Below are 282,947 nucleotides of genomic sequence, written 5' to 3' on the forward strand. Positions count from 1 at the left end.
AGTGAGTCGCAGAGGTCTTGCGAGGGCGTGACGTTGTTGTTACAGGCGCTGGGGTTGGAGAGCTCCTTGACGATGTTGAAGAGCTCCTTGCTGTTGTGGGTGTTGTTGTCCAGTCTTTCTTTGAATGCTGTTTTCTTGGTGTTTCGGATCAGCTGGTGGTGTTTGCGGGTGGCATTCTTGAGGGCGGTCATGTGTTCTGCTGTCTGGTCATGGCGCCAGGCTTTCTCGAGGGTGCAGCAGGTTTTCTTGGAGTTTTTGAGTTCGATGGTAAACTACGAGGCTTTCCTGCTGCCGGGTCTGCTGGGAGGTTTCTTCAGTGGTGCGAGTTCATCAGCGCAGTCGGTGAGCGACTGTGTGAGGTTGCGGGCTGCTTCGTTGGGGTCCATCGTGTTGGTGTGCGGGTTCTGGCTGAGGGCGGTGTTGAGCTGGTCAGCGGTGATCTTGCTCCAGTTTCTGCGGGGAACCTGTTGCGTGTGGGTGTGGGTCGTGGATCTCCGAAAGTTGAAGTGGACGCAGCTGTGGTCTGTCCAGTGTAGTCCAGTGGAGTGGCTGAAGGAGATGTACTTGCTGGAGGAGAAGACGGGGTCAAGCATGTGTCCAGCATAGTGGGTGAGGGTGTTCACCAGTTGCTTGAGTCCGAGCTTGGCGAGGTTGTCCATAGATAGATAGATAGATAGAGTGAGGGCGATAGATAGATAGATAGATAGATAGATAGATAGATAGATAGATAGATAGATAGATAGATAGATAGATACATAGATAGATAGATAGATAGATAGATAGATAGATAGATAGATAGATAGATAGATAGATAGAGTGAGGTCGATAGATAGATAGAGTAAGGACGATAGATAGACAGATAGAGTGAGGGAGATAGATAGAGTGAGGGCGATAGAAAGACAGAGTAAGGGCGATAGATAGATAGATAGATAGATAGATAGATAGATAGATAGATAGATAGATAGATAGATAGATAGATAGATAGAGTGAAGGCGATAGATAGATAGAGTGAGGGCGATAGATAGATAGAGTGAGGCCGATAGATAGATTGATAGATAGATAGAGAGTGAGGGCGATAGACAGAGTGAGGGCGATAGATAGATAGATTGATAGATAGATAGAGAGTGAGGGCGATAGATAGAGTGAGGGTGATACAGTGAGGGCGATAGATAGACAAATAGAGTGAGGGCGATAGATAGACAGATAGACAGATAGACAGGATGAGGGTGATAGATAGAGTGAGGGCGATAGAGTGAGGGCGATAGATAGATAGAGTGAGGGCAATAGATAGATAGATAGATAGATAGATAGATAGATAGATAGATAGATAGATAGATAGATAGATAGATAGATAGATAGATAGATAGTGAGGGCGATAGATAGATAGATAGAGTGAGGGCATTAGATAGATAGATACAGTGAGGGCGATAGATAGAGTGAGGGCGATAGATAGATAGATAGATAGATAGATAGATAGATAGATAGATAGATAGATAGATAGATAGATAGATAGATAGATAGATAGATAGATAGATAGATAGATAGATAGATAGATAGATAGATAGATAGATAGATAGATAGATAGATAGAGGGCAATAGATAGATAGAGTGAGGGTGATAGATAGATAGAGAAAGGGCGATAGATAGATAGATAGATAGATAGATAGATAGATAGATAGATAGATAGATGTGTGTGGTTGTGTGTGTGTGGTTGTGTGTGGTTGTGTGTGTGTGTGTGGTTGTGTGTGTGTGGTTGTGTGTGTGGTTGTGTGTGGTTGTGTGTGAGTGTGGTTGTGTGTGGCTGTGTGTGTGTAGTTGTGTGTGTGTAGTTGTGTGGGTGGTTGTGTGTGGGGTTGGGTGTGTGGTTGGGTGTGTGGTTGTGTGTGTAGTTGGGTGTGTGGTTGTGTGTGTATGGTTGTGTGTGTGGTTGTGTGTTTGTGGTTGTGTGCGTGGTTGAGTGTGTGGGTGTGTGTGTGGTTGTGTGTGGTTGTGTGTGGTTGTGTGTGTGGCTGTGTGTGTGTTGTGTTTGTGGTTGTGTGTGTGTTGTGTTTGTGGTTGTGTGTGGTTGTGTGTGTGTGGTTGTGTGTGTGTGTGGTTGTGTGTGGGTGGTTGTGTGTGTGGTTGTGTGTGTGGGTGGGTGTGTGGTTGTGTGTTGGTGTGGTTGTGTGTGTGTGGTTGTGGGTGTGTGTGTGTGGTTGTGTGTGTGTGTGTGGTTTTGTTTGTGTGGTTGTGTGTGTGGAAGAGAGCAGCAGATCAGCACAGGAGAAGAGAAGAGAACAGGGAGTTAGAGAAGGAGGCGGGTGGAAGAGAGCAATAGATCAGCACAGGAGAAGAAAACAGGGAGTTGGGGAAGGGGGCGGGGTGGAAGGGAGCAGCAGATCAGCACAGGAGAAGAGAAGAGAAGAGATGAGGGAGATAGAGAAGGAGGCGGTGGAAGAGAACAGCAGATCAGCACAGGAGAAGAGAACGGAGTTAAACAAAGAGGCAGGTGGAAGAAAACAGTACATTAGCACAGGAGAAGAGAACAGGGAGTTATAGAAGGAGGTGGCGTGGAAGAGAGCAGCAGATCAGCACAGTAGAAGAGAAGAGAAGAGAACAGGGAGTTACAGAAGGAGGCAGGGTAGAATAGAGCAGCAGATCAGCAGAAGTTAACATGGAGTTAAAGAAGAGGGCGGGTAGAAGAGAGGAACAGATCAGCACAGGAGAAGAGAAGAGAAGAGGGAGTTAGAGAAGGAGGCGGTGGAAGAGAGCAGCAGATCAGCACAGGAGAAGAGAAGAGAACAGGGAGTTAGAGAAGGAGGTGTGTTGAAGAGAACAGCAGATCAGCACAGCAGAAGAGAACAGGGAGTTAAAGAAGGAGGTGGGGTAGAAGAGAGCAGCAGAACAGCACAGGAGAAGAGGACAGACAGGTAGAGAAGGAGGTGGGGTGGAAGGGAGCAGCAGATCAGCACAACCGAAGAGAACAGGGAGTTGCAGAAGGAGGCGGGTAGAAGAGAACAACAGATCGGCACAGAAGAAGAGAACAGGGAGTTAGAGAAGGAGGCGGGGTGAAAGAGGACAGCAGATCAGCACAGGAGAAGAGAACCGGGAGTTAGAGAAGGGGGCTGGTGAAAGAGAGCAGCAGATCAGCACAGGAGAAAAGAACAGAGTTAAAGAAGAAGGCGGGTGAAAGAGAGCAGCAGATCAGCACAGTAGAAGAGAACAGGGAGTTAAAGAAGGAGGCGATGGAAGAGAACAGCAGATCAGCAGAGGAGAAAAGAACAGAGTTAAAGAAGAAGGCGGGTGGAAGAGAGCAGCAGATCAGCACAGGTGTAGGGAACATGGAGTTGAAGAAGGAGGTGGGGTGGAAGAGAGCAGCAGATCAGCACAGGAGAAGAGAACAGGGAGTTAAGGAAGGAAGCGGGCAGAAGAGAACAGCATATTAGCACAGGAGAAGAGAACAGGGAGTTAGAGAAGGAGGCGGGGTGAAAGAACAGCAGATCAGCACAGGAGAAGAGAAAAGAAAGTTAGAGAAGGTGGCGGGTGAAAGAGAACAGCAGATCAGCACAGGAGAAGAGAACGGAGTTAAACAAAGAGGTAGGTGGAAGAGAACAGTAGATTAGCACTGGAGAAGAGAACAGTGAGTTAAAGAAGGAGGTGGCCTGGAAGAGAGCAGCAGATCAGCACAGTAGAAGAGAAGAGAAGAGAACAGGGAGTTAGAGAAGGAGGCAGGGTAGAATAGAGCAGCAGATCAGCAGAAGTTAACATGGAGTTAAAGAAGGGGGCGGATAGAAGAGAGGAACAGATCAGCACAGCAGAAGAGAACAGGGAGTTAAAGAAGGAGGTGGTGTAGAAGAGAGCAGCAGAACAGCACAGGAGAAGAGAACAGGGAGGTAGAGAAGGAGGTGGGGTGGAAGAGAGCAGCAGATCAGCACAACCGAAGAGAACAGGGAGGTAAAGAAGGAGGCGGGTAGAAGAGAACAACAGATCGGCACAGTAGAAGAGAACCGGGAGTTACAAAAGGAGGCGGTGAAAAAGAACAGCAGATCAGTACAGGAGAAGAGAACAGGGAGTTAGAGAAGGAGGCGGGGTGAAAGAGAAGAGCAGATCAGCACAGGAGAAGAGAACCGGGAGTTAGAGAAGGGGGCGGGGTGAAAGAACAGCAGATCAGCAGAGGAGAAGAGAAAAGGGAGTTAGAGAAGGAGGCGGGTGAAAGAGAACAGCAGATCAGCACAGGAGAAGAGAACAAGGAGTTAGAGAAGGAGGCGGATGGAAGATAGCAGAAAGATCATCACTGGAGATGAAAACAGGGAGTTACAGAATAAGGCAGGAGGAAGAGAACAGCAGATCAGCATGGGAGAAGAGAACAGGGAGTTAGAGAAGGAGGCTGGGTGGAAGAGAGCAGCAGATCAGCATAGGAGAAGAGAACAGGGAGTTAGAGAAGGAGGTGGTGGAAGGGAACAGCAGATCAGCACAGTAGAAAAGAACAGAGTTAAAGAAGGAGGCAGGGTGGAAGAGAGCAGCAGATCAGCACAGGTGAAGAGAACATGGAGTTAAAGAAGGAAGTGGGGTGGAATAGAGCAGCAGATTAGCACAGAAAAGAGAACAGGGAGTTAAGGAAGGAAGCGGGTGGAAGAGAACAGCATATTAGCACTGGAGAAGAGAACAGGCAGTTAGAGAAGGAGCCAAGGTGAAAGAGAACAGCAGATCAGCACAGGAGGAGAGAAGCGAACAGGGAGTTAAAGAAGGAGTTGGGGTGGATGAGAGCAGCAGCACTAGAGAAGATAACAGGGAGTTAAAGAAGGAGGCGGTGGAAGAGAACAGCAGTTCAGCACAGGAGAAGAGACCAGGAAGTTAAAGAAGGAGGCGGGGTGGATGAGAGCAGCAGATCAGCACAGGAGAAGAGAACAGGGAGTTAAAGAAGGAGGCAGCGTGGAAGAGAGCAGCAGATCAGCACAGCAAAAGAGAACAGGGAGTTAAGGAAAGAGGCGAGTGAAAGAGAGCAGCAGATCAGCACAGGAGAAGAGAAGAGAAAAGAGAACTAAAGAAGGAGGTGGGTGGATGAGAGCAGCAGATCAGCTCGGGAAAAGAGAAGAGAACAGGGAGTTGGAGAAGGAGGGGGTGGAATAGAGCAGCAGATCAGCACAGGAGAAGAGAACAGCGAGTTAAAGAAGGAGCTGGGGTGGAAGAGAGCAGAAGATCAGCACAGGAGAAGAGAACTGGGAGTTAAGTAGGAGGCGGGTGGAAGAGAACAGCAGATCGGCGCAGGAGAAGAGAACAGGAAGTTAGAGAAAGAGGCGAGTGGAATAGAGCAGCAGATCAGCACAGGAGAAGAGAAGAGAACAGGGAGTTAAAGAAGGAGGCGGGTAAAAGAGAACAGCAGATCAGCACAGGAGAAGAGAACAGGGAGTTAGAGAAGGAGGTGGGTGAAAGAGAACAGCAGATCAGCACAGGTGAAGAGAACATGGAGTTAAAGAAGGAAGTGGGGTGGAATAGAGCAGCAGATTAGCACAGAAAAGAGAACAGGGAGTTAAGGAAGGAAGCGGGTGGAAGAGAACAGCATATTAGCACTGGAGAAGAGAACAGGCAGTTAGAGAAGGAGCCAAGGTGAAAGAGAACAGCAGATCAGCACAGGAGGAGAGAAGCGAACAGGGAGTTAAAGAAGGAGTTGGGGTGGATGAGAGCAGCAGCACTAGAGAAGATAACAGGGAGTTAAGAAGGAGGCGGTGGAAGAGAACAGCAGTTCAGCACAGGAGAAGAGACCAGGAAGTTAAAGAAGGAGGCGGGGTGGATGAGAGCAGCAGATCAGCACAGGAGAAGAGAACAGGGAGTTAAAGAAGGAGGCAGCGTGGAAGAGAGCAGCAGATCAGCACAGCAAAAGAGAACAGGGAGTTAAGGAAAGAGGCGAGTGAAAGAGAGCAGCAGATCAGCACAGGAGAAGAGAAGAGAAAAGAGAACTAAAGAAGCAGGTGGGTGGATGAGAGCAGCAGATCAGCTCGGGAAAAGAGAAGAGAACAGGGAGTTGGAGAAGGAGGGGGTGGAATAGAGCAGCAGATCAGCACAGGAGAAGAGAACAGCGAGTTAAAGAAGGAGCTGGGGTGGAAGAGAGCAGAAGATCAGCACAGGAGAAGAGAACTGGGAGTTAAGTAGGAGGCGGGTGGAAGAGAACAGCAGATCAGCTCGGGAAAAGAGAAGAGAAGAGAACAGGAAGTTAGAGAAAGAGGCGAGTGGAATAGAGCAGCAGATCAGCACAGGAGAAGAGAAGAGAACAGGGAGTTAAAGAAGGAGGCGGGTAAAAGAGAACAGCAGATCAGCACAGGAGAAGAGAACAGGGAGTTAGAGAAGGAGGTGGGTGAAAGAGAACAGCAGATCAGCACAGGAGAAGAGAACTGGGAGTTACAGAAGGAGGCGTGGAAAAGAACAGCAGATCAGTTCAGGAGAAGAGAACAGGGAGTTAGAGAAGGAGGCGGGGTGAAAGAGAACAGCAGATCAGCACAGGAGAAGAGAACAGGGAGTTAAGGAAGGAGGCAGATGGAAGATAGCAAAAAGATCATCACAGGAGAAGAGAACAGGGAGTTAGAAAAGGAGGCTGGGTGGAAGAGAGCAGCAGATCAGCATAGGAGAAGAGAACAGGGAGTTAGAGAAGGAGGTGGTGGAAGGGAACAGCAGATCAGCACAGTAGAAAAGAACAGAGTTAAAGAAGGAGGCAGGGTGGAAGAGAGCAGCAGATCAGCACAGGAGAAGAGAAGAGAACAGGGAGTTAAAGAAGGAGGCGGGTAAAAGAGAACAGCAGATCAGCACAGGAGAAGAGAACAGGGAGTTAGAGAAGGAGGTGGGTGAAAGAGAACAGCAGATCAGCACAGGTGAAGAGAACATGGAGTTAAAGAAGGAAGTGGGGTGGAATAGAGCAGCAGATTAGCACAGAAAAGAGAACAGGGAGTTAAGGAAGGAAGCGGGTGGAAGAGAACAGCATATTAGCACTGGAGAAGAGAACAGGCAGTTAGAGAAGGAGCCAAGGTGAAAGAGAACAGCAGATCAGCACAGGAGGAGAGAAGCGAACAGGGAGTTAAAGAAGGAGTTGGGGTGGATGAGAGCAGCAGCACTAGAGAAGATAACAGGGAGTTAAAGAAGGAGGCGGTGGAAGAGAACAGCAGTTCAGCACAGGAGAAGAGACCAGGAAGTTAAAGAAGGAGGCGGGGTGGATGAGAGCAGCAGATCAGCACAGGAGAAGAGAACAGGGAGTTAAAGAAGGAGGCAGCGTGGAAGAGAGCAGCAGATCAGCACAGCAAAAGAGAACAGGGAGTTAAGGAAAGAGGCGAGTGAAAGAGAGAAGCAGATCAGCACAGGAAAAGAGAAGAGAAAAGAGAACTAAAGAAGGAGGTGGGTGGATGAGAGCAGCAGATCAGCTCGGGAAAAGAGAAGAGAACAGGGAGTTGGAGAAGGAGGGGGTGGAATAGAGCAGCAGATCAGCACAGGAGAAGAGAACAGCGAGTTAAAGAAGGAGCTGGGGTGGAAGAGAGCAGAAGATCAGCACAGGAGAAGAGAACTGGGAGTTAAGTAGGAGGCGGGTGGAAGAGAACAGCAGATCGGCGCAGGAGAAGAGAACAGGAAGTTAGAGAAAGAGGCGAGTGGAATAGAGCAGCAGATCAGCACAGGAGAAGAGAAGAGAACAGGGAGTTAAAGAAGGAGGCGGGTAAAAGAGAACAGCAGATCAGCACAGGAGAAGAGAACAGGGAGTTAGAGAAGGAGGTGGGTGAAAGAGAACAGCAGATCAGCACAGGAGAAGAGAACTGGGAGTTACAGAAGGAGGCGTGGAAAAGAACAGCAGATCAGTTCAGGAGAAGAGAACAGGGAGTTAGAGAAGGAGGCGGGTGAAAGAGAACAGCAGATCAGCACAGGAGAAGAGAACAGGGAGTTAAGGAAGGAGGCAGATGGAAGATAGCAAAAAGATCATCACAGGAGAAGAGAACAGGGAGTTAGAAAAGGAGGCTGGGTGGAGGAGAACAGCAGATCCGCATGGGAGAAGAGAACAGAGAGTTAAAGAAGGAGGTGGGTGGAAGAGAGTAGCAGATCAGCGCAGGAGAAGAGAACAGGGAGTTAAAGAAGGAGGAGGTGGAAGAGAACAGCAGATCGACACAGGAGAAGAGAAGAGAACAGGGAGCTAGAGAATGAGGCGTGTGGAAAGAACAGCAGATTAGCACAGGAGAAGAAAACGGAGTTAAAGAAGGAGGCGGGGTTGAAGAGAGCAGCAGATCAGCACAGGAGAAGAGAAGAGAACAGGGAGTTAGAGAAGGAGGCAGAGTGGAAGAGAGCAGCAGATTAGCGCAGGAGAAGAGAAGAGAACAGGGAGTTAGAGAAGGAGGTGGGTGGAAGAGAGGAGCAGATAAGTACAGCAGAAGAGAACAGGGAGTTAAAGAAGGAGGTGGTGTGGAAGAGAGCAGCAGATTAGCACAGGAGAAGAGAACAGGAAGTTAGAGAAGGAGGCGATGTGGAAGAGAGCAGTAGATCAGCAGAAGTGAACAGGGAGTTAAAGAAGGAGGCGGGTGGAACAGAGCAGCAGATCATGAGAGGGAGAAAAGAGGAGAACAGGGAGTTAGAGTAGGAGGTGGGTGGAAGAGAGCAGCAGATCAGCACAGCAGGAAACAACAGGGGGTTAAAGAAGGAGGTGGGGTGGAAGGGAGCAGCAGATTAGCACAGCAGAAGAGAACAGGGAGGTAGAGAAGGAGGCGGGTGGAAGAGAGCAGCAGATTAGCACAGGAGAAGAGAAGAGAACAGGGAGGTAAAGAAGGAGGTGGGGTGGAGAAGAGCAGCAGATCAGCACAGGTGAAGAGAACAGGGAGTTAAGGAAGGAAGCGGGTGGAAGAGAACAGTATATTAGCACAGGAGAAGAGAACAGGGAGTTAATGAAGGAGGCGGGTGATATAGAACAGCAGATCAGCACAGGATAAGAGAACGGAGTTAAACAAAGAGGCAGGTGGAAAAGAACAGTAGATTAGCACAGGAGAAGAGAACAGTGAGTTAAAGAAGGAGGTGGCGTGGAAGAGAGCAGCAGATCAGCACAGTAGAAGAAATGAGAAGAGAACAGGGAGTTAGAGAAGGAGGCAGGGTAGAATAGAGCAGGAGATCAGCAGAAGTTAACATGGAGTTAAAGAAGGGGGCGGGTAGAAGAGTGGAACAGATCAGCACAGGAGAAGAGAAGAAAAGAGGGAGTTAGACAAGGAGGCGGTGGAAGAGAGCAGCAGATCAGCACAGGAGAAGAGAAGAGAACAGGGAGTTAGAGAACGAGGTGTGTTGAAGAGAACAGCACATTAGCCCAGGAGAAGAGAACAGGGAGTTAGAGAAGGAGGTGTGTTGAAGAGAACAGCAGATCAGCACAGCAGAAGAGAACAGGGAGTTAAAGAAGGAGGTGGGGTAGAAGAGAGCAGCAGAACAGCACAGGAGAAGAGAACAGGGAGGTAGAGAAGGAGGTGGGGTGGAAGAGAGCAGCAGATCAGCACAACCGAAGAGAACAGGGAGGTAAAGAAGGAGGCGGGTAGAAGAGAACAACAGATCGGGACAGTAGAAGAGAACCGGGAGTTACAAAAGGAGGCGGTGGAAAAGAACAGCAGATCTGTACAGGAGAAGAGAACAGGGAGTTAGAGAAGGAGGCGGGGTGAAAGAGAAGAGCAGATCAGCACAGGAGAAGAGAACCGGGAGTTAGAGAAGGGGGCGGGTGAAAGAGAGCAGCAGATCAGCACAGTAGAAGAGAACAGGGAGTTAAAGAAGGAGGCGATGGAAGAGAACAGCAGATCAGCACAGGAGAAAAGAACAGAGTTAAAGAAGAAGGCGGGTGGAAGAGAGCAGCAGATCAGCACAGGTGTAGGGAACATGGAGTTGAAGAAGGAGGTGGGGTGGAAGAGAGCAGCAGATCAGCACAGGAGAAGAGAACAGGGAGTTAAGGAAGGAAGCGGGTGGAAGAGAACAGAACATTAGCACAGGAGAAGAGAACAGGGAGTTAGAGAAGGAGGCGGGGTGAAAGAACAGCAGATCAGCAGAGGAGAAGAGAAAAGGGAGTTGGAGAAGGAGGCGGGTGAAAGAGAACAGCAGATCAGCACAGGAGAAGAGAACAAGGAGTTTGAGAAGGAGGCGGATGGAAGATAGCAGAAAGATCATCACTGGAGAAGAAAACAGGGAGTTACAAAATGAGGCGGGAGAAAGAGAACAGCAGATCAGCATGGGAGAAGAGAACAGGGAGTTAGAGAAGGAGGCTGGGTGGAAGAGAGCAGCAGATCAGCATGGGAGAAGAGAACAGGGAGTTAGAGAAGGAGGTGGTGGAAGGGAACAGCAGATCAGCACAGTAGAAAAGAACAGAGTTAAAGAAGGAGGCAGGGTGGAAGAGAGCAGCAGATCAGCACAGGTGAAGAGAACATGGAGTTAAAGAAGGAAGTGGGGTGGAATAGAGCAGCAGATTAGCACAGAAAAGAGAACAGGGAGTTAAGGAAGGAAGCGGGTGGAAGAGAACAGCATATTAGCACTGGAGAAGAGAACAGGCAGTTAGAGAAGGAGCCGAGGTGAAAGAGAACAGCAGATCAGCACAGGAGGAGAGAAGCGAACAGGGAGTTAAAGAAGGAGTTGGGATGGATGAGAGCAGCAGCACTGGAGAAGATAACAGGGAAGCGGGTGGAAGAGAACAGCAGTTCAGCACAGGAGAAGAGACCAGGAAGTTAAAGAAGGAGGTGGGGTGGATGAGAGCAGCAGATCAGCACAGGAGAAGAGAACAGGGAGTTAAAGAAGGAGGCGGCGTGGAAGAGAGCAGCAGATCAGCACAGCAAAAGAGAACAGGGAGTTAAGGAAAAGGCGAGTGGAAGAGAGCAGCAGATCAGCACAGGAGAAGAGAAGAGAAAAGAGAGCTAAAGAAGGAGGTGGGTGGATGAGAGCAGCAGATCAGCTCGGGAAAAGAGAAGAGAACAGGGAGTTGGAGAAGGAGGTGGGTGGAAGAGAGCAGCATAACAGCACAGCAGAAGAGAACAGGGAGTTAAAGAAGGAGGGGGTGGAACAGAGCAGCAGATCAGCACAGGAGAAGAGAACAGCGAGTTAAAGAAGGAGCTGGGGTGGAAGAGAGCAGAAGATCAGCACAGGAGAAGAGAACTGGGAGTTAAAAAGGAGGCGGGTGAAAGAGAACAGCAGATCGCACAGGAGAAGAGAACAGGAAGTTAGAGAAAGAGGCGAGTGGAATAGAGCAGCATATCAGCACAGGAGAAGAGAAGAGAACAGGGAGTTAAAGAAGGAGGCGGGTGAAAGAGAACAGCAGATCAGCACAGGAGAAGAGAACAGGGAGTTAGAGAAGGAGGTGGGTGAAAGAGAACAGCAGATCAGCACAGGAGAGGAGGACTGGGAGTTAAAGAAGGAGGCGGTGGAAAAGAACAGCAGATCAGTTCAGGAGAAGAGAACAAGGAGTTAGAGAATGAGGCGGGTAGAAGAGAAGAGCAGATCAGCACAGGAGAAGAGAAAAGGGAGTTAGAGAAGGAGGCGGGGTGAAAGAGAACAGCCGATCAGCACAGGAGAAGAGAACAGGGAGTTAAGGAAGGAGGCAGATGGAAGATAGCAAAAAGATCATCACAGGAGAAGAGAACAGGGAGTTAGAGAAGGAGGCGGGGTGAAAGAACAGCAGATCAGCACAGGAGAAGAGAAAAGGGAGTTAGAGAAGGAGGCGGGTGATAGAGAACAGCAGATCAGCACAGGATAAGAGAACGGAGTTAAACAAAGAGGCAGGTGGAAAAGAACAGTAGATTAGCACAGGAGAAGAGAACAGTGAGTTAAAGAAGGAGGTGGCGTGGAAGAGAGCAGCAGATCAGCACAGTAGAAGAAATGAGAAGAGAACAGGGAGTTAGAGAAGGAGGCAGGGTAGAATAGAGCAGGAGATCAGCAGAAGTTAACATGGAGTTAAAGAAGGGGGCGGGTAGAAGAGTGGAACAGATCAGCACAGGAGAAGAGAAGAAAAGAGGGAGTTAGAGAAGGAGGCGGTGGAAGAGAGCAGCAGATCAGCACAGGAGAAGAGAAGAGAACAGGGAGTTAGAGAACGAGGTGTGTTGAAGAGAACAGCACATTAGCCCAGGAGAAGAGAACAGGGAGTTAGAGAAGGAGGTGTGTTGAAGAGAACAGCAGATCAGCACAGCAGAAGAGAACAGGGAGTTAAAGAAGGAGGTGGGGTAGAAGAGAGCAGCAGAGCAGCACAGGAGAAGAGAACAGGGAGGTAGAGAAGGAGGTGGGGTGGAAGAGAGCAGCAGATCAGCACAACCGAAGAGAACAGGGAGGTAAAGAAGGAGGCGGGTAGAAGAGAACAACAGATCGGCACAGTAGAAGAGAACCGGGAGTTACAAAAGGAGGCGGTGGAAAAGAACAGCAGATCAGTACAGGAGAAGAGAACAGGGAGTTAGAGAAGGAGGCGGGGTGAAAGAGAAGAGCAGATCAGCACAGGAGAAGAGAACCGGGAGTTAGAGAAGGGGGCGGGTGAAAGAGAGCAGCAGATCAGCACAGTAGAAGAGAACAGGGAGTTAAAGAAGGAGGCGATGGAAGAGAACAGCAGATCAGCACAGGAGAAAAGAACAGAGTTAAAGAAGAAGGCGGGTGGAAGAGAGCAGCAGATCAGCACAGGTGTAGGGAACATGGAGTTGAAGAAGGAGGTGGGGTGGAAGAGAGCAGCAGATCAGCTCAGGAGAAGAGAACAGGGAGTTAAGGAAGGAAGCGGTGGAAGAGAACAGCACATTAGCACAGGAGAAGAGAACAGGGAGTTAGAGAAGGAGGCGGGGTGAAAGAACAGCAGATCAGCAGAGGAGAAGAGAAAAGGGAGTTGGAGAAGGAGGCGGGTGAAAGAGAACAGCAGATCAGCACAGGGGAAGAGAACAAGGAGTTTGAGAAGGAGGCGGATGGAAGATAGCAGAAAGATCATCACTGGAGAAGAAAACAGGGAGTTACAAAATGAGGCGGGAGGAAGAGAACAGCAGATCAGCATGGGAGAAGAGAACAGGGAGTTAGAGAAGGAGGCTGGGTGGAAGAGAGCAGCAGATCAGCATGGGAGAAGAGAACAGGGAGTTAGAGAAGGAGGTGGTGGAAGGGAACAGCAGATCAGCACAGTAGAAAAGAACAGAGTTAAAGAAGGAGGCAGGGTGGAAGAGAGCAGCAGATCAGCACAGGTGAAGAGAACATGGAGTTAAAGAAGGAAGTGGGGTGGAATAGAGCAGCAGATTAGCACAGAAAAGAGAACAGGGAGTTAAGGAAGGAAGCGGGTGGAAGAGAACAGCATATTAGCACTGGAGAAGAGAACAGGCAGTTAGAGAAGGAGCCGAGGTGAAAGAGAACAGCAGATCAGCACAGGAGGAGAGAAGCGAACAGGGAGTTAAAGAAGGAGTTGGGATGGATGAGAGCAGCAGCACTGGAGAAGATAACAGGGAAGCGGGTGGAAGAGAACAGCAGTTCAGCACAGGAGAAGAGACCAGGAAGTTAAAGAAGGAGGTGGGGTGGATGAGAGCAGCAGATCAGCACAGGAGAAGAGAACAGGGAGTTAAAGAAGGAGGCGGCGTGGAAGAGAGCAGCAGATCAGCACAGCAAAAGAGAACAGGGAGTTAAGGAAAAAGGCGAGTGGAAGAGAGCAGCAGATCAGCACAGGAGAAGAGAAGAGAAAAGAGAGCTAAAGAAGGAGGTGGGTGGATGAGAGCAGCAGATCAGCTCGGGAAAAGAGAAGAGAACAGGGAGTTGGAGTAGGAGGTGGGTGGAAGAGAGCAGCATAACAGCACAGCAGAAGAGAACAGGGAGTTAAAGAAGGAGGGGGTGGAACAGAGCAGCAGATCAGCACAGGAGAAGAGAACAGCGAGTTAAAGAAGGAGCTGGGGTGGAAGAGAGCAGAAGATCAGCACAGGAGAAGAGAACTGGGAGTTAAAAAGGAGGCGGTGGAAGAGAACAGCAGATCGGCACAGGAGAAGAGAACAGGAAGTTAGAGAAAGAGGCGAGTGGAATAGAGCAGCATATCAGCACAGGAGAAGAGAAGAGAACAGGGAGTTAAAGAAGGAGGCGGGTGAAAGAGAACAGCAGATCAGCACAGGAGAAGAGAACAGGGAGTTAGAGAAGGAGGTGGGTGAAAGAGAACAGCAGATCAGCACAGGAGAGGAGGACTGGGAGTTACAGAAGGAGGCGGTGGAAAAGAACAGCAGATCAGTTCAGGAGAAGAGAACAAGGAGTTAGAGAATGAGGCAGGTAGAAGAGAAGAGCAGATCAGCACAGGAGAAGAGAAAAGGGAGTTAGAGAAGGAGGCGGGGTGAAAGAGAACAGCAGATCAGCACAGGAGAAGAGAACAGGGAGTTAAGGAAGGAGGCAGATGGAAGATAGCAAAAAGATCATCACAGGAGAAGAGAACAGGGAGTTAGAAAAGGAGGCTGGGTGGAGGAGAACAGCAGATCCGCATGGGAGAAGAGAACAGGGAGTTAAAGAAGGAGGTGGGTCGAAGAGAGCAGCAGATCAGCGTAGGAGAAGAGAACAGGGAGTTAAAGAAGGAGGAGGTGGAAGAGCACAGCAGATCGACACAGGAGAAGAGAAGAGAACAGTGAGCTAGAGAACGAGGCGTGTGGAAGAGAACAGCAGATTAGCACAGGAGAAGAAAACGGAGTTAAAGAAGGAGGCGGGGTTGAAGAGAGCAGCAGATCAGCACAGGAGAAGAGAAGAGAACAGGGAGTTAGAGAAGTAGGCAGAGTGGAAGAGAGCAGCAGATTAGCGCAGGAGAAGAGAAGAGAACAGGGAGTTAGAGAAGGAGGTGGGTGGAAGAGAGGAGCAGATAAGTACAGCAGAAGAGAACAGGGAGTTAAAGAAGGAGGTGGTGTGGAAGAGAGCAGCAGATTAGCACAGGAGAAGAGAACAGGGAGTTAGAGAAGGAGGCGATGTGGAAGAGAGCAGTAGATCAGCAGAAGTGAACAGGGAGTTAAAGAAGGAGGCGGGTGGAACAGAGCAGCAGATCATGAGAGGGAGAAAAGAGGAGAACAGGGAGTTAGAGGAGGAGGTGGGTGGAAGAGAGCAGCAGATCAGCACAACAGAAGACAACAGGGGGTTAAAGAAGGAGGTGGGGTGGAAGGGAGCAGCAGATTAGCACAGCAGAAGAAAACAGGGAGGTAGAGAAGGAGGCGGGTGGAAGAGAGCAGCAGATTAGCACAGGAGAAGAGAAGAGAACAGGGAGTTAAAGAAGGAGGTGGGGTGGAGGAGAGCAGCAGATCAGCACAGGAGAAGAGAACAGAGAGTTAAAGAAGGAAGCGGGTGGAAGAGAACAGCAGATCAGCATGGGAGAAAAGAACAGGGAGTTAAAGAAGGAGGCTGGTGGAAGGGAGCAGCAGATCAGCAGAGGAGAAGAGAAGAGGGAGTTAAAGAAGGAGGCCGGTGTATAAGTGATTAACAAGGTATGAAAGACTGCAGGTCTGTAGCAGGAAATGTTTGTTTTAATATCAGGGAAATCACCACTAAAAACTGGCTCAACAGACCATAAAACACGTTCACAGAGAAAAATAACAGAAAATATGCTGACCTGTGAAACCAGCCCTTTGGGCACTGCGTTATTGCCCTACAGGCCAGTCCGACCTTGTTGGCAGTCTTGAAAGGTCATTCCAGTCGGGAGTGTATCCCAGTAAAAGTTTTAAACCAACTCTTTTGGATCAGAGTTTTTTGTTGAGGGAATGCTTGTCCTTTGTAGTGTCAGTACTCACAAATTACGCTATCTTCGTTGGCATTGCCTGAAGAGCAAGAGTTCTAGCCATCCATCACCATGCACCCCTATGGAACAGGACAGAAAGGTTTGTCAAAAGAAAGAATCCCGCCTACATGAATACAAAGGAATGTTTCATTTGACTTAAAAATCAAAAGGCCTCATTTTGATTAGTAAAAGCTTAGTGCTAAATTCACATTCTTTAAATATTCTTGTAAGCCTGCAAATCTAAAGGAAGAAAGCCGATGTAATTGACTCTTCTGTCACCCATCCAAGAGCTGACAGTTTTTTAGCTAACACATGAAAGCCGGATTTATTCTGAATTATTTGGTTGTTGTGGAGGAGCTGTGTGGACGCGTGCGCATTCCTGCACAGTTTGGTAGACCAGCATAAGGTGACAGATAACCTTTTCACTGCTGTAGGTGTGACTCAGTGAAGGGAAGGCTATGTCATTATGAAATAAATTGCTAAGTGCGTTCGAGCCCTCCTATGAACGCTTCACTAACGGTGGTCCGAATTTGAAGGCTGTAAAAATTATTATCTTCCTTCAAGAAAAAAATCGAAAAAATCGCATAGTTAAGAGACATTTCACCCTTTACTTGCTTTGCTGGGTTGTGTTGCAATGACTGTGCCTACCTTTCATGCCGGTGGAGTCTAGCAGTGTTGAAATGTTTTTTTCTGCATTCATTAGTAGCGCATACACAGGAGGGGTATAAAGTTGGGGCAAAAGGTTATTATAAAAGTTAAAGAAATTAAGATGGGTGCCCAGTACATGACCGCGGAGCATCACTCTCCAAGGTGCTAAGATTCCGCTTAAAAACGAAAGAGCGAGGGACTGTGTGAGCAAGTGTACCTTCTGTGTGTGCTTTTCGTTCCGCAAGCATAGCTCTGCAGACACTGTCACTCTGCTAGCCACTCACTACGTACCTGTGGGAGGTGTTCTGAAGCATGATACACAAGGGTCCGGCTGAAGACTGTGGCACATGCACAATTTGAAAGGCACTGGGCGAGAGGTAGTACACTACTGGAAAATTGTGCATGGACTTTGGCAGTGAGCGGCCACAGAGTGCCGAACCTGGAAGCTCAAGAGGCATTGGCGGCAGCGCCTCCTCCTCCTGACTCTGGGGTTTTAACAAGCCAGGTGTACCGTTTTTTTTGTCTTCGATTTGTACAAAATTAAAGAAATTATCTTTTTTTTACAACAATCAACTTTTGCAGAGAAAAGGTTTCACCAGCTTCAGTGGCACAGCGAGGTCGCCTGAAGGCACACAGCATTAAAATGTGCAACGGAGAACCAGACATGCTCACAGTGAACACTTCCCAAAGCGCACACGCTTTCCGAAGCGTTTTAAACAAGCAATGGAAGTGTGTGCGAACAAGCAACAGAGCCTGAGGTGCAGCACTTACACAGCTTCATTCACCTCAAGGGACAAACTCTACTGAGTGTTGGCGTTAGATCTGTGCGCCTTACAAAAATAAAATGCAGCTATATGTGGGGTAAAGAAAAAGAAGTAAAACAATGGCGAGCATGTTCGGAAACTGGAGCCTGTGTAAGGGGAGGTATGCATGGATTGGAGAGAGGCAGGCTGTACTGTGCAGAGTTTAGCAGCCATGTTGAGAAAGAGTCTACCAAGAGATGTGTAGCACGAGCAGTGGGAGGACCTGGGTGGCGGGGCACATGTATACATGAAGGAGGATACGGTTTCAGATTTCGTTTTGGGAGGGCTATATCGCAGTCCAGAGAGGGGTCTTGCAGCAAAAGAGCAGATTGTGTCATGTGGTTTCTGGGGTGATGCAAAGGTGCGGGGAGAGTCTGAGGTTATGTTAAAATAAAAATAATAAAACCGGGCGATGTCGTAGGCAGCGCGGCGCCCAGGCACATTCATTAAATAAACAACAAAACAACGCATCGGAAACATAAAACAAGTCTACTACTGCTGTAGGTGTGACTAGGTGAAGGGAAGGCTATGTCATTATGAAATAAATTGCTAAGTGCGTTCGAGCCCTCCTATGAACGCTTCACTAACGGTCATCCGAATTTGAAGGCTGTAAAAATGATTATCTTCCTTCAAGAAAAAAATCGAAAAAGTCGCATGGTTAAGAGTCATTTCACCCTTTACTTGCTTTGCTGGGTTGTGTTGCAATGACTGCGCCTACCTTTCATGCCGGTGGAGTCTAGCAGTGTTGAAATGTTTTTTTCTGCATTCATTAGTAACGCATTCCTTGGGAGGGGTATAAAGTTGGGGCAAAAGGTTATGATAAAAGTTAAAGAAATTAAGATGGGTGCCCAGTACATGACCGCGGAGCATCACTCTCCAAGGTGCTAAGATTCCGCTTAAAAACGAAAGAGCGAGGGACTGTGTGAGCAAGTGTACCTTCTGTGTGTGCTTTTCGTTCCGCAAGCATAGCTCTGCAGACACTGTCACACTGCTAGCCACTCACTACGTACCTGTGGGAGGTGTTCTGAAGCATGATACACAAGGGTCCGGCTGAAGACTGTGGCACATGCACAATTTGAAAGGCACTGGGCAAGACGTAGTACACTACTGGGAAATTGTGCATGGACTTTGGCAGCGAGCGGCCACAGAGTGCCGAACCTGGAAGCTCAAGAGGCATTGGCGGTAGCGCCTCCTCCTCCTGACTCTGGGGTTCTAACAAGCCAGGTGTACAGTTTTTTTTGTCTTCGATGTGTACATAATTTAAAAAATTATCTTTTTTTTACAACAATCAACTTTTGCAGAGGAAATTTTCACCAGCTTCAGTGGCACAGCGAGGTCGCCTGAAGGCACACAGCATTAAAATGTGCAACGGAGAACCAGACATGCTCACAGTGAACACTTGCCAAATCCCACACGCTTTCCGTAGCATTTTAAACAAGCAATGGAAGTGTGTGCGAACAAGCAACAGAGGTGTGTGTGCAGCACTTACACAGCTTCATTCACCTCAAGGCACAAGCATGGATTGGAGAGAGGCAGGCTGTACTGTGCAGAGTTTATCAGCCATGTTGGGAAAGAGTCTGTGAGAAGTTGGCCCGATATGCAACGTTCGCTATTCTAGCGACCGCTATGTATCGTTCCAACGACCCTTATGGTGTTTGGTTGTAAGTCAACCTATAGACCAGCTATCCTAGTAGCGTGGATACGAGCAGTCTAAGGCTAAAGACTCGAGAGGGCGTGTTAAGCCAGCTGTTTACCACACATGTACCCCTTGAACACCAAGTGAAAGGACACCACACAAGTGTTATGAAAATAAACAGGATATTTATTAAGAATCACAACAGCCCTGTACTCTTTATGAGGACAGGGTACTAAGCACAAACCAAATCTCTTTAGCAAATACTTCAAGTGCACAATAACAACAAGTGTCCGAGGACACGGAAAGGTTAAGGTCTCGGGCGGACCCGATAAGGCAAGTCGGAAGTGAGGGACTCGGGACCCTAGAGTAAGGAGGCTATGCAGGCACCGAAATGCCGAGTTACCTAGCCACGAGGGCTGCGGCTGCACAAGTCTTACAGGCGTCGGGGTCTTCGCTGACGAGCCAGGAGCCGGAAGAAAGGAGTTGCTGGCCGGCGACCAGTGCTGAATAGTTCGTAGAGATCCAAGCCTGGATCGGAGATTGATGAAACCTGAAAGCAGAGGGGACCAAGTTCGTACTACTAGCCAGTAGTCAGAGGGTACCAGGAAGGCACCGGTTGGCCGTCACCTCGACCAGGTGAGTGGGCGACGCTAGGCTCTGCAGTCTCACGGACCAGGAGGCGTTGTCGGCGACCACGGTGGAGGTGCGAGCTGTCCCACGAAGGATGATGCTGTCGGCGTCGCTGGGCCCAGGATGGGGCAACAAGCCTTGGCAGATCTCAGGGCCACGTGGTGGGCCTAAGATGGCGTCTTGAGTGGACCAGGAGGGTCCGGGGTGCTTCTCGCAAAGATGGAAGCAAGGGCCAGTCTGGAGCAACCAGACCAGCAGTGATGATTCTCGGATGTCGTCACAGAAGGACACAAGCCAGCGGCAAGTGACCTGACAACGTGCTGAGCAGCGAGCAGAAGGGCCCCACGCAGATCGTGGAGATGCTGGGAGACTGCACTTCGGTGCTAGAGCGGCTCAGGGTCGGGGCTTCTCGGACCCCAGAGCACTCACCAGAGAGTTACCTCGATGGTCGTGCTGGTTTTTAAGAGCGTGCAGGTTCTGATGATGGCCAGTCCCTCGAGGTCTCGTCGCACCCACAGATCACAGCTGAGCTGATGACGTGGGTAGAGGTCAGAGGTGCCAGGGAAGCCGGTTCTCGTCGAGCTGGGCCGTCGGATCCTTGAGGAAGGACTTGCAGCAAACCGCAGAGTTCTTAGATGGTGCCCGCTGATGCAGGGTGACTACTCCTTAGCCACAAGGGAGAAATCTTGAGAAGAGTCTTGAGTGTCCTTTCGTAGAAAGTAGTTCTTGATTCAAAGATGATCTAATTTGGAAGGGTCCCCGCTCCGGTCTTTATCCTAAAGAAAGGGGTGGGTACATGACTAGGTCCTGCCCTAAGGGTGGGACCAGGAAGGGGGGTAGTTACGCCCCTCTCCCCTGCCGGACTTTCCCCAGGCCAGGGCTGTCGCCCCTGGAACTGGTTCCAACCGGCAGATGCGTAGTGAGCACCGGGGTGCCACTCCGCAGTCACCTTCTCGCCAAAGCCCTACCTACCCAGAATACACAAACCCTGTCTGGGACGGTGCGAACAGCGCCCTCGACAGGAAACCCTTTGTCCAAGTGCTCCTCGCTGGAAGGACTCCCAGCAGCAGGAGGTCAGACTCGTGTCTGTGGTGGCAGCATCCATTTTGTGGAGCTGAGGCTTCAGTTAACTTTAACCGGGGTTCACAGTTACGTACATGTCGTGTCCCTCTAGAAGGGTGGGATGCTAACCTCATCGCCAGAGTTGGTGAGAGGGCAGCACCCCGATTCGTATGACACCTTACTCGACATGCCTTGATAACGCGACACCGGAGTTACCGATATGGTACGCGTTATCATGAAACAGCTATTGGGTCTTGATTCCGCAAGCTGCAACCGGGCTCGGCTCGGGCCTGAACCTAGCTCACACGAGCCCACGCACTCTGCCTTCAGGATTGTTAAGGCCTGCCATAGGAGTGACTGATAGGAACTCGGGTGTCCATTGTGTGGTTAGATATAGAGCTACTATACCTAAAGCGAAGGGTGGTTACACGTCTTCGCCCCAGCTGTCGTGCAGCCAGTTGTGTCAAATTTAGGAGGCCAGCCAGGGGTGGCATAATACATGCTTCAGCCCCTGGCGGCCCTGGGTACACCTATGCCCTGCGTTACGGGGTCTGATAAGGTGGCCCAGTACCAATTGGTAAATGCACCTAGGGTACATATCGTAATTTAGAAAGAGAACAGCCAGGCTGTGGGTCTGATTAGCAGGCCCACAGCCAGAGAAAGTCGTAAACCAGTGAAACAAAAGCAAAAAATCTGGGTGATCATAGGATTGCAGACCCTACTCTCCTACATGACCCCCCCCCAAACGTCGGAACAATAAGCTAACCTTGACCAGGTGAGTCTTCTTGTTCTAAGTGGAAATATCTGGAGAGCCCATCGGCATTGCCATGATCAGTACCAGGTCTATGTTCCACTGTAAAGTCCATCCCCTGTAGGGAAATGGACCACCTAAGCAGTTTGGGGTTTTCACCCTTCATCTGATTTAGCCACAAGAGGGGCTTATGGTCGGTCTGAATCTTGAAGTGAGTGCCAAACAAGTATGGCCTCAGCTTCTTCAGGGCCCAAACCACACCAAAGGCCTCCCTCTCAATAGCTGACCAATTCTTCTCTCTAGGGGTCAGCCTTCTGCTTATAAAAGCAATGGGCTGGTCTTGACCATCAAAATTCAGTTGAGAAAGAACAGCTCCCACACCCAACTCAGAAGCATCTGTTTGGACAATGAATGGTTTGGAGTAGTCCGGACTCTTGAGGATAGGCGCCGTGCACATGGCCTGCTTTAGGTCATCGAATGCTTTTTGACAGCTCGCTGTCCACTGAACCTTTTTTGGGATTTTTTTACTTGTCAGTTCGTTTAATGGTGTCACAATGGAACCATAGTTCCTGACAAACTTCCTATAGTAACGAGTCAGGCCCAAGAAAGCTCGAACCTGAGTCTGGGTGGTTGGAGGAGCCCAGTCCCTGATGGACTGTATCTTGCTCTCCAGTGGCTGAACCTGGCCTCCACCTACAAGGTGGCCCAGGTATACAACCTGTGTCTGCCCTATCTGGCACTTGGTGGCCTTGATAGTGAGACCTGCTGCTTGCAGTGCCTCTAATGTCTTCCGCAGGTGGACCAGGTGATCCTCCCAGGTGGAGCTAAAGACAGCGATATCGTCAAGATACGCCGCACAGAAGTCATCCAGCCCAGTAAGGACTTGATTCACCAACCGTTGGAAGGTGGCAGGTGCATTTTTCAGACCGAAGGGCATCACCACGAACTGATAATGCCCACCAGGGGTTGAAAATGCGGTTTTAGGCTTGGCGTCCTCAGCTAACCTGATTTGCCAATACCCAGCTGTCAGGTCAAACGTACTTAGGTAGTGGCCGAAGCCAATCTATCGATAAGCTCGTCTGCCCTTGGTATTGGGTGGGCGTCAGTCTTAGTGACTGCATTGAGATCCCTGTAGTCTACGCAAAACCTCATCTCTCTCTTACCACCCTGGGTGTGAGGTTTCGGCACTAGAACTACGGGACTAGCCCAAGGGCTATCCGAGGGTTCAATGACTCCCAGCTCCAACATTTTCTGCACTTCACTCTTGATGCAGTCTCTAACGTGATCAGGCTGCCTGTAGATTTTACTCTTCACGGGCAGGCTGTCACCAGTGTCAACCTCATGGGTGCACCAATCGGTCTGGCTGGGGGTTAGAGAAAACATATGTCTGAAAGACTGAAGAACCTGTTTACAGTCTCTCTGTTGATGTTCGGAGAGGCTGCCACAAAAGACAACACCATCTACCGAGCCATCGTCAGGATTCTGAGTGAGCAGGTCGGGGAGAGGGTCACTCTCCTTCTCCTGTCCCTCATCTAGGGCCATGAGCAAACCCATGTCCTTCCTGTCGACATATGCTTTTAGCCTGTTGACATGAAGCACCCTGTGGGGGCTCCGGGGAGTTCCCAGGTCGACCAAGTAGGTGACCTCTCCCTTTTTCTCCAGGATGGTGTAGGGCCCGGACCATTTGTCCTTGAGTGCTGCTGGGGCCACTGGCTCCAACACCCACACCTTCTGTCCGGGCTGGTAAACAGTCAAGACAGCCTTTTGGTCATGCCAAGCTTTCTGGAGTTCTTGGCTGGCCTTAAGGTTTTCAGATGCTCTTTCCATGTATTCAGCCATCCGCGAGCGGAGGCCGAGCACATAGTCCACTATGTTGGCTGCAGGCTTTTTGAGAGGTCTCTCCCATCCTTCCTTCACCAAACACAGGGGTCCCCTTACAGGATGCCCGTACAAAAGTTCAAAAGGGCTGTAGCCAACCCCCTTCTGCGGGACTTCTCTGTAGGCGAACAAGAGGCAGGGGATCAGGACGTCCCATCTACGCCGAAGCTTTTCCGGTAGTCCATGAATCATCCCTTTTAGGGTCCTGTTGAATCTCTCAACAAGCCCATTGCATTGTGGGTGATAGGGTGTAGTGAACTTGTAGTTAACACCACATTCCTTCCACATAGCAGTTAAGTAGCTCGACATAAAGTTTGCACCTCTGTCGGAGACGACCTCCTTAGGGAAGCCCACTCTGGAGAACACTCCAACTAGGGCTCTTGCCACAACAGGTGCTGTAGTGGTCCTAAGGGGAATAGCTTCAGGATACCTGGTGGCATGATCCACTACCACCAGTATAAACTTGTGCCCTGATGCTGTAGGTGGTTCCATGGGACCGACGATGTCGATCCCCACCCGTTCAAAGGGCACCCCCACCACAGGCATTGGTATAAGGGGGGCCTTTGTCGTGCCACCTGACTTACCACTGGCTTGGCAAGTGACACAGGAGCGGCAAAACTCCTTGGTATCTTCGTTCATGTGAGGCCAGTGAAAGTGTGAGACAAGCCTGTCCCACGTTTTCGTCTGGCCTAAGTGACCTGCTAAGGGAATCTCGTGGGCCAAGGTAAGTAGGAAACCCCGCTGAGACAAGGGTACGACCAGCCTCCTGGTCATGCCAGGCTTGGGGTCTCTTGACTCAGTGTACAGGAGTCCATCTTCCCAGTATACCTTGTGGGTACCTGTGGCGTTCCCAGCAGCCTCAGCAGCAGCCTGCTGTCTGAGGGGTTCAAGAGAAGGGCAGTCTAACTGGTCCTTCCCCAGGTCTTCCCTTGAGGGTCCCCCTGAACCCAAGAATTCAACTTGATCAAGTTCGAATTCCCTAGGCTCAGTTTCCCGCAATTCCTGTAGGTCAGCCTCCTCTGAGACTTGATCCTCGACCTGGGGCAAGGGGGAAGGCGCAGCCTTAACCCTACTGCTCTTTTTCTTGGGAGGTGTCTGGTCCGTTGTTCCAGGATCCAGCACCTGTTCAGTGGGGCATTTCCTGACCTGTGACCTAGTCACAGCGAACACATGTGCTGGCAAACCTAACATTTCCATGTGAGTCCGGTGCTCCACTTCTGACCATTGTGACGACTCCAAATCATTGCCCAACAAACAATCCACTGGGAGGTCTGGACTAACTACAACCTTCTTTTGGCCAGTTACCCCTCCCCAGGAGAAAGCTACAATTGCCATACTGTGATTGGTAGTGACATTGCTTGCATTGGTCACCAGGAATTCTGTACCTGGCATGATCTGTCCAGGGTCCACAAAGTTAGGCGTCACCATGGTGACGCTGGCACAAGTGTCCCTATAGGCCTGAGCCATCTTTCCATTTATGAAAGGCGTCTGTCGGTATTTGCCCAAAGTATTGGGGCTTACGTCAGGGGATACGTCCGCGTCCCCTGTACTGACAAGGACAGCCTGAGTGAGTGTGCCAACTAAGTTGTCACGCCCCTCAGAACCCAGGGTTAACCCTACTAAACCCTTGGGAGGCGCACTACCACTGCTGACTGTACTAGGGGGCACAGGTGCCTTAGGGGCTGCAGTGGCAGGAGTCTGCCCTCCTCCTTTCTTGGTGCACTCACTAAACCAGTGAGATTTACTTTTACAGTACTGGCACCATCTTTTGGATTGGCCTTCTTTCTTCTTTTGGGGAGCCTGACCCCCACCCTCTTTGGGTTGTTGGGGACCTGTCGAAGACTTCTGGTCACTTTGTTCCCCTTTAGAATCTTTACCCTTCTGGTCTGCTTTCTTCTGACCACCTTGATTCTGGCCCTGGTTCTGTTTAACTCTTGTACGAACCCATCTGTCTGCCTTCTTTCCCAATTCTTGGGGAGAGGTCAGATCCGAGTCGACAAGATGCTGATGCAACAACTGGTTCTGACAATTGTTTAAAATTTGTTCTCTCATCATCAAATTATACAATCCTTGATAATCAGTAACCTTACTGCCCAGCAACCAGCCCTCAAAAGCCTTAGTGGCACAATCGACAAAATCAGACCAATCTTGAGACTGCGTCTTCTGGGTATCCCTGAACAGCACCCTGTACTGCTCAGTGGTTAGGCCGAACCCTTCAACGAGTGTATTTTTCAAGATTTGGTAATTGTTAGCATCCTCCACCCTTGTGGTGAGGAGCTTGTCTCTTCCTTTTCCTTCAAAGGAGAGCCACAAGATAGCTGCCCACTGACTCTGGGGAACTCCCTGCACAGTGCAGGCCCTCTCCAAAGCAGTAATCCATTTGTGGATGTCGTCCCCTTGTTTAAAGGGGGGCACTATCTTACCAAGGTGTTTCGTATCGAAACTCTTTTCCCTATTACTAGGTACATTGCTGCCACCAGTGGGGACTGCCCCACTTAACTGTTGCTCTCTAGCAAAGGCAAGCCTCTCTTTGGCCAGGGCAAGTTCTTCCCTTTCAATCCTTAGATTGGCTGCCCTTTCCTTAGCTTCGTACACTCTCCTCTGAGGGGACGTCATCCCTCTCTGAGACGAGTTGTGAGAGCCATTGGTTTGAAGGGATCTGCCAGAGCCTCTTGACAGAGATCTGGCTCGTCCATTCCCAATGTTAAGCTGACCTGATAGTGGCCCCAGGGGTCCCCCAGTACCGCTATCATGTTTGCTTAAGTTGGACCTGCTTAGTCTGACGACTTCTACCTGTCCCTTATCTGCCTCATCCCCAGAGAGATCCTCATCCTCATCCTCCTCCACATCTTCGTTCTCAGTTGCGAGGTGGATGAGGTCAGGATCGTCCCGGGTTCCCTTGAGGGGAGGCATGTCTCCTTCTGGATTAGAAGAGCTACGAAGTTTCTCAGCTCTTCTGGCATCATAAGTCTCCAAGAGACCAATCAGAAAGGACGTTGTGGGGTTAGACCCCTGCTGAATCTTCCTGGAGTGACACAGTCGTCTTAACTCCTTGAAGCTCAGCACAGTATATCCTGAAGGGATGACCTGTGGAGGGTCAACTGACACAAGGGGAGACCCAGAGTTTCCTCCTTTGTCCGACATACTGTTTCTAGTGCGGTGTAAGTGATGCACCTACCTACACTACGTGTTTACCTACTGTACCCTTGCTAAGAGTTGTAGCCAAGGTGTGCTAAGCCTTGAGGAGCTACAACAGCTGGTTCACTAGAACTCAGAGTATTCTAAGCTTTAGTTATATGTACTAACAGTACTTGTGCGATCTTTCAACAAGATATTCTTAGGATACGTGTGGTAAAACAACAGCAAGCTCAAATCCCAACCGCTGCTCACCAATGTGAGAAGTTGGCCCGATATGCAACGTTCGCTATTCTAGCGACCGCTATGTATCGTTCCAACGACCCTTATGGTGTTTGGTTGTAAGTCAACCTATAGACCAGCTATCCTAGTAGCGTGGATACGAGCAGTCTAAGGCTAAAGACTCGAGAGGGCGTGTTAAGCCAGCTGTTTACCACACATGTACCCCTTGAACACCAAGTGAAAGGACACCACACAAGTGTTATGAAAATAAACAGGATATTTATTAAGAATCACAACAGCCCTGTACTCTTTATGAGGACAGGGTACTAAGCACAAACCAAATCTCTTTAGCAAATACTTCAAGTGCACAATAACAACAAGTGTCCGAGGACACGGAAAGGTTAAGGTCTCGGGCGGACCCGATAAGGCAAGTCGGAAGCGAGGGACTCGGGACCCTAGAGTAAGGAGGCTATGCAGGCACCGAAATGCCGAGTTACCTAGCCACGAGGGCTGCGGCTGCACAAGTCTTACAGGCGTCGGGGTCTTCGCTGACGAGCCAGGAGCCGGAAGAAAGGAGTTGCTGGCCGGCGACCAGTGCTGAATAGTTCGTAGAGATCCAAGCCTGGATCGGAGATTGATGAAACCTGAAAGCAGAGGGGACCAAGTTCGTACTACTAGCCAGTAGTCAGAGGGTACCAGGAAGGCACCGGTTGGCCGTCACCTCGACCAGGTGAGTGGGCGACGCTAGGCTCTGCAGTCTCACGGACCAGGAGGCGTTGTCGGCGACCACGGTGGAGGTGCGAGCTGTCCCACGAAGGATGATGCTGTCGGCGTCGCTGGGCCCAGGATGGGGCAACAAGCCTTGGCAGATCTCAGGGCCACGTGGTGGGCCTAAGATGGCGTCTTGAGTGGACCAGGAGGGTCCGGGGTGCTTCTCGCAAAGATGGAAGCAAGGGCCAGTCTGGAGCAACCAGACCAGCAGTGATGATTCTCGGATGTCGTCACAGAAGGACACAAGCCAGCGGCAAGTGACCTGACAACGTGCTGAGCAGCGAGCAGAAGGGCCCCACGCAGATCGTGGAGATGCTGGGAGACTGCACTTCGGTGCTAGAGCGGCTCAGGGTCGGGGCTTCTCGGACCCCAGAGCACTCACCAGAGAGTTACCTCGATGGTCGTGCTGGTTTTTAAGAGCGTGCAGGTTCTGATGATGGCCGGTCCCTCGAGGTCTCGTCGCACCCACAGATCACAGCTGAGCTGATGACGTGGGTAGAGGTCAGAGGTGCCAGGGAAGCCGGTTCTCGTCGAGCTGGGCCGTCGGATCCTTGAGGAAGGACTTGCAGCAAACCGCAGAGTTCTTAGATGGTGCCCGCTGATGCAGGGTGACTACTCCTTAGCCACAAGGGAGAAATCTTGAGAAGAGTCTTGAGTGTCCTTTCGTAGAAAGTAGTTCTTGATTCAAAGATGATCTAATTTGGAAGGGTCCCCGCTCCGGTCTTTATCCTAAAGAAAGGGGTGGGTACATGACTAGGTCCTGCCCTAAGGGTGGGACCAGGAAGGGGGGTAGTTACGCCCCTCTCCCCTGCCGGACTTTCCCCAGGCCAGGGCTGTCGCCCCTGGAACTGGTTCCAACCGGCAGATGCGTAGTGAGCACCGGGGTGCCACTCCGCAGTCACCTTCTCGCCAAAGCCCTACCTACCCAGAATACACAAACCCTGTCTGGGACGGTGCGAACAGCGCCCTCGACAGGAAACCCTTTGTCCAAGTGCTCCTCGCTGGAAGGACTCCCAGCAGCAGGAGGTCAGACTCGTGTCTGTGGTGGCAGCATCCATTTTGTGGAGCTGAGGCTTCAGTTAACTTTAACCGGGGTTCACAGTTACGTACATGTCGTGTCCCTCTAGAAGGGTGGGATGCTAACCTCATCGCCAGAGTTGGTGAGAGGGCAGCACCCCGATTCGTATGACACCTTACTCGACATGCCTTGATAACGCGACACCGGAGTTACCGATATGGTACGCGTTATCATGGAACAGCTATTGGGTCTTGATTCCGCAAGCTGCAACCGGGCTCGGCTCGGGCCTGAACCTAGCTCACACGAGCCCACGCACTCTGCCTTCAGGATTGTTAAGGCCTGCCATAGGAGTGACTGATAGGAACTCGGGTGTCCATTGTATGGTTAGATATAGAGCTACTATACCTAAAGCGAAGGGTGGTTACACGTCTTCGCCCCAGCTGTCGTGCAGCCAGTTGTGTCAAATTTAGGAGGCCAGCCAGGGGTGGCATAATACATGCTTCAGCCCCTGGCGGCCCTGGGTACACCTATGCCCTGCGTTACGGGGTCTGATAAGGTGGCCCAGTACCAATTGGTAAATGCACCTAGGGTACATATCGTAATTTAGAAAGAGAACAGCCAGGCTGTGGGTCTGATTAGCAGGCCCACAGCCAGAGAAAGTCGTAAACCAGTGAAACAAAAGCAAAAAATCTGGGTGATCATAGGATTGCAGACCCTACTCTCCTACAGAGTCTACCAAGAGATGTGTAGCACGAGCAGTGGGAGGAGCTGGGGCACATGTATACATGAAGGAGGATGCGGTTTCAGATTTATGTTTTGGGAGGGCTATATCGCAGTCCGGACAGGGGTCTTGCAAAAGAGCAGAGGGTGTCATGTGGTTTCCGGGGAGATGAGGTTACGTTAACATAAAAATAATAAAACCGGGCGCAGTGGTAGGCAGCACGGCGCCCAGGCACATTCATTAAATAAACAACAAAATAACGCATCGGAAACATAAAACAAGGCTACTGTAAACAAGCATGGTAGGCTTTCAATTTCGTCCAGAAAAAAAACCGAGAAAGGTGTCGTTCAGAAAAAAAAACGAGAAAGGTGCAGAGAACGCCGAACAAAACACAGCTTCCCTGCGAAATGGATGCAAAAAAAAGACAAGCTCTTGGCATTGCTGTTGGGGGGGGGGGTGGCGGGGGAGCGGGAACGCATTCCTTTGAAGTCTGATGGGGGGGGGGGGGCGGGGGACCGGCTTAGGAGCGGGTTCCTTTGTAGTCTGATGCCGAGGCTCAGACAAATGGTGGTGTGAGAGCTGCTTCCTTTGAAGTCTGATGCCAAGGCATGGTGTCAGATGTGGCTGGCGATGATGTGCACGCGCATAGCTCATATGAACGGTACGGGATCCGTAGCTATGTAGACGTTTCTTTTCTACTTACTATTATCTCGCCTATTTATCCCTGCGGAAGGAATAGGCGAGACCTAAAAATACGGGGAGCTCAGTTTGTCGAGGAGATTATACATGGAAACGATGTTGCCGCCTACTTACCCGCCTCACTCAATCTCAAAGGTAATGTGGAAATAGAAAAGGGGCAAATGCGCTTGCTATGATCAGGATGCAGGAAGTCGACATACCTGCCATCATAAAATGGGTTATTTCGTGTTAGAACTGATACATGTATGTACCCAAAACTACAAAAGATCTCCAAATTGAACTTCCATTTGAAGAAAACAGTATATATTTTTATTATATTAATAGATTTTACGATTTATAAACAAACATCACACATTATTATATGGGTATTATAGACCTTCTAGAAACATAAATGAGGAGCGTTACCTTTAAGCTTTCTTTGTGCATAGTACCTTATCATATAACATCGTTTTATCTCGGCCGTCTACCCTCCGTCGCTTTCCTCGCAAACAACTTGTTCTCGATCTAGCTTTGCACGTAGATCATTCGCAGCGCGTTCAGTGATTGGCCAGTCAGTTAAAGGCCGGCATTCGATTATTGTCCCGGGAAGCTCAGCTGGCAATCTGTAAATGTTTTTGTTTGTTGTAGAGTGACAGGAGTTCGTTCTCCCACTTACAGGTACGTGCTTCTGAGTCTAGGATCAAGGGTCGGATCATAATGTGTCACGATTGTTTCTAGCTGAGGTATTTTGTATTTATGCACTCATAATTCAGAGTGAATGCATTATTATTTCACAGTAAACTACCCCCACTCGAGACTTTAGCTGTAAAACATTTTTATAAGTAAAATTTTTGGCGGTCCTACCAAACTTATCTCGCAGGTGAAATAACCCGCACCTATTTCGGCTTGCTTCAGAGCTATTTTAAGCACAACAATGAATCGGATTGTACTGGGATATGGAAAGATTGCAAGTCATCCTGTGTCTGCTGTGAACAACTGACTCATCTAGTGAATCTTTTTCTTTCTTTATTTCTTAAAAAAAAGCCTTACAAGCACCAAAATGTAATGAAAGAAACGAGCGATGAACTAGTGTCCACTGAATGATTCATATTCATACCTCTCAGGTGCATTTGATTGAATTCAACAATTAAAGTTGGCATAGGTCTCTGCTGGATGTGGGGTTGTCAGAAAATTCCCAATGTTGTACCTTGTATATTCAATAAGTTGGTTCCTGTTTTCTTGTTTACCGTAAACTATATAGCATATATCAGTATGCCCTCTGTGTTCAAACTTATTTTTATTGTGCCAGGAACTAAGATAATGCAGTTTTTACTGTTTTTTCGGTACTCGACTCTGTTCCCCAATTTATTTGGGAGCTCGCCTTTCCAGGATTGGTAACTATAGTGATCGAATTGAAATTCCTGTGTAACCTGACAACTCATGTGAGTAGTTGATTCCATCATGGTTCCTTATTTCAGTAATGCTACATTTAGTTTGCTTTTCGCATTATATACCCAGAGTAAAATTAAAATATCGCAATGCAACAACAAACAGGCTAGAGTAAGACCCTTTTCGCAATGAAAGATAACGTGTGATGGGGTACAATTGTATTTCAAGTTGCTATGGGTGTTAAGAGTGCTTTTTTCATTATGTAAGCTGTACATCATCAAATGTAGACTTGTGTCAACGTGCAAACGTGTCCTAAAATCCAACTCATGGGACTTGAACGGCTAGGAGTGGTGTAGGCCTGATATGGACTTTAGTGGTCCCCCAACGGGAGCCGTCACTTCTGCCTAATCGATTAAGCTCAGTAGCAGGTGATACACATTATTGAAGGATGGCAGGCAAAGGGTTGTAATTTCAAAGCTTTATATAAAGAATTAATAGGCAGTTTACATAGAACACTACATAGGTAAATTCAGCAGTGAAGCACACAAATCATAAGTACAGATAATTCAGTACAGTTCTAAGTGAAACCTGACACAGATTTGCCATCCCAATCACCTGACTCTAACAACTCAGTTAATTCATGCATTATACTCGAAATGTTAGTAATATAGCTGTCAAGCTGCTTACCTACGCACAATATATAGGCACAGAACTCCCGAGCTTGAAGGACCTTGAAAACTCCACCTTTCTTCATGAGGAATAAATCCAGTGCAAGGTGATTTTGCATAATGATTGCTCCCATTGCAAGCAAGTCTTTATTAATCACTGTTAGATACACCTGCAGTGTAAGTGGCAAGCCGATCAACTAGGGTGAACACATTTCTAATCTTTAAATTGTTCAATGCCGCTCACATATATGGTATTAGCGCCTCAAAGATATCACTAAGGATCTGTTTACCCCTCTTTATGTATTGCTCAAAAGGAAAGCATGACTCATTAGTATGATAAAGCCTGCAGAAAACTAATGCTGCATAACAACTACTTGTCCAGTTGTGTAGTAGCTGGAAATAAGCTGACTTGCCACATACATAATAGATCCCTTTTATGCTCGCATTTTGGTTTGAAAAGCTTTTTTCCTTAACTAAATAGTTGTGTTCACATTCGCTCCATCCTAACTTCTCAAATGTCTCATTTACCTCTGGGTGCCGTATGATGCATAAAGGTCCCCTGCTAGTGACATCGGTGTTTCATCTAGGGAGCGGTTCCTTTACTCCTCTTTCTTCGATCCCTACCCTCTCATTTAATTAGTCTATCAATATCCTCTCATCTTGGTTCATTTTCCCTTTTACATCATGCATGCTGAGGTGAGTGATACTTGCGTTAGTCACAGGAGTAAATAATTTCATCATATATTCACGCTGATCCCTCGATCAAAACCTTTTGTAAGAGCTAAAAACATGTTTAGTAGCCCATAAATGAAGAATTGTATCACTGACAATTGGCATATCTTCTAATAGATCATCAAAGTTAAAATAAAACCGTTTGGTAGAATCCCGATGATAGAAAAGATTTAGGAAAACGGAAGAGGAAAAGGAGTAAGACAAAGGTAAGTGAAAATATGCTGCTCCGTAAGCTGCAGAAGCTGGAAGATAGGAGCAAACAAAGCAATCTTCCACTTCCATGACTTTCACATATTCAGCTAACATTTGATAATATACATTGTAACTATGAAAACACTCATAAAGGGGAATACGTTAGGTGGGGAAGGTCAAACTACAGGTTCAAGAGTGGAGTTGATAGGAATATTAGGGATATCTCCACACAACAAATAGACATCCAACAGCCATTTAAACATGGAAACAGAAATGGTGACTGTCAGGCTTGTAAGCAACATTTTGCAGCATTGTTGCACCATATTAACCTGATTCAGATCAAGGAAATCTCAGATACAAAGGTTACTCCTCTAGGTATTATCCTATTGCCTCCATCCTATCTCGAAAGCTACAGGGATTTTTATTTTGTGTCAACTCGAGGCCTAAAGGAGCTATCATCGTCTGACCGTTACCCTAACTCTCTGACCGTCCTTTCAACGATTATCAGTAGTCAATGTGAATAGGCTCCTGTTCTGACATATCTATGTTTCAGGGAAGCTTGTTGATGTTATGCAGTCATCAGATTCAAACTTGATTTTGGCTAGATATGTCCAGTCTGGCCCTGAATACGTCTGATTGATCTTTCTCTTCCTTTTGGGTCGCTTGGTATGATCACGTCCAGGCTTTCATCCACAATGTCAATCAAATCAACTTGTTCTTGGTCTTCTAACTCACTGTCTCCCTAATCATCTCTAGTCTCTTCTTAGAGGTCAACAGTCATTTTCGGTTTGCCGTAGTTTTTGGCCAACCATCTTCAGCTGAACCTGTACCTTTGGAAGTGGTTGAGATCTCTAGCTCTGATGAGGCTGACTCGCTCTCCTCGGTGGAGCTTCCATGTCCCACCTCCACTTCTGTTCCTTGCGTGGTTTGCAGCAGCAGATTAGTTTCAGCCTCCCATGAATTTCCACTGGATGCAAATTTTCAATCCAGTGGTCGGTTAATAAGTGGTTTCTGGATAACCGCACTCTTATCATCCTCTTGCTCAGAGTGACAATCGTCCGATGGAGACTATGGACCCTCAGCGGGGTCTTACTCTTCTTCCACAGCCTCAGACAGCTCAAAAATGGGGTGACTAAAGTAATTACTGGATTTTGGCTCTGCTTGTTCCTCTTCGTGCCTTGCCCTTTTGGTATGGGTATCCAGTTCGGCAGACCAGCACACTTGGCAGCTGTACTGGTTACTTAGATCACCTGGTAAGGCCCTCTCCAGCACTCCTCAAAACAGGACTTGAAGACATGTTTGTTGATGTGTATCCAATCACCAGGGTTCTAGTCATGCCCTGGGGACCCTCGGACAGCTGGCATAGTGGTGTCGACCTGATGAGAGGTAGAACACACCACATCAGAGAATAACTTGCAGTGCTCAAGGACCAGGTCATCTGTGATATTCACTAGAGCAGCTGCAGGAACAGAAGGAATTCAAATAGATCTCCCCATCAGCACCTCATGAGGAGACAATCCAGTTCTCTTACAAGGGGTAGTTCAAATACTCATTAATACAAAGGAAGGGCATTGGGCCATTTCAGCGACGTGGAGGCACAGGCTTTAGCCAGCTTAACTTTGTTTGTCCTGTTCTGTTCAGTCTCTCTACACCTCCTAATGCCTCCGGTCTGTAGCTAAAGTAGAATCTTTGGTCAATCCCTAAAGCTGTACACAGAAATTGCATTATCTCACTCTTGAAGTGAGTTTCTTTATCCGATTCAAGATGAACTGGCATCCCGAATTGCAGTATCCACTCCAGCAGCTGTTGTATGGCGAATGTTAGGCTGTCAAATCTTCTGGTAGGATATGCCTCAACCATTCATGAAAACAGGCTCGCAATCACCAGTATATACCTCAATTGGTTACATCAGGGCATCTCCACAAAGTCGATTTGGAGATGGTTGAAGGGACCATCAGACTTTCCAATGTGACTCATGGTCACTGCAACCCTATTCCCCACATTCTGTTTTTGGCAGGTAACACAGCGTTGACAAACATTTTCTGTTACTGATCTGAAATAAGTGTAATACCAATACAATCAGAAGATAGACGCTATTCTGTCTATGCCCACATGGGTTGGACCATGCATGTGTTGCACCATTGCAGGCAGGAGGGAATCAGGAAGAAGCAATTTTTCCTCGCTCGCTGCACACACAAATGTCACTAGCATCCCTCATATATCCCATCCTTTCCCATCTGGCTTTCTCTAACTCTGGTGCAGCATGTTGCAGTTCTCTCAACTCACTGAAAGTATGTACAGTATTCAGTGACATGTTGGATACAGTCTCTCCTTCTGCATTACAATTAAATAGAAGGTGCTGGACTGGAGGGCAGAATCAGGAAATCTTGTCAGCATAACAGTTGCCTCTGGTGACAAAATAACTACCGCTCACTCTTGCGTGTAGCACACTTTACCACAGCAATTTCTTTTGCAACTCATCTAACAAATATCAAACATACAGCCCATTCCAGATAGGGGTGCCGGCTGATGTAAAAAAATCCTTGATGCAATCACAACTGGTCGAAAGTGTGCACAACGCTAAACCCATGCTGGTGGTCAGTGCAAATAGTGACTTGCGGCCCTTCTGAGGTTCAGCAGACTGGTAAGGGCAATCAGCTTAGCCACTTGTGCAGACGTTACATAGAACAAGTATGATATACAGCATAAGGTTCCTAAAAAAATAGTTTGTGGCCAAGGACAACACCTTTTCATGTTTATTTTGTCCTTGGGACAAGTAGACCCAACACCCTTCAGCACAAATTCTTTGGTTGCCAGTTTACAGTAACACATTTTGGTTTAGGGAAGGGCATTGTTTGCAGTTACGGTAATATTTGGGAACATGTGTTAATGCTGTTTTAACTTGTGTTTATGGTTCATTAATGCAATGCCTTTATTAATAGGGTGTGCACTTATAAGCTCGGACCGCATTACTGACTGTGATTCCATTATAAAAAATGTGTACACATGTGTCCAAAGTTAACCAATGTAAGGCTATGTATAATGCTCCCAGAATGCACTCTGATTAGATGCAAATATTTGCAAAAGCTTGAAAGCAAGATTGATTATTCTTTGCTTTCAAAATAAAATGTTCACAAAAAATGCAACTAGGAAAATGAATTTCACTTAACTAAAGTGAACTTTTAGATACCATTTCTAGTCAAATGTGTTGATCGATGGTAGTATTTCCAAAATGGAAAAATAAGTTTAACCAGTTTTAACAAGATTATGAGAAACATAAAAATAAACAAGCATTGGCACAGCCAGAAGGTCTCACATTGGTTGTCAGCCTTTTGGTTTTGTGGATGTAGGTCTTCTTTTGACATGGTTTTTGTAAAACTTTATTGTTGTGGGAGCTGCTGGGACCTCACTATTATAACAAAGTTTGGCAAAAAGCAAAAGTATTTTTATATCTAAAAAAATCACACAATACCATTTGAGGTGGGATTCTGAGTAGTCCCAGAAAAACTGTGCGATTACGTGGAATTCGGCCAACAGGCAGAAACTATGTAGCTTGTGTTGCAATTTAACCCCAGTAGCATGAGCAGTATTGAAAATCGGCTCCAACGGCACCAAGCATTATGCAAAGTGCTGGCTATTGAAGGTGATTTTGCTGCTGTTCGACCAGAAAATCTACTTGAGCGACAGCAAATCTACTTGAATGACAGTCCTCTGACCGCAACAGCCAGTGTTAGAAAATCACGCTAGGGGATGACAAATCTCGCTCGTCAACTCGCTTTTTCGGGAGCCTTGCAGGAGTAAAGGTCTGCCACACAATGATCGGTGGAATTTGTCTAGAGCTCCGCATTAAAAAGTAACATGGAGTGGCCAAAATTCTGTCAATTCCACAGGCGGAGCAGTATATTACGCCCACCTTGAACAGCCACAGTACTCACTATATCTGAACAAAACTACTTTGTGTGGTGTTATGTCTCTTGTGAAAGAGCAGAATGCGGTCACTCACAGTGAAGCCAGCTGATGGATAGAGAGAGAGAGAGCGAGAGAGAGAGAAAGATAGGGGATATTTAATAAAAACAAAAGATCTTGGCTAACTCCAGACCTATTTAGAAACCCAATTCTTAAAGCAAGTCACAAAAGGGCACCTATGGTATAATGTCCTTGCATTACTGCTGCTTTATGGCTTTCACGCATTCACAAGAATTTAAAGAAGTAGGATAGGCAATCGTACTCCCAGAAAATGTTTGTGAGCTACATTTTAGAATGAGCTAATATGCATGCGTAGGTTTGCTCATGTGAAGATCTGTTGAGCGTTTACAAGTTCACTTTCCCTCCAACCACTTTTTCCCAACCCTGGAAGAAGTTTTACTTCTGCCCTCGTCGAGAGTAAATTTCCAACCTTTCTCAGTATGGAAAAAGATAAGAGAAGATGTGGTGAAAACCCCTAAAACATGCTAGTTAGTAGGTATGCACAAACTCAAAAGGGCATTCCATCCCTGGAACTATTGCTTGCTACTGCTTCCAGCTCCAGTATGTAGACCTGCAAGAAGGTGGCAAAATAAGGGAATTGCTAATATTAAAACCCTACTATAGTATGAAACCTGACATAATCAGAGATGCTTTTATCAGAGCTCTTATATTATGAGGTTGCTGCCGTAATTTGTCGCCAGACTACATGGCATCAAAGAGACAGGTGGATTTTTTATTTACAGGACAAGCAGATTTATAAAGGAACCTGTCCCATGGACAAGTAGATATTTTATTACATTCCATACCCCTGATAAGTAGCTCTTAAAAGGCCTCATTGGTTCCTCAGACAAGACCCATCAACAAAAAGGTTATGGTTAGACTCAGAAAGGGATGCATCTAGTATGTCTGGTCTCAGGTTTGTTCACAACTAATCGTTGTCGAATTCACCCTTGTAGTACCCCTGTGAAGTGGACAACAGAGAGGCAGGATTTAGTGTGTTGCATTTACGAATGGACACATTTCCTGTGCCAAAATGATTCTCTCACTGGAAGTTTGGCAGCTGTTTGTCATATGTTGAGTTCTGGTACAGATCATGAGGATCTCGATTGAGTGGGGGACCGATTACAATTAAGGGGTTACCCATCACTAGCCCCTCAGTTTGCTGAATGGTAAGACCTGCCCTGCAACCTCTTTGAGAAAAACTGATAAATCTGCAGCCACCAGATCAAGAGTCTCCTCATGGGCTTGTGTTAATACAGACAGAGCACACCCATGTCTTTCGTGACAGAGGAGCACACATTCTTTCGTATAACCTGTCATTCCAAGATCTGGATCGCTACAAAGCCGATTTATGAGCTCCTGGAAGGCTTCCAACTTTTCATTATCCCTCAGTACCGGTTCATTGACATCAGTATGTTTCAGCCTTATCAAAGTACCAGTAGACTACCACGCCCAAAAATATTTTCACTTCTCTCGGAGTGGTTGGAAACTTCATCTTAAGAACCATCTCTTTGCACTCATTGGACACTCTCCTCCACTCCTTTGTCTATCTGAAGTACCAAGCACATGACTTAATTCTGACAGTAACGTAATTTCTCGCAGGAGACTTTATGCTCATTCACGTGCAAGTGGTTGAGCAAAGCAATCGTGTCTTGTTTGCAAGCTTCCTTAGTCACTGAGGCGATTGAAAGATCGTTGTTGTATTGTATTAATGTCAAGCTACATGGTAGTTGCAGAGTCTCTAGGTTTATTTAAGGTTTAAGGTCCAGATGTACGATCGTTATTTGCGGTTGCAAAGGGATTTCGGCCTCTTTGCGACAGCAAAATAGGTTAGCTCAATGTACTAACCCTATTTGTGAGTTGCTGACCTATTAGCAACTCGCAAAATAAGGTTAGCGACTCGCTATTTGGAAGGGGCATGGCAAGGGGGTCCCTTCCTAATAGCAAGTCCTTACCTAATGATTGTTTTGCGACTGCAATTGCAGTTGCAAAACACTTGCAGTTTACCACTCTTCTCAGAAGGGTAGTAAAGCACTCGCAATCAAGAAGGGGTCCCTAGGGGACCCCTTCCCCCTTGATAACAACAGAAGAAATAGTAGGAGTCATAAAGAAAATGCGCTCCAGTGGTGCTCCTGGACCCAATGGTATCCCCACGCAGGTGCTCAAAGCCTGTGCACAAAAATGGGCTCTGATACTGACCCCTCTTTTTGAGGATGCAATACTAGGACACACCATCCCAACCTCCTGGCAAGGTTCCCTCCTTGTCCCTTTCCACAAAAAAGGCTCACGTTCCAACCCCGATAGTTATCGGATGATAGCCCTACTTGATGTGGATGGGAAGGCTTACGCAAGTATACTCTTAAAAGAACTTACAAAATGGGTGGAAGCGGAAAACCTAATCCCCTGCACCCAAACTGGTTTCCGAAGAGGCTGCCACATCGAGGACAACTTGATTTCCATAGTCCACCTGATGGAAACAACCCTTGCTGCAAAAGGCAAGTCAATGTACATGGGATTCATCGATTTTCGTAAAGCCTTCGACACCGTCAGCCGGCCAAAATTGTGGGAAAAACTGGCTATATGGGGTATTTCACGGGTGCTACTAAATGCACTGATAGCCCTACATACGGACACCTGGGTTAAAGTCAGAGTAACATTGAAATGGTCTGCCTCCAATAAAATCTATACAAATAGAGGCCTAAAGCAAGGGTGCATTCTTGCACCCCTACTCTATAACCTACACCTCGCAGACCTTCCAGAATGGTTGTGCTGATCCAGAGCTTTTCCCCCAGGAATCGGTCAAAGAATAATCCAAATCCTGCAATACACAGACAATACCATTCTTTTAGATCAAACCTTGGTGGGCCTCCAAAGACTGCTCAATTCCCTGGCTCAGTACTGTAACAACAATATACTTGAGATAAACGTTAGTAAAACCAAAGTGATGGCAATCTCACCTGCGAAAACAAAAAAGATCACGTGGTTCATAGAAGGGAAACCACTGGAGACTGTTGCTGCATATAAGTATCTGGGCGTCTGGATTGATCATAAAGGGAGATGCTCGGTGCATACAATTGAGATGCAGGCAGTGGCTCGTAGACTAGAAGGGGCCTTCATGCGATCGAAGAGTGCTCTGCATTCCCAGGACTTAGTCCCAATGATAAAATTGATCAACGCAAAATTTCTCCTTACAATTCCCTTTGGTGCAATCATTTTCAAAGATAAAATGAATAACTGGCTAGATAGAGCACAATCATCGTGCTATCGTAGAGTTTTTCGATTGCCAAACTCGACTTCCCACGCCCAGATCCGGAAAGAGTTTTCTTTATCCTCCATGCACTGGATCATGGGCGCAAGATACGTCTCATATTTACTAAAAGCGAAACAAGCCGAACCCCATACGCTAAAGAGCTGCATATGGCTCCTGCTCAGTAATCCAACTACATCGTGGAATAAATATCTGACATTCTGCCTCAAATCCCTCGAAGCGGAGGACATTTGGTCCTTTCCTTTGTCCAACGAAACGAAATCAAAGCTTCTAACTAAGCAAGCTAAAATTCTATCAAATGAATCGGATACGCAACGTGTACTTCAGCTCTCTCATGGCACTTGGGCTGCCAAACTGTATGCCCCGAAAACCCTACCATCTTACCTCGCATCAGCAATGAAGCCGTATATTAAGCATCAATTAATGAGATTTCGTTTCGGCTTAATTCCGCTGAAGGCATACAAGTTTGGCCAAGGATATATGAAAGAAGCTTCTTGCTAGTGCCGTTTCTGCAATCAGGGAAAGGAAAGCCTGATCCACGTTTTGTGCATTTGTCATCGTCTTCGAGTACAAAGAATATTCTGGCTGAGACCAATTTGGCTTCTTCTAGGCGTCGGGACATGTCAAGAAGCACTCGAGGCCTGTATGAGGGAGGATTCGCCACAGATGGCAACTCGCTTTGTAAAATTCATCACAGAAATCAACTCCTTGACTCTACCATCTGATCAAGCTTGAATTTCAATCCCCTCTAAGTGACATTCCTGTGGCCTCTCTGCCCTGCCTTCCTTTTTCCCTACCCATTAATCCTATAGTTTCTTTTAATAGTCTGGAACTCTTTCTTTACTTAAACAGTCATTCTTGTATAGAAATTATTTTCTGGACTCAACCATTTTGATTAAGCTTGAATTTTAAGCCCCGCTTAGTGATATTTCTTTGGTTTTTCTGTTTTCCCTTCCCTTTTCCCTTCCCATCAATCCGACAGCCCATTTTAACAGATTTGAATTCTTTTTTACCCAAACAGTCATTTTTTGTATGTGCATATTGCAATGATTTTAAATAATTGTGCAATAAATTCTTTTTTTTTTACTTCCCCTTTGTGAATGGATGCTCAAATATTTTTGAAGAGCAGGCAGTGGTCCCAGGGACCACTGCATACCCTTAAAAAATGAAACTGAAAAGTTTCATTTTTCTTTTTGAAATGCATCCTTTTTCCTTTAAGGAAAACGGGCTGCATTGAAGAAAAAAAAAATTCTGCTTTATTGACAAAGCAGTCCGAGACATGGTTGTCTGCTGACCCCAGCAGGGCACCATCCCTGGGAGTGCCAGCCATTCCCAATGGGGTCGTAAATTGTGACAGCCTCATTAATATTCATGAGGCATGCAATTTGTGACCCCATTGGGAATCGCAAACCGTGTCTTGTGACACTGTTGTTCTTTGAATTTTGAGACTTGCAAATTGCGAATCGCAATTTGTTGCAATTTGCGAGTTGCAAAATTTAATGGTCACACATCTGGCCCCACATCTTTTTATTGTTTTTAATACTGGAGAAGAAGAATGCAAAGACATCTCACCTACATCCACTAGCCGGTGAGTTTAGGTTCTTTTTGAGTATCTGATTGAAATAGTATGTACTTTGTGTATAGTCGTGTGGCACCCCGCACCACACGAGGGTCGTCTCTTGGAATGGGACCGCAAACAAGAACTGGTTGTCTTTATCTAATGGGATGAGGAAGGCTTGACAGAGGTCAATGATGGTGAACCACTCAGCCTCTGGGAGAATTTGGAACAGGATCACAGTAGGATTCGGTACCACAGTATAGCACCAGGAGTGGGTTGGGACTAGGTCAATTTATATTTGGGGAAAACAGTTTGGACCATGAAGGTGCAGTACACTGTTCTACCGCCAATTAGTTTGTTAATTACGAGTAAACTCCAATCGAACTATCAGCTCTGCTACCAGATCTGTCAGCGTGCAGACTTATTCTAAAATTCAACTCGTGGGGTGCACCAACGGCTAGGACCGGGAGTAGTGTAGTCCCAATACAGACTTTGGTGATCCCCAACTGAGCAGTTACTTCTGTCTAATTGATTAAGCTCAGTGGCAGGTGAAAACCATTCTTGTAAGGATTACAAAGGGTTGTCATTTCAAAGCTTTATATAAAGATTTAATAGGCAGTTAACATAGAACATGCCATAGGTAAATTTAGCAGTGAAGCATATGAATCATAAGTACAGTTCTAAGTGAAATCCGGCATAGATTTACTTCTTAGGTGGAGGAAAATTATCTCCTGTACATAGAAATTTACCCGTCATTTCATAGGACTTTATGCAAAGACATTCATACATTCTTTTATGAGTACAAGGTTCTCAGGACTTGCACCAAGAGGGAACAAGTAGAAGGTAAAACCAAAGGGGATGATGGACGGAGTGTTGAACATTGCAAGCACTCACCCCCAGTCAACTGATCTGGGTTTAATCCATCATCATTATTCAGCCCACTCCGCCACCCCAGTTCAGACATAGTTATATGCAAATCAGTCTGACCCTGTACCTCATGGGAACAATTCAGCCCGAACTGCCAAGCCATGTCTTCCCGGGACCGGAAACAAGCATCCTGGGACCGGTTTCAGGCTCACAGCCAGGCTATCTTGAATCCAGTGGCAAAGTGAGCAAGGGACCCAGGTCTGGGCCTACCCTGCCAACTTAGGTTGAACAAAGCAAAACCAAAGGGGATGATGGATATGAGTGTTGAACTTTGCAAGCACTCACCCCCAGTCACCTGATCTGGGTTTAATCCATCATCATTCTTTAGATCAGTTGACTGGGGGTGAGTGCTTGCAATGTTCAACACTCTGTCCATCATCCCCTTTGGTTTAACGAGTAGAAGGTAACATTTTACTATTGAATGCATTTAAAGTTTATCTCATGATGCATTGAGTTTGCAGGCATTCTCACGGTGTACTTGAGCATCCAAGTTGATATATTGTTAAATAACGTAAAGTGAGGGAAAGTCTCTTGGAACATTCTCTGTTTATTAGTGTGAGTCTCACAATTTTTTATTTTAGGACAAGAAGAACAGCAATAGTCAACATGTAATATTTTGTAACGTCGGTGCAAGATGGAGAACATTAAGAAGTGCTGAATTTTTGATATTGTATAGTTGATATGTTTAGTGTGTACAATTTAGTTTTTACTACTCTTTTAAGTTAAATTGACTTCCCATCAAACGGGGATATTGTCTCCAAATTCATCATTGCACATTTAGACACTCTTGGTGGATGAAAAGTCACACTGTGTACAATGCACTTTGAACTTGCAGTCTTCAAGACGGCCTCGCACTTTCCCAGTAAGAACGTTAACCCACTGAGCTTGGAATTTGGAGAGCAGTGTAACATGCTGATTTTATTAGCAGTAATGTTCCTTGCTGCAGTGATTCTTCTTTGCTCGAGTACATACTATTTGAGGTTGTCACAGTTGGTGCCCAGGCACAACGTGACTAACCAAAAATTAAGTTGACCTCCTCCCAACCTTTACTGATTGAAGCAGGTGAGAATTGTCACCGGATATCCTGAGAATAATAAAACTTTAATGTAAAGCGACACATTTACCTAATGAAACATTTATAGCATAACAGGAGAAATTAATTTAAAAAGAACAGTCTTTAAAATCTTAAATCCAAAACCCCTGGATTTCAAGGGTTGACACCTTCCCAAGAGAAAAATACAGAGCATATGTAGTTGTTTCCAGAGTGTGCAAATACCCGAATGTGAACCTGAATAGAACTGTAAACAAAATTGTATGTATTAATTTGTAACATGACTTTAGTTTACTATAATTATTTGTCATGAATCATTAATGCTGCTCTAGTACACGTTTAAAATTGCTTTCTATTTATATTTGCTGTTTGAAATATGTACAGATAAAGGTAAAAATATTGGCTTTAAGTGATTTTGCTGGTTTTGTTACCGGCTGGGACATAGAAAATTCTGGTGATGCAGATAGAAAGCAATCCAGGTGACAAACCTATGAATTTATGATCCATCAAATCGAAACTGACGGGCTGGGTAATCTCCAATGGTAACCTCGTTGTCTGAGATACCTTGGCATGAAGGTATATCATCCCCAATTTGACTTACAAGAAGAAAATATTAGGGCCACTATAAGATCATCGAGGACCAATATAGACTTCTGGAAAACCTTACAATTGTCCGTGGCTGGGAGGGTGACGCTTTTTAAAATGGTGGCACTCCCACGCCTGTTGTATTTCTGCACGACATTGCCTGTGTGGGTACCGAGGAAACAGTTTGTTGAACTAGATTCCCTTATATTATCCTTCCTATTGGGAAATGGCAGCAAACGGGTGGCCCTGGCGACGATGAAGCGCTCAACTGATGACGAAGGGCTTGCAGTCCCCGACTTTGAGGCATAATATTTAGCAGGGCAGCTGATGTGGTTCACACAATGGATAGCGGGGCAACAGACACAGGAACGGGAGATTGGGCCCTTCATACCAGAACTTGATAAGCTTCTACGGCTTCTACTATCGAACATGGGAGGGAGCCCGCCTGAAGTGAGCTTCCCGTATTCACTTGACCTACCCATGGCAGTGTTACAGATCCTGCTGCACGAGGGACAGTGGGAGAGCATTGGCACTGGATACAAGTGGGAGGGACTAGGATAGGGAACCTTTACAGAGAGGGGGGACTCCTCCCTTTTGAGGATTTCAGAGAGAGATTGGGCCTTCCTCCATGCCACTTCTTACTACACAGGGGGGTGACAGCCACCATACAACAGCACTGGTGCATGGGCACCACGGAACCAAAACATCACAATACTTGAACAGGCACAGTGGGAGGTTGAAATAAAGCAGTTACAAGCATCTATAGAGCGATAGGAGGCGATACACCACAACCACTGTACGAATTGAAGGACTGCTGGATGGCGGACTTAGACACCCGATAGATGACAAGGACTGGGATAACATCCTGGCCAGGAACCCCCAGGTATTGAGAAATGCGAGCTTTAGGCTAACACATTTCTACATGCTGCATAGTGCATACCTCACCCCAGGACACAATAAGAAATACTTCCACAGGGAGGATGCGGGGTGCCCGCGGTGTGGTGAACTTGGAGCGGAAATGTTCCACATGATCTGGGCATGTCCAACACTGCACAGGTACTGGGACGAAGTCACAAAAACAGTGGCGGCTATCATTGAGAGGCCTGGCCCCTGTTCACCGGCCGACTGCCTCCTCAGTCTGTTCCCCCACACTTCCAAAACAAGGGTTAGTAGCCGATTCCAAGACCTGACCTTTATCCTAGCTAAACAGGAATTAAGGATACACTGGAAAGCACCAGGAGGGCCTTGAAGAATAATGTGAAAAATGACCTAGAGAGATGGGCTGGATGTGAAGGGAGGGTTTTGCCTAGGAACGCCTGGAGGGGGATCGGCTTGATTGAGAGAGCCAGAGCCTGAGAGGTGCTGGTGGATAGCATGAAAGACCCTGAGTTGGAATCAGGAGACCCTACACCACTAAGGCAGTCTCTAACCTGGGAGCCTGACACTTCCGGGCCCAGGGTTGGGGCTATGAGAGAAGATCCAGGAGAATAGAGGGTAGCCAACAGGATGAACTTGTGTGATGGGAGGGACTAAGATGGAAAAGGAATCTGGGGTGTGAGTAGGAGTAATCTTGTTACATTCCTAAGGCACAGTAGCGACCTGTGGTAGGGGGAAGGAGGCGGGAGTTGAAAAAGAGGTGACTAACACAGGTAATGCTAATGCACGTTGTCTCGTACAATGTAATGTTCCTTTGCTCATCGAATAATCATGAAAGGAAAGATCTGTTAAAAAGGTGTGCAACACATGTTAGCCAGCGACATGTGTTGGGCGAGGGTGCAAACAAATGCCCGGGGTGTATTTTTATGACCCCTCTTGTCTACTACAGGCAACCTTTTATTAGGTCAAGCAGCAGTGCTGTGAACTATAATTTGTGGCACATTAATTTTGCCAGTGACTGTTTTACAAAAGTGACGGTTTTGCAATTATTTTAGTGAATTGAAAAAATCACAAAATCCTGGCGGATTACAGTGGTAAACATATTATTTCCAAAGTGGTAATTGCACCAGGTAATAATTTCTGATTAGAAAAACTCACTTAAAAAACCTCATGGGTTAAATCTGTATCCGAATTTAAAAATAGATTTAAACATAAACTACCATCTGAGAACTGTTGCTGGAATCTGCCCTCCAGCTACTGGACCAACCAGATCCGCTCCACAATCTCATCTCAGAAAGTGTAGAAAGAACTTGTATGCCAGTATACTCATTACAAGCCTCAAATATACTTGTGGATTTTCCAGAGGGAGACATTATTTCCTCTTTGAAAACTAAACTCTTGAAAAATTAGCATGTCCCTTAGAAGCTTCTAGAGAGCATATTTGATGGCACACTAGGAACAATGGAATCTACCATATACATTTGTTTGAAAATGAATGGAAAGTGGGGGCTGTACCTTGTATGATTGCAGCAATTGCTTTTGTCCAGGTCCAGGTCTCACAATCAAAACCCAGGAATTATCTCCAGTAAAGAGGATCATGTTCTCCTTTACGAAAACCCTTGTGCTTGAGAAATACATGCCTGGAGTTAAAAGTTTTGATCACATCACTCCAGCTCTCAACTGCCTCAATTGGCTTCCCATGGAAGGGAGATGTATCTATAAATTGGTCTGCATCACACACAAAACCCTTCACTCTCCTGACCCCAACTATTTAAATAACAAACTGAGTAGAGCAGGTCAATCCAGAACACTAAGAAGCTCCAACTCACTCCTTCTTATTCCTCCGAAATTGAAAAAGAAAACCACCCAATACTGATCGTTTTCTGGCAACGCTCCCAGGATATGGAACACTCTACCTGGAGTCCTCAGATGCAAACCTCCTTCCCCTGTTTCAAAAGGGACCTGAGACTCCATCTCTAAACAAATACTATCATGACCAACATCAACCAACCTAGTCTTCTTTATCCGAGTAGTCTCCTTTCTCTCTGGACACTCAAGAATAGTGGGTAACCGGACCATGTCACTCTCGCCTTTTCTTTTATTGCTCTCTCCCCCTCCACTCCACTGCATATTTACGTCCCATGCTGTATTTTTTTTCCTGTGGTTTGCCTACTATGTAATATATTATCCTTCTGCTGTTAACTATGTGTATGTAAAGCGCTCTTATACTTACGGGTCAAGCTAGCGCTATTTAAACCTTTAAATAAATAAATAAATGCCCTCACTCTCCGCCTACCCAGAAGGACTTTGTTGGTAAAACACCACATGTTAAGCCTGTTGTATTGCTTTAGCTTATCGATGAGGGATCACACATGAAATACAATATATCGTTCAGTCAGGCATCATTGAGCATTCTTGGACAGACTTGAATTCCCCTACTCTAATGGCATTGATGTGCAACTGGCATTTGTGATTCTGATTTGATTCATGCAAAGCCACAAACCTTTCACAGTTCTGAAAATTCTCATGGTCTATGAGGGGATAGAGATCTTTCACCAAGTTGTCTTTTAATTGACCTTCAACCCTACTATACACTGATAGATACACTTTGAGTGGTATCATAATAAAACCCAGCATTCTTGATCAGCCTCTAATTCATTCAAATTAGCAACATTACCATTTGAACTCTGTGATGCTCTGACCACCTCTCAAAGGCTCAGGTACTGCTTATTGGTTTTCCATTTGTAGTATCCCTCCACCTACATCAATGTCATTGTAGTGTATAGTTGTGACTATCTAGCTGGATTGTTCCCTCTCCAATAATATTGAAAATCCTGTGTTGTACTAAACTGACTGCCTTTCAAGGAAATGCATCCTAGGGGAAACCAAAAAGATTTTTCTCAGAAATTTCATAGTAGGTGGACAAATTCAATAACCAATGGACAGTATAGAAAATAATCTCGCTATCAATCTTCCCATAGCTAAAAGGCAGAAAGTTTGTGGTCAGTTGGTACTTACAGTCTATTCCATATTTCGCAAACCCGTTCTGCTTTATTTCAGATTTCTTCCAGAAATCTTCTCTGAGACAACTGCCCTGGATTCCTTCTGCTGAGGTGGCGTGACAGAACCTTTAGATCATTCTGTGTTCAGACCTAGTGTAGGTATATCTGGATATCATTAAGCAGTTCTATCCCTCTAGGTGTTGCATCAGACTCTGCCTTCCCAGGTGGGAGAGTATGAGGAGCATCTACTTTTCTTATTCCAGCCGAAGTAGTTACTGCTTTAACAATATTTTTCTACAAACAAATAATGATGACTGACCCTCAAATGGACTGTTGAGACACTTTGCTATTTCTTGCTCAACTGGAAATTGAAATTACTGACTGTACATCCTTAGTGCCTATATCCAGTATGGATTCCTATGACTCTATCCTTTATTTCATTACAGTTCAAAGAGCTGGTCACAATAACTTATTCTTGGTTTATCGTTGTAGATTGCTTCTGAGGTTGCCCAGTGGCAATGTTCTAGACTGGGCTAGAGGAGGGCCCTGATTGAGTTATGCCTGTCACAGCACAGTAGTCTCTTGCTTGCTCTGAACTGTTATTTGGCGCTTGTCCTGACTCCTCCTTGTATGATACAGCTATTTCGAGTCAACCAGCAGAACACTAGGAGAGCAAACCAGGAGACTTGTTGGGAAGGAGGAAAAAAGAGGTTCAAAATGGGAACTCCTAAATCAAAAGGCTCCATACAGACAAGGCAAAATCATGTCTTGTAATTACCTACACTTAACATGACGGCGATATTCACTGTCCTACGCCTACCCTTCACTTGGCCTAAAAGCCACATGGAATAAATGAATGCTCAATTAGTATGCAGTGACTTATTTGGGTGAAGGAGACATCTGTCGCAGGAAGTCAGAAAAAGAAGTGGTGCAGGAAACAAGGTGACCGTGAGATCAAGGTGCCACACATGTTCTTTAGATGTTTCTTCATTTTTTCCTCCTTGTGACTTGTTAGATGTGCCGATGTTGCTGGTTCACCGCTGTCTTTTTGCCCTCCTCCTCACCACCTGATATGTTCAGCATAGCTTGGCGAAAATGAGTCTGTATGGCCTCTGTGCTGCTCTACAAACGTTTGTAGGTCTATATTGCAAAAGGGCACAAAGTAGTCTCTCCTCATCTCTCTGCTGTATTCTTCTAAATATGTTTGATAGTTCAGTTTTTCTCCCTTACCCATAACATGAAAAAGTAACAAGCCAATGGAGTTGCATTTGCACACTTCAGGTGCATGTGCTTTTTTCATGCTCTATTGGTGAATGTGCACACTTTATTAGTTGTAATGATAGAGTGGCTAATTTCATGTTCATGTAAATCATTGAAAAAGTAACAGAAAATGACAATAAAAACTTCTGGTAATAGGCGGTCAAGGTTTCAATGAAAGCCAGGAAAATAGGCAGGTCACGCACTTTAGCTGTTTAAAGCTGTTTCAACAACCTTCACCCCTCTGTTGATGGTATGTGATCTTTAACAAGCTCAGCATAACACACACATTGTGGACTGTTCATGCTAGACGGCACAAGGGCAGCTGAACCTGACCATGGAAAATGAAGCTCATAATAGAAAAGGAGTATAATTTGAGTGCTGTGAGAGACAGATATGTGTGGAAGAGCATCTCAAAGACTTGGGCGGAGAATTTCCAATCCCACTCTGTGCATTTTGTGGGCTTTGGGATAACCGGTCAAGGCAAGAGACCTATGCCAAGGAGGTAGATCAGAAACTGGAATGTAGAAGTCCACTTGCACTTGATATGGAAAACTGGGAATATTTGTATCAAGATTTCAAGGTGACGGAAACCAGTTTTTAACAATTCCTGATGAGCTAGGAGCTCAGGGCCCGATGATGATTCATAAAGATGGAGATGCATCTACCACAGTAGCTATTACATAGTTCTGATTCATTTAGTGTTCAACTGCCAAGATGCTGGATGTAATCCTGAAAGAGTAGGTCTAAAGTACCATGGGAAGCATTTCACTTGGTAAAACAGCAGTGGCGAAGTAGGTCCATGGGAGACAGCAGCACTTGGAAGCACATGAGAAACGAGGGGGTCCTGGAGGAATAATTTTTTTTTAAAGAAGGTCAGAAATGGTCAAGCTGTGGAAATCCTGGGACTGTCATTGCATGATTTCTGAAGACCATGTATGATAATATTGTTATCCATGGCAGTGAACATAGGTCAGCAGAAAAAAATGACAAAAATGTATTGTACTACTGTATGATAGGAGATAGATCAGTGTTCCTCATGCGTCTGAGCACGGGCAGGTTGGAATTCCTGTTTAAATAGGTAGTGGTTACTAGCGAGCGTGAGCAGAACATTTGGAGTTACTTCTGGTGCAGCAAGGATCGTTTCTTCAGGATTGATATTGGTACTTTGTGCATGGACGAATGAGGGTGCCTAAACTGATCAATGTTCAGTTGGGGCACCTTCAAAGTTTGAGGTGTGAATGCTCACTGTGGTTCTCTGAAGGAACTTGTTACATCTCAGGAGACAATTGCCTGTCAAGCTAAAGGCAATTTAGAATGACCCTTCACCAGTGTCCAGCAACCATTCAATCTACCTTTCCAGTGTGAGTGTGGAAAATAGTTTGTTCCTCTTTCATGCCATACTTATTCTGCTCTTGGCTCCAGACACCCACTGGAATACAAACTTGGAAAATTGGGCCTCACCTATTCGTTGTAATTGTTTATAGTCTTTAAATTATACACAAAAAGCCAGACTTTGGTCCACAATATCGACTTGTGCGAATACATAGGGATCATTAAGCCATCTTCCTCATTACCGTTTACATCCATTCTAATGCCCAGAACAACCAGCTATTCCCCAGTTTATCTAAGGTGCAAAAGTGAGTCACCTAGTGCTCTGGCCACTCCAAAGAACACACCATCTCTTTTCATCTTCTGGACCGATTGGGGGTGGGGGGGTGGGGGGGGGTTCACTTTATCTACCAATCGTTATTTTATCCCACACATAGATTGGTCATTGGTGTTCATAACATTTCCTCTCCAGGACACGGGGCTATGTCTCAAGTTTCCATAGTAACGAGCAGCAATAGCCTTTCTTTCATAAATACATTTGTTAGAAAAAATGTCGGGGATTGGACCAGGGTAATCAGTGACCACAACTACATGTGTAAACTCATGTTTAGAGGAAGAAGCAAAACTCCCCCATGAAGTTCTTGTTTTAGATGTTAAAACAAAAGTGTCTGGCTGCACAGATACTTCCTGTGAAAAGGCCAATTTCGTAAAGAAAGTCATACTTCTGCATCCAGTAGTCTTTAACTGCACTTGGATGGAGATTTGCAAAGGTTTCCAGAAATGTGCCTTAAAGGGTACCTTAAAATGTGCAACAGTTGCTGCTTTATGGGTATACTCCTAAAAGAAAAATCTGAATTCTATTTTCTAGTGGATATACATATTTTGTCTCCTGCTCTTTAATGTAAATTTGAATTTCCAACCTTTTCCAAATCGAGAAGAAGTCAGATAAGAGTTGGGTGAATAAAAAACAAACACGTGTTTGCAGATACGCACAAATCTAATAGGAGAACCATTCCTGAACACTTGTCACCTAGTGACTAGATTTATTCACACGTAAACCTTTGGAAATAAATGCATTTATCCGTACACAGGCAACTGTTGTGAAATTGAAAAGTGCTTATGCACTTGTTTAAAAAATTAAAAATAAGGGATTTTTAAGTATGTAAACAGAACAGACCTACAAATAGCTATGTGCATCAGGCCCTCAGAGTTCTGGCCAAGGACCTGTTTGTCAGGGGAGGAAAACGTCCTTGCCATGCAGTGATTAAACCTTGGGCCGTCACCTATCAGATTAGTCCAGAAAGATTCTTTTTCTTCTATGTTTGGAGGCACTCAAAAGGCATAAAAGCATTTTACCACTGAAAATCTTTGCATTGTTCATGCCCAAGACTAAAACTGTTAGTAATGCAAGTATTCCACTAAATGCTCACTTAACTTTCATTACTCTGTGCTTCCGCCTGGCTATATATTGTGTACTTCAACCCCAAGGGCATAGAAGTAAGTCGGATTTGGAATCGGATACACTGATCCAGCTCGGCTCTCAAACAACCCTCCAAATTCATCCCAGTTTACTCAGGAGCTATCTTACTTCACTCGCTGGTGGTGCCCATAGCACCGTGAGTCTCTCACTCACACAATCACGCTGCTCCCAAGACCAGTGAAGCTAGAAGGCGAGCTGCTGGGCAGCGGAGCACCCTATTAAACTAAATTTAAACGTTATACATTATGTACAATATGCATATATGAACGATTCTCTTGCTCTGGATTCATACGAAATAACATCAAGGCACCCCACTGTTTCGGTGGATGGACCAGCTAGTAGAAGTTAGTTGATGGAAATCAAGACCAGCTTAATTGACACTTTCCCATTCTATTTTTATTTTCTATTCTGTCATGACTTTTATTTAAACGAACATCTAACTCATATAAATCTTTTTAAACATTTATCTAAATTTTAGTTCAAGAAGATTTACTTTAAATTTAATCTGACATTTATTAAACATTTAAGAAATAGAAATGTAAACTTGTATTACCAAGTTCCATTAGAAGACAAATACAGGATTAAGCGACACAGGTTCCCAATGCTGACTGTCTTTCTATCCTCCTCGATGTCTACCTCTCATCAGGACTCCGCATTCAATTCTTTGCCCCATCAAAGTTAAAGTCCAAAATAATTCAAAGTCTTTTTGCACCAAAAATTATTCAGTCCGACAGCATGTCGTGGTGCTTGAAAAATTCAGGAACCATCTTTTTCTCTCTTTTGTACCGGCTCTTTTATACCCTTTTCCCTAACTATCTAACAAAAATTTGAAAATATAGGGTCCACACTCATTTCTCATTGGTCAATTAGAGGGGTGGTGAAGATCACCTCATCTCCTCATTGTCCAAAATTTGCAATGTCATTTTCACATTTCTCACACGGTCAAAATTGTCCATTCCGCAATTTCATCATCTTGTCCTTGTATTTTATACATCATGTAGTTACAGCATGCATCTTTCCCAGGCTCACAAACTTGAGCATCTTTTGGCACAGCTCTGGTGGCTTAGGTCAAGCTGACCTTGACATCTACAGTCCGAGCACAGAATGTTCAAGCATCTCTCGCATACAGTCACGCATGCGTAGAGCCATATTTCTCGAAGTCCCGCATAAGCAGCGATTTTCGCACTAGGCCGCACGAGTCTCAATGGGAACTAATATAAAAACAAACACAACAGACATTAGAATTTAGAAATAAAGCCCTTCTGTTTACCTCCCGCCATTCTAATTTCCCATGTTAGGTGTTACCTAGTGGAAAGCGACGTAAATGCATTGTTTACTTACCAGATACGTTCCTTTTGCCACAAAATACACATTTAAAATATTAATGCAATGCTGTATTTTATCTTTAAAGCATTACCGCACTATATTTGTATGACTTCTTCACGTTATTAATACATTAAGGTTTGCAAATCAGCCAGTTAGTTTTCCCACGTGTACCTTTTCTGTGTATATTTCTTTTGTTGATTATCATGCTTCACATGGTTAACACATGTTATGGCTTGAAGAAATTAATTTTACAAGGGGAACAGACATTTTTGTCACTCCCCTGCTCCATCAACACCAAAAGCATTAATTACTCCGCATAAAAAAAGGAATGTCTGCATTACAACTCGAATAAGAATGGCCACTTCCATATGGGTAACAGGTGGACCAATAACATGTTGGTATATTCAGGCACCATTATATCATAATTTCCATTATTAACTTAACACGTGTTGTGCACCTCTGCAAAGCCTTGGACGCTTCCATTGGGATCTTTTCCCATGAAAATCTGACAGCAAGAAATTTCATGATGTACTTTGCACATGATTGATATAGACCCTTTTCTTAACTCATTCTGAATAGCACTCTTCTCCACAAAACATCTAGAACTATCCTTTCCCTCAGTCTTCCTAGTTCTCACAGCGTTGACAAACATTTTCTGTTACTGATCTGAAATAAGTGTAATACCAATACAATCAGAAGATAGACGCTATTCTGTCTATGCCCACATGGGTTGGACCATGCATGTGTTGCACCATTGCAGGCAGGAGGGAATCAGGAAGAAGCAATTTTTCCTCGCTCGCTGCACACACAAATGTCACTAGCATCCCTCATATATCCCATCCTTTCCCATCTGGCTTTCTCTAACTCTGGTGCAGCATGTTGCAGTTCTCTCAACTCACTGAAAGTATGTACAGTATTCAGTGACATGTTGGATACAGTCTCTCCTTCTGCATTACAATTAAATAGAAGGTGCTGGACTGGAGGGCAGAATCAGGAAATCTTGTCAGCATAACAGTTGCCTCTGGTGACAAAATAACTACCGCTCACTCTTGCGTGTAGCACACTTTACCACAGCAATTTCTTTTGCAACTCATCTAACAAATATCAAACATACAGCCCATTCCAGATAGGGGTGCCGGCTGATGTAAAAAAATCCTTGATGCAATCACAACTGGTCGAAAGTGTGCACAACGCTAAACCCATGCTGGTGGTCAGTGCAAATAGTGACTTGCGGCCCTTCTGAGGTTCAGCAGACTGGTAAGGGCAATCAGCTTAGCCACTTGTGCAGACGTTACATAGAACAAGTATGATATACAGCATAAGGTTCCTAAAAAAATAGTTTGTGGCCAAGGACAACACCTTTTCATGTTTATTTTGTCCTTGGGACAAGTAGACCCAACACCCTTCAGCACAAATTCTTTGGTTGCCAGTTTACAGTAACACATTTTGGTTTAGGGAAGGGCATTGTTTGCAGTTACGTTAATATTTGGGAACATGTGTTAATGCTGTTTTAACTTGTGTTTATGGTTCATTAATGCAATGCCTTTATTAATAGGGTGTGCACTTATAAGCTCGGACCGCATTACTGACTGTGATTCCATTATAAAAAATGTGTACACATGTGTCCAAAGTTAACCAATGTAAGGCTATGTATAATGCTCCCAGAATGCACTCTGATTAGATGCAAATATTTGCAAAAGCTTGAAAGCAAGATTGATTATTCTTTGCTTTCAAAATAAAATGTTCACAAAAAATGCAAGTAGGAAAATGAATTTCACTTAACTAAAGTGAACTTTTAGATACCATTTCTAGTCAAATGTGTTGATCGATGGTAGTATTTCCAAAATGGAAAAATAATTTTAACCAGTTTTAACAAGATTATGAGAAACATAAAAATAAACAAGCATTGGCACAGCCAGAAGGTCTCACATTGGTTGTCAGCCTTTTGGTTTTGTGGATGTAGGTCTTCTTTTGACATGGTTTTTGTAAAACTTTATTGTTGTGGGAGCTGCTGGGACCTCATTATTATAACAAAGTTTGGCAAAAAGCAAAAGTATTTTTATATCTAAAAAAATCACACAATACCATTTGAGGTGGGATTCTGAGTAGTCCCAGAAAAACTGTGCGATTACGTGGAATTCGGCCAACAGGCAGAAACTATGTAGCTTGTGTTGCAATTTAACCCCAGTAGCATGAGCAGTATTGAAAATCGGCTCCAACGGCACCAAGCATTATGCAAAGTGCTGGCTATTGAAGGTGATTTTGCTGCTGTTCGACCAGAAAATCTACTTGAGCGACAGCAAATCTACTTGAATGACAGTCCTCTGACCGCAACAGCCAGTGTTAGAAAATCACGCTAGGGGATGACAAATCTCGCTCGTCAACTCGCTTTTTCGGGAGCCTTGCAGGAGTAAAGGTCTGCCACACAATGATCGGTGGAATTTGTCTAGAGCTCCGCATTAAAAAGTAACATGGAGTGGCCAAAATTCTGTCAATTCCACAGGCGGAGCAGTATATTACGCCCACCTTGAACAGCCACAGTACTCACTGGATCTGAACAAAACTACTTTGTGTGGTGTTATGTCTCTTGTGAAAGAGCAGAATGCGGTCACTCACAGTGAAGCCAGCTGATGGATAGAGAGAGAGAGAGCGAGAGAGAGAGAAAGATAGGGGATATTTAATAAAAACAAAAGATCTTGGCTAACTCCAGACCTATTTAGAAACCCAATTCTTAAAGCAAGTCACAAAAGGGCACCTATGGTATAATGTCCTTGCATTACTGCTGCTTTATGGCTTTCACGCATTCACAAGAATTTAAAGAAGTAGGATAGGCAATCGTACTCCCAGAAAATGTTTGTGAGCTACATTTTAGAATGAGGTAATATGCATGCGTAGGTTTGCTCATGTGAAGATCTGTTGAGCGTTTACAAGTTCACTTTCCCTCCAACCACTTTTTCCCAACCCTGGAAGAAGTTTTACTTCTGCCCTCGTCGAGAGTAAATTTCCAACCTTTCTCAGTATGGAAAAAGATAAGAGAAGATGTGGTGAAAACCCCTAAAACATGCTAGTTAGTAGGTATGCACAAACTCAAAAGGGCATTCCATCCCTGGAACTATTGCTTGCTACTGCTTCCAGCTCCAGTATGTAGACCTGCAAGAAGGTGGCAAAATAAGGGAATTGCTAATATTAAAACCCTACTATAGTATGAAACCTGACATAATCAGAGATGCTTTTATCAGAGCTCTTATATTATGAGGTTGCTGCCGTAATTTGTCGCCAGACTACATGGCATCAAAGAGACAGGTGGATTTTTTATTTACAGGACAAGCAGATTTATAAAGGAACCTGTCCCATGGACAAGTAGATATTTTATTACATTCCATACCCCTGATAAGTAGCTCTTAAAAGGCCTCATTGGTTCCTCAGACAAGACCCATCAACAAAAAGGTTATGGTTAGACTCAGAAAGGGATGCATCTAGTATGTCTGGTCTCAGGTTTGTTCACAACTAATCGTTGTCGAATTCACCCTTGTAGTACCCCCGTGAAGTGGACAACAGAGAGGCAGGATTTAGTGTGTTGCATTTACGAATGGACACATTTCCTGTGCCAAAATGATTCTCTCACTGGAAGTTTGGCAGCTGTTTGTCATATGTTGAGTTCTGGTACAGATCATGAGGATCTCGATTGAGTGGGGGACCGATTACAATTAAGGGGTTACCCATCACTAGCCCCTCAGTTTGCTGAATGGTAAGACCTGCCCTGCAACCTCTTTGAGAAAAACTGATAAATCTGCAGCCACCAGATCAAGAGTCTCCTCATGGGCTTGTGTTAATACAGACAGAGCACACCCATGTCTTTCGTGACAGAGGAGCACACATTCTTTCGTATAACCTGTCATTCCAAGATCTGGATCGCTACAAAGCCGATTTATGAGCTCCTGGAAGGCTTCCAACTTTTCATTATCCCTCAGTACCGGTTCATTGACATCAGTATGTTTCAGCCTTATCAAAGTACCAGTAGACTACCACGCCCAAAAATATTTTCACTTCTCTCGGAGTGGTTGGAAACTTCATCTTAAGAACCATCTCTTTGCACTCATTGGACACTCTCCTCCACTCCTTTGTCTATCTGAAGTACCAAGCACATGACTTAATTCTGACAGTAACGTAATTTCTCGCAGGAGACTTTATGCTCATTCACGTGCAAGTGGTTGAGCAAAGCAATCGTGTCTTGTTTGCAAGCTTCCTTAGTCACTGAGGCGATTGAAAGATCGTTGTTGTATTGTATTAATGTCAAGCTACATGGTAGTTGCAGAGTCTCTAGGTTTATTTAAGGTTTAAGGTCCAGATGTACGATCGTTATTTGCGGTTGCAAAGGGATTTCGGCCTCTTTGCGACAGCAAAATAGGTTAGCTCAATGTACTAACCCTATTTGTGAGTTGCTGACCTATTAGCAACTCGCAAAATAAGGTTAGCGACTCGCTATTTGGAAGGGGCATGGCAAGGGGGTCCCTTCCTAATAGCAAGTCCTTACCTAATGATTGTTTTGCGACTGCAATTGCAGTTGCAAAACACTTGCAGTTTACCACTCTTCTCAGAAGGGTAGTAAAGCACTCGCAATCAAGAAGGGGTCCCTAGGGGACCCCTTCCCCCTTGATAACAACAGAAGAAATAGTAGGAGTCATAAAGAAAATGCGCTCCAGTGGTGCTCCTGGACCCAATGGTATCCCCACGCAGGTGCTCAAAGCCTGTGCACAAAAATGGGCTCTGATACTGACCCCTCTTTTTGAGGATGCAATACTAGGACACACCATTCCAACCTCCTGGCAAGGTTCCCTCCTTGTCCCTTTCCACAAAAAAGGCTCACGTTCCAACCCCGATAGTTATCGGATGATAGCCCTACTTGATGTGGATGGGAAGGCTTACGCAAGTATACTCTTAAAAGAACTTACAAAATGGGTGGAAGCGGAAAACCTAATCCCCTGCACCCAAACTGGTTTCCGAAGAGGCTGCCACATCGAGGACAACTTGATTTCCATAGTCCACCTGATGGAAACAACCCTTGCTGCAAAAGGCAAGTCAATGTACATGGGATTCATCGATTTTCGTAAAGCCTTCGACACCGTCAGCCGGCCAAAATTGTGGGAAAAACTGGCTATATGGGGTATTTCACGGGTGCTACTAAATGCACTGATAGCCCTACATACGGACACCTGGGTTAAAGTCAGAGTAACATTGAAATGGTCTGCCTCCAATAAAATCTATACAAATAGAGGCCTAAAGCAAGGGTGCATTCTTGCACCCCTACTCTATAACCTACACCTCGCAGACCTTCCAGAATGGTTGTGCTGATCCAGAGCTTTTCCCCCAGGAATCGGTCAAAGAATAATCCAAATCCTGCAATACACAGACAATACCATTCTTTTAGATCAAACCTTGGTGGGCCTCCAAAGACTGCTCAATTCCCTGGCTCAGTACTGTAACAACAATATACTTGAGATAAACGTTAGTAAAACCAAAGTGATGGCAATCTCACCTGCGAAAACAAAAAAGATCACGTGGTTCATAGAAGGGAAACCACTGGAGACTGTTGCTGCATATAAGTATCTGGGCGTCTGGATTGATCATAAAGGGAGATGCTCGGTGCATACAATTGAGATGCAGGCAGTGGCTCGTAGACTAGAAGGGGCCTTCATGCGATCGAAGAGTGCTCTGCATTCCCAGGACTTAGTCCCAATGATAAAATTGATCAACGCAAAATTTCTCCTTACAATTCCCTTTGGTGCAATCATTTTCAAAGATAAAATGAATAACTGGCTAGATAGAGCACAATCATCATGCTATCGTAGAGTTTTTCGATTGCCAAACTCGACTTCCCACGCCCAGATCCGGAAAGAGTTTTCTTTATCCTCCATGCACTGGATCATGGGCGCAAGATACGTCTCATATTTACTAAAAGCGAAACAAGCCGAACCCCATACGCTAAAGAGCTGCATATGGCTCCTGCTCAGTAATCCAACTACATCGTGGAATAAATATCTGACATTCTGCCTCAAATCCCTCGAAGCGGAGGACATTTGGTCCTTTCCTTTGTCCAACGAAACGAAATCAAAGCTTCTAACTAAGCAAGCTAAAATTCTATCAAATGAATCGGATACGCAACGTGTACTTCAGCTCTCTCATGGCACTTGGGCTGCCAAACTGTATGCCCCGAAAACGCTACCATCTTACCTCGCATCAGCAATGAAGCCGTATATTAAGTATCAATTAATGAGATTTCGTTTCGGCTTAATTCCGCTGAAGGCATACAAGTTTGGCCAAGGATATATGAAAGAAGCTTCTTGCTAGTGCCGTTTCTGCAATCAGGGAAAGGAAAGCCTGATCCACGTTTTGTGCATTTGTCATCGTCTTCGAGTACAAAGAATATTCTGGCGGGGGGCGTGGCCAAGATGGCGTCGGAGTAGGACGCTTTCTCGAGCCTCTCCGACGCCGATCCTGCATAGCGACTAATTGCGGGGTCCCGAGGCACCCTACCTGCGCTGGTCGATCGGCGGGGGCTGCCGATAGCTGGCGGTGTGTTCCGGTTTCCCCCCTTCGCCGGAGGGTGACCGGTAGGAGGCGAGAACCGAGTGCTGGGCGGCGGCCTGTGTAGCGGCGGCCTTGCGTGGTCTGGTGGCCGGAGGAGGCGGAGCAGTTCCGGGCTCTGTGGCGGCGCCGGCGCAGGGTACGCCGCGCTGAGCGGGAGCAGCGAAAATCCGGACCCGCCGGCGGAAAGAGCGCTCCTCAAAGGTCTCAGGGTGGAACGATCTGCAGCCCGGGCCCGGGCCGGTGACTGGACGGCACTTGGGGCTGGCGGAGGGAGCCGAGGAGAGACCCCCCTGACAGCCGGAGCTGACCCGGGCGCTGCAAGACAGAGGTAGAGCAGGGGGGTTCCTCGCTTCGGGGAGTGGCGGACTGGAGTGCCTACCAGCGGGGAATAGCAGGCGAGGCTGCGAAGTAGCGAGGCCCAGCGTCGGCGCCCAAACGCGCGCATCGTGAGTGACTGCTGGATTTGGGCCTGGTCAGTGCTGGTGGCTGGAGGGCCGATGCGAGGGCTTGCACACGCCTACAATCGGCGAGGCAGGAGGCATTGAGCCGGTAGTGCCTGGGCTCCAGAAGCCATCGGGGGCCCTGGTCACTGCTGCGAGAGACTGTGGAGTGGCTTGCCATCACGTTGGTGGTGAGCTTCTGCGGCGACGCCTGGAGGGAAAGGGGCATTCACGACTTGCCAGCACGGTTTTGGGGGACGGAGCGCTGTGCCTGCCGCCACTCGGATAGTGGGCCCTGGTAGCGGCCGGACACTTGGAATTGCTTTGAAGTGACCTTTTCGCTGGCCGACCGATCTGGACTGTCCCTGGTATTGGCCGTTGGAGGAGACGCGTGCCATATTGGGATACCGTAGGCCTTGAGCTTAGCAGTCTGCCTTGCGGTGCAGGCCTCCCCGGCCGCCCTCTGCCCCTGGGTGGGGTCTTGGACACTGGTACGCCAACAGATCGAGGTGACCTGGAAGGAGCGTGACAGCGCTGCCGTGGGGAGATACCTACTGGCCACTGGAGTGGACGGCCGGCGCTATCAGCGGGTCGCCCTAGCGCAGTAAATCGCCATCCCGGCCCCCACCCTCCGAGGGGCGGTGATCTGGAGCTTGAAGTGGGAGTGTGGAAGAGACTGACCGCCATGTCCAACTCGCAGCGCAGAGGGGGGAAGTTGGGAAAGGAGGTAGCCCCCAAAACATCGCAACAGCCAGCCTCGCCAGGGGCCAGTGGCTCCTCCAGACAGTCAGATGATGAGGCGCCGGCGACTAAAGCCTTCATGAAAGAACTCTTCGCCACTATCAAAGACGATATTTCCGAACTCCGTACGCAGTTGGCTTCGGACCTCAGAGAAGTGCGGAGAGACGTAGATGGGATCGGCGAAAGGGTGGCGACGTTGGAAGACCATGATCTTAGCATGGCGAATGATGTGCATCAACTCCAACAAGACATCATACGCCTAACGGAGCAGAATCTGGATTTGCAAACCCACACGGAAGATTTGGAAAACCGCTCCAGAAGAAATAACATTCGTATCAAAGCGGTGCCGTGGGACGGCGAGGCAGGGGATCTACGTGGGTACGTCCTGGCCCTGTTTCTCCAGATCTTGGAGGATCCAGAGGTACGTGACATCCAGATGGACAGGGTGCACAGAGTTGGGCTGCCCAGGAGGGGCGGAGGGCCGCCTCCTGACATCCTTGTTTGCGTACACGATTTCCAGTTGAAGGAGAAGATATTACGAAAAGCGAGAGTCACTACCTCATTGCTATTTAGGGGCCATCGCCCCCAGCTCTACCAGGACCTGGCAGCGACGACTTTGCAGAAACGGAGGGATTTCCGCCCTGTGACCGCCTTCCTCCGGGAACGCGGAATATCCTACTCCTGGGGCCATCCCTTCAGGATCATCTTTCGTTGGGAGAATCGGTTGCGACAGATCAACGTCCTGCGGGAGGCAAAGGATCTCCTAGGTATTGAAGAAGCGGAACCGACGCAGGAGACCCGTGGCTCCCCGTTTCGGAGGCGACGGCGCTCTTCCTCATGGCACAATGTGGGCCCGACACCAGAACGACGACGGCCGGATTCAGCGACTAGTGAGCAGGAGAGAGGGGCCGCAGTGGCTTCAGTGGCCTCCGCCACCATGACAGACTCCCAGATGAGCTCTGGTGCAGCGTGACCCCGTTCTCATGGAGTGGCGTCGGAGGGGCTCTTGGCCTGAGGTCCCCGGGGTACGATGGTACTTTTGGAGAAGACACCCCGGACTGTGGACCTGGGGGCCCCCAGGTGGACCCCCCCGCCCCGAACCCAGTCCAGTGAGAGACTTCTGAACCACGACTTACTGGAACTGAAGACTGCGAGGTTCAGGTTCAGTGTCTTGAGTTGTATTTTGTTGTTCTTTGTTCTTGGGGGGGGAGGGGGTGGACCTCTTGAAGCTCTGCATTTGGGTGTCATGGCAGGGTGGTTTGGTGTGGGGTTGGGGTTACGAGGGGTGGCGGCGGCGATATGTGATGAGTGTGTGTTGGGGATGTTTTCGATGTCATTCTCCTACAAGTTTGTGTGTTGTTTTGGGATGTGCCCTTTAATGGCCCTTATGTACCTTCGGAACATGCATGCCGGGCGCGGCCTGCGGTATGACCATGTGGGTCTTTTGGAGTGGATGTGACTGGGATCCTTCCCCCGAATCCTTCCGTGGGTTTGGGCCCTGATGCCTGTGCGGGACCGGTGCGGGCTCCGAGGCTGTCTGGTTGTGAACATGGCGTGGATTCTGTGTTGCCTCTTATGCCTGTCTGCATAGGAACGTGGAATGTGAAGGGCCTTAACTCTCCGCAGAAGCGGCAGAAACTCTGGAAGTACATCATGGATCATCATTTAGTTGTGGTGGCCCTCCAGGAAACACATCTGGCTAGGAGAGATGAATTGAGGCTTCGTCATAGGCAGTTCCCCCTTATTTACAGGGCATCTGCGACCACGAAGCATAGAGGGGTGGCCCTACTCTTCCGGGCTTCCCTGCATTTTCAACCTGTGGGGGTCAGTGGGGATAAAGAAGGCCGTTGGCTGCTGGTGAAGGGTTTGTTGCGTGGACGCCTATGTACTTTTGCTGTGTTGTATGCCCCTAATGCGGGACAGAATGGCTTTCTGCAGGAGCTGCTGGACAGGATGGGGGACTTTGTGGAGGGTCACTTACTCTTATTAGGAGATTTCAATATGGTATGGGACAGGGGTCTGGATAGCTCTGGGGGCCGCAGGGCAGACTCTGGGGTCTTTTCAGATGAAACTAAACGTCAGATAGGAGACATGGGACTGATTGATAGTTGGCGCTCTCTCCACTCGCAGACCAGGGATTACACTTTTTTCTCCAATGTACATCACTCATACTCCCGCATTGATTATGTTTTGGTTAGTCAGGCTCTCCGGGGGGACATCCAATTAGCTGATATTCTTCCGCTTTCACTATCGGACCATAGCCTCGTGGTTCTGGGACTGCACTGGGCCACCGGGGGGGATGGCTGGCGCAAGTGGTATTTCCCAGCGGCTCTAGTGCGGGATGAGGAATCATGTAAGGCTCTCCGCAAGGCAATCAGTGACTTCTTCCTCCTCAATCCACCTGCGGACACGTCGGTGTATACCACGTGGGACGCATGCAAGGCCTCTCTGCGGGGCACATGCCTCGCCCTCAATGCAAATTTGAACAAGATGAGGCGCAAGGAACGGGAGGCTCTGGAACTAGAACTGGCTTCCTTAGAGCAGGCCCATAAGGCGAACCCCTCGAGGGTGACTCTACGCCCCCTGACGGCGGTGCGAGGGAAATTGAGGGCCCATTACAATAACAGGGCGGAGTATACTCTCCTGCGTCTTCGGCGCACCTCCTACTCCCAGGGCAACAAGATCGGGCGCCATCTTGCCCGACAACTCCGGGACAAGCGTGAGAAAGATTATATAGGGGGTATTCGCGACCACGTGGGCTCTGTCCAGCATAGAGATGCTGACAAAGCGACTGTATTCGGGCGCTTTTATGAGGCACTCTACTCGAGTGACACCCTTGATCCAGACGCGCAGTCCAAATTCCTGGAGGGTCTGCCCCTCCCGAAAGTCTCAACAGAATGGAATGACTCACTGTCTTCCCCCATCACCCGAGAGGAGGTCCTAGACGCCATTAAAGGCCTGAAGCTGCACAAGGCCCCGGGGCCTGACGGCTACACGGCCCTCTTTTACAAAACGTTTGCCTCTGAAGTGTGTGACTACTTGGTCTCCCTCTTCAACGCAATGGCGGTTGATGGCAGAACCACGGACTCTATGGCCGACGCTCTGATCACTGTCATTCCCAAGCCGGGGAAGGATCCTACTCTCTGTACATCCTACCGGCCGATCGCGCTTCTCAACTTAGACGCCAAGCTATATTCCTCTATTCTGGCGGGTAGACTGCAAGATCTGATGCCTATTCTAATCCATCCTGATCAATCGGGGTTCATTAAAGGCAGGCAGACCCATGATAACCTGCGCCGCGTCATACACCTCATCGAAAAGGCGGAACGATTTCGCGTGCCTGCAGTGTTAGTAGGGCTCGACGCGGAGAAGGCCTTCGACCGCGTCGACTGGGGTTTTTTGCACAAGACGCTGGTGGCCTTTGGTTTTTCGCCCTCCTTCATAAGGATGATTGAGGCCAACTACAGCGGCCCTATGTCCCGAGTGTTGGTCAACGGCCATAGGTCCCCGAGTTTCCGTCATTCCCGAGGGACGCGCCAGGGATGTCCCCTCTCGCCCCTTCTCTTTGCTCTTAGTATTGAGCCATTGGCTATGGCGGTGCGGGACAATGAGAGGATTTTGGGCCTTCCCTTCACGGGAGAGCAGCACAAGATCTCGCTCTTTGCGGATGACGTTCTGTTGTCTATCAGGGAACCTGCGCTGTCGCTCCCGCATGTCCACTCGGTGCTCTCCGTCTACGAGGAGGTGGCGGGCTTCAAGGTCAATTTCGATAAATCCTATATCCTGAATCTGACCCTGTCGGCAGGGGAGGTACGGCTGACCCGGCCGCTCACCCCACTCGCCTGGGCGTCGGAGTCCTTGCTTTACCTGGGCGTGCGATTGACCCCCTCCGTGCATGCCCTGTTCCAAGCCAACTTCCCTTCGATGTTCTCTACTATTAGGGCGGAACTAGAAAGGTGGAAGCCTAAATACATCTCATGGCTGGGCAGGATACACGCTCTTAAAATGGTGCTTCTTCCCAAACTGTTGTACCTCTTTCAGGCTTTGCCTATTCCGATAGGGTTAGATTACTTCCGCGGATTGAAGACCATGATGCTGAAATATGTCTGGCAGGGTGGCCGTGCAAGGCTCCCGTTTTCGGTCCTGCGGCGCCCGCGCCTGGAGGGTGGGGTTGGCTTTCCGGACATGCATTTATACTACAAAGCCGCCCAACTGAGGGTCATAGTAGAGTGGTCCCAGCAGCTATCGGAGAAGCACTGGCTCCACATGGATCGGAGTGTTACGGGTCGCTCCATCTGGGACTTGGCCTGGAAGCCTAAAGCAGACCGGCCAAAAAATGCCTACATTAGCACTCCCACGGGCACGGTATTGAAGGTTTGGGACACGGTGAGCGGTGATGACCGCTGGACCACGTTCCCGTCCCCCTTCACCCCGATTCATTTCAACCCGGCTTTTACCCCGGCCCTGGAGGAGGGCCCCTTTGATGCTTGGAGGGAGGGTGGCTGTCGATCCCTCACCCATTTATTCCATGGCGTCGAACCCCTCGCTTTCCACAACTGCATGAGGGACTACGGCGTCCTCCCGACAGAACGCTACAGACATCTCCAACTCCTGCATTGGGCGACGTCGCCTGCCGTAGTAGACGCGGCTACCAGACCCTTGTCGAAATTTGAATCCTTCATTCTTCACACCTCCACCATGAAGGGGACGATTTCTTTCCTGTACAAACTTCTGTTAGACTCTACCGTGGCACCGCGTCCGCGTTATCAGGACCACTGGGAAGCCACACTGGGGAGGGACATCTCTACTATTGAATGGCAGGCCTTATGGAGAGATGTGACAACACATAATCACTCTACTGACCTCAGAGAAGCACATATGAAACTGGTCTTTGACTGGTATTTGTACCCCTCTAAATTACACCGTATATTCCCTACTGCTTCAGATAGGTGTTGGCGGGGCTGTGGGATGTTAGGAGACTTTAGCCATATATGGTGGGATTGTCCCGCCATCAAGCCATTCTGGGCTGAGATTCTCTCCCACGTAAGGGATATCCTGGGTTACCCGATCCCGGCCACCATGGCCTTTGTTCTACTAGGGCTCAGGGACCCGCTGCTTGAACATCAGACTAGAGCAGATAAGCGAGTTATGTGGTTGTGTCTGGGTGCGGCCAAGTTGACTCTGGCAGCTGCGTGGAAGTCCCCGTCTGCCCCAGCTCTTTCCTTGTGGCATGCCCGTTTGTGGCGTCTGTTGAGCATGGAACGCCTCTCTGACATCTTCCTGGGGAAATTTAAAAATTTCATATACAACTGGGGCTCGCTTGTGAGATTTCTGTCCCGAGGCTTGCCTTCGGCTGTGTGTCCGCCGACACTGCGGTCTCTTCATCTTTTCCAACTCTGAATACGTGAATGTATGCATGGCACTGTGTGTTTGTTGGTCGCCGCCACCGGGGGGAGGGTGATGTTGGGGAGGGTTGAGGGTGGAGGGATAGTTGGGGTAATCATCTTGTGTTCTTCCTTTCTTTCTTCTCTCTCTCGCTACGATCGGCTATGACTAGGGAGGGCTGCTGGACACTGGACGAACTTGGGCTGGACTGGATGTTGCACTGGGTGGATACTCCCCCGTTGCTTATCGGACTGTTGTCAGCTACCTGTGAACTGTGGAGCCCTGTCGCCCTTCCTTTTTTGCATGCACCCTCCCTATTTCTGCGCCCCCTGTGTGGGGCTGAGTGGCGACATGTCGCCGGTCTTTCTCCCTTTTTCTGATTCCCCTCTTACTGTTCCCACCCCCTTTCCGTTTCAACTGATATTCTGCAAAATAAAAATTTTACAAAAAAAGAATATTCTGGCTGAGACCAATTTGGCTTCTTCTAGGCGTCGGGACATGTCAAGAAGCACTCGAGGCCTGTATGAGGGAGGATTCGCCACAGATGGCAACTCGCTTTGTAAAATTCATCACAGAAATCAACTCCTTGACTCTACCATCTGATCAAGCTTGAATTTCAATCCCCTCTAAGTGACATTCCTGTGGCCTCTCTGCCCTGCCTTCCTTTTTCCCTACCCATTAATCCTATAGTTTCTTTTAATAGTCTGGAACTCTTTCTTTACTTAAACAGTCATTCTTGTATAGAAATTATTTTCTGGACTCAACCATTTTGATTAAGCTTGAATTTTAAGCCCCGCTTAGTGATATTTCTTTGGTTTTTCTGTTTTCCCTTCCCTTTTCCCTTCCCATCAATCCGACAGCCCATTTTAACAGATTTGAATTCTTTTTTACCCAAACAGTCATTTTTTGTATGTGCATATTGCAATGATTTTAAATAATTGTGCAATAAATTCTTTTTTTTTTACTTCCCCTTTGTGAATGGATGCTCAAATATTTTTGAAGAGCAGGCAGTGGTCCCAGGGACCACTGCATACCCTTAAAAAATGAAACTGAAAAGTTTCATTTTTCTTTTTGAAATGCATCCTTTTTCCTTTAAGGAAAACGGGCTGCATTGAAGAAAAAAGAAAATTCTGCTTTATTGACAAAGCAGTCCGAGACATGGTTGTCTGCTGACCCCAGCAGGGCACCATCCCTGGGAGTGCCAGCCATTCCCAATGGGGTCGTAAATTGTGACAGCCTCATTAATATTCATGAGGCATGCAATTTGTGACCCCATTGGGAATCGCAAACCGTGTCTTGTGACACTGTTGTTCTTTGAATTTTGAGACTTGCAAATTGCGAATCGCAATTTGTTGCAATTTGCGAGTTGCAAAATTTAATGGTCACACATCTGGCCCCACATCTTTTTATTGTTTTTAATACTGGAGAAGAAGAATGCAAAGACATCTCACCTACATCCACTAGCCGGTGAGTTTAGGTTCTTTTTGAGTATCTGATTGAAATAGTATGTACTTTGTGTATAGTCGTGTGGCACCCCGCACCACACGAGGGTCGTCTCTTGGAATGGGACCGCAAACAAGAACTGGTTGTCTTTATCTAATGGGATGAGGAAGGCTTGACAGAGGTCAATGATGGTGAACCACTCAGCCTCTGGGAGAATTTGGAACAGGATCACAGTAGGATTCGGTACCACAGTATAGCACCAGGAGTGGGTTGGGACTAGGTCAATTTATATTTGGGGAAAACAGTTTGGACCATGAAGGTGCAGTACACTGTTCTACCGCCAATTAGTTTGTTAATTACGAGTAAACTCCAATCGAACTATCAGCTCTGCTACCAGATCTGTCAGCGTGCAGACTTATTCTAAAATTCAACTCGTGGGGTGCACCAACGGCTAGGACCGGGAGTAGTGTAGTCCCAATACAGACTTTGGTGATCCCCAACTGAGCAGTTACTTCTGTCTAATTGATTAAGCTCAGTGGCAGGTGAAAACCATTCTTGTAAGGATTACAAAGGGTTGTCATTTCAAAGCTTTATATAAAGATTTAATAGGCAGTTAACATAGAACATGCCATAGGTAAATTTAGCAGTGAAGCATATGAATCATAAGTACAGTTCTAAGTGAAATCCGGCATAGATTTACTTCTTAGGTGGAGGAAAATTATCTCCTGTACATAGAAATTTACCCGTCATTTCATAGGACTTTATGCAAAGACATTCATACATTCTTTTATGAGTACAAGGTTCTCAGGACTTGCACCAAGAGGGAACAAGTAGAAGGTAAAACCAAAGGGGATGATGGACGGAGTGTTGAACATTGCAAGCACTCACCCCCAGTCAACTGATCTGGGTTTAATCCATCATCATTATTCAGCCCACTCCGCCACCCCAGTTCAGACATAGTTATATGCAAATCAGTCTGACCCTGTACCTCATGGGAACAATTCAGCCCGAACTGCCAAGCCATGTCTTCCCGGGACCGGAAACAAGCATCCTGGGACCGGTTTCAGGCTCACAGCCAGGCTATCTTGAATCCAGTGGCAAAGTGAGCAAGGGACCCAGGTCTGGGCCTACCCTGCCAACTTAGGTTGAACAAAGCAAAACCAAAGGGGATGATGGATATGAGTGTTGAACTTTGCAAGCACTCACCCCCAGTCACCTGATCTGGGTTTAATCCATCATCATTCTTTAGATCAGTTGACTGGGGGTGAGTGCTTGCAATGTTCAACACTCTGTCCATCATCCCCTTTGGTTTAACGAGTAGAAGGTAACATTTTACTATTGAATGCATTTAAAGTTTATCTCATGATGCATTGAGTTTGCAGGCATTCTCACGGTGTACTTGAGCATCCAAGTTGATATATTGTTAAATAACGTAAAGTGAGGGAAAGTCTCTTGGAACATTCTCTGTTTATTAGTGTGAGTCTCACAATTTTTTATTTTAGGACAAGAAGAACAGCAATAGTCAACATGTAATATTTTGTAACGTCGGTGCAAGATGGAGAACATTAAGAAGTGCTGAATTTTTGATATTGTATAGTTGATATGTTTAGTGTGTACAATTTAGTTTTTACTACTCTTTTAAGTTAAATTGACTTCCCATCAAACGGGGATATTGTCTCCAAATTCATCATTGCACATTTAGACACTCTTGGTGGATGAAAAGTCACACTGTGTACAATGCACTTTGAACTTGCAGTCTTCAAGACGGCCTCGCACTTTCCCAGTAAGAACGTTAACCCACTGAGCTTGGAATTTGGAGAGCAGTGTAACATGCTGATTTTATTAGCAGTAATGTTCCTTGCTGCAGTGATTCTTCTTTGCTCGAGTACATACTATTTGAGGTTGTCACAGTTGGTGCCCAGGCACAACGTGACTAACCAAAAATTAAGTTGACCTCCTCCCAACCTTTACTGATTGAAGCAGGTGAGAATTGTCACCGGATATCCTGAGAATAATAAAACTTTAATGTAAAGCGACACATTTACCTAATGAAACATTTATAGCATAACAGGAGAAATTAATTTAGAAAGAACAGTCTTTAAAATCTTAAATCCAAAACCCCTGGATTTCAAGGGTTGACACCTTCCCAAGAGAAAAATACAGAGCATATGTAGTTGTTTCCAGAGTGTGCAAATACCCGAATGTGAACCTGAATAGAACTGTAAACAAAATTGTATGTATTAATTTGTAACATGACTTTAGTTTACTATAATTATTTGTCATGAATCATTAATGCTGCTCTAGTACACGTTTAAAATTGCTTTCTATTTATATTTGCTGTTTGAAATATGTACAGATAAAGGTAAAAATATTGGCTTTAAGTGATTTTGCTGGTTTTGTTACCGGCTGGGACATAGAAAATTCTGGTGATGCAGATAGAAAGCAATCCAGGTGACAAACCTATGAATTTATGATCCATCAAATCGAAACTGACGGGCTGGGTAATCTCCAATGGTAACCTCGTTGTCTGAGATACCTTGGCATGAAGGTATATCATCCCCAATTTGACTTACAAGAAGAAAATATTAGGGCCACTATAAGATCATCGAGGACCAATATAGACTTCTGGAAAACCTTACAATTGTCCGTGGCTGGGAGGGTGACGCTTTTTAAAATGGTGGCACTCCCACGCCTGTTGTATTTCTGCACGACATTGCCTGTGTGGGTACCGAGGAAACAGTTTGTTGAACTAGATTCCCTTATATTATCCTTCCTATTGGGAAATGGCAGCAAACGGGTGGCCCTGGCGACGATGAAGCGCTCAACTGATGACGAAGGGCTTGCAGTCCCCGACTTTGAGGCATAATATTTAGCAGGGCAGCTGATGTGGTTCACACAATGGATAGCGGGGCAACAGACACAGGAACGGGAGATTGGGCCCTTCATACCAGAACTTGATAAGCTTCTACGGCTTCTACTATCGAACATGGGAGGGAGCCCGCCTGAGGTGAGCTTCCCGTATTCACTTGACCTACCCATGGCAGTGTTACAGATCCTGCTGCACGAGGGACAGTGGGAGAGCATTGGCACTGGATACAAGTGGGAGGGACTAGGATAGGGAACCTTTACAGAGAGGGGGGACTCCTCCCTTTTGAGGATTTCAGAGAGAGATTGGGCCTTCCTCCATGCCACTTCTTACTACACAGGGGGGTGACAGCCACCATACAACAGCACTGGTGCATGGGCACCACGGAACCAAAACATCACAATACTTGAACAGGCACAGTGGGAGGTTGAAATAAAGCAGTTACAAGCATCTATAGAGCGATAGGAGGCGATACACCACAACCACTGTACGAATTGAAGGACTGCTGGATGGCGGACTTAGACACCCGATAGATGACAAGGACTGGGATAACATCCTGGCCAGGAACCCCCAGGTATTGAGAAATGCGAGCTTTAGGCTAACACATTTCTACATGCTGCATAGTGCATACCTCACCCCAGGACACAATAAGAAATACTTCCACAGGGAGGATGCGGGGTGCCCGCGGTGTGGTGAACTTGGAGCGGAAATGTTCCACATGATCTGGGCATGTCCAACACTGCACAGGTACTGGGACGAAGTCACAAAAACAGTGGCGGCTATCATTGAGAGGCCTGGCCCCTGTTCACCGGCCGACTGCCTCCTCAGTCTGTTCCCCCACACTTCCAAAACAAGGGTTAGTAGCCGATTCCAAGACCTGACCTTTATCCTAGCTAAACAGGAATTAAGGATACACTGGAAAGCACCAGGAGGGCCTTGAAGAATAATGTGAAAAATGACCTAGAGAGATGGGCTGGATGTGAAGGGAGGGTTTTGCCTAGGAACGCCTGGAGGGGGATCGGCTTGATTGAGAGAGCCAGAGCCTGAGAGGTGCTGGTGGATAGCATGAAAGACCCTGAGTTGGAATCAGGAGACCCTACACCACTAAGGCAGTCTCTAACCTGGGAGCCTGACACTTCCGGGCCCAGGGTTGGGGCTATGAGAGAAGATCCAGGAGAATAGAGGGTAGCCAACAGGATGAACTTGTGTGATGGGAGGGACTAAGATGGAAAAGGAATCTGGGGTGTGAGTAGGAGTAATCTTGTTACATTCCTAAGGCACAGTAGCGACCTGTGGTAGGGGGAAGGAGGCGGGAGTTGAAAAAGAGGTGACTAACACAGGTAATGCTAATGCACGTTGTCTCGTACAATGTAATGTTTCTTTGCTCATCGAATAATCATGAAAGGAAAGATCTGTTAAAAAGGTGTGCAACACATGTTAGCCAGCGACATGTGTTGGGCGAGGGTGCAAACAAATGCCCGGGGTGTATTTTTATGACCCCTCTTGTCTACTACAGGCAACCTTTTATTAGGTCAAGCAGCAGTGCTGTGAACTATAATTTGTGGCACATTAATTTTGCCAGTGACTGTTTTACAAAAGTGACGGTTTTGCAATTATTTTAGTGAATTGAAAAAATCACAAAATCCTGGCGGATTACAGTGGTAAACATATTATTTCCAAAGTGGTAATTGCACCAGGTAATAATTTCTGATTAGAAAAACTCACTTAAAAAACCTCATGGGTTAAATCTGTATCCGAATTTAAAAATAGATTTAAACATAAACTACCATCTGAGAACTGTTGCTGGAATCTGCCCTCCAGCTACTGGACCAACCAGATCCGCTCCACAATCTCATCTCAGAAAGTGTAGAAAGAACTTGTATGCCAGTATACTCATTACAAGCCTCAAATATACTTGTGGATTTTCCAGAGGGAGACATTATTTCCTCTTTGAAAACTAAACTCTTGACAAATTAGCATGTCCCTTAGAAGCTTCTAGAGAGCATATTTGATGGCACACTAGGAACAATGGAATCTACCATATACATTTGTTTAAAAATGAATGGAAAGTGGGGGCTGTACCTTGTATGATTGCAGCAATTGCTTTTGTCCAGGTCCAGGTCTCACAATCAAAACCCAGGAATTATCTCCAGTAAAGAGGATCATGTTCTCCTTTACGAAAACCCTTGTGCTTGAGAAATACATGCCTGGAGTTAAAAGTTTTGATCACATCACTCCAGCTCTCAACTGCCTCAATTGGCTTCCCATGGAAGGGAGATGTATCTATAAATTGGTCTGCATCACACACAAAACCCTTCACTCTCCTGACCCCAACTATTTAAATAACAAACTGAGTAGAGCAGGTCAATCCAGAACACTAAGAAGCTCCAACTCACTCCTTCTTATTCCTCCGAAATTGAAAAAGAAAACCACCCAATACTGATCGTTTTCTGGCAACGCTCCCAGGATATGGAACACTCTACCTGGAGTCCTCAGATGCAAACCTCCTTCCCCTGTTTCAAAAGGGACCTGAGACTCCATCTCTAAACAAATACTATCATGACCAACATCAACCAACCTAGTCTTCTTTATCCGAGTAGTCTCCTTTCTCTCTGGACACTCAAGAATAGTGGGTAACCGGACCATGTCACTCTCGCCTTTTCTTTTATTGCTCTCTCCCCCTCCGCTCCACTGCATATTTACGTCCCATGCTGTATTTTTTTTCCTGTGGTTTGCCTACTATGTAATATATTATCCTTCTGCTGTTAACTATGTGTATGTAAAGCGCTCTTATACTTACGGGTCAAGCTAGCGCTATTTAAACCTTTAAATAAATAAATAAATGCCCTCACTCTCCGCCTACCCAGAAGGACTTTGTTGGTAAAACACCACATGTTAAGCCTGTTGTATTGCTTTAGCTTATCGATGAGGGATCACACATGAAATACAATATATCGTTCAGTCAGGCATCATTGAGCATTCTTGGACAGACTTGAATTCCCCTACTCTAATGGCATTGATGTGCAACTGGCATTTGTGATTCTGATTTGATTCATGCAAAGCCACAAACCTTTCACAGTTCTGAAAATTCTCATGGTCTATGAGGGGATAGAGATCTTTCACCAAGTTGTCTTTTAATTGACCTTCAACCCTACTATACACTGATAGATACACTTTGAGTGGTATCATAATAAAACCCAGCATTCTTGATCAGCCTCTAATTCATTCAAATTAGCAACATTACCATTTGAACTCTGTGATGCTCTGACCACCTCTCAAAGGCTCAGGTACTGCTTATTGGTTTTCCATTTGTAGTATCCCTCCACCTACATCAATGTCATTGTAGTGTATAGTTGTGACTATCTAGCTGGATTGTTCCCTCTCCAATAATATTGAAAATCCTGTGTTGTACTAAACTGACTGCCTTTCAAGGAAATGCATCCTAGGGGAAACCAAAAAGATTTTTCTCAGAAATTTCATAGTAGGTGGACAAATTCAAGAACCAATGGACAGTATAGAAAATAATCTCGCTATCAATCTTCCCGTAGCTAAAAGGCAGAAAGTTTGTGGTCAGTTGGTACTTACAGTCTATTCCATATTTCGCAAACCCGTTCTGCTTTATTTCAGATTTCTTCCAGAAATCTTCTCTGAGACAACTGCCCTGGATTCCTTCTGCTGAGGTGGCGTGACAGAACCTTTAGATCATTCTGTGTTCAGACCTAGTGTAGGTATATCTGGATATCATTAAGCAGTTCTATCCCTCTAGGTGTTGCATCAGACTCTGCCTTCCCAGGTGGGAGAGTATGAGGAGCATCTACTTTTCTTATTCCAGCCGAAGTAGTTACTGCTTTAACAATATTTTTCTACAAACAAATAATGATGACTGACCCTCAAATGGACTGTTGAGACACTTTGCTATTTCTTGCTCAACTGGAAATTGAAATTACTGACTGTACATCCTTAGTGCCTATATCCAGTATGGATTCCTATGACTCTATCCTTTATTTCATTACAGTTCAAAGAGCTGGTCACAATAACTTATTCTTGGTTTATCGTTGTAGATTGCTTCTGAGGTTGCCCAGTGGCAATGTTCTAGACTGGGCTAGAGGAGGGCCCTGATTGAGTTATGCCTGTCACAGCACAGTAGTCTCTTGCTTGCTCTGAACTGTTATTTGGCGCTTGTCCTGACTCCTCCTTGTATGATACAGCTATTTCGAGTCAACCAGCAGAACACTAGGAGAGCAAACCAGGAGACTTGTTGGGAAGGAGGAAAAAAGAGGTTCAAAATGGGAACTCCTAAATCAAAAGGCTCCATACAGACAAGGCAAAATCATGTCTTGTAATTACCTACACTTAACATGACGGCGATATTCACTGTCCTACGCCTACCCTTCACTTGGCCTAAAAGCCACATGGAATAAATGAATGCTCAATTAGTATGCAGTGACTTATTTGGGTGAAGGAGACATCTGTCGCAGGAAGTCAGAAAAAGAAGTGGTGCAGGAAACAAGGTGACCGTGAGATCAAGGTGCCACACATGTTCTTTAGATGTTTCTTCATTTTTTCCTCCTTGTGACTTGTTAGATGTGCCGATGTTGCTGGTTCACCGCTGTCTTTTTGCCCTCCTCCTCACCACCTGATATGTTCAGCATAGCTTGGCGAAAATGAGTCTGTATGGCCTCTGTGCTGCTCTACAAACGTTTGTAGGTCTATATTGCAAAAGGGCACAAAGTAGTCTCTCCTCATCTCTCTGCTGTATTCTTCTAAATATGTTTGATAGTTCAGTTTTTCTCCCTTACCCATAACATGATAAAGTAACAAGCCAATGGAGTTGCATTTGCACACTTCAGGTGCATGTGCTTTTTTCATGCTCTATTGGTGAATGTGCACACTTTATTAGTTGTAATGATAGAGTGGCTAATTTCATGTTCATGTAAATCATTGAAAAAGTAACAGAAAATGACAATAAAAACTTCTGGTAATAGGCGGTCAAGGTTTCAATGAAAGCCAGGAAAATAGGCAGGTCACGCACTTTAGCTGTTTAAAGCTGTTTCAACAACCTTCACCCCTCTGTTGATGGTATGTGATCTTTAACAAGCTCAGCATAACACACACATTGTGGACTGTTCATGCTAGACGGCACAAGGGCAGCTGAACCTGACCATGGAAAATGAAGCTCATAATAGAAAAGGAGTATAATTTGAGTGCTGTGAGAGACAGATATGTGTGGAAGAGCATCTCAAAGACTTGGGCGGAGAATTTCCAATCCCACTCTGTGCATTTTGTGGGCTTTGGGATAACCGGTCAAGGCAAGAGACCTATGCCAAGGAGGTAGATCAGAAACTGGAATGTAGAAGTCCACTTGCACTTGATATGGAAAACTGGGAATATTTGTATCAAGATTTCAAGGTGACGGAAACCAGTTTTTAACAATTCCTGATGAGCTAGGAGCTCAGGGCCCGATGATGATTCATAAAGATGGAGATGCATCTACCACAGTAGCTATTACATAGTTCTGATTCATTTAGTGTTCAACTGCCAAGATGCTGGATGTAATCCTGAAAGAGTAGGTCTAAAGTACCATGGGAAGCATTTCACTTGGTAAAACAGCAGTGGCGAAGTAGGTCCATGGGAGACAGCAGCACTTGGAAGCACATGAGAAACGAGGGGGTCCTGGAGGAATAATTTTTTTTTAAAGAAGGTCAGAAATGGTCAAGCTGTGGAAATCCTGGGACTGTCATTGCATGATTTCTGAAGACCATGTATGATAATATTGTTATCCATGGCAGTGAACATAGGTCAGCAGAAAAAAATGACAAAAATGTATTGTACTACTGTATGATAGGAGATAGATCAGTGTTCCTCATGCGTCTGAGCACGGGCAGGTTGGAATTCCTGTTTAAATAGGTAGTGGTTACTAGCGAGCGTGAGCAGAACATTTGGAGTTACTTCTGGTGCAGCAAGGATCGTTTCTTCAGGATTGATATTGGTACTTTGTGCATGGACGAATGAGGGTGCCTAAACTGATCAATGTTCAGTTGGGGCACCTTCAAAGTTTGAGGTGTGAATGCTCACTGTGGTTCTCTGAAGGAACTTGTTACATCTCAGGAGACAATTGCCTGTCAAGCTAAAGGCAATTTAGAATGACCCTTCACCAGTGTCCAGCAACCATTCAATCTACCTTTCCAGTGTGAGTGTGGAAAATAGTTTGTTCCTCTTTCATGCCATACTTATTCTGCTCTTGGCTCCAGACACCCACTGGAATACAAACTTGGAAAATTGGGCCTCACCTATTCGTTGTAATTGTTTATAGTCTTTAAATTATACACAAAAAGCCAGACTTTGGTCCACAATATCGACTTGTGCGAATACATAGGGATCATTAAGCCATCTTCCTCATTACCGTTTACATCCATTCTAATGCCCAGAACAACCAGCTATTCCCCAGTTTATCTAAGGTGCAAAAGTGAGTCACCTAGTGCTCTGGCCACTCTAAAGAACACACCATCTCTTTTCATCTTCTGGACCGATTGGGGGGGGGGGGGTGGGGGGGGGGGGGTTCACTTTATCTACCAATCGTTATTTTATCCCACACATAGATTGGTCATTGGTGTTCATAACATTTCCTCTCCAGGACACGGGGCTATGTCTCAAGTTTCCATAGTAACGAGCAGCAATAGCCTTTCTTTCATAAATACATTTGTTAGAAAAAATGTCGGGGATTGGACCAGGGTAATCAGTGACCACAACTACATGCGTAAACTCATGTTTAGAGGAAGAAGCAAAACTCCCCCATGAAGTTCTTGTTTTAGATGTTAAAACAAAAGTGTCTGGCTGCACAGATACTTCCTGTGAAAAGGCCAATTTCGTAAAGAAAGTCATACTTCTGCATCCAGTAGTCTTTAACTGCACTTGGATGGAGATTTGCAAAGGTTTCCAGAAATGTGCCTTAAAGGGTACCTTAAAATGTGCAACAGTTGCTGCTTTCTGGGTATACTCCTAAAAGAAAAATCTGAATTCTATTTTCTAGTGGATATACATATTTTGTCTCCTGCTCTTTAATGTAAATTTGAATTTCCAACCTTTTCCAAATCGAGAAGAAGTCAGATAAGAGTTGGGTGAATAAAAAACAAACACGTGTTTGCAGATACGCACAAATCTAATAGGAGAACCATTCCTGAACACTTGTCACCTAGTGACTAGATTTATTCACACGTAAACCTTTGGAAATAAATGCATTTATCAGTACACAGGCAACTGTTGTGAAATTGAAAAGTGCTTATGCACTTGTTTAAAAAATTAAAAATAAGGGATTTTTAAGTATGTAAACAGAACAGACCTACAAATAGCTATGTGCATCAGGCCCTCAGAGTTCTGGCCAAGGACCTGTTTGTCAGGGGAGGAAAACGTCCTTGCCATGCAGTGATTAAACCTTGGGCCGTCACCTATCAGATTAGTCCAGAAAGATTCTTTTTCTTCTATGTTTGGAGGCACTCAAAAGGCATAAAAGCATTTTACCACTGAAAATCTTTGCATTGTTCATGCCCAAGACTAAAACTGTTAGTAATGCAAGTATTCCACTAAATGCTCACTTAACTTTCATTACTCTGTGCTTCCGCCTGGCTATATATTGTGTACTTCAACCCCAAGGGCATAGAAGTAAGTCGGATTTGGAATCGGATACACTGATCCAGCTCGGCTCTCAAACAACCCTCCAAATTCATCCCAGTTTACTCAGGAGCTATCTTACTTCACTCGCTGGTGGTGCCCATAGCACCGTGAGTCTCTCACTCACACAATCACGCTGCTCCCAAGACCAGTGAAGCTAGAAGGCGAGCTGCTGGGCAGCGGAGCACCCTATTAAACTAAATTTAAACGTTATACATTATGTACAATATGCATATATGAACGATTCTCTTGCTCTGGATTCATACGAAATAACATCAAGGCACCCCACTGTTTTGGTGGATGGACCAGCTAGTAGAAGTTAGTTGATGGAAATCAAGACCAGCTTAATTGACACTTTCCCATTCTATTTTTATTTTCTATTCTGTCATGACTTTTATTTAAACGAACATCTAACTCATATAAATCTTTTTAAACATTTATCTAAATTTTTGTTCAAGAAGATTTACTTTAAATTTAATCTGACATTTATTAAACATTTAAGAAATAGAAATGTAAACTTGTATTACCAAGTTCCATTAGAAGACAAATACAGGATTAAGCGACACAGGTTCCCAATGCTGACTGTCTTTCTATCCTCCTCGATGTCTACCTCTCATCAGGACTCCGCATTCAATTCTTTGCCCCATCAAAGTTAAAGTCCAAAATAATTCAAAGTCTTTTTGCACCAAAAATTATTCAGTCCGACAGCATGTCGTGGTGCTTGAAAAATTCAGGAACCATCTTTTTCTCTCTTTTGTACCGGCTCTTTTATACCCTTTTCCCTAACTATCTAACAAAAATTTGAAAATATAGGGTCCACACTCATTTCTCATTGGTCAATTAGAGGGGTGGTGAAGATCACCTCATCTCCTCATTGTCCAAAATTTGCAATGTCATTTTCACATTTCTCACACGGTCAAAATTGTCCATTCCGCAATTTCATCATCTTGTCCTTGTATTTTATACATCATGTAGTTACAGCATGCATCTTTCCCAGGCTCACAAACTCAAGCATCTTTTGGCACAGCTCTGGTGGCTTAGGTCAAGCTGACCTTGACATCTACAGTCCGAGCACAGAATGTTCAAGCATCTCTCGCATACAGTCACGCATGCGTAGAGCCATATTTCTCGAAGTCCCGCATAAGCAGCGATTTTCGCACTAGGCCGCACGAGTCTCAATGGGAACTAATATAAAAACAAACACAACAGACATTAGAATTTAGAAATAAAGCCCTTCTGTTTACCTCCCGCCATTCTAATTTCCCATGTTAGGTGTTACCTAGTGGAAAGCGACGTAAATGCATTGTTTACTTACCAGATACGTTCCTTTTGCCACAAAATACACATTTAAAATATTAATGCAATGCTGTATTTTATCTTTAAAGCATTACCGCACTATATTTGTATGACTTCTTCACGTTATTAATACATTAAGGTTTGCAAATCAGCCAGTTAGTTTTCCCACGTGTACCTTTTCTGTGTATATTTCTTTTGTTGATTATCATGCTTCACATGGTTAACACATGTTATGGCTTGAAGAAATTAATTTTACAAGGGGGACAGACATTTTTGTCACTCCCCTGCTCCATCAACACCAAAAGCATTAATTACTCCGCATAAAAAAAGGAATGTCTGCATTACAACTCGAATAAGAATGGCCACTTCCATATGGGTAACAGGTGGACCAATAACATGTTGGTATATTCAGGCACCATTATATCATAATTTCCATTATTAACTTAACACGTGTTGTGCACCTCTGCAAAGCCTTGGACGCTTCCATTGGGATCTTTTCCCATGAAAATCTGACAGCAAGAAATTTCATGATGTACTTTGCACATGATTGATATAGACCCTTTTCGTAACTCATTCTGAATAGCACTCTTCTCCACAAAACATCTAGAACTATCCTTTCCCTCAGTCTTCCTAGTTCTCACAGGCTCTTGAACTCAGGCTACTTAGTTCACAGTTTCCTTTTACAGAGTTCTGAGTGAGATGATCCTCCAACCAGGACATAAGAATAATGTTGTAATCTCACTTAAAAAAAATTTATATCTATATGTAAGACATCCCCCTTTTCATGTTAACACTTATGAAGTAATTAAACCAACACTACTGTTGGTACATTCCTCCACTATTTCCCCCACACCTATTGTTCTGGTATTACCCACTGAAGATTCTGAGAGTGCATTTAGAATGTTGGCGGTCAGTTGCGACTTGCCAGTTCTTGCCAGTTATGTAGTGGCATAATGGGAACACCTTATGAAGAGTATAAACCTACCTTCTTAAACTAGGTGGCCTGATCTCGTCATTTCACACAACATTTGAAGCATAACTTGTCTACTCCCAGTTTGTAAGTTAATATGTTGGCCTAACATCTGGAAGATGTCAACATGTAAAGCGATAACAGCCTACTTTTTGAGAGGGTTCAAATAGTGATACACCTCTTTGTGCCTGTGTGTGAGGGGTGTGCCCTTTTCTAGCCCTTTGTGTTGGGAGGTCTATAAAAGGAAAAATGGATTAATCTGAAAATGTTCAATAGATTAGCTGGTGCCTCAGCCGTTAGAAAAGGGCAAGTAAATATAAGCTTGAAAGCTGCAGCTTTGAACTTGTTTTAATGCCTTATATCTTTTTTTCTGTTTGGCAGGGGCATCAAATTTTAAGATGAGACTATCCGGAGGGAGAGCTTATGTGTGATGAACACAGAAGAAAATCCTAACCCTAACAAATCTTCAAACAACCTGGCTTTCTCTTCTGTCCCAGTCAGGGTGATATGTGAGTTTGTGTTATGTAGACTTTGTTGTCTCTTGCCTTTTCGTCCCCCTACAAATATTATTTTTAGAATCTCACCTTGATTTGCAGCTATTGTATTGCACATTTTACTTGAATGAACTGCCAAAATCCCTACATTCATGGACGAGGACACCAAGTTCTCAAATTGGCATGTGGATCAACCAACCACCAGTACCATTGATGGTAAAAAATACTTTTCCAAAGAGGACTATACACATTCTGTGGAAAATGGATCTTCGCATTTGCATCAGCCACAAGATACGTGCCCCACAACCTTTGAAGAAAGCGAGCCCTCTACAGGTACAGTCTAAGGTCACGCATTTGTATGTTTTGTGTGGGTGCAACATATGAAACATAAAAAAAGGCAATCTCTCTAAGACAAGAGGACTGGGTTACCTAACCAGAATACCAGAAAAGTATCCTCATGGTAATGCTATTATTTATTTGAAGAGTTTTATATAGCGGGAACATGACCCTTGTGGGTATCCGAACGCTTTACAATTGTTAGAGAGGGTATAGTTATGCAATGATACATGTATAAAAATTAGAATAAATTAGAGCAATTCAAGATACAGAAACACCCCAAGAAGAGCGTGGTGACCTTTCACTGTTATGACCTATAGATTAAACAACACAATACCGTAATAAGCAAGTAGTAAAATTGATGTCATAATCTAGAACAGTACAGTCTGAGGCAACACACCAGCTAAGGGTGATATCATCTCAGTGTTAGGACAATTAAATCAGGCGTGACAAAAACATGAAAACAAGCAGTGATCATAATATCATATTCGAGGATAATACAGGATTCATCAGGCAGCATCCCCAATAAGGGAAGTGTCACTCAATATTGACACAGAAAAATCAAAAGAACAATAGTGGAACAGGCAAGTTAATTAAAGGTGTGGTTGATGTGTGTAGACTGCTTGGAAAGAGAGTTACCAGGGCCTAGGGCAGAAAATTGTTCCTGAGCAATAACTCCTTTCTTGAAGGATGGCGTTGAAGGGTTCATACTTAGTTTCCAGGGGAAGGGAGTTCCAAATTCTCTGTGTGATGCCAGAGAAGATTCTGTTATAGGTTTTCTTTTTATAGAATCTCTGAGGTTTCAGTAGTAAAGTGCTGGAGTTTCAAGAGGATCTCGGTCCTCTCAAATGTTCAAGCTTCTGAGCAAAGTAGCTTGAAGTGCCGAAGTGTAGAGCTTTGTGGGTCCTTCAAGCAATTTTTAATTTAATTCTTGCTTCATTGGGAACCAATTGAGAGATTTCAAATCAGGGATGATGTGATTGTTACTTTTTGATCCTGTGATGAGCCTTGCAGCAGAGTTAAGGGGAGTCCTTTTATTGGGGCTGTTTTGCATTTGGGCAAAGCGCAGAGGGTATCACTTCATAGTCCAACGTGGGAATCAATAGGGTATGGACGACAGACTTGAGGTCATTACGGGGGAGGAAGGGTTTTAATTTTCTTAAGATGTTCATTTAGTGGCAGCACGGTTGTGTTTCTGCATGTTAAGGTTCTTATCAAGAGTTGTGCACACGCTTATGGAATAAGTGGTTCTGAAGCTGGTTGGCTATTTATTATTTGTACTGACCTATAAATCTTCTTCACATTCATAACCTTTGTGTTTGACCTTCATTTCTACCTCAAGAGATTTTGCTACTATCTGTTGAGTCCTGACTTCAGGACCACTTATTCCATAAGCATGTGCACAGGACTTGTTTCTCTTCTGTTTGGTATAAGCCTTCCTACACCAGTACAGGGGTTGTTTGCCGTCTGGGTTTGTTTTCCCCTACCTGTCTTGCACCGCAAGTTTTGACACCTACAGACATACTCAGTGATCACACAGCCTTGAGCGCCACATTTTACTGTCCTCTCAATTCAAACCCAATCTCTTTATTCAATCTTATCAAGAGTTATTCCCCGTGATCTTTTTGAATCAATCATTTGTGGTAGGCATTTGAAGACTGTTAATTGCTTCATTCATTCATTAATGATGGGAGACTGGCTGGGGGGGCACTTAGGAGGACTTTTAGTTTGATTGAGTTGAGTTTGAGGTAGTTGCATGTTAGCAAATTTTGGTTGTTTAGAGTTTAATATCGTCAGCGTACATGTGACAATGGATGTTAGATGAACTTAGCATTTCTGTTAGTGGCTCCATGAACAAGTAAAAGAGAGTAGGTGAGAGGGAGGACCCATGAGAAACACCCAATGTGACTGGAGCATTTTAGACAGGGACTGATTTACCTTGACTATTTGCATTCTGTTATGGAGAAACAAGGTGAACTTATTTTAGGACAGAACCTGAGATTCCCATCCTATGATCCAATATGCCGAGTAGGTAGTCATGCTTAACTGTATTGAATGTGGAAGATAGGTCAAGGAGAATTTAGAGGCACGATTCATTATGATCTAGCATTTTTAGCATTTTTTGCGTATCATCCACTATGTGTGTAAGGACCGATTCAGTGCCGTGCCCCGGGCGGAAGCATGATTGGAATCGTTCAAGAAGACAGAATTGTTCAATGTGGTTACATAGTTGGACATGTGCACATTCTTCAAGGAGCTTCGCCAGAGTTGGGATATGGAGATGGGGCTAACATTGCTTAGGTCTGTTTGATCTGCTGATTTTGCTTTTTTACGATAGGTGTGATCTGCCAAGACTTTAGGCAATTCGGCAGGGTGCCTTGACGTAGTGATGCATTTACCATCTTGGTCCAAAGTGGGAGTTTCTACACTTTGAGCTCCTTAAAGAAGTTGGTGGCAAGAGGGTCATTAAAGTGGTTTGAAATCTGATAGAATTTTAAGACTGGCGAGTTCCTTAATGATATTGAAAGAATTCCATGTAGAGTTACTTTTGAGAACGTGTCCTGGACAACAAGATGGCACCACAGTCATGGAGGCGGGAAGGCTAGGGTGATGTAAGGTAGGATCATGCCCCAGTGCATTCTGCAAGTCCGTTCTAATGTGATCAGTCTTCTCAAGGAAGAAGGAGGCAAAATCTACACAATTAGGAAGTGGATTAGATCCAGAGGGGGAAGAGTCTGGCGGGCCAAACGATTGAAGTTTAACAATCTCAAATGTTTTTAGGTTGATTTTAGCTTGGTCGAGTTGATTTCTGAAGAAATTTGATTTCTCGTTTCTGATGCTTTTGTAATATGTATCCCTCAGTGACCTCAGATGTTTGAGGTGTTTAAGGGAAAGTTAGGATCTCCATCTTCATACGGCTAGTCTCAAGTTGCGTCTTTCAGTATTGAGTCTACCATTATACCATGGTTAAGAGTTTTTGGTGGATAATCTTTTTAGCTATAGGAGTGCTATTGGGTCTAGAATATAAGAAACGTAAATTATGCAAGATAAACACTCACCAGTCCACTTACACTCACTGTATGTAACCTGTGCAAAAGAATTCATTATTTATCATGTCACCAATCTAAAATGTATAATTTTCTATTTAAAAGAAGTGTTTGAAAAAGGAAAATCGTTCTTGTAAAAAAAAAGTATGTCAGTCGGGAAATCATGGGTCCATATCTTTTGCATTGCATAAAAATCGGAATCATTAAATGAGCTAATCCGTGTTTAAGAATCATTCCAATTTGCTAATACTGTCATTGTACAATTATTCAGGCAAATTGTGGACTTAAAATTGTCAATGCATTTCTGTGAAGGAAAGTAGTTCAGGGGAAACAGGAAAGTCAGGCTGGAACAGGTGTGACAGACAAAGATCCATGGAGGGAGGAGGCAGGGAGGGGAAAGAAACACAACGGGGAGACAAGGGAAACAGTGTCCGAGGTCCTGCTGGGTAGGTGACTGCCGAGGGGTGAACCAGAGCCAAATTCCTCTATAGCTGCAAAGGACAGCTCCACCTGTCATCGGCCAAGCTTGCTCGGGCACCGCAGTTCGTAAAAAAGGTTCTGGATTCCATACATAAAACATATAGACCACAAAATGCAACATGTAAAACCGATCTGAAAACAGAAAAGGCACACTTATAATCATCACCAACATAGTTTTTCATCAGTTCGCTATTTCATGTTCTATTTTACGTTCATCCCCACATTGAGAAGTAAAAAACATTCAACCCTTCTATGGTTTTGCACAGAAAAACCCAAGTGCCATACATTATTCACAATCTCTACAATCTCTTTTGTAAACTACTATTACCTTCCATAAAAGGAAATGATTTATTATATTTCATTCCATGCCTTGCATTGATCTTTTGCAGTATTTCACATAGGATGGTGTATGTTGTTTTGTTGGAGTTTGGTTGTGTGTAGTAGAGACATTAGGTGTTTAGTTTCTAAATGGTTTTGGGGCTAGTGTGAAAATGTAAATGCGCTTGATCTGGAATGAATGATTGGCAGCATTTGTAAGGCGCAACGGGCAGCCAGAGGCTTCATAACGCTAGACATGACTGAGAATAAACCAAAAGGCTCTAGATCCTAAGTAGAATAAATGAGTTTTCAAGGCCTTTCTAAAAGATTGAGGATTTTTTCATAAGAGGAGAAAAGAGCGGGCCGGCTTTCCACCGAGTGGGAACGACAACTCTGAAGGATGGTGTGCCCACTCTTGCCTTAGCAAAGCATCAACCCGTCAATGCTTGCTGGATCGAATAAAACGATTCAAAAAGTTACTAGAGAGCAACTTGTGAAAAGCCAAGGACTGTGTGTATAATATGCTTATTATTATTATTATTATTATTATTATATTATTATTATATTTAAATGTGTAAAGCGCTCAGCTACCCGTAAGTTTCCCGGCGCTAACTCAACAATCGGAGAGGGGAGGTCAGAGGGGAGGAAACTTACAAGTTAAATAACCAATGTTTCACTTGTTTGCGAAATCTAAGATAATTAGGTTCTTTTCTTAGCTGAACGGGAAGAGAGTTCCAGAGTGAAGGGGCAAGCCAGGCAAAGGAGCGGCCTCCCATTCTGGCTTTTTGATTCTAGGCACTGAGAAAAGGTGTTGGCTGGAAGAACGCAACGTGTGGGGGGACAGTGAGGATGAACCAAAGATGTGAGATATGGTGGGGCAGAACCGTTGTTTATTTTGTGCATAATGCAGAGTGCTTTGAATTTCGAGCGATTTTCAATGCGTAACCAGTGAAGTGTGCGCAGGGAGTTGGAGGTGGGGGCGGTATTGGGTAGTTTGCAGAGAAGTCGTGCCGCCATATTCTGAATGGTTTGAAGTTTTTGGGTTACCTCTTTGCTGGCGCCCAAGAGAAGGATGTTACTGTAGTCCAGTCTGGAAATAATTAGAGCTTGCACAACAGTCTTCTGGGTATCCACAGGCAGCATCCAGATGATTTTACACAGCCATTTGATGATTGTGATACAGGTGGAGGAAGTTTTGATCACATGGCTTTTCATGGATAGCTGATCGTCAAAGAGCACTCCTAAATTGCAAGCTGATTTAGAGGGAGAGGGTGGAGTGCCCATTTGGGTGGGCCAGTGTTTGGGTCCCCATAGAGTGGTATTATGTCCAAACAGAAGAAGTTCTGTTTTCCCCCCATTCAGTTGGAGTTTGTTGTCCAGCATCCAGGCTGCGATGTTGCTCAGTCCTGAACATAGGGCGGATGAGGGGGCATGAGGGTCTGAGGATAGGGAGTAGATGATCTGGGTGTCATCTGCGTAGGAGTAAATTGTGAGCCCAGCTTGCTCCGCAATGGTAGCCAGAGGTCTGACGTATAAATTGAAGAGCATGGGGCTCAAGATGGAACCTTGTGGTACTCCATACACAGATGTAAAGGTTTGGGAGGTAGAAGAGGAAGAGAAAACTTGGAAGGTGCGGTTGGATAGGAAGCTAATAAGCCAGTTGAGAGCAGAGCCGGTGATGCCCGATGAACGGAGGGCGTAAACGAGGATGGGATGGGAAACCGTGTCAAATGCGGCACTCAAATCCAGCACGATGAGTGCCACGGTTTCCCCCCTGTCAACTCGGAAGCAGATGTTTTCTGAGACTCCCAGCAAGGTGGATTCCGTTGAGAAACCGGCTCTGAAACCTGACTGTGAAGGATGTAAGATTCCATTAAGCTCAACATGGGTGGAAGGTTGAGAGTTGATATGTTTTTCTAAAATCTTAGAAAATACTGGGATAAGTGAGATGGGGCGAAAATTGGCTAGAATGCTGGGATCAGCGTTAGCCTTTTTTAGTAGAGGCATTATCATCGCATGTTTCCATGCGGGGGGTACCGTAGCTTCTTTGAGGGAGGAGTTTAGAAGCTCCATGATGAGTTCAAGGGTGGCGTTGTCCAGTTTTTTTAGAATTTGGGGAGGAATGGGATCCAGTGGGGAACCGGATTTGATTTTGCTGATATCAGAGAGGGTCTCGATGTGGGGTGGATCCCATGTGTCAATCAGCGGAGCGGTAGGAGCACAGGTATCAGATGTGAGCATAGAGTCACAAGAGGGCGTGAGTGAAGAGGAGGGGGTCGGTAAGGAGTGATTGGGGCTGTAGTCATCTAATGTCTCTTGCTCGAGGGATGGGGTTGGGGCCAGTGAATTGGGTGAAGTAGAACAGTGGGATGAGATGCCAAAATTGGAGTAGATGGTGTTGATTTTGGCGATGAAGAATTCGGCTAATGAGTTGCATTGAGATGTATTAAGACAGGGAGCTTTGGGCTGGCAAAGTGCTCCCGAAAGTTTTTGCACTACCTTGAAGAGTGTCTTTGTGCGATTTTGTGCTTCAAGGATAGTGTGGTTGACATATTCAGCTTTGGCATCTTTACATAGGGAGTGGTATTTTTTTAGAGCGGCTTTATAGCTTTGTTTAGAGCATGAGTCATATTTTATGCGCTATTTGCGCTCTAGATTTTTACAAATGTTTTTTTCTTTTTTTAGGGCTTCAGTGAACCAGGGTGCAGGTGGGTTATGCTAATTGTGCGATAGCATGCGTAGAGGTAGGCATGCATCGGCGGCCTGTGTAAGCCAGATGTTTATAGCGGCAGACGTTGCAATGCTGGTGTCTTCCATGAAAGGTCTAGTATTTTCGAGGCAGGTGTTAAATTTATTTAAGTCCAATTTCTGTGGGGTTGTGGGAGTTGTTAAGTTGCTGACCTAATTCGATAGTAAATGTCACCATATAATGGTCAGACCATATTATGGGTGAGGGAGCCTTACAGTCAATGGCCTCCAGGTTAGAAAAGATGGGGTCTAGAAGGTTCCCTGCTTTGTGCGTGGGGCCAGAGTTATGTAAAGAAATGTTTAAAGCAGCCAAATCTTGTAAAAGGTTGCTGCTGACAGTGCATGAGGGGTCATTCAGGTGCAGATTTAGATCGCCAAAAATGGAACAGTTTGTTGAGGTCTGAATTAGTGGTGCTAGATGTTCAGGAAGGGAGGCTGCCCTGGGGGGCGGTAGATCAAAAGCCCAGATAGTGTAAATTTGGGGGAGAGAGAGCGCTTGAACAAACCGGCCTCACAGTTAGGTATTGCAGAGTCTTCCCATTTGCAGGAGTGTAATCTATTGTAGATTATGGCTATACCTCCACCTTCTTTCTTAGGTCTGTTTTTCCCCACATAGGTGTAATTGTCGGGGAGAGCGGCTGCAATATCTGGGCCAGAGTGATCTTTAAGCCATGTCTCTGTGAGAAAAAGAGCTGCGGGTTTTTCCGAGACAAGAAGATCGAAGATTTCTTTTCTATGTTTACCTAGTGATCTACAGTTAAGACTGATCAGCGTCCTGGTTAGAGTCAGATCTGCAACCGTAGGTTTGGAACATACGGAAGGGAAGTTTGAGGTGGCTATGTTAGTTGTGGAAGGGAGGGAGGTAAGATGAAGCAGGCAAGTCTGGCAAGTTCTTGGGGCGCAGTGAGGGTTCAGGATAGTGAATAAACGGTAGCATTAAGATGTACATTGAATATGTTTTTCAACTGGAAACCTTTGTAAAGAATGATGCAGTTAAGAGGCCTGGTCTAATTTGTGTAGGTTAAAAATGAAATAGATTTACAGAAAAATTCTGTTTCACCTGTAGCCTGCGCAAGCTTTTTTTTTTTTTTTTTTTTTTTTTTTCTTCTTTTTTTAACCTCATATTGCGGTAAGAATGTGAATAATAAGGTGTTCGGGGGAATTGACGGTCTGTTCGAGTTATATGCCTTCACTGCCCCAAAACTTTGCTAAGTATCCAAAGGGGAGTTTCCCAACTTTTTCTCAAGACCTGTCAAACTTCTCCATTTCACCCTTATCCAGCACAATAATTCCAAGGATCTGTGATGAGCTAGCCCAGGAGATTATTGTCTCCGCTTTAATCATTGGTAAACAAAAAAAAAAGAAAAAAAAGAGAAAAAGAAAAAAAAAGAAAAAAAAAGAGAAGCACTAATCAAGACACAAGAATAAGGGTCTTGGTATTTACTCGGGTGTAAAAAAAATGTACCCATATATCCCAATACTGCATTCTTTTTGTACTAATCCCTTTCCTATCCAACCTGCATACCCTAATTACAGAATTTAACCAGTCCTCATATGATGGAGGTGTCGGTTTTATCCAGTTTATACAGATCTCTCTGCGTGCCAATAATATCAGTGTGAACAACAGCTTTTCCTGATGTTTACTTAGTGTAATGGTGTTTGAAGCGATCCCGAAAATAATTAAAGAGGTACTTACAGTTATTGGGGTTCTCATTAGAGCCGAGAGTGTCTTACCAATTTCTTGCCAAAATTGCGCGAGACCCGGGCAATTTTGAAACATGTGGGTATCATCTGCCTTTTCTTCGCCACATTTACTGCAGGCCTTTATTGATGCGCCTTTGAGCCTTGATAATCTCTTTGGAGTCCAATACGCTCTATGTATTGAGAACAAATGATTTCTTTTTAGAGCAGCGGGTTTTACACGTTCCCAACATAGTTCAGAGGATTTTTTCCACATCATCTTTAAATCGATTTCTTCGTTGGTAAACTCTCTTCTCCATATTTTTTCCGATATTGATTGATCTTCTTCTCCAGCTTCAATTAACGCCCAATACCATTTTGATATTTCTTTTGTTATTATGGCTTCCTTTGTCATTTCCTTTTCAAAGTTTCCTGGGTCTGTTGTTTCTCTTGGGATAGCATTAGCCCAACTCTTCAGTTGGTAATATTTAAACTTCGACACTTTCCCTCCCGTTATTGTATGTAGATGTTCCCATGATATTAATTCATTTTCACATAAAAGTTGTCCCCATTTTTCAAAACCTAGCTGTCTAATTACACTGGATAATGCATCTTTAAGGCATTCCGGTGTTCCAGGTGAGTCCCAAATTGGGGCCATATTGCTGTAGTATGGGATCCTCAAAATATTTCTAAATTGCGTCCATAGTTTGACCGCATTAGTTAATAGCTTCAATTTTATTTTCTTAAAAAATTTTGGATGGCCAAATTTGAAAAGGAAATAGTCTTCTCCATTCGTGATATGTTGAAGAAAACTTGGGAAATTACCGTGTTTCATTAGTAACGTTCTGAAGTTTTTAAACTGAAAAGCCCTGCAGTACTCAATAATGTCTGGACTTGCAATGCCCCCTTGATTCTTCCTTCTCCTGAGTTTGTTCCAAGCAATTCTTGTGCTTTTTTTCGACCAAATAAAACTGGATAATTCTCCTTGTATTTTCTTTAGGGCAGCTTTATTAAACTCCAACGGAATTGTATTAAAAAGGTATGTAAATTTGGGGATGATGGTCATTTTTACTGCGTTTGATTTACCCAAAAAGTTTAGTGGTAGACCAGACCATGTTTTAAGAAGACTTCTCATTTCTTTTGCTACTATATTTAAATTTAGTTGGGGAATTTTATTCAGATCTTCAGTTAGCATGATCCCTAAGTATCTTATTTTTTCCTTTGAGAAGGCAGGTTTTGTCGTGCAGTTCCAACTCATTGCCTCTGTTTTATTAATATTTATTAAGTAGCCTGAGACCCTGCCAAAATTATTCATTAATTCCTTAATTGGTAATTCTGAGTTATTGTAGTTATCTGTGAACACCATAAGGTCATCTGCATATAAGGCCACTTTTTTTCCCCAATTTTTGTATTTAAAAGGTGTTATTTTGATATGGTTTCTGATTGAGCAAGCTAACGGTTCAATATATAAATTGAAAAGTAGTGGCGACAAAGGACAGCCTTGCCTCGTACCCCTCTGAATAGTGATGTTACTTGTCAAACCCCCGTTTACTAATATATTTGCTCTAGGGTTGGAGTAAATTTCCTTCACCATGTGACTAAAATTACTTCCCAGATTATTTTTTTCTATGACATTGTTTAAAAATTGCCAGTTTACGCAATCAAAGGCTTTTGCCGCATCATAAGTGATGATCGTGAGGGGTAACTGTTCTGATATAGCTACATCTATTGTCGCAATTAATTCATGTGTTATTTCTTGAATTTGTCTGCCCTTTATGAAACCCTTCTGGTCCCGATCAATCAAATTCGGCATTAGCTTTGATAATCTTTTTGCTATTATGTTCATAAATAATTTATAGTCACAATTAAGTAGAGATATTGGTCTGTAAGACTCACAGGTTTTTGGATTTTTCCCCGGTTTTAATATGAGACTTATTGTGGCATCATTCCATGAATCAGGGATTTTTTCATGCTCCATGTATATCTTATTCATGACTTTTGTCAAGTGCTCAGTTAAAGGATCTTTTAAAGCAATGTAGAATTCGTTGGGTAGAGCATCCGGACCTGCCGCTTTACCCTTCTTTAGGCTTCCTATTGCAGATCTAACTTCTTCAGGTGTTATATCAATATTTAAGGAAACTATTTCCTCTTCTGTTAGATTTGGCATTATTATTCCTTCTAGATATTCCTTAATTAACTCAGTTGATGGATTTATATCCTCTTTATATATTGTTGAAAAGAAATCTGCAAATTCTTGTCTAATTTCAGAGTCGTCTTCACATAATGCTGATTGGTCTTTGGTATACACGGATAGTATAGTATTCCTTGTCTGGTCTGTTTTCAACTTCCACGCTAACATTTTCCCGCATCCTTCCCCATATTCGTGTTTAGCCAATTTACTGTTCTCCCATTTCTCTTGTACTATATTCTCCAGGTAATCTGTTAGGGTCTCTTTTAACTTACATAACCTCTCAGTTAGTCTTTCATTAGAAGACGGTGAAAGGCTGGCTCCCAGTTGTGATTCTGTTTCCTTAATTTCTGACTCCAATTTTTTTATGTCGGTTTTTCTTCCCTTGTTTTTGTGTGCACCCAGGCTAAGTAATTGTCCTCTTATCACCGCTTTGTACGTATCCCATTTGATTCTTACAGAGGATTCTTCACCATTATCTGCAAAATAGTTAGTTGTTGATCTTAGCAGTTGATCCACACTTTCATCCGTTGTTAGAATTGATCGATCCAGGGTCCATCTAGTCGGAGTTAGACTTTGTGTAAATAGGATTTTTAATTGGACAGCCGAATGATCCGATAAGTGAGCTGGATGATGTTCGATGCTTTGGACCTTATCTCGAAGTAAGTTGCTTATTAGGAAAAAATCTATCCTGGATTTATGTCCTAATTTTTTATTGTGGAATGTAAACGGGTATGTCTTTTCCCCTTTTTGTTTCCACATGTCGTCCATGTTTAGATCTCTTTTGAAAATCTCCAACCATTCCCTCATCTTTGGTGAATTCCTTTGTTTAGACGGAGGTTGCCTATCTACGGTCGGGTCTAATATTATGTTATAGTCTCCTCCTAAGATTACTGGGACAGTGGATGTTATTAATTCTGAGTATAGTTTCTTAAGAGTCGCCGGGTCGTCAATATTTGGGCCATAATATCCTGCTATCATAAGTGTGGAGCCTAATATTCTTATTTTGGCCATTGCCCATCTTCCCTTTTTATCAACTTCTTCTGATTCCAGTTTAGCATTCAGTGATTTTTTTATGATAATTGCTACTCCTTTTATATTGCAGTCTTGTGAAGTATGAACGCTTGAGCCAATCCAGTGTAGGTTTTTCACTATTTGAGACCACTCTGATTTTATTAAGTGAGTTTCTTGAAGAATAATTATCTCACTTTCTACCTCTTTCAAATACTCCAAAATTCTTCTTCTTCTCTTGGGAGTCCTCAAACCGTTAACATTCCATGAAAGTATTTTTATCGTCTTTTCTTTTGCCATTCCGTTTTTGTAAAGAAAAATTTAGTTAAAAGATTGAAAAGGTTAAAGAGAAAAAAGGACCATCTTGTCCCCATTGAAAACCTTTGTTTACCAGATTTGAGGTTATTTTTTTTGTTTTTTTTCCCTATTTTGCTCCCCACCCACTTATGATTATATCTTACGTGTTCACTGTACAGTGTGATCAAGTCGTCCCACCCTGAGGAAGTCTCCCTTCTTCTTTTTTCAGGTGGTATTTTCCACCCTTTTCGGGCTCCGCTACGCCAGCCTTCTTATTGAATAATAAGTGCTTGTTATGCCTTCACTTTCCCTTTTCATTTAACTGTTTGGCTTTTAAATCTGTTTTGTCTTTTGCTAACCAAAGAGTTATTTCAGTTTCTCCTACAATTTCATTAAACTTGATTCATCTTGTCAATTTCAATTTGGTCTTTTATCAACTGGATGAGGTTTTCTACCTCTTTTGGCTCTCTTAAGTTGTGCATCTTGTTTCTCCACATTATTCTTAAGGCAGCTGGGAATTTCAGTTGAACATTTGCCCCCAGACTTTTTAATTCTTGCATGTATTGCCCCAGCTCCCATTGCCTGTCTTGTGTGGCTTTACATATATCAGACCTGACGCGAAATGACCAGTTATCTTTGTTAAAAGATCCGCTTTTTAGTCCCTCATTGAGTAATCTTTCCTTCAGAGAATAAGTCCTGAAATTTATTAGTATTTTCCTTGGGGCTTTTCGATCCTTACTTTTTCTAAAAGGATCCCTATGTACCCGCTGAATATCTGTTGATAGCTCACAGTCCTTAACCCAGGGAAAGAACTCCTCTAGCAGAGATATAACATATGATTTTATATCTGACCCTTCCAGATTTTCAGGAATGTTCAGTAGTCTGAGGTTATTGCGTCTTCCTTGATTTTCCAAGGACTCAAGTTTTTCTTTGATGGCTCTCTCACTATCTTTTATCTGTCGTATTTCTCTTTGGTTTGCATCTACTTTTTTAGTTAAGGAGCCAATCTCATTTTCCACAGCCGTTACCCGTACTCCTAAATCATTTAATTTCTGATCAAGGTTTTCAACTACTTCTTGAATTTTAGTTTGATTCCCTTCTGATATTGAGAATTTGCTGGCCCGATTGCAGGTGTTTTTAGAATCTAGTCATTAATTGCTCGCTGTGAAGAGATTTCTTTAAAATTTTAAGTTGTAGGAATTTTGAGGAAAATACATAATATATTTGTAGAGCCAACGTAAGCTCTTTTTCAAGCAAAAACCCTTTACTGTATCCACGGCCACTAGTAGAGAACCAAGGTTAATTGGCTAATATATGAGGACTAGGGATTATTTCTGACTAGTAATGAGTCTTCAGTCTGGGATCCATTTACTCTCAGAAACTTCATCCAATGTAGTGTTTCTGAAAGGCACCCTGTTAGATTCACTTGAATACCCCGTTCCAGTTTATCAATTCGTAATGTAAGATGGATATCTTTTGCTTGACAAGGCACTAACCATAGGAGAGGTACACTGCTATGCGTAGGGTAAGCTTGGGATCTTGCGTTTCTACCTCTGATATACTTTCATCAGTCCAGATCAAAAAACTAGACCAGTGCAAACTGCTCTTACGTTTTTGTGCTGGGAATCTGGTAATTCTTACCCAAAAAGTTCTCTGTTTTTTTTTATCTCCTCGTGAAACTATATTAGCCAAAACACCTGACTTGTTTGCTGTATTGTTAAGCTTTCTAGACACCATTAGTAGCCTTTGTCCTACCTGGAATACTCTCACAGCTTTAGCTAAATCTCAGGCAAGAGTCTTTGGGTCTTCCTTAGTTTTTGTGGCACAATTCATCACAACTAAAATTGCACCCAGTTGGTAAAGAATGTAGGCTCTTTCTTTCCCTGTTCTAGCAGCATATTTAATTTCCTCAAACCTCATTCCTGTACCCCCGGGGTACTCAAAGTATGGCCTGGGAGCTGCATGCAGCCCTCCTGACCTTCACTTGCAGCCAACAGCTGAATGAAGGTACTGGGCTGCTGTTTACTTCAAAAAGCACTACAATTCGAAAGTATGTCCCATAAAAAAGAAAGCATTTATTTACAGGCAAACTGCAGTAAATGAAATGAAGCAAATAAGGTGCCCTGCAAAACGTAACTTAAGGAACACATTCATTTTTTCAATAAATTTCGCAACAAACGTCTAAAAATATGACAAAGTCTCTTCAAAATTTGAAAAGTGTATTTCATTGACTTGCAAAAGTGCTACAACTTAATACCTCGGAATAGATAAGTGTATTTAGAAGTATTTAATTTAAAACTGATCGACTTCAAAAATGGCTGTAGAAATATTTATGCCTCCTCAAACCCTGACAACAGTGCCAATAGTAAACTAAGAGGCAAGTTAGTTGCCACATGGTACCCTCCGGGTGGTCAGGGGTGTTACTATATATTGTTATTATAGTTTAATAAATCAGACACAAGAGGTCTGTGCAGCAGATATCCTGAACTCTTGTATTTCAAGGTGCTCCTATTTGCCATAATGAAGAAAAAAGAGGTAAAGTGATATTAGACAGTTGCCTAGGATCAAACAGTTGGGTCATGCGGGGAAGCCGGGATTGAGCCTAGATTTTCTGGTTACTTCCTTTTAATCACCTTCTCGGTCCTGAAGAAAGCCCCATTTAACTACGCAGAGGGCCTGAAACATGTAGACCAGCACGCATAGCCAACTGATAGGTAATTAATCCTTACTAGTTGCATCCCATAGATTTCAATTTATATCCTGAGCCGCCAATAATAAAGTCTAAGTTATATAGTACAATATCACCTGAAGCTCAGCCCACAAGATTACATTATTTTTTCTCACCTCATCTTCCTGTATTTATTTATTTGAAAAGTTTAATATAGCTCTGGCTAGACCCGGAGGTATCAGAGCGCTTTACATGAGGACGAACATATTTAGTACAGAATTGGAAGACACCACCTGCATCAGTTGGGACCGTGCCTACTTCCATATGAAATGCTAAATTGCTAGGCAGCACTCATGACAGCTAATTTCACCTAAAGCTGCAATCAGAAATGTAGCAAAAACGAACCCTGCCAACTCTAGCTGTTGAAAAATAATGTTTTCTGTGAATCCTATCACTTTGCCTCCCAAAATACTAAAAGCAGTTAACATGCTACGGCTTGGATAATCAGTGCCACCTATTGCTCTGATCATATGACAACTCTTTTATGCATTCAGCTAGTTTCCCATAAACTTCAAATGTAACTTCAAAACTGCATTTTTGGTGTATAAAGATGTGAACTCTTCTCAGGTCTGCTTAAAGCAAGGTGCAACTCTCGAATGAGTTTCCAAGTTTTATGTTGAAACTTCTCTTTAATATTCTTCCAAGTGCAGTCCAAATATAGTTCTGTCCCTTGAGCTAATCTCAATCTTCTGTAACACCTATTGACTTTAAACCTTCAATTAGGATCCCACCTTTGTATTTGGATGGTTTCCTTAGTATAACTGTTTCTCTGGTCTTTGATGTAAATGATTGTATATGTCTACATGTGGCTCTACCCCTGTTAGTGCAAACGGTGCCCATTATTAGTAGTCTGCTCATCCAAACCCTTAAAATCTATACTCTTTTGTTCATATTGGTCCTTCATCTGTGTATTCTTTTGTTGTATTAGAACCTCTCATCTTCAGCTACTTTCACACTTAAAAGAAAATATAATCTTCCACTTCCCCAACTCCGTATCTTTAACCTGCTTCTTTTTTCCATGAGCCAATTTGTCCTTTGCCTTCAGTAGCAAAGAACAAAATATGAGGGGGGGCCCCAGGGGAGTCTGTGTTTATAGACCTGCTTGTAGCTTGTCCCCCAACTAAACAATATAACACACGAAAGATATCAAGGGTCTTTTCTAATCTTAACTGTGGTCGGTACCTATTTGTGGTATCCAAAATCACACATACCAAGAGGTTATTTAGGAGGTTACAGAGGAGAGGAAAGAAGAACTAAAGTTCAAAGATAAAGGAAAAATATACCCATCAGCCCACACATTGGCGGAACTTCATCATCTGGGTTGTTGTGGAGAGTTGGTATCCGATAAGCACTTCCACAGGGAGATTCCTGAGGATAGCTAATGTCGGATCCACAGGTTGGACAATCAACCAAAAGATGAGAGTTCAGTAGCCTTTCGTATTTGTAAATTCTTCTCAGACCTACCCTTTTACTAATTTTTGCTTGCTCATCCTGTAGTTGATATTTACCCACTGGCATGCTAGAACAGTCTTACTTTTATGCAGCTGTACACCTATATTCATCAGATTTACACTTGCTTCAAGAACACATTCCTTTGATACAAAGCAAGTAAGCTGACTGAATCGCTTCAGCATTTACAGTAAAGGAATGTATTGGGTCCAGTAACTTGGTTTTCTATGGAATACGGGAATATGTGGAGTTCTGCATAGTGCCCTTGCCTTGATCCAATTAACGGAGCACATCTTTTCAAATTACTCTCGAACACACTTCATTCTGTGTACAAATGCAATTTTAGATGGTTAGTTCATATATGCTCTTTCCTCTATATTCCTGAGCAACTCCGGCATGTGTTTCCAGTGTCAAAGGAGACTGGTTTGCTAGTAGGATGGTTTGCATCCCTCTTTCTTTGGAGTCACATTTCCATAAATAAATAAAAAAAAATTGATCTATTTTTATCAAAATGTAAACGTAGGTTACATATCCAGGAGACAAAATGTTACATTGCACGGATAATTAGGCTTCAGAGACCAAACTCTGATGACCAAAAAGGGCATGAATCGTCATTGCGTTTGGGGGGGGGAGGGGTACTGAAGGAGGGTGAGCCACAGGGCCAGGTCATGGTCCTCAGCCAGCAGGCAAGCTATTGCAGCTGAGCTGATAAAATTTACAATTCAAAAGTAGGGACAGGAGGCCACTGAGTCCGTCTGGAACTGTAATTCAGTATGAGCCACTCTGCGACTTCTGCAATGCCAAATAAGATCCCCCGACGGCTGGCGTAATTCTTTTTTGTTTTAGTTCAGAAATGAGTTTATTAAGGGAAATGCAAATCTCAATACAAAAAACAAATTAACAATATACAGTCAGGTGAATCAAAATTCTTAGATAAAAAAAGAAAATAATTGTCTACAAAATTAAAGTTGATCTTCTAAAAGAAAAGGATTAATGAAAGTATATAAATACATCAACACAAAAGCAGACAGATTTCAATTTACAGAATACATAAAATTATAATGCAGGATGAAAATGATCCTGCAAATAAAAACATAATGGAAAGATGGAGGCTTGAAAACTTCTTGTTGTACAGGAGATAAAGAGGAGCGTTTAGCACTAGCTTCAATTAATGATGTAATAGATAACCACAAATACAGACGTTTCGTTGTCATGGTAATAGGGTACTCAAGAGCTGTATCTAGTCTATGATTATAACAAATAGCATACCACCAGGATTCATAGGATAATTTGGTAAAGTCTTCCCAGTTTTTAGTAATCTGCTGAAAGGCAACTGCCAGTAATAGGTCCACAATTTTTGTGTTAGAAGTGCGTTCTGACCATACCGGAGATAAACTTCCCAAAAATACATTAGAAGCAGTGCCCACACCTTTTCCCAAAATTGGTAGACAAGCGGACATGTAAAAAGTAAATGTTGTAGATCTGCATGTGGAGAAGAGCATGACCTGCAGTCTTTTCTGTAAAGTAACTGGAGGTAAGGTCTGTGTAGTATTAGCAGCTCTCGAGGATTTTCTGATTTTACACCATATCTTGTTCCATGTGTCTATGGACCAGTTCAATGAAACAATGAAGAAACCGCTGCACTCTCTAGTTATCTGAGGTCAAAATGGAGATTAATATATGGTTCCTCTAGGTTTGGGTGCTCGGGGTGATCACCTCCTAGTCCATGAGGTGCAGTAGAAAATATGAAAGAGAAGCCTTACTCAGTGTAAGGTGTGGTCCCGTGCACTCCAGTAGCGGAGAATCCGCGTTGAAATATTTGAAAAAGTAACATGCATAGAACATAAAAAGTAGAAGCAAGTTCTTTTTTAATTCTTGATAGTATCAATAAAGTTCATCATATTTCATCATATGATTAGATATTGATCTTTTGATATAATACAATTTGTTCCTATCAATCCATTACATCCATAGTTCTGATGAGTCACATGAGTGAATTGTATCCCCTATGCATTTCGTGCATAGCACTTCGTCAGGGGGATCTAAGAAAAATAAACCAAGAAATACTTATGTATCGCTGATTGGACATGAGGAGGAATGCTAAACAAACAACTGTGTAAATATCATAGTGAAGGGGTCATGAAACAGCGAATGTGTAAGACACTGGCGCAAGTGAGTGAATGGAAGTAGAATGGAAAAAGAATAGAAAAAGTGCCATGGTGAGTGTTAAAAAATCATGCGTATAAGAAAACATGCGTATAAGAGAAGTAAACCATGCATAAGAAAAACAGAACCCGACATGCAAATCGAAAGTACATGACACTCTGCAGCTAATAAATCTCCGTGCCCGTAAAAAAAACCCGCCATATTCAGAGTGTTCGCTTACCGCTCTAGATAAATTTAGCGCGTGACCACGGTGCGGGAAATTTCATGACTGGGTAAACGATAAACCGAAACCCGGAAGACGCGAGTATATGAGGACGCGCGGGTGAGCGCGCCATAAAAATAAACAACGGACATCGCTCAAAAAGATAAAGCTAAAATGGGATCACAATGGAAATGAACAGCAGACTAAGCTCAAGTGACGCCTGGTGAGATGTACATAAAAACTATATACAAAAGATATTCAGGAAATGTAACAAACAAGACACGCTTAAATTCGTACCAGTTGACACCTAAATCTTGTTCCTAGGAGAGTTCCGTCTTAGTTTATTCTCGTGTAGCACATGGAAAATGTAAGTAATTGTAAATAACAGATGCCTTGGAGTTGGCTTATAACGGGGAGTGCAGTTTATCAATTGAAGAGGTAACCGAATCAGAGGAAGAGTTTGAAGGTATGTATATGGTATAGACAGTCAAAAGAGCTTGTTTTAAGAGTATATATTTAGATTGGAAGGACATTGGTAAGTCATAAAGTCTTTTAACCTGCGCAAAAGACATAATCTGATCTTGTATATATAATTGATGTATCCAGATTAGGCCTTTTTGCCTCCAAGATTTCCAATAGGTTTGTCACATATCAATATAATTTTTTCATGCCATATCATGGAGTTGGAGAAAGAAGTTCAGTTTATAGAATCCACTGAAGAAGTGGGTTTCTGAATTTTGGATGTGTATTTAATTGTGGGGGTGGAAAGGTGTTGTGGTTTGTGTGAGGAAAAAGGGGAAAGAAAAGAAAGTTCAAGTTTGGCCCATAAAGGGTAATCTTTAGAAGGATGAGAGAGCCATTTTGATGCTTGTAGCGACAGGGTAATTTTAGTCTATTTTCAAACTGGTGGTGACTATAATCCACTACCATCTCAGTCCGAGTTGCATTTGCGTTCATTTATAGGGCTTAACTATGCGCTTTGACAGGGTTTAGTGCCTTTTCCCGTTTTCTTGGGCCTACAGGCCCGAAAGCTAGAGAGAAGCCATTTTGTACTTCTGCCTCGACTGTCCGAGGCGCTTGCAGGGTAAAGGTAATGTTTAGAATTCATTCTGTTATTCGCTAGTGAGGAACCGGTCAAGACTGGCCCTATCAAAGGAATGTGTTTGTCTCCCCGGCTCTAGACGCAATACGCAGGTGGCCACTGTGGAAGGCGAAGGGAGCCCGGGACTGGTACAGGAATTTGGTGGGAGTCTGCCTAATACTGGAATTTTCCATAGAGAAAGAGAGCTCTATATTATCAAGCAGTGAGGAGTGAGAAGAGCAGAAAGAAACGTGTGGAGTAGACAGAAGAAGTTGGTCCAAAGGCTGGTGCATAGAGACTGATATCATCAGCTAATTGAAATCCTTAAACAAAGAAGGAAAGTGACTGAGGATCCTGTAGTGACATCATACAGGAGTGGCAGAGACTAAGTCCAGAAGAGGGTTCGATTATTTCGGAACCATGGCAGCGTAGATGAGGCGTAGCGGTGCAGACATGTATTCGTGAGCCATAGAAGGAGAGCAGAGTCCCGAGCATATTGAAGACAAAGCAAGAGAGAGAGAGAGGGATCAGCTCCGCTGCTGAAATGGAAAGACACACGTCTAAGGTGAGGCGTTCTGAGCTTAGTGTAGAATATATCTAATCATTCATTTTTACCCCCTTTTAGGTTATAGGTAGCGATTAACTTAACTCATGTTTCTTTTGCTCATTCTGTCATGCTTAATTGTAGAATAAAGATTTAATGATAAATATCTTTGAATGTTGTTTTTATGAATGAGATTGACCTTTCCTTTTAACCAGGTGCTGACATACAGAAGGATGGGATATGCCCTTCTGAAAAGGTAACTGATAACTTTTAAAGGTGAATCCCCAGTAGTGTCCCCATTAGTGTCTATCGTCGGGAGACGTTAAAGATATCGTCGGGAGACATTAAAGATATCGCCGGGTGACGTTAAAGATATCGCCAGGTGACGTTAAAGATATCGCCGGGTGACGTTAAAGATATCGCCGGGTGACGTTAAAAATATCGCCGGTTGACGTTAAAAATATCGCCGGGTGACGTTAAAGATATCTTCGGGTGACGTTAAAGATATCATCGGGAGACGTTCAAGAATATAAGATGAGGTAATTATAGGATAAGGTATGAAATCCATTAGGTGTTAGCGGTATCTTTGACTATATAGGCTTGAAAATAGCTTCTTTCCACCTTCTCAGGTGAGTATTCTAGAAATCTTGCAAACAGTGGCCTGAGAAGAGTGTCGTTACGTGACAACTGGGTCAGCTACGGTTGGTAGTCAGCTTGGTCAGAGAATCCGGTCGTTACAATGCTTGAAGGAGCAAAAAGGATTTTTGATATTTGGGAAAATTGACACCTTCCTCTGACTTTGGATGAGTCCGTTTTGATACGGACATGTGTGACTTTTTATTGCTCCATAAGAAAGAGGATAACAAAGAATTTATTTTCAATTTTTAGGGAATGGATAATGGGATATTGGAGATCGTATAAAGAACTATGGGAGACAGCATCATTTTTATGGTATCCAGACAGCCCGACCATGATAGGTAAAGAGGGTGCCATTTAGCAGTCAAAGAAGTTTTTCTTTGTATACAATTATCCATACACCTTGAAATTGTGTTTGGAATGAATGGAGTAAAATGTAAACCCAAATACTTAATATATTGAGGACACCAAGAAAAGTTTGAGGAAGCAAAGTCATCGTTAAGGGTAATATTTCACATTTATATTTATTTAATTTGTTTCCAGGGACCGCTGCAAAGGAGTCAACTTCATGTACGAATGCAGCGAGAGAAGAATGGGGTTGTGCAATGAATAACAATATGTCGTCAGCATATGCTGCCAGTTTGATATGAGTGCTGTTGAAGTTAAAGCCATGAATGTCCATTTTTGGCAAATTCATTACCGCAAGGGTTCCAGGGCTAAGTTAACACCTTCCATGCTCATGACGAGCTCAGCTCGTCATGCAGTACACTGCTCGTGTGCTCATGACGAGCTGAGCTCGTCATGAACAATGGGAGTCAAGGGAGTGCAGCATCCAAAATGAATCACTGTAGCATTGAAGGTGTTAAAGAGAAATGGGGACAATGGACAACCTTGACTAACACCCCTACCCATATTAAAATAAGAGGATTTGGTGCCATTAGTGCAACAGCTGCTCTTGGGTTAAAATAAGATTGAAATTAAGGAAACTATTTTAGGTCCAAACCATTGACAAGAGTTTGGAAAAAGTACGCCCACTCCTCTCTGTCAAACGCTTTTTCTGCGTCTAATGCAATGGTTGCCAAGGGATGTGAAACATGAGAGGACTTAGACAAAATAACAAAAAATAAACGGGTGTTATCTGTGATATAACAACCTTTAAGAAATCCTGACTGTTCTACCTCCAACAAATCGGGCAAATAAGAATCCAATCATAATGCCAGGTATTTTGAAAAGAATTTGTGATCAACGTTAACTAGAGATATGGGCCAAAATGTTTTACAATATCTCAAGTCTTTACCATCCTTGGGGATAAGACAAATGAGAAAGAGCCTGAGGATTTACCCGAGGACAAAAAGGAATTTAATAAAATATGTAGTTTAGGAATTAGTAGGGAGGCAAAGTGTGTGAAGAATTAAAAAGTGAAACTGTCCGGGCCTGGGGCTTTATCCTTTATAAGTACCAATAGTGAGTCATGTAATTCTTTTTTGCGAAACGTCGGATTCTAAGATAGAAAGGTCTGGTTGAGTAAGAGGTGGTCGTTGGATATCTGACAAAAACTAAGAGATATGTTGCTTTATGGGAAGGGCTTCTGATGTGTATAGTGTTTTGTAAAAGTGAAAAAATTAATTAAAAATGTCGTTGTATTTTATATTTCAATGACTGCTTCTCATTGTGAGAAAGTACCATCTTTCTTGCATTAGTATGCCCCCACTTTTTTGCTGAACTGCTGATGTGCTTTGACTGAGTGTGACCTGGGCTCATGCCAACCAGGTACCAAGGGCCTGTGTTCCTACCCTAAAACTGTGTTTAAACTAAAACCCAATTGGCATCTCTGGCCACCTGTCAGCCTCTAGTAAATAGTACCCTAGGTATCCAGGGCATGGTGACCAGAGAAGACCCCGAAGGGCTACAGCACTTATTGGCCCCTTAGGGGCCCTGTACTCTGACACCCACACACTGCCTTTGCAGGCTGAGTGTCTAAAGTACAGAACTAAACAAAAGAGTTTAGATGGCACACATGTGCCATGTCCACAAGACCTACTGCCCTGACATATCTCAGTCACTCCTCTAGCTGGGTGCCCTATGCTAGTGGTGTGGGCACAGGTGCATGAGCCCTGTGCTCCTACAGTACCCAGGGCAATTCCTGGGCACTGTAAGTGCAGTGCTGCCATTAAGAGTGTATAGTGCTTGGAGGTCGACATTACGAACTCCACAGCACCATGATGGCCTCACTGAAGACTAAGAAGTTTGGTATCACATTAAACCCTAACTGATGCCAGTGTGAGATTTAATGTAAAATGCACCAGAGGGCCTCTTAGAGATGCCCCCTGAAACCTAACCTACAATCCACGTCTGGACTGAGAGGCTGCCACACGGCAGACATGTTGCTGGACCCCTGGGTGGCGAGCCCCCCGCTCTCCTGGGCCGGCAACAATGCACATCCTGGGCGAGGTGCTAGGTCTCCTCCCCCAGGATGGGCAGGGGGAAGCTTCAAAGGCCTGCCGCCTCTGTGAGCTTCTCCAGACCATTTGCTGTACCCAGCAACTGGCCCCCACCGGTTCTGACCCCCACTCTGACTGGAAACCCTACGTCAGGAAGGGGGTTGTGCCAGCCTGTGCCAACCCCACCCCTCAGGTGGGAGAGGCGAGGTGAAGCATGACCCCGGGCTCCGGCCATCTTGAGGATGGGGAGCCTTGCCCAATCACAGCTAGGGTTTTACTCCCCTCCCACAAGTGAGGGGCAGACTAGGGGGTGTACCTACCCCAGGACAGGGACCTATTGGTCCCTGCCCTTGCCCTACCTGTAACGCCCCTAAATTCAGTATTTAGGGGCTCCTTGAACCTTCCTTCCTCAGATCCCGATAAGAAAAGAAGAAAGAAGATCATGAAGAAGAAGATCCGCCGTGCAGCTGCTTACAACAGAACAACACCAATTGACTTGGCCCCAGCCCTACCGACCTGTCTATCGTGGAACCTGCTCCTGCTTAATCCTGGCGACTCTTGCGGACAGCAACCTTGGGACCCCCGGAGGACCTGCCTGCTTTGACCCTCTTAAAGACTGGGATTCCCATAAGCAGAGGCTCTGCTTCAACAACCATACCCCTGGTGCCAGCCAGGAAGCACAAGACCAACCCACTCTGCACCCGCCGAGCCCGGCCCGTGCCCGAGTGATCCAAGACCATGAGGACGTCCCACTGGCGACTGGGACCCGAAGTCCAGTGCCCAAAGACCCTCCTCGATGAACCAGACAATGCCTACAGCCTCGGAACCAGGGACCCCTCCAACCGCAACCAGCCAAGAGTAAGATTTCCCGACGCCCAAAGACACCCCTACACCCAGCACCCTGCGGCCCCCTGTGCGTTCCATTGGGGTACCTACCTCTTCTCCAAGATCCCAACTTACCTCTCAAAGTGGTGGTCGCACCTGAAGAATCACCGTCCTCGAGTCTGCATCCTTTGTTCCCTTCTTACCTTTCCCTTTGAATAACATTGAGCGCCCGAGGGTTCAAAAGCAGCCTGCATCCAGCCGCCGAGTGCCTCTGGCCATGCACCTTGTGTCCTATCCTACTTCCCCATTTGCCCTGAGCAAGTGACCAGGACCCCAGCTCCCACAGCTGCGTGGCCTGCTAGCCAACAGCCACCAACCGAAGGCCCCCCTGCCTCTAGTTGGATAACATTAGGCCTAACTACCTCTGCACCCGGCTGCCCCTGTGCCGCGGAGGTGTACCAACTGTACCTACCTGTGTCTATTCCCAGAACCTTAACTTCACCGGTCGAGTGCTCACCTGGAAACCGATAACTCACTTTCCTGCCTTAGGATAACATTGAATGGTTTGACTCGAAAAATCTTTTAAGTGTGAAGTTTTGAAACTCTAAAATATTCCTATAAAATCAGCCAAATACCGAATTCCGAAGTATTCCCCTGTGATCATTAGAGAAGCCAGTACTGTACCTTGTAGCCCAGTACTGAACCGCAAAAGTAATCCTAACAGGGTTTACTAGTAACCTGAATTTTCTCCATAGGAATTCATTGTCTGCTTTTCTGTGAAATTTCTTTTAAGTGCCTACTTTTGAAAACTTGAAATATTACTTAAAAATCGTACCAACTACTGAAACGTAATTACTTACCTGTCTTAAGTAGAGATCCCAGTGCTAGATCTAGGAGCCCAGTACTGGATTAAAATAGTAACGAGAACGTACTTTACCTGTAACCTGAATTTTCTCCTATTGGATACCATTGATAGATTTTCACTGACAAGTTCCTAAGTGTGAACTTTTAAAATACCTTTATATTCCTTTAAAAGCATTGCAATAACCAAAACGTTTTTACTAAACTGTTTTCAGCTTACACCCCAGGACTGAATCTAGGATCCAGTCCTGTAATTACAAAAGTAATCTACAAAGTAAATTACTGCATTTTTGTAGAGAAACCCATTGAGCTCAATGTTAAAATATGTTTACAATTGTGTTGCCTACTGCAACCCCTGTACCTATTGTGTTTACAAAGTTATCACTTTGCTTTTAAAATCACTCACCTTCCCTGTCACATCACTGCAGTGTGCAGGCACCCTTTCCTGCTGAAAAACGAGCACTGGTAAGGGCAAAATCGCCGTTTTCCCGCCAACCTCATTCCCCTCTCCCTGACTGGGACACGCCCACTTCGAGGCCACGCCTCTTGCATTGCTCCCTCAATACAAATATGTGCATGTTCCGGAAGCGCAGCGGACGAGCTCAGCGGGCGCGATGAATGCGCGCCGAAGGCGCGCATAAGGCAAGCTCGTCTGTGCTCGTCCGTGCCGAGACCGGGCCAAGGGCCAGAACCTCTGATCAATCTCCGCGACAGGCTCCCCACATCTACCCCAAATCCACATTGAAGGCACTGCGCACGCCTAACACTGACTGCGCTCAATATAAGCCATACTTATGGTCAGATACCACAAAATTTACATGTCCTCACTCAACGTGAGGCTACAGATAACGAATGAAAAAATTAAAACACATGCTGTCACTGCATCTATGTCTTCCGACATCACCGCTGCACTAATCAATGCACGATCCCTTGTCAAGCACCGGCAAGAAATACACGATCTTATTATCAACAACAACCTGTGACATGGACGGATGGAGCATCCGATCCTGACATGGCAGTTGCGACCCCCCCAGCCTATAACGCCTATCGCCTAGATAGAGTGGGGCAGCGCGGAGGAGGACTAGCCATCATCGCCCGCGACCACATAACGGTCAGAATATCTCACATCCACTCCACCTCCTGCGAAGCCCTTCTTTTCGATCATAAACTCACCCCATCGTTTCATTTTAAAGGCATCCTCCTATATCGACCACCAGGCTCTCGCACCAACTTTCTAGCAAATCTGGGTGCAATACTAGAAGCTCCAGCGCTGGAAGACTCATTTACATTATTGGGCGACTTGAACTTCCATCTTGAGAATGCAGCTGACAAAGATACCCATTCCTTGATATCAGACATGCACACTATGAGTCTTCGGCAACTGGTAACCACCCCCACCCATATAGCCGGTCACACGCTAGATGGCATTTTTACTAATATGCAAGGCGTTAATATAATAGATACCCTACCAATGCCATGGACCGACCACTTCGCCATTTTAATAAAAATATCAGTCACATTAAATGGACTCAGACCCCACTCTGTACCGAAACCACAAACCATTAAAGTTTGGAAGGACATCAATCACGCTGAGCTAACGAGCCTACTTGAAAAAACTCGTCCTGACTCAACATTTGATTCAAACTTGGCCACACGACAATTTCAGGAGTGGATAGGTACCGCCACCCACTCCTTAGCCCCAACTAAAAAATTCTCTAGAAATAGAGCAACGCCATCAGCCCCATGGTTTACAGAGGAGCTCCGTATTAAGAGGCAATTCTGTAGAAACAGGGAGAGACATTGGCGCAGATCCTACAGCTCTGAAAGCAAGACCAGCTATAAGGAAGCACTCGGACAATACAAAGCCCTTATAGTCGAGACAAAAAAATCCTATTTCACTGAACAAATCAATTCTGCTAAAAACTCAAGTAAAAAACTTTTTGAGATAACTAAGGTTTTAGCGGGAAACGCACCAGACCTGAATCCTCCACAATCCCAAGTCTTTTGTGGCTGATTTCTTTTTCACAAAGGTGAATGATATATATGAAGCATTCTCCACAAAAACAGTAATCAGCCCCCCCACATCTAACAACGGGACTAACAATATCAAACTTTCTCAGTTCTTACACCTTGGAGAAACACAAATCAAGGAAATAACGGCAACAATCAAATCAGGCTCAGCATTAGATCCTTGCCCTCTAAAGGTCATTCATCCGATCATGGACTATCTCTCCCCTGACATTGTATCAATCTGCAACACAATGTTCAGAACTGGGATATACCCAGACTCCCTTAAAAACACCTTGGTCAAACCCCTACTTAAGAAAGCTAATCTGGACAAGGACCAACCAAAAAACTACCGCCCCATAGCCAGTCTCCCCTTTTTAGCCAAGGTAGTGGAAAAGGTAGTGGAAAAGGCTATGAACTCACAACTCTCAGAGTTCATAGAAAAACATCAACTACTGGACAACACCCAATTTGGGTTCCGCAAGTTCCACAGAACCGAAACTGCCTTAATAAAAGCTACAGAGGACATAAGAGGACATAAGAGTGATCCGGGACCAGGGAGGTACAGCAATACTCGTACTGCTCGATCTGTCGGCGGCCTTCGACACGGTCGACCACAAGATCCTGGTCGACCGTGCCGAAAACCTGGGCATCCGCCACATGGCTAGAAATCTGCTTTCCTCCTTCCTGGCCGGTAGATCACAGGTGGTCACCTTGGGGCCCTTCCAATCGCACAAGCTGTCACTACCGTATGGGGTTCCCCAAGGCTCATCCCTTAGTCCGACACTATTCAATATCTACGTGTCGGACCTGGCCTCTGTCATAAAGGCATATGGGATGAGCCTTACCTCGTACGCGGATGACACCCAGCTTGTGTTGGCCATCAACGGGAATGGAGACAAGGTAGCTGAAAACTTCCAAGAGGGCATGCGGGCGATCGGTGAGTGGATGGCCTCTAACTGCCTAAAGTTAAATGCTGAAAAAACGGAGGTCGTCATATTTGGACATCTCTCCCCCGGATGGTCAAACACCTGGTGGCCCCCTACGCACGGAACACCACCTACACCAGCCATCACCGTCAGAAATCTGGGGGTGATTTTTGACGATAAATTAAATTTCATGGCCCACTCAAATAAAATAGCAGCAACAGCCCATCACAAACTTAGGCTGATCAAGAATATCATGCAGTTTCTACCAACCTCAGCAGGTAAGACGCTGGTAAGCGCCCTCGTGCTGTCATCTCTTGACTATTGTAACGGCTTATTTATCAACGTCCAAGCAAGAGTGACCAACAAAATGCAGACCATCCAGAATGCTGCAGCCCGCCTCTTGTCTGGAATCCCAAAGTTCTCACCAATCTCTGAGACTATAAGAGACCTGCATTGGCTCAAGATTCGAAACAGGATCAAGTTTAAAGCGCTGTGCATACTCTATAATGCACTTCACAACTGTGGTCCACATTTCCTGAAATCTCATCTCAGATACCAGTCCTCCATAAGATCGCTCCGATCTAACAACCTTAAAATCCTTCAAATACCATGAACAAAAACAGTTAACTGGGGCGATAGACGCTTCCTTGTGGCAGCTCCCAGGTTAATTAACTCCCTGCCAGCCTCAATCAAAGACAGCCCATCCCTCATGCATTTCCGCAGAAAGATAAAGACCTGGCTATTTGATCAAGAATAGTTACCGGCCTAACCTCGGGAATACATTCAAAGTTTCTAGCGCAGAGACGCCTACGGGCAATTGTACGCGCTGTATAAATCTAAAAAATAAATACATGAAATAAATAAATAAATAAATTACCTTTCTGCAAAGTAATTACCTGAGATCACTCAGAATTGAGAAAAGTATATTTTGATACCTGTTGGTTCTAAAAATAAAACAACTATATCTTTTGATATAAAAACAATTGGCCTGGAATTCAGTCCTTGAGTATGTGAAACTTTTTGCTGACTGAGTGTGTACAACAAATGCTTTACACTCTCCTCTGGTACTTCCTTACTGCTCGACCAAGCTACCACTTTTGAGAGTAAGGTCAGCCCTGACTTTAACCTCTGTTATACCTCTGGGGTTTGTGGTTTCTATACACACTGTACTTTACTTTGGTCCAGTATATATAGAGCAAATTTCCCACATTCATCCATAATAATTCTATATTGAGTTTGTTATGTTTTACCTTCAAATAGTTAGCTAGTACTTTACCAGCTTTATTCTGCCCACCATAAAACTTCGCACTGGATTTTAATAAATAAGTGGAGGCATTATTCGTCGACTCCTTATTAAACTGAAATTTAACGTTAATACGTTCTGGCAAACACTCTTTTGATCTTGAGGAATAAAAAGAATGCTCCAGTCTTTTTATCTTCGCTAAAAGAGATGCGATAAGTGTTTGCGACTTTCTACGCTTTTTAGATGCATAACCAATAATAAAGTCCCTAGCTGCTGCTTTGAAAGCGTCCCATATCACGTGAAAAGGTAAATCATCGGTCTGACTAAACAAAAAATACTCATTAAAAAAAGAAGTAAATGAGGAAGTGAATATCTGGTCCAAAAGAAGAGTATTGGTAAAGCGCAATTTATGGAGAATGCAAGGTTTCTGTAAAACATCTAACTGCATGATAATAGGAGCATGATCAGAAATTAGGATAGAACCAATCTCTGCTGCCATTAATGATTGTGAAATATTATTTGAGATGAAAAAATTATCCAATCTTGATTGAGGCTGGCGTAAGTCTTGGAACAACGATTTGCAGGAAATCACTGGGAGAGTGGTAAAGTGGAAGAGCAGGCAGGGGAGCATTACCATTTTCGCCTGGGCTATACACCCTTTTACAGAGAGTGGAAGGGTTTTCCAGAAAGCGACCTGGGCCCTAAAAGAGGACACTGTCCTGATGAGACTATCCCCCTTTAGGTCTGGGATAGTATGGAAAACATTGACACTAGGGTACCAGAAAGGTTGGTCCTCCCATTGTGGAGGCGTTCCACCTATGACTACCCGGAGTAGGGTGTCAGGGGTTTCTAAAGATAGACAAATGACTTCATCCAGCTCACTCGGAGCCCCAGAGGTTTCCGAAAGTAAGCAGAAGATCAGCAAGACTGGAGAGGCCTGCAGGGAGATCCTTGACATAGACTAGGACGTCATTTGCATAGAGTGAGATGATGAGGGTGTGCAGCAGCAGCCGCAGCACACATTTCCATATTCTTGGCATTAATAATACACATGGACTGTGTTTGCTTATGGTGCTTGTAAAGCACAGACTATCACCCAGGCAGGAGTATCTTGGTGATGAAAAGCAATAATGCACAGGTAATCTCGACCTACACTACGGAAATAACCAGGTGTTCCTACATTAAAGGAGATTAGGTTCTTTCATCAAGTACACTGATGGAGAATTACCTTTTTTTTTCTCTTTGGCTACTGAAAATGCCTGGCTTCTGAATTGAAGAATACCGAAACCGAGGGGCCAGGAGCAGTGAAGAGTCAGAGGATGTCAGTGTGTATAAAACCATGCCCAAGAAAATGTTGTGTGCAATAGCTTTGTGCACCGGAGAGATTAAAAAGCGATGCAGTCTTTCACAGGGAGACTATGCAGAGAAGTTATGGCACGAGAGATATGGCGACGAGCCTGCGTATGTTTTCACGTAATTTGCATAGCTAATTATGTGTGTAGAATTAGCTAACTATAATCTGAAGTCAGTTTGGATGCAAGGAAGAACCTGTTGGAAAATAGTGCATAAGGAACAAAGTTGACAAATTTGTTGGTAGGAGCAGCTCGTTTACTCTGCATTTTATTGCATGTTAGTAACTGTAAAATAACGTTCAATACCCTGAAAAGCATGCTAGATAACTGCAGGGGTGCTGATGGGACTAGTAGTGTAGCTTGACCACTCATTATTTTCTGTGGAAATGTGAGCAGGAATCTCATGGATGCCCGTTCAAGGGACGATGCAGACCTGTGATTTTGAATCCAAATAGATTGAAAGTTGAGGGCAATTCTTTCATACTGGCATAGCATCATTCTAGAGTTTCTAAATGACAACAAGACACTAAGGTGTTTAATCTAAGGGCCTTATTACGACTACTGCCATAGCCACGGTGACGGTGCAGGCACCACCGGTCTGACCGCCCTATTAGTTAGGCAGTTGGACCGCCATGGGACAGCTCCTGCCACCAGGAATCAGTGTTCCCTGGTGGTCTTGCAGTGGCCTAAATCACGCAATATGATGGTGGTGCCGCTGCAGTACCGGCAAGCATATTGCAAGTTTCCTCACCACCACAGTTTTTATGGTGTTGAGCCCACCATGAAAATTGTGGGGGTGAGGAAACCTGGTGCCTCAGGGCCATGGGGATGCATGCAAGCATGCACAGTTTGTTCCCATTGCGGCGCTTTTCTAAGGCTCACCACCTGGACCTCCAAAACACCACCTGCAGACCAGGAGAAAACTCCTAATCAGTTGGGTGGTGTCAGTATGGCTTTAGTGCGGTGGCAGCCGGGCGCTAGCATGCAGACCGCTGCGACACCGCCAAAGTCCTAAACGGGCCCTAAATCAGAATGCTTGGATTGACTCACCTTCTGAAAAATAAGGAATAGTTGTGATAATAGCATCAAATCAATAGATTAAGTGAACATAAATCGTTGCAAACCAGTTTCTATTGGTGACCACGATTAGCCTTTTAGATGAGCTGGTGTCATTCGATGCTACAGCGGTGAAACTCATGACACTACATCCCTCACTGTTTGGGGTCTGCTAGCTCCTGGCCCTATTGGGGGAGTTGTGGAGGGTGGCTAATCTTTGACCTGAAAGTCTCTGGTTATCAGTAGCGCCCCCCCCCCACACACACACAAATCCCCCAAAACAGAATTCGTTATGCCCCTGAGGTTCTGGTATATTCTTAAGTGCCATTTGTAATTTTATGATGAAAACAATGTTTCGAGTGATTTGTTATGTTATACATTTCTTAAGCACTGGTCCAGTGCCAGAGCTTCAGGGATACTTCAGACACCTTAACTTAAACTACATTGAGAAGAGACTGATGAACTAATGTACTCTTAACCTGGTCTAGAGAGAGTTCCTGACTTTCAAGAAAGTGGTTTCTATAATTGGACAGAGGAAGGTAATTCCAGCACTCGGTAGCTCGTTAGGAGTAACTCCATAATCTGATGGGAAATTCCACACTCAGAAGTTCCCAGCAGCCTTGGAAGCCATAATATAAAGTATAGGAATCTATCAGCAGAATGAGGCATAACCAGGGTAACCAGTGTATTGGGCATCAATTTTAGCAGTTTTCCCCATTTCTGAGTCATATTCCCTAGTAAATGTGTCCTGGGAAAACACTGAATGAATATGTAGCGTTAAGTATACAATGTGCAAATACCAATTTAGTCACACGTTCCTGTCTGCACATGAATTGGAAATTCCCTAGTACTCCGAACGATCAGACAGAAATTGTCAGGAGGGCTAACTTGACAGAGCTAGGAATTTCTCCAGGCATGTACCAGCTAAATATGTCGGACAGAAAGTCTAGAAAAGGCTGATATAGTGCTCTGTTTCCCAAACATTGTAGAACAACAAACTTTCACGACCCACCTATCTTTAAAGGAGATGAGGGGAAGGACGATTTTTAAATTTAACTAAAGCCTCGTGTGGTAGGCCTTTATCATTTACAGACGGCACATTTTACATTGAAATGGCCACCAATTTTGCACACACATACAGCTTTACTGAGTACACTACATAGCATGCAAATGATACTATGTGGAGCTCGGGTTTCTTTGAATATGTATCATTTGCGCACCACCAAGTGTTTTGATTTGTTTTGAAACTTTTAAGATCTGTTTCCAGCACTCTTCAGAATTTCGAAAAAAGCGCTTCTTTTTTGCTTTCCTAACTGCTGAATGCATACATTTTCAATTACAGGTATTTACATGTTGTGTGCTGCAAGAAACACAACATCCTACAGCCTCTCCTTTCACATTCAGTCAGAAAAAGAAAAGGAAGCACCAAACCCATGTTAAAATTAACAACAATTTGTCAGAAGATGGACCCAGATATGACCTCTGCCTTTAAAGCACTGGCAAATGTGACAAGATAAAAACAGAATTTAAAGGAATGTTTATTTATTGCTCACTTTCCAGACCCATCATAAATTGTCCTGTAATATCTATATTGTGGGAAACGCTGGTATCGACCGTATATGTATATATATATATATATATATATCGACAGTAACTCCTAGAAACCACCTCCAATCCAGCAGGACCGGCGAAGCAGGAGACAGACCACAGCGTTCAGGTAAGTTTTTTTCTTTTTCCAGTATATTCCTTAACCCACCAACCATGACGCGTTTCGGGCTTTGCAGCCCTTGTTCACATGCAAGGCATTAGTGATATTCACAGTGCTTTTGAAGTGCTAAAGTGTCCCGCCTACAGCCCTCCTCCCTTACAGGTCATGTGACCACCATAAAAAGGGAAAACAAACTATCTCAGTAAAAGTTCAAAACAAGGCAGGTGTTTCTGTACATATAACATATTCGGCATAAATGCGCATTGTATACATAGTATAACAATTTATACTCAACAGTCAAATCTCTGAATAAATTCCAAAAATTGATATCATAACTGGTTAAATCCAGTAGATCATGTAAACATTGAATGTTTTGACCATATCAAACCTATCATCAAGAGATAGCGTGAATCATTGTACTAACATGTATAGACATCATGTCAGAATAAAGTTGAATCCTGTCAACAGATATAGGGCCTAACGGAACTGTACTACATAACAACCCTAAAAAAAGCTAGGACAACCATGCCTAGTGTGCAAAAGAGGCTAGAGATAAAGTGCAAGCTGTATATTCAAGAAGAAAATGAAATACATGTTATAAAATATCAAAGAATGCACTGAGAAAAAACAATCATTACCCATCATAAAATCAGGGACTATTTTTCGTTCTAAAGATGCATTTCTAAAAACATTGATTTCATAATGTTATTATCCTAAAAGAACATAACAGACAGTGTATATAAAAGGTATATAGTGATAAAAATGTGATATAAATAGAGGGAAGGATGAAAAAACCATTGATCTTAAAATGGTGAAAAGGACGGCGCAATATAGAAAAATGACACATAAATATGCAATCAATTCATATTGCTGTACATAATAAAGTGCATTTAGTCATAGGTATTGGTAAACCCTGATAGATAACAGGGAACCTGACTATCTATCAATTCATGAAGTCCATGAGAGAGAGTATATAACTGACCCTTATAGCATGTTATAGTGAGCAACAGGGAACCTGACTACTCATTATAAGTTGAGCAATATGCTTAACAGAAATTGACCAACAGATAATACCATAAGGCTGGTACCAGAAGAGGGGCAAGTTGATTCATATTATATACAATAAAAGAGTTCCTAGTGTTTTACAGAAAGTTATAAAAATCTTCAGTATTGTTGAGGCCATTCAGCCATTTACTGTCGAACTCTAATATGAAACGTGTTTCGAGTTGTCGCAATAACAACTCTCTGTTGCCTCCTCTACGTAAGGGCAATACTGATCCTATCACAAAATATCTCAAACAGTTAAGATCTTTATTATGTTTTGCCGCAAAATGGCGTGCTACAGGATAGGAAGGATCAGTATGCAGTATTGCCCTTAGATGTTGCAAGATTCTGACGTGCACCTGGGCTTTAGTACTACCGATGTAATGTAGTCCACAGGTGCACGTCAGAACATAGACTGCAAAATCAGTTTTACAGTCATAGCAGCCTTTAATTGGAATCTCACTGGGACAAAAAGGTGTGCGATAGTGTGTTTTATTTTCCCCAAATTTACAGGCCCTGCAGTGAGTACATTTCCGAAATCCAGGTTTGGCCTTTAACCAAATATCCTTTTGTTTTAGCTCAGGACTGCTAACATCAAGTGAAATGCCCATATTCCTGGCCCTACGATATGTTATCACAGGTTTGGCAGGTAGAGTAGGACTCAAAATATTATCAGTAAGAATAATGGGCCAATTTTTTTGAATAATTCTTTTGATGGCGTGTTCATCACTGCTGTAAGCCGTGATAAACCTGGGACAAGTATTGATGGTCATTTCGGAAACAGTGGACAGCTCAACATTGTCAGGGTCAGATGTCATTAGTAAACTCTCTCTGCTTCTTAACCGTGCTTTAGCCAAAGCTTGGTTAAAAATCTGATTGGAGTAACCACTCTCTAGGAACCTATTTCTGAGATCATATATACATTTGTTGAAATCAGATGTAGAACTACAAATACGTTTAACTCTTAAGATTTCACCCAGAGGGATACTGTAAATGGTGTGCTTGGGATGGAGACTAGAGGCGTGCAAGAGGGTGTTTCCACAAGTAGGTTTACGATGTAATGTGGAAGTAAGTTGGTTACCTTCCACATAAACCTGTACATCTAGGAATTCTATCTGGCGGGCACTGATATGTGAGGTGAAATGGAGGTTAAGCGAGTTAACATTGATTTAGTTTATAAACAGCTGCGCTTCCTCCTCACTTCCCTGCCACAGAATAAAAATATCATCAATATATCTTAGATATTTGACGATTTTTTCTCTCACCCATGTTGCATGCGTGATGCCTAGGGCCTGTTCCTCCCACCAGCCTCCCATCATAAATTGTCCTGTAATATCCATATTGTGGGAAATGCTGGTATCGAGCGTATATGTATATATATATATATATATTCACTGAAAAAACCCTAGGTTTTACACACGTTATAGTTAGGAAGTAGCATTTAAAAAACTTATGAAATTCACTGACAAAACCATAGGTTTGACACATGCTATAGTTAGCTGGACATTTTACTAATATAAAACCAATGAAATTCCCCGTTATAGTTACTTCAGCTAACTATAACTCGCATGCCCGCAATGCACTGCTGATGACTTCACATATTACATCACTCATGACATGGTCAGTGACATCACTCATGACATCACTGATGACATCATCCAGTGAATGGGTTAGTTCTGAAAATTAAATATGTTTTAAATATGTATATATGAAAGTTAATGGAAGAAGAATTGAGCATATAAGTGTATAAATAGCTGCTTTTTAGGTGAAAAATAGATTGTATTACTGACTGATTAAGTATATCTTGATGAGTACATGGGCTAATGAGTAATGTTTAAATATATACATATCTGTATCTGTCTCTCAGTTTCTATGTAAGTGGCTGCATGTGTTGGTGAGTAGCTATATGAGTGATACATAATGTGTATATAGGTTATTATTTGTTTGATTATTAGTTGGAGTGTCTGAGTGTCTAAGTGTCAATATGCTTCGTTGGGAGATCTTATGTAGTGCATAGATGCATGAATGAGTGACTTACTGTTTGTATGTGTTGTAGGCAGTATATATGCTAGACTGTATGGGTGAGTGAGTTTGTGTGGTAAAAGGCATATAGGTTATTATTTGTTTTTTTCTGTATGAGTGTATATATGACTGTCTAAGTGAATGAATAACTGTTTTAATAGTGTATTTCTGAGTAAGTACATATGTTTTAAACTAGTACATATAACTTATGTGTGAATAACTCTATGGTTGAGTGTCGGTGTGTAACAGGATGATCAGGATGTATCAGTGTATAAGAACATATGATGACTGAATACATATATGAGTGACTGTATATAATATATGATTGACTGTATATATCTGTTGATGAATAAGTGGTTGTGTATATAGATCTTCGAATTACTAAATAGGTGTGTTTTAAGTGGCATTGGTATGGCTATTATATTGAAATTGTTATTTTCTACTTTTTGAGTGTCTGTAATAAAGGTTATATTAGGGTAAGTGAAGGTCTGCCACTCTTCCACAAGGATGATGTCATCAGTGATGTCATTTGAGATGTTATCAGTGATGTCATGAGTGATGTCACTGACCATGTCATGAGTGATGTAATATGTGAAGTCATCAGCAGTGCATTGCGGGCGCGCGAGTTATAGTTAGCTGAAGTAACTATAACGGGGAATTTCATTGGTTTTATATTAGTAAAATGTCCAGCTAACTATAACATGTGTCAAACCTATGGTTTTTTCAGTGAATTTCATAGGTTCTTTAAATGCTACTTCCTAACTATAACGTGTGTAAAACCTAGGGTTTTTTCAGTGAATTTCATAGGTTTTTCAAATGCTATTTCCTAACTATAACGTGTGTAAAACCTATGTTTTTTTCAGTGAATTTCATAGGTTTTTTGAATGCTAGTTCCTAAGTATGAAAGATATACCTGAAATAAATATCGACATACCAATCTTACGTGCACAACTGAGTGCACGCACCCACCTATTTATTTCATGAAAGCTTTCCAATTTAAACCTAATGAATTTCTTCATAGACCAATGAAAGAACTTATAGTACGTTAAGACACTGAACCTAGGCTTTTTTTTGTCATACAAACCTTTTAATTAAATGGAGCAGAATTTTTTTTAATCGTTCGTGCGTGACTGATTGTACACACCTTAATATTTTTAAAAAAAATATAAAAGGTTTTATAATTTCATAATTGTATGCTTAAATCGAGCTCTAAAAATATGTGAAATCCGTATGTGTTTGAATTCACTTCTTTTCACGTTTTTAAAGTTCACTAAAGAACATCGCTACTTCCAAATCACGTTCGTAACTAGATAGTGTCACCGCCTACACGTCCTGAGAAGCGCATGTAAAGTCATGTGACTTGAAAACAACACTTGCAATTGGTTGTTGGTAGTTTCTATTCTGGAATTTACACACAGCACTCCACCCACTTCCATCACTTTCTTTTCGACTCTCAATAGAGAACAACGTCGAACATCTTCCCGAAGACTTTGCTGCAATGGCTACCGTTCCGCATTCATCTTCCGAATCTGAAGGAAATGAGCGACCACCTTTGACTAGAAAAACGGAGGCCACGCTATTACCATCAGAAGTGACTAGCACATCTTCTGCAGAACGACCTGTATCTCCATCGAGTGCTGACATGGACTTGAAACTATATCTGGAGAACGTGCATATGAAATGCAAGAACTGTGGAAAACTTCTTGTATACGGAGAGCAAAGCTTTATTGTAATTAAACACAAAATTGAGAGTCATAAATGCTCCAAGAAAAGTTACATTTCTTCACTTTATTTGGATAGTATGACATACTAAAAAATGTCGTAGCAACTTTAAGAAATCGTAAGCATCATAACACTTGTTTCCAAAAAAAAAAAAATAAATAAAAGTTCTTTTCAGAACTAACTCTTTGTACCAAAACGAGCTCCAAGAGCATATTAGATGATATTTTCTCGCCGCTTTCTTTTAGTGCGCGACCGGGTGCGCGCACCCATCAATCGCATAGAGACAGCGACACACGCATGTGAAGTCATGTGACTTTAGAACAACACTTTCAATTGGTTCTTACTAGTTTCTATTCTGCAATTTACACGGAACACTCCACCCACTTCCCTGGAAAACCAGTTTATCGAAAAACTTTTAAAGCCTCCTCTTATGAAACATTCGACATCGTTCACATAGCAGAGTAGTAAATAGCACTATATACACTCCGCCCCTTAATTATAAGAGACTTATTGCTATGTGAGAACAACTTTTGTTTTCACGCGATAATGTGAAATGCTGAGCCTGTTACAGAATTTTCTTTCACATATATGTTACTATTCTCCTTCGAGCACTAACACCGTAGAAAATACCACCAATAGCGGTGATATTTTTTACACCGAGAACGGGCGATTTGTATCGCTTAGAGCCCTTACAATTATAAAGTTTTATTTCCTAAGTCTCTGATCTCCAACTGTGCAACGTGGCTCCCCTGTGTCGTAATGAGGTCCATAGACAAAAACTACAGGGCCAGCATTATACACATGCACAGAACCACAAAACCACAAGAGCCACCATGTTAATATATATCCTTAATATAATAAACCTCTGAGAATAAATACATATTTCCGTGGCACCCCATAACAGAAATTTGGCGTCCTCTGACTCTGCTCCATTACCAAACACCCTAACCCCCGCCCCCCTCCCTCTTCACTAAACTCCGCACTCCACCCCACCCGGACCCCCTATTACAAACCCCCAACCTACCCTCCCTGCCCAAGCCCACCATGAACCTCAAACCGCCCCTGGAAAACTTATAAGACACAGGATTACTAAAACTCAAAGAATAGGCAACAGGCAGATAATCTAAATCGTACATAAAGGCACATATTTTTTCCATAATACTATTGAAAAACATGTTCTATTTTTTATAAATCTATCATGCATCTGACCCTCTAGAACCGCTTTCAAAACGTGAACTATAAACCTCTACATTTCATTTTCAAACCATACACTTTTAATTACATTATTTTTTTTTTTACAATTCATGTAATGTTACACACCTTTTCTAAAACACACCAGTCCCTGTTATTTATAAGGATTTATTTTCAGTTTTCATCAGTGACACTTTCTTAACATATAATAAAAATCACTGTAACTTTTTAAACGACAATGCTAACGCGGTAAAAATAACCCTCCATTTGCTTTCCTTTAAGAATGCAGACTATCTACCCCACGCATGCGTTTCTTGATATTTGCATTTGGCAGCGAATACCGACCTTGAATCGGAAGACATGAACAAGAGCTCCATTGTCACATTTAAAACTTAACGTAGCATCTGCTCACACATATATCTTTCACTTAGCTAACATTCACAGAAAACAGCATTGATGTAAAAAAAATTGACCTTGCTTTACAACTTGCTCAAAGGACTCCCTTATTTTTTAACGCATCCTCCACTTCAAGAAAAGCTACTTTTTTGATAACTACTAAGCAATATTTAAGTGACTAGACTCCTAGAAAATTTATCAAGTCATTCTGCTCCTCTCCACTGCATAGCCGGCGACCTAATTCTGTGGAGTTGCTATACAACCGGCAGTGCTGCGCCGTTTCCTTTACCATCTTGGGAAATTCAAAATGGATGTCCCTCCTGCCTTCGCAAACGAGCTGGACCACTTAGAACTATTTCGACAGAGAATGCTTCTGTACTACGGCACCTTAGCACTCTCAACTTTGAATACTTCATATCGATTATCATTTCGATATTCGTATTTCACCTGTGTGCAGCCTGTATTTCATTGCCTGAGCTGTGATTTCACGTGGGCCCTGGATTTATGTCTCTGCAATTTGGTACCTCCTGAACCGAATTACAATCACCTCATGAATCCGTTACTTGATCATGAACAGCTTTGTTACAACGGAGGGTTTATGGCCTTTGCAGCGATACAAGGAGTTCTGGGTCATTGGAATATATTCGCAGCGGCGCAAGATTTCCTAACACAGAGCTACATCGAAAACCCACCGAGCTGCCCTATCATGGTAAAAGACGCTCCAATAATGACAGATCATGAATGCTCCTTTGATCTTCTCAATTGGATGGTTGACATGTTTTCAGATGATAACAGTGATTTCCTGTTAGAAGCACTTGCCGCCTACTTTGCCTACACAATGGACGGTTAACTCTTTCCTAACAGAGAACTACATCAAAAACCCACCGAGCTGCCCTGTGATAATAAAAGAGGCTCCGATTTTAACAGATCATGAGTACTGCTTTACTCTTTTCCATTGGATAGCTGACATACTTTCAAATGATAAAAGTGATTTCCTGTTAGAAGCAGAAGCTACCTATTTTGCCTAAACAGTGCTTCAATAACTTTTATACAAGCCATTGACGTCCTCATTTCCTTTTGCTTCCCTATATTCTTCACGTTCTTTTCCATATTTTCTTTTGAAGAACAGACCTATTGGCTTTACTAACAGTGGACATTATGATTTCGTGCTGGTTAAATTTTGGTCTTTTATGTGGACTACATTTGTTTCTTCAGCTACTCGATTTTCAACTTTATTTTTTTACAGTCTAATCTCAACAATTCTATTGCATATCTTATCTAAGGTTATTTCAAACGTACTCGATGCAAAACTCGCTAATATATGCTACATGTGCCCTAATTAATGTGTACATTTTAAACGAGTTTTTTATAACTGTAAACGCCATTTTGCATCTCAACTGCTTATTTCCGCCTCACACGCCTCTACTCCTTTAATTTCCTATAAAATTATGTTTTTAAAATACTTTACAGAAAAATATGTTCTTTCAATAACATTTCCATTATTACTTGTGCTGTATTTCAAATGCAATACTACAACCTTCAAAAGATATCTCAATACAGTAGTTCTCCTCAATAGTGATTTGCGCAGCATCCAACAGATTACATACATGCACCTCTCACCATTTTATCGCTTTTGGCGCCTTTTTTTCCCCTCACACACTGACATAACACAAACTTGATAGTGCTTCGCATGTAGACAGCTGATTGATAAAGTAATGATGTATAACCACTTGCATTTTCATATATCGTTCCCTAACTGAAAGGCCAGAGACCTTCTTCCATTTATTAAAATATGATATACTTCCTTATAAAAGTGTACAATGTTTTTTTCCAACTATATTCATTTTTCTTCAACTATAGCGTTTGTATTCCATGTACTACTGACAATACCAATTACTGTGTTTTTTGCAATTTCTGTACTCCTATTACATAATGATTTGCCTTTAAAACAGTATATTTCTAAATAAACATTTCAAATATTCACGGTTTCTCTTTTAATCCATAATCTCAACTGAAATGATTTCATATTGAAAAACTATTCATGGGTTCCACATAACCTTAACTGTAGACACTGAGGACCTTATTTATGAAGACCTTCCGCCGCCGGTGCCTCATTTTTTAAAATGGGAAAAAGTGACGCAAGCCTTCATAAATAAAGTCCTGAATGTTTTCTTTTCTCGACCTCACTTACTGATACTAGAACCTGCAAGCCAATTACGGCCCGTGAACTCTTTCTTAATAGGTCGCGCACCGTACAGACAGTTATACCACTGGTAAAAAAAATTTTTTACTGTTACCAAGCACCGCCACAGTTCCGCTTCACTCAAACTTAATCACTGCTCCCACGCTTCTACAGGCCAGACGCTATGTCGTATTTCTCTCCTTATCACCCTTTCATCTCCACAATAACAAACAGTTCTCCGCCTGCCACCACAGAACAGAGTCAGATACAGAGGCACCAAAGAGTGAACCCATCACCAACTGCCATCTCCGGCTGTTTCCATGGTTACACCTCATTCTGCACCTTGCTGAAGGCACAGGTCAAAAGTTCATGTCTCAACGTTCTACAGCAAACTAAGAAGACTGTTTTCCCTCCAGAAACACCTGCCAATCCACAACTCTGTTACATGTCTTTTTTTTTCACACCCAATAGTACTTTTCGTTTAACATAAACATTAACATGCAACGTACTGTTCAAACTCCACTTATTACAATCAACCAATCATTTTTATTTTTTTAACCACACCCAGCCTCTTCCTTTTTCTTTATTTAGAATTTCAACTTCTAACTACCATTCCACTTCCAGAACCGATCGGAGGACGACTACAAATCCCTTGAAAATGAAGGTCTGGCTAATAGGACACAGTTATATTCACTGGAGTGAAAAATATGCAGTAAGCAGACGAATTTGCAACCTCGGCTTACCAAATGTACACATAACATGGATTGCCAAAAGAGGATTGAAATGTCACCAATTGATTCCATTGGTGAAAACTTTTATGCATCTCCCAGAACCAGACCTTATAATTGTGCACTGTGGTGGGAACGATCTAGGCACAATCACTGGGGTAGGTCTGGAAATGCTTCTAAAAGACACCTTTCGACAATTGATGACACTTTTTCTTCGATCTGCCTTGGTATATTCCAATATATGCCAAAGACAGAAATGCAATTGGTCCAATCAACATTGTGCACAATTTGAGAAAGCAAGGAGACATGTAAATAAATCTGTTTCTGCGTTCCTCAGAGATTATAGCATGGGTTCTATTTACCACAACAACTTGCGATACCACATGCAAGACGTCTATAGGAGAGACGGTGTTTATTTCACGAATGAGGGAAACAGAATCTTCCTCTGCAACATCAGGCTCTGCATCGGTACTTACTTATAAATGCAGAAAACACTCAATTAACACAATGGCTCTTTTCAGAGCCACCTTATATCTAAGCACTCAAACTTCTGATTTATCTCCATTTTCACACTCTTGTAAATAGGTGTGTGCGACCGGGTGCGCGCACCCCGTATTTTTTTTTCGGGAAAAAATTATATCTTTTCGCGTTTAAGGGCCTTACTGCACACCCCGAGAAAAGCTACGCAGCAAAACAATCTCTACCTTCTCCCCTTTCCATGTTTCAACGCTTTGAAATGAACAATATATTTACTCGCAGTGACAAAATGGCGGACAAAACTTCCTGATTTCCTTTGAATCGAACGTTAACAGACGTCACGCAGCAAAAATAAATTCCGCTCACGCGCAACCGCTTGAGTGCGCGCACGCGTGCGCGCCTATAGATATATAATTGACTAACTTTAATTTTCTCAACAACTACTGAACAGATTTACACCATTCCAAAAAAAGCGTACTCTGCGAACCGGACTCTACAGTTTTGCCAAATTTCTTATAAATCCATTCAGCCGTTCGACCTGTAGCCGAGTCTAAAGGTCCTATGGAAAATAACATGCAGAAAACACGTTTTGGGACCCCCCTTATATCTCAGCCCCCACTTGACCAATCCCCCCCTAACTTTCAGGGAAGGAGCGCAGCGGACCGAGCCATCTTCTTTGAGAAATTCGCTAAGATTCTTCAACCAGAGCCAAAGTTATTCCAAATAGAATGTTGAGGATTTCCTATGGAAAACCATCCTAACTATAACTACCTACTGGCGACCGCCAGTAGGTAATATATATATATATATATATATATATATATATATATATATATATATATATATATATATATATATATATATATATATATACTCTCAATAACCAAAGTCCATAACCCACGCTCTCAGGAAACAACACGAAGACACCAAAATAAAGCCAGTGCTGTTTAATCCACAACGCGTTTCGGCGACAAACGGCTTGATCACGTGAATTAGCGTTATCGAATCAGTGCCATATATCCCAAAACAGTGGAAATGAACAGAGGACTGTTGTGGCAAAACATTGTAAAAGTAAAGTTTCTTAATACAATATTGTCGTAAACACTAAATAAAGAATTTTCGACACAGTGTGAAAAAAATGTTGAATAATCACATACTTTCCACAAAAAATATATATATGCAATGAAGTGGAACGTTGAACCTGCGCACACATACAAATTGATACATTAATATGTTAGCAGCCGAAACGCGGCAATTTCCGCGATGAAAAAGGCACGTTAAACCTGTGGATCTCCTCATGCATCAGCGCCTCGCCCTTCTTACACGCCCAATGCGTGAGAAACGGGGGGGCTCACTCAGTGTAGCAGGCGTCTGAAAATTAGTATGCGCCTGCGCACAAGAACAAAACACAAACACTTGTGTCAATGATGAAATGTCTAAAAATAAAACGAGGGAGGTGCAGGGAGAGAGAACTTAGTGGCAAGTGCCCAAAACATACTCTCCAATAGGTAGTCAGTCCAGTCACAAGAACAATAATACAAGCACTTGTGCCAATAATGGAATGTCTAAGACTAAGTCGAGGGAGGTGCAGGGAGAGAGGTGATATTATTGGCAAGTGCCCAAAAAAATATACTCTCACATAAGAAGTCAGTCCAGTCTAATTCCAATTCTTAGTGATGGCAGATCCATAACGCAAAGGTGCTCATGTGACAAGAACCGGATTAGGGGAGGGGTCCCGTGAAGTGAAGTGAAGTGACGGTGAACTGGGCCCCATATCTCGGTCCTACAACAAAACAAATAGACAGAGACAATTAAAAACAGTTTCATCAAATTGAAAAGTTACATGAAGCTAAAATATAGATATAATCATCAGACAGTCAAAAATGGTAAAAGAAGAAGAACGTTATAATCTAGTTACATTATTCCTTTAGGTGTACGGCTAGCTCCTCATCCTGGTTAAGACCACCCGGGGTCTTGGTTTGGAAGTCTATGATGAGTTTGGACTCCCTTTGGCGTAATTTGAGTACCCTGTTACCCCCTCTGGGATTTTTTCCTATCTGTTCCAAGATGAAAAAACTCAGATCCTTGACATTAGAGAAATGTTTGTCTCTAAAATGTCGTGCCACTGGGTATTTAGGGTCAAAGTTACTGATGGCTCTAGTATGCTCCAATATTCTTTTTTTGGCCATACATGTCGTACTACCTATATACCATTTGTTGCATGTGCATGTAATGGCATATATCACAAAAGTCGAGCTGCATGTCAGGAAAGGTGCAATCTTTTTCTGGACACCATTGTACATCACTTCCTTTACAGATTTACTATTGGCACAAGCTTTACAGTGCCCACATGGGAAAAAACCATCTAATCCCTGTATGTTGCTGGGTGGGTACACTGTGATATCGCTGTGAACTAGCATATCCCGGATACTCCTCCCCCTTCTGTACGTTATGCTGGGTCTGGGAGGTAGTTCTTTCCCTATAACACTGTCCGTTTTGAGAATGTCCCAATTTTTGGCTACAATTCTCTTGATATCTTGGGAGTCAGTGCTGTAGGTAAGGATAAGTCTGGTGATATCCCCACCTTCTTCCTTGTTCTCAGTGTTATCTATGAGGGTATCAGGTCTTTGGATATTGTTGGCTCTATCCTTAGCTCTTTTAAGGACCCAATTAGGATAACCTCTCTCCTTGAATCTATCAAGAATGATACCACTCTCTTCCAGGTATGCTGTCGCAGTGTTGCAGTTGCGCTTGGCCCTCAGTAGTTCTCCAAAAGGAATACTCCATTTTAACTTGTCAAGGATCTGAGTTTTTTCATCTTGGAACAGATAGGAAAAAATCCCAGAGGGGGTAACAGGGTACTCAAATTACGCCAAAGGGAGTCCAAACTCATCATAGACTTCCAAACCAAGACCCCGGGTGGTCTTAACCAGGATGAGGAGCTAGCCGTACACCTAAAGGAATAATGTAACTAGATTATAACGTTCTTCTTCTTTTACCATTTTTGACTGTCTGATGATTATATCTATATTTTAGCTTCATGTAACTTTTCAATTTGATGAAACTGTTTTTAATTGTCTCTGTCTATTTGTTTTGTTGTAGGACCGAGATATGGGGCCCAGTTCACCGTCACTTCACTTCACGGGACCCCTCCCCTAATCCGGTTCTTGTCACATGAGCACCTTTGCGTTATGGATCTGCCATCACTAAGAATTGGAATTAGACTGGACTGACTTCTTATGTGAGAGTATATTTTTTTGGGCACTTGCCAATAATATCACCTCTCTCCCTGCACCTCCCTCGACTTAGTCTTAGACATTCCATTATTGGCACAAGTGCTTGTATTATTGTTCTTGTGACTGGACTGACTACCTATTGGAGAGTATGTTTTGGGCACTTGCCACTAAGTTCTCTCTCCCTGCACCTCCCTCGTTTTATTTTTAGACATTTCATCATTGACACAAGTGTTTGTGTTTTGTTCTTGTGCGCAGGCGCATACTAATTTTCAGACGCCTGCTACACTGAGTGAGCCCCCCCCGTTTCTCACGCATTGGGCGTGTAAGAAGGGCGAGGCGCTGATGCATGAGGAGATCCACAGGTTTAACGTGTCTTTTTCATCGCGGAAATTGCCGCGTTTCGGCTGCTAACATATTAATGTATCAATTTGTATGTGTGCGCAGGTTCAACGTTCCACTTCATTGCATATATATATTTTTTGTGGAAAGTATGTGATTATTCAACATTTTTTTCACACTGTGTCGAAAATTCTTTATTTAGTGTTTACGACAATATTGTATTAAGAAACTTTACTTTTACAATGTTTTGCCACAACAGTCCTCTGTTCATTTCCACTGTTTTGGGATATATGGCACTGATTCGATAACGCTAATTCACGTGATCAAGCCGTTTGTCGGCGAAACGCGTTGTGGATTAAACAGCACTGGCTTTATTTTGGTGTCTTCGTGTTGTTTCCTGAGAGCGTGGGTTATGGACTTTGGTTATTGAGAGCATATCTGTGTCGGACTCACTCCGCCGACGTCCACGCCACCTTTCATGGGTCAAGGGACCCGGAAGGAGTTTTTTTGTGAAACGAATATATATATATATATATATATATATATATATATATATATATATATAGCTATGATTTATTGTATTTTCTTTAAAGGAAATTATATTCTTAATGGGTAGCCAATGGAGCGATGTCAAAGCACTAATGCATGTGATCCTGTTTAGGTAGATGAGTGTGCAGATAGGAGCCATTTGAAGATGGTTTAGCAGCCTCTCTGTGGCTGACAAGTATATAGGAAACCTGTAGGCCAAGTGTAATTGGACAACAGCATTACCACATAAATTGAGTACTATGAGCTACAATAAGCATGTAAGTAACACAAATGCTGAGGCACAAAAAGAAGTCCAGTATAGTGTAACTGGCTGTTAGCCACTCAAGTAGGTAAGAAGTCCATATAGCAATCTTGATTTTTCTTTTATGTATCCTTTATTTCAAAGTTATGGTTTTCATAGCATCCGAAACAGGCAGCCAACTCGTGTTTCGTCCGAAAGGACTTTCTCAAGGCTAAACACGACCATAGAACATTATGGAATTAGGAGTTCTCTGTATATATTGTTATTGTATTTCTTATATAGCGCCAGAATCGACCCCCGAAGGGGTATCTCCGCGCTTGCCTTGAGAACCCGTCCTGGTTTTTCCCTGTGAGATAGCCCCTACAGGGCATCCCCAAGGTGAAAGCCAGGCATCCCGCCGCGGGGGGGGGGCGTTGTGGAGATTAAGCAAGCTTAATGCCCAGAGTTGCAGAGTGTGAACCCATGTTTAGGTCCGGCACCGAACCGAGAATTATCGAGTCCGTGGACATTTGAGCTCAACACCCTGCCGCGTCGGGAATCGAACCCTGGTCCCGGGTCGGACCTCTGCTTAAGGGTCTGCCTGCTCTAACCAGTGAGCCACACTTCTCCACATATGAAATGGGAACCACCTTCAGTCGACGGAGTAACACCTGCAATATAAAGAGTAACAGATAACTTCTCTCACTGAACTTCTATGTACGATGGAGGGCTTGATAAACCTGCAAAGATGGGCAGTCTCGTCACGCGTGGTCCTGGAGTAAACGGCCTACAATAAACATGTATTGGACACAATCGCAGCTTGAATTTCTAAGAATAGATTTTTGGATTCCTTGATTTAGACCACCTTTATTAGAATTGGAAGTTGGCCCTTGACAAGAGGCCACAGACAATCTGAGAGATGCTATAAGCACTTCCATCTTGGTAGGGTTGAACTTTAGACAAATAGTCCACATTCACCTAAAGGTAATGGAGAGCTATTTTATTAAAGAAGATGATTATAAGGTCTGCGGTACAAAAGGGGGTGGTGATGGACGGAGCAGCTGAACCAATCAAACACTCACACCCAGTCAACAGATCTGGGTTAAATCCATCACCGATCGTTAGTCCACTCTGCCACCGCAGTTCAGACATGGCCATATGCAAATCAGTCTGACCCTGTGCCTCATGGGAACAGTCCAGCCGGAACTGCTAAGCCATGCCTTCCCTGGACCAGAAACAAGCTTCCTAGGACCGTTTTCTGGCATTACATCCGTCTTCAGACAGGCTTTCTTGAATCCAGTGGCAAAGTGAGCAAGGGACTCACGTCTGAGCATACCCTGCCAACTTATGGCGAACAAAGCGGTACAAAAGGGGGTGGTGATGGACGGAGCATCTGAACCAATCAAACATTCACACCCAGTCAACAGATCTGGGTTTAATCCATCACTGTTCTTTAGCCCACTCTGCCACCCCTGTTCAGACATGGCCATATGCAAATCAGTCTGACCCTGTGCCTCATGGGAACAGTCCAGCCCGAACTGCCAAGCCATGTGTTTCCTGGACCGGAAACAAGATTCCTAGGACCGGTTTCTGGCATTACAGCCATCTTCCGCCAGGCTTGCTTGAATCCAGTGGCAAAGTGAGCAAGGGACTCACGTCTGAGCATACCCTGCCAACTTATGGTGAACAAAGCGGTACAAAAGGGGGTGGTGATGGACAGAGCATCTGAACCAATCAAACACTCACACCCAGTCAACAGATCTGGGTTTAATCCATCACCGTTCTTTAGCCCACTCTGCCCCACCAGTTCAGACATGTCCATATGCAAATCAGTCTGACCCTGTGCCTCATGGGAACAGTCCAGCCCGAACTGCCAAGCCATGCCTTCCCTGGACCGGAAACATGCTTCCTAGGACCGGTTTCTGGCATTACAGCCGTCTTCAGCCAGGCTTGCTTGAATCCAGTGGCAAAGTGAGCAAGGGACTCACGTCTGAGCATACCCTGCCAACTTATGGCGAACAAAGCGGTACAAAAGGGGTTGGTGATGAACGGAGCATCTGAACCAATCAAACACTCACACCCAGTCAACAGATCTGGGTTTAATCCATCACCGTTCTCTAGACCCCTTATAAGATCTGGGATTCTATCTTAAATTATTGATTAAGACTAAAGATTAGCTGGATGCCATTGGCTATATTTAAATGCCAGCCCCTGCTAGATGTAGTAACCTTTACAGGGGCTGCAAGTGTATAATAAATAAGAAGGGAAAAAGAACCATCCATGTGGGCCACCACAATTAAGGCCTTGAGGGCCAGAGCTGATAGATGAGGCTGCTTTCTCTTTTTTAGTTTTTTTCTCCTCATATCACCGGAAAGCATCTGCAATACTTATGGAGTCGCCCACTGAACTATCCGCCCTGGGGCCAATGCATTCGCTTTGGTCTGTAAGCCTTACCGGACCAACACCTTTGTGGTGTCTCGATGTAATGATTGGACTAAAAAATCAAAGCCCAGGGATCTGCTCCATATCATAAAATTGTAGATTACATAAATGTTACATAAATGAGTAGGATCATCAATACTGGGGCCATAAAAGGTTGCGCAGGCCAGCTCCATCCCTCCGAAGTCTAGGAGAGCGATAAGCCACCATCCGGTTTTATATGTCTTAAAAATCATAACACAACCTGCTCCTTGTTTAATCAGTATAGCAACCCTCTTACAGTGGACCATCTGCTCTGAAGAGTAAAAGGATTCTATCCAAGAATACAGAGAGAAAGTGGCTCGACTGTCCGAGATATCCAGATGGGTCTTCTGGATAAAGCATATTTGCGCCTTGCTCCGCTCTAGATATTTCATGACCAATCTCTGCCTGCACTTACATCTGAGGCTGTTAACGTTCTATGAAAGAAATACTAACTCACTAACTCTCACTGTCAAAGATCTTCCATCTAAATGCAATCCGAGCTAGAACTAAAACTAGTGTTATAACTAAGCAGCAAACTTTCTGATAGAGGAATATTTTTTTAATTTTCTCCCTCTGCTCCCCACCTCGTGCTCCCCTCCTAACACCTCACCCCTCCCGTCCCCTGTACCCATACACACCCCACCCCTGGGGAACCCTCCCTACTATAATAGGCGCACAGCCTAATGGGCCCCAATCTACGAGTATAGTGAAGCACATTTGCATTGGACTCCTTCCACCCTCTTTACCCCACACTCCCCTATATGCCTGCCTCCTTCCTAATTTCTGTAATCAGATCATCCTCCTCCTCCACTGAGCGATGCACATACATATGGTTATTCCATATTGTGTGGCGCGAGGCCCGGAATTTTAAATGTGTCTTAGCCCCCAGTCTGTTCAGCTCCTCCATCCGCTTCCCCATTTCCCATTGTTTCTGAGTGGTGGTGTGACATACATCTGAACTAATTGAAAAAGAGAATGATCCGGTCGACAGAGAGCCTTCCTTGAGTGCTATAGACAAGATAGCCTCCTTCGTAGTATACATAAGAACGTTTATCAGGATTCTCCTCAGCTTATGTCTCACAGGGTTTCTCCTATAAGGGTCCCGGTGAACCCGCTGAATTTCCGAGAAGAGATCTATATCCGATTGATTGGTTTTTTTGGGCCATATCTATCAGCAGTAAACTCACAAAGGCCTTGATGTCGGACCCTTCTAAAGCTTCAGGGACATTAATCAGTCTTAAGTTCTTCCTTGTTGAGTGATTCTCAAGACTTTCTAAGTCATCCCTCACTTCTTTATTTTGCCTCATTAATCAGTTCATCTCTACTGAGGATGTGTCTAATGCCTGCTTTATCTTAGGAATTTCCTGCTCCAAGGTATCGGTTCTTATGGATACTTCTTCCGGCTTCTGTGCTAAAACTGCGCAGGAGGCCTTAATCGCCACTTGGTTGTTCTCAGAAGCTGTGAACCTGTTTTTCATCTCTTCCTTAAGGGCTAAGAGAATGTCGGCCAGGGTCTCTAGGGCCGCCTGGGGAGCTTGGCTAGTGCCCGGACAGACTGTGAAGATATTGCCTGCTCACCCTGGTTGACTTCCTCTTGCAGCTCCAACACAGTGAACCTATTTGTGGTGGTGATTGAGGGATGCGTAGTCGTTCTAGGACTCCTGTGGTCCACTGAGGACGAAGGCTGAGCAGCTGAATGGGAAGGGGAAGAGGGAGATAAAGTGACATCCTGAGGCTGACTTGTATTTACCTCCATCCTAGTAAGTTTGGTTATATTGGGGGCACCTTCTTGGATAGAGATGGAGACTGAAGCAGGGAGGACCTTTATAGTAAGATTTTAGTGAGGGTGTGATCTTCACCTTCCATAGAGAGGCCGTCTTTCCTCTGCCCCTGCTCCTAGCACTCTTAGCGGCTGCAAAGAGCACAGCCCTCTCCCCTCCCTTTTTTTTAACCCACGGGTGACCTTGATCGATCTTTATTAATGTTGCCAGGGTCACTCGTGGAGGGGGAGGGCGACCAGCTCTGGAAGGGAGATAGGTTGCGCACCCCTGGTGCGAAACGTGTACCTGCAAATTTTTCCTGCGGAGAGGGAATATCTAGTTTGCGGATTCCTGCCTCTCTCCATAGGATGTAGTGCCTCTTCTCCTCCTAGCCCCTCCATTAAATGATTATCGCTAAAAACATCTAAGAGAGCTACAGGAGGACCCTGTATAGATAGAGGTGCACAATTAAATGAGGACAGGGCCGAGGACAACAAAGCCCCTGTGGCTCTAACTGCCTCCGGAATAGTCTTACTGCCTCCAGCCAGCCGGTTACTGGGACCCGTCTCCACCGGTCCTCCTTCTGCCACAGCGAACCACGTCGGGAAGCACCAACCACGGTCCTGCTCCAAGGCACCTCATCCAGTGCTGACTCTGCCGCTCGACCTGGATGACAGCAGCACGGCAACAACGCCATTCTCGTGCTGCACCCTCCCACCCCGGGGCTCATGGAGCATCAGACACCTCCTGTAGATCCGGCACCATAGCCAAAGAAGCAGGGAAGCAGAAGGTGTCCGTATAGACAGGGTAAGATGGCAGGGGCTTGCACTGGAGGAGCGAGGAGGCCGAGGGGGAGCCTCTTTGGACTACGTTACGGGACCCGTATGACTGCTGACCCGCGGAGGCTGCTTTCTCTACACTGGAAAATATTTCAGCTGGTTTAAGCCCTAGCCTGAATAAGCTACTTCAGTTAGTCTAGGAGTCAAGCTGACATGGACAATGATGTTGAAGGCAGCAGTAACACCATCTACTTTTTTCCTTAGATCATTGAGTCCTGAAAGTCATGTATTGCTCCTGTGAGGTCAGAATCCTCTATGGAACTAGTTGAATAGCCAGTTGCCCTCGGCAAAAAAAACATCTGGGAGAAACAAGCTACTAAAAGAGTTTCCCAAAGAAGTGGAATATGTCCAACATTATTTAAATCCTTAAATGATTCATTAGAGTTTGAATAATTGGTATTGTTTGAAAGAGAGATGTTTACTGTTTTACTGTTTATGTTTCTGCATTCCAGCAAGATTAATCTGTCTACAGTGAGACCATTTTCAGAAATGTCTTTGTTTTTTTTCAATCGTAACATACAATTAAAATTCTGAATCCGGGCCCCAGTCAATAGGTGCAGAGGTCATTTGCAAGCCTTTAAAAGACTAAAATTGAGAATGAGAAAAATAAATAGTAGGACCAAAGTGTGCCATTGAACTTTTATACATCAAAAAGATCAGAAAATAAACATGATGTTGTGATATTCTTCAAGCAATACTTTTGAAAAGCATACTGTTTATTTCTTGAATCTACAATGTGGTTATTCACTTTTAAGGTCATGATTATAACTATGGGGCAGATTTAAGGTGCACAGTTCAACTTATGATGTGAATGGGAATTTAATTTGGGTGATATCTGCCCATTGGATCAGTGATCATGCCCTGTTTGCAGCCCTGCCAACCGTCTGCACTGCATTTTCCCCCCAGAAAGTTACCAGTAGGTGAAATGTTTCACACGTCGGATTTGCACACATTGCAGTGTGTTCCAGTGTGCATAGAAATTTGCACCCAGGAAGGTATTTGATTTGGGATTATTTTTTGAACTATTATTGCCTTACTCCATATTTTTAATGAAAATGGTTACTAATGGACGGGATAATTCTTAACTGAAGCAAGTATTCTCTCCTCTTTTCTTTTTGTTTCAGGTGGAATAACTGAGCTTGATGAATACTTGACAAATATCAAATGGCTAGGACAACTTTCTTGCAAGGGTTTGATTCCTGAGTTAGAGGTTAATTGTGCAGGGACAAAGGTAATAATTAAGTTTCGTACATATGTATTTGAGAATACACTTTTTTGTTTCTGAGGCATTTTGAAAAATGAGGGCTGCAGATTGTCCTACATTTTTAGCAGGCGGACTAAGGAGCCTTTCCTAAAAGGTGATGATTGGTTCCAGGTCTAGTAGCTGAACATTTGTAGTGTAAATATCATTGGGTAATGCAGAGAGGTGTCTGTAATGAATATACTGCCTCCCACACTTGTGAATTTCAACCTGTAATTTGTTACCACCATCCAAACAGCAGGATTTCTACTTTACCAGTTGTTTTCAATTCTCCTCACTATGTCACTTCCTAGTTCTTCCCCACATACTGTCACTGACTCACATCAAAGCTCTGTTCTGCAGGGTGCACAAGGGGAAGTCCAGTGAATGGCTAGTTTTCAGTCACTGAAGCAGTGTGTCATGTTAAAAATGTTCAAAACCAGATAGAAATTTGAGACTTGCATCATGCCCTACAAAACTGAACACTAAGCAAAAGTTACAAGGAATGATGTAATTTAACTCTTGCATTTGTTTTCAAGTTATCATTGTTAGTGCCCAAGGCATGACTCTTCTGATACTACATGCCATCAAAGGACCTGGTGTGTCATCCAGAGCATCCATCAACTTACAAGACCTGATAAAATTGATATTAATCGATTTGAAACTCCCACAATATGGATTTTTCCTCCCCAGTGTGGTAGGTTGGGAACTTCCTCTGCTCTTACAGTGGAACCGGTATCCCCAGTGTCAACAAAGAATGAAACAGGAGTTCCATTTACCTTGCCGCCTAGGACCACTCTGGTTTACCTCTAGGGATGCGCCAAGCACACATTCCTCCTCCCCCCTCAGAAAACGTCATTGTGACTTATCCATTGGTTGCATTACATTTTTTAACCTGACCATTCATGTTAGGCATTTGGGATTGTGGCAAGTTAAGGTTTACATGTTTCAGTGTTTGAGTCTTCTGGTTCTGCATCATATCATTTACTTTAGACTGTATCTGTTTTATTGACAAAGTTAAATAGACAAATTACATTCTTGCGCTAAGTCAAAGCACCTCGTAAATGAGCACAATTGAAAGTCACAGAGAGAACCAAGAGCATAGCACATCATATCACGACAGTGTAGCAAATGATAAACAGGCACGTTTGGACACTGACCAGTCAGTGAAATAAGGCTCACAGGTCTCGGGGAAGAGGGGAGGGCAGGCCCTGCTGACAAGAAGAGGGGATAGGGAGTGGAGGCTGTTACCTAACCAACACCAGCGACCGCCGCGGGCGGAGTGCCGGCGGGGAGCACGGGAGAGGGAGTGGGGTGCTGGGGGGAGCGAGCAAGGAGGTATGACACTAGGGGTCCCCATATGTCATGTGGGCGAGATCTAGCTGGAATGAGGTCCCAAAATTCAGATAATAGTGTCTGGCAGCTCGATGCATCATCTAGCCACTGAGCGAATTTTGGTGCACGTTTGCAGCCCTAACGCATGGCAACCCTGCGCCGTGCGAGGACAAGCAGCATGGCAATTAGGTGGCGGGAAGTGTCTGGGCAGAACTTAACAAAGCCGAGGAGGCAGAGCGGGGAGTCGGGCTCAACCGACAAGGAAGTGATATCTGATATAGCGGAGCAAACCTTGCACCAGTAAGCAGAGACCCTGGGGCACAACAGGGCAAGATGCGAGAAGTCCGCTGCAGGAGCAGACTGGCGCAGACAGCTGTCGCTGGGGATATGTCCCAGCTTGTGCAATTGAACAGGAGTACAATAGAGCCTAAGAAAGTATTTAAAGTGGGTAAGGCGCAAGCGATAGTTAGGAGACAAGCACCGTGTCTGGTTGCAACAGTAAAGCTAGTCAGCTTGGGAGATCTTAATACCAAGGTCCATGCCCCATGCCACAGGGGCAAGAGCAGTGGAGATAGGGTTGGCTGCCAGAGTGAGGGTGTAAAGTTTGGCAGATTGCCCGTAACTGATAAAAAAGCAGAGTATCCATGGGGCCGGAATCATCAGCAGGAGAATAGAATGTGTTTCCCGGATAGAGATCCGCCACGGTGTTAAACCCCAAACGGGTGGCATGGTTAACCATACAGGAGGGTTGAAAAGGAAGGAAAGCAGGGTGGCGAACTATCGACATTGAATTTGTAGAGAGCATAGGGAACCAGAGAAGCAGCGGAGCCCTTCCCAAGCCCATCGCAAGGTCTCGACTGTGTCTATTTCAGAACGTGGGAGTTTGGCCGGGCAAACAGGGCAGTAGTGAGCGGCCACGGATCAGCGAGATCCGCCTCATCCGCCACGTGCGTAATGGTGAGGGGTGTAGCCAAAAGTGCAAAAAGCTGTCCTGAGCACACATTGCATATAGTTTGAAGTTAGGAGCACCGAGACCGCCACACACATCGGGAGAGTGAGAATGTCGTACGCGATACTGGGTTGCTTACAGGCCCAGATGAGAGAGATGATCAACGAACTGGGCAGTGAGGGGAACAGGAATGTTCAGGAATAAATATAAGACTTTTGGGAGTACCACCATCATGATGATCGCAATTCGACCGGCTAGCGATAGGGGCAAACCGGCTCCAGAGCTGCACCTTCGATTCAAGCCAGTCCACCGCGTGCCCGAAATTGGCTCTCCAGAGTTCGTCCCCGTCCCTGCTCAACCTGACCCCTAAATAGCGCGTGGGACCCAACTCCCACACAAAAGGGTAATCCAAAGTGAAGGGAAGGGTGGCGTCCGTGAGAGGAAAAAGGATTGACTTGTTCCAGTTGACCTGTATGCCTGAGTAGCCACCAAACCGTATAATCTCACGTACCAAAGGATTGAGATTTTCCTGAGGATGGCGGACATATAAAGTGATGTTGTCCCCATAAATGGAGACCAAGAGGGCGCGTGCCGTGAACCCGATGCCCTTTTGGGTGTGGTGTTGGTGGAGTCTAGCCGCCAATGGTTCCATCCCAATAGCGAATAACATAGGCAAAAGCGGGCACCCCTGGTGGGTACCACGACCACTGGGAATGGGATCAGAGATCAGGCCATTTACCTGGAGACTGGCAGGAGGGAGAGTATAGAGAAGTAGAATTTTCCGTATAAAAACTGGGTCAAAGCCGAGAAGCGGAAGGAGAGAGAATAGGAAGGGCCACTCCGGAGTATCAAAGGCCTTGGTGGCGTCCAGCAGGGCAGCCACAGCAGGAAGCGCTGGATTGATTTAGTGGAAGACGGAGAAGATGGTCCAGAGGTTGTGAGAGGTAGCGCTGCCCAAAATAAAGTTGGAATAATCTGGGAGAGCGATGTGCGGGATGAGAGGGAGAAGACATGAGGCAAGCAGTTTGGCGAATATTTTGTTGTCAATGTTGATAAGGGATAGTGGGCGGTAGGAATCATGCGACTCGGGGGCTTGTCTGGGTTTAGGAACAGAGTCAGTATAGCCTCTCGGAGCGAGGGTGGGAATTGGACGCTCTTGAAAGATTCGTTATACATTGCGGCCAGATGTGGTACCAGAAGAGGAGCGAAAGTTTTGTGAAAAGCGACGGGAAAACCATCCACCTTATCGCCGGGCATGCTATTTATGGTGTCTAAAATTTCAAGAAATTCTCGATGATAATTTTCGTGCCATAAAAGCCAGAGGGTGTCGAAATACTGGTCAAAGAACTCAAGCGGGGGCAGATCCTCCAGTGTAGAGTTGCGGATAGAAATCCATGAAACGCGCCTTAATTTCTTCAGGGGAGGTTGTGCGATCTGGGCCACCATCCTGGAGTGCTGTAATAAAGGACGCAGCACGGACGGAGGAGGCTGGCCAATGTTTTCTCGGGGCGGTCGCCCTCACCATAGCAGCGCGCTCTGTCCTCCCTACAGAGGAAAGAGAGTTCTCTATTGGCCTCCTCAGTGAATTCGGTGTGTTTCTCGCGAAGATGGGTGAGTGTGGTGGGGCTGGGGTCAAGAGCATGGGAGGAGTCCAGTGATTTAATTTCGGATTCCAGTTTATTTAGAGCGTTGCGGATGGAAATCAAGACCCCGGACTGCTTAGAGATACATTTGCCATGAATGACGACTTTGAATCCTTCCCAGAGAGTGGAGGGAGAGTTCACAGAGCCAACATTAAGCTCAAAGTAGTTAGCGATCGCGTTCGGGTTCTCGTCACGGAAGACAGAGTCGTGCAGCGCATTGGAGGGGAGCCACCAGGAGAAGGCGCACCAAGGAGATAGAGGCAGACGGAGACAGAGTTGAACCGGCATGTGATCCGAGAGAGTGCGCGCCCTATGGTCGACGGAGGAGAGCAGGAAAGAACCTCCGGGGAGGAGATTCACAGATCTAGCCGGGACCAACAACCCAGAGTGCCAGTGATGCAGGTACCCTTGCGAGCATCAGGGCACACGTGCCGCCAAACATCATACAAGGAATTCTCAGCAAGGATGGATGCTAATAGGGAAGCAGCGTGCGGGTGTGGTGCATGAGAGCCGGAGCGGTCAAGGACAGTGGATAATGTAACATTAAAGTCCCCTCACCAGAGGAGCGCAGCAGGGCCAAAGGAGGAGATGTGTTGCCAAACCAGCGCAAAGAAGTCAGAGTCGTCATTGTTAGGACCATATATTGCAGCAATCGTCAAAGGTTGGGCTTGGAGGGAGCCGTGGAGAATAACTAAACATCCCGCGGGATCAGTGACTGCGCAAGAAGTTTGCCAAGGGAGTCCCCAGCTTTTAAGGATAGGGTCCCCACGAGAATAGTTGGAATAAAAGGAAGAGTGAGACTCTCCCCAGTGCCGGGAGTGGAGCCTGGCAGCTGACGCAGGGAGCAGTTGAGTTTTCTGTAGCAAGCAAATGTCCACCTTGTGCCAGAGGAGATACGCATGAACTAGTTGAGCCTTACTGTGGCCGTTTAGACCACGGATGTTCCATGAAAATAGCATCTGTCATATCAGCATATTGTGAGGAGTAGACATGCGGAGCGTGGTGTATCTGGCCAGGGCGCTCCTGCAGATGCGTAAGTCTGCGGTGGTCGCCCGTGAAGATAACAAGCAGTGCGACCTTAAAGGGGATAGGAAAGGATGACCCAAGGCTGGGCGCAACAGAGAGCAAGGCTGCGAAGGAGAGCCACAAGCATTAAGCCCAGAGGGTATGATGCTGATAAGTGCCGTGCCCAAGAACGAAATCGTGGGGATGGTGGGGATGTACGCATAGTGCTGGTTCATGACATGGCAGAGCAAGTACAGCTTGATGTAACAATGCAAACTAAAGAAAAAAACAATACATATTGACAAAAACAAATGCGCCTCGGAAGGAGCCAACAATTCCCAGAAAACCAACACCCACCCCTCACCCACACCAATCCCTCAAACAGGTTGAGATACCGCCCGCACCCACCCCCAGGACCCACAACTAGGCGTGGAAGAGTCAATGTCCGAATTGGGAATAATCCCGCGGGGCATGGCGTCGCCCAGCGTACACCCTGGCGTTAAGATCGGAAACTCACGGCGTGCCGCCTGGACTGTGGTGGTGTAATCCGTGTAGAACGAGAGGGAGTTACCCTGGTGGCGAATGTCCTCTTTTTCCCTGGCCGCCCAGAGGATGGTGTTTCAGTCCCTGAAGTTTAACATTTTTGCTATGATGGAACGGGCCAGCAGGCCTGGGGCTGAACGGGGCCAAGGGAATGATGTGCCCGCTCAACTATAAAAACGGATGAGAGAACTTCGGCAAAGAGCTCACGGACCAGCTGCTCCACATAATCCTCCATGCGAGATATGTTGGTGGATTCGGGCACTCCAGTAATATGAAGGGTGCTCCTTCGTGAGCTCTCCTCCAAATCTTCGTTCTTGTCTCAGATAATGGCTAATATCTTGTCCATCTTTAACAATTTCTGGTGGTCTTGGTTAGCAGCATCCTCTGCGTCAGACACTCTGGACTCAACATGAAGGAGTCGGGCATCGTGAGAGTCAGCCCGGACTTTTACTGTCAAGGCGGGCCAACAGCTGATCCAACTGCGCTGCTATAGTGGTGACCGTGGATTTGACGTCCCATATGATGGCCTTCAGGTCGTCTTCACAGGATTGCACCATGTCAGACGGAGCCAAGGGGTCACCCCATCCCCATCCGCACCGGCACTCTCCTGGCGCGTATGGCGCCGCTGGTTAAAGGCGATCTTGGGCTGCTTGGGGTCGGTTTGTCCCATGGCCGGAGGTCGCAGATGAGCGGGGCAGTCTGACAACTGAGGTGAGGCCGCCGGTGGAGGAAGGAAACCAGTGTGCTCGAGGTGTGACCAGGCAGCAGGAGAGAGTTGTGAGGAAAGGCCCAACGGACAGCTGCAGTGACGCCCGGGATCAGAACACAGATGAGCTGGTTGCAATAAAAGAATGGTCCCAATGGGCAGTTTGGCCAGTACTGTGTGGTTGCCTCAAATAGCACACCAACCTGCCAGTATAAAGAAGGGGCAGGAGGGCCCGGCCCAGGGTGGGCCAGCAGGAGCAATTGGTCACAGGCAGCAAGATTGTCGAGTGGAGCCAGCACACTACAGGGCCACAGGGACACAGGCCAGGGGGAACCACAACACAATGTAGACGAAAAGCACCATGCGGGGCACAGGCAGACGGCCCCACAGCGGTAGATGCAGCCAGGTGGGCCAGTCACTGGGTTGGGGGCAAATGAGCATCAACACAACATTGGTGCAGCAGCAGGACCAGCAGGAGTAGAAGCAGCCATGTTAGGCAGGCACTGGGGCGAGGGCAGATAAAGCATTAGCACTGCATTGACGTGGCAGCAGGACCCAGCAGGGTGCAAACAGACATGGTGGGCCGTGCCTCGGCCGGATCCTGAGGTATGGCGGCCCAATGCTGCATGACTCACCCTCCGTGTAACAGTGTCCCAGGAGGCGGGGCCGGCAGGAATCGGCGGCCGCAGGCCTTGGAGGCACTCAGACGGATGGGAGGCGGCAAGTAGGAGCGCAGCGCTTGGCCGCCTCCGAGGGATCACTGCGTCTGGCGAGCCTAGATTGCCGCAGCAAGGGGCCCAGATGCTAAGAGGGCCGGTGTGGCAGCCACCGATCACGGACGCCGGGGAGCCGGGGGCCACAGCGGGAGGAAGGCTGCACGCAGCAGGGGAATCGAGGGGGGCGCGCCGCCCGATTCGCAAGGCCTGATGAGGGAGGCCTAAGCTACGGGCGACAAAGAGATAAGAAGGGCACCCAAGAGCGCACAGGCCGGGCGGTTCAACGAACGCGTCCCCAACCCCGCCGCAGCACGCCTCCGCAGCAGCGGCACCTACCGGTTCAGCTGGTCAGGTAGTGGAGGTTCCGCATCCAGTTCAGACCCGGTGCCGGGTCGAATCACGCCATCGGGTCCAGGAGGCCAGGGAGGCCGCGCCCAGGACCCACACAGCGGCCGAGGAAGGCAGGAGGAGGCTCGGAGCATGCCACAAGAGCAGGTGAGTGGCGATGGTGCAGAGTCCAGATGGCGATGAGCGAAATGCCTGCAGGATTATTTACGATGTTAGACTTGGCCGGCAGAGCCCACTCAAGGTGCAGCCAATTTGCAGCCGGCTACACCACCCCCGTGGTACCTGTTCATTCATTTAATTCAATAGACTAAATTGACACTTGTGCTTCCAATGCCCAAACTTTCCACAAATGTGCCACGGATTAGTCTTTTTCAACATTTCTATAGGTACACCTCTACCTCGAGTCGGTGCACCCTGTTGTCCACCTGCTACTCCTCGCATTCCCAAATTCATGTGACCATTTCCTTGTACTACAATTGCACAATCTCCACCAACGCCCATGTAACCTTTCTTTGCTGTCTTCATTTTTGCTAATATCAACTTCTCTTTCAATGTCTTATGCTTGGTGCCCAGCAAATCTCCACAATATTTGGCATATCGGAGAATTCCTTCAATCATTTTGCTCTGCCAACAAGTCAAATGCTATTGGGTCTTAGCACTTATTTCAGGTCTTAATCTGTACACACACAGATTCACAAAATGTCTTGTATCCTTTCCGGTCACATTTTTCATTCCACTGTACTCTTTGAAAGCCTGCTGAAGTCGTTCATAATAAGCATGCACTGTCTCATTCTACTTCTGGGTTGTCCTGTCTGTCTTTACCCAATCAATTTCCTTTGGAGAAAGTTTTCCTTCCAAATATGTAATGTCTTGATTATATTTTGTTCATTACTTCAGCTGACAGTGCACCAGTTAATGGATCCCTAGCAGATTCAGTCTCAGGCTAATGTATAGCAATTTTGTATTAGGTCCATAAATCACTTGGGGCTACTATATCAAATAATTTATCCAAATCCTTCAAAACCGAATCGATATCCTAACAAACCTCTCAACTTACTTGTACCACTCAACAGGTTTCTCTCTTAGTTTTGGTAAATCATTTGTAAAAGACAATATTTCTGGCCTTGTCCATCTCTCATAAGTATTTTTATTCCTGATTGTTCTTCCTCAAACATTAAATACATTGGCATGACCATTTTCTTTGTTTCCTTCTTTTTGCCCCATCTGCCTTCCCATGTTTCCAACTCACCCAATTTTCTGAGTGTAAACAATTCCTTAATCTGTAATCTTTTCCATGAGGTTTCATGTTTTTGAGGCCTCGGTCACTAAAACCTAATGTAAAATAATTTTTATTTCTGTAATGACTTTGATTTTGTATGCCCACCCCATATATCTGTGCTAATTTAGCTAATTTATCATGGGTAATTCTATTTCATCGAGTAACAACCTTACACATGATTAACAATCCGTCATCCCGATAATAAATAAATCTACCAGGATTTATAATACATAAGATCATTTCCTCAAATTCCACCTTAAGCTTGGCTACAGCGAGTGATTTTTCATTTGAATCTCTCTGAACAGCATTACGTTGGACATCTGCACCTTTATCAAATGTAGATGATGCTATCTCTATAACCCAATCATCAAGTTCTTGTGGGGTAGGGTCTATCCGTCTTTCCAAAATATCTCCTTGCGACCCTCCACTTGGTCCCTCCAAACACTTGTGAACCCATTTGTAAAGCTCCCCCTCTCAGAGCTTGAATTCCTCTACTAGGGGTTTCCATATTTCTTTCAGCTAAATCAGGTAATGGGGTCCGTCTCATTTAGTTATTTAATACATTTGGGTGAACTTGGCAACAACGCTTAACAACCTGTGATTCTGGGCAAATCACTTAATCACCCCGTAATGTGTCCATCTGTAATGAAACTGGTGCTCATATAAAGCACTCTGATAACTGATATATTCGGTTCTAGTCCGCGCTATATAGTACTCTATTAAAAAAACCTTATCTACACTAAATCCTAATCCATTTCCTCAAAGAGAATTGTCAGATTTTGAAATTATCGATGTTGAATTAATTTGCTCCATACTCTATTTCCTAGGAACAGTATCTATTTCTCTGAATGTACCTGTTGTCTTTCTTTACCTGATTGATAGACTGTAACCACAGGTCCTATGGTCACTAGATCTGAAAAAGCATCAGGAGCATTCAGTGTCATGGGATAATTAGGTTCTGTTCCTTTGGGTGTCTATACTACAGTTAGGAAAGGATTATGCACATTTGAATTTGTGGGCATCGAAGGTGCATCTGGTAAAATTCCAATAAAAGAATTTGGCCGTACTAGAGGTTAATCCTCATTATATAGTGAAAGATGGTTTAACAATAACTCATTTAAAAATTCATTGTCTATCTCATTCTCATCAGTCAATGCCAATATCTGGGAGTCCTCAAGTTGTTTCTTCTCCTTACATTTCTCTCCTTCACCTTCCTCTGCAACTAATACAGGATACATTTGTGTTCCTTCTGCAATATTTGTTCTCCATGCTTTCTGTTGGCCATCCCATCTGGCCGTACCGATTTAAAGTGTTTTTGTAACTTCCTCAATATTTCAGTTATTCTTTCTGATGGGCAACACGTTCTCATTCTCCAAGAGCCTCAAATTGCATAAGTCTCATAGGTAGTTTAAGTTCATATAACTGTCTCCTCAAATTTCAAGAATTTGTTTGTTAAAGGTTTCATATTGTGGGAAAGATAAAGGCCTGTCTTTCTCTGTATACTTCATCCAATTCTCTAACCATGTACATATATGATAACCTCTCACTTGAGATAGTGTGTAATCCCTGTGCACTCGTTATTCACTGTTTTTGAAGAACAACTTATGTAATTTCAGTTCTGCGCTCTAGTCGTCGCACAAAGTCAGGTCGTGCCTTTAAAATTGACAGAAAGTGTTGAGCGATAGAGAAATCTATCCTCAAGGCTGAGCGTCGAATTAACTTGGAAACATCAAGGTTTCTTATCCATATTTCATCAATTTATTGATCCAGTTTCAAATTTTCAATGAAAAGTTGATCAATCAAATGTAAACATCATTTCTTGGTGTACATAATGCAGTTCTTATGTCACGTAGGTAGCGTTTACCATATTGTTAGTACTTCACCCAATGCATTTCGGGTCATATACATCTGACCCTTCGTCAGGGGTCTGAAATAAGGGACAAACAGGACCGGATTAGTCACTCCTAAATACAGTACACATGAATACTTTCAAAAACAAATAACATGTAATGGAAACATATTGCCAAAACAATGAATCAAAACAAGCCGCAAAGCAATGCTGAACAAAAGTTACACATACGCTGTTCACTTCATCTACAGGCATTAAAGACCGAAATACGTATGTGATAAATGCGAGTGTCAAATATAATTCCAAAATACCACAAGAAAAACATATGCCAGGCAACCTGCACGAAACAAACATTAAATGACTTACGGAAAGCGGACGCCGCCGCGCCTCACGAAGTTTCAATGTTCAAATGGTCAAGTAGACCCAAATGCAAGCAAGTGTATTATTGGTTGAACCCGTGTCACGTGATCGCGAGTTAAACCAATACGATCACGCCAATAGTCAGAGGCCCCCAGCATGTGACCTGAGTGTGCTGACATCACAATACAACATTGCAATTAATGAGTACATTATTTCCCGGGGCATTATTTCCCAGCATAATGCAGATGTTAAACGAAAACAATGGAAATGCAAGAAAGTAATCATACAACCATTACACATATCATGAACCTGAGTGCATGCAAGGTTCATCTTACTGTACTAGACAGGATATCGGGGATCAGAGTCATTCTTAGGTCAATGTGGTATCTTCATACAGTTATAGAAAGCAAGCGTGTTCCACGCGATCATTTAAACCAATAGGATGGTTCGAATTCAGTTTTTTGATCCAGAAAAATTCTGCTCTGAGTCTTTGTTTTACTGGATCCATGTCTGGTCGTGGCGAAATCGTCTCCAGAACCATGAATTTTAATTGCGAAATCTGATGTCCAGCGTCTTTCCATTGGCATGCTAAAGAAGATTTAGAGTTAACAAGCCTGATGTTGCTTTTATGTTCGGTAATGCGAACTTTAATTTTGCGTTCCGTTTGCCCTACGTAAATTTTGCCACATTGGCATTTGATGGCGTAGATGCAGTTCATGGTGTCGCAAGTACTAGTGTGGAATAACTCAATGGGATATCCTTTGGTGGGATGCATCATTATACTGCCCAGCATAACGTTGTTACAATGAATGCAGTTCAGACATTTTAACATTCCTTTCCATTTCTGTTTCTCCTTAGTTGGCGTCTTCAACAGTTCTTTAAGATTTTTGGATCTTTGGAAGGCAAATGTTACTTTGTCACAGTATAGATTGTTTAAGTAAGTCTCACTTGAGTCATATACAGAGTAGGTTTACCCTCTGGTTGTATGGGTACCCCATCTCTAGTGGGTACGGTCACATCTCCTTGTATTATTGTCTTTATATTCTTAACATTTTTCATTGTCCCAATTAATCTTCCAATTGTCTTTTACAAATACTTCTCACAGCAATTCTAGGAAATACTTCCTTGTTTTCGTCCAAACCACCAGTACCAGCACAGCTCTATGATTATGTCAACCTATCCTAGCACAGTTTCACACTAACCTACCAATCACAGTGTGACACTCTAGGATGCCATTTAACTCCCTGTAGCAGCTACCTCTCCTTTACAATTCAGTTTGCACTTCTCCAACAAACGTTATTGAAACAAAAATGTTACCACGAAAAATATTACAAAGCAGCGGTGTACGAATTATTATTATAGGGGTTTGTAAAGCGCCTGGTGACGCCTCCCGGCGTGTCCCCGCGCTGTGGAGAGAGAAGTATTTGAGGGGTGGAAAATGCTCTCAAAGAACTTTATTGACTTTCACTCACTCCTAGAACATCATTTCATCACACATTCCAAGCGAAATCTCGACCAGTGCGATCTCACTTAAATCCTTATGAATATTCTCAGTGCACTGAGAAAAACCCTAACGATTGTAACTTCTCACTCTCACAAAAGTTCCCTTCTCTGGAAGTACTGCCCATGACGTCTCATGTACAGCACCTTCAAAACCACAGCAGACAATCTTACTCAGCTTATGCTATGCTGAGACAACCCTTAGGAGTATATCCTGGGATCTTGGGCCACTTCGGACTCGATAACAATTTCAACTCCGCAACAGGAAAGAATTTCACTCAAGCATAAACCCTAAAAACATTGCACAGTACATTTTTGCAAATTACACTTTAAGCAGCAGCAAGGCTCAAACCCTATTAATACTCACACCAATGCTTCGTTGTCTCGTCAATTTCATGACTGGTACTTACTCAATCTTTACTGTACTTTGATTTTGGGTTAAATCTATAGTAGCCTCAATATTCATCCTCCTTGTATCCTAACTTTGTCAGACAGTAAATCTTCCAACATGCTACCAGAAAAACTGTTGTAGTGTTAACTGGGCCCATGTATACATTTCCACATATATTCTTAACTTTTCGCTACCTTATACATACAGTTGGTCCTCCAATGGTTCTGGTTCTGTGCTGAAAGGGGTTGGATATTTGGAGGATGGACAGTCAACCAATCAGAACCAGAAATAGGATAACTGTATTGTCAGCTCAATTTCCTTACAATCAGGTAAAACTTCCCCAGTGACTGTAGTGACTCAAAAACCAAAATGATTTACCCACAAGGAATTTATTTATTTATTTATTTATTTTTAGAGTTTTATATAGCGCGAACAAGATCTTTGCAGATATCAGAGCGCTTTACAGAAACAGTGGGTAGGAAAACAAACTTTTGAAAACAGTGTAATATACGGTAGGGCGTGAGTTGCAAAGTAGGGTAGTACTCGCACAAGAGTATGCACACTAATAACAGTCAAGAAGCAATAATATTGAAGCCGTGCAATGACGATTCGTGTAAGATTATAGCACCCCAGAGGGTGAGTAAACACACTGTTGAGAACAGAATAATAGGCAGTAGTGAATGGATTTCAAGTTAGTAAGGCACTCAGGTCACAGTGTACAGCCCTAGTAAACAATCTGGAAACAAATATTGAGGCATCCGTGCTATGATTTTGGTCCAGTAGCAGTCGTATAAGAGTCTAATATAGATAAGCAATCAGGTAGCCGCTAGACTAGGAGCCCTGTACTGTCATTGATCCAGTAGCAATAGGGTTCAGGTGAACTTAGCCATAAGGATGGCTTTTACCTCTTTCTTGAAAAGTACAGAGGAGGGGATAAGCCTAGTTTCTGGCGGGAGTGCATTCCAGATCCTGGGTGCCATTCCTGAGAAGGAGCGTTTGTATGTTTTTTCCTTCCGGAATCTGCGAGGTTTCAGGAGGAGATTCTTTGTGCTACTGTTGGATCTTGAGCCTCCTGATATAGTCAGTTTGTGAGTGAGGTAGTTGGGTGCCTTGTGGTGTAGGGCCGAATGTGTCATACAGGCAATTTTCAGCTGTACTCTGGCTTCAAACGGCAGCCAGTTCAGGGCTTTTAGGTCAGGGGATATGTGCGAGTGTTTTCTTGAACCAGTGATGAGCCTTGCGGCCGCGTTCAAGGAGGCTCGTAGGGGCGCCGTTGTTGTTAGGGGGAGCCCGCTGAGAGCCACAATTCCGTAGTATATGCGAGGAATGACTAGGGCTTGTACAACAGTTCGGAAGTCCTTGGGTGGTAGGAAGGGTTTGAGTTTTCTCAGCGTGTTGATTTGGAAGTTGGCACCCTTGGTTGCTTTGCTAATATGCTGCTGCATGTCGAGATTGGAGTCAAGTGTGATGCCAAGGGATTTCGCCGAGTCCTCGATGGTGGGGTGGACATTTAGTGCGGTTAGATGATTGAGCCAGGTTTGGGTGATGGCCTTTATGATAGGAATGATAGGTAAAGAACATTTGCATTCAAATAAGATAACATCCAGCCCTAATAATTATTTAGTAAAAGATTTAATTAACTATACTGAGCCTCTGACATTTGGGTGAATACGATGGATAAACAAGAAAATCATCCTTAGCCTAGGGAGATTTGGAAATGTACAGCATATGTGTCAGTAGGATTAGGAAGCCAGGTAAGCCTTGTAAAAACTCTCAGGAAAGTTCAGTAAAGTTCCAAGTAACCTGTTCCAATTTGCCACGACAGCAATCTGTCTGTCGCTGTCACCATCGCTTGACAAGAACCCTTCAGCCGAAAGGTTCAATCTGCATCAGGACACCGGTCAGCAGCAACTAGTCCTTGTCCCAACAGCAGAATTGTTGTCTGAAACAAATCAGAAACCCATATCACAGAAACAGCCGTTGCTGATCACGCTCACTCCCAAAATGGAACAATTTTACTCGAATGGTTTCCGAGGTGACACCGCCTGACATCACCAAAATAGTCAGACCACTCAATTCCATTGGTCAGTCCAAAGTGAGATGAATGTGATGTAGCAGGAAAGAAGATACAATCCGGAAAAATTAAGTATGTTGATTACGCAGTTCCCTTAGGTCATGTAAGCATAGGACCCATTAAACAATAAGACATTTAAGATGGTTACATGAGGATAGGAAAAGTTCCGTTCTCAAACAGCTGTTCCAGAATTGTACAATATTTGTTGCAACCACACTATTCGGTCCAGACAATGTAAAAATAAACAGTTACCATTTCAATACAGTTTGCTAGTTTAAGGAATATTCTCATACGCTTCAGAATACTCAGTCCATGACATCATTGGAGAAGGAGAGTAAAAATGAGGCTTACATGAAAAATGGCTAACATATTACAATGGCCATGTTAAATTGTGAATTGCATGTTAAACTGAAGTTAGCATAATAACTTCCAAATACATAAATAAGCAATTCAATTTGTTCATAATTACTGCATGTAAGTATTCCTAAAAAATGTTTTGTAAATTTGTCAACATTACCCATATAAGAAAATGTGTATTAATCTTTATCGTTTGTGTTGTTCATCTAATACATATATAAAGCCTATGTTAAAGAAGTTTCACTAAGGCACATTTAAGTATATTCAGGTAGTCACCTACTTTTTTTTCGCTGCACACACCATAACATGGCATAATAATTTTGTCCTTTTACTATGAAAATCAATCTGCTTCACATTTATATATATATTTTTAGTCTTATTAGTTTCATATTCATTACATGAAAATCAAATCCATCAGTAATAAAAATTCATAATGTGACATTTTCTCCTACATTTTCTAGCACATTTGAATGATTGAATAACATTTCATGATTATTTTTTAAAACATATTTTCTTGCCTTTTGTAGCCAACATTGCACCTGTGGTTTCAACAAGAATAACATTTCATGATTAATAGTCACATCAATAATAATTAAACACATAATATGTCTAAAAAAACTGTATTCATTGGCATGCTTTTACGATACATTTTATTTGTATTTCATTTTCAATAACGTGGAACTTAACACACATTTGCCATCATTTGCCTAAATGTTGTCATAATCATTTCTTTTGTCATTAAAATTTGTTAGATGAAATCTTAGCTCTATCACTACACATTGCGAAGGCAACGTTGAGTTTGAGCAGTTTACACCGCTCCTGCAGTCATTAGTTAACTTGGGTCACTCAGGGGGGCACTAACAGTGCTTCAGGCTCTAGTGACTCCTTTAACACCCTGCCCTGGGAACCACTGGTACCATATACTAGGGACTTTCCAGTTGGGGGTGCCAATTCACATGCATCAGTTTTAGAGAGAGAGCACAGGGGCCTGGGTAGCAGGCTTCAGTGGCCTGTCAGAGTCGAAAACCAGCATCTAGTAGTCCAAATGAGTTTTGAAAATGTGGGTACACATAAATTAATTCAACCAAGCAAAATATTTTATGGCCTACACACAGGAGAGCTCATGGGCTAATTAATGGAGATGCCTGATCTAGTGATATGGTCTTGGAAGCAGTTGGATTATCCTTTTATTCCTCAGCATTAAACTCCTACCTTTTTCATGCAGCTTACACTGTCTGCTCTGGTATCTTCTATTCCTACTAATACTTGTTGTGAAAGCAATGCTCCTGCTGTAATGAAATCAAGCTCTGTTGGTATTCCTGCACAAGATTTGAATGTACATATTACATTTTGGCCAGCGATGATCACAATATGCAGGAACCGATCATCTGAAAGCGGGGTAGGGAATGTAGAACAGCATCCCGGAGTACTCTAAGACTGGCATAATAACGCTTCTTCTGAAGGCTCTTCAGGTAAGAGCCTTCCCTGATGGTGCTGCAGGTTTGAAAACCTACCAGGTGGTAAACTAGACATGCCAATGAATAATTACAAACAGTTACTTTGTCAGCCTGCTTGAGAGGATTCATTCTGCTCATTGTATTACATTATTTGGATGTGTCCAGGAATACAGGCCTATTGAAATAGTGTAGGAGACAAGCTTCATAAGGTCAGTGACAGGCCTATTGTATTTTCCCTCCAGCAAATATAATTTACGATCTAAGATTGTCTAGCAATTAATGAACGCAAAAAAGTGGGTCAATCTGGCATTAATATTGTGAAGCAAAATATTGAGCTTTCATGGGGTAGTGTATGGGCGCCAACTATTAAGGCTTAGAGCCAGATTTAAACGTTGGATTATGGTACTCCATCCTTGAGTGTGTTGGAGGACATGTTATCTGCCAGCCTGACTATCATCTTCCACCCTGACGTACTACTTTCCGCCAAATTCAGACATCACCATTGGCCCAATAGTGATCTCTGTACCTTCATGGAACCGGCGTCACTGAGGGTCCTGTTAAGCTGCAAATTGTCCATTTTATTGTTCATCCACCAACCTTTTACAAAGTTTTTGATTTTCAAAAACAAACAACCAAGCCGGGAGTATGTTACTGCAAAAAAAAAGAAAGAAAAACTCTAATAATCCCACACCAAGCGAGTTTTTGTCCCTCTATCTGGTTGTCAGTATTTGTTTTGTTCTGTCCCTCACAGGTTTCACCTGGCAGTGATGGGCAGAAGAGAAAAATGACACGGTCCACCCTAAAACGAGTGGGCGTGTAATGCCTTTCCTCCGATGGGCTAATTTAAAAAGCTTTCTGTTGATAGAGCCAATGCGGTCTCAGTTGACAAATAGGTGGCTGTCCTTTCACCCATAAATAGGGCTGGTGGACAGTCTGTTTGGAAGGAAAGATACTTCATCACATTTGCGACCAAATACCCTGTCCGACAAACCTTAAATCAGGCCTTCAGACTGGTGCATGGAGGCAGAAAGTGTGACAAATAAAGTAGAGTTTGCACTAGAAAATGTGAAAAACAAATCTGAGGCCAGTGGAATAATCTCTTTACTGCCAGTACAAGAGGCTGGGATGAGTTTCGGGGAATGAGGGAAAAAAAGGAGTTTTAATAATATAATCAGAAACTGTAAGCTGAAGTAAAAGTTAATGGTGGTGTAACTACGACATGTCTGCGGTTGAACCAATGGTGCATGAGGTTAATGATGTGTATTGCATTGCGTAGTAGTTTAAATCAAATAAAAAGGTTTATAAAAAAATAATTATCAACTTCACATGCTGTGGGAGCTCATGCGGACCTTTCAGGCATACTATAGAATGGAGAAGTTTGACACAGATTTATTAAAAGACTTTAATATTAAATTTAGAGCAGCACTACATTGCACCATCTTGTCAGCCAGGCAATTTGCTACACACTTCGGATTGCGTAACAGTTTATTAAATAAGTCACCATTTATGAAGATCTGCTATTAAGGTGAATTGAAGCATGAGCTACCATCCCTAAGTATTAGAATTGAAGTCTTAAGGGGGACACTACAGTTTTGAAGAAACTAGCAACATGGATCTTGACATGACCTCCATAGTAGTAAGAGAAGCAAAAAAAACACACCATTGCCCACATGATGATAGAATATGATTTGATGGATATTTGAAGCAAATTGCACTCTGATATCATGAGATATGTGTGATGCGCAAAGAAATGATGATGTAACTGCAACAACATATGTATTTTTTTTGTCCGGTTTTAGAGAAGATACCTTTACATAAAGTTGAGTATCGTCAGTGGAAGAAAGTAATGAATTGCTCTGTCTGCTTTCTGGTTCTGTAGCGTATTCTGCTTCCTTCTACAAACTGTTCTTAGGCCTGACTCCTTGGATTATAACATGTCCCAGATACTTGACTTGTTCAGCACCAAATATACATTTCTCTTTCCTTAACCTGAGATACATTTGGTATTCTGACATTTAATTGAACCAGAAACTTAAACTGATTTTATTTAATAATCCAGCATGTAAAAATAAAAACAGTGGGATGATCATTCTATAATGGAATTGAGTAACTCAATCAAACATGTCTCTGAATTACAGAAAAGGTGCCACCAATGAAAACATGGTTTGCTTATTACATTGGTAAATGTTTTGATCAAACCAATGATGGTAACCCTTGGCAGAAAAAATAAATAAAAATATGTCTTTTTTTGCAATTCATGCGAGGACAACCTTGATTATGGCTTTGAGTGGAACAGTTATTAGTCCCCCCCCCCCTTACCGGTTGCACCTGATTTCACCTATTTACTCGGTGAAAATGTAACATGTTTGGCAATATTTAGAGCATTTTTGCCTAAAATGGGAAAAAAATAGTTTGAAAGGACCATTTTAAATTGATTAAGTATCACAGTATTCCAGTGTAAGTTCCGAGAACATTTTAGAAACCTTTTCTGAAACAACCTAGAGTGGTGTCTTTTGGATCATTTGTAGAAAGGATTGAACGCTTTCAATAGCTTTTACTTTGGACACGTTAGACACCTACAAACCAATAGTGGGGACATGGTTCATTGCCCTGATTGGACAAGTAGTCACAATTTCTAAAAGTTCCAGCCTGAACTAGCATTTCATTTCCCCAGGTTTATAACTCATTAAGCTGTGCAATGGTGTTTGAGAAGGGACAGTTGTTTGTGTGGATTATACTGGTGACGTAATTGTTAATGATAATGCCAGGCTGATAGAAGAAACACATTGTATTTGTTGTTACTAAGTAAGTACATTAAATGTTCTTTCTATTACACTGCTGACAGTTTTTAATATAATTTCTTGTTTTCTTTTAGTCTGATAAAACTTGCAGGACTCGATCAAAAGAGCGACCACCCAAATCCTATTCTGAAATAATACAACTTGCTATCAGAAGCTCACAGGCCAAGAGAATGACCTTGAAACAGATCTACACTTGGGTGGAAGACCATTTCCCCTATTATAGATACAGTGCAAAGCCAGGGTGGAAGGTGAGGCTGAAATATCATGGTTTGTTTTGTCCACATGGGAAAAGGAACATTTGGTTTGTTGCTGTTTGCTTTTTCAGTAGACATACTCAGTTTGTGGTAGTAGTTTTGATTTTCCAACCTCAATATATAAATAATGCTTTCTGGGGTTTTGTGGATGATGGTTCGAGGTTTTCTTTCTACATACCAAGCAGCCCTCTCTTGCTCATTCATTTTATTTTATTTATTTATAAAGAAAAAAACTGAACAAGAAGTGCTTTCTGAACATGCTTCCATAATCCTTTTCAGTGTTGGTGGTGACTCATAATCCTGCAAGATAAGAAGAAATTGCCATGATTGCACTTTGCTCCTGTAGGATGGTGATTGTCTGGGTTGAAACTGCACTGACATCTTCCACTCACTGTCTTGTGAAATCCTCCATGCTATCAAAGCTATTTGCCCCATCTCTATCGGGTTGTGAAACTCCGCATGAAGGTCTGAAATCAGATCTTTGATTTTTGGAAGGCGTATCAGGCAATCCACTGACATCTCCATTATAAGAGGTCACCAATCCTGTGATCTCCAAAACGAAGATATCTTTCCCACTACCTCCCTGCGCCTGCAAACCTGAATCAACAATCGCTGCATGACAAAGGAAAGTAAAGCGTATGGCGGTAACCCCCTACATTCTTCCAAGAAGGCATCCACTCCGGATGCTTTTAGGTCCAGTCTCCAACTGAAGAACTTCTCTAACTCACAGTTCAACCTGTTCACAAATAGATCCACCCCGAAAGGACCCCAAACTTCCTTCAATCACAGAAACACTTCTTTGTTCAACCTCCAATAGCTTGAAGCCCTGAAATTTCTTGAAAATCAATTCAAAATACCATTGCTTAACCCGGGTATATATTCTGCCCTAACTGTAACCCCTTTGCTCAAACAATAAGTCCAAAAAATCTTTCGTATCTCAATCTAGTCCTTACCTCTTTAGGTATCTCTCTCAGCAAACAATGTGCCAGATACTGAGCCACATGTGGGAATGGAGCCCACTCCGGCGATAAAGCGTGCTTAAATAAGCATGAGTCAAAGCATTTTGACCGCACACCCCCCATTATGTTCACCACTGACACATTGTCCATATGAAGCATCTCTGAACACTTTACCCTGTCAAGAATGAAACAATGAACTGCAAATAAACCTGCTAACAATTCTAAACAATTGATATGTAAGCTCCTCTCTTGGATCTGTCCATTAGCTGCCTATAGATAATATCCCACATCTCTCTTCCCATCCTTCCAAACTCGCATTCTGATTCTATTGCTAACTCTGATTCCTTTCCAAAAATTGGCTTCTAATTCCGTGCATTTGCATTCATCAACCACCAGTGTTGCAAAGCTGTGCCAATAATTACGACCTGTACCAACCTCAGGCCACTCACAAATTAACAACTAGCCCTGCCGTACCAGTTCTACCAGTTCCCTAGCTACTGGATTCATGCAGGGATAATCATTGGACATCAGCTTAAGCCCTTGTTGTTTTTTGCCAGTTCAGATAGTCTTCCCATATCATACCACAAGAGCCCCTTCAAGTCCTGTATCCATTCTAGTACTAAGTACCTGGAGCCAATTACATCCCTGGGATGGAAGGGGGTCTAACCATCTCTGACAGATCTCTCTCCTGGCTAAAAGGATCATATAAAAGAGGAGATCTCTCCTATTTGCCGAGACAAGCTGACTTCATCCAGTCCCATCAGTACCAATGTTGGGTTCATTGTTATATTGGTCTGAAACATATCATTGACAGTGTTCTCAACAACATTCAAGTAGACCTGTAATTTAGGGCACTCATAGAACATATGGAAATCGTCAGCATTTAACAAACCACATCTACGACATCTTGCGGTGGGTGCCCGTTACAAACTTGGCAAGTTTCTTTAGGGTCCAATACACCCTATTTATTGTATAGATATGGTTTATTTTAAAATTTGCAGGCTTAACCACTGTATACAGAATCTTTAAGGATCGTTGCCAGACTGATTGCAGCTCCACCATCTGGATATCTCCTGAAGAGATCTTGTGTGGCGCTTTTAATTTCTTATCCTCAGTTTCCAACAGAGTCCAATACCATTCAGCTACTTCCTTTTTTCTGGGAGCCTCGTTCTGTATTTTTAATTCAAACTCCCACACTCCTATCTCTTGCCCATTAGTCACCACCCAAGTAGAGAGCTGAAGTGTCTGAGGTTGGAGAAGGCTACTTCGAACATATTCTGAACAAGAACACAAGCTGTGTATCATCAGCATACAAGATGACACTTACCCTATGTTGTTCAATAAGGGGGGTTAGTGCGGAGAGGTAGACATTAAAAAGAGTCAGGCTCAAGGCTGAGCCCTGTGGGACTCCACAGACTGTAGGGCGGGAGGATGAAAGGTGGGGGTGCAACAGTATTTTCTGGGACCGGTCTTCCAAAAAGGAGCCAAACCAGGGTAGAGTGGTTCCTGTCATTCCCAGGTGTCTCAATCTGTCAAGCAGGATGGCATGTGAAACTGTATCGAACGCTGACGACAGATCTAACAGCACGGTCATAGCACAGAAACTTTCAACAATGCTGTCTCGGTACTGTATCCTGACCTAAAGACAGAATGGGAGCCATGGAGGAGTTTGTTGGCTTCTAAGTATGCAGACAGCTGTTTTTGTACTTCTTGTGCCAGGATTTTGGTCGGTGCTGGCAAGAGGGAGATGGGCCGGAAGTTTTTCAACTCAACCAGAAGAGCATCTTCTTTTTTAAGAATAGGTTGAACCAGTGCAGTTTTCCAGACTGAAGGGTAGATACCGGTATTCAGAGAAGAATTCCAAAGAAGGTTGAGGTGGGGATTTAATAGTGGGGCCAGAAGTTTAAAAAACCTAGCTGGACAAGGATCTAGTGGAGATCCAGATTTCGTTTTTACCAGTTGGCTAAAAGAAGCCTCCAGGCTGACAGGACTGAATTCGGACCAGGTGTGCGGAGGGGAAAAGGAGGGAGAGGAGAGGCAGTGACTTCCCTTGTGGGAAAAGAGGAGTAGATGGTTTGTATTTTGTCTTAAAAGAAGACCGAAAGACCTTCGCAAAGTGTAGTAACGGGTACTATTTTACTGTGCATAGTCAGGTTTCATAAAATCTTGAACAATCTTAAAAATTTCTTTTGCGGAGTTGTTGGCAGATTCAATTTGAGCTGGAATGTGATCCCTAATCGACCTGCGCTTTGATCTGTGGAAGTGCTTTAGAGCTATTCTATAGGCATTTTTGGATTAAATTTTATAGGTTTTCCGCAGGATCCGCTCGAGTTTCTTACAGAGACTCTTCTCAGTACGGAGTTCTGGTGTAAACTAGGAGGCCGTGGGTTTAGTTCTGGTTTGTTTCATTGGTTTTATAGGAGCTATAATGTCTAAGGAGGAAGTGAACCAGTGATTAAACAAGGTGGTATCATTGTTGGGATTCCCGGTCAATTCTAAAGTTTTTTTTGGAAGGACCAGGCCTATAGTATCGAGTGTAACTTTCCTCCAGTTCCTTTTATTTACATAGGCTGATTTTAACTGGTTCTTACACTTAGTCACGGACAAGTAGAATGGTATCATACAGTGGTCTGACCACGTAAGGGGAATGGGGTCCTTGGTGGTGAGGGTTGGAATTTTGGTAAAAATAAGGTATTAGGTGTGGCCTGCTACATGCGTAGGCATGGTGACCATTTGAGTGAGATTTTGTCCTTTGAGATTCTCGGCTAAATGAGCGACTTGAGTACGTTGTTCGCTGTCCATATGAGCATTGAAATCACCTAAGACTATGAAATTTGCATATTTCAGCAATAGCTTTGTGATAACTTGATGTTCTTGTATTTGCGCATGTTTTTTTTTACAATTGCGTTGCACATGTCAAACTTGTCTCTTCACACAGAAATGGGACGCATTGACTCTCTTATGTTGCGGGCATATTTGGGCGCCCGAGATCCAACTGCATGCTGTTCTTGCGCAACTGTTGTAGCGCCCTCCTGATATGCTGCACTGCCAGTGCATTGATAACCAGGCACAATTGAAAAACTGCCTTGCTTATAATGGTGCACCCAATGTACTGTTGAAATATATAAATGCCAATAAACAGATGTGACAAACAAAAAAAAAAAATAGGTTTGCGATAACATCGCAAAGTTCTCACATCTCAGGAGCTTTTGAGTCAGGAGGTCTGTAGACCAGTACTCCTGCAATAGTCAGGGTTGGGAAGATTTCTATGCTGAAGGACATAGCTTCTATCCGCCCTGTTAATTAAATTTTCTTGTGTGAGGGCTCCCAGTGATCTCGTGTAATTACCGCCAACCCACTCCCTGATCTATTGCCAGCTCGATTAACCCTGGTAATTTTATAGCCAGTGGGGATGGCCAGTTTAGTGTCGGGGTTGGAACTTTCTTTCAACCAAGTTTCTGTGAGAAAAATGAGATCCCACTCACCAGATTCAAGTGTCAGCCAGACGTCATTGGCATGTTTGGGGAGGGACCTACAGTTAATTAGGCAGGCATCAATAGAGGTTTTATAACAGGTAGACAGCGTTGTAGGGGGGAAGGCTGTAGCTGTTACCTCACACTGTTTTTCTGATCGTTCTATGTCTAACTCGAAAAGGCACGTAGTACATTGTAGGCCCTGTCCGGGTTGGAGCTGTGTAATAGTGTTTGGATCCCAACAGGTTGGGTTCCGGCAGCTTTTTGATCTTAAATCGAGTATCTGTTCCCTGGACCACATTACTCTAGATCTAAACGGGAAAGGGCAGCATGGCTGGTGCTGGACGCGGTCCGGACACGGATGGGTGCAGACGGGCTTGCCTTTGGCGCGCCAGCGGCGCACATCCTCTGCCCCATTGGCTGATATAGGGGAGAGTAAGCCTAGCTCCTCCCCCTTTCAGCGTGTGATGGTGTCAGCAGATTCAGCTGTGAGCAGTCCTGTCATCCACGCAAACGGCACTCGCTGCAGTGGACCAGGGCTGAGGACAGCGTGTTGTGCAAATGTAAATGTAAATGTACATGTATTTATATAGCGCAAATTACCCACATCGCAGGCATCTAAGCGCTTGCTTAGGGAACCCGTCCTGGTATTCCCCTGTGAGATAACCCCAGCAGGATATCTACAAGGTGAAAGCCAGGCATCCCGCCGCGAGGGGCCGTTGTGGAGATTAAGCAAGCTATTGCCCAGAGTCGCAGAGTGTGAACCCGTGAGTCGAGTAGGCACCGGAGCGAGAATTATCGAGTCCGTGGAAGTATTGAGCCCAAGCCCCGTCGAGGCGGGGAATTGAACCCTGGTCCAGGGCCGATCTCAGCTTCCGGGTCTGCCGCCTCTAACCCCTGAGCCACACTTCTCCACAAATGAGCAGCAAGAAGTTAGTTTTCTAAATTGAAATACAAAGTATAAGATTAAAAACCACTTTCACCTCTTGCCCCTCAAGGATTTGCAGTTATGTCTCTGGCGCAAGCGGCAGCAGCGGCATAACATCTACCTCGCTCCGCTGCGCATCCTCTACCTCATCAGCTGATATAGGGGAGAGTAAGCCTAGCTCCGCCCCCTTTCAGCGCGTGATGGTGTCAGCAGATTCAGCTGTGAGCAGTCCTGCCCTCCAGGCAAGCGGCACTCGCCACGGTGGACCAGGGTTGAGGACAGCGTGTTGTGCAAATGAGCAAAAGAGCAGCAAAAAGTAAGTTTTTAAAATAAAATACACAGTACAAGATTAAAAACCACTTTCACCCCTTGCCCCTCAAGGATTTGTAGTTATCCCTCTAGCGCAAGCAGCTGCAGCGGCATAACATCTACCTCGCTCCACAGTAGTCGAGTATCCTTTCATCTGTGATGTTCAACAGTGCATTTACAGTTATAGCAGGTATGCTCATTGCACGTCCCATCAACACTTTATGGAGTGAAAGACAAGTCTTTCCATCAGGAATACTTTGAAAGTTCATCAGCACCAATGGTAATGCATCTGGCCATTTCAGTGAAGATGAAGCACAAACTTTTGCTAAACGAGACTTGACAATCCCATTCATCTGATTAACTATACCAGAGGCTTCAGGTCGATAACTGTAATGTAGACTTTGCCCAATTTGTAGTGCTGTGTAAATTATCTTCTGGAGTTCGTTATTGAAGTGGTTCCCCCTTTCTGATTCCAAAGAGACCAGCATGCCATACCTGGGTATCAATCCTCATAATATTAGTTTTGCCACTGTGAGACTGTCATTTCTTTTAGTTGGGTAGGCTTCCACCCATCTCAAAAAGACACCTAGTGTGACTAGGACATACCTCAGCCCATTACAAACCGGCATTTTGATAAAGTCTACATCCTGTTTAACCACATTGATGCTAGGCATTTTCCCCTGCTGTGCTGGGGAAGATCCAAAGTAATGGTTTCATGACGAGCTCAGCTCGTCCTCAGTGTACCAGCAGTACACTGCATGACGAGCTGAGCTCGTCATGAGTGTCGAAGGTGTTAAAGGACTGCTTAATTTCCCTAAGTGACTCAGTGTAACATGTTCTTTTTCCTGCATTCATTTGTTGACATGTCACACATCTGTGATACTCTTCTTCTTCTAACATCCTAAATCTGGGTTAAACCAACTCTGGCAGAACAGTTTGGTCATTTCATCCCTATCTAAGTGTGTGTATTCAAACAACAAACTGTCATGTAACACTGGTCTTTCATCAGCATTCATCCAAATTTCATTTGCATTTTTCGTGCAACCTGGTCTTATCCAACTCCGCTGTTCTGCTTCTGAAACATTTTCTTGTACTCTTTTTAACATGTCCCAGCTATCTGTAGCTTTCATCAACATCGAGAAGTTCGTGTCTACCTCAGGCTCACATGTGAAAATTCCATCTAATGTGCAGGCCAACAAAGCATAATATTGTGCTACTGAATCGGCATACCTATTCCCCTACGCCTGTGGGGCTGCATATTTAACAACTGCAATTTCAGCTTTCAATTAGATAGCATCCAATAAATTCCTCACCTGCACCCCGTGTCTTATGGGCGTCCCTAATTTTTTATTTTTTAAACAAAATGTAATTGCATTTTTTACCAGTGTAGTTCTAAACAATTCGGGTCAATAACCATGAAAAATGTTCTTACATAGCGTTTGTTATACATTTGTGTAATTTTGATTACAGTTAATAGTTGTTTGAAGTAAGGATTTGGACATAGCAATAACTGGATATCAACCTGTCCATAAAACCTTTAAAATGAACTTCTTTATTTCTCCCTCCCCTCCCCAACCTGCCTCAAGTCAAAATCAAAATGGGTTACTGTGTATGATGACTGCACAATGGTAGGTCACTACATATTACAGTTAACAGGAATGTGCAGCCCAGGACAGCTTATATATGCATTCACATAGTCCTCAGCCATCCCTGGGTCATGATTAGATAACATGGAGCTGTCAGGGGGGTCTGTTTCAGGCTTCTTCCGATGCTCCACTAAGTTGTCCCAGGCTTCATTTACCATGCAGCAACCTCTTTTTACCTCCCTAAATAGGATTGTGCTCTCATACCTTGCCCACAACAGTAGGGTCTCTCTTCACCTGACCACTTGGGTGCCTTAACTGCTTTCCAGTGCATCGTGATCACACGATTGGCGACAATCAGTGTGAGGTCCACCAATTTAGTGGCCACTTTGTGTTTGGCTGCCCGTGGGGTATCCCCCCGCCCCAATTCACATGCCAGAGGGGTGCAGGGTATCGTCTACTCTGTAACATCATTGAAGCAGTCAATCACCCCATCCCACAATTCAAGCAGAACAGGACAGACTCACACCATTTAGAGCATCTCAGCCCAGTCTTCTCAGCATCTGAGGCAAGTTGCAAACTGTGCTCCCAACATCTGCTTAATTTTCCCTGTTTGAAGTATGCTCTATGTAAGTAATTGACGTTTATCAACTTGAACCTGAGGTTGTATGAGAATGTGTTTGTATTTGCTAGTATTATGGCCCAGTGGCATCTGTGATCAGTTGCGCAATATCCTCCTCCCATTTTTGTCACAATGCCACTGGGTTATTAATATTGACACCCAGTGCTCGTTTTAGAATAGTAACCACTTTGACCTTGCTATTTGTGGTGCATACGACCCGACTACATTGATGAGTACGAGCGTCCCTGATGAGGTCATAAAGCCTTTCTGTGAGCATAATTGCCCAAAATGAAGTAAAAGGCCAAAGCCATGCCGACTGTCTGTGAATATTTTAACTCTCATTTGAGCAGGTAAACTGCATCCTCTTGTAAGGCCAATCAATTCTGCAACATGTGCTGAGGCAACCCCCTGAAGCCATGATGCCTCAACAGCATAATGTATTGTACATTCAACATAAACTGCTGTAAGGGTACCTTTGTTGTTTCTTAAGCATGAGCCATTTACAAAAAGTGCATGATCTGGCTCAATCAGTGGTTCATTCTTTATATCAGGCTTTGTGCATACATCTGTGACATCTGAGCAATAATGTTCAATTTCATCACAAACATCATAATTTACAGGTATCAATGTTACAGGGTACAAAATCTGGATTCTCTTTATTACAATATTTCAAAGGATAAAATCCTCTGCTCATTCTTTGTCAACCTGTTATATGTCATGTGCTGTGTTTTCGTTCTTGTCAATAGTAGCTCCACAGAGTGAGGGACCATTACTGGATTAGTTACTGGATTCCCCATCACTATTCTTTCACTCTTTTCCAGACTAGTGCTCACTGCGGCTTACAAACAGCCAGTGAGACCTGTGGTGACAGGGTCAAAGGTTGTTGAAAATATGCCACAGGTTTCCGAGCATCTCCATGCATCTGTGTCAATCCTGAGAGAGTGCAGCCATCCCTTTCACTGCAAAAAAGAAGAAAACCTCTCTGGTGTAATCTGGCAGTCCTAGTGCTGGGGCACAGCAAAGACTTTCTTTCAGCTCTAGGAAGGCTGTCAAACATTTGTTGTCACATGGAAGTGGATCAGACACATCCCTGTGGGTCAGCCTCAGTAAAGGCTCACCCAGTAAAGAAAAGTTGGGTACCACTGTCTACAGTAGCCAACCAGTCCTAGAAACAGTTTGACTTCTTTCTGGGTTCGAGGAGGATTCATTTGAAGATCTGCTTCCACTCTCTGGTGACGCCTTCCTAGCTCCTTTTTCAGATATATGTCCCAGATATTGAACTTCTTTCTGAGAGTGCTGCAACTTTCCTGGGGACACTTTATGTTTATTCTCAGCCATGTGGTTTAACAAAGCAAAAGCATCTTGTTTACAAGCTTCTGAGTCTCCGACCCCACAAGCAAGTCATTGATATATTGAACTAGTACTGATTTATAGGACATCTGTAATACTCCATATTCTTTTTTAATATCTGGTTGAAAATCAATAGATTTTCAGTTTAACCTTGTGGGACTTGGCACCATGCCAAAAGTAGCTGCTGCAACACGAATAAAAAGAGGAATTGACGATGTTCATTCAATTGCGCCAAGAAAAAAGCCTGACAGAGTTCAATGACTGTAACCCATTCTGCAGTACAAAGAATCTGAAACAATATTGTGGCTGGATTCGTTACCACGGGACAGCATGGGGCAACCATCTCATTCATTTTCTTCAGGTCCCGCACAATCCGATATTTCCCATTTGATTTCTGTAAACCCATGATCAGAGAGTTACACAGCCTTTCAATTAGTTCCCTTAAAATTCCTTTCTGTATCATATCTTCTATTACATGTGTAATTCTTGCAATTGTTTCTGGGGACAAATGATATGGTGGAGTTCTTGGAAGCACCGCATTTGGTTTTACTGTAACCTGAACCAGTTCTACTCCTTTAATTAACCCAATGTCTTTTTCTGTGAGCACCCACACTTCTGGATTCACAGTTTTTCTCAAATCAGCCGTAAATTCGAGGGAACTACCCTACAGCTGACTATTGGTTTTGATCATTTTGAATACTACATCTTCATCATTTGTTTGGAGTTCCACATCATCCGATGTGCAATAGATTGTACAATTTAACTTGCACAGCAAATCTCTTCCGAACAGATTTATAGGACTTGTTTTGCAAACGTCAAATTGATGGTTATCTTCAAATGTATGTATTTTTACAGGGAGCTTTCCTGAAATTGGATTCATAACCTGTCTATATGAAACTCCTACAACCTGGATCTTCCGAGAGGAGTAGGTCTAGGACTTCACAGTTCTAACAGTGTATCTGGTAGCACTAGTATCTAGAAGAAAAGATCTGAAAGAAACAGGTTGGTATTAGATTCCTTACCTTAGAATATCCCCAGGCGTCAGTCTGGATCCAGAAACATTTGCGTAGCCGTACCCTTGCGCGTCGGTAGGCGTCGTCTGTGGCTCCGCGTCCGTCGTCAACGTCGTTGGCGCCGGGATGACGTCGTCGGAGTACTTAGACACCGCCCTCGCGCACTGACGTCAGTTCTTCTTTTTTCCACGCCAGCAGCGCAGATCTGGAAAAAGTGGTACCCATAGTCAATTTTTGACTAACTTTTTCAAACCCTTTTAATCGTTTTTCAGAGTCTTTTCGATTCCGAACGGTGCCGGTAGGGATGCCTGGATTTAAACCCTGTGAGGACTGTGACCGACTGATGTCGGTTACCCACCCTCGCCAGCTGTGCCTTCACTGTCTCGGCTTCGACCACGACGACAGGGCCTGCCTCGACTGCCGAGCCCTGATGTCGAAAGCTAGGCGGGAGCGGTCCCGCAAGCGGCTCGAGCTCCGGCAGTCGGCCCCGCGCCGCTAGAGGTCCCGGTCCGGACGGAGGTCGAGGGACCGGTCACGGGGTCGGAGCCATCATAGCTCTGGAAGTCACCATCAGTCTTCGGGCTCGAAGTCGTCAGGTAAGCACAAGAAGTTGAAGAGACGTCATCGCTCTTCCGACTCGACTCCCCCCGAAGCTCGCACAACGCGATAGGGGGTTCGGGTGACACTGCCCACGTGGCTCCGTCGGAGTTGCGGGCATCGCGGCCTGCTTCATACCCTCCGGTCCCTGGACAGAACGCGACGCCGGAGGAGATCGAGCGCTTCCTTATGGCCATATGGTCCCTCTCTCCTCCGACGGGCTCCGCGGCGCCTTAGGGCCCAGCAGACCCGTCTGGGGGCCCCAGCGGGTCGGGTGCTTGGGCCCCGACGCTGGCGGGTGCTTCGGCACCGACGCCCCCGACGCCTTCAGGCTCGACGCCGCAGGGCCCCGCTGGATCCGCTTCCGGATCCGGATCGTTGCCGGTTGACCTGACGACCTCGCCGGCGCCGATCCCTAGGGTGTCACTTCCGGCGCCGCCTTCGGGCGCCGCCGTCCCTGATGCCTCCCTCGACCCGGTTTCGGCGTCGGAGTGACGCCGCTCAGCACCGTATTTGACGCCGCTTGGAGATTTCTACTTCAACGAACCGGCCCCATCCTTTGACAACCCTGATTATCAGGAGATGGGTGATGAGGTGTATTGGGAGGGGTCTGAGGACCCTCTGACACGTGATTGTCAGTCCCAGCAGGACTGGGCAGGTGAACTTGGGGATGCCAGTGGTCTGGACACTTCGCAAACACTGGTTTTGTCTCACCCCCTACCGTGGCTACGGAGGAAGGGGCAACCTACAGTGTGGTGCTGATGCAGGTGGCCAGGGCCTTGGGCCTTGAGCTCCCCGTCGCGGCCATGAGGACTAAACTCCTCACTGAGGACGTTCTTTTGGGCACTTGGTCCCGGCCCGCTGCAGGTCCTCCTGTAGATAGGAACGTGGCCAGACGCCACCGCCTGGCCCCGGGCGACCCTTGTTTCCTGTCCACCCATCCCACCCATGAGAGCCTGGTCATCCAGGCCTCCAACTCCCAGATCGCATTCCCGATGGCTCCGCCCGATCCGGAATCCAAGAGGTACAAGCAATACGGCAAAAAGGTATTCTCCTCCCTGAGTTTGGGACTACGGTCTTCCAACACTGCGTGCCTCTTGGGCCACTACACCCACTCCCTGTGGGACACGGTCGCGAACGTGCTGCCAGACTGCCCGGCAGAGGTCAAGGCTAAACTCGCCCAAGCCCTTGCGGAGGGTCAAGATGCAGCATGTTTTTCCATCCGGTGTGGGCTGGATACCACCGACTCACTGGGCAGAACGATGGCAACGACAGTGGCGATTCGTCGCCACGGCTGGTTGAGGTCCGCCAACTTTTTGGCCGATGTCCAGAATACACTCATGGACATGCCGTTTGATGGCCGTCGCCTTTTTGGCGACAAGGCAGACCATGCACTTGAGCGTTTTAAGGACTCCAGGGCTACGGCCAAGTCCTTGGGCCTCTTGGCCCCACGCCTGCAAACGGGTGCCTTTCGCTCCTTTCGTGGCCAAGGAAGGGGCGCCCCCACACGTGCTGCCAGCCACACACCGCAGACCAATTTCCAGCATGGTGGCGGCCGTGGAAACCACTGTGGCAGCGGTCGGGGACAACGGCGAGGTCAGTCTACACCTACCCCTGCACCATCCGCTTCAAAACCCTCCTAGTCCGAACTTTCATGCCCATGTGGCGCCAGTGGGGGGCAGGGTTTGCCATCACCTCCTCCACTGGTGCTCTGTCACATCGGACAGGTGGGTGCTGCAAATCGTCCGAAGGGGCTACTCCCTTCCCTTCGAGGCGACCCCTCCAGCCATGCCACCGCGTGTCGGGGGATCACTTGCGACTTCTGCAGGAGGAAGTTACAGCCCTCTTGTCCAAGGGGGCCATCGAGCGCGTTCCTGGGCCAGAAGTAGGGTGTGGTTGCTACTCCCACTACTTTCTGGTACCCAAGAAGGGCAAAGGGGGCCTACGCCCTATCTTGAATCTACGGAACGTCAACGGCTTCCTCCAGAAGGAGAAGTTCAAAATGCTGACACTAGTTCAGGTCTTAGCTGCCCTGGACCCAGGAGACTGGATGGTAGCGTTGGACTTGCAGGACGCATATTTCCACATTCCCGTCCTGCCGGCCCACCGGCGCTACCTGCGGTTCACGGTAGGCCATGAGCATTTTCAGTTTACTGTGCTCCCCTTCGGCCTTACCAGCGCCCAACGGGTGTTCACGAAGGTGATGGCGGTGGTCGCAGCTCACCTGCGCAGGTTAGGGGTTTCAGTCTTCCCCTAGCTCGCCGACTGGTTGTTGAAGTCGTCGGCCACCTCCAGGCGACGGCAGACCTCCTGCACCAGCTGGGGTTCTCCATCAATGTGCCGAAGTCACACCTGTGCCCCTCCCAGTAGCTCCTATTCATCGGAGCGGTTCTCGACTCGGCGCAGTTTCGGGTTTATCCTCCCGAACAGCGGGTTCGAGATATTCAGGCTCCGATTCAGATCTTTTAGCCTTTATTCCGAGTCTCGGTCAGGTTGACGCTGTGGCTTCTGGGGCTGATGGCCTCCTGCATCCTTCTGGTGCATCACGCCGGATGGCGGATGCGGGCTCTGCAGTGGGACCTGAAGTTTCAGTGGGCCCAGCATCAGGGCACCCTGTCCGACCAGGTCCTGATCTCGGAGGGCACTGCGAGACAGCTGCAATGGTGGCTCACGGACCGCGATTGGGTCAGCGGTAAATCCCTCTCCCTTCCCCAGCCGGAGCACGTGGTTGTGATGGTCGCGTCCCTCCAGGGCTGGCGTGGCCACATGGGAGAGGCGGAGATCAGAGGCCTCTGGTCTCCGGCGGAGTCCCGTCTCCATATCAACCTTTTGGAGCGGCCGGCGATTCGGCTAGCACTGAAGGCATTCCTCCCCTCTGTCTGGGGGAGTGTAGTGCAGGTGTTCACGGCAACACCACCGCCATGTGGTACTGCAACAAACAGGGTGGGGTGGGGTCGTGGACTCTCTGCCAGGAGGCTCTGTCCCTCTGGCAGTGGCTGGAACATCAGGGCGTGACCCTGGTGGTTCAACACCTGGCAGGTTCTCTGAACGCCAGGGCGGCATTCGCTCGGAGACGCTTTTCGTCGCAAGTGGAGTTGCGGTCTATTGTACGCCTTTCCGCCTATACCACTTCTGCCCAGAGTGCTGAAGAAGATCAAACGCGACCCGGTTAAAGTCATCCTTGTGGCTCCAGACTGGGCAGGAAGGTACTGGTATCCCAAACTACTCAGTATGTCAGTCGATCCTCCGGTTTGTCTGCCTGTTCAGGAGGATCTTCTGTCGCAGCAGCAGGGGACGGTCCTCCACCCAAACCTGTCCAGTCTCCACCTCCATGCTTGGAGATTGAGCGGCGACAGCTGAGGCCAGTTGACTTGTCTCCTGAAGTCTGTAATGTAATTCTGGCAGCCAGGCGTCCCTCCACAAAATCGGTATACGCCTGCAGGTGGAACAGATTTGTGGCATGGTGCACAGCAAAGGCTGTGGATCCTCTCTCTGCCCCTCTTTCTGAGGTTCTTCTCTTCCTTCTTTCTCTTGCCCAGCAGGGCTCTGCTCTGGGCACTGTCAAGGGCTACCTTTCTGCCCTTTCAGCCTTTCTATGGCTGCCTGATCAACCGTCTTTGTTCAAGTCCCCCATTGTAACTCGGTTTCAGAAAGGCATCACACACATGTTATCCCCTGTTCCATTTGTGATGCCTCAGTGGGACTTGAACCTTGTTCTTACCTATCTGATGTGCGCTCCCTTTGAGCCGCTTCACAACTGTCCTCTCCGCCTTCTTACTCTGAAGACTGCTTTCCTGGTTGCCATCACCTCTGCCAGGTAAGTGAGTGATCTCCAGGCTCTTTCATCCAAACCTCCTTTCCTTTCTGTCAATCCGGACAAGGTTGTGTTGCGGACTAGACCCTCTTTCTTGCCCAAGGTGGTCACGGCCTTCCACATTGGGCAGTCTATCACCTTGCCCACCTTCTTTCCGCATCCGCATCTCTCAAAGGAGGAAGAGAGGCTCCACCGTCTGGACCCAAAACGTGCGCTTTCGTTCTATCTAGATCGCACACGCCAGTTCCGGTGGATGACCAACTCTTTGTTGGTTACGTGGGCGCTAAGAAGGGACGGGCGGTGCACAAGTGGACCATCTCTCCGTGGGTCGTCTTGTGTATAAAGGCATGCTACTCCTTGGCTAAGAAGGAGCCTCCTGTTGGGCTGAGAGCCCATTCCACTCGGGCCACAGTGGTTACCACTGCCCTGGGCCAGGGAGTCCCTTTGCAGGACATCTGTCAGGCAGCTACGTGGGCCTCGCTGCACACGTTCGCAAGACACTACTGCCTGGACAGCGAAGTCCGGAGTGATGGCTTCTTTGGCTGTTCCGTCACCAGGACTTTCTGGTGTGATTATTGGTTCGCAGACCCACCAACGGGGTTGGTATTACTGGGGTATCTATTCTAAGGTAAGGAATCTAATACTAACCTGTTTCTTTCAGATGAACAAGTTACTTACCTTCGGTACCGATATATCTGTAAGAAACAGTAGCTAGTATTAGATTCCTTACTCCACCACCCATCCTCCCCGTTCTGCGAACCGATATCTAGAGTTAAGGTCATCCCCTTTCAGGGCCCTAGTTTCAATGGCACCAGTGTTGGTTTTTTACATGGCTCTGCATTTTTGGCGCGGAAGAGCTGTGTATAAGAACTGACGTCAGCGCGGGAGGGCGGCGTCTAAGTACTCCGATGACGTCATCCCGGCGCCGACGACGGACACGGAGCCGCAGATGAGGCCTACCGACGCGCAAGGGTACTGCTACGCAAAAGTTTTCGGATCCAGACTGACGCCTGGGAATATTCTAGGGTAAGGAATCTAATACTAACTACTTTTTTCTTACAGATATATCGTTACCGAAGGTAAGTAACTTGTTCATATGGGTTGGCCATATACCTTGCCATTTGCAAATGGTCCACTCTGGTTTACCTCTAAGACTGCTCCAAGCATACCATCTGTCTACCCTCTCAGGCCCCGTCATAGAGAAGTGTCTGAGCCTGAGCTATCACTCTTGAAAACAGGAAATTACTGGAAAGCATTCTGACCTTCATTTGGGGATTGTTGAAATGCATTTTGATTCATATTCTGAAAATATTTTGGGTTTGCCTTAAACATCTGATTTAAATTACATTTTGGCTTTTCCATATTTTGTGGGATTATCTGAGCCAGCATAACCTGTATCATTGGAACTTGTTTCTGCATTGGCACCTGCATTTGTTGCACTGGCATATTTTGCATCTAAACTGCTCTCTGCATTGTCACATTTCCATTTGCACTACCATGATAAAATCGACATTCCCGCTTCCCGTGCCCGACCTAAGTCCAGGAGTCATCTTCTTTAATGCTGAAACCTCCATTCCTGAACTTGGATCAATAGGTACTCCTTTGCCTCTACCCTGCATAACACCATACCCTCCAGAATATCCCTGAAAACCAGTTTGTGTAACAACAACACCTTGCATACCTCCTGGATTTCCTGCAGAAAATTGAATTCTGGAAACCTTTCTAAGCCAATTTAGGGGCCTATTAGGATGGCGGACGGACGCAGGAGGGACCGTCCGCAGGGGCAGCGGCGGTCTCTCCGTGTTAATTAGGATGTGGCCGCCACCCTGGCGGTCACATCCTGTATTTTTAGCATTGCGGCGGGTGCTGCTTGAAGCAGCACACGCCGCAATGTTAAAAAATACATGATGTTCTTTGCGTGCACGAAGCTGCAGGCACCGCGTGGTGCCTGCCGCTTCATGCACGCATAGGCAGGGGGGTATCATAGGTACCCCCCATGTGCACAACGGGCCCCCAAAGAAAACAACGTATGCCTTTCCACGGCGGAAATGCCGCAGTGGAAAGGCATATGTCCGCAGCCATCGTAATGCTGGCGGTGTCTGATAGACACCGCCAGCCATGTTAGAGCTTTTGCGCCGCGGTCGGAAGGTGACCGCGGCGGAACAGCGGCGGACGGAAAATAGATCCCCCAGCCATCCTAATGTGGCGGGGGCTCTTTTTCCAGTCCGCAGCTGATAATCGGCATCCTCCGGGCCGGCGGTGGCTTCTGCCGGCCCGGAGGATGCGGATTATCCGCAATCCTAATGAGCCCCTTAGTCTGTGCCATTATAATTATCTCTTTAATATTTTTCTGATTCCCAGGGACCACTACCTGTGCTTAAAAAATTAAACGAAAACGTTTGACTTTTTCTGTTTTGTTTTTTTAAATGCATCCAGTTTTCCTTTTAGGAAAAAGTGCTGCATTTAAAAAAAAAAAAAAAAAAAAACTCTTTACTTTAAAGCAGTCCCAGACATGGTGGTCTGCTGAGCGCAGCAGGCGGCCCTCCCTGGGAGGGCCTGTCATTCCCAATGGGCGCGCAATTTACGAGAGAGGCTCATTATTATTAATGAACATCGCAATTTGCGACCCCATTGGGAATCGCAAACAGTATTAAACACACTGTTGTACATTTTATTTTGCGCCTCGCAATTAGTCGCAAATTGCGAGGCGCAAAAGAAAATGGCCGTACATCTGGCCCCTAATTTCTAGTCTCAATCCTAACTCAAACTGTGACACGAAAATTCCATGTCCTTCTCTTCAGGCGATTCTCTTCAACTGCGTTGCTGAAACACCTGCAACAAACATTGATAGTACTCATGAACTGTTTCCTTTGCTTCCTGTTTGGCTCTATCAATTTCAAACACTCTAAGGGCCTGATTATGAGATTGGCAGTCTTGGAGCGGGCTGTCATGCTAGGACCCCGATCCAAGACTGACAAAGCCATAGTCAGTCCGACTGCCAGATTGAGTTGTAATCCTGGCGGGTGGTCCTGCGGCGGCGGTCCATTGGGGGCGTTCCTATGGCGGTGCCTTTCTAAGGCTCATAGGAGGGACTTAGAAAGACACCGCTGCCGGTTGTGCATTTCTATCCATGCAGGAATAGGGGGTGCATAAATACAGGGGGGCACACAATGTGCACGGAAGCAACAGGGGGACTGTAGGACCCCTTTAGCTTCCCCACTGCCACCTTTTCATGGCGGGCTCACCACCATGAAACGAGTCGCAGTGAGGAAACTCGTAATATGCTTGATGGTGCAGCAGCATCACCGCCAGCATATTACAGCCTCACACCTCAGCGCAACCGCAGTGGGATCAGGGATCCGAGGCGGTTGCGGTGGACCTTTGACGATCCCTCTGCCGTAGTTGTAATATGGCGGGTAGACTGCCAATCTGGCGGTCCAGGGCCGTCACCATGGGTCTGGCAGTCCAATGGACCACAAAACTCATAATCAGGACCTAAGTCTTTTGAAGGCACTCTTCATTTCAGGAAATTAATCACTGCTTTACATTTCTCTATAACTCTGGGAGCTGGTGCATTTGTGGGTTTATCTCTTGGTGGCTCATCTTGTTGCCATTAAACTATAATCTTACATTCAGCCCAGAAAACACTTGGCACTACGTCAAATTAGTCCACATCACCTTTGAAATTTTCACAAATCATACTACTTGCGTGTACCACTGCACAGGTTTGTCTCTCAATTTTGGAAAATTGTTTGTGAATGCTGGAAGATCACCTCTGCTCTAAGGCACATGTACATACACTTCTCCTGCTACTTCTCTAAGTGCATAAGCTGAGACAATGTCTTCTTCTATTTCTTTATGGCCCTTTTCTAATTAGGATTTTTTCTTTTTCTTTTCATATTTCTTTGCCAATTTGTTTTCTAAATTTTTTAAATAACTCCATTAATTAATGGATTTTATTAATTAGATAATGTGCATTTGCATTCCTACAGGACACATGTTTTCAATCACATCATCATCCAAATATACCCTATAACTCTTCTGGTAAGGAGAGCTTTTTGGAATTTCCACATCATATTTCTGATACAATTTAGTCAGTTTCTCCTGCGTAATTGCTGCTCGTCTTATAGTTTTTTGATATAGGTAGATCATTATTTTTCTTGATGCGTATTCAAATATTCTAATTCCAAACAACTCTTAATGATTACCTCTAGATCAGTTTTTAATCTTTGGATATTTAATGCCCTCTCTTTCTTAGGGTCTGGGCTAGTCATTTTCATTGAGCCGTCTATGTTTTTAATACCCACAGGATTTTCCACTTTGGCCATCAAGCCAATGTGGACAATCCCTTCTTTGAACAATGTAGGTTCCTCTTGGGTTATTGGTGTCATAAAGACTATTCTTCCCCCATCTCGTAGTGCGTGAACTGTCTGAGGTGGTCTCCATACAACAATCTGTGAATTTTCAGAAGTTGGGACAAATCTATTCACAGGTAACCATTGTACCTCTCCTTGTGTCTCTGGATTCAAATTAATATTCACTAGAGCATTTGCAACTGGTCTAGGCACTGTCTGTACAGTTTCTATTTGTGGTGCTTCCTTTGGTACCGGTATAACAGGTGGATTTACCACAGGTGGTGGAACAATCTGTCTCTGAGCAACTTGTGGTGAGGCAATCTGCAACACTTGAAGTTGTCTCTCAATTTGTACCACTTTCGTTTCCATAGGAGCAGTCGCTACCATATTGCTTCTTGTGGCACTATTTCCAGAATTATAAGCTGTGGTTGCATACGGCGAGGGTCGGGCAGCAACATTTAATCTAATATATCTAATATAATTCAAAATATATTGGGAATTACTAAAGCACATTTTTTTTGTAATTCAGAAGTGTATGCAAACAAATATTTAAATAGGAGAAAAACAAATCCGAACACTTTACTTGGTGATGTGCAAATGACAAATATTTGCAAAAACTCGATTTCTAAACATTCTACACTATATAGTTTTATCAGTAAAAGTGCTGTGTCCATTTAGATGTAAAATCTGCTGATTGCAAATGAGTGTGCTACCACTTCATGCTTTAGGAATGTATTTATTTAAGGGGATAGTTTTTAAACATGATTTGAGAAACCTTCCCTCCACCTCCCTGATGACAATGCTGTCAATGAACTAAGGGGCAAGCAACCGGTCATGTGTATCCTAAATGTGGCTATATTTGTCTTATATATGAAGCAAACGTTTATTCTATTAAATCAAACAAAAGTGTTTTGTGTACAGAAGACATGCTGAACTTGTGTGTTTGAAGGTGCTCTCATTTGCGATTAAGAAGGAAATGGGGGCTCGGTGAATAAAAATATTTGCCCAGGATCACATCATTTGAAACCAGTTCATAGGTCAAGAGAATTATAATTAGGTTGAGTAGAGGATCTAGGTCACTAGTCCTGCAGGTCTAGTAACTTTTTAATGATTCTTTTAAGGCCTGAAATAAGTCAGCATATAGTTGCAGGCTTCAAATCTAATAGCAAAGGGAGTCTATAGTAACAACAGCAGCAATAGCCACAACCGGCAAGAGTTTGGCCAGAGATAGGGGAAATGCCGGTGAGACTACCTAGGAACACGCTCTAATATAAAAGTCAAGAAAAGCATCTCGAAAACATTGTAGCAGATTTCCTCCTCCACGAGCGAATCATGAGCGAAAGTTCTCCTGTAATCAGGCTCAGCTCATCCGTACCCACGGAAACATATACAGATTAAAATTTTTATTGGGTGGTTTGCTATAGAGAGTCTTGCGCAATGAGATTCTGGAAACATCAGGCATAGTTCCCATAGGTTCTGAACACAGTTCGACCTTCCACATATAAATTTGTTTCACTGAGAGAACAATGAACTACTAATAAAAGGCAAAATTACTGTTGGCTAAGGCATTCTTTTACTCCGTGAATCCATCATTATTGTTTATATGCACAAATTATTCTTTTCAAGCTTTGTATGACAGCATTTCTAAGCATATCATTCTATGATCAAACTTCTGAATCGCGCTCTGCACATTTCAGCAATATCGAGTTCTCTTCTAGCTGGAAAAGCTTGTTTCATGGCCTTTCCATGGCCTAAGTGAATAACAATGATTGCCTACTATATGAATTAGTACAATGTCTGCCAGTTTAACGTTATGTTTTACACTTTTTTTGGCACATTTAGCATACTATGTTAATTACTCATAGTTCTATTTTATGGACTCTATTACATATGTTACTCTCTGTATTGAAACTCCCCAAATATACCTGCTAAGAAATCACATTAGAGATGTGATTGTACATCACAGCTGACCGGAGAAAGGAAAGTGCATAGATCTCTTTTTTTTTACTTTTTATTTTTATTCAGGCATAATAAGTAGGACATCATTACAGCAGTACATCAATTCAAATTTAACTCAAATAATGCAATGTTATAAATAAATGAATCGCAGGGTTTGAAATCAACATAAAAGAATTTAAGATAATTATAAACTATACAATAATATAAACACACTCTAAATCCATTATAAATATGGTCAATAATCACCCAATACCACCAGGGACAATGCTATTTTTCCAATCAGTTATTGGACACCAAAGCGCATCTCCTCGCAATTTGGATCGTATCCCTCTTGTTTTAAATATTGCAGATTCATATCTATAAGCTGCCAAAAGGCGTGCTAACCACATCTGAAAACTTGGAGGCTCTGCGTCTTTCCATCTCGCAGATAGGATTATCCTGAAAACAGCCATACCAATAAAAACTAATCTTTCTTCAGCTTTTTCTAGCTTTAAGGTAAGGTCATAACCAAAAAGAAATAGGGTTTCCGATTCTGGTATTATGTGTCCAAAAATTTCCTCCCAAAAGGATTTTATCATGGTTTTCAATAATGTCAAACTAGGACAAGTATACATCATATGAGTAAGAGTTGCCGGTCCTTGAGTACACCTTGGGCATAAATCATTGTCTCGTTTACCCCATGTGAATAGTTTAGCAGGAGTAAAGTAAAGGTCAAAAATAGTTTTATACAATTGTGCCTTAAGATTACTTGCCATCAATAACTTTTGACTCATGTTTAACACCTGGTCTAAATCCACGTTTGGGTTATTCAATTTTAAAGACCACTTTTTTTCCGTTTTATCAAGATCATCTTTCTTCATACTTAGAAGAGTATTATATAAAGTTCCAATTCTAATATTTGTCCTAAAAATTACATCCATAATTTCATACTTATCTAGGCAGATTAGTGATTCCTTGGCTTTTAGTGTGGCAAATATTTGTGCGAACTTCAAAAAATCCCCATTCGGTAAATTATATTTAATTTTTAAATCTAAAAAGGTTGTGTCATAGTCTTTTATTAGAAAATCACCAATTGTCTTAATTCCTATCTTTGCCCAATGTTTCAAAAAGACGTCTGAATCCCGTGCTTGAATAAAATTAGTATAGAGAAGTGGTGTATAGCGATTAATTTTCTGAACTTTACTATATTTAGCAATTTGGCTCCAGATTTTCCAAACGTTGATCGTAATTTCCCCTTTAAAAGCTTTATAGTTTCTTGTCTCAGTCTTTCGGAGTAACAAGCTATTTGCTTCCCGTCCAACTATAAGTTCATATATTGACGGTATTTCAACACGCCCCTCCAAATTCTGTTCACTATAGCCTCTAAGTAATGGCATAAGTTGTTTTAGTTGTGCTGCCCAATAATATAGTTCCATATTAGGTATAGTAAGACCGCCTTTCTCGATAGGCAGAGACAGTAGTTCAATAGACCTCCTTATTTTTCCATTCTGCCACACAAACTTAGATATAAGTGAGTTAATCGCTGCTAAAACCTCCTTTTTAATAGCTAACGGTATTGCTCTAAATAAATAGAGACATCTGGGTAACGTGTTCATTTTAACATAATTAACTCTCCCTATAATAGACAGATGAAGGCTATTGACCCTTTTAAAGTCGTTCTCAATTTTTTTCAGTAATGGATCAAAGTTAATTTGTGATATTGTTTTAGTGTTTGCACAAAGTTCAATACCCAAATAAGTAGCTTTTTCAACTCTTCGAGGATCAATGCAAACTGTGTCGGGTGTGCTTATTATAATCGTCTTTCCTTTGTTAAGGGAATACCCAGAGTAAGTCCCAAATTCCGACGTAATTACCTCTATTTCCTGAATAGCTTCTGTAGGATCAGGTGTGACTATCGCAATATCGTCAGCATATGCCAGTACTTTCGTTTCAAGCTGATAACTAACAATCGGTTTAATAATAGTGCTCTCTAATAATTTCACAATAAGAGGGTTGATATATAAAGCAAATAACAGGGGTGAGCATGGACAACCTTGTCTAGTACCTCTTGTTATATTAATAGATTCAGAGAATAATCCGGCCGCGAGGACTTTCGCTTTGGGGCGGTGATACATTGATTTTATTGAGTTAATAAATTTGGGGCCAAAATTATTGCGTGCCATAACTTCCCATAGAAATTTCCAGGTAACACGATCGAAAGCTTTCTCAGAATCCAGTAAAATCATAGACATTCGCTCCCCCTTAGCTGTCATGACGTCAAATAAGGCAATTGCCCTGCGGATGTGTTCAGTGGTTCCCTTTCCAGGGATAAAACCATGTTGCCATGGGGAAGCGAGCTGTTCTATGACCCCACTGAGCCTGAGTGCTAAGACTTTTGCGTATAATTTAGAATCCGAATTAATAAGGGATATAGGGCGATATGATGTGAGGAGCTCTGGGGATTTTCCCTTTTTTGGAAAGACAATTATATTAGCTTCCTCCCAGGAAGTTGGAGGTACACCATTGTATTGTATTCCAAGAAATAAATCATGTAGGATCGGTAATAACTGATTGCTAAGTATCTTAAATAGCTCAATCGGTATTTTGTCTGGACCTGCTGCTTTGCCAGAGGCTAATAATGATAATGCAGTCCTTACTTCTGCAATTGTTATTTCTTTTTCAAGGTCCTCCCTTGTATCAGTGTCCAATGTTTTTATAACCTCGGAGTTACTAAGAAAATTATTTAAAAAAGCTTCTATTTCTTTATCTGATCTGTTAATATCCTCTGTGTATAATTTCTGGTAATACCCTTGAAACTGGGAATTGATTCCAGCTGGATGAGTAAATGTCTGCCCGTTTTCTATTACAGTAGCTATGTCCCTTTTTGTGATTTTCTGGCGCGTACTAAGTGCCAGTTGTCTGCCCACTTTCTCTCCGCTTTCATACACTTGTTTCCTATGTGATTGATATGTCTCAGCAGCCTTCTGACTGAGTTTAGAGTTTAATTCTGACTTTAGTATAGCTATCTGCATCATCACCTGGCTTATATCTTGTCTTAGCCTGATTTTACTGATATGCTCTTCTTCGGCTTTAGCTAAAGCAGTTATTTTCACTCCAAATTCTTGTTTTTCCCCATTTCTAATTTTAGTTTGGTACTTAATAGTTTCTCCCCTTAAAGCGGCTTTATAAGTATCCCAAACAGTATTCCTTGAAGCACTAAATCGATTCATGTTAAAAAATTCTTCAGTCCAAGCTTTAATAAAATCAATATATTCTTGGTTGCATAGTAATTTCCTATCGAAAGACCATGTAGTTTTTTGACTATAATTAGATTGGTAATTAATTGATAATACTAAGGGATTATGATCTGATAGTGTTTTCGGAAGTTTCTTTATTTGCGAAGAGGGAGTTAAATCTTTCGATGTAAAAATGTAATCTATCCGTACATATTTTTGATGGGGATGTGAGTAATACGTGTAGCCAGAGTCTGTTGGGTTATTTTGCATCCAAATATCAGTCAGCCCTAGGCTACAAATTAAATTACTAATAGCCTGATAAACCTTTGGTTTCCGACCACTATATTTTAATCCAGTTACCTGCGACGGCAAAGATGGTATCAAGGAAATGTTCAGATCACCGCAAAAAATTAATGGCCCTTGCCAAATGGCTAATTCGGTTTCCAATTTTTCAAAAGTTATAGGATCATCCTGGTTGGATCCATAAACAGTGCATATCGTAATACCGTTATCTAATTTGGCAATTGCCCATCTTCCATATGGATCTGATGCGCAGCGTATTCCTTGTCCATAACAACTCTTGGCCAATATTGCAACCCCCCTTATATTTGTGGTTTGAGTTGAAGCTACTATCAGATGATATCCCCTCAGTCTTAATAATGCTCTTTTGTTCCATGGAATATGGGTTTCCTGTAGGCATAAAATGTCTACGGGGTATAGTTTTAATAATTCTTCAAGTCGTACTCTTTTATCTCCAGTCAATAATCCTCCTATATTCCAGGTTTGTATATTAAGCTTACCCATCATTGATATGGTAGTTTTGTCGATTAGTATTGCTCAAATCATACTCCATATACACACCCTGCCTTATGTTTTCCAAAATTAACTCTGTTCCTGCTATTATGCCTGATTTTTTCCCCCTTTTTGCCATTTTCCCCTTCCCTTCCCCTCTCCCTCTGCGTCGTCCCTCCCTCTTGCCCACCCCTTCTCCGCTTCCTCCCTTCTTGCTGAGGCTTTCAGACTCACCCAGAGTCTGTGTGATGAAGTTGCTGCACTTCTACTGAGCTACCAATGTAACATAAAGAAAAGAAATAAAACAAAGTATTCTTACGAGGATTCTACATCACATTCAAGTATATCATATTATATCATATTATTTCTCAAAAAACCAAAGAAAAGAAATAAGAAAAACCCTTATATACAGTCTATATCCTACATCCTTAGATTAAACATTTCCTATTTTATATACTATCTCCCCAAAGAGAAACGTCTTTAATTCGCCCATCAAAGGATAATGTCAGATCATGAAAATGGAGACATTCTCCCTATCAATTGTTAGAGTGTTATAGCCCAGATGAATTATATTCTACGACATCTCGTCTAAATATGCTTTTGCCTTTATCTCTGACTGGAAAAACTTAGTCTGACCATGGTGGACAACCTTGAGAGTTGCCGGGTTGTTCAAGTAGACCTGAGCACCCTTCTCTTGAAATGATTTAATAAGCATTCGCAACCTCCATCGTCTTTCGACGGTTGCATGGCAAAAATCAGGTCTCACAAAAAAAGAAAAACCATTACAAGCTATCTTCCGGTCTGGTCTTGCTTTATCTGCTATCGCCTGCCTTAGTAAAAAATTACCAAAGTACACTAGAACGGCTCTTGGATATAGTCCTGGTTTCGGTGGAAGATTAAAAGGGAAACGATGTACCCTTTGGATTTCAGCTTCCCAATTCCAACTCTGTAGTTCAGGCATTGCTTCACTAAAAAGTTTAATAATGAAAGCTCGTATGTTCTCTCCCTCAACTTTCTCTGGAATTCCCAGAATGCGAAGATTATTGCGGCGTTGCCTATTTTCGAATTCCTCGAGCTTCCATTTGATATCCACCAGTTCTGCTTCCTGTAATTTAATTTTCTCACAGTTTTCGGAAGAATCTTTTTCTGCTGCCATTACCCTTTGTTCCACCTCAGTTACCCGCTCTCCAATCCTTGTGCATGTCTTGGATAATTTCTTTACAACCCCCTGCATTTTACGCAAGGCTATGCGAGATCTTTTGCTATCCTGGGCCGTCTCTTCTCTGTGGGCTGCTATAGCCTGGAGGATGGTCTCTAGTGCAGAGGGGGTTACTTCTGAATCACCTGGGATGTCTGATGCAGAAGCCTTATTATATTCCAGTTGGCCTGCTGTTACTTTCTTTAACATAGGTTTTGTATTGCCTTTGGACTTAGTTTTCACAGTGTTTGATATCTGTCTCCCCTCATCAAAACTGTCTTCTGAGGAATATATATTTATTTCTGATTCATCTTCAGACGATTCATAGCTCTCAGACCATTCTCCTAAATTGTCAGCTCCAGCTCCAGCCTCTTCAGTATCATCGGAAAAAGAATAGAACTCCGTGAGATCTTTTTCCCCTTCTTGCACCTGTCCCGGTTGTGTAAGCAATTGTAAAGTGTTATTTGAAGCCGGTTCATTGATCTCTTTAGTTGCACTTGGTGCACTAGATATCTCCTCCGCAGTAGTAGTTGTTTTACCTAGCGCTGGAGTTGTCACTATTACATTAGGTACAATCCGGTTGTTATTTATTATAGGAAGAGACTCCTCAGACACAGAGCTAGTTAGTTCATTTTGCATTCCTAGAATATTACCCCCAGGCCCCGAGAATGACATTGCCCGGTCAGCTCCAACCTGCATTTCTTCCTCCAGTATTATTACTTTAGGCTGGTCAGTTAAGTTGATTTTTAAAACCTCGTCATTTGTGATGCTTATTATATTGGGAATCTCCACATTCTGAGCGTCATTAATTGCTATGTTCTCAGGATTTTCAGGATTTTCAGGGTTAGTAAGAGTATTGGATGTTCCCTCCTCAGGATCAGAAATGGCATTCTGCTGTCCCTCAATTGCAAGACTCTGATCCCCATTCAGTATTGGAGTAAATACAGTCTCGGTTTCAAGATCAGCCTCTAATTGCGTATTATTCTGATTTGGGGTCTTTCTAAACATTAAGTCGTGCACAGTTTTCCCTCCTACGCTGTTTATTCTTCTACGGGTCGCTAAGATTCCCTGTCTTGATGACCCCGAGGGAGAGCCAGTTGTAGTTATTGTTTTTTTAGATTTTGCCATCTTTACCTGTAGCTGGTCTTCATCCTCCACCAGCCCTTCTCGCTGCTGTCTCTCTGCCTCCTTTCGCAGCACCCTCGCCGCTTTTGCAATCCTGGCTCTGGTGGCTGCAGCTGAGGCACTTTTTGGCGGCATCTCTGTGTCTTTCCCCCCTGGCGTCTTGCTTCGCAAAACCTTCCCCAAACACCAAGCAGAACCGCCCAGAGAGGAGCTGGCGTTTTGCCACGTTAATTCCTGGAGCTGCCTCGGCTTCCGTAGAGCTGCTGCTGCTGTCTGTGCACACACTGTTTCCCTGGAAACGCCACCGCGCATAGGAGCCGGGTTCCACCAAAGGGTGAGTGTATCGAGTATTTCGCAGCGTTTGAAAGTGTTCAGTACGTTGTAACAGTATCTCATTATTAGTGTGTTTTAGCAAAGGAAGCTGCAACAGTATCTTACTTTTGAAAGTGTCAATTGTAAGTTAGAAGTCGGCGCTTTTCTTCTCACGGCGTCGGGAGCTTTCCTACTTGCAACTGTATCACGCTGGAAAGTATCAGTTACATTTCGTTTTCAACAAGCGGCGCCCAGAGTTCTTCTTGCAACTGTATCTTTCAACTGTATCTCGCTCACAGCTTTCCATACAGAAGTGGAGCTTTCCCGCTAGAGCTTCCTACTTGTAACTGTATCACGCTAAAAAGTATCAGTTACATTTCATTTCAACCAGCGGCACTTTTCCTTTTCACGGTGCCCAGAGTTCCCGCTAAATCTTGCAACTGTATCACGCTTTGGTCTGGAAAGTATCAGTTACATTTCATTTCAACAGGCGGCCTTTTCACAGCGCCGGGAGCTTCCTCACTTTCCCACTAGAGCTTCCAGCTTGCAACTGTATCTACCAAAGGAAGCTGCAAAAGTGTCAATTGTAAGTTAATAGTCGGTGCTTTCCTTCTCACGGTGCCGGGAGCTTTTCCTACTTGCAACTGTATCACGCTGGAAAGTATCAGTTACATTTCGTTTCAACAAGCGGCGCTTTTCCTTTTCACGGCGCCCAGAATCTTGCAACTGTATCTTTCAACTGTATCTCGCTCACAGCTTTCCATACAGAAGTGTCAGTTACAATTCAGCTGGCTTTCTTTTCATGATGCTCAGGGGTTTTCCGCTATTAACCAGTAAGGATATCGACAACCTTCTCCTTCTCTGCTATGGTGACTTTTACCTCTCCTACTTCAACCCTTCTCTCTGATGTCGTGTTGGCATTTCTTTGTGCTCCATGTAGAACCCTCTGCAGAGTGTTTCAGTTAATCCTCGACATCAGTATCGGAGCTCAGTAGAGTGCTGCAGTCAGCCTAGCGTCTAGGCCGCCATCTTGCCTCGGAAAGTGCATAGATCTCAATGAGGTCTCACCTGAGGTTGCATGCCTTGACTTCTGCCACCTGATCAGTTACATCACAATCTACATCACCACTGTTCTTGTACTAGTGATATTTGCAAAACCTGGGAAGAGCTTAAGGTTTTTTTCTAGATGCTGACCTTACTTCCTTTTCTCAAATAAGATAGTACAAAGGCAATCTATTTCCATCTAAGGGAGTTAGACCTCAAACACAACTTCAGCCCTTCACTAATGAAACCTCCTTGTGTTTGAGTAAAATCCCCCACCTAGACACCTGCTGGTAAAATGAGGAAAAGCTTTCAAATTTCAGACACTTCATCACGAGCCTTTAAAAAAATTGAGCACTTTGCAAGACTTAACTGGAGTGATACATTATATTATTCAGATCCAAAGATTCATAAAGGTTACTTACCATTGTAATACGATTTTTTTTCAAGTGGGGGGAAGGGCTGGGGTTATTATTTAGCTTGATAAATGTTTTTTTTTTACACTGCAACATTTTTATTGAAAACGTAAGTGGAATACTGACCTACCAATTTGTTTGTCTGAAGTAAAAAGTAGCAAACAATACTCAATGGTTTGAACTCCGTTTAAAATGTCCAATTTTCAGAAAACCACCCTTTACATTGTTAAACATTTTCTATCTGTAGATGGGAAGGAGTGTTGAAACTGCTCTCATCAAGGTGCCGCTACAAGTGGGCACTGATTGTAATTTGAGTGTTTCGTTTTTGTTTACCTTTCATGAATAGAAAATGGTGACTGTCAGTGGAAATATGCAATTCTGTGGCTACACTGCTTACTGCATAGTTTTGAATGTTCCACATTCGTCATCCAATTTGCTGCTTAATTTGCAGATTTCAGCAAACAAACATTGCTTCTAGCTCAAATGTATTAAAAGAGGGTAGCATGGTTCAGAAAACCCTTTCGCGTATATTGGCCCCCGTTGTTGTCACATATTCCTAGTGGCCGTGACAATGGCGTAGCTCTGCAGAGTAGTTTGGGGCTGTTATGAAACCAATGTGTCATTGCGACCCATTAAATATATCTCAGATGTCATGCTTCATTGTGAAATGAGTTTTTATCAGTACATTTTGCAACTTCATATGTCACTGCAGATCAAAATGAAGCCTTTAATAAATATTGCTTACTTGAAGTCACTTAGTCAAGGTTTCTTAGAGTGGATTTCAACTGGTATTTCCTTAAAGAAAAACACGGTTGTAGAAATAAAAAGTGGGTGGCGATATTCATGTGTTTCTTATCTAGTAATGCCTCCTCCATAGAATTTCCAATGTGGGCAGGGAAGACAAGATGCTAGCGAGGAAGAAAGTGCAGTGGTAGTAGGAGTTTTCATTTCCTTCTCTTTTGTTCTTCTAACTATGAAAAACAGGAGAAAGCGTGGTACCAAATCTTTTGCTTAATTTATAACAGTGGTCCTTAATAAGTCAATTAGAACATTTAAATATAGTCTGTAGTAAGTACTATATTCAACGGTGTTCAGCCGGACATATATTTTAATCAATCAAATGTTTTCAATATTTTCAAAAGCAACCAACATTTAAGTGGGATACAATCCTGCACTCAGTACATAAAAAACAAAACATACAGTGAATTGAGGATTTTCAGGCAAATAAAATGGGAAGCTTCAGAATAAATGAGAATATAGAAAAAGCTGTTCCTTAATAGTTATCACACTAATATAACACAATGGTTGTCTACGTGAAACTATTCCAAAGGTCGACAATGTTTCGATCCCTTTAAAAGAATAATGGGATCATCATCAGGGCGGTTTTATAGACATGCCTGAATATTTAGAAAGCTGCTTGTGAAAAAAGAAAGTAGAAGAAAAGGAAGAGGGAATGAAAAAGGATCTTGCTTGCATTAAAATTCAGATCTATAGCGTGGCCAAGCGCTGAGACGGATGGTGAGGGACATGGTATTCCATTTCGTTAAACATGCTGGTGTAAATGGGGGATTAGGTAATGCACAGCGTTAAAAGGAAAGCGCCGTTTACTGAAGTGGTCAAGGGATCACATGTGGCAATCAATGTGGTGTTTTCTTTTAAGAAAATGGCATGGCATTATGAAAGAGGCCGCCGTTAGCTGGAGTGATGAAAGAGTTACATGTGGCAATAATTGCGGTGGGTCCACAATCGCGCAGTTCAAGGAACAGCTGGCGGTGTTGGGAAGCGCAGTGGATGGCGGTGATAAAAAGCATGCTCCGGTCAGAAAGGGCCATGCAATAATGACGGGGCATATACGGGAGACAAACCTGAATGGCGGACTATTCTTGATTCCAAAGGCAGAACTTGGTAGTTAAGTGAAACATCAGGGCAATAGCTAATCCTGTGCAGATGAAACGTGATTGTTAAAACAGTAAATATTAAGTGAAGAAATGTGGTGAAGGTAGTGGTGCTCAAGTTGAAATATATTACCTAGGCTCCGATGAAGCCTCTGTGCAAAACATTTGCAATGTGGATGATACCACACTGCCGATAACCACGGGACAATTCCTTAGTAGACCAGGAGGGAATTAGGTGCTAATAGCAATGCCTTCAATACCGGCATCTGTGGCTGTATGTGGGGTTCTGAATGCGCAAAGGCAGGAATCAAGTGTGGTGTCGAGTAATGAGAAGACGCCGAACGATTATTCTCCACGGCAACCTTATTGAAGGGAGATAGGACTTCGCTCACCGAAGGGGGCACATTTCCTATGGTTTTCCTCTCGGCTGGTAGGAGAGGTTAAACCACGCAAAGGCATTGGCAGCACAGCGTCTTTAGCAGTGGCTTTCAAATTGAGTGGCCCTGAGGAAATTGCCTGATTTATACCACGGCAATGAAACATGTCGGCTGTAAGTGGGGTGTGAAGTGATAGGTAGTCTTCACACTCTCCTTTTTTAATTTAAGTGTTTTACTGTTTGCAACAGAGAAAGGAACAGAAGTAAAGTTTGAAGTCCTAGTTGCACAGTATCTTATATGTTTAAATGTTTAATGTTGTTAGTTTCTGTTACATATAAGTTGTGTTCACTGCACCACGCACTGTCTTTACACTTTGGGTTTGAGGCACGTTTCCGTTAAAGCTTGATGGCACCAATGATGATAACAGGGCCATCCTGGTGAGTACCAACCAGGGGTCCCATTGGTGGTGCGCCCGTGAGGTGCCATCTCGCTATTCACACATTTTTTTGTCCGTTCAAAGTGTATGTGAGTCTTGTGCTGTCTTGTACTGTCGAGATCAGAGCGAGGCTGCTTTTTATTCAAGCAATAGATTAAGAGATCATGAGTATCCCTAGATGAAGGAACTCCCTGGTGTGATCTACAAGCAACCAGTGATCTCTAGATATCTTTAAAAAATATTGCAGTGAGAACTAGGACTTGTTTTGTTTGATGAGGAATCAAGTGTGGGCCATGAGTGCTCATTTTAATGCTGTTCATGGTGAAGTGAGTTTGTGGCAGCCATCTTGAGTGAGTGAAAGCGATCAGAATAGACATAGAAGGATTCTTATCCATTTTTCACAGAGATGGGGCTATTGCGTAGATATATCGATTATATATTCCTCATCTGGCCTCCTTTTGCTTTGCCACCTTGAAGTGGTTCCAAAAAGCACTTTGGATACTTCCTTTTTCTGCACAAAGAACCATTGTCCTGGCCAATTGATGCTGAACTATGGTAATATTCTATACCTGGGGGATGCTAAGTCAATGGTAAACGTCTGCAGGAGGTCCAAAACTCTGCTTCCAGGCTCTTATTTCACATCCCAAACACTCCACTGTCTCTGATCTTCTCAGAGATCTCCACAGGCTCACAGTGGACAAGAGTATTAATTTTAAGGTGCAAGTAACCCCCTAGGCAATCAATCAGTGGAAACAGGTGAATAAGGGAAAAAACAGGAAACAGAATATATATAAAAAACATTCATTTTAATGATATCATATTGTAGAATAATGTTAAAAATTGTTATGCTGACCTCATAACATGTAATTATATAATGAAATACATTGTTTAAAAAACGATTTTTTAAAAACAAGACAAACTGCAAAAAATTAATACAAATCGTGGCATAAATCGCGCGTTTCGGCGTACTCGACGCTTTCTTCAGGAGTAGCCACACATACACCTGTGAATAGTGATAAACATACATTCAATAACATTAATATCATATGTACTTTACATTGATTAATCCTTATCCTAAACTTATTTTCACATTAAACAGCATATTTTTTCCATAAAATATCTTTATTCCTAAAAAAAGTATAAAAAACTAATAATAATCTGCATTCCATATTAGTCCCTAAATACTAAATCATGTTTCCATTACAGTAAATTCTGTTATCTGAGTACTCATATTATATAAAATCTCTGTATTGATAGATAGAAGCCACCAATATATTAGTCACTAAACAATTGATCTTAGAGTCACTCACTCACTGATGGTGTATAAAATGGTCAAGGCCTAGATATATGATTTATGGAGCAATCTGAGTCACCTAATGGATATCTCTGTACCTGTATATACAGGCATGCTCACTTTTCAATAAAGATCTAAAAGTTTAAAAAAAACATCATCTAATTATTAATAGCACAATATGATATAAGTAAAGAAAACTTACATTTGATATCTCTTCTAACTGTTAAATCTTTAGAGCAACTATATGTAAGGATGATCTGGTAGCCGGAGTCTATTCGAAAATCCGCTCCTTAAATAAGATAACAACAACGTATCCTCAGAATGTGTAATGTTGCTAATCTATTAATCACAAATATAACGCCCTCCTATCTTGGTTTTAGGACCACGCTGCAGGCCTTGATATTAATAGTAATCTATTTAGAAGGCATCTCAATAGACATATAACCTTGTTCTCTAGAGCTGTACCATGAGACTAACCACTAGTAAATTTCTATTTGAACAGGTATCTCAGTGGTACTTGTAGCATCTTAGAATCATGCTGTAGAACTTAATTCCTAATATTAACCTACTTGAAAAGCATCTAGGTAGAAGTATAACATTACTATGTAAAGCCGTATTTTTGGGACTGACTGCTTAAAGGTACCTATTTAAACAGGCATCTCAATAGAATTTATAATTTCTAAATTGGCAATCTACCTTCTATCTTCATACTTGGTAATATCAAATGCCAACTGTAACAATTAAAGACTAGTACCTTGAAAGTCTAAAAACACTATGTAGAAGGACGATGTTTCCACGATACGGCTTATGTGGCAAAGACCACAACTATATAGAGGTCTTTGATGTCGACCTGAGGAAAAACACAGTAGATTTAAAAAATGGCGAATTCCTCAAGACCTGAACAGTATATATCACAAGTCAGGTGGGACGCACATTACCTGATAAAAACGTTGTTCATACACTACGACCGAGAGAGCACAATAATTTTTAAAAAGACGGGGTTAAATTGTCCACCCTGAAATGAGACAACAACACAATGTTGGGAATGTTCTTTTCTGTGCCGCTCACTCAGTTAGATAGTATTCACAAAGCGGTCCGGACATTACCTTAGTTTAAGATTGCATCCGTAAGCCAATACGGTGATTGATGCTGCTATTTCTCATTAAACTGGCAACATCAAAGGACTTAGGAAATGTGAATCTGTCATGACAAAAAGAAAAAATAGAATAATAAGAGGCTGACTATAGGGAATCTATGTAACTATATGCCCCAGTGTAGGAGAGTATTTACCTTACGTCTTTCTTCCGATGTAACCCGGTGCGAGGCAGAAGATGGCCGCCGGCGTGTTACGTCATCTGGGAGGAGATATCATCCTCCTACTGGTTTCTTAGTGTTCAAATTGTTTCTACTACGATCACGTGTGCCATGACGTATATTCAGAACAAGCAGCACACAGTGCCCACACCACAATTACTCAATACGTATTTTGAAGGGTAAGAAACCAATTTATTGTCGCTTCCCTAGACCACATTACTTTGTGTTCATTATTTTATACCTTTTTAAAGTTTTCAAAAAATTCATAGCAGAAAAAGACAATGAATTCAAATATTTACAAGGCTAATTAAACTTTCTACAAACATTAAAAGACAAACATTATTTACACATTAGAAAACATTTTGACATCGAGCATTTACAACAAAATTACAAAAAAAATGATAATGGTTTCATCACAAACAACAATTATTACAAATGAAAAATTAGAGAAAGTAGAGTTGGGAGGAAAAATATAAGCAACTCAATGACTTATGAGTTTTTTTAATACTGGACCAACCGGTCCTAGTGTTTTTTAACAATGATGGTTTTTAACTCCCAAACAACACTGCCAACGCGTTTCTAGACCAGACGTAAAGTCACTGGTTTGTCATCAGGGCTGTATGTATCTTGTATCAAATTTGTTCAGGGGAGGACTTCGAGAGGGGTCTTTTGAAGGTCCTTTTGATAAATATCGTGGCCAGACAGGGATGCCTTATTCTTTGAGTTCTGCCGAATTACGGCGGGATCAGTTTTGGCGGCGTAACCATCGAGGTTCAATCTTCCATCGTTTTCTTATTTTCAAGGAAAAAGGAGTATCACTATCACCATCCTGCTGCTTTAGCCACTGCTCGATACTGATGGGGTCTTCTTTCTCTCAATATGTTTTTGAAAAATAAGAAAACGAATCTCATGTTAATGTACTTTGTAATGCTGTTTAAAGTTTACTTAACTTTGCTGAGCTATCGGAGACACCTCATTTCAAATTAGAGGCAGGCATACATTATGCAGTGAATAAGCTGGCCAATGCAAGTGGAAACGCACAGTAGTTATGATTATAAACCAAGATTTTGCAATACTATTTACAAAATATTTTATTGTAATTTCTGTGTAAATCCACTGTATGTTTATTGGAATTTGTTTACATTTCTTTATTAATTTTGTGCAGAACTCTATTCGACACACCCTATCTACGCGTGATATCTTTGTTCGGGAAACAGGAGAGAACGAAAAGGTTACCTTTTGGACGCTAAAAACACATTTGGATTCAAATCTTCCACAAATTGTAAGTCTGGAAACAAAAAATCGCCCTCTGTTACAATGATGTTTAATGATGATAAACGTATTACAAGCAATTCTATATTTCACCTGAAGGTTGTGGATGCAAGTTCTCGATCCATATCTAGCTGCTGCCTCTTTAAACATGGAAAAACGTTTTTGGTTATGGAACCAATATGGGAGTCCTTCAGGAGTGTGTAATGATATTTTGGTCTGTACTCAATAACCGTTTAGAGTCAAATATCCATAGATATTTTTTTCAGATATATCTATATGGGGGGTCATCCGCGGGGGCAACCACTTTTTCTAACCTCTCATCCACTGCGATTTTTCAGACCATAGAGCCTTCAAGCTATTACTATTGGACACGATTGTTGACCAGAAATCATGTTAGGCATTATCCTTTAGATAAGTTCAAAACCTTCATTTGCTCTCATAGTGTCCTTCGTGTTATACTATATGATTATTTAGCCTTTTCAAGATAGGCTACAACCCTAGTGAAACATTTGAAAGAAACACTCAAACCTTACATTTATAGAAAAGGTCTACAGCAGATAATAGGAACACATTTTGGATTGGTTAGCTCAATAAGATGTAATATATGAATGCTTTCTCATAGTTATGATTTGCAATTTTAAACTCAAATGGTCATATGTTCTAGAAGACCTTTTGGCATTTCACAAAGTTCCTGACTGCTGACATTTAATTGTAGTTTAATATTTAACATATACAATATATATGTAATATAGAGAACGTTTAATATTGCCTTACCCTATGACTCCACTTCCCCCTTGTACCAGCAGTGAGCCGTGATAACTTTAAGCTGTGCATGAATTCCTTCTTGCAAAAACCTGTATTTCCTCTGATATTTTTTACATAAGGTCTGCTTTCAGTGCTGCAGTGCTATATTTTGCTGACCTCTAACCAAATTAGCGATCCAGCTATGCTTGGCCCTCATGAGTAAAATGATCCCAAACGGTCTCTTCTTTGACTGTAGCCGGAGCTCCAATAGTGAGGGCTCTACGTAGCCCTTTCGTTTCTCATTGAACAGCAACCCTTCAGTCACCTGAAGGGTAAGCTATTTTCAGGCATTTCAGAAGCCTAGCAACCTTGGTTGATTATTTGGTGTGACACACAAACTGTAGTGCTTGCATGCACAGAGAAACACAAGCTCTTTGTTATATCTTTTTCTCTCAGAAAGCTACATGAGTTTATTCTGCGTTAATGCAGTATATCTAAAACCGTCCCCCTATACGTTTGTAAGTTCTAACTGTTGCATTTTTCTTTGGAAAACAACACAAGTGGTGCATGCTTTTCTGTAATATACCTGGCAGGGAAAATCCCTCATTCATAAATTGTTAGAGTTGTTTTCAACTTTTTATAGTGGTGCACTGTATTTGTTTTGGATTAGTATTTGCTTGTTTTTTTTCCCTTCGTCCCAGCCGCCCTTTGTCCCTGTTGACTTTTCCCTCCCTCCTACCCGCCCTTTGTCCCTGTTGACTTTTCTGATTTGTCCCTGTTGACTTTTCCCAATTCTCCCTCCTCCTCTCCCTTTGTCCCTATTGACTTTTCCTGAAATTTGTCCCTGTTGACTTTTCCCAATTCTCCCTCTTCCTCGCCCTTTGTCCCTGTTGACTTTTCCCTCCCTCCCTCCCACCCGCCCTTTGTCCCTGTTGACTTTTCCCTATCTCCCACCCGCCCTTTGTCCCTGTTGACTTTTCCCAATTTGTCCCTGTTGACTTTTCCCTCCCTCCCACACGTTGTCCCTGTTGACTTTTCCCTCCCTCCCACATGTTGTCCCTGTTGACTTTTCCCTCCCTCCCACCCGCCCTTTGTCCCTGTTGACTTTTCCCTCCCTCCCACCCGCCCTTTGTCCCTGTTGACTTTTCCCTCCCTCCCACCCGCCCTTTGTCCCTGTTGACTTTTCCCTCCCTCCCACCCGCCCTTTGTCCCTGTTGACTTTTCCCGACCTCCCACCCGCCCTTTGTCCCTGATGACTTTTCCCTCCCTCCCACCCGCCCTTTGTCCCTGATGACTTTTCCCTCCCGCCCTTTGTCCCTGTTGACTTTTCCCTCCCTCTCACCTGCCCTTTGTCCCTGTTGACTTGTCCCTCCCTCCCACCCTTTGTCCCTGTTGACTTGTCCCTCCCTCCCACCCTTTGTCCCTGTTGACTTTTCTGATTTGTCCCTGTTGACTTTTTCCGATGACCCACCCACCCAAGGTTCATGTGACTTACTCCCTCCAACCCCCCTTGTCCCTGCTGTTTTCTTTCTTCTACCCGCCCCTTCTCCATGTTGTTTTTTCCCTTCCTTTGCCCCTTGTCCCTTTTGCTTTTTCCCTTCCACCAGTCCCCTGTCCCTGTTGCTTTTTCGCTCCCTCCCACCCAGCCCTTCTCCCTGTTGCTTTTTCCCTCCCACCTGCCATGTGTCCATGTTGCTTTTGAAACTCCCACCCACCCATTGTCCCGGTTGCTTTTTCGCTCCCTCCCACCCAGCCCTTCTCCCTGTTGCTTTTTCCCCTCCCACCTGCCATGTGTCCATGTTGCTTTTGAAACTCCCACCCACCCCTTGTCCCTGTTGCTTTTTCCCTCCCTCCCATCCGCCCCTTGTCCCTGTTGCTTTTTCCCTCCCTCCCTTCCATCCGCCCATGTCCCTGTTGCTATTTCCCAAATTGTCCCTGTTGCTTTTATTGTCCCTCCCACCCCTTGTCCCAGTTGCTTTTTCACCTCCCTGCCACCCCTAGTGCCTGATGCTGTTTACTTGTCCCTGTTGCTTTTTCCCTCCTCCCACCCGCCCCTGGTCCCTGTAGCTTTTTCCCACCGTCCTGCCCGCTACTTCTCCCTGTTGCTTTTTCCCACTGTCCCGCCTGCCCCTTGTCCCTGTTGCTTTTTCCCACCTGCTCCTTGTCCCTGTTGCTTCTTCCCACCCACCCGCCTGCCCCTTGTCCCTTTTGCTTTTTCCCAACCTCCCACCCGCCCCTTGTCCCTGTTGCTTTTTCTTATCCTCCCGTCGGCCCCCCGTCGGCCCCCTGTCCCTTTTGCTTTTCCCACCCTCCTGCCCGCCCCTTGCTTCAAATTTGTCTGTGTTGCTTCTTATTTGTCTACGTTGCTCCTCATATTTCCGTGTCACTTCTTACTTGTCTGTATTACTTCTTCCTTCTGGATAAGCTCCTACCTGATCCTCAAAGGAGCCTGGATCAAAGATTAAAATCTATTATAAATATCCCTTATATTTTCCTTCTATTGAGCGAATTGGAAACAAGTTGGATGACTTTATAGAGAATTAGTTTTCACAGCATCTGTGGGTCTACCAAGCCTGTCCAAATACGGAGGGTATCTTGGCAAGGACTTGATGATGAAGCATGCCACGAGAGGTTCTCGTGGGTGAGAGTCCTTATAAAAAAAAACCTGGTATAACCTTCAGGGGAGGTCTAGAGAGACATTAAACCGATGAGAATGGGTTGTCTCTCTTTTTGATATTGAAATGAATTTGGTTGCCCAGCATCTCCCAAGTACCCAGGTTTTGCAATAGGATATGCTAGATGGTCTGGTAGGGGTGAGCTGCCTTCTCTACCCACTGCCTTGGTCGTGCCTACTGGCTGTAACTGTCTATTTCTAGGGGTTTATTTATGACCTTCATCTCTTCTGCATCTGTACTTAACCCGCCCCTCTCTCCACCTCACCCACCTTCTTCTCTCTGCTTCACCCTGTTCTCCTGGCCTCTCATGCGCTACTTCCTCCCACTTTACTCTTTTCTCTCTCTGCCTCACACTGATCAGTCTCTCTCTATGTACCCCACCCTTTTCATTCTCTCATCATCTGCTTGTCCAGCTCACCCTCCTGCTTCTCTCTGCTTCACCGTCCTCCCTCTCACTTCTTCTTCACTATCCTCCCTCTCTCTGCCTCGCCTGCTTCTCTCCCCATCACTTCTTCCGTATAGCTTTCATCTCTCTCTGCTTGTGTTTGTCTTCTCCCCTTCTCTCTCATTGTGCACCCACTGCCCTGTACCTGTTCCTCACTGGTGACTCAACATTTTGAACAACATCACCACCAAGGTCTGGATCATACAGAAGGCGCTCATGAGCACACACTTTAGGTTCAAGGAACAAAGACTTGGGGGCCAGGCATATTTTAAAGAGGTATTATGGAGCAGGGCACAATTTCAAAGTTGTGAATAGTGCCTACTGCAGTGCATTTACTCCAAATAAGTAAAATAACATTTGAAAGAGCAAAAGTTAGCAGTCTGAGCAGAACCAACCAATCAAACATCACACGTGGCTTGTGTCTCCTCCTAGCTGCCCACTGTGCCAAGAGAGATTGACAGCTGGACTTGTAGTTCGGTGGCTAGTTTCTCAGCCGATATTTGTGACTCAAAACTGAACTGCCACTTCTAACTAGTGACTATCTTGCTCCCCTATTCCTTTTCTCTATCTTTCTCCAAATAGTGTCTCCCATTCCCATCACCCCGTTTTCTCTGTCTGCCTTCCTGCCTATCACGCTCCTCACCTTTCTGTTTTACCACTGCGGTTACTTCACGCTCCTCCTCTTTGTTCCCCCTCTTCCACCAGTTATCATTTCCTCATCGCCTCCTCTCTCACCACCTTTATTTCTAATGACCCTCATTCTTCATGAGCCTCATACTCCTACTTCACCCTTCCTTACTACGCTTCCTCTTCTCCTCTCTTCTCAACCCCTTTTAAGGACATGCCTACCCAACACTATACTACCATCACTTTTTGTTACTCCTCATTCTTCTTCTCCATCCTCCTGCATCCTCTTACTCCTCATCCTTCCTCCATAATACAGCTCCCAGACCATCTTCATTTCCTTCTCTACGTTGACACTCCTTATCCTTCTACTGTTTTTCCATCAACCCTTTGTCATGATGTCTTCTCTTCCCTTCTTCCCACTTGTTTAGCTCGTGTATCATCCATCTCTTTCTTTAGCGCTCTTTTCTTATGCTTCCTTTTCTTTTTCCTCACCCTAGCCTTTTCTACCATCAGCTTTCCTCTGAGCACTCTCCGTCTCTCATGTGTGTACCCCATCACCTTTTCTTCCTGTCAGGATTTGGAAATGTTGTGCTGCTGTTCCCTAACTTTTGGAGCCACATTTGTGAAAACTGTGGCCCTGGGTTTTCAGAACTTGTGATAAAAGGAAACCACCACATCCACATCTGTGAGCTACTCGATAGCTAATCACAAACGAGGTGTGAGCTGTGCACTGTACCTTTCAAAGTGTCCCAAAACATTTTTATTTTCTCAAGTGATTTAAAAAAACTGTTGGCAGAGCTGACCCAAAGTGCTTTGTTGGTGCCTTAAAGTCCTCCTTATCCTATCAGCATGCTCAGCCTTCTGCGAGCCGGTGCTGAGCCTGTATATTGAAATCTTGCACTGTTCCGCCCCATATTATGTGTTAGTGAAAGCTGGCAAAAGAATGTTCACTTCCATCAAATCCAAACGTTTGCCATTGGCAGTGTTTTTTCATATAGTGCGACGGTTAAGAATAGCTCGACAGCAGTAAGAAACTGAAATAAACTTCTACTAAGATAAATATCTTTATTCTATGCACACTTTCAATTACTTCTCTTGCAATGAGAAAATCCTCTCCGGTTGTTTCTTCTCTGGAACTGTTTTTATCTTTTAATTACTGCGGGATGGGAGCTAGTATTCTGTAAAATACCGAATATGAGCTGCTTTAACAGTGTGTGGATTAACAGCGTAAAGTGGCAGTGTCTGTATGTGTACATAGTTACAATGAATATTGGAGTTTCATTGGCAATTATTGTGAATGTGTTTTGTAGAACTGTGGCGGTATTACAGAAAGTGTCCTAGTGGCCACGTTTGCACCTGCTTTGCACGCTTCCGGGGTACTTTGGTATTACAGAAGGTGGCGCAGATGCTTGTGCAGTCCCTTCTGTAATGGCGATGTCGCACATAAAGCCCTAGCGCTATTTACAGGGGGCGTTCCCTCATTTGCATGAGGACATGCCCCATGGAAATGAGGGAATCCCTTTGCCTCTGCACCCATGCCATATTACAGATGTGGACCCAGAGACTAAGAAGCTGTCAGGGAGAGCAGCCCTCTGGTGGGAAGGAAAGGGGTCCCAGGCATCAACTTTCACTGACTGCACCCGCCTGCAAGTGGATCTCTAATCCTCCTTCAAAGTGCAGGTGGGTTGCCGCCTACACAGTGAAAACACTTCGCGGCTGTAAACCAGCCGTTTAAATTTTCACATGAATGCGTTGCCCCCAGGGCAGCACAAGTTGGCGGCTGCCCTGGGGGTAGCACATTCATCTTAATAGGGTGCATTTTCACTGTTTTACTCTGAGCACACCTTTTTAAAGGTGCGCCCAGTGCAAACAATGAAAATGTCCTTACTGTGTAATGTGGTCCCTGGAAATAGCTACATATGTGAGTTTAGGGAGCGCTATTGTGTGACAAGTATATTGGTGAAAGTGATGCATTAGGGATGAGAAACAGCATAACCCCTACTATTCCACCTCCAAAGTGGGTTCCGCGGCGGCATTGGAATAAGCTCAGGCTTGAGGATCTTCATCGTATCATGGCCGAAGAGCCACTTGGCCCTCTGTCTGACGCTAGTCTGGGCTACGACCAATTTTGCAGCTGGATTACTAAGGCGCTTGACAGACTGGTGCCTGTTATTGCAAGTAAATCCAGCTCCAGGCAGTCGAGCCCTTGGTACGACAGTGCTCTCCGCGCTCTGAAGAACTCGTGTAGGCGGGCAGAAAGGGAGTGGCGGAAGGCGTACGATGCCGTTAAAAAAACCGCGTACTTGGCCGCTGTTAAGCTCTACCATCGAGCTATCTGTAGAGCCCGCGCGGCGTTCTACGCAACGGAATTCCGTAATAGCCATAACCCCTCGAAGACCATCTTTAAAGCCTTAAAAGACTTGATGGCTAAGAGAGCGGCTCCGCCTGTGGATGGTTCCACCTCACAGTGTGAGATTTTGGCTGCTTTCTTTTTGGAGAAAGTTAAGAACATCTATTTGTCATTTCCCAGCATGACATTACCACTTTCTCCTCGGAACGACCTCTGCAGCCGTCTGGTATTACATTCTCTCCCTACTCTCTCTTGGGATGGGTTTGTCAAGCTGGCACAACGTGTCAAGTCCGGCTCCCCGGCGGACCCACTCAGACCTGCTCTCTTCAGAGATCCGTCTTTTCAGGGGCGCACGGCAGTGTGTTCATTAATCAATCTTTCCCTGACTTCAGGCACTGTTCCTGCCAAGTGGAAGCAGGCGGTGGTTTCCCCGATCCTGAAAAAACCATCTTTGGATCCTTTAAAACCGGAAAACTATCGCCCGATCTCATTGCTTCCCTGGCCGGCCAAAGTCATGGAGGCCCATGTTAACCTAGCCTTATCTGAGCATCTGGCCCTGGCCAATGTTCTCGATCCTACGCAGAATGGGTTCCGTGCTGGGCACAGCACGGAGACCGCCCTTCTGGCAATGGCGGAACATCTGCGGAGTGTGTTGGATGCAGGTCAAACGGCAGCGCTTATTTTATTAGATCTTAGCGCTGCCTTTGACACAGTGTCCCATCGCATCCTCCTACACCGCCTGGAGAACATTGGCATTTGTGGCCCCGCTCTGCAGTGGTTCCGTTCCTTCCTCAGCGATCGTACCTTCTGCGTTGCCACCCCTCCTTTCCAGTCCAAATTCCATCAGTTGGACCTGGGGGTTCCCCAGGGCTCCTCGCTGAGTCCCACGCTTTTCAATCTTTACGTGCGGCCGCTGGCTGATGTCGCCAGGCAGTGGGGCCTTACTATGGTCTCATATGCCAACGACACACAGCTAGCGGTCACGATCAGCGGGGACGCCGAACTGGATGCCCCCAGGTTCCGAGATGGGCTGAGAGAGGTGGCCAGCTGGATGAATAACAACTGTCTCCAGCTGAACGCAAAAAAAACTGAGGTGATGATCGTGGGAAGAGGAACGGACTGCTGGGGGGACAATTGGTGGCCACAGGAGCTCGGGCCCGCCCCCATACCGGTGATGGAGCTCAGAAACCTGGGAGTATGGCTCGACCACACCTTATGTTTTACCACCCACACTAAGAGAGTGGCAGCATGCTGCTTTGGTGTTCTGCGCGGACTGAGGCCGGTGCTTAAATTTTTCGATGCTCCGACGAGACAGTTGGTCATCCAAGCGACGATCATCTCCCGGCTGGACTATGCCAGCTCGCTCCTGCTGGGAGCTAACCAAGCTGAGATCGTCCGCCTGCAGCGCGTCCAGAACGCGGCTGCGAGAGCAGTGGTGGGCCTGCCGAGGTCATGTCCCACGTCCAACACTCTGAGGTCCTTACACTGGTTACCAGTGAAAAGCCGAATCCATTTTAAGGTACTCAGCCTTGTTTTTAAAATTTTAAAAGGATCGGCACCTGAGATCCTCAATAACCTTATATTCCCTTATGTCCCGACTCGCTCCCTCAGATCCCTAGGGCAATCCCTTGCGGTTACCCCGCGTTTCAGGCTTAGCCGGATGGGCGGCCGCTCCTTCCGTGTGAGAGCTGCGGCTCTCTGGAATTCGCTTCCTTTGGAAATCCGCCTTTTAGAGGATCTACTAGCATTTCGCAGGGCCGTGAAAACCTACCTGTTTTAATCTTCTTATGTTGACTCTCACTTTTTTCCGCGTTGTGTTATGTTCACCTTTTCCATGCGCCAGGACGCTCCTTTGCTGGACCGCTGTGCGCAAAATAAATGCAGTTAACATAACATAACATAACATAACAACGTGGGCTACACCACGTGTGCCGTTACAACGCAAGCTGAACAATGCTTGCCTTAACCACGCTTAAGCGTGGTTAAGGCAGTCAACACACTAGTTGCAGAGTGGATGGGCGGGGAGAGGAACAGGGACGATTGGGACAGGAAGGACCGGGACACAGCTTGGTAATTAGGGCTGGAGACAGGTTTTAGGGGTTCAGGACGGGGGTGGGGGTGCAGATTAGTTTTTAGGTCTGGGGGAAGGTTTTAGAGCTCAGGACAGGAACTGGGACCGGGGGTGTTTTTAGGGTTTAGGGCTGAGGGCCGGGTTTTTGGGCTCAGTGTGTGGGAAGGGGCAGGTTTGAGGGCTAGGGGCAGTTTTTGGGCTCAGGGCGGGGGGCTGGGGTAGTTTTTTTGGGCTGGGTTTTAAGGCTCAGGGTGGGGTGTAGGGGTAGTTTTTAGGGCTGGGACAGGGAGGATTGCAGGGCTGGGGTCCGGGTTTTAGGGCTCATGGAGGGGGGCTGGGGTGTGATATTTACCAACCATATGCCTTTACCAACCATGCCTTTACAATGAGATTTGTTGTAAAAGCATGCGCAGTAAAGGCATGCGTGGTAAAGACGCAGTCGTGGTTGAGACCGCGTTGTTTAGGCATTGGTTTTTAAGTCATGCGTTGTTCTGTCATACAACCACTGGTTATGAGCACTGACTGAAACTTCTCTGTGAAAAGGCGTGAGTCCTCATGATCTTGCATTGGTTAAGCTGTGTAACTGGAGCGTACTCTGGGAGACTGCACAGTCATCGTTGCCTCAGTAAAGTGTCTGCATGCTTTTTAGCATCTTCCTGGTGTGCCAGGTCCAGTACAAGACGAATGAGGCCGTTGTCACCAAATTTAGCAGGTCTCTTAGCCTATCCTGACCTTACTGATGCATTTTGAGGTTTGCGTTGAAGTGTCTGAAGTGAAATATAATCTGTGAATTTGAAAAAATATATATTATTTTATTAAACTGATTCAAACTCTTTTTCAGGAAACTGTTCCCTTGCAAGGTGACCAGTTAAGCAGCCTACCTTCTGTGAAATTCCATAATAATTCGGTGAGTTCTTGGCACATGTTTTCAGTTTTCCCAATAGTTTGTCGGGGAGGCATTGGTGAGTCAGTTGGACATAAACCTTGTTGAAGGAGGAGTCTGCTTTCTCGTTGCCAGTTGTATCTTTTTTGATTCCTGCTGTGTACTGTGTGTTGGCTTGACAACAGAGGTGCTCCGTGTTCCATATAGCTGAACTTTCCATCGAATTTGGCGATGCAGTGCGTGCAACGAAATTCGTTTTATTTATGTTTACTTACCTGTATTTGCCCGTATTCCGTAATTTACTAACACACAACCTGCCCCTCCCGAGCCCCACGTCACCACCCGGCAGCTCTCCCACCACTGACTGCTACTGAGTGCGCATGAGGGTTTGGCCGGCTGTTTAATGTTATCGAAACCCTCATGCACACTTTGATCTCCCTCCACCCGAGCTGTGTTGTACAACTGGGTGGAGTTGAGGCACAGGCTCCTAGGCCCTGAGCAAGCATTAAACTAGCTCGCTCAGGCCAATCACTGCGCTGTTTATTTTTATAGCAGCGTCTTGTTTAGCTTCTAGGAGCCTGCGCAGTGTGCAGGGACCCCGAGGAGAAGAACCCCGAGCCGGGAGCGCAGCAGCAGATAAGTGTTTTATTTATTTATTTATTATATTCCCCCTCCCCATTCTCCTCCACTCACCACTTGGTAAGAAAGCGAGCCGCTACTGGTGTACACCTGATTCCTACGCCCCTATACCTCCGTGTCTTCTGCCAGCCTATCCCCTTCCTTCGTTTTAACCTGTGCAACAGGCACCCCAAAACTGCCTTTTCTATTGCCTTAAGTGATACAGATGCACTGGCAAGGGTATCTTGCCGGTCAGGTGGGGTGTGGGTCCTACTTACCTGCAGCATGCTTCACAATCTGTAACCTGCTCATCACACGTTTCCTAAAACATGTATACAACATTGGAGTGTTCTACTTTGGTGGTTGTTTTTTTTCTTGTGGTGCTTTAGTTAGTGATTTGAAAATTTGAGTCAGGCATAGTGCATAGCCAAAAGTCTTAATTATTCTGGTTGTGGTAAACACCACTTATAATGCATGTTCTGGAAACATTGCCGGTTAAGTAACAACAAAAAGTGTGAAAATGTTAAGCTGTCTAGATAAAAAGTGAAAATAGTGTTAACAGTCTGTAACAAAATATTTCTGTCATATATTTCTGCAGAAGACCACTAAAAAGTCGAATAAACAAGAAAAGAAAGGTATGTGCATGAGTTTCATTAGCTGGCAAGCAGGTAGTCGTGCATGCATTCCATGCTCTATATTGCTTATATAACTAACATGCTATCACCTCTATTGCAGTGTTTATGCTGCCAATATCCATTGTGTCCGCTCCTATGCGCGTTGACACTGCTGCCATTTTTCGCTCTTGCCAATGGGCAACATTTCACTGTTTTTGGTCCTCGATCTATTGCGGACAATACCAATACTTCCAGTGGGCTTTGTCTTAACTCATTACTTTCTATTGGTTGGCTTTCTTGTCAGTCTCATTCACTTGCATCACATTAGAAGAGTTTCCTTCCTCTTCTTGTGTTTGAACCTTCTCTGTAGTATAGCTTCTCTATCATCCTGTTATTGGATGGCTTACATCCTTCCAGTGCTCCACACCAGTGAACAGTTTTTTTCTTTTCAGCACGCCATGGGTGTGCATGTGTTTTCTTGCTCTCTTCTCTGTGTGCAGCTTTCCTCTCATATCTGCCCCCAACCGCCCCCAATACTCTTCGTGGTGCCATCTCCCTTCCACCTCAGCGTGCCTCTTCCTTGTCTATTATTTATTTTTTGTATTATTCCCCAACCCCTCCATTCCTCGTTGCTCCCACCACAGCGTTAATGCCAATGCACCTCTTCCCCTCCCTATTGTATGTGGTTTTTTAAAGGTCTGGCATTAGCCAAGACCATTGGATTCAGTTAAAATTGTGTAGATAGAATACTCACTGAAATGGACTTTCTGCCAGCCCTCTTTAGGCTTTTGTCTGTTCATGTCATTCAGTTTTTTCTTCCACCCAGTACAGCCTACAGCTTGGGGCAGTAGGCCTGCCCACTTAAGCCATTGGCTAACTTTAAAACGAGTGACAGCATTGTATTCTTTCAGGAGCACACCCACACACAAAGTAGTTCCCTTCAATACCAATTACTTTTTGAGATGAAAAAATATTTTTGCTTTGTTTTTGGTGAGAAGCCAGCAGCTTTCTTAGCTATAAAGTTTTATAAAAACCATACCAAAACAAGCATTGGAAGCCCAACTGGCTGGCAATCAATGATGGATCTTTTAGCTTTCCCATTGCTTATTTTAAATGTTTTTCCTGTTTTTGAATCCTCCCAGCAGCTGCATTTTAGAATGGGTTATCTCCAATATCTTCAATGCACTTTCATGAATATTTTTAAATTTACTACTCCAAGATTGGTGCCTGCATCTTGGAATAATAAATTAATTGTAAAGAAAAGGCTCATGCGTGTTTATACCTCATTAAATTGCAGCAGCTTTGAGGTAATGTCCTCAATCTTGCCATGGGGCTCAAGAATTGCTCTTTACCAGCATGTTGTGGTTTGTCTGGGAAAGGAGCTTTATTCAGCAGAGCTGGAAGGCCTGAGTGTGTATCACTGTTGCCTGCCCGTTGCTCAGCCTTGCTAGCCTCCCAGTGGCTTCTAATAACAAGGCAAATCATGGGTATCTGTAGCCAGCCTATCGTGAACTCTTCTGGCAGGAAGTAGATGTGAGGAGAGGCGACTGGCCACTGCACGGCATCACCTTGTTTCCGGCCATCTCCACCCCATATGTTGCTTTGGAGATGGAACTGGTGGGATGTCTCTGGTGAGGCCCAGTTTCACTTTGTATATGTAAAAAAGAGGAGTCTGACAGTGCCGCTGAGCTCCCCGGTTACTGGGCGAGGCTTGCCTTACACCATCCCACCAGGCATTCTGTCTCTACAGTCTCCTTTCTGGCATGTATGTAATGCCCTCCAAGTGCATGTGTCTGTTTCATCTTAATCCATGGCGCAGGTCGGCCCCGCCCCTGCAACTTGTTGAAAGTATCCAGTCTAGACCTCTTTAGTAGAATGGCCAATGGTTTAAGAGTCTGCTTAGAAAGGGTTTTGACTCTTTGTAGCACCATAGAGAATTTAGGGGCTAAGCTGTGCCCAATGAATGCCATTTTATGGTCATCCAGTCATTCTGACTACACTGAAACCAGGCCCCCATGACAGTGACATTTAGTTGATACTTAGGTGGATATGACGCGTAAAACTATTAATCACTCCTCCAGTGACTTAGACTTGCATTTTTATAAAATCTATTTTAAGCTCCTGCCCCACCTGTCAGCTCTTGAGTCTGATTGAGGGGGCTGGAAGTGACATAGGTTCTTAGCTGGGGAGACACGGAAACAGTGGAGCCTCAAACAGGCTACTGAATATAGATGTGGGGATAAATCGCCCCCAATAACCAAAGACATCAGGAGGGTTGTAGCGCCGAGCCGACAGCTTAGGAGGAAGATTGGTTTAATTGGAGTATTGTTTGATATGAATTCATTATGGACTGGACGGTGATGGGCCTATTTAGGTTGGGCAGGCCAAGGTCGAGCCTAGCTGCAGCACGCATGCACTACGAACTGAGAGTCGGATGAGTCTGTGTGCTGCTCGGCGCCCGGAAATCTATCATGCCATGCTATTTCTTTAGGACAAAAACGGTACATTGAATTGACTTTCACCTATCCCCCATCAAGATGTAGAACCTGCTGAACTTACCTCCTACCGCAGAGACCTAGCTATCTGGCTGATGCCCAGTGGAGCTACCTGATAGCTATCGAGGTGATGGGTTGTGGACTTCCCCCTCGACCTGCCCCTACCTACCCAGCTGGACATTTTTTATTCTTTCACGAACACAGACGCTGATTTTGCTGCTGGCCATCACGCCCGTATTCGTTATCATAAGCTTATTGTGAACACGACAGAAATGACAGAAATGTAACTAATGATTTTCGTTGAACTTGATACTAAGAGTTACGTTTTAGAAACAATCAAACGCTGATTTTTTGAGCCCTGAAGAAGTCTCGACTGAGACGAAATGCGTTGGCTAAAAGAGAATCACTCTTGTACTTGGATTTTAAGTCTTTACTTAGTCTCTCCGTCGTACCTCCCTCTCACCTCCTTTACCCTAAACCCCTTCCCCTCTACGCTCCTTTCATCTCATCTTCTATGCTCTTTAAATATTTTTCCATGGAGAACTAGCCATTTGGCCGATGTCCGGTGGAGCTACTGGATAGCTATAGGGGAGATGGGATGTGGACTTCCCCCTCTGCCCTCACCTACCCAGCTGGACCTTGGGTCGATTTTCCCTTCGTCTCTCTGTCGTATCTCCCTCCTACCCCTTTCCCTTTTCTCTCTATTTCCTAGTCTTCTATGCTCCTTGAATGTTTTTGTCTGTGACTAGTGACCGTGGAGACCTAGTTTTCTGTCTGACGCCCGGTGGAGCTACCTGATAGCTAATGAGGAGATGGGCTGTGGACTTTGCCCCTCGGCCGTCACCTACCCAGCTGGACGTTGGGCAGATTATTCTGCGTCTCTTTGTCATATGCTCCCTCCTACTCCTTTACCCTACCCCATTACCCACCCACGCTCCATTTATTTTGTCCTCTATGCTCTTTAAATGTTTTCCCATTGAGACCTAGCTAATTGGCCAATGCCCGGTGGAGCTACCTGATTGCTATAGAGGAGATGGGTTTTGGGACTTCCCCCATGACCGTCACCTACCCAGCCGGACTTTGTTCGTCTTTCCTTCGTTTCTCCGCCTTATCTCCCTCCTACCACTTTACCCTTACCTCCTTCCCCTCTACACTTTCACTTATCTCGTCTTCCATGCTCGTGTAATGTTTGTCTATCAACTGATGTAATTTTGTAATTTTGTGGAACCTCATGAAAAGTGCTCTGATACATCCGGGTCTAGACAGCGCTATATAAAACTCTTTAAATAAATAAAAAGCTATGGCGGATGTTGGACCTGGAGTCTCCAAGTCACATAGGGTAGCTTGGCTCAAAGTGGATAAGCTTATCTCAGAGGTACATGTGTTAAGTTTGCATCACACCCTTTAGTAACCCAGCATCCATCCACTCAAAAATGACGCTACACCACTTCTTTTTAGGAAAATATGAGCTGTTTATAAAAATAATATTATTTACTCTTGTTTTTCCTGTGTGTCAACTTAGTTATTGCTCAAATCAGATATTTTCCATTTGCACTTTTACATAAGATAATTTTTCAGCAATCAGTTCACAATATAACATTACCACTCCCTGGGAACACCCCGTCCTCCTAAGCTGGACTAGTACATGGGTACATGGGTAAACAGAGATCAATGCTCTTCAAGGCCCAGGTGAGTAACCACAAGGTTTTCAATTGGCCGAGCGTCAAAGCTGCCCACTCCGACCAATCCCCCACACTGCTCTCATAACTGTTTTACTTAGCATGAGAGCAGCGTCGGGATTGGGTGGGGATTTTGGGAGCCTGTGCCGGGAGCAGAGGAGCACCAAGGCGGCTGACAGTGTAAGGTAAGTCTATTTTTTATCTAGTATTAACCCCCCACGCACCGTCTCCACCACGCACCAGCTCCCTGCTCACCTTACCTCAGCCACACCTCTTATTACTTTTATCAGCCTCCACTGGTTAATTGGAGCTACTTTTTTTTAGTATAAACTCGAATGCGCAGATATGTAGCACGTATACATATCTTGCATTTGTTCCTAGAAAAGTGGGTGAATTAAATTATAAAACACCTTTCCCTGACATGTGAGGTTGTTGTGAGTCACTTTAGATTCTGCATAGTTTGACTTTGGAAACCAACGTTCTCGTTTATTTTTATCTCTTGGTGTTTCACACTCGGAACATGTCGGGTGATGTTTATTTAGCAGGGCACTATGGTTGGTTCGTGAATTTACTGAGCCGCCTCGAGGTTCATGTGGCGTTCCACAAACTGACATACCTCAACATTATTTTGGTGCTTTAGAAACGTAAAATATGTTTTGTTTGAGTGAAAACATTAGAAATATCAGTTGATGGCTATTAACAGTGTAATATGTTTTACCTTTTTTCAGAGAAAAGAATCAAACCAATCCTTCCCAGGGGATCTGCTGCTCTCCTGATTCCAGTACTCGTTGGTCCTCCACTTGACACATCTTATCTTCAGCAATCCTCACAGTTGAAAAAGGCCAAACCAGCTCGGATTGCCCCAAAGGTAATAAATATGTACTTGACGCAGGTTGCTTCTGCTCCTTCTGGTTACATAGATGTATAGTCTCCTATCTGCAGCTTACGTCAGTCCAGGAACCACCTCGTAGACCAATCAGAAACTGTTATCTCAAACTGTAGCAAACCAAAGAGCTGCACAATAAGTAATGCATATGGGAATTCTTGTATGCATAGGGTACACAGCTGCACTTCCATGTGTAAGTTTCAACCCCACATGTGTTTTCGTTTGCATGGTTTGGGCCGTAATCTGCTCCAACCTTACCTGCTCCTGTTTTGGAAGTATCCAGGAAATTATTTGCATACATTATCCTGGGCTAAAACTAGCAGTGCTTCAGTTTAATTTACATGCCCTTTGCCATGGCCTTACTGCAAAGTTAAATAATAAGTAAATAGGGTGCAAAAACGTTACATTATATATTTGACAACGAATGGCTGAGTATAAGCGCACAGAACCCCGATATCAGCAAAAGAAATCCACAAAAAGGTGAAAATGGTAGGGAGATGCACAGAAAAGCCAGTTTGCTAGTTTGAAGCTGATACGATGTTTCTCAGTAATAATATAATATACTCCAGCTGTACTACATTTTTAAATAAATGAATGTTCATTTATTTTGTAATTCAATGTAGGAACTAACTGATGTTAAAATAACAAATGCTACACAATAACATACTATTCTGTAATTCTCTTGTATCCAGGTAGAACCTCGAACTGTTTTATAGCACTTATGCCTCAAGGTCCTGGGTTGAACCTGTAAGGTCACCCAAGATTTTAGCTTTCCTCTGCCTTCCTTTGCGGAAACCGTTAATGTTGATCTTAAGGCTCTTTTTTTTATTCAAGAAACTTTATTCGTTTTTTTTAATAAAAAAAAGCAAAGCAGAGGAAATGAGGAGGGAGAAGAAAAAGGTTAATCTTCTGACAGTTGCATAATGTGTACATTAATGTTATACATGCAGATATTGACGTTAAGGACATGAGATAAAAGCAAGCATAAGTCCAATATTTAAGAAGCGACAGAAGTATTTAGTACCTAGTTATGGCATCAAATAGGACTGGATGAAGTGAACAAGTGGAACCGTCCTTTCGTGAATGTCAAGTTGTGATGATAAATAGAAAAGGGGGGGGTTAGGAGGGCAGGAAAGGGAGGTGGGATTCATGTTATCATGTGTACAAGAGGGATCCCGTTTTTAAATATGACAATAATAGTAAGAATCAGTGGTCAGTAGATGGTTGCAGGATTTCTTTCGATGGAAGGGTCACAAATAAAAAGGTCAAGCGTATTCAAAATACCCTGAGTGGGCTGGGCAACTTCTTGTATGAGATTGGTTGATGTGTGTACTTTGTAGATAGGTTACTGAGGCCCTCCGGGTATGATAGGGTATATTATTGGTGGATTTCCAGTCAAGTATTATAACCATAATAGCAATGGTGAGCAAAAGACCCAGGAGTGATAGGTCCATGGCAGAAAGGTCAATTGGAGGGTCTGCCATTTAGGGTCCCAGAAAGATGATCGGGAGGGTTAGTGGGATAGGTATACTAAAATTATTTTGAAGTTGTGAGGACAGCTTCTGGCAGAAGAGTTATAGATGAGTGCAGGAAAAGAACATGTGTTCCTCGTCGCCAGTGAACAAGTTGCAGGCCCAGCATGTATTAGCGTTCTTCAACTGTAAACTGAACAGTTTTGCCAGTGCCGAATACATGCAGTGCACTGCAAAAACTCTGGTCTGGGTTAGTGATGGGATCAGTTTATGTGGGAGAAGTTGTGAGCCTACCCTGGACCAGGTGTCCACATCTAGCGGAACAAGGTTATTGGAGGAGAAATAAGAGGACCATATCTGTCCTAGAGGAGGATGACGAGGACATTTTGAGGTAATGAGTAAATAATAGAATTTTGAGGGCGTGTGGTCTTGTGAAAGAAACAGTTGTAATTTCTGAATGAGTTTAGAATTGGAGAGAAGATCCATTTTGAAGATCTTTGCCTTAATTTTGAGGAAAACATCAAAATCAAGGTTAAACAGGTTATGTTTATGTTGTAAGGATGAGAAATCAGTCTGTGCATTTTTTGCCTGTTAATCAGTGGTAAAATGCTTGTGCTTTCCCTGGAAAACATAGGAAAAATAGCCTACTACTGACAGCGATATATACATGTGGCTGATAGTGATAGTAGAGTGTTTTGAGTCAATATTCGGCAAGAAAATATTGATATCCACCATCAAATTAAAAGACACAGTCCACATATATTGTTTCATCGACTTTTCGACCCCTGAATTTAAATGTTTAGGGTCATCATCAGGAAGTAAAATATACAGCAAGCACAAAAAACGGGTGCAGTGCTGGATATCTGTGACATCAGAAAATGAGCTCCTTCTTACAATATATAAATAGTCAGGTGGGAACTGGGATCTCCTCTTGCTTTTTCCAGCTACGGAAGATTAAGAAAATCGCTCATCTGCTCACGCATTCCGCCCTCATCCAGATGGTAATTGCCTTGGTCCTCTCCCGCTTAGATTTCTCCAACTCCATCTATCTGGGCATCCCATTGGCTCTTTCCAATCGCTTGCAGATTGTGCAAAACCAAGCGGCCAGACTAATATTTAAATGTAATGGCAGGAGCTCGGCGAAACCATTGCTGGCCACCCTTCATTGGCTACCTATAGCCCAATGGGTAACCTTCAAGGTAGGCTGCCTGATCTTTAAGGCTCTTCATGGAAAAAGCCCCAAGTTTATAAACCATCTCATAAACAAACACGAACCGACTCGTAATCTCCGCTCTGCCCTCCTGTCCCTCCTCACCTTGCCCCTCTTTAAAAAGAAACGCCTCGGTGGATGCCGATTTGCTTATTTGGCCCCAAAGATCTGTAATTCGCTTCCCTTATCACTTCGGAGTTGCACTAATCTAAGGGAATTCAGGGGTGCACTGAAGACCTGGTTGTTCAAACAAGCACACGGTTAGGATACTGCTCACCATCTTTCATCTTCTCCAGCGCCATGAAACCTCTGGGTGCCCGTGCGCTATACAAATCACGAATAACATAACATAACAATATGAGCGGTGCCCTCTGATAGTCAACTTGTAGATTCGAATTGCAAAACTTGGATGGCTGAGTCCTCCAAAATTACGTGTTTTGACTCAATTCATCACCCTTCCATGACCCCTATTATTCTTTGATGAAGCCACACTGGCCCAATTCTTGGAACTGGAACTGGGCCGGTGCACTTCATCAAACAATAATAGCTGTCATGGAAGTGTTGTGAATTGAGTTAATTCTTAAACAACAAGGGACCCCAATCAAGTCAAACAGGGACCTCGGGGAACAGTTTTATGGAAACAACAGTGGTCCCATGCTTATGTGATACAACACAACAAATAAATATAGACGAAATCGCTTCTATATTTTCAGAAGGACATGTCCAGCCGGACAGAGGTCTTCCAGGTTTACTTAATAAACACAGTTCTTCAACAAATAAGATGTCAGGAATACCTTCCACAATGCCCCTGTGTGGTACACAAGCCTGTGCCCGACACTAACGGGGTGAACACAAGTGAAGATAGTAGGAAAGGTTCAAGGCAAAACAAACGTTTTTTCTGTTTACATATAAATTTGTACAGAAAATATCAAGCTGCACCATTACATAAAATCAAACAATCAGATTTGTATCGGGTGCATAAGCAAGTCGACGGCGTTTCGGTTTCATCAAAAAATCTTAGAAACCATCATCAGGACAATTAAATACTTTGCCTTTACATTAAACCTCAATTTTGCCGAGGCAGAGGGCGTGTGGGCACCGATAGTAAATACCGTCAAGATGCCCGTTTTTTAGCTTGGACCAGTCACCCACAATGGAGCGTCAGGTATTGCCGGTTTACACAATCGTAAACGGGCGACGCCAGGACAAGCCGATAGCTTCGGTCATGGAGTGTGTCCCTGGCGTGAATTGAGTTAAGACACTTAATTTTGGATGACTCAGCCATCCAATTTTTGCAATTCAAATCTACATGTTGACTATCAGAGGGCACCTCACATATTCTAAGAAGAAGCTCATTTTCTGATGCCATTGACATAAAGCACTGCACCCGATTTTTTTTTTGTCCTCATTTGTATTTAGCCACTATATTTTGGAGATGCAAAAAGGGGAGAGAAAGACAAGAAAGGAAGGTTTTCACTTTCGGGTTTTGGCTACGGCAATATATGAGGGGATCCGATCACTCTTTTTACAGAGGGGATGTACTAGACAGCTCGGACCCTCAAATTAGCCCGAACATTTTACCCCTTTCTTGTCTTCCGATTCTCTTTCTCCATTATAACAGGACATACGGAAAATCCGCACCAGAGCTTTCAATCCAAACCATTTTGGACTTCCTGGGCTGTGTAGCTATCACATAATCATGGGACTAAAAACTTAACTAAAAAAAGAGAAAGGGAAAAAACATAGAAGAAAAAAGTATTGCTACCTTAGATAATACATTTTAAAAAACAATACTTTCGGCAGTAATTATTTATTAATTTTTTTAATGTCTGCCTACTTCTGCACCAATCATCCCATACATTCCAAAATTTTGTTTTTTTGTATGTTGCGCGTTGCCCTATCCATTTTTGCGATCCTATGTATCAAATTAAGCCATTCACACTCCACCGGGGGAACAGGCAAAATCCACTTAATTCACAGCTCCCTATGCGCCAATAAAATTAACAAAAATAAAGTAACGTTGTGGTGTTTGGATATATTAATTATTACATCTTCAACTAGTATTACACCAAAAATTGCCTGTGGAAGACTCACCTTGACTTCATGGCCCCTAATACTGGAAATTGTCTCACCCACTTTTTCCCAGAAGGTTTGGATGGAAGGACACTGCCAGAACATATGTACTTCGTCTGCTTCAACTTCCCCACACTTTAGACACTTCACTCCTTTGGAGATAATTTTGGATAGCCTTTGCGGGGTCCAATACGCTTTATGGATAGTAAATAAATGGTTTTTCCTTAGAGGTGCAGACTTAACATTTTGCCATAAAATAGACAGATATACTTGCCATAAAATCTCAAGATCGTAGTACGGCAGCTTCTTCCTCCAAACTGATTTAAACCATGGCTGAGAGTCCTTATGAGGTTGAACTAGCATCCAATACCATTCAGCAATTTCTTTCCGCCCCAAAGATGTTGTAACAACTTTACGTTCAAAGTGTTCATTGCCGTTCCTTCCTTTTGTTAATGATTTGGCCCAACTTGATAGTTGATAATATTTAAATTTAATTTTGGAGACACCCCCCTCAGTTATATCCTCCAGCTTTTGCCATGATATTAGTTCCGATCTCTCTAGCAATTCCCCCATCTCTCGATCCCCTTTGCTTGAATTGGAACTGCAAGAGCATCTTGTAGGCAAGCTGGTGTCCCAGGTGAGTTCCATATTGGGGCATGGTGAGTTCCATATTGGGGCATAAGTGCTATAATTGGGGATTCGTATTATCACTCTTATTTGGAACCAAACTTTACAAGCTGCTAGTAGGGTTTTTAGTTTCACTTTTTTGAAAAGAAAGAATCTGGATTGGGACTGAAATTTTAACGTCAATGCAAGGAATAATGGTGTAAAAGAGGTAGTATTACGCAGTAGCTGCCTCAAATTTTTTACGTGAAATGCCCTCTGGTATAGTTAGTTATAGTTATAGTTATAGAGGCTTTTGTAGCGCGCTCTGTTACTAAAAAATAGTATCCTGGCGCGAGAGAGAGGGAGAACAGATCACATTGTATCCAGCTTAGAGAAACATCCGTTAGGCAGTGATATTAAAGAAGTGGGTTTTTAGGCCTTTCCTAAATGCTATAATGGATGAGGATGTTCTCAAATGAAGGGGAAGAGTATTCCAAGCTCTCGCCGCTCTGACAGAGATGGATTGGCCGCCGAGCCTGCTATATTTAAACTTAGGCACATTCATTTGGTGGGGATTGGTTGACCTAAGAGGGCGGTTGGGAACATAAAGGGAGAATCTTCTCCTCAGATAAGTTGGACCCGTTTGATGGACTGCTCTGTATGCCAGCACGAGGATCTTAAATAAAATCCTTTGAGCAACTGGGAGCCAGTGAAGAGCTCTGAGAGGTTGGCGGACACTAGAGCTTCTGGGAATATTAAACAACAGCCGGACCGCAGCATTTTGAATAACTTGGAGGCGATGGATCAGATAGGCCGGGAGTCCGCAGAAGAGGGCATTCGCATAATCCAGTCTGGATAGTATGAGAGCGCGAATGACCGTCTCCTTGGCCTCTCTCGGAAGCAGAGGGAGAAATCTGCGCAGGGTTTTTAGTGTGGAAAAACAAATTCCAGTAAGTTTTTTCAGATGGTCCTCAAATCTGAGGTTGTTGTTAAACCAGACTCCTAGATTTTTTGCGGGACCGCCGATGGATTTGGGGCATGGGAGATCGGTGGGCCAGAAAGAGTCACTAAAATTATCAGGAAAGGAACCATACAGCAAGATTTCAGATTTACTCTCATTGCATTTAAGTTGGGCACAAGCCAGCCAGCGGAAAACCGATGATAAACAAAATGGAGCTCTCGACGTGTCCGAGTTGTTTTTGGGCCAAGTGAACAAAAGCTGTGTATCATCAGCATAGGCCATAATTTTGGCTCCTAGCTGTTCTGCAAGGTAAATGAGTAAACAAACATCTGTTATTCAGCGCCAAGATACCCGTAGTGGTGAACGTGCGCTTTACAAATACACATGTTATGTTATGTTATGTTATGTAATGAGGGGGGTCATATATATATTAAAAAGCAGGGGGCTGAGGGTAGAGCCCTGTGGAACACCAGTTGAAAGTTTTTTGGGAGAAGAGGAAAAAGGCGGCATCCACACTTGTTGGGACCTGTTGTCTAAAAAGGATGTCAACCAGCCAAGAGCGGAGCCAGTTATGCCTATGGCCGCTAGTCTGGTAAGTAAGAGGGAGTGAGGAACCGTATCGAAGGTGGCAGAAAGGTCCAATAAAATCAGAGCCGCTCTGCCACCTCCGTCCAGACATTCCCGAATAGCCTCCGAAACCTCAACTAGAGCCGTCTCTGTGCTGAAAGCAACTCTGAAGCCTGATTGTGCTGGATGGAGTGCCTGAGAGCTTTCAACAAATTTATCCAGCTGTGTGAATGCGACTTTTTCACATATCTTTGCCAGGGCGGGCAATAATGATATGGGCCGGAAATTAGCTGGGACCTTCTGGTCTAGGCCATTTTTTTTAAGAAGTGGTAGCAGTTTGGCCTGCTTCCAACATGCCGGAACAGTGGCAGTGGAAAAGGAGAGGTTGACAATATGTGTCACCTCTTGGCCAACTGTATTTGCCAGGCCCGCAAGGACTCTGGCAGGACAGGGGTCAGCGGGAGATCCTGATTGTAGAGTGGCAAGAATTTTGACAACATCTGTTTTATCCACAGGAGTGAAAAGGGCAAACTGATCCATAGGGACAGGCAAAATGGGGGAAGGGATAATCATTGAGGGTGTAAAATTATTGCAGACAGTGAGCAGATCATCTTGGATTTTAGCAATTTTGTCCACGAAGAACACAGAGAGTTCTTCGCACCATTTTGCCGAAGAGGTTAAAAGAGGTTGAGCGGCACAAGGAGCAGTAAAGCTTTTAACAACAGCAAAGATTTCCCTGCTACCGTCATAATATAGACTTTTTGCCGATTTAATTGCTGCGTAATACCTCTTTTGTGCCGTTCTCAGTTCTTTCTTAGCCTCAGCCTTTCTTAGTATTGGAGAAGATCTGGGCTAGTAATCCCTCCATTTTCCTTTTTTGCCCTAAGCTTTGGCCAAGCTATTCGAGGTCTTTTTTTTGCCCAGATAAAACTAGTGAAAAGACCTTGTATCTTAGTTATCCAGTCCTTCTTAAACTCCAGAGGGATTGAGTTGAATAAAAACGTATATTTCGGCAAGATTGCCATTTTTAGCAAGTTTGACTTTCCTATAAAGGATAGGGGTAGTGAGTCCCATTTCTGCAATTGAGCCCTGACTCTAGATGGTACTTTGTCAGGTTTAACTTCAGTAATAAATCGAGTTTCTATATTATTTATTTATTATTATTTATTTAGGCGATTTGTTGAGCGCTCAACTACCCGTGGGTGTCTCGGCGCTGAGTGAGAGAACTAGTTCATGAGGAGTTATTGCTTGAACAGCCAGGTTTTTATCTGCCTGCGGAAAGAGAGCAGAGATGTGGAGGTTTTGATGTAGGATGGAAGACTATTCCAAAGTTTAGTGGTGGTGACTATGAAGGATCTGTCTCCCCTGGAGACTTTTCTTAGTCCTAGGAACTTGCAGTAGTCCAGCGTTTGAGGATCGTAGGGATCTGGTAGGTTCATAAGGACAAAAGGAGTCTTTCAAATACGCTGGTCCTTGATCATGAATTGCTTTGTAGGCAATGCAGAGAGCCTTAAACTTGGCTCTCTTCTTTACTGGCAGCCAGTGGAGCTCTCGGAGTGTTCCGGAGATGGAGGCGTACTTAGGACATCCAGTAATCAATCTGGCCGCCGCATTCTGCACCAGTTGTAATTTCTTTAAGACACCTTCTTGAGCGTTGACTAGCAGGCCATTGCAATAGTCAATGCGGGCCATGATAAGTGCGCTGATCAGAGTTTTTGTCATATTCATGGGAAGATAAGGTAGAAGTTTTTTTTATCATTCTCAAAGTGTAGAATGAGGAAGATACTACCGCGTTGACGTGATGCATGAAGGTGAGTTTGGTGTCCAGTATAACTCCCAGATTCCTGGCTTTGGTTACAGGGGGGGGGGAGGTCCCAAGGCATCAGGCCACCATGTGGGAGACCAGGCCGGGGAAAGATTGCCGAACAGCATCACCTCCGTTTTATCGAAATTCAATTTCAGGCAGTTTCGTGTCATCCAATTGCTTATTTCCAGCATTCCCAGATTGAAGTTGGAGGCCACTTCGTCTCCGTTTTTATTTATGGCTAGGACAATCTGGGTATCGTCGGCATAGGATGTAACCGCCAGGTAATGGATTTTTATGGTCCTCGCTAAGTCCGACACATATATGTTGAATAATGTTGGACTTAGCGAGGATCCCTGGGGTACACCACAAGGAAGAGTGAAAGAAGGTGAGTTGAAGTTGCCGAAGGCAACAGATTGAACTCGATCGGTGAGAAATGAGGCAATGAGATCCTTCGCTGAACCCGTGATGCCTGCCGATTCGACACGGTCGATCAAGGCGGAGTGATCGACCGTGTCGAAGGCCGCAGATAGGTCCAGTAGAATGAGCACCGCCGAATCTCCACCATCTAAAGACTTCCTAATTTCCTCTGTGGCTTTGATAAGCGCAGTTTCCGTCCCGTGTCCTTTCCGGAAGCCGAATTGTGTTTCATCCAGACAGTTGTTTTGCTCTATGAAGTCGGAGATTTGTCTGTTCATGATTTTTTCTACAATTTTGGCGGGGAGCGGGAGACAAGCGATTGGACGGTAATTGGCAACTATCGTAGGATCGAGTGAGCTTTTTTTGATAAGGGGTTTGACAATGGCTCTTTTCCAGATGGAGGGAAAAGTAGTGGACAAGAACATAGCATTAAATATCTCGGTGAGTTTAGGGCTTAAAATTTCAGGGAAGTTTTTGAGAATGGAGGGGGGGCATGGGTCTTCCGGGGATCCGGAGTTCGTGGTGCCTAAGAGATGGGACACCAGTTCAGAGGAGATCTGAGAGAACTCCTGGAAGGAGTTAGAAGGGATTGTTCGAGGGGGATTGGTGGAATTCGTGGCCGAAGGGGGTTGGTCATTAGAGACGGAGTGAGAGTATCCAGTATCCAGTATCCGCAGGAGAGATCGCCCCACGTTTCAGTAATGAAGAGGAGGTCGATATTGTGGGTCTCAATGAAATTGGAGATTTCGTATTTGTGTTTAGGGAGGGAACTCACATTTAAGAGAGTGGCTAGGTATGGTTTAGGTAATACCTTTTTGGTTGTGATTGTCGTAGGTAGAGGTCGATAATTATTAGTGACAAACGAACATTTCGGACAGATGTACAGATGGTGGAGTGGTTGTTTTGCTAGATTAATACGCTGGCATTGATGGGAGGTGGAGTTTAGCGCACAAAGGCATAGGGAGTTGTACTTAATGGTGGTTCCAGGGTTGTTAGTGATAAAACGGGCAGAGGGGTGGCCCTAGGCCCGGTCCAGGCGCGGACGGGCGCAGACGGGCTTGCCTTAGGCGCGCTGACGCGCACCCGCTGCGCTCGTCCGCTGCGCGGCCGGGGGTTGCACATAATATATGGGGGAGGCGAGGGGGCGTGTCCAGATCAGTGGGCGTCGCCTAGCTGGCGAAATGGCGGCAGTTTACAAACCGCTGCAGCGCTCAATCAGCTGCGCGGGGAAGTCCTGACCTTGGATTAAGTGGGCGGAGAGCAAGCACCACAGGTAAATACACAGTATCACACAACAAGATTTTTAAAAAGATTTTAGCAGTAAAAAGCGGAGTGCTCCCGGCTGTGCCTCAGGAGTTCTAAGCAACACTGTCCAATTGCGCTATCAGTCAGCGCTTTTATCTAGTGTCGGTGGGGGGCGTGTCCAGATCAGTGGGCGTCGCCTAGCTGGCGAAATGGCGGCAGTTTACAAACCGCTGCAGCGCTCAATCAGCTGCGCGGGGAAGTCCTGACCTTGGATTAAATGGGCGCAGAGCAAGCACCACAGGTAAATACACAGTATCACACAACAAGATTTTTAAAAAGATTTTAGCAGTAAAAAGCGGAGTGCTCCCGGCTGTGCCTCAGGAGTTCTAAGCAACACTGTCCAATTGCGCTATCAGTCAGCGCTTTTATCTAGTGTCGGCGGGGGGCGTGTCCAGATCAGTGGGCGTCGCCTAGCTGGCGAAATGGCGGCAGTTTACAAACCGCTGCAGCGCTCAATCAGCTGCGCGGGGAAGTCCTGACCTTGGATTAAGTGGGCGGAGAGCAAGCACCACAGGTAAATACACAGTATCACACAACAAGATTTTTAAAAAGATTTTAGCAGTAAAAAGCGGAGTGCTCCCGGCTGTGCCTCAGGAGTTCTAAGCAACACTGTCAAATTGCGCTATCAGTCAGCGCTTTTATCTAGTGTCGGCGGGGGGCGTGTCCAGATCAGTGGGCGTCGCCTAGCTGGCGAAATGGCGGCAGTTTACAAACCGCTGCAGCGCTCAATCAGCTGCGCTGGGAAGTCCTGACCTTGGATTAAGTGGGCGGAGAGCAAGCACCACAGGTAAATACACCGTATCACACAACAAGATTTTTAAAAAGATGTTAGCAGTAAAAAGCGGAGTGCTCCCGGCTGTGCCTCAGGAGTTCTAAGCAACACTGTCTCTATCCCCAAATACCTAATGCTACGTCGGATCTGATCACAATTGTCGTGTGTGTTTCACTGCATTACCTCTGTTTTGGCTGGATTAACTGCATACCCCGATACCTCCCCAAAGCTTTTTAAGTTGTCCCAGATAGCTACTATAGAGTCTGGAAAATGTCCCACAAATATCATTAAATCCTCAGCATAGAGGCTTATTTTCTTGACCCATCCATTACATGTAAATGGGATAATATCCTTGCACTCCCTTAGTTTGATGGCAAGCGGCTCAATGTACAAGTTAAAAAGTAATGGTGAAAGGGGGCACCCCTGTCTAGTGCCCCTGCCTATTGTGATCTGGGATGAGAGAGTACCGTTTACCAAGACTCGAGCGGCAGGATTTTTATACACTGATACTTCTTTAAGAAAGGCCCAATTGACCCCATCAAACGCTTTGGCTGTGTTACATATCATTACTGTTAGGGGTAAGTCATTTACAGTAGCCATATCAATAGTGCCTATTAGTTCATGAGTTAAATCCTGCAAATGCCTGCCCTTAATGAAACCCTTCTGGTCATTGTGAATCAAAAGACCGACCACCCTCTCCAACCTATTTGTAATCACCTGCGTGTATATTTTATAATCTGAGTTGAGCAGGGAGATCGATCTATATGATTCACAGAGTTTTGGATCTTTATTAGGCTTAAATAATATGATTATTGTGGCAAGATCCCAAGATGCGGGCAGGTCTTGATTTAAAATGTAAATAGAATTAAACAAATCAAGCAAAATGGGGGAAAATTCCTCTTTCATAAGAAAATATATTTCATTAGGGAGGGGATCAGGGCCAGCCGCCTTACCTTTCTTTAAACTTTTAATCACCTTATTGATTTCATCGATTGTAAAAGGGGCCGATAATTCCTCTCTTAATTCCTCACTAAGCTGTGGAATATTTATTCCTTGTAAAAATGCCTCTATTTGGGCCGTACCTGGGTTTAAATCCTCTGTATAGAGGTCTTGAAAGAATTTTACAAAAGCCTGTTTTATCCCCCCTTCTTCAGTGATTCTTGTTCCAGTTTCTAGACATTTTACTTCTTATTATATTCCTAGCTTGATCTGCCCATATTTTCCACACTAGCAATTTGCCGCAGCCTTCCCCATATTCATAATTTGCGAGTTTACTCGCTTCCCATCTTTATCTTACTTTAGTCTCCAAATAGTCGGCTAAATTTTGCTTTGCTCTTATTAGCTCTGACTCAGTGATTAGGTTTTGAGAACATTCTACATTTTCCTGTGCCTTCTTAATTGCCTCTTCTAATGCCTGGAATTCTGCCTTATCCTTCTTCTTGTGGTGTTTGCTGATACCGTCTAGTATTACTCTGAGATCAACTTTATACGTATCCCATACTTTATCTAAAGAGGCAGTATTTAGGTTAAAATGGAAAAATTCAATTGTAGTTCTTTTCAATTTTTCTATTATCGGAGTGTCTAAAAGTAAGGATCGATTCAAGGTCCAGCGTCTTTCCTCTGATTTATTTCTTAACTCAAACAGTAGTGAAAGTGCCAAATGATCTGACAAATGCTCTGGAATATGTGTCCCCTTTTTAATTTGTTCACTAATCGATACGGAAACTAGGAAGAAATCAATCCTGGACCTGTGTCCATGTTATTTATTGTGAAAAGAATATTTCTCTGCTTCTGGTCCCATCCTAACCCCCTTTGTAATCCAAAGGTCAACAAGTGCTAAATCTTGAATTACTTGTTTTACTGTTGCTCTCATTTTTGGTACTGCCATCGCTGCCCTCTTAGATGTTGTAGCTTGTCCAGGATTCAGAGGGATATTAAAATCACCTCCCAAAATAAGAGGGACGTTCACCTCAATTAAGCTTAAAAATAATGCCTTTAGGGGGGCTGGTTCATCTAAGTTTGGGCCATAATAGCCCACCAAAGCAAACCAGATATCCTGAACCTTAACTTTAGCAATTACCCCCCTACCTAATGGGTCTACTTGAATTTCTCCTAATACACTCTAGCAGGTTTTTTAACCAAAATTGCAACTCCTTTTATTGTGACAGTTTGGGAAGTACATATACAATGGTCTATCCAGGGCTGATATTTTAAAATTTCTAACCAATTCTCTTTAACCAAATGTGACTCTTGAATAAAAATAATATCTAAGTCGCACAGCTTCAAATACTTTTTTTGTCTTCTTGATGCGACCCTTAAGCCATTAACATTCCAAGTCATCACTTTCAAGCAACTAGATTTAGTTAAAACTGCCATTCAAAAAATAAACAACTGTGTTTTTTTTCCAGGTAGCTTAAAAAAAACAGAGGCTGTTACATTTGAGGACTATTTTGTTTGTAATTGTTTCCCAGATGCTCCCCCACCATTTGTGAAATTTATATTTTTGTTGTCTTTTTTTACATTTTAAATTATTACCTTTGCCCCCCCCCCCTCCCTCCCTCCCTGGGGAACCCTCCCTAAATTCCTGAGGTATAATAACACCTCTATTTCAGCTCTTACTCCTGAATGGGGTTTTAAATACACATTTTTTCTTTTTTGTGTGACTGTGCTTTATTGAGATCTATAAAAATTCTCACGTCATTGGGATCTCGAAAATTATGCATCTTATTATTCAACATAACTCTTAGTGATGCGGGAAATCTAATATTTGCTGTGGTGCCAAGGTCTCTAAATTCCAAAATAAATTTACTCTGCTCCCATTGGCGGTCCAGCGTGGTACGGGATATGTCTGACCTTATACGATATGACCAGTCATTTCTCTTATATGAACCTGCTTTTATTGCTCCTGACAGCATCCTCTCCTTCAGTGTCTTTGTGCCAGTACGAGCAACAAAAGGGTCTCGGTGGACTCTCTGTATGTCTTCTTCTAGAGAAGCTTGGTCAAGATGCTTATTTTGCTCCAATATGAGAGTAACCACAAAAGCCTTTATGTCCCACCCCCCTTCTGAACCCTCCGGGACATTTAGTATCCTGAGATCATTACGTCTTGCGTTATTTTCAATAGCTTCTATTGTCTTTTAACTCTTGCTCACTCTTTTTTAATTTTGTAATTTCCATCTGATTTACCACTACCTTCGCAGCAAGCTGCCCATACGTGTGCTCCATGGCCCCCACACGTTCCACTAACCCATTTATCTTCTCTTCCATTGACTCACATTGCCCATTAATTTTTCGTTGATTATTTTCAGACGTGACAAATTTCTGTCTTAACTCAGATAGCATTGTCATCATTAGGTCACCCAGGTCTTGCAAATTCTCCTGTGTCGACGAAGATCCTAGTCCCCCTATTTTATCTGAGTGTGCTGAGAGTGTTTGTGAAGAGGAAAGCTGACTTGGGGAGCTCGTGGAAATTACACTATCCAATGCTAAATCAGGAGCATTTTCCAAGTCAGCCAGAGGGTCAAAGCTATTTTTTGTGGGAATTAGTGAAATAAGATCCTCCTGGGGGCCAATGGATGAGACCGAATTCAAATTCATATTTCTGTTCGATTCCGGGATTTGTGACGTGGAAATATCAGGAATTCATACTGCAGAAAAGATATTTGTTGCTACCTCCTGAGTTTGCGCTTTAAAGTGTGCGCAGAGAGGGTATAATTTTTACTTTCTTGGGCTTCCCTTTTTCTTTTTTTTTTCTTTTCCTTTCACTTTCACTGCGGAGTTTATAGGTGGGCTACACACTTGAGTCAGACCAATATTCAAACCTGCCCCTGATTGTACTTCCACTGTAGGGTCGGTGGTAGACAGCTTGGCCAAGCTGGACTCCGTCAATGCTACTGGCGGATTACTTGAACTCTCGGTCTTGATCCTAGATTTGCCGCACTTATTGTGAGGTCTTCCTAGACCCAAACCCCTCTACTCCTTAATGTGTATCTATTTACTGTTTTATTGTTGTGTTGCTCCTTAAAAGACACACTCTTTATTTTCTCCTGCAGCTAGTCTTTTTTGCCCTTCCTCCCCCTCTTTCCTGGGGGTTTCCTAGAACTTTCAGAACTTTCAGGCCCCCCTCCCCTACTGCGCCCTCTTGCGAAGCTGAGCCTTCCTGCTCTTGCCTCCTTACCGAGGTCATCGAGCTCCGCACCCCTCTCACATCCTCTGACTCCTGTTTCCTCCATCCACGACAAAACCGCCGAAAAAGCAAAAGCACCGGCTACCTCGGAGGCTCCAAGACCCCCCCGGGAAACTCTGAATCGAAATCCCCTGGCCTTCGCATATTAGCAGCAGCTCCTGCTATGCATGCCCATCCATCAGGTGAGAGAGCTCACGACTATTGCAGATAAGCTGCCACCATGTTCCCCCGAGAGCGTTTCACTGCACCCGATTTTTGCACTTTCTGCATATTTTACGTCCTGATGATGACCCAAAACATTTAAACTCGGGGGTCGTAACGTTGACGAAACAACATATTTTGACTGTGTCTTTTCATTTGATGGTGGATATCAATACTTTTTTGCCAAATATTGACCCTAAACATTCTACTATCCCTATCAACCACATGTATATATCTCTGACCATAGCACATATGCACTGTTATGACCATTAATAACTCTCACTACGCTGTCACTTTTTAGGAGCACTTTATCTTTAAGATGTTATGTTACAAAGTTCTTATAAAGTGCACGTACACCCAGGTGTTTCATGGGTGTACGTGATGTGAGTAATGCATAATAATAATAATTATGTATCAATGAACATAGCCATGATTCAGGTTATAAAGAAATACATGCACTAAACGCATAATTGTATACCCACTCCTTTGAGGGTTTTTTCTACCTTGGTTCTGCCTCTATTGCCATGGAAGGGCCTTTTTCCCCCCGTGGGAGCCACCTTTTACTTAATAACTTCAGATTGGGAGCAAATAGAGATATGCTGTTTACCCTCAAATTATTTGAAATCTTAAATCCTTTTTAACAGCGAAGTCTGATTTTAAGTTCCATGTTTGAAAATGCCAGTTTTAGAAAGTTGTATAAACTAGAGGGGTTTTGTCCTACAGGACCAGGCAGGACAAATTCATAATAATAAAACACAAGTGCCTGGTCTCGAGTTCAACGCTGTGTGGCACGTGTGTTTCATGTGCCACTACAATCGAAGGAACGGATTTTGAGTTCAACAATATCAAATGGACTCATAAAGAGTTTACGAACTGCAAAAGTCGCAACTTGGTGTATGCGATCATCTGCCCATGTCCCAAACTATATATCGCGAAAACAAATCAGCAAATAAACCAAAGAATAGCACAACACCAGTCCCGAATTAAACAAAAAGTACTAACAGCTCCAATGGTCCAACATTTCATTCAAAGTGGTCATACAGAAAAAGAATTCAAGTGGACTGTACTGTCTGGAATCAAAACTCCCCCACGTGGAGGGGATGTAGAGACATTATTGCTGCAAAGAGAAGCATACTTAATTTTGAAGTTCAACTGTGTAATAGAGGGGAAGAACGAACTCTCTGAGCTGCAAAGAAATATTCATTGAGCCGCTTTGAGACACCGCCGGCCCCCCTGAGAAACCCCACCTGCTTTTAAAAGAAATACAAATAAGAAAGTGGTGAACAAACATGAGCAAAACCACTAACTTTTACAAAAGTCCGTTCTCATTAGCTAAGAGTGACTACAACCCCCACAACTCCTCGAGTGAGGCAAAGTCAGGTGATTAATAAAGGCCACTTCCGGATGTATTCGAAATGGAAATGTGGCGGAATGACTGCAGAATTTAGCTGAAAACAAGGAGGTGAGCTTGCTACTTGCCCCCAACTCGTAATAACAGGCGAGTTACGGTATTACTAAGCTAACCGTAGTGTTTAATCTTGCAGCGGGATATATCGAACGCGGACGCAATCTCATTATTGGAGACGCGCCCAGACCTAAACGAAGATAATTCAAACCCTGCTTTCGCCTTCATCAAGAATAACGAGACGTTATCTCTGGACAACGTTCGTACGTGTGATCCACAAAGTAAGTTTAAAGAGTAAGAACAGCACTAATGATGATATGCCCATGGTTACATAATACAAGGAGACAATCGACTGTCCCCTTTTTCTTTATGCAGACAAAAGGTCACGCGATTGAGCACACAGACGACATCGCGTCTTGGGAACATTAAGGTACTTTATGTTCTATAATGTATGAATAGTGACACAATAAGGGAAGGAGTAGACACTAAAATTATATTTTTAATTTGTCAGGTACCCAGGCTTGCCCTGGGGAAAAACCCGAACAATCGGACCGGGTTTGGAAACGCATCGGCATTTCCAACGAGATCTACCTCTCGCACTCACTAAAAGGCAAAAAACTAAAAGGATGTCCCGCAGCGTTGGACACACTTGAACTCTTTTCACATAAAAAATGCCTATAGTGATAGCAGTCCTAAAATTACAAAAGGAATGACGAGAAAGGACTGAATCTTAATAGTCTCTGGTGTACCTTCACATTAAGTTGTTGCATGTTGATGTCTAAATATCAATGTAATGATTGTTCATGTTAATGAATTCATGATTCGTTGTTTGATTTGTTTTGCTATAATTTGGTCTAGGATGTGTTAGAACCTCTTACTGAACTGCACTAAGTAGTAAAGCTACAAAAAATAAGTGAAATGACACATGAGCTTTATAATTAATGAATGAGCTCACAATCTGCTGAACATTAAAAACAGCGTTGAACTCGAGACCAGGCACTTGTGTTTTATTATTATGAGTTTTAGAAAGTTGGCATTTTCTTTTCCAAACCAACCGTGCTTTTCTACCAGGGTTCTAGTTCACTTGGCTGTGAATGTCTCTGCTGTTGGGGGGAGGGGGGGGGGTTGTGTATTGCTTCCAGACATGGGAACAATAAAAGCTTAGCTGTGAGGGGAGTGGGTCTTCCTGGCAGCAGGATGGAGGAGATGCCCCCTGCCTTGATTACACTTCAAATGGCTCTGCCTGCAGCACAAACAATGGGACCCCACAACACTTATTTTCGTCACCCTAGACCGTTTGGAGCCAAACCCAAAGGAAGGTGGAGATCTGACCAAAACCACCAGGTATAAAAACAGGACCCTCAGAACAACTCTTCAGAACACACCTGGACCTGTGAAAGATTCAGAAGAAGGACTGCCCTGCTGCTGAAGGGACTGCCTTGCTGTCTGAAGAAGGAAGATTTATCCTCTTTGCATTGATTCCCAGGCTACCCAGAGTGACTCCAAGGGCCAGTTGGATATCCTCCTTTGTGAGCTACAGGGACACAGCAAGCTTCCAGAGGACTCCTTGCAGCTGGCCAGTTGACCCAACTGGGCCTGCCTGAGCCTTGCTGCTGGACACTGCTAAAGTGTGTCCGAAACCCAATGAGTTGCCCCACGTTTTCGCCTCTTGGCTGGCATCTGTTAAAAATCCTCCTCAAGAAAAAGTAAAAATCATGACGTTTGGGATCCTCATGAGCATGTAGTGACCTTTTTACTCTGAGAATTGACTGCCTGTGACGTCCACAAACGGGAAGCTCCACTGGACCTGCTCTTTGTGCCAACAGCGACCATCCTTGATGACGGGCAATGCAAGACCTACACTTTGCGCGGAGTATCCACTACGATCAACCAACACGAAGTTTCAGTAACAAACAGCTCTTCACACTACAGTACCAAATGTTTGTGGGGCTTGACCTCCTCGTCGTGCAAAAAGCCTCTTTCTCACAGTTACCTCCAATGCGAATTGAGCTCTTTGCACCAGACTTCAGAAGGTAACTCTTCAGCTGGACTGATTGGTCCCTAAATGCGACTAGCACTCTATTGCAGCAGACCTAAATTTGTGACTTTCTCTCAGTCTAGTACGACCAGATAGCCACAAGTGGCGCGTTATGCTTCTTGGTGCTATTTTTACTAAAACCGCAAAAAAATTCTATCTCCGGTTCTACTAGTTGAATTTTGTTCATACTAGTATCATAATTATATTTATTAAAACATACTCTATTTCTCTGAATTGGTTTGGGATTTTTCTTGTGGTGTATTTCCACTTGTTTACTGTTTGGGTTCTGTTTACTGTTTGGGTTCTGCATAAATACTTTAAACATTGTCTCACCGTTGAGTCTGGCGTTAAGCCTGGGTTAAGCACAGGTTAATTTAGTGGTTCACCCTGACCAGGATTGTGGCTGTTGTTTATATGGGGCTTCCATTCCTCTCAACCAATTACCCAGTTTCTTACATCCTGCAATTGAAATAGCATTAGCACCTATTTATAAGGAGGTTTTTGAGATTTTTGCTTGAATAAAAAAAATTGAATCATAGTTATTTTACCACAGCTTTGTTCCTAGTCCACAGTTACTTGAACAAATGTGGTAAGCAGAATGTTGTAATGTAATCTATCAAAGGGCAGCATTGGTCTACATTTCTTAGTGGCCCTTAATTTAAGGTGGTGGAACAACTCTGTGGGATGGGACAAATCAGCGTGTTCCAGTTGAGGTTCATGCTCAATACATTTTGTACACCATGAAATCCACTACCTAAAAGTGAATTGTAACTTTCATAGCTATAGAAGAACCTTTACAATTACAATTACAATAAAATCCACTACCTAAAAGTGAATTGTAACATTCATCCACATAAAATGGATGCATGTAGGGTGCCAAGTAAATGGTCAGAAGTCAAGAGTTCCATTTCCCAGTTTATGATAGTACCAAGATTGGGTACTTTTGTGGCATGCAATGGTTATTGGACACTTTCCTATAGGAGACCATTCACTTCTCCACTTGGTCTTCGAAGGTCAAAGTTTAAACTGGGGATCACTGGTTCTTAAAGTTGGCTAGCACCCACTGTATGTTGTAAGGGCCAGTATTTAGTCAGTGTTGGTACTCCCTCTGGATTCACTGGTTCACTATTGGAACTGAGGAACTGGGATTTGTTTTTTTTGTCTTGTAAAGACTTTTAAAAATGATACATTGGCTTCCCAAAGTGGCATCTTAAAATCAGGAAAAACGTTTTTGTCTTGAAATACTTTTATTGGGGACAGACAAACATTCAGTATAATGGCAGGAATCCAACGTAGACAAGCGAGAGATACAAGATGCTACGTTGCTATTGAGTTGCGCTGGTAGCCTGCTCCTCTTGCACTTCTATGATCTGGCAGCCTGTCAATAGCTATTAGCACCCTGCCATCCAAGGGATACAGATGGGGAGAAAGTGACTGGTATAGAGGGCAGATCAGGGAAAATGGGAACATGCTCTGATACACCATCCCTGGAGACAAGAGTGAGCGGTGCACCAGGGTCAGTAATTCTAACTCCAAGATGGCTCCTACTGACACCGTAGAGTTGTGGCCATGTTGTCCATCCGAGGGTGTTGTCAGCCTAGAGAGGATTGTTATTCTCTAGCCCCCATGCAACCGTCCAGCTAGACTGTGGTATGTCACGTGGAGTGCAGGAGGCAAGGTGAGACACATGGATGTGAGACCATGAGAATTGAGGAGTCTGGAGTAAGGCCCATAAGCTTTACAGTATATGTTAGTTGAAGGCAGGGGCCATATCCAGAGGCTTTTTAGTAGCATCTTGTCACCAGGGGAGTGGGTCTCTTTGGGTTTCAGACTAGAAGAGAGACTCTTCCTTGGCGTGGGGCAGGGGACCATTTACTGAGGGAGACTGTTCTAAAGAAGAACTTCTACAGCATATGTACAGCCCACATGATTTAAGTATATAACGATCAAACATCTGGACACTGACACCCTATGGGAAATTGAAGGCTTTTCCTAGACGAGAGTGATAGTACTGGCCTGGGATGAGCTCTAGCTGTTGCATTGACCTGGTCCCGCGCATGTATCTAGTTCATGCAGGTGCTTTTGCCACAAATCCCACCTAACAAATAGATGCAAAGTTGGAGCAGGTGCAGTGCTTAATTTGTGCCGGTGCTATCCGGTGCTTAGCACCGGCACTTAATTGACGGGGCCGGGTCTATCTCGCCCGTGCATCCAGTAGTCATTGATGTTACTTAAAATTGTATTTACCGCTGTGTACTCCGCATGCGTGTCAATCATTTGCAGCAGCAGGTCACAGGAGCGACAGTTAAGACTGTTGCTGCGTGTGAGATCATGAGTCATGACTAGAAAACACACACACTTCTTTACTTGACAACTTTTCTTAATTGGCTGTCTGCCGCGCCCCACCACGGTGCCGTCCAAATTACCTAGAGAGAATGCAAACAATACATTATTGGTGATGAGCGCGCGCTTGTGATCGACGTCATGGCGGCCGGGCCACAGCCCGCCCTTCTTCTTGGTTGGTTGGTGGTCACTGGTTAAGTAAAGTTCTTTAATCACAGTGGCACAGTCTGGTTACACACTTAAGTGAAGTTCTTAATTCACACTGCAGTGACTGAGCACAACAGTAAGTGAGTGTGCGTGCCCCTCGCGCTGCATTGCTTGAAGCTGGTGGGCGAGCCGCAGCAGTATTGTCACACACACACTGATTTATTGGGGCGCCAGGCCAGGGGCAGGCTGTAAAGTTCTGAGAGTGTTCTGATAGGGGGTAGGGGCCGCTGTACGCACAGCTCGCTCAGATTTTTTGGCGCCACCGCCGCCACGCCCCAGCATAACCCACCGTGACCGCAGCCAGCTAACGAGGAGGGTAACGGTTGGTAGCAAACTAAAAACAAACAGCAGCAGCGCACCAGGCCGGCCGGGCCGCCTAATCTAAAATATTCACTGAGCCGCCGCCCACCACGAGTAAATAGGTAAGATATTGCAATCAAATAACAGTGAAAAAAACTACCGAGTGAGAGTGAGGTGACCTAGGCTAAGCCAACTGCACTGCGTATGTACGTACTACTAACTAACTACTTCAACTTGCCATTCGAATACCAGGCAGTACTACTTAATCGTGCAAAAAGAAAAAAACAACGCTGTATTTTACTGTACTAATAGTGGATGTGACTCGAGTGAGGCGGCGGCCGGTCCGGGAGTTGTAAGATCAAGATCACAGTCGGCGGGGGAAGGGGGGGGATGGGGGGCGGGGGAGAGGCAGCTCCATCCATAGTGCTGATGAATAGGATTAGGATGGATGTCCGATGCGGAATCTGATGCAAATGCTGTTGAATGAAATTCGGATTCACTGTCTGAACTAGGCAAGGCCCACCGCCCGTAGCTTAGTGGTATAGTCGTGCTGGTGCCACTGAGTACTGGGGGTCTGGCTGCCCTGCTGCGGGTTAATTTAAGACTGGTAAAAGTTTTAGGCCCTGCTGCTGCCCTAGCCAGGCGGCAGGCCTGTACCCGCCCAGCCGCTGTCTGACGTGGTACTTGTCGAAACATGGTGGCTGGAGGGCTGGTAGTGCTGGTGCACGCAGCCGATCGATCCCGAGCATGGTAATGGTGGCACTGGTTTCACTTTCTTTCTCTCGGGTGCGGCATTCAGGGGCGGCGTTGCCACTCGCAACGAACAGTGTGTGTGAAATTAATCATGCAAAATCATGTAATCATCATGTATTACTTCATATTGATTCCTGCGGGACCGGGTTCGGGTGGGGGGGGAGGGGAGGATGGCCGAGCTCATTTTTCTTGTGCAATGCATGCACTCTCAGCACCATCTGCTTTTAGAACTGCCGGTGCTGAGAGTGGAGTGGAAGTACTGGACCCGTCCCACTTAAAGCCTTGGGCAATAGGTATAAAATGTAACAATAACATGCCCCTGCTTGACCTGCAGCACTGTCATGTGATGTGACTTGACGAGTGAGGGTCTGGTTGTAAGATCACCGGCGTGGGTGGGGGCGGGGGAGAGGCAGGGGCGGATTGGCAAGGCGGGCATTCGGGAATGGGCCGAAGGGCCGGTGCCTCAGTGCCCTCTGTGGGCCGTTTTTTTCTCCCCTGTCCCAGTCCACGGAGAGTGGACTAGGAAAGGGGAGAAAAAACCGGCCCACAGAGTGCACGGAGACAGAGACTGAGAAAATGAAAGCAGCCTCGCTGTGCGGCCAGACAGCGATTGTCAGCTGTGGGCTCTCCTTCACCCCTACCCTGCCAAGCAATCAAGCTGAGGCTGGGCTGGGGAGGGGTGATTGTTTGCAATAATCGGCCTCCCTGGGGGCCAGGTGTTTCTCAGGCCTTTGAGCCATTTGCTCAACAAAAGAGAGAGTTTTCCCTGACAAACCCAGAAAGGACTGGGAAATATAGCAACACAAAAGGTAATTGGTTCCTTTCTGTGGTTCCTAAATTAAAGCGCAAAACGCTTTGAGGAATAAGACACCAAAAACATTTCTGATCTCAATGATATGTATCCTGACTTGTTCCACAATTATCTCCAAAAAACATAATTTTCATTAAAATCAAATTTATTAAAAACTTAGTCAGAAACCAGCATGGTATATAATCAACAATTTTGCATTTAAAAACAATCACAACACATTGACATTGAACACATATACAAATTCACAGAAGTTAAAAGTAGCCAAGTTGTCGACGCGTTTCGGTGTTTAAGATTGATGGTACACCTTCCTCAGGACTACAATCAAATTTCTTCAATCTAAAAATATACGGAACAGTCAATTAGTGTACATTCATTGAGGGGTCTCATTTACAGAAAGTTTTTTTACAATTCTATCGGTGTCTAGAGTGTAAACAAGAAGATTTCTTACTCAATTCGCAGTATTCAATTTGCGGTGTCAGTCTAAATCCTGGGGATAGATAAATCTTATCCACTCTTATGATTCTGGTTTGTTCCTTTAAAAGACCTATGTACACACAATATTATTTTGTGTACAATTAGTGTGTTTGATTTAATCCACAAAACTACATCTTTATCAATACTCAAGTTTAGGTAATCCAATGCTTACTTTGTATTTTATGGTAGGAGCCTTAAGGATTTGTTTTCAACCATATGGATATTTTTCATGTCCACTGTTAATAATCAGGATGGTTCCTTAAAATAACCTGTGTGTACATAATATCAGGTATACAATAAGTGTGTTGCATTTAAGACACTAAATTTGAAGTATTTTATAGAGCTGGTTAAAGTATGCTTACTATGTAGCTGGTAATAGGAGCGTTAGATTTTCTTCGTTATGTGGAAAACTCAAGGTGAACCTCCGGTGAGCGTCTTTTCCACTTTTAGGTCTTGCTTTAGTGTAAAGGAGATGGAGTGCTTCTTTTTAAAATTGAAGACGGTTCCTTTTATCTAGGTAGAGAAATGGAGTGCACATTTTATACTTTACCATATTCCCTTACTTAGAGGTGATTCAATTCAGTTTGGGTTATGCTCTATTATCTTTTTTGTGGACATAGAGCGTATATGATTTAAGAAGTGCAAATTAAAGAGCTGTTGCAGGACATAGAGATTTAAAAGCCCAAGTCATGCCGCTATACAGACAAGGCTATGAAGCCCTCCCAAGGTTAATCTCATTTTTAAGGGTAGAAAGCCCATGCAGACATTGTCAGTTTTGTCTAAATATCATGATGTCAGCTCATGCTCAGGGGTAGAATGCGCCCGGATATCCCCTTTCTCTTACCTCCGTGGTTTAAGCTCCTCGCCGCCTGCCTGGTAACCCGGTCTCCTGCGTCAGTTAGTGCGCTTAGAGAAACGGTTCCTTTTGTACTCCGCGGCGGTCTGTTTCAATTGAGAAACTGCTTGCACCTGTGTCAATTGTTGGTCGGCGCTGTGTAGTCGCCATTTTGGTAGTTTTTTATCTCTACTCCTTGCCTCATACTGCCTGTAAGCGAGGAGGGACTAATCGAAAAAGATCGAGTAATTCAAAACAGCGGAGTTCCAATTTCTTATTATACGACGCTTGCTATCGAGGAGTTGATGTTGTATTTATCTTTTACACGGTAGCCCTAATGGTATATCAGTGAATTATAGGCTCCTATAGGTATTTACTGGGACATACTTCTACTTTTGAGTCACGGGATCGTGTCGCCATTTTAGTAGTTTTTGGCGTTACTCCAAAGGTGGATATTCTATAGGGTTTATTACTGCCTACAATTGTAAAGGGACTAATAGCAGTATGATTCATTTATGCACAACATTAAATTCCAGTTGGTTAATCTATTTCTTGATTTTTTAGAGACTCTCCAACAAGTACTTCTGTTATGGAGATTTTATAGAACTTACGAGCCCACGGACATATAAATCTATAGCAGGGCGCGTTACCACTATGTAAACATCGAGTTGACACGCCATTTTGGTAGTTTAGTAGAAGTCTCCGCGAGGATGTATATTCTCAGGGCTTATGACATCTTTATTATGGTGCCTAACTCGCTTGTTTAATTGTGGTACATCTTAATCTATTCACCGATGAATCATGTTTTTATTATACCTAACTCCTTTCTCTATTCACGATGATACATTTTAGTCTAATCACAAATTAACATCTTTTTTGTTAATTCTTTTATAATACCCAGAGTATAGTCAACATTAAATACACATAATCATACCTGAGGCTAGCGTATGCATGAAAATCGGAGCATATGTAGTGGATATTTAGTGCAGGGATTTGAAAATAATATTACCCAATTCGGTGTATATAGAAATGGTAGCTCATAAATGGGACCGAGCTCCCGATTGTCATCATAGGGTCACCCCTTACATTCTTATATGGCTACACAGGTACAGTCAAGTACGTTATGTGGATCATTGTTGTAATCCTACTTAAAACCAGTATGAGACTTGATATTATAATCTAAAGAGTGAAATCACATAATATTATTAAACACAACATCGTTTAATAATATTATGTGATTTCACTCTTTAGATTATAATATCAAGTCTCATACTGGTTTTAAGTAGGATTACAACAATGATCCACATAACGTACTTGACTGTACCTGTGTAGCCATATAAGAATGTATGGGGTGACCCTATGATGACAATCGGGAGCTCGGTCCCATTTATGAGCTACCATTTCTATATACACCGAATTGGGTAATATTATTTTCAAATCCCTGCACTAAATATCCACTACATATGCTCCGATTTTCATGCATACGCTAGCCTCAGGGATGATTATGTGTATTTAATGTTGACTATACTCTGGGTATTATAAAAGAATTAACAAAAAAGATGTTAATTTGTGATTAGACTAAAATGTATCATCGTGAATAGAGAAAGGAGTTAGGTATAATAAAAACATGATTCATCGGTGAATAGATTAAGATGTACCACAATTAAACAAGCGAGTTAGGCACCATAATATAGATGTCATAAGCCCTGAGAATATACATCGTCGCGGAGACTTCTACTAAACTACCAAAATGGCGTGTCAACTCGATGTTTACATAGTGGTAACGCGCCCCGCTATAGATTTATATGTCCGTGGGCTCGTAAGTTCTATAAAATCTCCATAACAGAAGTACTTGTTGGAGAGTCTCTAAAAAATCAAGAAATAGATTAACCAACTGGAATTTAATGTTGTGCATAAATGAATCATACTGCTATTAGTCCCTTGTCAATTGTAGGCAGTAATAAACCCTATAGAATATCCACCTTTGGAGTAACGCCAAAAACTACTAAAATGGCGACACGATCCCGTGACTCAAAAGTAGAAGTATGTCCCAGTAAATACCTATAGGAGCCTATAATTCACTGATATACCATTAGGGCTACCGTGTAAAAGATAAATACAACATCAACTCCTCGATAGCAAGCGTCGTATAATAAGAAATTGGAACTCCGCTGTTTTGAATTACTCGATCTTTTTCGATTAGTCCCTCCTCGCTTACAGGCAGTATGAGGCAAGGAGTAGAGATAAAAAACTACCAAAATGGCGACTACACAGCGCCGACCAAGAATTGACACAGTTGCAAGCAGTTTCTCAATTGAAACAGACCGCCGCGGAGTACAAAAGGAACCGTTTCTCTAAGCGCACTAACTGACGCTGGAGACCGGGTTACCAGGCAGGCGGTGAGGAGCTTAAACCACGGAGGTAAGAGAAAGGGGATATCCAGGCGCATTCTACCCCTGAGCATGAGCTGACATCATGATATTTAGACAAAACTGACAATGTCTGCATGGGCTTTCTACCCTTAAAAATGAGATTGACCTTGGGAGGACTTCATAGCCTTGTCTGTATAGCGGCATGACTTGGGCTTTTAAATCTCTATGTCCTGCAACAGCTCTTTAATTTGCACTTCTTAAATCATATACGCTCTATGTCCACAAATAAGATAATAGAGCATAACCCAAACTGAATTGAATCACCTCTAAGTAAGGGAATATGGTAAAGTATAAAATGTGCACTCCATTTCTCTACCTAGATAAAAGGAATCGTCTTCAATTTTAAAAAGAAGCACTCCATCTCCTTTACACTAAAGCAAGACCTAAAAGTGGAAAAGACGCTCACCGGAGGTTCACCTTGAGTTTTCCACATAACGAAGAAAATCTAACGCTCCTATTACCAGCTACATAGTAAGCATACTTTTAACCAGCTCTATAAAATACTTCAAATTTAGTGTCTTAAATGCAACACACTTATTGTATACCTGATATTATGTACACACAGGTTATTTTAAGGAACCATCCTGATTATTAGCAGTGGACATGAAAAATATCCATATGGTTGAAAACAAATCCTTAAGGCTCCTACCATAAAATACAAAGTAAGCATTGGATTACCTAAACTTGAGTATTGATAAAGATGTAGTTTTGTGGATTAAATCAAACACACTAATTGTACACAAAATAATATTGTGTGTACATAGGTCTTTTAAAGGAACAAACCAGAATCATAAGAGTGGATAAGATTTATCTATCCCCAGGATTTAGACTGACACCGCAAATTGAATACTGCGAATTGAGTAAGAAATCTTCTTGTTTACACTCTAGACACCGATAGAATTGTAAAAAAACTTTCTGTAAATGAGACCCCTCAATGAATGTACACTAATTGACTGTTCCGTATATTTTTAGATTGAAGAAATTTGATTGTAGTCCTGAGGAAGGTGTACCATCAATCTTAAACACCGAAACGCGTCGACAACTTGGCTACTTTTAACTTCTGTGAATTTGTATATGTGTTCAATGTCAATGTATTGTGATTGTTTTTAAATGCAAAATTGTTGATTATATACCATGCTGGTTTCTGACTAAGTTTTTAATAAATTTGATTTTAATGAAAATTATGTTTTTTGGAGATAATTGTGGAACAAGTCAGGATACATATCATTGAGATCAGAAATGTTTTTGGTGTCTTATTCCTCAAAGCGTTTTGCGCTTTAATTTAGGAACCACAGAAAGGAACCAATTACCTTTTGAGCCATTTGCACCTCGGCCCCCTGGCGCCCATGCAGCCCAGAAACGGTGTTAGTCTTAGCACCTCGCCCACAGCCCTTCACATTCAGGGCATAGTGGACGAGGAAGAATGGGTCTTGCTGTGGGGGCCTGGTGATGTTTGGAATTTTTTTAATTTATTTATTTATTTATGTATGCGATTTTATATAGCGCTGACTTTACCCGAAGGTGTTAGAGCGCTTCACACTAGGAACAGCAATAATACATGAGGAGAAAATTATAAGTGGACAAATTACAAAAGCAAACGTTAAGTTACATGAATCAAAAGTGACAATAGTGAGCAACCAAAATACAAAAGGAGCAAACGATACATTACAGGAGGAAAAAGACATATGTGTGCAGGTTACAAAAGCTTACAAAATACAAGTAGAGGTATAATACTGTAATTAATGGCAGACACTCCAGCACAAGAACAAACGTTACGTAGGCAATGGTGGCACTTGTGCAAGTATCTAAAGCAAACAAAAGTGAGAGGTAGCAAACAGTGTGTTACAAGAGAAAAGTGACGTGTGCAAGTTACAAAAGGGTACCATACACAGGTACAAGGGTAATACTACAGTAAATGGTAAATACTCAAACTGCCAGAACACACTGGGAAGGCACTTCCCATGCACCAGCTTCACCTCAGCCTCCCCCCTGGCTACCTGGCTACCTTGGATGACCCAGAAAGCTGTGTTTTGTGCTCCCCTGCCAGGACATTTTCCCAAGGCCTGGAGGGTTGATTAATTTACTAATTGCAGGGGCCTTACCTCTGTTCATGTGCTCCTGAGCTGAAGGTCTGGGGAGGGCTGAGTAGGTTAGTAATAGCAGGGGCTTTGCTGCTTTTCAGGTGCTCCTGTGCTAGAGGGCTGGAATAATTTTGTGACAAAAAGGGGCCTTGCTATTTTTTTTAGTAGCTCAGCATGTAGGTCATTGTCACCTTGGCCCTGTGTTGTGTGCAAGAACAGTATCCTCCCACTTTCATTCCTTGTCTGTGCAAATGGTGTTTCATGAAAGGGCACGCCCCTTGAATGTGGGCCACGCCCCTTAAATATGGGCCACGCCTCTTGAATGTGGGCCACTTTTTTCGTCAGTGCCCGGGCCGAATTGTGATCCCAATCCGACCCTGGGGAGAGGCAGCAGCTCCACTCCATACATACTGATTAGAATAGGATGTCCCGCTCCCGCCGAATCCGATGCAAATAAAGCTGCAGCCTGCAATTGAAAGTCAGACTCACTGAAAGTCAAGACCTTCGGAATTGTGCAGGGAGAGCACGCTGGGCCACAAGGTGGAAACAACAACAAATTATACTTGTCTTCTGGAGAGACATCTGTTGCCAAGTGTTTTCCCTGATGCAAAGCAGGGCACCGACCACCAGCCTCTGCTTGTCCCCCTTAAACTGTTTTCTCAGAGTTCGTCGCGAGACAGTCAGCCTGCACCATCCCGAGAAAAACAAAAAAGCAGGGCATTTGGTATTCTGCACCAGTTAAGTATGGGGGACAGTCACAGACACCTCAATTGCAGCTGCGGGGCACAGAGATCGGGAATGTTGGAGACACTCTATATAGCAATCAAGGCAGCAGAATTCTGGTCCAGTGACGTGACACTTGCTGCTGAGAACGGTGTGTGACCTGCTGGCTCCACCTGAATTCTGGCAAGGCTGACTGAAACCTTAATCATTGTCTGGATGAACTAGGTACCTTTTGAGTTCAATATTCCAAACGCCTACTCAGCAGTGCAATCTAGAGTAGTAGCACGTGCTATATATTTAAAAAAGACATTTGAAAACAAGAGCTAGAGTTGAAATTAATTGAATGAAATACGCTTTAGCTAGGCTTTGAAGTACGAGTGAACAAATAAAACGCTTACAATGCAAACATCTGCTGACAGATAGAATGTTTAAATAACATTTTTGATCAGAATGAACAGCGTTCAATAGCTAGCTTAGTTGGTGCTACTTAAGTACATATAATTATATGAAATACATATAGAGCAAAGCTCTGAAAAGTGAGTGAATAAATACAATTGTCCCTTTCCAATGTATTAGTGATCTCAGCTAATTTATTCCAAACTTGTGCTTTTGAATGCACTTTTGATTGAATCTTTTTCAAAATGTTAACAGGGCAGGGGAACATCCTATCAAAACCTATTATGAGGAAGGCTCCTCCTTTGCTGAAAATCATTTGGCTTTTCGAAGGGCCAGTTGAGGATGTGGGCGGAGCCAATGGAGGAAGTGGGTGGAGCCAGAGAAAAGTAGGTGTGGCCTCCGACAAAGATTTGAGCACCTGCACTTAAAATTTTACAAATTAAGCACTGAGCAGGTGTATAGGTCAGTGAGTTCCCAAAAATGAGACCAGGGTGCCCTGAGGAAGATGTAAGGAATTCGGAAACTATTCATGAAAAGTAAATATCAGATTAAGTGTCTGGTGGAATGTGAGGAATGCCCGGACCTTGAGGCCTTTCTGTGAATCTGTTCCCTTCAGTTCCCGGGGGATGGTCATGAAGCGGTTAGGTTGGACAAAGTCTACACTGTTTGCCTGAGGAAGCTAACTCATAACAATTGTTTCTTAGAACCCTTTTTTGAATACTATTACTTTTTTCAAAAACATATTTTCATTTTCACCTCATCTCAGCTATTTCAAGATGTTTCCATGGCCATGTTACAGAAGGGAAACTCTTTAATACCATCTACGAAAGCAAGGAATATGCTGTAAGTGGACTTTTTCCTCTGGGATGGCCTTTGACAAACATAACAAAATCTACCACTTCAATGATCAAGAGGTAGATGCTTCCTTTCTATAGGAGGCACTGCACGATAAGCCACCCTGGTATATAACTAGATCGCAAAGGCAGCAGGAAGCAAAGAAAGAGACTAGCTCTGACAAGGCAAAGGTTAAGCAGCTTTTAGAGCCACATGAATAATTTAGATGATAACTCTGTGGAGATGGAGGTCTGGGAGGGAATTGTCAATATTCTTGCTTGAGGTTTTGCTTTCTTTACACCTACTCAAAATGTTCCATGAAGCTCAACTATGCTCTCTCTGGCTACCCTACATATGGGGGGGCAGAAGGGAGAGGGCTTATAGTAAAGAGGGCAGGGCGCAGAAAAGTGGTACTTGTGTTTTTCTTCCACCCATCCTTCTGGAGCTACTTGGTGAGTGGGGGAGATGTTGTTTAGTTTCTTTATCCATGTCTAAGTCTGACCCACGGTAAAGCAGCCAAACCTAAGTATTTAGGGACAACTTTTTGAGGGGTCGATTACGGCTTGTGGGGTTATAGGTTAATTGTTTTTGAAACATAATGATGTTGATTGTTTTTCAAATTCTGCAAGTTGGGATTGGCTTTTTGGGAAGGAAATAGAACTAGGTAGGGTGTCCATGTGAGAATCGCTTTAAAGGCAGCTGGCAGGACTCTCTCTGGTCTGATTTCCCAATTCTGTGTACTGTAATGGGAAGTGGACAATTGATTACCTCTGGGCTAAAAAGCAGTTATGTTTGCCTTTAATCTATAGTTAACGTCATTTGAACAGGTTGTCTGTGTGAACGTACCTACTTCAGCAACATCTTGATTCCATTTGCTTATAGGAGACAGGCCTGAACTGTAGGGACCAGTTGAGAAAGAGGCATTGATTATGTCCAGAGAGAGAATAGAGACCTCTTCGAGAAACTGGAAGCACAATGGGCTAGCTATAGTCCTCTCTCCTTTATTATATTGGAGACTCCAAAGATCATGAAGGAACCTTCCTGTTGGCTAAGGGTTTCCTTGAGAGCTCCCAGGTGACACTGGTGATGATTTATTCCCCTAATGTCGGCCACAAAGCCTTTCTTTTGTAATTTCTGCACCAAAGCACCAGTTTGGCCGAGGAGGACATTATCCACACAGGGTCCTTTTCAGGGTTATGAGGTAGGAAATCGGATAGATCTAGTGTAGAGTGGAGGTGCCACCAGTGTGCTACCTAAGAAACTGAAAAGTGTGCTAGCAGCAGCTGGCTTGACAGATATCTGCTGAGAATACTATGGGCAGACGAGAATTTAAACTTCTTCGCATTGATCTTTCTTGTATCCCCAGTACCTCCAGCACACAAATACAAAATTAGCATGCTATATCTATCTGATCACACCGCATTCACATTTGAAATGGACATGGGAGCTACTCCAAGTTGCAGGAGCAAATGGCACTTGCACCTTTCACTCGTGAGGAATTCAATTTTATGACTGGAAATAGCATCACAGATTTCCGAATACTTTTACCTTATTAATCAAGGGGTGTCTTCTCCACTATATCTGGGACACCTCTAAGCCAGTTCTTATGGGCAAATTAATTTCAATGATGGCAAGGCTGCAAAGGCTGTGTGCACTGGAGATACGTAGACAAGAAATGGACATTAAAGAGAATGAGAACAAATATCACCAGAAGCCATCTCTCCAGCTGTTGAGGGAAATGACGACCCTTATGGGCTAATTAAGAGCAAAATCCCCTAGCAGAATAGAACTCACCTTATTATACATCAAACAACAGTCTTATGAAATTAGTAATAAGTGGGACACGCCTGGCCAGTCAGCTGAGAGAAAAGGTTGAGAGGGTCACTATCCAGGAATTCTGCTCATACTCGGGTGCTCACTTATTCACCAAAACAAGATGTTTAGGAAATTTTATGAGGTACTCTATTTCGGTGAATACTATTCACGGGATGCTCGAAGGAAATATAGTAGATGGGCACACTGGGCCAAAATCCCTGAGAACAAGACGATGCTTTAGATATTCCTATCACTGAAGACAAAGTGCGCCCAACCATCTGTGACATAAAGTCTAGCGAACCCCAAATACCATTATGAGTAAATTTGATACGGTCTTGGGTCCTTATGTGACCACCAAATTTACCTGTTTGTATAGTCACTCTGCAACAGCTGAAAAGGTCACTCCATTTCTGAGATGCCTCTGTGATCTGTGCCTCCTAAAGTCTGATTGCTTTTCTTAATGTGGGCGTCAAGATTTTTAAGAAAGTTATAGTGACCAGTGTTAAAACATTGGTTCTTGATTTGATCCATCCTAATCAATCAGGATTTGTCAAAGAGAGGCAGGCCCACAATAACATTCAGTATATTGTCCACCTGGTTGAAAAGGCCCACAAGAAGAAGGTTCTGACGTTGGTATTCCTTGATGCCAAAAAAACCTTTGACTTGGTGACTGAAAGACATGTGTTGGCCCCAATGTCCTTGAGATAGTGATGGGTCACTGTGACAGCCTTCCAGCACAAAGTTCTTGAACTGAATGTTGCATTTGGTTAAGGCTAATTACCACTTTTTCCTGTCTTGAAATCCATGAAAATTCAGTGAGGTGCCTCTCTCTTCTCCTGGTTAGGCAGAATTGATGTCAAGATGACTGTTACTCCAAGAGTGTTGTATCTATTTCAGGGACTTCTGGTGAGAGTGGAAATGCATTTCTTCAATACACTGCAGCATAGTATTTCGCACTTCTCGTGGAAGGGTGCAAAGGCTACTGTCACAGTGAAACTGCTACAGCGCACCAAACTGAGGGTAGGGGCAGCATTGTACAATTTCTCTGCTTCCTATTGTGCAGCTCAAATTTGAGTAGTTATTGACTAGTCCATAACAGAGCCATACAACTGCACCTAGAAAAGGCAATTATGGGGAGACAACTGTGGCATGTCATCTGGATGAGAAAGGGGCTATGCCTCACCCTATGTATACCTTGGCACACCAGTGAAGACCGGGCTAATGGTTTGGGACAATGTTGCAGTGAGATTAGGTCTCTCTATGTTTCCGTCGTGATTTGCCAATCCATTCTAATTCTGATTTTAGTTCAACTTCCTATAGAAGCCCCTTTGACGAATGGCAGAAGGGGTTGGGCTGTAGGTTCATCATCAATAAGTTACAGAGGGGTACTGTATACTCCTTTACACAATGTAAACAAGATTTCCATTTAGTGATATAGCTAAACACTTACATCACGCCCAGATTAGACACTGGGTGAAAACCAGTTTTCAATACTCATGAACTTCAGGGAATATTTCTAAAATGTACAAACTTATTCTTTTGGAGTTGGGGTCTAACTCTTAGGCCTTCACTGTAATAGTTGGCTGTGCTCTTGGGGATCTAAATGTATCTAGAAGTTCAGGACAACTAATTCAGGTCCTCTCACTATCCATTTCCATATCTAATTCAAAAGGTGCACTTAAGGTCCATCGATCACATTACCTTCGCTCTGTCATTCAGTACAAGGTTTTTCCAGTGAAGGTGAGTAGGTGTGCCTGGTTCCTTTGTGGTTAGTTTTTGCTCTTTTGAGCTCTTTTCCTGTTGTGCCTTTTCTATTTTTAGGACTTCTTCACTTTCCTGCACTTCTACCTTTCACTCCCAGAATGTAACTCTTACCACTGAATCTTTATGCCTCACTGAACTCCCTTTATATCTCTGTACATTTCTTACTGTTCTTCCTCACTCTGGTACTCAGTTAGAGGACGTGGTCTTCCTGTCTAAGCTGTAATTAGGGTACTCAATTTTTAAAAATATTGATTGGTCACAGCATTATTTTTATTATATGGAAATTTGTTCTGTTTTTTTTATTTGACACTACTGTTGTAATGAGTGTGCATACTTTATATTTCAATAATCTCTATTCTGAGATGAACAACAGAAATAGTTGAGCCATTCACATCCTTGTGGTCAACGCAGTGGGTAGTGTTACTTAATTTCAGTCTCCTATATAGAATATAGAATGTGTATTTATAATCCTCTTGAAATATTTCAAGAATACATCTACAAAATAAAGAAATAGTTCAAAATATGGGAATGAGGGCATGCAAGCATTCTATGTAAGAATTATATTTGATATTGAATATTGAATTGATATTGTTTTTCTTGTAGCTTCCGTTCCTGCTCCAAAATCAAATTATTTACCCAGAAGGCTTTGTTCATCCGGTCAAAGAAACTTCTGTTTTGAAAGCCACTACTTGGAAAGTCACTGAGCCGCAAAGAATTGTTGCTAAACGTTGGAAGGGATACAGGGGCCGTAGACATGGATTCAGAAGAAATAGGAAACCCCAATCGTGCCACCAGAGCCCCACTAGCTGTCCAGATTCAGAAACCAATGTTGATTTAATGAGTCCTATGATTTCAAGCCAAGATAATCGATCCAGTCCTGTGAACGTTTTCATCTCTCCTTCTAAAACACCCACCAGGATGGCCATCACGGAAGGTGCGTCAACATCCACACCATGCAAAGATGCAGCAACAGTACTTTCACCAACTTCTATGCTTCTTTCTTTGCTGCCTGCCTTAACTCCTCCAAAACTGGAAGATGGTGTGTTAGATTTTAGTTTGCTTAAGTCTCCAAATGATGAGAGTCTAGGATATCTTATTCCCGACACTATTCCTATAACATCTGAACGAGAAGACACTGAGCATGATCTTGGTGGATTGCAAGGATTTACTCCTATTGAAAATGATTCCATCTCTGAAACATTTGGTGCTGACCAGCACAATGATAGTTTTTCAAAGTTTTTTTCAGATTACAGCACGCCCAATTTAGGTGAAGGAATAGACATGGCCAACTTAAGTTGGTCATATATTTTCCACAGAAATTAAACAGGCATCTCTGTAACATAGTATATATATTATTGATGCTTCTGCCCTTTGTTAATTGTACAAAAATCACTGGAATATTTTAAGTATTCTTCTAAAGCACTTAATAAACTATAAGAAAAAGCACTGTAGTAACAATATGAAAGAATACTATGATATTCACATGTGGAAGAATCTAGTCATGCCCGGATTTATGAAGAATGTTTCAGTAATGAAGCCAGTAAAAATCACATTAACATCTGTTATTTTTATGTACATTTGAATTTATCATTTTATCATAGCTTCAGTGAAAAGGTACAGATGACATCTTATGCAGTAATTTAGCACAAAGTAATAATGTATTATTTAAAAGAAATATTAAACACGATACTACCTTTGTTTATGTTTCAAATTCATGAAACTTTTGGTCAAACGTATACAGTCTGACATTGACATTAACATTTATTTAAGGATTTGGAAGGGTGCACAGTGCACAACTGTTCTCAAAGCTCTGTGTTAGGAGATACTATGTGGAGCATGGCCTGAATGAAGGGTTTTGAGTGTTAGAATAAAACTGTTTTCAAGGACTTTCCAAACAGAAGGAGATTATGAACAGATTCTTGCAGACAGAAGCAGTGCTTTCTACAATGAGCACCAAGCTGCTTTGGTAGGTAGGTGCTTTCCTACTCCTCCTTCAGAAACCGCCCTCCTTACTGCAACAGACAACATCCATAACTTACTGGACAATGGACAAAGGAGAAACAGCAGCCCTCATCCTCCTCGACCTCTCAGTGGCGTTCGACACAGTCTCTCACCACACCCTACAACGCAGACTCCACGATGCAGAGATCCAAGACCAGGCCCTCGACTAGATCTGCTCCTTCCTCTCCGGCAGAATGCAGCGGGTCAGACTCCCCCCTTTCCTCTCGGACCCTACACCTACCACCTGCGGAGCCCCCCATGGGTCCTCCCTCAGCCCTACGCTCTTCAACGTCCACATGGCTTCGCTCGCCCCCATCCTCAGAACCTACGGCCTCAACATTGTGTCATACGCAGACGACAACCAATCATCCTCTCCCTATCCAACAAACCCAACACAGGTTTCATTCTGGCACGCCAGGGCCTCCTTTTTTGCAGCTATGAGCTGGTGGTTGTAATGGTTGAGGGCTGATTTTTAGGTAGCTCAGTTAGTGGTGTTCTTGCTGGTTCACCATATTCTTTCCGGTTGTTTACACCTGTGACTAGATGTGCTGAGTTCTGACTTGTACCAGTTGGCTTGCTTGGCGGGTCTGTGTGTTTTGGCTGGTTTGATGGGGCGACTAAAATGGCAGCCTTTGTTATCCAGGTGCTGAAGTTTTCTACTGTCTGGTCCAGGTTGGTGGTGATGTTGGGCATCTGTCCATTGCTGCTGGGTTACCTTGGTCCAGCTGCAGTAGGGGGTGTTGTTGATTGGGGGTGGTGTGTGGCAGACCAGTGAGGGTGAAGTGCATGATGGAGTGGTACGTCCAGGTGAGTTCTGAGGTTAGTGGTGTTCTTGCTGGTTCGCCATATTCTTTCCAGTTGTTTACACATGTGACTAGATGTGCTGAGTTCTGACTTGTATCAGTTGGCTTGCTTGGCGGGTCTGTGTGTTTTGGCTGGTTTGATAGGGCGACTACGCTAGCAGCCCTTGTGATCCAGGTGTTGAAACTCTCTACTGTCTGGTCCAGGCTGGTGGTGACGTTGGGCATCTTTCCATTGCTGCTGGGTTACCTTGGTCCTGCTGCGGTAGGGGGTGTTGTTGATTGGGGGTGGTGTGTGGCAGACCAGTAAGGGTGAAGTGCATGATGGAGTGGTCCGTCCAGGTGAGTTCTGAGGTATGACTATACCTGATTCTGCTGCTGTACATGAAGATAGGGTCTAGCGTGTCCTGCTCTGTGTGTAGAGTTGGTGACAATCTGTGTGAGCTGGATGTTGTCTAGTCTTTCCAGGATGTTGGTGGTGTTGATGTGGTCCAGGTGGAAGTTGAGGTCTCCCACGAAGACCTAGTGTTCGGATTTGAAGGCAAGCAGGTGATGATTTTGGCAATGGCGTTGTTGATGCCTTTTCGTGGTCCTGGCAGGCTACATTCAATGGTGCCTTTGGTGGTTTTGGTGTCAAAATGGAGCTGAAAATTCATGTGTTTCATAGTCTGAATGGTGTCATCATTGGTGATGGTGCAGGTGACTGATTCCTTGTGTACGATGGTGCTGCCTTCATGTCTGTTAGTGCCATCTCTGTGTTTTATCTTGTAGTCGCTGGGGGTTGCTGTGGTGATGTCTGGGGCAGATGTGGGGGTGAGCCAGGTTTCTGTGATGAAGGTCACATCGGGGCCAATGGTGGTAATGGTATCTTAGAATTCGGTGGCGTGTTTGCAGAGTGATCTGGCGTTAATCAGGAGGCAGTTGAGTTGGTCCGGTAGTGTGTCAGCATCAGGGGTTAGCATGGCGTTGTTCGATGGGGTGATGGTGAAATGGTGGCAGTAAAAGCATGAGAAAGTTCCCACTGTGATACAGATTAGATCTAATTAAGATGGAAAATCATTGTGATGGTGAAGAATCTGTTGGATTCATAATTTGCCAAGATAAGCAGGTGAGGCAAGGATCTGAGCAAGTACTGACCTATCCCTATACTTCCATTTACTGCCCGGCTCATGGGGAATGTAGTAGCCATGCAAATACAAGGTTTTGTTGAAGACAACAATTTGTTAGACACTTATCGGATGAGCTTACACCCTGACATAAGTAATGCCTTGGGGGTTTTCTCAGTGATGGATGTCATCAAGGCATGAATTTGATGGCCGAGGGTGCAAAATTTGTTACACCTGTCTGCAACATTTAACACCATCAATCACAGCTTCCTGGTCTACGAGGCATGATCAAGGCAGGATTGGCTGAATGCATTCCTATTTGATAAAGCTCAAAAAGTTAAATTTGAAAAAATTGAAAAAAATTGAAAAAATTAGGAAGGAGCGTACTAATCATACATGCACAAAACAAAATGTATTTGACAAAAATTCACAGTAATTCTTATTCTATAGAGACGTCTTTTCAGTTTTTCATTGATTTCTTTTATTCTTTTAGACAGATTTTCATGATTCACAGTACAATTTCTACAGCCGACGCGTTTCGTCCCGTGATGGGACGTCCTCAGGGCTTTAAAAATTCTATTTCCCCACAATGGGTTGTCTGGCCACTCAATGGTACTCCTTTTATTCAGTTTCAGAAGGCGACCCAAAATCTGTGATGATGTATAATCATCGAAAGTGCTCTGATGCTCAAGGTATTGTGTTAATCCTTATTAGCTGTCAGCAATCCCAGCATCCAATATGAAATCTTGTCATGTAAATTTTATAATTTGTCCTGAACTCCACTTAGATCAGTCCCCACGAATTCCCATATTCGCAGACCATTTGATCATTTGCATCTTGAAGTGCATTGTCCTTGGGACTATTCCAAAAAAAGCATCCTTCTTCTCTCTCAGTATTTCATTTTCAATATTCAAACATCTAGACTGTTTCTGAAATTATCTTTTTTAATATTCAATTGCCGCCTTCCTAGACATCCTGTCGTCAGCCTTGTTCCGTTAACAACGGAACGAGGCTGACGACAGGATGTCTAGGAAGGCGGAGTACAGGACAAATTATAAAATTTACATGACAAGATTTCATATTGGATGCTGGGATTGCTGACAGCTAATAAGGATCACACAGAGGTCCCCCCACTTTCTCAGGTCTGCTTCCCTCAATGGTTGTGCCAGTCTGTCTAACAGACAATCCGGAGTGCCCGGGGAATCCCAGATCGGGCATGTGTGTTATAATAGGGGATCCCCAGAATCTTCCGCATATGCAGCCAAATTTTGAGTGCCGTCAGTAAAGTCTTCAAGCGTACCTTTTTGAAGAATTCTTGGTCCCCAAATGTATTTAAGAGTCCTTGGGGCTAGTCCGATAGCATTGCCTGAAAAAGTCCGCCGTGTGACGAAGAGTCCAACTTATTAGCCAGCATTCTGAAATTCGTAAACTAGAAGGTATAACAATAAAAAAGCAAATCGGGTAAAGCCAGGCCCCCCAGTTTCAACCCCCTTCTTAATTTCCTCCAAGCTATCCTTGGGGATTTTGTGGCCCAGATGAATGACCCAATCTTCCCTTAGAGTTTAGCAATATCTTTAGGGTTAAATATTAAAGGTATAAAATTAAACAAAAAAGTTATTTTAGGAAGGATAGTCATTTTGACCAAGTTCACTCTTCCATAGATATTCGGGGGCAGACCCCCCCACCTAGTTAGTAATTTATCTACCTCCTTTGCCACAGTGTTCCAACTAGTTTTAGATACATCCTCTAGTTTATGTGTGAGATATATACCTAGATATGAACAGGGGCCGGCTCCGGGCAAAATTTGACTCGTGGGGGCTACCACAGGCTCTGCTAAAAGCTATAAAAGCGCTCTATGAGGGCACCTGGGTCAAGGTGAAGCTAAGCCCTACAATAACAACCGAAAGAATTGAAACCAACTCGGGCCTCAAGCAGGGGTGCGTCTTGGCCCCCATGCTTTTCAACTTGTATACTGCGGACATGGGGACAGCTCTGAAAGATGCCAACTTAGCACCTCCAAAACTGGGAGGCTCGTCTTGGGAACACTCCAGTATGCAGACGACACGGTGATCATGGACCACACTAAGGTGGGGCTCGAAAGAGCCTTAAGCAGTTTGGCCTTATACAATAAGTCAAATGACTTACGGATCAACGTGAGCAAGACCAAAATCGTCATTTTTGGCAAATACCCCCTCAAAAAAGAAGCTTCATGGTCTCTGGGGGAGCACCGTATCGTCACTGCCCCATCCTACAACTATCTGGGCACCTGGGTCTCTGAGAGTGCCTCTGCAGTCAAACATCTGAAGGAGCTTAAACCTAAAATTGACAAAACCATTCTGTCGCTAAGACGCTTATGCCACCGCTTGGACAGCCCCTCAGCAGAACCAATGTTGACAGTGCTCCGGGCAAAACTGATCCCTGCCATTGCATATGGGCACATAGCCTACCCTGGTGCATTTGACAAAGTGGTAAACGCGGCCCAAGCGAAAGCCTATAAGATGGTGCTACAGGCCCCTAGATACGCAAGGAACACTAGATTAAGGTTAGAAATAGCCTTAAGCGACCTGAGCTGGTATTACTGGGGGACCTTTTAAAACTCTATATTAGAGTTTTGAAAGCACCAGAACATTCGCTAAAGCACTCCCTAAAATCAATCTTTGATGAGGTGGGCTCCCCCTGGTACTCAAAGGTAGGACAAGCTATTGCAGCATTGAAAATCGAAAGAAGGAGTTTGCCCCTGCACGAAATTCCTTTCTCAGCCTGGGCCCAAGCAGTTAAGCGCCAAGTCCGGATCATCTCCTTTGGACTTGACCTTGCATCTCTTCGGCAAAATCCACTAACTCAGGCCCTGGACAAATCATATATTCCAGGTAAACCCCAACCTTACCTGCAAGATCCAGTATCCACTTGCGCGAGAAAGAAAATTTTGTACTTTCGACTTTTGGCCCTCAGGATCATGGACTTCAACCCCAAATGGGCCCGTACGGATGGCACCCTGGCCTGTCGTCTATGCAATTACCGCAGAGAATCCTGGCTACACTTGCTGTGCTGCTGCACAAAGCTGGCCAATGATCGCCATCGCTTGCTGCTTCCGATTTTACGGAATACGGACTATAGAACTTGCAGAGAGGCTTCGGACTGGTGCCTCTCAGTCTCCACAACCTGTTTGATAGCCAGAGTTGGGAAATTTATACACCAGGTAAAAATGGCACTCGACTCCCACTCAACGGCATTGTCTGCAAAGTAACTGGAAGCCTTCCACCCCAGTTATCCAACCTGGGCTGGTTTAAAGACCCACGAAGAATCCATCTTTCGTCAACAGCCCTTGGTACATGAATTGACTCTACCGAACTTTCATGTGCCTCCCCTCATCAGTTGGGAAACACTGGTACAACCTATACATCACTCCTTTTAAAAGAACGCTGCTTTGGACAGCTAATCAGAACTAATATGTTAATATTTAACTTAAAGTGACTTTCACTTTTATGTGTGGATGGGACTTGTGAGGGGTGGAGTCGGGACGTTCATAAAGCTTCTTTTTTTTATTTTTATCTTATACTGTAAAGATTTTAAGTAATCATGCAGTTTATTAATAAAATTGTCAAAATTATACCTAGATATCTAATTTTAGATTTGGCCCCCTGTACCGGATCTGTGATATTCCAACTCATTATGTCCGTTTTTTCTTTATTGATTATATATCCGGATAGGGTTGGCAGTATAAAGGAGGAGATCGTCTGCGTACAGAGCTGTTTTAAGTTCCATATCCCCCATTCTAAAAGGTATGATGACAGAATCCGATCTCAGGGAGCAGATAAAAGGCTCAATATATACATCGAACAGGAGGGGGGACAGGGGACAACCCTGCCTCATTCCTCTGGAGATGTTAAACCAGTCTGTCAGACCCCCATTGACCAATACCTTGGCCTGAGGACTCCTGTACAGGGCTTTAACTCCCTCTATAAAGGTGGAGGGGAACCCAAAGCGAGTCATAGTCTCCCATAAAAACTCCCAGTTTACTTGGTCAAATGCTTTAGCAGCATCTATCGGGACAATGGTGAGTGGTAGACCTTTATCCTGAGAAAAATCAATTGCCCCAATCACTTGGAACGTAAGCTTGTTGAGCTGCCTGCCTGGTATAAATCCTCTCTGGTCAGGGTGAATAATAGACTTAATTACCTTAGCTAGTCTAGTCGCTAAAATTCCCGAAAATATCTTCAAATCGGCATTTAAAAGAGAGATAGGTCTGTACGACTCTATTTTTTGGGGATCGTTATTAGGTTTTTTTAATTAGGGCGATCGTAGCCTCCAGCCATGTAGGGGGAACTTCACCTCCCTCTAGAAAGATTTTATTGAAGAGTATCAAAGGCCAGGCAGAATTTCCTCCAGGTTGTCTGCATATACCTCTGTTGGTAAGCTGTCAGGGCCGGCGGCTTTCCCTCAGCTCATCTTCCTCACCTGCACCCGTATCTCTCCCTCTGAAATCTCACTAGCCAACCCAATCTTGTCTGCTTCATTCAATTGTGGCAAGTCCCTCAGCCATAACCAAGCCTCATTCACCTCAACTCCACAACAACTATTCTCTTGATATAACCCCCTCATGAACCCCCTTGCTTCTTCCCTAATTTTCTCCTCTTACGACAACAATGCCCCTGAATCCCGCTGGATTCATGAGTCGATAATATTCCTACTCCGCTCTGATCTCGCCTTCCAAGCCAATAGAGCCCCACACTTCTCTCCATACTCAACATTTTTCAGTCTGCTAACCTCCCACCTATCCATAATTATTTTATCACCCCTTGCTTTAAATCCTGACTGTAATTCCAGGAGTTCTTTTTCCAGCCTCGGAATATTAACCCTATCCCCTATGGCTGCTGCCTGTAATTGTAGTTCTTTCTGCTTAATAATATCCAGGTCATCAGTATCTTTTTTTCTTAATTAGTCTCCTCCTATAGGTCATCTGTGAACTAAGTATACCTCTCAAATAGACCTTAAAAGTTTCCCACACCAGTTGCTCCTTACCAGTACCTATATTAAAACGAAAAAACTCTATAATGCTTTCTCTAAGCTTAAGGTTACTTTCTGTGTCCAACAAAAGTGTTCTATCCAAGGTCCATCTAACCTCTATGGGGCTAGCCCTTAACTTAATTACTAGTTCCACCACTGAGTGGTCGGACAGACCTGTTGGAATATGGGATAAAGACACTACATCCTGGATTATAGTCCGATCTACCAAAAAAAAATCAATTCTGGTGTACTGTTTATATTTCCTACTATAGAAAGAATATTCTCTAGCATCTCCATATTTAGCTCTCCACCCATTCTGCAGATTAAAAGCCCTCCTTATATTCTTAAGGGCTGCAAAGGAATTCTTCGGGACACAGTATTTCGCTCTAGAAGTCCGGTCTAACTGGTAGTCGAAGACTAAATTAAAATCTCCCCCCCAGTATCACTGGAGTTGTATGTTGTAATAATATACCCCCTAATTTCAAAAGAAAACTGGAATTATCCTCATTGGGGCCATAATATACCGCACATGTGTATGTAGAGCTGCCTATAGAGAGAACTGCCATCAACCATCTGCCAGAATGATCAGTGTCCCGTTTCAAGACTTTAATCCCCTTATTTGCTCTAACGATGATGGCTACACCCCTTGAAATACCCTTTTGCCTAGAACATAGTACCTCTTGGACCCAACCTAGTTTTCCAAAAACTTGTTTACACAGTTTATCCTCTAAATGTGTCTCCTGTTGTAAATACAGATAGGCTTCGGTCTGTTTTAAGTATTCACAGACCCTAGACTGTTTTTCTTCTGCCCCCTAAACCATTAAGATTCCAGGAGAGGAATTTATTGCTAATACTAACAGCCATATCTAAACTTAACCCAAAGCATGCCCACCTTCCAGAGTTCCAACCAACAACCTAGCAAATTTGCAACATATGAGGACATTTTATCATTTTAACCCCCCCCCCCCCTTGACCCCTCCCAAACCCTCCCCCAGGGAACCCACCCATCTACCAGGCGCTGTTCTCGCCTATGTGGAGCCCCCGACTCCCTCGGCACCCACGTTGGTGCAGCTGTTTATTGTTTTGATTTAGCAGAGTCAAAAACAAAACATTAATTCGTTTTTATTTTATTTATTTATTTATTTTTTCCCCTTTTTCCTTTTTCCCATTACCATTACCCATTCAAAAAGAATTTTTTAACCTCTTATATGTATATATATTTTTTCCTTTTCTTTCCCTCCTTTTCTCCTTTTTCTCCTTTTTCTTTTCCTCTCTTACCACTTCCCTTTCCCCCCTAAATCCCTATTCCAAACCTAATAGAATTCCAGTGAGGAAAGAGAAAAGTTAACACTTATGGCCTCCCCTTTTTTTTTTTAATTATGTTTATCCCCGTTTATTTCCCCTATAACCCTCACCCAGTGTCCATCCACCTGTTTAAGTCTGTTTAAGTCTTCATCTAATAGCTTGAACCTGTAACTATTCCCTCATCTTGGCCAAATGTTCCTCAACTTCCTCCGGGTAATTACAATTGTAAATTTGATTGTTCCACATCACCTTTAGAAGAGCTGGGAATTTCATCTGGACTTGTGCCCCCAATGACCTTAGTTCTGGCATCCTCGAACCTAGTTCCCACTGTCTCTGGGCTGTCCGGCCTCCTATATCAGATCTTATTTGATAGGGATTGGCTCTGTAATGGAGAGTGGAGCGTGTGAGACACCTACTTAGAATTAATTCTTTAACACTATATGCCTGGAAATCAACAAGAATCTTCCTAGGTGCCTTCCGGTCCAGGTGTAGCCTGAAGGAGTCCCTATGCACCCTTTGAATCTCTGCCTCGAGATTAATATCAGGTCGATCTTTCAGAACCCTGTCCCGTAGCAAATTACACACAAATCCCTTGATATCCTCCACTTCCTCCCCCTCCGATATTTTCAGGATTCTCAGATTGTTCCTGCGGGACTGGATCTCCAACCTCTCCATGTCCATCAATGAAGACTGATTCTGAGCTTTTAGAGGAACGATATCTTTAGAGTTCTCCAATGTAGAATCCAATAGCATAGACACCTTGCTCTGAAGTGCACTGGTCCGGATGCATATATCCTCTAACTTAGTCTCCAATACATCGAATCTGTCATGCGGACCCCTTTGGTTGGCCTCAGAAACTTCTAACTTGCTCATTAAATCTTGTCTCAATGCTTGAAATAAAAAACAAATCCTGTCCCCCTCTAGTTCAATACCCACTGAATTTCCAGGCTGTTGAAAAACCGGACTGCCCTGAGACATTCTCAGGGCCTTTGCCGGGGTTTGAGCATGAGGATGAGCCAGAACCTGCGCCGGAGCCTGAACTACGACCAGGGACTGAGACTGAAATTGGGATTGTACTGGAAGAGGCTGAAGCGCCTGAGCCTTACTAAGGCCGGCTGAAGCCGGGGGCAAAAAAGGATCTGCAGTTTCAACCTGAGGCTCTACTGGCTTTTTAGGCCCCATGGGAGGGGCTATTGAGGGGAGAGGGGCATCACTTAATGAGTTTAATGGACTTACTAACGCCGAGCTCCCCCCCTATCTTGGCTCTCTTGCAGCTCCACGTCCTGGATAGATCCCAAAGGTGAGTATCTATTCTCAGTGGTCAGATTGGTGCTGATTGTTGGTTCCAATACTGGAACTATAACCCCCACCTCTGTTCCCGCTGCCTCCTTAGGGCCCACGAGCTGCTCCATGATCTTAAAATAGCTTTTAAGTGATGGGCTGTTCTTCTGTGCCTGCAACTGCTGAGACGCCTTAGAACTTCCAACCTTCTTGGCCCCCCACTTTTTCTTCTTTTTATATGGAGTTAAAGGGGTTGTCTCCCCCCTCTCCCCTGTAGCTGCAACGTGCAACATACCCTTCAACTCCTGTTTGGACATTAGCTGATACCTGTTTCTAAGTCTTAAATCTGCCACAGTCCCACTCAAATTGCTACCGCAAGATACAGGGAGAATTGCAACCAAATCAGGAGCCCCAGGCGCTGCAGACAATTACGTGGCACCCCCCCTGCCACTCTCACTGGGTTAACCAAATTCGCCAGTTCTGTTTCTGCTGCTGCTGCTGCTATTGTATGTGGCACCAACTCCATACAGCCTCCCCCACTTGGAGCCTCCTTACCAGCGTGTAAATGTGCCGTTGTAGATTGCTTCCAGCAAACAGGACCTCTAAAGTGCTGAAAGAGGAGAGCCACTCATGCTCGATTCCACAGGCTGCCCCGACCCACTCTCACTGACGGGGCCGCCGCTGAAACCACCGCCGCTGCCGTCGGTGCAAGGCAATCCCGCCTACTGCCAACAAACACTGCATCAACTATCCCCATGCGTCCTGGGTCCTAGCGCCCCGCATCGCTGTTTCGTTGTTTCCCTTCCTCCGCCACTGCCAACAAGGAAAAAGGATGCCGATTAGTGAAGACGCACGGGCACCTAAAAGACGCTAGCCCCCATCCTCTCACCGCCACAACAGGGGACCGCCATCCGCTTCTCCGGTACTATCTGCTATCTGCTCCCGCCGCCTATAGTGCTTCCGAGCTACGGGGCTCCACGACCGGCATTAGCTTGCTGCTGCCATGTTTCCCAAGTCAGCTTCCGTCTACTCTGGTGTTTGCAAAAGATTGTTTGGATTCTGAAATAACAACTCTTTGGGGCAATTCCATAACCGAGAATAGTGAGGAGATACACAAACTCTGGGGTGATTCATTTTCTATTTCACAAAAGATAATAAAACCAGCTAATCTTAGAAGGAACCACTTATTTACCGCTTATAGGGTTTATTGGACCCCTGCCAAACTGAGTAGGATATCTGCTGAAAATTATCTCTGCCCGAGGTGTAATTCTACGTCAGCAGATGATCTGCACATGTTTATGGAGTGCCGGGAAATTACCAGTTATTGGGGACATGTTTGTGACTTTTTGGAGGAGGTTTTACTAATACCAATTACCTGTTCCTTCAGACTGATTTTCTTTGGCCTCCTGCAGAAATATTTAATGAATAGTCCAGTCACACAGTTCATATTCTATGTTGTAGTCCTTGCCAGAAGGGAAATCTGTAGAGAATGGAAGTCGAAGCCCACCCCCCCCCAAGATTTGCTGATTGTTTGAAAAATATTATAATGACTGCTCAGTCAGATAGGTTGTGCGGTGGAGAGAGTGCCAATAAGATCTGGTCCGCTAAAAGAATGGTCGGAAAAGTAACCAATAGTCCAATGATTATGCTAGAGGTTTTGAGGTACGGTGTTCCCTGGTAACACACTAATATGGTAATAGGGAGTTGGACAAGGAGACAGCCTACCTCTGGGCGATTTCGTCAAGCCGCGTACATAATCCAGGGGCGGAATCTAAGTGAACATGTGCGAAAGGCTCTGAAAGATCCCATCTTGAGCATACATTTTCTGGTGGCATATATGAAGACAAAAAAAAAACAGTGAAAAAACTCATAGATTATTGGTACCTAAATCTAAGCCAGGCCTTGAGGTTTGCAAAAAACTGTTCATTTCACCTGTTCAATTGGTCAGAGCAGTTGGCAGAGCCTTCTCATTGCTGTATTCTGTTCCCCCATCTTTATAGAGTCCTTTTTTAATGCTTCTTGGAAATAGTTTAAAGTAGTATTAATATAGTTGTAGGTGACTGATCAGTGAAGTAGATATGCCAAGTTTTCAGCTGTGAAATGAGGTTTTGTGTAAAGCTTTTTAATGCTTGGTTATGCAGAGGAGACGTGACTTTAAGCCGACAATAGGCTGTGGAAGAACGTGGGTTAATAGCGAGGCAGTTAGCAATAAAGTACCCTATGGACAAGGTACAATGGCTCTTCCTCTTTTCTTATTCTGAAGCCTGCACAGTGCCTCAATGGCAGTTTACATACTTTTCGTTTTGACATTGGTGGCGTACTATGAAAGCAGGCAATTTGAACGTGAGACATGCTCCACTCATAGGGCTCAGGCGCAGGGTGATTTCCTTTCTTTCTTCTATTTTTGATAATTGAGGTAAAGTTGCCCGCATGCATGCACGCATGGTTAAACATGCCTCGCATTTGCTAATTTTTTTCTCCCCCTCCCTTCCGTCACAGAAACACAGCAGAGACGCTCCTGCGATGTCCCGATGCCGTGCTCGTGCCCACCTGCTCCCGTGCTCACTGGGTTCAGCAGATGAAGTAAACGTTGGAGCACACGTTGTATGAGAAAACAAGAACAATGGGGAAAAGCTGGGGTATTTCTGAAGAGTTCCCACAGCCCTCACAGCGAATAGCAGTCTAGGATCCAAAGCCGCAGTGGGTTTACCACTCTCACTGCTAGCCGCTTAGAGGTATTACGACAACAAACAAGACCGCACTGGACTCCTAGCCATTTCCCATTCAATACCTGAAGGGCAGGCCCGGGCCCTGTGGGAACCCGCTGGTTCATACTAGGCGCTCAGCCGGTGTCTATCCTGCGGAGGCTGTGGTCTAAGGCATGAAATCAAGTCCCTGTGATCCAGCGAAGGGCCAGGATGAACATTTCACAATCAACAACATCTTTTAAATGCACCCATATACACATTCAAGTTTCCTGGCTGTTTCGCTAGGGGTCACATTTTATGTTCACCTTGATCTTTATTTGTTAATGTCTAACTACTCTTCACAGATCAACACTCTTCCTTTGGTCAATGGACCATTAGTTAAGTAGTTGATGGTGATATTAACAACTAACTTGCAGATCCTAAGGAAATAACCACAGACTCTGGGTAAGTTTCAGTCATTTTATCTAAATCTCAGTCATAAATGAACGCTCATTAGTACAAATTCACAGTGCAAACTTCATAAACTTTCATGGGGGAGAAAAATTAAATTTTAATGAATACATTCAATTCAAAGACACTTTCAACAATTCAATGCATTAGGAGTGGATAGATGAAGAGACAAAAGGCATATTAAATCATACATTTGCAAAAGATATGCAAATTAAAGACAGAATGATAATTACCCAATGGTGAACTAGGAAACCCAAACCTCTTGCTAAAGGACTGGTGGAGGTCTCCCAATTAAGAATCAGGAGACAAAGACTATAGGACAGGATCAGGACAGGGCAATACTTACTAAACTTCTGTATAGACCTGACGCACCAGAGCGCTTCCCTCTCTTACACTCTCTCCCTCCTCAATATTCTTCCAGAATCTTCAATCTAATCAGGTTGACATTCAGTAATGAATCTTCCCAGTTTTTTCTTTACTTTCAGCAGTGGCTCTCACCTCCTCTCTCTCATGAACGACTAACACCTCTCTCAGCATTGATGTCATCAACCATCTATCTACTTAAGTCACTTCAATTATACTCTTTATTTCTGCATTCTCACCCTCAAAAGTTGCAAATATGAATGGCTCACGGACTGTGATTGGGCAGGGGCAGGGGAGTTGTCATCCCTTCTTTAATAAACTTGGTCTAACACAACCTTCCCCTTTAGCTCATTCATTTATTTGCTATATTTCCGATTCTCATCCATCAAATGTTTCAAGTCAAAAATGCATTTTATTACAATTCAACAGTCAAGAAGATGGTTCATACGGTAACGTCAGTGACACGGTTAGCAGGTCACATCATTATCACACTGTGCATTTATAGCTCGCTTCCATTTTCGCTGCCATCTTTTTCTCTTGCATGCCATATTAGGACCAAACGTATACTATTAATAAAGGAATCATAAACAGATGTTAATTTCTCAATGTGATTATCACTGCTCACCACCCACTTCTACTCTATCCCAAGTTAATTTATTTTTCTTTAAACAAAAGCATTAGCAGCAGCAGCTCTTTTTAGATTTAGGCAAGCATATGCCAAACATTCAGTGCCTCAAGACCTAATGTTAGTAATTCTTGCGCATGCGTGAGAGTTTTCCCTCAAACGGGTTAGACACGTTGTTATATACGTCATTCTGGTTTGCACACGCGCAAAAGCATTTTCCATTTTAAAGCAGGTTTTAATTGCGTAGGATTTTATTCTTCATTAATTATGCATGCGTAAAGCTACTTCCCCATATGAAAATGTTTGCGAATGCTAATTTCCTTTTCTATACTATTTGTACCGATCAGTACTATTAATGAGAGATTGGTCCAAGCAGGTTTCGTTTTCTTGAATCCTTGCTCCATTAAACCCCCTCTGATGGCATTTTAGAGCCATCATAAAATACCCATCATTACCAAGTGCCAACTGTATTAATTAATCTTATTATTTACCTTATTCTCTACACATTCTTTATTTTTCTCTTTCATGTTTAGCTCTTTCAATTCTCCATATAGAATTTCTTTCATTTCTTCCAGCTCTATTTCCTCCCTTTTTATAGTCCTTCCCACCCTTTTATTCTTTGTTTCAATCATCATTCCAGTTCTTAATTTTCCCTTGCAACACTTGTAGGTCATTATTATCAGAATTATTATTGCTATTGATATTACTGGAATTAATATTTCCCCTAATAAACTACTTCCAAAAGGTGGAAAACCAGCTACCTATAGTGGAAATACCTTTACTGAGTCTTTCCCAAACACCGTCAACCTCCAGTTGGGTCAAGTCTTTATGAATCTTAGTAATATTCTTGATATAGCCCTCAATACTTTCAACATGCTACAGACTTCACTCTCTTTTGACAACAATATCAAGGGCAAGTCTATTTTGCAAAACCATTGATCTAATTGCAAACGTTTGGGTATTAATCATTAAGAACCCTTCATCAGTATCTGTTGATAAATGATCAACAACTGAAGCTAAACTCAGAGAAGACTGAGGTTCTCATCCTTGGTCCCTGCACCTCCGCCTGGGACAACACCTGGTGGCCCTCAAGAGCACACCCACCCCTACAGACCAAGTTCGGAACCTTGGCATTATCCTTGACTCCTCACTCTCCATGAACCACCAGATCAATGCCATTGCCTCCACTAGTTTCAACTGCCTTCGTATCCTCCCTAAAACCTTCAAGTGGATCCCCTCCGACTGCAGACAGACCGCCACCCACACACTCATTACCAGCAGACTGGACTACGGCAACGTCCTCTACACCGGAAACAACAAAAATCTCTATTGCACAGACTCCAGACCATCCAGAACGACGCAGCCAGACTCTTCCTCAGGACACCGCACCATGAGCACATGACCCAACCCCTACGAGGCCTTCACTGGCTCCCCGTCGAGAAGAGGAGCACCTTCAAACGCCTCACCCACACCTACAAATCTCTCCACAACATCGGACCCAAATACCTCAAAGAGAGAGTATCCTTCTATGTACCCAAGAGGACCCTCCGCTCTGCCGACCTTGCCCTGGCAGAGGTCCCCCGCATCCGCAGACCAAGAGCCGACGGGAGAGCCTTCTCCTACATCGCAGCCAAATCCTGGAACAAGCTCCCTGTGAACATCAGACGCTCCCCGACCCCTGCACACGTTCCAAAAGGACCTCAAGATCTGGCTCTTTGACTGATTCGGAGACGCCCCCCCCACCCTTGAAACCCTCACGGGTGAGTAGCGCGCTCTATAAACCCCTGATTGATTGATTGATTGATTGATTGACATATTTATGTGAATTCAATTTGACTCCAACTGACGGTATCTGTGCTCCAAATATGACACCTATTATTTATGAAAAGCTTGCTCTTTTATTTCTAGTTAGTCCTTTGCTTATTACATCCATTTAATTGTTCTTAGGAATGTGATATAACTTCGGGAGTACAATGGCAATATAACAGCTACCATACCATCTTGCAGGCAACCTATAATAGGCATTTTTACCACACACGTACTAAATTCCTGGGAAAACAGGATCAGTTTCCCCTTTCAATCCCCCTTCCCCCATAATTAGGAAGGTATGTTCACATTCACTAGTACCAATTAAAACACTATTGTATTCTGTTTTTATGTTATGTATTCAGAATTTCCCCAATTTTGACAAGTCTAGGGACATTGCAGCATGAGCCTCACCTTTCTCATAGTCCCCCCTCCTGAGTAGCCCATGACGGTACATGTGACTTCTGCTCAACAGCTTTCTTTTGGAAATCCTGCCTTCTTTCCTGTACTAAATTTAGAAAATCTTTCTCTTCACCACGCAAAAAGCATGTCAAGTTATTTTTATGAGCATGTTTTATATCTATAGGATTGGTTGTTAAGAAAAATTCACCCATAAACTCTGCATCTTTACTACTAAGCACATGATTCAAGTTTCTACGAATAGGAATTACTGAAAAGACAAAATCCATATTAGAGTAGTAGTATTGCAACTTACTGATGACATAGAACAAACTAGACACAACACAACAAGACACACCATACGTTAATGGAAGATGGTGATAGGTTACACCTTCTGAGACAGAAGTAGGTAGTTTCATTCAGACATAACAATCACTCACATCCATTGTATTACCATATTGGTAAAGAAGTTTAGTAAATACATTTAATGACCAATCACTATTCAATTTGTCATGATAATACAAGCTCGTATCCATTTGTTCTAAATCTGTAGTAATAGGTTTCTTAGTGACTACATTCATTCTTTCATTAGTATTTGTGTTATTTTGATTGTTAGTTACTATCAGGACAGGTATCACAACAGTTAATAATAACCACATCAACATTAATATTGTAATACTACCTAAACAACATTTAACACATTCACTTCTGCCATTTTAATATCTAAAATTATTTTTTACATTTTCTCCTGAAAGAAAAAGTAAAATCTTTGTGTGATCCCACGCTTCTAAAGTTTTCAGCTTTAGTGAGCCCTTTCTCTTTGGATCTTTTCTTCTCTTTGTTTGATGATTTTTTAAAAATAAATCCACCCTTTGTGCAAAAGTATTTTCTTTAAGGTGGTCTCAATTCCCTTCCATCTGACCCTCCAATAGTATCACTTTTTGGTTCTCCACTTAAATCAAGATTTTCAAAATTTTCAAGGATGACTTACGTCCACTCTGGAGCCTTGTATTTTTTCATTTGGAACCCTAGCTCTATTTGACTACCTTAATGATCTTCTCCTTGATTGTTCATGTTCAGCTTGATTTGACACCTCATTTACTTGTTCTAAATCTTTCCCTGTTTTTCTTCGTAGAAAGTATCTAAGTCTTTTTACTCCACTCGGCCAGTGATCATCTTTTCTAATCCGTTTTGTGTGTACTGCCTTTTCACCTTCTTCCCCTATTTCAAATACCTTTTGTTTTCCCTTTCTTTTGGTTGGACCTGTTCTGAACTTTCAGATTCCTCGTTTTCTATTGCCTTTGTATTGAATCTTTCAGTCCTTCTTCTTGTCCTTTTAACTGAGCTTGTTCGGACTTCTCTTCTACCGGTTGGTCTTGCTTCTTCTTCTTTTTACTGATCTTGATCTGGATTTTTCTATAGTAAATTCTTTTATTCTTTGTTCATTTCATTCTGGTCTTTCAGGCTCTGGCTCTTCCTCATCCTCTACAGCAGTCTCTTCAGTCCCAGTAACTGGTGCCCACTCTATTTGACTTGTACTTGGTTGTTCATCATCAATGCGTTCTTCAGAGTCTGTTTCTCTGACTTCTTCGATTTCACAACTTTCAGCTACTGGTTCTTTTCTTTGCTCTACCAGTTGCTGCTCTTGTCGTTCAGGTGGACTTGGGACTTTTTGGGTATGACTGGCAGGGATCCAATTTGTCAGGCCAGCACACTTCACTGCTGTTGTCCTGACCAATATGATTTGATAAGGTCCTTTCCACATGGGTTCCAAACACGATTTCCTCGTGTGTTTCTTAATCACAACCCAGTCTCCAGGACACTAATCATGAGCTTGATTCGGTTGTGCTGTGGTTGCGTCTTCTCCAACCTGGTGAGACACAGAATGTACTAGAACAGCTAGTCCTTTACAATAGTCCAACACTACATCATCAGTTATATTCATCAATTTGTTTCCTGGTGCAAATGCTTGTCTCATTGCTCTTCCCATGAGGATTTCATGTGGACTTAATCCTGTGTTTCGGTCAGGGATGCTTCTAAGGCTCATCACGTCAAGGGGTAAAGCATCAGCCATTTCAGAGAAGTAGATGCACACACTTTCCCTAACCTGGATTTTATTGTGCCATTGAGCTGCTCAACCACTCCAGATGCTTCCGGTCGATAGGCACAATGTAATTTCTGCTCAATTTTGAAAGCTGTACAAATCAATGTGTTTACCTCATTATTATGATGAGGTCCTCTATCTGATTCTAAAGTGACTGGAAATCCAAATTTGGGAATGAGATCGCTCAACAGTAGTTTGGCAACTGTGAGACTGCCATTCCTCCTCCTGGGATAGGCTTCTACCCATTGAGAAAACAGACATACAATCACTAGGACATACTTCAAACCGTTGCACGGTGGCAACTCAATAAAGTCAAATTGCAATTTTGTGAATGGTCCCTCTGCCTTTCCAATTTTTCCCCAACTGACAACTGTCTTCCTACTTGGATTTTGCTGTTGGCAGATCAAACACCTTTGGCAGAAACTCTCTGCAACTACCCTAAACTTCGGATTATACCAGGTTTGCCTGAAATGTCTAATCATGGTGTCCCTTCCAATGTGTGTAGTTCCATGATACACCCTAGCCATTTGTGACAACAAACTATCTGGCATTATCGGTCTACCATTTGGACATACCCACACCTCCTCATACGCTCTTCTTGTGCAACCTGATTTTATCCAGTGTTCATTTTATTTTGCTACTGCCTCATTCTGTAATTGTCTAACTTCATCCCATGTTTCAAAAGCAGAGAAAAACATTAGTTGGCAATTGGTAACTTCTTTTTTCCATCCCTCTGTTCAAAGACATTGTATTTCGAGCACAATATTTTGCAACTTGGTCAGCGTGGTAGTTACCCAGTGTCACATAATCATTTCCTGAATTATGTGTGGCACATTTGACCACTGCAATCTCTTTTGGCAATTGAAATGCTTCCAATAGTTCTTTAACATCTTTGCCATTTCTGATGGGAGATCCTGAAGAAGTCAGAAATCCCCTCTGTAGCCACAATTGGCCAAAGTTGTGCACAACTTCATAACCATATTGACTGTCCGTAAATATGGTTACTCTCAATTTCCTCCCAATTTTGCAAGCTTTAGTTAAAGCGAACAATTCGACTAATTGTGCAGACTTGACTCCTCTTAGACAGGAATCTTCTATGATACCTGACACGGTACATTCAGCATAACCAGACATCAATTCTCCATTCTCTCTTCTCAAACATGACCCATCAACAAGCAGTACAAAGTCTGACTCTTCCATAGGAACGTCAAGGAGGGTTTTGTACACATTTCTGTTACATTCAAACAATCATGATCAACTTCTTCTTTCAATTCTTCACAATAGGAATCAGACAACAGAGTTGCTGGATTCATCATTAAGGGTGGGCGTAGTTGACGTAGTACTAATAAGCAGAACTCCACGAAGTTCCGCAACTTCGCTCTGCCAACAGAGACCTCATATATATTTTGGTAAATTAACAAGTATCTCTGTCTTTACATGCTAAAATGCATATAATCATTTCACAAAAGTGGAAGTTACAATTTAGCAAGCAGTGAGAGAGGTGATGATTTTGGGATCCTCCCTAACCTAGGGAGAGAACCAAGCAGATGCCTTGAAAACAAAGAGCACATCTTGCTGAACGATTCAGTGATGGTCCCATCCTCTTAGGACCACCGTAAGCATAGTTATTATGGGCAAAAATACAATCCCAATCAAAGGCCCTGCAAAGCATTATGAGACAAGATTAGCAGTGGGCAGTAAAAATGATGGTATCCAATATCAAAATAATTCTACAAAGTGCTACAGTTCAACTCGTCGTTACTAGGTGTCCCTCACGAATCAAATGCAAAAGCATTGAATCAAGCTGCAGTTCCTCTAGTCGTTACTAGATGTCCCTCACGAGTCAAATGCAAAAGCATTGAAATCATTACATCAAGCTGCAGTTCCACTAGTCGTTACCAGATGTCCCTCACAAGTCAAATGCAAAAGCATTGAAACCCTGAACTGAGAACTAATACTATAAATTCTACAAAGAGCTGAACTGCAGTTTCATGAAAGGGTTTCAATGCTTTTGCATTTGACTCGTGAGGGACAACTAGTAACGACGAGTTGAACTACAGCTCTTTGTAGAATTATTTTGATATTGGATACTATAATATTCACTGCCCACTGCCAATCTCATCCCATAATGCTTTGCAGGGCCTTTAATTGGGATTGTATTTTTGCCCATAATAACTGTGCTTTGGGTGGTCCTAAGAGGATGGGAACACCTCTGAATTGTTCAGCATGGTATTCTCTTTGTGTTCAAGGCATCTGCTTGGTCCTCCCCCTAGGTTAGGAGGGACTCCAAAATCATCACCTCTCTCATTGTCTGATATTTCTCAATTTCACAGTTCACTTTTGTGAATTGGTTATATACTTTTTAACTTGTAAAATTGCTTTATCAAAGCATTTGTGGGTGCAATTTAATAGCTTACTCCGTGGATTTTTTGCCTGACTACAGGTTTTCCATGGAATGCGTAGTTAACAAATCTCCTCCGAGAGCGGAGTGGAGTTCTTTGCCCAGCATTATTCATCATGGTGCATCTTGTCACACTCACATTTTCAGCACCCAATATTTCTCTTTCGTACTTAGCCAGCAAACTAGGGGTCAAATGTTGAGTACAAGTCCTTGTTAAAAGAATCTCAACAGAATGTGCCACATACACCTTTATGGGATGTCCCATCACAATTGATTCACTCTGTTCCAGACTCACACAATTAACAGCTATTGCCTTTAAGCTGCCAGGTAATGCTGCAGCTACTGTATCCAGAGTAGCAGAAAAGTATGCTACTGGACGCCGAGACAATCCATGTCTCTGTGTTAACACAAAGTGCACAACCTTCCCTTTCACAACAGAACAAAGCAAACTCTTTTGTGTAGTCTGGCATTCCCAATGCTGCTGCTTGACACAATCAACTTCTCAATGTTATGAACACTTCTTCACTTTCATCATCCCATTCAATTGGATCCATTGCATATTTTTGTGTCAACCTTATTTAAGGTTTTGCAAGCAGTGAAAATCCACTGATCCATTGACGACAGTATCCAACCACCCCCAAAAACATTCCCACTTCTTTCTTGGTTTTAGGCAAACTCATTTGTCCAATCACTTTTATTCTTTCTGATGTCACCATTCTCACTCCTCTTTCTATCTTGTGTCCTAAATATTGAACTTCCTGTTGGCAAAATTGTAATTTTTCTGGTGACACTTTGTGTCCTCCTTCTGCTAAGTGGTGCAGTAAAGCTACTGTGTTCATGACACAAGCTCCTCGTGTCTTTGATGCCACCAGTAGGTCATCAATGTACTGAACCAAGTCCGAATGTCCTGGCATAACCAAAGTCTCTAGACATTTTTTCAGAATCTGATTGAAAATTGAAGGACTCTCTGTGTACCCTTGAGGAACCCGGCACCATGCCAAAACACGGTCTCCGAACCGGAATGCAAATAAATATTGGCTATCCGGAAGCAATGGAATGGAAAAGAATGCCTGACACAATCAATCACAGTGTACCAATGGGCATCCCATGGTATCTGATAAAGAATCACTGCTGGATTCGGTACTACTGGACAACAGGGTACTACTATTTTATTAATTTTCCTCTAATTTTGCACTATTCTATATTTTTCACTAGGCTTTTTAAGTCCCATGATTGGTGAATTACAAGGACTGCTCAATATTTCTTTTAGAATACCTTGTTCAATCATTTGATCAATTACTGGGGCAACTCCTGCTTTTACTTCAGGACTCATTCTGTATTGTGGTGTGTTTGGATATAATGCACCTTCTTTCACCATTATTTTAATTGGATCTACCTTTGCCATTAGACCAATTTCTTTTCCTGTGAAATCCCACACATCTGACTTCACTGTGGTTTTAAATTCATCAGGCAAATCGCTCTCAGTAAGAAGTGAAAACATCCCATCCACTTCTGTTCCCTGTTTCGCTAACATCATCTTATAAGTAACGTCTTCATCAGGTGTTTGGAGGCCACATTATCAGGCGTACAAAAGATGGTGCAGTTCATCTTGCACAATAAGTACCTACCTAATAGATTTACTGGACTCGAGTCGCATACCACAAACCGATGCATGTCTCTGAAATTTCCAATATTCACTTCTATTGGTTTTGTGACTGGGGTCCTAATTTGCTTGTGTGGGACTCCTACAACTTGGATAGTTTCTCCCACAAGGGGTAGGTTTGGAATTTCTGCCGTTCTCACAGTAGAATGGGTAGCACCAGTATCCACTAAGAAAGCGATGTCATTTCTTTCAACCTTTCCATCAACAAAAGGACCTGACTGATCTACTGCCAAGGATTCTCCAAGCATGTACTCCTCCCCCCCCCTCAGGCACCGTCATTGTGACATCCCCAAATCACTCGCATTACTTTGCATCCAATATTGTTGAATGGTCTGGGTATTCTTACCACCTTCTCCACGAAATCCAGTGTTCACACTGTATCTCTTCACCTGAGTGCTCACATTGTTGGGCAAAGGGGCTTGTGGCACCTGCAACTGAGGAGCAACTACCTGTTGCTATTGTTGCTGGTTCACAACCACCTCATTCTGCATCTGTGGATTTAAAATTTGATTTACCCCATTACTCTGTTGAATATTTCTACACTCATTCTTCCAATGTCCAAGCTTTCCGCATCCATGACAAGAATATTTCTTTTTCGCTTCATCTCTACTCATTCGTCCTCTTCCCTTATTTCCATTTGATACCCGACTATTCTGGTTTTGCCCATTCATCTGGTTATCATTCTGAGAACCAGAAGCTGCCTCTTGGTGTTCTGCCAACTTCACTTATGCCCACATCATTTTCTCTTTTAACCTTTTATGTTTTGCATCAATGTCATCACTACAGTACTATGCGTACTTTAGAATGTCATTGATAGGTGTGCTTTGTTGAATCATCAAACTAATTTCTGATCTTAGCCCATACACAAACCTATATACAAAATGCCCCATATATTTATCACCAATTTCTCAAATCCATTATACTGCTTAAACACCTGTAACAACCTTTCAGAGTATGCATGCACCTACTCCTTAGGTTCTTGAGTTGTTCTGTCTATTTTAACCCAATCTGTATCTTTAGAGGGAATTTCCTCTTTCAGAAAAGTAATCACTTGGTTATATTTCTTCATTACATCCTCTGAAGGCGCACCTGTCTTTGCGTCTCTAGGATACTCTTCAGTTAGCCAATCAACTGTAATCTTACATTCTGTCCACAAATCATTTGGTACCACTATGTCAAGCAGGCCATCCAAATCCTTCAACAAGACCTTCGAAACCTTAACAAACCCCTCTACCTGTTTGTACCATTCAATTGGTTTCTCTCTCAATATAGGGACGTCATTTGTGAAGGACAAAATATCCTGTCTACTCCATGGAACATGAACATATCCACCACCAGGGACTTCTCTCATAGGACACATCGTTTCAACCTTTTCTACATCCCTCAACGGAAATGTGGATACTTCCTTTGTAGCTTCTTCATCGCTCTTCTTTGCCCATCTACTTTTCCATCGATCTACATCTCCCCATTTCTTCAAAATGTTCAGTAATTCCTTCATTGGCAGTCTCCTTCCTGACGTATTCAAACTTTCTAAGTCCTTTTCAGTAACTTATGATCTATAGGGTTTTTGTAGTATTTTTGACTTTTCTATATCTATTCCAAATTCTAAAGCTGCTTCCGCTATCTTCTCATGAAGATTCTTTGTCCTCCAGGTTATACTTTTGCACAGAAACAACAACTCTTCATCTCCATATAAACCTAATCTGCCAGGACTACTCGTACCAATAATCATTTCTTCTAAGTCTTCTCAACCTGCTTACATCTATATTTTTTGGTTGCGGTTTCTGCTTTTCTAATCCTTTTGCCCATTCCTCTAGATCTTCAGGTGAAAATCCAGTGGAACTTCCTGCCACTGGAGTGACAGTTGATACTTTCCTTCTTGCATCCATGGGTGAAATTCTTTTTGAGGTTTCAGTTACAGTCTCAATATTTGGGAGATCTAATAATGAAACATTCAAATCACTCTCACTAGTTTGATCTTCTAGCATCACTATCTCTTTTCTGGCACTATTTTGTGAGACTACCACATTTTGTGATTTTGGTGTACCTCGTTTATCACCATATAATGGAATAACAGGACTAATAGTTACTGGTACTGTCAGTGCTTCAGCATTTAAACGTAACTGATTTACTTTCTGAATTATCTCTTCGTGTGGTCTATTCAATGCATCCCTTTCCCTGTGATGCTCAAATTACGGTTGGATCCTATAGAACTTGTGGAACCAATGGGGCACTTGGAGTTGTATCTCTAGCACACTCTTGATAAGACGGAGGTCTTTTTACTAGAATATCTTCCAACAACTCATCATCAGATTCATCACACCCTATTCCTGTCACACCTATGTGTTTTGTTTTTTCTTTACATTTACTCCCTTCTTGATCTTCAGCCATTAACACTGGATATAAACCCTCCGATTCTACAGATCTTCTCCATCTTTTCATCTGATCTACTCGAGTGTCAAATGGGTATCTGTGTAAAAATCTGCTATTGATTCTTGTGCCCCCTCCTTACTTCTCCCGTTCGTATGCCTCAACTTCCCATTCTTCCAAAGTCTCATACTGTGCTAACCTAGGTTTTGGTTCTAATGAATTCATCCTGTTTTTCAAATTCTGGAGAATCCTCAAATTAAATGTACCATGTTCCGGAAAAGCTAGAACACCATCACCTTTTGTATACTCCACCCAATTGTCCAACCATACACACGTATGATACCCACTTTCCATCATCATAAAGGAAGCAGGCATGTTAGGAGGTGGCATAAGAACTCCCTCTCTAGTTAATGTATGCTTGTCTTTCTTAAAGAAATTCTTGATCTCATTGATCAGCTTCATTCTTCCGATTCTTGTAACTTAACTAATTCAGTTGGTAAAGTGCCAAAAACTCTTCCGTATTTTCACAGAATCTGTTAGTTAACTCTAGTCCCATACCAGCGCACCTAACACCAACAGTCCAATCCGGGCTCACTACTTATTCTTCTCTTCAACCAATACCAGCGCAGTTCTAAGCTCCTGGCCAATCAAGGCTTACAACACACCCACTCGTCTGACCAATGCCAGCGCGGCTCTTTGTGATGTCAGTATTGCTACTGACCCTCCCTTTACAATCTGCAGTTTTCTTACACCGGCTGCTTCAACCAATACTAGCGCGGCTCTCTGTGACGTCAGTATGGCTCCTGCTACTGACCCTCCTTTCACAAGATAATACGACAATGTATTTTCTAACATTTCTTTATATATTTGTTGTTCGTAGAACGTAAAAACAGCAGTACTCTGTCTGCTCTGCAAAACCAAAGATAGTTTCTCGACTCGCTTCAAAGAGAAAATACTTCCTGTCACTACGAGTAAAAACCACTGTTTACCCTTCACTTAAGCTCAGGGAGGACCTGTTACTCCTCTAGGGTTACTCCTCCTTTGGGTAAGGCCCAAGTTTAAAAAAGCAGGCCTTCTGCTATCACTCACACGCTATTCTTGTACAATATAGTCCCTAATATAACACCTACAGCCCTGTGTAGCTTTTAGGTATTCTGACAACAGACGAGTAACCTTCTGCAGTGTGATTTCCTTACCACACTCTTCTAAATTCCACTTCCGGGATTCCCAGGTATCTCTGTACCTGTGCTTCCAGACAACATAAAACGCAAAACTAGTTTTTAGTTAACCCTAGGTGTAGTGTACGTACTGGGGCTAAACAGAGTGCCGCGGAGTGGGAAAAAACTCTGCACACTCCGTGTAACCCCACTACGCGCCACCCGCCTCCCTCCCGCCCAATTAACAATGAAATTACAATGTTTAAAGCAATGTAAAAGTAAAGTAAAACGGCTCACCTGAGCTGCGGTGTCCTGGGGCTCCCTCTTCCTTTTTCATTGCGACTTCTTGCTCAAAACTGTGCATGCATGGGCACCCACACATGCGCTTTTCGCGTGAGAAATGCGCATGCACCCACGCATGCGCAGTTTTGAGCAAGATGTCGCGATGAAGGAGGAAGAGGGATCCCTCCCTCCTCGATATTCTTACGGAATCTTCAATCTAGTCAGGTTGTCATTCAGTAATGAATCTTCCCAGTCTGCTATTTTCTTTCAGCAGTAGCTCTCGCCTCTTCTCTCTCTCTCTCATGAACGACTAACACCTCTCTCAGCTTCGATGTCATCAACCCTCTATCTACTTAAGTCACTCCAATTATACTCTTTATTTCTGCATGTCACACCCTCAAAAGTTGCAAATCTGAGTGGATCACGGACTGTAATCGGGCAGGGGCAGATGAGTTGTCATCAACTCATGCTGACATATTCACTTCTTTAATAAACTTTGTCTAACAAACCCTTTCCCTTTAGCTCGTTCATTTATTTGCTTTATTTCTGATTCTCATCCATCAAATCTTTCAAGTCAAAAATGCAAATTAATACAGTTCCACAGTCAAGAAGATGGTTCACAGGGTGATGTGTCCTTGGCTCTTGGCAGCCTGTCAGCGACATGGTCAGCGGGTCACATCATTATCACACTGCACATGTCTATCTCGCTTCCATTTTCGCTGCTATCTTTTTCTCTCACATGCCATATTAGGTCCAAACGTACACTATTAGTAAAGAAATCATGAACAGATGTTATTTTCTCAAATATGTGATTATCACTGTTCACCACCCACTTCTACTCTATCCCAAGTTAATTTCTTTTTCTTTAAACCAAAGCAGCAGCAGCAGCTCTTTTTAGATTTAGGCAAGCATATGCCAAACATGCGGTGCCTCAAGACCTAATGTTGGTAATTCTTGCGCATGCGTGAGAGTTTTCCCTCTCAAGTGGGTTAGTCATGTTGTTATGTACGTCATTCTGGTTTGCACATGCGCAAAAGCATTTTCCAGTTTAAAGCAGGTTTTAATCGCGTAGGATTTTGTTCTTCATTAATTAAGCATGTATAAAGCTACTTCCTCATATATAAATGTTGTGAGTATGATCATTTCGTTTTCTATACAATTTTTACCGATTAGTACTATTAATGAGAGATTGGTCTGAGCAAGTTTCGTTTTCTTGAATCCTTGCTCCATCACCTGTTTAGGACAGAAGACGTTCTCAGAACTTTCTGGAACTCAGTAAAGCAAGACGTGATAACTTATTTGTGGAGATGGTGGTGAGGATGCAGACCTGGACGAGAAGGGAAAGGAACTTTAGGACCTGTATTGGTATTGTTTTAAGCTGTTACGGGCACTGCTTGAGGGGAAATGTCACAGAGTAAAGTGAAAGCATGAAGCGCAATGCCCATAAGAGTGGTCAAGGAGGTGATACAATAAAAATACTCCCGCCCAGGAGCTCCGACATAGTGACTCTGCAGGGAGTACTGCCAACGGTCCCTCAGATGGGAACATGATTATTACTATACCAGGGGAGGAAGACCCACTGGTAGCCCTGCGAGACCCACGGAGACAGCAGGTGCGATGCCCTTGGGACAGTCAATAAAGGAGTTTGTAGGGAAGTGCTTTGAAAGGCGGCCAAGTACCCATTGCCAACTTTACTTACTGAAGATATGGTTGTGAGTGGGGGAGAATTTAATAAGGTACTCAAATTTGTTGGAATCCGTCCCAGACATGGACCACGCTATAGGTAAGGAGCTGAACAAAGAGACTGGAATTATTGATGGGAAACAACGGGCTGGGTAAAGCTCAAAGGAGCCAGCTTCAGGTGACTGCTGGCTGGCGAGTTAAAACAAATCAATAATTGTATGCCTACCGTAGACCTATGATGGAGAGAAAGGATCAGGAGGTATGCGCGCCTGAAGTTGGAGAAGCAGCTTCGACGAAAGCAGCTAGCCTTCCAACAGTATATAACCCATGTTGGTAGCAAAACAGGGGGCGTATCAGGGGCTCAAGGGCAGTTTACTTCAAGTAATAAGAATTTGCAAGGGAAAGAAGGTTGTCGGAAATAAAGGCGGTAAAAAGGGTAAATGAGGAAAGAATTACCCTTAGCCCTAAGGGTTTATTCCTGAGGTAAGTGTGAAAGTGGAGGAAGGAAGAGGGCTAAAGGTACTTTGAATGGAACAAAGACCGTCCCACCCCAAAGACCCTCTAAAGATAGAGTGAGGGATCCCCGCCAGTAAAAAGGAGAAATGCAGGCAAAAGAGAGGGGCTTACGGAGCTAGTTGTGGGAGGGAGGCCAGTCAAGAACAACCTGGGAAGAGTGGATGCCCATCATTGGTCAGGGAAAACAAAAGCGAGGGGTGGTCAAAGGAAGACAGACCAGAAAGTGAAAGGAACAACAAAGGGGACAGTTTATGGGTTTACCTAGAACCTCAGCAAAGAGTTGCAGGCAGAAAACAATTGAGGAAACTTAAGTCCTTGAATTATTTTCACCTTCTGCATGCATTGGCTAAATGCCCAAACTTGCATGATTTTGCTTCAGGGGAATATAAAGCAGATCAGGTTTATAATAAACTGGGAGGGAAGAAAGGAAATTAAGTTTCTCTTCAGCTCAGAATGTGTAAAGCTGAGCTTGGTGAGGGTGGAAGGCAGAGCTAAGGAAAGAAGGTATAAGATTGGTACATGTGGGTGAGTTAGGGATAGATGATGGAAGGGGCCATAGTGCCTTGACAAACCACACTGGTTTACATTCAATCCAATTAACACTTTGCTCTCAGGGGGTACAATGTAGCAGAACAGTTATTAATTTACGAGAAAGTAGCCTATGAGTGACCTAGCAAATGGAGACAAGAGTCCATAGCTAAGAAATTGCTTTGAGTGCCTATCTGACTCGGTATTAAGCCTTGATGATAGTGGAAAAGGGGGGTATGAGTGATCTGGATTAGGGATTAGCGACTTTGTGCAGCCTGGCAGCCCTGTCATGGAATATAGGGGTTTATAGGAAGCCATTAACCCAAAACTCCTTTAAAGAAATGTTGGCAACGTCTAAGATTATATACCTGCAGGGAACTTGGCTGTGCAAAGCACCCAAACCATTAGTTGGATTTTTAATGCTTTTTAAAGGTGCTTGGTCCCTTGGCCTAGGTTGGGTTGGGGTGTGGGTTTTGTTGCCACCAGCTGTCCACTATGCCCCAGTAGTGCAGCCAATCCCAGAGATCTTTGGCTATCCGCACACTAGGTGAGTCTTCCAGCAGCAGTGTGGACCTGTCCAGATCTATGGCCAGCACACAATTATAGTTTCCTCCAGGTATCAGCACAGGCCATGGTTTCAAAGAACTGAGTTTGCCCATGTTCGGGGCATATATACTCCCTATGGTCAGTTGCCGGCCGCCATGTCTCTCATGGACCAGCACATATCTGCCCTCTGTATCTATGTTTACTCCTAGTGGCTTGAATGGTATCCCCGGTCGCACCCGTATCAGGGCTCCCCTGGTAAAGGAGGAATATCCAGTAACAAAGGCCATGCCCCTCCACCGTCTCTGCAACTTTGGCATCTCCATATCCAGAAGATGCTTTTCCTGCAGGAGGGCCACATCTACGCCCAATATTTGGTATCTTGTGCCTTTTACTGGGCAAGCCCATCCCCAACACATTCCATATGAGGAAAGTGTATCTGATTTCACCCCTCGTCACCTTCATGTTTTAATGTGGGGGTTCTATGGCCAACCCCCCTGTGAGCAGGAGTTTGTCCTCCATTGCCTTCCTTCCGCCAGCTAAATCACTGATACCCTAAAGGGTCAAGTTTGCGCTATACAAAACACTGAATAAATAAATAAAATAAATAAACTAGAGGAGAACAAATCTCCGAGGTGGTGTCTGTTGAATATCTGGGGAGACTCGGACCTTACAAATGCTGAGCGCCTGTGGGTTACACTAGGATTCATGATTGCAAAATGTAATATTGCGAGGAAGTGGAGAATAAAAGGTGTCCTGACTTTGAATGACTGGAAAACAGTTTTGGACTGATGTATGCAGGCGGAAAGGGTGGTCTATGAGAGTAGGGGATACCCACAAAAATAGACAAAGATTTGGGGGAAATGGAATGAGTATCAAGAAATGCTGTGTAGTCCGATCACTCGACAGGACCATGAGACAATATAGCTGTAGGAGAGAATGGGGCGGGGGTAGGGGGTCGAGAACCTGGAGGTTGTCAATGATTATAAGAAGATCATTACAGACTTATCAATCTGTTTGAGACTTGTAAGACTATTTGATATCTATCCTGTAAAGAGGTGGCTTGTTGTTGCTTTAATAAAAAGATTTATAAAAAAAAAAATATTCTCAAATAAAGTAACCAACACAAACCAGTCCCCTGTGTCATTTTGACAGAAGGGGTTGGTCTAGGGGGTAGTAACCTATGGGCAGTGTGGGGGAGCTGCCCCACCTCCAGTCCAGCTCTGAAGTATAAGAGTATGATATGTCATTCCAATCTGCTGGGTCTATCATAGCGCAACGTAGCAGAGAGTCAAGACAAGGCACAGTGTCCCTCCATTCCCCGCCTAATGCCTCCCAGTGACCGCTGGTGCTGTTCAGCTGCAGAAGATCACCTCACTTGTCTAGGGACAGCATCTCTGCTGTCTATTGCTACTTACCGGTTGTCCACCCTCCTGGTTGTGACCAGAGGTCTGGCTCTAAGCAGGTGCCGGAGCTCTTTCATATACTCCCCATCAGCAGTGGAGTGTGTCGAGCAATGTCTGGAGGAGGAGCACTCCAGAGCTGCAAATGAGTTATCCATTTCTAGGGCTTCTGCCTGCCCCTGCTCTACCTGGGTCCAGTAGGGCCTCCTCATTCTTCCCTCTGCTTTCCTCCTCTTTTTGCGCCACTTCAGATTCGGCAGCCTGCTCCAACCTCCTGCATCAGCTCCCCCTTTGTGCTTCTCCAGCCAGTCCCAAGTGCTGGCAGTGTCATTGCAAAGGAAGAGAGCAAGGACAGGGTACTGTGAGCAAATCACAAATTAATAACAGTATCGCCTGGAGTGGAGTATACACAATCACATTTACCAATATTATAAGTGTAAACCCACTCATAGGTGTCGACGTTTCGATCCCTATTGCTCAACTAGATACATGGGATCACCATCAGGACTTTTTTAATAAAACATGCCTGAATGAAAAAAGCCTCAGTATATCGAGGTGGAAGACCTCAAAAGGGGGGGATGGTCCTTCTCTTCAGAATGCAGCGATGGTGCACGTATATATACGTCAAGGAGGTCTTTATGGGGGTCCAGAAGAAAATTGCTTAATTTAATGGATGAAATTCGAGGTCCGTTTCCAACTACATAGAATGGCAGCTCTTACTCCACTTTAAATGAGATCGGGGAGTAGCTTTATCAGTGCAGGCAACGGTGGCCGTGCATGAGGATTGCCAACAGTGTGGCGTTACAGACGCAAGTCTGAGTAAAGACGCGTCTCTCCTGGGGCTGCTCGGACAATGCCGGATGGCTGCTCGGACAATGCCGGATGGCAGCTCTTACTCCACTTTAAATGAGATCGGGGAGTAGCTTTATCAGTGCAGGCAACGGTGGCCGTGCATGAGGATTGCCAACAGTGTGGCGTTACAGACGCAAGTCTGAGTAAAGACGCGTCTCTCCTGGGGCTGCTCGGACAATGCCGGATGCACTGCATCCGGCATTGTCCGAGCAGCCCCAGGAGAGACGCGTCTTTACTCAGACTTGCGTCTGTAACGCCACACTGTTGGCAATCCTCATGCACGGCCACCGTTGCCTGCACTGATAAAGCTACTCCCCGATCTCATTTAAAGTGGAGTAAGAGCTGCCATTCTATGCAGTTGGAAACGGACCTCGAATTTCATCCATTAAATTAAGCAATTTTCTTCTGGACCCCCATAAAGACCTCCTTGACGTATATCTACGTGCACCATCGCTGCATTCTGAAGAGAAGGACCATCCCCCCCTTTTGAGGTCTTCCACCTCGATATACTGAGGCTTTTTTCATTCAGGCATGTTTTATTAAAAAAGTCCTGATGATGATCCCATGTATCTAGTTGAGCAATAGGGATCGAAACGTCGACACCTATGAGTGGGTTTACACTTATAATATTGGTAAATGTGATTGTGTATACTCCACTCCAGGCGATACTGTTATTAATTTTTGATTTGCTCACAGTACCCTGTCCTTGCTCTCTTCCTTTGCCTGAAAGACACCCCTTTCACCCTAATTCTATCCTTCTTTTCCTTTTTTTGTACGGCACAGGCTTTTGTCAAGCTATTTCGTGTATATTGTAAGATTGGACATTGTCTCCAGAAAATAAACTCCTTTCCCGGCTGGGTTTGGAAATCTTAACTCATATAGTTTTCCATTGTGTTCCTATACTGTATTGTGTTGATTCTTAAATAAGCTAAGGACCGTTGTTCTCTATAACTTAGTTATACCCATGGTACTTAGCTATCCGTTGGGTCCCCCTTGTATTATAAAAGGCAGTGTCATTGAACAAAGGTGCAGGCATCCTCTATTACCTTGAGCTGGGTGGAGAACAAAAATATGTACTTGAGGCCGACCTCCTAAAGTCCCCTCTTCACAGTCATAGATAAAGTCCATTGCTGGTGGACTGAAATGGTGTAATCTGGGAAGACTGCAACAGAGGCGCCACCAGCATTGAAGCATCGAAGTTTGCAGGTGTTAGACCTGTCAACCTTAAGGTGGTGTACCCTCCAAGTTTTGCTGGATTTCTTGTTCTGTTTGCCTTAGGACGGTGCACTTTACCACTTCTAACCAGTGCTAAAGTGCTTCTGCTCACTGCCTAAAATGGCTTGATTGGCATATACCTAATTGGCATATTTAATTTAAAGTCCCATGTAGAGTGGCGAACCATAAATACAGGGCCTATAAACTAAATGCTACCAGTGGCCTGTAACAGGTATGTGCCACCCACCTAAGTAGCACCTTTAAACTTGTCCCAGGCCTGTCACTGCAGCCAGAATGCAGTGTCACATTGCCATGTCACCGTGGCGCTTAAATCCCCTTGCCAAGCTTTAAACTCCCCTTTTATTACATATACCTTGTGGGCAGGGGTAAGGTGCAGACCCTCTAGGCTAAGATTAAGACCATTCTGATCTGGCAGCCCCGAAAAACTCAGACAGAGGTGAGGGCTTTCCTGGGCCTCACAGGATATTACAGGAGGTGTGTCAAGGGGTATGGTACCATTGTTGCCCCCTTGACTGAGGTGACTTCCAAGAAGCAGCCAAGAAAGGTGTTATGGACAGAGGCTAGCCAGAAAGCCTTTGACTCCCTAAAACAAGTCCTGTGCACTGCCCCTGTGCTCAAGGTCCTTATCATTTCCAATGAATTCGTAGTCTAAACAGATGCCTCGGAGCTTGTCTTTAGGGCAGAACTTTCACATCTTAATAATGAGGGCCTAGACCAACCTGTAGCTTTTATCTCTAGGGGGTTACTGCCCAGGGAACAGAGGTGGAGTGCTATTAAGAGAGAAGTCTTTGCTGTAGTCTGGGCATTGAAGAACCTGAAACCATACTTGTTTGGGACTCGCCTCAGAATTCTGACAGACTACAGGTCCCTCAGGTGCCTAATGCAAATGAGGGGTGATAATCCAGAATTGTTGAGGTGGTCCATCTCCCTACAAGGAATGGACTTACGGTGCAACACAGACCTGGCACAGACTGGGCCAAAGCTGATGGTCTTCCACATTTCTCCACCTTATGAGAACTCCCAGGAGGTTGGATAGTTCTCCCCACTTTTAGCTGGGGGAGGGGACAGATGTTAGATCTGTCCGCCTTTGGGTAGTCTTCCTCCAAAATCTTTGCTTTTTTGCCTCCAATGTTTGTTGGATTTTTGCTTCTGTTGACCTTAGGACTCTGTACTTTACCAATGCTCACCAGTGCTAAAGTGCGTGTGCTCCTTGTCCCACATAGTTTGATTGTCATATACTTCATTGGCATATAATTTGCTTGTAAGTCCCTTGTAGAGTGATATACCATATCCACAGGGCCTGTAAATGTAATGCTGCCAGTAGGCCTGAGATGCCTATTGTGCCACCTAACCAAGTAGCACCTTAAAACTTGTCCCAGGCCTGCCATTGCAGCCTGAATTAGGTGTCCCACTGCCATGTCGACGTGGCACTTAAATACTCATGCTAAGCCTTAAACTCTACTTTTAGTACATGTAGGTCACCCCTAAGGTAGGCCCTAGGTAGCCCATAGGGCAAACTGCTGTGTAATGAAAAGGTTGGACATGTACTTTTACGTTTTACATGTCCTGGTACTGAAAAACGTCTGTGTTCGTTTTTCACTACTATGAGGTCTACCCCTCCCATAGGATAACATTGGGGTTTCCTTATTACCGTTAATAAACTGTAATTCCTAATTGAGAAGAGGTAGATAGATCATGTTTGGTACCTAGGGAGTTGTAATGATAAACCCTCTTTAATGGTAAAGTTGAATTTTTCATTATATATTTTTTTAAACTGCCACTTTCAGAAAGTTAGCAATTTCCTGCCATTAGCCATTTGTGCCTACAGCCTGTCTTGGGTCACATGAATGGGTGTAGCTGACAGACAGTCACAATAGAGGGATTAGGTGTGCCTCAAAAGGCCATCATTGACAGGATGGGAGGCGGAACTGCGCACAGCCCCACTTGCACCTAAATAGGCTGTCTCCTGCCTCCTCACAATAGGCCTAATGACCATGTAAATGTATGTATCTATAGGCATTTATATAGCACACTACTTACCCGGAGGGTCCCAAGGCGCTTCGACCGCTGCAAAACCCTTCCTGGCTTCCCTGAGAGATGGTCCCTTAATGGGTATCTCCAGGGTGAGACCAGGCATCCCCAGCGGTCTGGTGGGGCCGTTAGTGAGGATGAGGCAAGCTAATGCCCAGAGTTGCCGAGTGTGATCGCTGATCAGAGTGGGCACCGAGGCGCCATGTATTATCACTGCTGCCAGCATGGAGCCAGGGCAGGGAAGTCGGGAAATTCCATGCACTTCAAATAACCTTTCCAGAAACCTCTCCCACCTTTCAGTAAAAGGGCACCAGGGTATATAAATAGGACCATCAGACCCACTCTTCAGTTCACTACTGGACCTGAGGAAGGACTCTCAGAGGACTGCCAGCTGCTGTGCTGTTATACCTGGAAGGACTGCTTTGCTTCTTGGAGCTTGCCTTCAACCCTCAGAGACCAGCCCTGCTGGTCAGCCCTGTATCTTCACCTGCACTCAGGATTGCAGAAGTGGCTCCAAGGGCTAATTTACTGGCCTCCTGGTCAGACCCACAGGGACATAACAGGCTCCCCATGTCTTGAAACTGCACTTGGATCCTGCCTATGTGAGTCCTAACCCCCAAGAGGTCTCTATCCACTCCTGGACCCATGAATGGTGGTGTTAAAGGTGCCCAGATGGCAAATATCCAAAATTGAGAACTTAGATCAAATGTGGCCAAAAAGAACTCTGAGAACCAGGAGAAGACCTGCACCAACGTGCCCGTCTATCTGCCTGAGGTATATCGCCGGTCTGATTGACTTTGAGGCTTCTCCGGCTGCGTTCTCCACAGCAGCAAATCCATTTCAGCTGTCCTTTGCCAAAAGGGTACACAACCTTGTTGAAATGTCTTTGGCTACAGCCCTGTACTTTGTCCTGCTAGATATTTCCGACTTCTATTTCCGCGACTAAGTCCGAAGGAAAAATTCTTCACTGCAGCTTCACGCCACGGCCATCCAATGATGACGCTACCTCCTCGGACACTCCGCAGCCTTGCCCCTTTGAATTCTACTTTCTCAGACATTTTTCTCTCAAAATTCTGAAGGTAAGCGCTGACCGGGCTCAATCCACTTCGTGTAGCTGAACCGCGCTCTATCTCAGCCGGCCTTAACTTTCAACTTTGACCCAGTCTCGTACGACCAGAGGTCTGAGGTTTGCTCTTTGATATTTTGAGCACTATTATGAACCTTACACTTTAAAAGTTCAGACCTCTGGTACTACTGATTGAATTTTTGTAGTTTTGGTGTCAAATAATTTACTAAAATGTACTCTATTTTTCTAAATTGGTTTGGGATACTCTAAGTTAAACCTGGCTGCTTTTTGTGCCAAGCTACCCAAGATTATGCACAGGTTTATTTAGGGATTTTATTTGGTTCACCCTGCGAGGAACTGTGGCTGTTGCTAGACCAGGGTTCACACCCCAGTCAACCAACACCTCAATTTCTCACGGCGGGACTTCTGCTTAATGATATCTCTCTCTCAGTAGTTCAGAGGTGGAGAGGTCTTGCCTCTACTGGCAGAGCGGGTGCCCTTGGGAGGGATACGGGTTCTGCCGGCACCCTATGTGCTCGGTGCATGGCAAAGATGAATAAGAGAGCCTGTGGGGCCACTTCCTGGGACAGCCAACACTCCAGATAGGCAACCCTGTCTCTTCCCTCCACTCGTTCTGGTAAGCCTACCACACAGATTTTGTTGCAGCTGCTCCACCTTCTAAGTCTTCTGCTCTGCGGTGCAAAGTCTCTGCATTTTTGGCCATCGCCATCACCTTCATTTCCAATTTGGACACAGTAGGCTGGTTCTACCAGGGTGTCCTCACTGCATTTCACTCTGTCAGTTTGCTGTGGTTGTTGCACATGAAGCCAAGATCCAAGGAGATCTGGTCTATCTTGTGTTCCAGGCTTTTCAGGAGCAACTAACGGTGGAGAGGATCTGGTCACGCTTTTCAGCTGGGGCTGCATCACTACCTTGGACAGCGGATGTCTTTGCCCCGTTTGGGGCCTCCAGCCATTTGGGTGCCCCATGGCAGCTTGCCATGTCCTTTTTGTAGGGGATCAATTGTCAGCCTCCACAGCCATGTTAGGGCCAGCTACACTTCCACGTCACACCCTTGTCTCCGGCAAGGCTCCTCACCTGGTCGCTTCCGCCCCCATGGGCCACGGTCTTCACTCTAAGCCTGTCTCTGCCACTTCAGAAGCCTGTGCTCCAGTTACTGCCATTGCACAGTGGGGTCAGGGGACTCTGTCACTTTCCCAGCAAGGACAGGGTGATGCTGGATCAGAAGTGGTCAGTAGGGCTCCTACAGGAGTGTGACCATCTTCCTGTGTGGTCAGCCACACCCCACTAGCACAGGCCCACTTCATTCCATGTGTGTAGGAGGCTTGGTTGTTGGAATGTTAAACTGTGCACCTATATTCCATCAACCAGCAGAAATGGACAGAGTTTGTTGTCTCCATTCAAATATTACAGAAACAGACTATCAACAAAGGAGGACAATGCTTGTCCTCACTAGTCAAAGGTGGCAGCACAGTGTAATCAAGAGAGGAAAAGGCATTTGTCCTGGATGTACTAACTATGGTTGGCATATACTGCCAAGTTCCAACATGGAAGAGGGATGCATTACTTGTGGCATCCACTCTAATGGCCACTCTTAGGGCCAGATGTATCAAAGGGTTTTACCCATTCTGTGTTCATGAGGAAATGTGTTGATACATATGGCCCTTAATCTAGAGGTCGTTAACCTGGCCATTCAAGTTGCTACTGCCTAGAATGGAATGTTGCCAGCATGTTTTGTCCTAATGCAGTAAGTTCAGTGCACCGGGGGCTGTGGCTCTATTCCATTCAATAAACTTCTGTGGATTTTAAACCATATGTGAGGCCAGCTCACAAGCAATCATACAGCATGCCTCATTTCACCTGCCATAACCTCTCAGACTTAGAAATTTGCCATGGCCTTTTCAATGAGTATCACAGCCTGTGAATCCTTCGATGAGGAACTGAGGGACACACATTTACAGTAATGACCTTGTGCCACTGAACTGCGATGTGCTTGGTTACTGAGTGAAGGAATCGGTCCTGATGTATGTATTTTTCCACATTTATATAGTGTGAACCTATCAACTGAGGTGGGTACAGAAATTCGAGATTTACATGTTTTAATAATGTATTACTTTTCAAATACTTATGATTGCACTATGTGTCATTCATATTTACAACTTTAAGTACAGAGATGTTCAATTTCGGTGCGGGACTTGAGAGATAGTCCTAGCTGCATTTATAATAAAGTGACGCAGGCTCATTTACGTTAGTTCCACAAGCTCCGTTCCCGGCCGCCTTTTTATTATCTTTTACTTTTACGTCACAGCCGTGACCATCTCACCCATATTGGTGGGGTCCGTTATGTACACACCCCTACGTATTTTCCTTAACATGGGATCGTCCACCCCAAACCTAACATTTCTCCTTTACCCAGACATCAATATACAAAACATTAGCATTAGATAATACTTGAACAATGCACGAGGAAACAGTGCATAGCATTTCAAGGCAAAAACTCAGTGAGGTAAGTAGAAAAATGAAAATGAGAAAAAACAGTAGTGGAGGCAAAAAGTAAGAAAATAAAAGAGAACGAGAAGAAAGAGAGAGAGAGAGAGACATATGGTGGTGAGACACAACGTTTGCTAGAGTATAGTGTCAGCACACTCAATCAGTTTACCACAAAGTCTTTCAACTAGGAGGACTTCATAGGGTGTGGTCTGCGAGGATAACTCTAAGTTCATTGCCGCCTGCGAGTTTCAACCCCGCTTTCAGATCTTTTTTCTGGCTGAAAGTGTAGCGTCAAACTGTCCCTCCTTGACTCACCGCTGGGATTGCACGGGGTCACTCGCACTGGATGTTCATTAGCCTCTTGAGAGGGTGTCAGCAGGGGACATGAGACTTGGCTCCTGGGGTGTCCTGCCAACGAGTAATCCTCTTCTGGTACTGATACACTCCGGTTGAGTGTGGATGATTGATCAGCTGGTTGTCAATGGAGCTTGAAGAAAGACAAGTTTCATGTGAAAGTCTCGCCTTGCTTCTGAGCAGTTATCATTGTGCCTTTTAAAAATGTCACCTTCCATGGGTCAACCTGAAACAGCAGTTGGAATTTGCACAGGGGATGCCGGTTCTTGCCTAGCACCAGACCACAAATGCGAATGACTCTCCTCTTGGCATGCCTTGTTCGAGAGATGTGGTCTTTTTGAGCCTGAAGGTTATTCAGCCATGCATCAACTAGTTGCTGTAAGGCTGAAGGTACATCCACATGGGGGATGGGTAATTCACGGTCTGATTCATGCAGTGAGCACTCAGGCTCACCTAGATAGTGGAATGTGGTGTGAGCTGGTATTCCCCCAGAAAAATATAGAGAGCACACTCCATGTTCTGTCCATTTGCCAGAGCCATTGTGAGGATTTTATTCAAAGTCTGCATGCATCTTTTGGCCTCTCCATTGGCTTGAGGTCAGCGTGATTTAATTCTCCTGTGACGGAGGCCACTGGATTGTAAACACTCAGTGAACTCCTAACTAGTTAACAGGGGACCGTTGTCTGTACGGAGCTCACTCAAGAAGCCCTGGGAAGCCATGACCTTTTCTAACTCCGGGATCGTTTAACCAGCTATTGTTGACTCTATGATCTCAACCTCTGGATATTTTGAGAAATTGTCTATGACGAACGAACATATGTCTGCCATAAGGTAAACTTACAAAATCAGCACTGTTCTTTGCCACGGGATAGGCAGTATGGTCCCTGTGATGATGGGAGCCACTGACTCCACAGGTCCAGTAGCTTGACAACGCGGGCATTGCCAGACAGTTTGTTCCACTAGCTCATTTAGGTTCAGGAACCATACCTTGCAACGTAGTCTAGACTTGGTCCTCATGATCCCCTGGTGGGCTGTGTGACCAAGATCAAACACCTGTTCTGGGGATAACCAATCAGGGACCTATCCTGAGACATCCCTCCAGAGAGACAGCTAGCTCCAGACTAACATTGTGGTGAGATGCCAGGATCAGCCTTACTTCTTCTGTACGATTGGAGGCCTTTTGTGTGAGAGTGTGCCAATGTCCAGATGCTATAGCGAAGATGGCCAGTTGAAGGCATTCATCAGTGGTAGTGTTCTTAACAGTGTCTGCAAGGGAGATGGGGATTGGCCTGGATCGTTCTACCACCAACCGAACATATTCTTCCACTTCCTCAGCATCTGATTCCTCTTCCACAGTGGCAGGCCTCGCATGCTTGGATAAATAATCAGCAGGATTTTGTGATCCGGGGCGATATACCACAGACAA

At 44.0% G+C, this 282,947-nt stretch overlaps 1 protein-coding gene across 1 annotated transcript; it reads left to right on the forward strand.

The window, feature by feature from the left end:
• The first annotated feature begins 30,229 nt into the window (after window positions 1-30,229).
• LOC147731035 (uncharacterized) lies at window positions 30,230-242,646 on the forward strand. Its single transcript, XM_086958670.1, has 9 exons — window positions 30,230-30,316; window positions 81,026-81,471; window positions 134,764-134,870; window positions 154,267-154,440; window positions 189,989-190,105; window positions 199,849-199,914; window positions 201,107-201,143; window positions 206,025-206,164; window positions 241,574-242,646. The coding sequence occupies exons 2-9, from the start codon at window positions 81,291-81,293 to the stop codon at window positions 242,291-242,293; spliced, it is 1,542 nt and encodes a 513-aa protein (XP_086814796.1). The 5' UTR covers window positions 30,230-30,316; window positions 81,026-81,290; the 3' UTR covers window positions 242,294-242,646.
• The last annotated feature ends 40,301 nt before the right edge of the window (window positions 242,647-282,947 follow it).

The sequence above is a fragment of the Lissotriton vulgaris genome, chromosome 2_1, assembly GCF_964263255.1.
Source record: "Lissotriton vulgaris chromosome 2_1, aLisVul1.2, whole genome shotgun sequence".
Lineage (NCBI taxonomy): Eukaryota > Metazoa > Chordata > Amphibia > Caudata > Salamandridae > Lissotriton > Lissotriton vulgaris.

What these genes read in the sequence shown, in the direction of transcription:
- LOC147731035 (XM_086958670.1), top strand. Translation starts at nt 81,291, where the DNA reads ATGGACGAGGACACCAAGTTCTCAAATTGGCATGTGGATCAACCAACC. An exon ending in ATTCAAATCTTCCACAAATT is followed by an intron (nt 190,106 to 199,848) that starts GTAAGTCTGGAA and finishes ACTCTTTTTCAG; the next exon opens with GAAACTGTTCCCTTGCAAGG. An exon ending in GAATAAACAAGAAAAGAAAG is followed by an intron (nt 201,144 to 206,024) that starts GTATGTGCATGA and finishes ACCTTTTTTCAG; the next exon opens with AGAAAAGAATCAAACCAATC.